The sequence below is a fragment of the Molothrus ater genome, chromosome 11, assembly GCF_012460135.2.
Source record: "Molothrus ater isolate BHLD 08-10-18 breed brown headed cowbird chromosome 11, BPBGC_Mater_1.1, whole genome shotgun sequence".
Taxonomy (NCBI): Eukaryota; Metazoa; Chordata; class Aves; order Passeriformes; family Icteridae; genus Molothrus; species Molothrus ater.
Genome location: NC_050488.2, coordinates 9,768,867 through 10,005,889, shown reverse-complemented (window position 1 = coordinate 10,005,889; position 237,023 = coordinate 9,768,867). Strand labels below are relative to the sequence as shown.

Here is a 237,023-nt window from a genome sequence, read left to right as displayed (position 1 = left end):
TCAGCCCACTTATTTGACCAGTCCTTAAATTCCTTTGTTTCTCCTCCAGTTCCCCAGAAGTTGGGAACAGCTCCAGCATCAAATCAGCATTGAAGGACAAAAGGAAGATCACATCAGCTCCCTGGATTTGTGCACACTCATTTTTTGGGCAGGTTCTAGCCCCAGTCCAAACTCTGCTGTTTATTCTCATACCAGATGAAACCTGCCTGCTCTGAAATGTCACAGATCCTGTGGCCATGACCAGGCTGGGAGGTGACCTGCATTCCAGCCACCCTGCCCTGCCCTCGCTGCATGGTGCCCTGAGTCTGACGTTAAATGCCTCCCATACTGTGCGTGCCATGGCTGTAATGACTGCAGGCAAGCCATTAACATTATCTCTGATTCCTGAGCACTGGATGCTACAAAAACTGCCTGAAGCACAGAGGGAGGCGTCTTCATTATTCTTTATAGCTTATGTCTTAAAGCCACATTTCCTCCTGCATTTTCTGCCAGGCCAGGTTTCACTAAAGAAATGGGTCTCTAATTTATCAGGTTTTAATATTGGTATTTTTTTCTCCACTTTCTCCTTTTCTAGTTCATTCTTTATAATAATACAAGTGATTTCACCAGCTTTTCTGTGGAATGCATTGTCCAAACCAGCCTCCCAAGGCCACTGGCTTTTCATTATCCGGGTCCAAGTATAGCCACTAAAGTGCCAGTCAGCTGCACTACTTTATTTTCCCATTCAGCAACTTCATAGTAGAAGAAATGTATTTCATCCATACATGCAGTAATGTGAGAGGAAACCACTTCCCACATACACAAATTCCTGACTCATTCCTTTCAAATGTGGCTGAAACAACTGCTGAATGCAAACATAAAAAGCTATAATACCCATTCAATAGGCTTTTGCAGGCTTCCCAGTATGAGGAGGAGGATCACAGGGAGATGTCTTGTAACTAGAGCACTGATCAGAAGTTTGAACCTCTCTGGGTGTGTTTTCAGTTCAATTACTCCATTTGCTAGTCTTGGGCATCTGGTCTCTCTGCCCAGGTTCACCCATGTGAAACAATTATAATAACACATCCCTAAGCATTTTGTGGGGCTGCCTCCTGTGTTTAGAGGGAGGGGCTCACATCTCTGTAACTTTATATTGAGATCCACGTAGCAGAAAGTGTTTTACAGAGGTAGAACAATAACACTGTTGCACTGCTCTCACCTCCGTGATTTTTGGTGACAATTTTGTCCCCAGCATTCAGAAACTGAGCTTTTCTGGGAAAGGAGAGATTGGGTGTTTGCAGACAACAAGGGCATTTTGTTTACCCCTTCACAGAAAAGCAACAGCACATATCTAATTGTTGAGGTGTTGAGTAGAAGGAGGAATGTAGGGTTTATTACATGTACCTTCATAGCCAGTCTCACTTGGACACAGGCAGAACTAATCTCAGCAAATTGAGCGGTCACTAACTGAGGCTAAATTTGAGAGGTAGTAATTAGAAGGATGAATGAATGTCTTTTTCTCAAAGCAGATCTGATTTAATAAAACACTCCACTTAGACACAGTCACAGTGAAGCAAAAAAAGAGAAGGTGCTTTGCAGAACTGTAGTAGATTTACTGGGTAACTGAGACCTGAATTCAGATGATCTACCACATGTTTTATAGGAAAGATTCAGCTCTCTGGGGAGCTCTGTAACAAATCTGTGACTGATTTAACTAGCCACTAAAAGGCCTTGCTGCATCCAAGGAATCACCTACAGAATATGCAGTAAATACATTTTTTACAATATTGCTGAAACAATGTGGCATCTACTTGCTTAGCTACTGAACTAAATAAAACTAACTAAAACTTAAGGGGCTCTTAATTTGCTTATTCCTTGAGCATCCTTCAGTAATGACATGTTCTAAGGTTTTGTTGCCCACTTAACTACTTGAATAGTCCACAGGTACACTATAAAGTGTATAGGGAGAGGTAAGAATGTAAAAAAGTAAGAAGAAAAGAGACTTTTAAGGGTGTCTGACTTCGTCTCCCTTCTTCTGTCAGAAAGAGCACACCTCCATTCCGGCAAAGCTATGGCCATCTTGCTGCTGTGAGATGTGATTTTTAGCTGAATAGATGTATCCAAACCAGATGTAATGATTAGCAAAGAAGATTCAATAGTGCAGGTGCCAGCTGTCAGAGCAATTCAGTGTGATCTCTAGCTGGCTTGGACAGCCCATGCTGAAGCCCAAGCTGTTACATGCTCACTGCTCTCATTAATTATCAGGCTCAGCTGAAGCTAACTAAGGTATTCACTCATGCTGCAGTCAGAACTCCTAAATGAATATAAAAAAGACTAAATCTGTAGTTCATCTGCAGGATTTGAAAAAGCATTTTGCAGTCAGATCATTTTGTAGCCCATGTTGCCATGAAGCTACAAATTGCTTACAGCAGCACAGCACAGAGAGAGGCACAGAGAACAAATGCTCACTGAGGGGTGTGTGGCACAGCAGCTGCTTGTGCCAGCACTGCCACTTGAAAATTCACTTATCAAAGGCTGCCTGGATGCACCAGCATTCACCTCAGCTTTGGAGCCAGCCCACTGTAAAGCCAGCTCTTTGGAGTGCTCAGAGGGGACAAACAGTCAGAGGCTACACAAAGACTGAAATTGCTCCAAAGCCTGTCATAGCTGGTGCATTAATAGCTTACTGCTTGATGGCTTCTTGGGCTCTTACACAAAGATGCCAAATAGCAGATGAACAAAACCACAGGAACAGGAAATTTACCCTCTTTCCAGTATTCACAGATGATAAAACCTTCCTGACAGTTATTGTTCTGTGTTTTTCAGAAGGGATGAGGAATCCGCTGCTACCCAGCACTGCTGCATAAAGCAGCCATCTGATGCCCAAAATCACAGCTCTCTTGCCAGGAAATTTGCCATACTAATGCTGCTGCCCTAAGCAGCTCAGTCTTTAATCTGATTTCTTTGTTTCTTATTTCAGGCAGGCTGCTGTAACAGCAATGTTCACTGAAGGCTGCTAAGCTCTTGGCATGTACCTCTGTAAAACTCGGGCATGTTAGCAATTCTCTAGCTGGCCAGAGTCCTGCCCACTTGCATTTAAGGAGGACTTTAATGTGTTTGTACTGCTCTGATATTGCACAGATCAGGGTGTAGTTACTGTTTTATTTCCCTAGCTGAGCTAAGTAAATATTGATAAAGATTTATATGGCCTGCTTTCACAAGGAAAGTAAATCTTTGTAAGTAAAAATTCAAAGTGAAGCTCTAACTTGCTTTTTTTGGAGCCATGTGTTCACTGTGTATTTAATCATATTTCTGTTGTTATTGGATTTACTGGATGCATCTTATAAAGTGCATTAGGAGATCCACAGGGATGTCTATTCAGAGGATGTGACCCAGCAGGATTTTTGGCCAATGATGGAAATAGAGGCTGGATCAAACCAAGCCTGTTAAATGTTAGCATTTAAAAAAGCCCTCTCTGAGACTGAGAGGTAAATAGTGATCAAAAGTAAATAAAAAGAAGTGATATATTGTAATTTATATCTAGTCTGGATTTAAACTGCAATTTTTACAAGGAAAGAGATATCAAGAATACATTTTGTATGCCCAGCCTGAATCCAAACCTGAAATTATCCATCTGCTGAAAGTCACCATTGTTCCACTGAAAAATACGGGTGGATAAATTCTAAAGGGACTAACTACTAGGCTCAACATAAAACTCACTGTTGAACTACCCATAAAGATCATCTGCTCAATTTAAACCATAATGACGTTTTGAGGGATCTCAAATCTACACCAAATTCCATGTCAGTAAATCAGCTGAGACAAAACTGGAGTCAGAGAACACTGGAAATATAGCTGCCTGGGGACAGCCCACAGGCTGACTGCAGAAGTGCTGGTCACTGGGTTAATGACACATTGAAACCCTTTTGTAGTATGGGGGGGAAAAAATCCATTAAAAAAAACCTACAGAGACATCTAGCTCTATGACCTAACAGCTGCAGTTGTCTGCCATACAGTGGATTATTATGGAGATGAGCAAGCATGACAAAAATGTTACAATAATGGAGAGACTTTAAAAATGGGAGACTGGAAATACAATGCTGTTTTACTTGCAAAGTGTTTCTCATGCAAGTGTCCCTGGGAGATTTTTAAAATAAAGTTTGAATGAAATACAATAAAAATCAAATCAAAGCCCATTCACTATGTACCAAACAGAGCAGCTTAGGTTTCAGATTTGGTTTTAAAGCCAGGAAGACAATTTACTTGATGAATTTCTGCTGCTGCTCAGAATTCCAGAAGAAAGAAAAAGACAGTTGCTCAAAAGGTAGTTTACAAAGAGTTTAGATTTAAAAGCTGATGTTGTCAAGAGATCAAAATTGAAAGAATCACAGAATTATTCAGCAAGAGCTTCAAATATCCATAAAATGAACAGAAATCAGTTCTATTCCAGGATCAAAAGGAGAATTTTACATGTACAGCATTTTCTTTTCAAGCATGCACATGATAATTACTGCATGCAGCAATGTCAGTGTATTACAGGTTGAATTTGCATGAAAAAGCCATGCAGCTACAGGCAGAGCTCAGCCTCACTCTGTGTGCACCCCACCAGTACAGCTTTGTGTGCAACTCCACAGCCCTGGGTGCATGAGGTTACTCAAATTCAATATCCAAACACTGATTTGAAGCACAACAGCTGATGCAGAAGTCCAATGTTCACGTTGTTATTTGACCACTGTCAGGACTCCCCAGCTGGACTAGAGGGACCCAGTGTCAGGTAACATTTGCTGACTTGAAAACCAAACACCTCCTCTGTTGGTAGGTTTCCATTCCCAAACACAGGTCCAATGTGGTTGCAGCACAAAAGGTATTTTTGCTAATGCTTCATAAAATTCTAGATGAAATTAAGGCTCTGTGCCAAAAGCTGTCTCTGCAAAGGTGTAAAGGCTCTCAGGTTGATAGTGGTGATTTCCAGCCCTGGCCAATTTCCACATGGGGAATGTTACAATCAAGCTGGCAGTGATTTTTATGTAAATTGGTCCATTATCAGAGCTATATGTATCTGGTTACTAGTCTATGGACCGTTAAGGGAAATTGGCATCAGTATTTGCAAGACAAGCATTTTTTTCCTTAATGTTCCAAACACTGTTGTTTGTTGGGTTTTTGGGTTTTTTTAAACAATGGTTCCAGGTCAATACTTTGACAACTGAAAAACAGATCATATAAGTACAAGCTAGTTCTTAATACCTAGAAATATGAAAACATTTGGTTTTGTTAGGTCTATTATCATTTTTTACAGAGTCTAGTTAGATAAGCCACAGAAAAACAAGTAGGGCATGAAAAATAACCAATCTATGGGGGAAAGGAGAGGTTTAACATAAAAAAACATGCTGAAGGCTTCTGAAACCTTGAAGAAGCTGGAAGAGAACACATGGGAAGCATTTAAATGGTACAAAGCATTTATCCTTGTATTAGCTGTAGGCCTTCCAGTCTTGCTGACATATTCACCTGTTGGTTCACCATGAGCAGGTACAGTTTGCAGGCTGTCAGCTGAGAACCAGCCATTATCAATCTGGTCTGGAGATCTGTGGCCAGCAGTCACCAACACTGCATCCCCCAGGGAAGGGTGTAAAATCACTTCATTCCTCTTGCATATACTTCAACTGCCCATATTGCATGAGCTGGTGGCGGTAAGTATCTGTCTGACCTTGTTGGTTGATCTGCCTAATTTTACCATAATTTGTCATAATTTGTCCCCTCCATGGCGTGGTTTAGCAAACAGAAGGTAGCTTTATTACAGAGCTTTTTCTGAATCAATAGTGCTGCTCTCATTGCAAAACTACACATTACCTTTTGTTTCTACTTGAAATATTGAGGTTTCATGAGAAGATGCAGGATGAAACAGTACTCCTACTGCAGTTTTGTTGTTGTTCTTTGACAAGATCAGGGTTTAGCCACTGACTCTTTGTGCTACACAAAGTGTGTGTTATGTAGAAGGTCTCTTTTATCAGAAGCAGAAATCAGGATCCTCATTATTGAGCAAGCACTGCTGTAATGCTGCCAGCTGGGAGCATGGCTCGTTAAAGGTACAGTGTTGTAGAGTTTTTTAGATACCTTATTAAGAATTGCCATAAATATATGGAATAAAATGATGTTCTAGGAGCACCTGGGCGAACAAATTTGAGAAATAGGGGTGTGACTCATAACAGAGTTCAGGACTCAAAACACTTTGTGCAAAGCAGTAGCAAGATATTCAGTTAACCTCTCATGTCCTGATAATGATATTGAAATGCTCTTGTCCATTGCCATTTTGACCTTATGTCTGGCAGAGAAATTAACCTCACTTCTTTTGATGTATTCTATTTAATCAATGGTTTGGATATCTCATTTTAGATATTGAAATTGGAATTGTTTTTCCGAACAGGCACAGGTATGAAACATCCAAGTGCAGGGCCCAGCACTTCACAATCATTGAACCTCATGCAATTGGCCTTGGCCCATCAGTCCAGACCCCTCTGTGGTGTCTTCTCTGGCAAATCAACATTCCTACCAAGCTTGATGTCATCTCTGCAACTTCCTGAGGCTGGCCTTCACCCCCCGGACCAGATGATATCTTTGATGAAGATATTTAACAGAACTGGCCCAGTGTGGAGCCCTGGGGAGCACCACTTGTAACTAGCAGCTGCTTGGGGCTCCTCAGACTGGGAGATTTTCTCCTGATTACAGACTACCAGGGAGATTCTAGCTCTGTGGAATCAATGCAGTCTGGCTATTGGCTTAAAGGAGCTACCAGCTAAGTCTCTTTTAGGTTAGTAGCAAACAATTTACTTTAGGAATGTTGTCTTCTCAGGGTTTCCTGGAGGCTCATCCTTATGTCTGGGCTCCTATGCTGTCATTCAGACCATGAACTTCCACTTAGTGACTTGTTTCACACATGCTACCACCCCTAGAGCCCATCCACCTGCATAAATAAATCTTTAGGGACATCTAACAAGCACCTGTCAACCAGCCTGAGAGACAGCATGGGGGTGGCAGGCAAAGGGGATGTCAAGCATGTCACACTTGTGGTTGGTCCCTGGAACACTCTGTCAGAGCACTGGAGCTGCAGCTGCTCCATCTGAGCAGGATCTGAGGGAGATCCCCACGTGATGATCTTCAAGGGGACTCACAGTACAGCTGCACTCTCAGAGAGGTCACAGGGATCTCCTGAAGCGCCCTGAGGGCCCAGGGATCTGCCTGCAGGAAGCTCAGTGCAGGACTGTGGACTGGCTCACGTTACACTTAACACAAGGACTTCTGGTCCTGAAAGTGGCCCTTGGGCATTGATCTACTGTAACAATTAAATAATGACACTAATAAAACTTGCCTACACAGTTGTGTGCATTTTATGCAAGCTGAGAAGGCACCATAAATAAAGCAGCTCTTCCACCTTGTGGTTACACATACAACTGCTGGCAGGGAACTGGATACAAACACTGCAGTCAAACAGACGCAGGCCATGCTGGCTATTGCTGTCCTCTTTTAGACTGATGCTACAAATATGAGCTAGCCTTGATTTGTAAGGTGAACCCCCACGTGTGTGTGTGTACAAACAACAGCTTTGCAGTGCCCTCTGGCCATCCCAGCCTGCAGGCGCTCTGGGACCAGGATGCCAACAGCTGGAAGGACTCCTTCATCCTCCCTGCTGGGGAAAGGTCTTCACTCAGCACAACAGGCAATCTTGGGCACACTGATCAAATGTGCTGGTGTGGGAACAGGGTGTGAGCAAGTCACAGATGTGAAAAATGTGATTTCTTCAAGGAGAGGTTGTAGCTGGTTTCTGCAAGCAATGACTAGAACAAAAAGGAACCACTTAAAGGCAGACACAAATTCATCTGTGCTGGTCTCCCCATTTCTACTCTCTGCCCCCATTTTCTGCTCTTTACCTCTGGCTATTGAAGCAATCATGTAGTCTTTGCTGTTTGAATCAGGGTACAATTCAGCACCTGTAGTCAGTCACCACAGAGCAAAGCTTGATTTGCAAAGCAGTAATTAAATGGCAGCTTTGCACTAATGCAATAGTGGTATACTGAGATTATTTTGCAGTAAAGGCTGAAGATTTGCGCTGTGTGACACTGGCTAACAAATGTCAGTGCCATTAAGTGAATACTACTGTGTTTAATGGTCCTAAAGTACATTATTTCTGAAGCAGGATCAGCTTGGTTATATGAGACACTGATTTGGTTTGAAGAAAAAAAGAAAAACCTGAAAAGAACAAGCTGTTTTAAATCTACATCTGCTTCTCAGATGTTGCTGTTCTCTAAAGAGCAGTTTATTAATTACATGCTATCCTCCTCCTCTTCATCATCATCATCATCATCATCATCATTCCAGTTGTACCAGCTGGTACCACTCCACACTGGGTCTTCTTGCAGTAGTAGGTGCTTCCAAAACAGTGTAAAAATCAGCCCTAGAGTATAAAATTCCATTTTTGTCACACTGTCTGCAATTGGCTTCCAAAATAGTTCCCCAGGATAAACTGTCAAGGTCAGGGAGTCATACCAGGCTAAAATTTGACTCAATGTGTCACATGGCTTTACTATAAAAGTGCCCCAGAACTGTATCTTCAGTTTCTTTTGCTTTTCACTTCTGCAGAGTGACACTTGATTATACAAAAGAGCTGAGCTTGTCTCTTCTCTGTGTATTTTTACTGCAGTTGGCAAAGCAGATTCCTTTTTTCATTGTAAGATCCAAGGAAAGCTTGCTTTCAGCAACCATTTTTTCTACCTAGAACTGAACTTCAGTGGCAAATTTCACTTGAAGGACTGTACCCTCTTCACCCAAAATGTGAAGCTGTTTAGGCCCGTGATGGACAAAATACAGAGGCAGGTAAAATCTAATGAGTTTTCATCCTCCCTAAGCAGACAATTCTGTGTCATTATACATTTTTTTACAGTAGAGAACCAACCTATCTTACTGTCTAAAATTATTTAAAAAAAAATAAAAACAGGAACACAAGAAGTCTGATAGGTGATACATGCATGCAAATAACAGCCAATTAAATATTTTTCTCTTTTCTTATGGCACAGACAAAGTTTACTTGCACAAAAAGCATGCGTGACTGCGCAAATTCTGGCACCTCATTGCATGTTTCTACCATCACTCCCCTGATCACTGTGCTGTGCTTCCCTATCCAGACTCCCAAAGAACCACTGCTGGTTCTCCCTTTTCCACTTACCAGCTCTGAAAGACCAGCACAGTGTCCACATAACTAAATCAAAACCATCTTATCAAATCAACTCTGCAAGACAGCATGTCACTTGGAAAGCAGTTGCTTTATCTCTAATTAGAAATGGGTGGATCGAAACAAGTTTCAATAAACTGGATGTTTTGAAATGAGCAACCCTGGACAAGAACTAAAGCATTGGCAATGTCTTCAATAACTCACAGGTGAGATGCATGGATACAGAAGCCTGGAGAAGGGCAAATATACAGTCCAACAACAAAAAAAGTAAAAGAAAAAAAATTACATGGGAATTAGGGTTGGTCTTTTAAATCTCAGAAAAGTAGAGATGAAATAATCAAACAAAGCGTACCCAAGTGCTCAGAAAATATCAGGGAGATGTTGTGGTAGCAATTACGCATTTTATAGAGTGTATACACTGACTTTAACTGCTTTGTATCAGCACCTCTATTTGCTTTAATCTTTGCCTTGACTTGTGTTTACCTTCCCTTTCAGACTGCTGATAACTGCCCCTGCAGAGGCCTGGAAAACACACAGAACATTGAGTGCTTCTGGCAAGAAACACCTCAGCCCTGGTAGCACGTGTCCCTTGCTGGTGCTGCTGGGTGACAGTGACGTGTGGCTGGCCCGTCACTTCCTTGACACACAGCCCAAAATTTCATATTTTCACCAATGTTTCACATTTTATTAAAGCCCAGCTGGACCTGTGTATGTTACACACGGCCTTGGGCAGGCAGGGAGGGACTGTGGGACACTGACACCTGGAGCTGTCTGACATGGTGTGAAAAATGCATAATTTATGATTGGCTTTTTGCAAATATTAAAATATTATTTTATATTTATATTATATGTGTTGTGTTAAAAAGTAATGCTGTATTAATTCTCTTAAGTAATGTGTTAAATATAGTTTTAGGTTATAACAAAATGTTAAAATAGAAACTATGCTATGTAGGATACTTTTTTTCCTAAAGAAAGGACTCGCACTGAGATAGCAGCCACGGGACACCTAAATCTTTCAGAGAAAAAGAATTTATTGCTCCATTATCAGGAGAAATTAACTTCTTCCCTCCTCACTCAGGCAGGACAACGCTGTTAGGATTATGAAGAAGTTGATGATGACCAGACAGAATTCTGTATTTGAATGGAATTTATGCATCATGTATGAGATGTATGAATATGAAACAGGTTATTGTTTTTAAGGGTTAATCCTCTGTTAACATGTGTCCATTTTCAGGCTTATGCTGCCCAGAAAAAGGTACCCAGACGTCCGTAACTCTTTGCTTCTATTGTCTCATATTGTCCTAATTCAAATTATCCAAATTATTATTACTCTAATTGTATTACTATTTTTATAATAATTTTATTACAACTAAACTTTTAAACTTTTAAAAACAAGTGATTGGTGTTTTTCACAATGGGACACCCAAATTACAGGGTGAAGTTGTCACCTGAGTTCCCTCTATGATAAATACATCTGGAGGATGATTCAACTCATCTGAAAACCTGTGTGAGATATGCAGAGTGATTTCTCCAGAGATGAAAGGTAAGCAGAGTATTTCTCCACTTGTATCTCCATTAACCAGAGAGTCCAGAGAACTACCTACAAGGATAACTTCCAAATGGCCAGAGGAGCTGAGGCATTTACACACAGCTGCTCTTTCTACCATATGACGCACTCGTTATGTGGCGGGTACAAGGAGGTTCTTACTGCACAGCAAGGACTACAATGGCCCACTGCAGAAACACATAACCAGGAAACTAACTTAATTGCTTATTTATGTATTGATCTGTTGAAACCTCTTAAACCAGCGCTACGCTTTCTGGTAGCTAAAACACGCGTTCCTCGACACACAGGAGCCAGTCCCACACCACATCAAGATGGCGGTAAGCGCAGGACTACAACTCCCGGCAAGCCGCGCGCCGCCATGGGCGGCACCCGCGCCGTGGGGCAATTGTGTTCCCTGACCGCAGAGCATGATGGGAGTTGTAGGCGAGGGGCGGTGCGGCCGCGGCCCGGCGCATGCGCGGCGGCGGCGGCGGACGCGGCGCGTGGCAGGAAGCGGAAAGGGGAGGCTGCGCTCGGAGCCTGACGTGTCCCTCCCGCCGCGGCCGCCGCTCGCTGCTGCTCGGCCGGCGCCGCCATGGGCAGTGAGTACCGGGGATCTCTCGTCTCGCCGCTCCCCTTGGGCTCCTGCTTCTCCCCTCTGGCCGGGAAAGAGCCGCTGCCGGGGGTGGGAGCTCATGGCGGGGAGGGAACCGGCGCCGTGTGCCCCGTGCAGGGCGCTGCGGCCGGCCCCGCCAGGCTGAGGGTGCCGGGGTGGGGGGGCCGATGTCACCTCGGGTGTGACCCCTCAGGGACAGTGTCACAGGAGTTACAGGGATCGATCCATGTGTGAACCTGCAGGAAAAGCTGCTTGGAAAGCGTCTTAGTCGATTGCTGTGTTACTATAGATGTTGGAGAGACCCTTGATTTGAATTTAATTGAATTTTGCGGTCCAATGTAGCTTTTCAGACATAATCGTTTGAAATTAAGAAAATATCTTTTGTGGGCTGGTCTTAAGTTGCCGCTGAAGTTGCAGCCTTCCATGAAAAGGTGGAAAGACACCAGTAATTTCAGTTCTGCACTGTTGTACTCTTCTTAGTTCAAATCAGTCCAAAATACGGATGCAACCCTAAATTTGTCATAGCAGATTTAGAATTAACTCTTCAAATTCATAACTCTCTGCTTATGGGAGAACTTGTGACTTTGCAAATCCCCTCTTCATTGTATGCTTATTTTAAGACAGACTTGTAACCTAAGTCTTTTAGGCTAGGAGAGGATCATGGCATGAGATGTTCTGTAGACTGACTTGAATTGAGGTTTCTTAATTGCATGGATAGGAACTGTTAATCTGTATGGCCTGAAAGTGTGTAGGACTTCTTAAACTGTATGGCTCAAAAGTAAGCTCTATATATAATACCCGAGGTGCTTTTTTCTCTAATATCTGGCTGAGGAGAAGCTACCGTGAAATAAATGTTCGAGGGTGTTGATAAATTAATGTAAAGCAATTACCAAAGTTGTTTGGTGCTGTCAGCCTACTTGGTGAAATGGGAAAACACTCGACTTTCTTTAATTCTGTTCCTAGTCCATACTGTACTTAAAACATGTTAGCTGAATCTCTGTGTAATTAGAACAGGTAAGAATTTAATAATATAAAACATACACCCTGCCCCAAACTAACCAACCAAAATTTCTCCAGAATTGGGACTTTTATTATATAGAGTACATGTTCAAATTCAATTCAGCTTGAGCTTTTTCCGGTGTGCATTGTGTCTGTGTGTTCACTTTGTCTTTTAACTTATTTCTGTACAGTAAAATTTCTTGAAGTGATCAAGCCCTTCTGTGTTATCTTGCCTGAAATTCAAAAGCCAGAACGGAAGGTAGGTAAATAAAATTTACTTCCTAGGTTTGTATTTGTGCGATATAAAATCAGGGGTTGCATTTGTGGGATTTGGGGTTTCTTCTCTGAGGGGAGAATGGCAGATTTAGGTACAGCTGTTTTTAGTGGAGTGCGTGTGTGGTGCATCTCATGTGGATGTGGTTGTACAAGAACAAATGGGGTTGGGCAGATTTGTTTATGTCACAGCAGTGCATGCTGAGATGTTGAAGGCAGTACAGATTGAAGTGTAAACCAGAGTAAGTTAAAGCCACAACTTGAAAATCTCTGCTTCATAAGCTCTAATCTAAGATTATTTGCTGAGATAAACTGCTCCCTATTACTGTTTTTTTCTCATCATAAGCTCTTACTCATGAAAATGTAAGACTGATTTCTGTGGAAGTACTAGAATTACCTTGCATTGACATAAGCCTTTTATATTTGGATTAAATTTTGAATAAAGCTTTGTAGCTTTCCTTGGTCTTATGTGGAATGAAGGGGATGAACAGTATGTTGTTTTCTTTGGGGTGTTCTGTACTTTGTCCCTCCACAAGAAAATCAAATGTGCTGCTATGAAAGTTTGCTTGATGGACTTGGTCTTATTATCTTGACAGCTTTATCATCTGTTGTTGATTTTTGGTTTTGTGTTTTTTCCTTTAGATTCAGTTTAAGGAAAAGGTACTATGGACAGCTATCACACTCTTCATCTTCTTAGTATGCTGCCAGGTATGTTTCCTTCCCTTTTTAAGGAAGAGCTGAAATGTTTAAAGCGTGCTTTGAAGTCTCTAATTTAATCTCTTGGTTGGAAATGCAGATTCCCTTGTTTGGCATTATGTCATCAGACTCTGCAGATCCTTTCTACTGGATGAGAGTGATTTTGGCATCCAACAGAGGTATGGTCAGGCTTCCAGGAGGGCACCTTTTTTAGCTTGAATCAAAATGGTTTTGGACTTGCATTCCTCTCCATTGTAATGAATATAAAAACTGAAGTGAAGAGTGAAAAGTAATTTTTCTGTATTACTTAAAGTCATAAATCAGTGGGGCATTGGGGAAGGCACAACTTTCTAGACAAAATGAGTATAAGGTTGACTGTGTGCAATCTATTATATGTACAATAATTTAGCTTTGTTTTTTGGAGGGAAATGGTTAGGGAAGAGACAGTTCCTAATTACCTGCATTGCTGCTGTTGCAATCTTCAAGATTTATGTTTCAAAATCATTTGTGTTTCCTGGAGTGCTGTGGTTTCCTGGGTGACTTCTTTGAGTCTGACACACAGAAGATTGAAATGCATAGTAGTTTATATAAATTTCAGTTTCTTGTAGAGGCTTTCTAATGCAGGTGTGAAGGTTAAAATTCATGATAGTTCATATAAATTTCTGTTTCTTGGGGAAGCTTTCTAATGCAGCTATGAATTAAGAATGGTAACAGTTTCCTGAATGGTCTTTATGATTCTATATCATTTGATGTATCAGTTTATATCATACTTTGTTTTATGTAGAGTAAATCTATTCTTGACAGCAAAAGTCTTTTTCACTGAACACAGTATTTTTGAGGTACTGAGGAGTACTACATGTCAAACTGACTTCTAATAAACTTTTGTTAACATTGATAATTTTTACATAGATTTGGAGTTTTAGATCTTCACCATTGTGATGTAAAGGTTGATAAAAACTAACTTTGAACTTCACTGTTCTTCCTGTGTCTGGCAGGAACATTGATGGAGCTGGGCATTTCACCCATTGTCACCTCAGGGCTCATCATGCAACTCTTGGCAGGTGCTAAGATAATTGAGGTTGGTGACACCCCAAAGGACAGAGCTCTCTTCAATGGAGCCCAGAAATGTGAGTAACAGCTCATGCTGAGCACTGGTGGTTCAGAGTATCTCACCCTGACAGTGGAAAGTGAATTTACCATGGAGTGAGTGGTGCAGTTGGGCTTGTGGGTTTGTGTCATGTTCTGCTGCAGATACCTGCATTTCATCAGTCTCTGACTGACAGCTCTCTGCCTTGTTGGCTGTTAAGCTTCAGAAAGGTGTGAAAAGGAAAAGAGTCAGTGCCATTGGCATTGCTGCTGTAATCTCCCCAGATAAGTGAAGCAATGTAGAGACTGTGGAGACTCAGCTTTTGAACTGTGATAGTCAGTGTTAATCTGAGTGTTTCATAGTGATTAAGATGTTGGTTGTAGCTGTTTATACCTTGCAGCTCCAGGCATTGGTTTTTCTCATCAATTAGGGGTCTCTGGTCAGTTGATAATGACTTCCAGAAAAACTTGGGTGTTTTGTAGATATTTGATGCTGTACACTATTTATTGATATGTGTACTGGGAAAAATCATAAATTGCTAAGTAATATCTTGACACCCTCAGAGTTTTCAGTATCTAAAGCAACCTTTGGTAACCAAACCTACTTGCTTCTAAGTGCATTTGAACTATTTGTGTGTATTTCTATTTTCAGTGCCAGATTTCAGACAACAATGTTAACTTGCTCTTGAATTTAAACACCCTGTGACTTATGTATTCCTTCCCAAATGTTGTGGTTTAACCCCATCTGGCAATTAAGTATCACATGGGACATTTGCTCACTCTCCTGTGGAAGGAGAGGAGAATGAGGAAAAAAAACAGTAAACTTCGTGGGTTGAGATAAGAACAGTTCCATAACTGATACAAAGTATAATATAATAACAATAACAACAACTGTAACAAAAAGGAGAGAGAGAAGTAAAACCTCAGAGAAACAGTGATGCACAATGCACTGCTCACCACCTGCTGGATGCCCAGGCAGTTCCTGAGCAGAGATCAGCCCCAGCCAATCCTCCCAGCTGGTTTGCTGAGCCTGACATTCCAGGGTATGGAATATCCCTGTGGCCACTTAGGGTCAGCTGTCCTGGTCATGCTCCCTGCCAGCTTCTTGTGCACCTGCTGGCTGGCAGAGCAGGGGACACTGAGAAGTCCTTGACTTGGGGCAAGCACTGCTGAGCAGCAACTAAAAGAACAGCACATCAGCCTGTTATCAGCATTATTCCCATAGAAAATCCAAACCACAGTATTCTACCAGCTACTACAAAGGAAATTAACTCTATCTCAGCTGAGACCAAGATCCTCTACAAAAAGGTGATTTCTGTTTCTCTAATTGCACACTGACATAAGGATCCAGGACAAATACATACTTTTTCTTTTATTCTGTAGTGTTTGGAATGATCATTACCATTGGACAGTCCATTGTGTATGTAATGACTGGAATGTATGGAGACCCATCTGAGATGGGCGCTGGTATCTGCTTGCTTATCACAATCCAGGTAATTTCTAATCTTCTCTACTTTTTCCCTGAAAGGGTCAAAGAATCAGTTTTATGGACAGGCTGTCCCTCATGCAGAGCAGAAAGGTCCAAGTGTACCTGCTTCTTCACATATAGTCTAATCTTTTAATACACATTATTTTTCCTAACAAAATGAAAAAGACATGAAACTAATGCTGTATTTCTTTTTTTACTGTAGCTTTTTGTTGCTGGTTTGATAGTTCTGCTCTTGGATGAGCTTCTCCAGAAAGGATATGGTCTTGGTTCTGGCATCTCTCTCTTCATTGCCACCAATATCTGTGAGACCATTGTGTGGAAAGCATTCAGCCCCACCACAGTGAACACTGGGCGAGGTAATATGGCGCAGAGTCTGTTCTCTTTACCAATAGTTTGTAATAAAAGTGAACATCTTTTTATTTTTTTTTTAATGTTAACTTAATGCCAAATGCTGTTACTACCATCCTGCCTGTGTAGTGAATCTTGCTAATGCAGCAGGTGCTGCTGTGCAAAGTGCAAGCACAAAGACATTTTTTCTCAATTTGTAGTATTTCACAGGATATTTACTGAACTTGAGTTTCTTACAGTGCCTTCATTAGAAGTCAGCAGTAGTTGACTGCCATTGTATTATGGCTGCTGTCCAACTTACTGACCAAATTTATTCGCTGTTTCTTTCTGCTCCTTGCTTTTTTTACACTTTGCCCTAAAGACCTTTTTCTCCAAACTCCACTGGAGATCCTGTTTGCTGCTGTATTGTAGAAAACAGAAGTGAGGTTGTGCTATTTGCTGTAATCCAAACAATAACTTGTGTCTCACCACAACTGACACTAGAAAGTCTGATGCTTCCTTGTAAGTTTACTTTTTTTTTTTTGATCAGGAGGAGGAAGGAAAGAACTTGATGCTTGTCAGTGTTTCTAGAGACCAATAGAGTTATCCTGTGCTGGGTTATGATTTAGTTTCTAGGCCACTACAAGAGTATTAAAAAAAAATTTGGAAATAACATAGCTGATATGAAGGGAGACAATATAAAAGTCTGAAAATATGCTCAAGATGCAAAAGACTCAGAGCAATCCTATTCTGAATCCTGTAGTTCAGAAATACGCTTAATGGGACAAAACACTGAAACTTGAAGATAATCACAGCTCACCTAAGCTTTTCCTTTCCTTTCCAAGGCATGGAATTTGAGGGAGCCATCATTGCTCTGTTCCATCTTCTGGCTACTCGCACAGACAAAGTCCGAGCTCTCCGTGAGGCCTTTTACCGTCAGAACCTTCCCAACCTCATGAATCTGATCGCCACCATCTTTGTCTTTGCAATTGTCATTTACTTCCAGGTCAGTTGGAATAATGAGGGTTGTAAAACTGTATGGAAGTAGGTCTGAAACTTGCTTCCTTCTGCAATTATATATTCACAAGGCTCATTTTTGTACATGCAGCATCTGGATGTTTATTATACTCTGCCTTCTCTTAATCAATTTCTACACTTACCATAGTCACACAGAAGGCTTGAGGCTTAGTTTGGTCTCTGAAAAAAGAAACAAAAAACCAAATAAAAATACTCCAGGCATGTGATACTGTCTAACCCAAATGCTATTGCTTTTTACTGGGAAACACTTTGAAGTTTTTAGGCCTGTTTGTTGCTGAAGAATATAGGAAGTTGTAATGTTTCTTTTCCTGGATGCTTTGTTCAGTCTTCTTGAAACTTCAGATTTCTTCTGATGTCTGAATCTTTCATACCTTCTTGTGTGTGACTGTGTGTTTAGACAACCACGCAGTTTTGCAGTTTTTGGGTTCACATCCAGATGTAATGGGGGACTTTCTTTTGAAAACTTTGCAGGGCTTCAGAGTGGATCTTCCTATCAAATCTGCTCGCTACCGGGGCCAGTACAACACCTACCCCATCAAGTTGTTCTACACTTCCAACATTCCCATTATTCTCCAGTCTGCCCTGGTGTCCAACCTGTATGTCATCTCCCAGATGCTTTCTGCCCGCTTCAGTGGCAACTTGCTGGTCAGCCTGCTGGGCACCTGGTCTGTGAGTATTCCTTCTCATCTTGCATACATCATACAAGGGCACCATTGGAATGTGGGGTTGAAGAGATGGTCTCTCAATATGAAGACACACTTTGATAGGTGGTCATACACACTGAAACTCCTAAATTAATAATTAGTTTGAACTAATGGTATCATATGAGGCTTGCTGTAATGAATGTAAATTTATGTGCTGCTCTAGTAGTAATGATGCAAAGTGACACAAAGGTGATACAAACTTTTCTAAGACTTGGCTTAATGGCTAAGAAATAGTGAGAAGATTGGTGACTGACTGCTTGCTTTCTTCTTCCAGGACACATCTTCTGGAGGCCCTGCTCGTGCTTATCCAGTTGGTGGACTCTGTTATTACCTGTCACCTCCAGAGTCCTTTTCTTCAGTGTTGGAGGACCCTGTACATGCAGTTGTTTATATTGTATTTATGCTGGGCTCCTGTGCATTCTTCTCTAAGACATGGATTGAAGTCTCTGGCTCCTCTGCCAAAGATGTAAGTTTAAAATGACAAATTATGTGAGCTTACATGATGAAAACAGATGGGCAGTTGTAAGAATGAGACTGACTTTCTTCTGAAAACTGCTGGTAATATTGTTGGTAATATTCATTGTTTGTGTAAACAGGGACTGTGTCCTTTTTTAATTGAGAAACCCATTCTGTCTTAATCTATCACTTTTTTTCCTGATTTCTTTACTGCTTTTTCAAAACAACATCAAAACTTAAATTGCTTTAATTGGAATTAGGAAATTTAGAACATAGAAATATGTGATCAGTGTGAGAGCAGGAAAGGCAACAGGAGAGGTAGAAGCTCTTTCAGTGCCACATGACAGGTGCACTGTATGCAAGGCAGTTGCCACTTAGAAACTTGCAGGTAAAGCTCAGACAGCCATTCCTGACACAGAGAGTTCTGAGCTTCCTTTGTGGGAAAATTAACTAGAGGTTGTTATTTTTAACTAGAGTGCACTGACAATGGAGAATATAATGCAGTGCATTGATGTACCTGAGGCTAGCTTCTCAAAATTTCCATTTGCTACAGGATATTTAACATTCAGGAACTATATCACCCTGAAATTGGAGTTGGAAAACAAAATGGAAAATAGCTGTCATTGTGGTAGATTTGTATTGTATGGTTCGGGGTAGGAGGTGAAGTTTGGCAGCCATGTGGAATGATTCAATCCATTCTTTAACAAATAAGTAATTGCACAGTTACTGTAACAGTGTGAGCACTCTCTTGTTTTGCACTTGCATCTTGCTGCTTCTTAGGCATGCAGGGAGGCACTCACAGCCATGTAGAGTCAGGTTTTTATTTCAGAGTAAACCATTCCAGTATTCAGAGTAGACAGTTTTTAACGCTTTCATACCTTTTCCTGATACTAAGTAAAATAATTTTAGGTTAATGCAAAAAAGTTCAGCAATAAAAGTTGATAAATCACTAATTAAATTTCCACTGTGTAGTGGAATGCTGGCATCTTACTCATCTCAAAACGTGTTTTTGTAGTACATGGAGTCGGTGATGAGCACCTTCATGTTCCCCTGCTAGAGTTTGTTACCCACAGTTGTTAGTAAAGTGTTTGCAGGGCTCTGCTGTAACCCTGTGCAACTGCAGATGTCCAGTTTAAGAATGTTCCAAGAAGGGATTCTAAGTCTAGTTTCTAGTGTGGCTCCACAAATAAATAGTTGACTCAACTGAATGCAGGAAACTGAAATGGAATAAACACTTCAAGGAATGATTTTGCAACATCTATGAAACCCTCATCAGGGGAAAGGTAGATGGAAAAACATGGATTGAATTATTTGTATGAGAGCCTACCAGTATCCAAATTTTCCTTTTCTCAGTAGGACTAGAATTATCCAGAAAGCTTTGTATAATTGACAGGTAGAAAAGTGCCTGTGGCTATAATTTATCTGAAGTTAAAATACTGGATATTTTGAACTCAGATGAATAATGTAAAACACAATCCAAAATACAAAACAATACAAAAAGCACCCAACCCCACCACCATTTACTTCTGTTTTCCCACAGTACTACATTCCATGGCCTTGGCAAATCACATTTAACTTACTTGCTCCATTCCTTGATTCAATGCAGGTTGCCAAGCAATTGAAAGAACAGCAAATGGTAATGCGAGGCCACAGAGAAACTTCAATGGTACATGAACTCAACAGGTGAGCTACACATTCACTGGCTGTTCATGCAAGGAGTTCTGGGCAAACAAAGGGCAAAGTTTGCTTTTACTTCCATTTTCTAGATCCTCGAACTCAGATATTATTTCAGCTTTGATGTCACATGCATATGACATAGAACATTATCTCATTAAGGGAAGACTTATACAGTACAGCTTATTTATGCCTTGCATTTAAAGAATTTGCCTCAAATTCTGGACCTTTTATTTTCCTTTTTTTTTTTTTTATTTATGTACTCTTCTCAGGGTAGCTAATAATGAGCATTTCACTGTACTTTACTACTTCAAGCTGAACCAGAAATATTTTCTTACTGTAATTTTTTGTGTGTTACTAGTCTTGAGGACTGTTTTCATGCAGACCTTGCTTCTAAAACAAGTAGTTACTTAAATCTCCTAGGGGCAGAGGTGGGCAGGGGTTGATGTCTTTAGGTTTTCAGGTTTCAGGGCAGGACCTATGTGCCCTTTGTGTTATGGTAATGTTATTGTAACTTTGGATTTCAATCACCTACAGATGATTTGAAGAGCCAGTAGCCATGAGTTTAATATTTGTGCATAATTGCATGGTGGACTGTAATACCTTCTCCTCTTAGGGTAGCATTTTTTTCTTCTCCAGTCAGGTTGAGCATTTTATATCTTATCCAGATTGCAGACCCACAAGGGAAGTGAGTATTCAGCCATTGACTTTTTTGTTACTATCTAAACAAAGTCTAATGCCCCCTTTCCTATTCTCATTTCATGTTTTCCAGGTACATCCCTACAGCTGCTGCCTTTGGTGGGCTCTGCATTGGTGCCCTCTCTGTGCTGGCAGACTTCCTGGGGGCAATTGGCTCTGGAACTGGAATTCTGCTCGCTGTCACCATCATTTATCAGTACTTTGAAATTTTTGTAAAGGAACAGAGTGAAGTTGGCAGTATGGGAGCTCTTCTTTTCTAAACCTAGTTTCTCATGGACCCAGGAAAGAGAGGAGGGACATTCTCAAAGTGTAGCCAGTCAGGGGAAAAGAAGTATCATAAACTTGATAGTGTCATTCTATAGAAACACATATTTTAATAATGTTTCCAAAGCACATTCCCTTATGTTCAAACTTTTCTAGCATACTGTTTGCATTTTATAAATTGATGAAGAAGATGTGCAAAAAATTTTTTTAAGAAAATTGTTTTTTAATTATGTGTTAGGAGAGTCAGTTTTCTGACTTGGATTTAGTTCAATGACTCCTAAAAATTTTTTGAGCCCCTTTCACATTTAGTAACCTGAAGTCTTTACAGGTTTTAATTAATGTTTGTTAAATGAATTTTTGGAAGGGATTTTTTTCCATTTAACTTGTTTTTGCAGCTCCTTTGCAGTAATGGTGAAAAAAGTCTCTCCATCTGATGCTCAAATTCCATAATTACAGTTTAAGCACAAATGGTGTTTCATGTGTTAGGGGTTTCTTTTTTCAGTATGGCAGATTTGAAAGGCAGTTGTTTCTTTTTACTACAATCTAATACCTATAATTCCAAATGTTTTGTCATGTAATTACTACACTAGACTGTCAGCTGTTGAGTATTGGCTTGAGACTGTTTTCAAGTTTGTGTGTAAGAAAGGAATGTGTCCTTTCCCACCACCTCTCCTCCACAAGCAGAAAACTCAGGTAAATCTAGATTCTGCCAGAACCTGTGCCTAAGAGTTGCTACTTTAAAACTTGGTTAAACCGACTTTGTAAAGCCTTCTAATTAGTCTTTATTGCCATTAGTGGCTGTGCTTCTAGCTCTGATGTCAGCTGAAAGGAATGAGTGTTATGGCTGCTTAGATGCAAATCTGCTTGTGCTCTTTGCTAGGGTGAAGTTTCTCTCCTTGATAATGAATTCTGGTCTCATAGCAATCAGGATGTTATCTGATCACTCATATCTAGTGAATTTTGAGTCTCATTACCACAAAAGAGTGGAAAGAATGGATGCTACTTGTCTTTGTAGATCTAGATACGAAACCCTTGTCAGATAACTCCACTAAGGGGCTTATGTAGAAGGCTTTTCCATCCTATAATCTCATGGATTTGAGTGGTACGTAGGAAAATACTCTTTCAGAAGGTATTGGGATTCCTTTTTTGAAGATCACACCTTCAAAATGGAGAGTTTACAGTTAAGGCTGTAATGGACCAGAATAAAACTTAATTTTCCATTTTAATTTAGGTTGTCAGTACTAATCAGGTGCCTAGGACCAAATGCAAATATTTGTGTATGAGTCTTGTAAATACACTTCTCCTCAATCAGTATTGGACAACATGCAAAGCAGAAGGAGGAGTTGTGGCTGCTGGAACTTTTCTTTACGCTGCATCAACCTGCCTTCTGTGCATTTTTGCATGTTGGGCAGACAGTCTGTGAGTCACTGTTCCTGCTGGAGTGGTGGGACTCTGTTACACACCCAAGGAGCACAGATGACATCCAGAAACCCTTGTTAATACCCTGAACTCAGATACCAAACACGTGGGAAATCTGCAAATGTGGAATGAGATGCACCTATCAATGAAAGTCAAATGCCCGGGATGAGGATCACGATTGGAAAAGGAATAAAAGAATTGGGATGAAGTATCCATGAAATGATCACTGTCAGCCATTCACTATGATGTCACACTACATTGAATATTTTTTCTGGTTTTTATGAAGTACTAATGCACCACAGCACAACTGTGATGTGAAATGGGGACAGTGAAAAAGTGGCATTAAAAGGAGAGGGAAAGGGTTCTGATACAACTCTGCTTTGGGGATTCTGTTGTTGTTTTTCCAGGAAGCCCAATACAAACTATTTTAATATAAAAAGACTCCACGTCTGTGCATGCTGCTCTGGCTGGGCTGGAGCTGTACTTGTATTTTTGGTCATATCTGTTTGAACTGGTTGCAGTTTAGACCATTTGCTCTATGGTATCTAAGCAGCACTTGTTCTGTGCATCTGTATTTTTGTGGTCTAGTGGTGAATCTTTGTTATCAAACACCTGTGTCCTCAAAGCAGAACCTGCTGGCCATACAATGGATGTTCACAAAAGGAAATAATGCCTATAAAATCTGCTTTATAATGAAATAAAGTACATCTTTGGAGCTAGTGCCTGGCTTTTGGTGCTTGGATACTGTTAGAATTCTAACACTTGTGGAGTAAGGTTACCCACCTATGAGACTGAGATACTGGTACCCTCAAAACACCTGATGAGTGTGTCAGTGTGAAATAAAGACAATTTGTATTTGCTCCAAGGTCTCTCAGTAGTGGGTTGCCAAAATAACTGGATCTTGGCCATTCCTTTGGGCAATTCTAAAGGTGCTGCACAAGTAAATAGAGGGTGAGTGGGGTAATGATGCATCACTTCAACAAAAACTTTCCATTAGAGTGCCAGTCGTTTTGTAGTGTGATAATTGAGACAACAAAACTCAAAGCTGATGATATTCCCAATATTGTTTTGCCCTTTGAGTTTCTAAACTTAGAGTAAGATTTTGCCTTCCTCCTGAATAGAAATATCCCACTACTTGAAAGCAAATTTGCCTAAAATACTGTTACTGGTTGCAGGAAGTTCAGCCATGATATTGGTTGTGTTTGAAGTCACTCTAAAAAGCAGCCTGATTTCTCTCTTGCTGTTCTATTTTTCATCAGGAGACTTGCACTGATGACTGTGGTTGCTGTGGGAATATTATGTCATCACACATATGATCACAGAAATAATTGAGGTCACTGTAGATGTGATGAGTTACATGCAAGAGCTGGATGAGAACCAACACCAGGGCAATGTCTGACATCTTTCTCCTGGGGCTGTTTTGTGCAAAATTCTTGATGTGTCCTTTCCTTCTGCCCTGCAGGTTTCAGGTGGAAGTTTCTTTAGCATTTAAGTGCTGGCTATTTAATTTTTGTCCCTTTTGTCATTATTTGTGAAGTTTCAAAAATCATCTGGTTTATTCTAGTTCACTTATTCCTAGAGCGGGGTAATTTTGAGATGGCAAACAAATGGACTTTTTCCTCTAATTTCTCAAACATTTTGTTGTTGGGTTTTTATATTTAAAAATTAATTCCTTTTGGCTGCAACTGTAAAGTTTGTTGCTTTAGTTTAAATGTTTCATGACTGTGCTCCCTTGATTTTTTCTGGGGATAACTCTGTCCCATACTGTAAACAGACTGATTTGTGCAATTTGTGATTTAGGTTTTTTAGCCAGCTTTTGGAAAAGGAAGAAGCCAAGTGGCTCAATAAGTGCTTTTCCTAACTGTCCTCTCTGGAAGGAGGAATAACAAGCTTTAGGGGGCCCTGCATTTCCCCACTGCTGTGGGGAGGCTGCGAGGTTCCTGGCAGCTGTTCGCTCACGGATGTGCTGTGACACTGCCGGGTCCTGGGCCGGCATCCCTGCCTGCATCCCAGACCTGCTGCCGGCTGCTGACCGCGCTCTCCAGCCCTTCCCGGCCCGGCTGCCTCCCTGCGGGTCCTTGCGGGCTGTTTCGCCTCTGGAGATGGGACAGGACAGGGACAGCGAGGGACACGGGTGGCATCTCTGCTGTACCCGATGTGCGCCTCGCCTGTCCTTCACCTCCTTTCCCCGCCGCTCGTCTGCCAGGTTTCTCCTGCCCCTAAAGGAGATGCGGGGGCTGCGGCTCCGGAACGGATCCTCGGCCCCGGAACGGCTGCTCAGCTCCGCCGAGCCTCCCCAAGCTCCGAGCCGGCCGCTCTGCCCGCCGGGTGGCAATGTTACCCTGCGAGTCAAGCACGGCACTCGGCATCCGGGAAAGGCGGATCCAACCTGCCCCAAATGTGTTCTTTCCGTACAAGGTAAAAAGTCCGGAGTAGAGTTTGCTAATATTTATTTGTGCTTCCTGGAGCTGCATCCAGGATTGAGGTTGTTTTAAGATGAAACACTGAAAATAATATGTTAGAGCATTTATAATAATTTCTAATATATTTCAAGCATGCTGGGTGCCAAGGGGCAGTTGTCTTCTTCTGCCACTTAAGCCTAGACTGAAACAGTCTATGGGATTGGAAAGAAGACAAGAAAAGAAGCGTTTAAAACCAAAATCAATATTCTAAGCTGGGGACCTAATTAGTCAGCTAGACTTTAAGCTGCTGGTTTATAAAATGCTCCTGGATGGATCTGCTCAAATTGAAACTCTTCTGTGGGCCAGGTTGTAGCAATCCTCTGGCCATTGCCAGCGTGGTTCCAGCCAAGCTGGCAGCGTTTGGCAGAAAGGAAATACCCTGACAATTGGCACCTCCTTTGGCAGCTGTATCACAGAGGCTGGAGACTGAAGGAGCACAGACATGATACACTTTGTCATCACAGAGGGGGCTGTCAAGGTCAGAGGCAGGATGCTGGCTCTGAGATATTTCTTGCTGTAGAACAAGACTGGGCCAATATCTCAGAAATAGGAATACCTGGGAGCTTAAAACAGAGGGAACAAATAGAACAGTGAGGATACATATTTTTAAGAAACTGTTTCAGATATTTTTATATTGCTTTGAAGAATATCAGCATACATGGCACATATATAAAATCCCAGATTCCCCTTCTTAGATATTAAGGCTAAAGTGGATGGTTCCAAAAATGGTGTGAGCGCTGCTGGGGAATATTAGCTATCTGAAATCTCAGGCGAGTATTATCCACTTTAATCTTCAGCATGTCTGAAGCTCTCTGATGTTCTTACAGCTCTAATGTGTCTCTTCTTTATACCTGTGGTGTGAAGATTTATGAAAGAAGAAGGCAGCTCCAGACATATAGGAACAAGATACAGTGAGCAGAACATTCTGCCTGATTAACTTTGCTATGTAAGTGTGATTTTTATTTTTGTTTAAATAGCTTCATTTTTTGGCGGTGCAAGAACATGAAATTGTTGCTGCTGATTCCCTAGGGCTGCAGAACTATGCCTAATGCAGGTAGAGCAAGGGCTCCCTGACCACAAATGTGGTCACTTACACAAGGATTTGGGATTACAGAGCTCAACTGCAGGAAGTAACTGGAGGGTGTGTGGAGAGAGGCCATGAGTGAGTTGTGGGAAGAAGCAGTGCAGGAGCCAAGGGGCTGTGAGGGGATGTACCCTTGGGAAGCTGGGATGTGGTGGTCTGATGTGCCTATACCTAAAATCAGGACATCTGAAAATGCTCTTGAGCTCCAGGATTCTGAAGAGCACCAACAACAAATTGTGAGTGCCTTGTGTGGCTGTGGATGGTGATTAAAATGCAGAGGGGCAGCTGCCTGCTGGATCTCCCCTGCCAGACAAGCCCAGAATACCTGTGTGCTATAGAAATCAATGATTTATTTAACCTTGGTATCCCACATTGACCTCATGTTTCCTTAGCACTGTCCAAAGTTTTCTTTGTGCTCTGCAGATGTAGAAACTTGTAAGATACAAAAATGTGTTTGTCAAAATAGTTCCTTTTCTAAGCACTTTTATCTTGGATGTTTGAGGATAAAGCTTAAACTGTTGATTTTTAAGTTATTAGGAGAGCATTTTTTAACCTATCCCCCTTGTTTTGAGTGACTCTTGAAAGGAGGAGAGATTTATTGGGGGGGGGAGGAACATGTTAATTTCCTCAAGTAGGTAGAAAAGAGCTGTCTCTTATCTCAATACCTCCCATTCCTTAAGCAGTGCAGGCTGGCAGAAACAAGCCAACATTTGGGATAAGACTTATCTAATTTAGTGATGGAACACAGTAGCACAAGCCAGGGAGTCTGACACTACTTTCTGCAACTGAGGTACATCAAAGTCATTTTTATTTGGGTTTAAACACAGGTATCCACCCTTTTGTAGAGGATAGATGGAATGGTGACAGGATACAGCATGTGAAAAGAGAAGAGTTCTAGTTGCAGAGCATATAGACTAAAAGTGTTTCCATTTTTATGAAGTGGGTTCTCATCTGTTATTTGTGTTGCAGAAGTTGTTTCTTCTGCATGTGAGCTCTCATTTTTGTGAGTGCTGGCTGTAATTACAATATCATGGAGATTTTTTGTTCCAAAAATTGTACACTCTGAAATAAACCCTCCCACTTTTAAAAAGAAAAAAAAAAAAGCTGCAGAGCAGGACAGGACCTGTCCCCAGTCCTGCAGCTGATTATTACAGGAGTCCTGGCTCAAACAATATCTTCCACCTCTTTACTTGCCTCTTCCACTGATGTTGCCTCTTAAAGAACCAGAAGTGTTAACTCTGTAGTGACTGAAACACAGATCCAAACTGCACGCATGTGTGTATATAAAGTAGCTGTCTTTAAAACATAACTATCATCACTTAATTCATGAAATAATACCCTTAATGCTGTACCTAATCCCAAAATCAGTGTGTGACCAGTGAGCTCACACCTGTAGGAGAATGGGGGTCAGAGAATTGAGTGGTCCATGTGGCATCATGGTCATGTTTTCCTTTGTTCATACAGAATTGCTGATGCATCACAGTCTTGATATTATTTCACCCTTGCAGAATATTTCTGCTTCTCTAGAGAGTGTTTCCTTTATGCATAATCCATTAAATGATGATCAGAGCTTTGAGTGTCTGCAATTCATCAAGTTTAACACTTTACTATAAGAGAAGACAAAACCATTTCTCTATGGTTTTGGTTGTTAAACATAATAGCTATAAAATCGACTCAATCTAGATCTTTTACCTAAGCAGAGGTGACAGATTGATGCTGCTGGGGTTCTAGAAGGTGTTATTGGAGACATAATGAAATTTCCTGCAGGCTGTTACATTGCTTCAGCTCAGGGAGCTCGGTGTGAGCATAATGAATCTGCACCCTCTAATCATCAGGAAGAAACATCTTTATTTAGGCCAGGCTCCAACCCACAACTTGAAAGACCTGAGCAAAATCCTCCACTTTATTCCCTTGTGTTCCCTGGGTGGATCTGTGCTGGGAGGCTCTTGCACAAACCAGGTATTTCTCATGTCAGAGCTTCAGTCCTTCTGTGGAAGTGACCCTTAGACGGTCCAAACCTCACATTTCCTATAATAATGTGCTGCTGCAAATGCAAACACATTGGGGAGCACCCTGTTTCCCTGCCTGGAGCCCCCTCAGCAGGTACCTCTGTCATCTGAATAGCTGCTGTTTTGTTCCATTGCCTTGCAGAGCCATTACTGCAGCAATAAAGAGAAGCTTTGCCTTTGTCTTGTAAATCCTCTGGCAGGAGCACGATGTGGCTCTTGCCAAATGCCTCTGTCAGGGGTAGAAAGTGCCAAGGGGTTTGAGGAGCAGGAGAATGCCCAGAGAGGTGAGCAGCAGAGGCCAGAGGTGGCCTTTCTTCCCTGTGCATCAGAGCTTTGTGCACACACATCTGTCTGCTGGAAGGTACAAGAGCCTTGTGCCATTGGCTGCCAAATCAGATGGGGCACAGGAGCTTTGTGACCTTGTCCAACATGACCTTTCAAAGGTGTGAGATGAGCTTCACACAATTTATTTTCACCTTTCAACAGCAAGAGCACTTGACCATGTAAAACTCTTTTGCTATGTTTCTACCTAAAAGGTTTAGCAATTCCTGAATGTATTTTTTTTATTTTCTCACTTGTTCCTATGTGTGTGTTCCACTGGTCTTTAAATGCCATTTGATGAGTGCTTTCCTGCTGCCCTAGCCCTGGTTGGGTGGGGTTGCGCGCTCTGATTCTGTGTGAGGGAAGGTGACTGGTTTTTCTGATGATATGTCTGGATAGCCCTGGCAAGATCCTGCCTTCTGGATTGGACAAAGCAAATTCATCCTCTGAAAAAATCTATCCAAAGGGACAAGACCCTTTAGGAATATATAGTTATCAGTCTCTGTAATCTTAGGTGCCTATCACCTGTATCCAAGTTGTCCAATACAGATGTCCAGAGGGGCTGGAGCCATTCAATAAAGCTGCTGCAATAGTTCTTTACATTAATACTGAGTTTGAGCACATCACTCCTGCAGTCACTGCTCTGGAAAACCACGTGCAGCTCTCAGACCTGGAGAGCTTTGGGGATTATAAAAGAACAGACAGGCTGAAGCAGGGCTGAGGGTCCTGACAGTCCCCACTTGGGACACAGCAAAGGTGGTACTGAGGAATTGGCTTTGGCCCTGTGGCAGCACTTGGCTTGCTAGTTCCCAGTATTTACCTAAATATGTTTTGGATTGCTGCAGCTGCTATTGTTTGTGATAAAGGTTGGACAAAAGGTCTATTGATCAGGCAGTCCTGGCCATCCATCTCTGTCTGCCTCTCCAGACAGCCGGGCTGGGGTGGCAGTGATGCTGCTGAGCCACTGCTCTGCACCAGGCTGGCACAGGGCTGTGCTCCCTGCCAGGGAAAAGGGGTGATCCCACCTCAGACCCCTTTGCCTTGCTCCCCACATGCACACGAGAATCTCTGTGTGATCACAGAGCCATGGCTGATGGGCTCTGAGCCTGGTTCAAAGCTCATGGGGATCTTGCTCCCATGGTCTGGTTTAGTAAGGAACAATCTGCCAGGTTTGGATGCTCATGACATTCAAACCTCACAGAGCAGAGATATTATCAAAGAAAAATGTTCTGAATTTTATACTTTTTTTTTTAATGAAGTCAGCTATTGAGTGGAGAAAATCTTGTGACTGGAGGAAAACTTCTGGGTTTCTTAGGAAAAGTGAAATATTTCCTGTAGTTATTGTTTGAGCTAAACTTTGTCTGCTTGTCTAATGATGAAAAATGGTGTGTGGTGCAATTAGATAGCACATGGAAAATAATCATATTTCTGGAATACTTGTCAAAATACAGGCCATGTTAGAAATGAAATTGTATCTCATGCAACAATTCTTGCATAGACAGAGAAATGAAATACTTTTATTCCTAAAATAGGAGAGAATAAGATATTGAAAATAAAAGGCATGAATATTGCTAATGTGTATACAGAAAACTTGGTTATATCTCATGGCTCTGAAGTGGATCTTAAATCTAGACATAATAATGCAGATACATAAAAGCTTCTGTTTTGAGGAACTAGCTGGGGGAAAACACAATGTGAGATTTCAGTATAGATTCCTTTCAATGGAGTTAAGAGAGTACAAAATTAAGGACTGACAGTAAAGTTGGCCAACAACAAGTGGGAGTTGTAGTTACCTGCTTTAACATGAAACAACTCAAATTGAAGTATTTATTCATTTTATAGGAGGCTTTCTTTTCAAGCAGTGGAGTACAGAAGTAACAGTATCACTTCAAAAATTAATATATTTTATACGTGTTACCATGTGTTCCTAATTTTTTTTTTGTTTTCTCAGTTGAGCCTTCCCTGTTTCTGACACCTCCTGTTCCCAATGCTGCTGTAGGTGGGGTTTGGTGCCGCCTGGCTGGACCCAGGGCTCAGCACAGCGCAGAGGCTCTGGCACTGCTGAGTCTGGGGGGATTTTAAAAGCCCAGCCCAGTGTGGGTGGTGCCTGTGGAGCACAGACAGGAGGGAGCTGGGCCGTGGGGTGAGGGGGCTGTGGGGCCATGGGATGATGGGGCAATGGGGCCATGGGGCCATGGGATGATGGGGCAATGGGGCCATGGGGCACTGGGGCACTGGGACCATGGGGCACTGGGGCACTGGGACCATGGGGTGATGGGCCCATGGGGCCATGTGGCAATGGAGCCGTAGGGCCATGGGGCGATGGAGGCAAGCACCAATCCTCGGGACGAGCTGGGCTGCGGCCGCACGGCTGCTCTCGGGAGCGAGGGGCAGCAGCAGGGACAGGACCCCTGTGTCCCCGGCATCTCGGCAGGCTCCGGACGGGCTGATGGGAGAGCCGAAGTGCGGGAGTCATTCACTTCACCCGGATGGAGGAGTTGTCCTGTGCCTCCCCTCCATGCGCGGTGCCTTCCCCTGCCCTGCCCTGCCTGCCCTGCCCTGCCCTGCCCTGCCCGCCGCCCCCGGGCCGGGCGGGGATGCCCCGCCACCGATCTGCGCCCCGGGGAGATGAAGGAGCGCTCGGACAATGGAACCTTGTACCGGCTCTGTGCCCTGCCTGGGGGAGCCAGCCTGTCCCGCACAGCCACAGCCCCGTGTCCCCACGGCTGGCAGGGCACAGCCAGGTGCAGGGAGTGAATTGTGACTGCTTTTGGCTGGTGAGATAATTGGGGGCAACCGAGTGTTTTGAGCAGTATGATGAAAGGGGTGCAGGATTTGAGGTCCCCTATGCACACAAATTTGGAAATCATGTGTCCGAGAAGGTGTGTCTAATACTAACTGAATGCATTATTTGATTCATAACTTGAAGTAAAACCTCTGCCTGGGGTTTTGGTGGATTTGCTTCTCCACTCAACACTCTTTCCCCCCGCCACCCTTTATTTGTTTACTGGCATTAGCTTCCTGGGAAGAAGGTTCCAGAGAGCCTGCTGCATTCCAGGGGATTCCTCTTTCTCTTGCTTTCTCCATGTCACCTTTCTACTCTTCCTCTCTCTTTCTCTTGTCTTGTGATGCACAGCCTTCTTTCAAACATCCCATCTCACTTGTGCTTCTCCTCCTGCTTTCTCTGGGATTGCATCTGCTATACAGAGGGTTTATTCCTTCCCTCTGGTTGTGCTTTCTCTTGCCTTTCTTGGCATATTTCTGCCTTTCTCTTTTTCTTTCCTCATTCTCTAGATTTTATTTCTTCTTCCTCACACTTTCTCTCCTGTTTAGGGGAATTTTATTTTCCATTCTCTTCTTCCTTGTATCTCTCAGGTTTGCGATCCTCCCTTGCAGTGTCTGCTCCTTGTTTATCAGCCCTTTCCTTCAGTCTGTTCTATCTTCTGCTGGGTGTCTCAACAGGCAATAAACTGAAGTACCATGGCCAGGCCAGAGGTTCTGTCCAGTGTGATGGGCAAATAGAATCCTACAAATGAACAGAGGAGTTTATCTGTGTGAGGTCATTGGAAATTACATCTACCCTGCCAGCTGCCCCAGCTCTCCCTCTCACTGGCAGAGGATAGGTGGTGTCTGCTGATCAACCTTGACTTCCCAGTTTGGAAAAAGTGATGTTGAGCCCTGCCCATGCTTGGTGAAAGCAGGGACATGGGATTATTTTGTCAGGCAAAGTGCACCTTGACCCATGATCCAGTCAAACTTCATCACTCAAGAAATATTGCATTAAATCAGCTCAGATGGGAAACTTACCTCAGATGCAGAGATGTTGCAGTGAATGATTTATCTGAGGATGGTCTTGGTTCCTGTTGGATGTGGGTGATAATCCCACATAGCAGAGAGAGTCCTGGGCTGTGAGAGGTACTGTGGGTCAGCTGAGATCCACCCTCACAGCCCATACCACCACACCTGAGGTGTTGCTTGTCATAGGACTGAGCCTGAAGAATCCCCACAATCCCCACTCCTGACCATTCAAGCCCAGTCTCAGTGGTTCAGGAACATTCCGTACTTTCTGTCCTGGGTTGTATATTTTCCCAGACTTTTCCAGTGTGGCATTACCTTGCTCCATCAGTCATATTTCACCCTGGAGATGGTTGTCTCTTGATGCAGATGAGTGGAGTGATTGAAGCACTACCAGGCTGGGCCACTGTAAAATATTCTTTATCAAAAATGAGCCCTGCAAAGAGGGCTGTAATTCTTTTGACCCCATCCCTTTTTTATTTTTTCCTGTAGGAGTATTTCAGCTATGTAATTAATTTTTTTTTAATATCTCTCTTTCCAGACTTTTTATTCCAGTCCCAGTGCCTGCGGTTCCTGCGGGGTGTGAGGAGGAGGGCTGAGTGACAGGCTAATAACCTGCTCTGGCTCTCGCTCCAAGCCCAGTGGCAGGTGTCCCAGAGCCCCTATTGAATGCCACCATCCAAAAAAAAAAATTATCAACAATCTTCCTTCAACAATGATTTATTATTGCCATAATTTGCCTGGGTACAATGAGCTGCAGAGTGTATTTCTGCACCCGACTGACAGGTATTTGATGGCTCCAGGTTCCTATTTTATTTAGTCTTGAGCCTAATATGATTTGGTTACCCTCGCTCCCTCCTTCCCATCCCTCTTCTCCCTCCCCACCCAACCTTTTCTCATTTTGTTTTGTTTTCTAAGAGTGTGTTTCGCATAACCCTGGCCTGGCTGACAGCGCTTGTAAAAACCAGAAGTCGATCTCGCAGTGGCTTTTCACCATTAATCAAGCTGCCTGGAATTGGAAAGTAACACTGACAGGCTTTTATCTTGGAGAGAAGGAGGATGGCAGATGTATTTTATGGTGGATGAGCCTTCACGGCTTCTATTAGACTGGGACTTCAGTGGTACAAGGTGGTGGTTTGGGGGAGGAGGGAGCGAGGGGGAGGAGAAGCCGGGAGCAGCCTATAGATAAATAGATCCGTCAGTCAGGCGATGTGGAGGTCTCCAGGCGGCCAGCCATTGTAGGTGACAGAAAAGGCAATCAAAGACAAAACAAATCAAAAGGTACATCTTATCAGCAGCAGGCCAGCTGGACTTCCACCGCACTCAGAGGCCCCGCCGAGGGCAGGAGAAATTAATCCTGCTGTCGAGGCCAGAGAAATTGTCGCTGCTGAAGGTCCAAGTTCAGGCGAGCGGAGGTGGCCAACGTTAAAGGAGAGGAGAGCGGGGGGCGGCAGGAGAGGAGCGGGGGAGCCAGAGCCCTGTCCCAGCACCTCTCTCCCTCCCTCCTTCCCTCCCTGCCTCCCTCCCTCTCCCCCGGGCTCCTGACAAGTGCATTCATCGTGCGATGATAGCTCGGCACCTATGATTGGTACCTTTAATAATATAGCCCTCGCTCAGCTGTCACCCTGAAAGAACAATTTTTCCTCCCGCTTCCCTCGATGCAAAGATACATCTGTAATGAGAAGGGTGACAGAAAGTGGGAGCACGGGGAGCCAAGGAAAGTTTGGAAGAACATTAATCTAAAAGTGAAGTTGGAGGTGATGCTGGCTGCTTGAGGTGCCCGCACCTCCCTTGGGGAGCCAGCAGTGGATTTGAAGCTGTTGTCATGTTTCCTGGCCCTCAGTGCTTTGGGGGCCCCCTCTGTGAAGGGAGAGGGATCCTTGGCCCAGCCTTGAACAGGAGCAACTTTGAAAGCCACCATCCTCCTGCATGGCAGAGCTGGTCGTGGTGGGAGGGACTGGCAAGTAGCCCCACATGCTGGGAGTCCTTGGAATAAACTGGAATGACTCCATTGTGTGCGGATTTATGCTGGGCAGGGATCTCTCTTCACCTCTGCAGCCTGGAGGAAAGAATGTGTGGTTATAGGTCCTGTGACTGTCCCTGCAGCAGGGCCCTACTCACGTCCCACTCTGGTCCACCCTTTGGTTTCAGCCAGCCTCAACCCACAGTGCCATCATTGGCAGCACTCTGCAGAAGCTGCCATATTTCCCCAGAGGAGCTTTGCCTCCCAGGGCAGGGTGCCCTCATCTCCAGGCTGCAGTGTGGCTGCCCCTGGCTCAGGTGCTCTTATACTTCCTTGTGCAATGGCCCAAAGCCTCCCTGGAGCCCTGATTTCAGACCAAGTTGCAGTGTTGTGCTCCCTGGAGCCACTGCCCACCTGTTCTGTGCCCAGGGCTGTAGGCACACAGTTTGTGGTAATTGGGGTGGGGCTGGCACAGCCTCAGCCCCAGTGGCTACAGCTGTGAGCAGCAGGTGAGCAGCACTGACAGCAATGAGCCATGCAGTGCCCAGGGGCACTGACCAACCACCAAAGGGAGCAGGGGGCACACAGGTGCAGTGCATCAGCAGGAGGGGATAAAAGGCTGGGCTGAAGAACAAGGAGGGCAGACCTCCTTGCAGCCTCCTGAAGTGATGTTAATCTGCATGGGCAGATGTCTGAAGCCTTCTGATGAGGTGAGGTGTGACTGTGTATGGATAAAGCCTTCTGAAATTGTGTGGTGATACTCTGTGTATTGTGGCTGTCTAAACTGCAGCAGGTGCTGAGGTGTGTGCTGTGACCCAGGGCCATGGCAGGAGGTGCCCAGCCCTGCACACCCAGCAGCTCCTCCAAGCAACTGTGCTGGGGGGAGGCAGCTGGGGTAGTTTGTGGGGGTGTATCCCACCCCAGTGTAAAAGAGACACTGTTCTGGGGGGAGCAGCAGGTGCCCAAATCTGTGAGGCACTGAGGAGCTCATTTTGTTGTATTTAGGGAATGTGCCTATTTTAATTTGAGGGATAAGCAGCAATGCCCTCAAATGCAGTTATCTCTTGTGGTTTTCAGCAGCTTTCCTGGCTGCCCAGCTCTGCTCTGCAGTTGTCAGTCCCTCCCTGGTATGAAGCCCCTGGGCTTGCATTCTTTAGCATTAGCATTTGGCAGTCGTTCTCTCATTCTGTGCTCTCGTGTCCCTACAAATGATTTGCTAATCTGCATCTGGTTTTGTTTTTCTCCCAATGAAAGTGGGGATTATATGAAGATCTCTATCAAACATGTTGCCTGTAAAATCAGGGGTGCTGCTCTCTGTGGTCTGCAGTCTCAAATCCCACAGGATCAGAAGGAAAGCAGGGAGGGTTAGGCAGCATCTCCAAAAGAAGCAGTTTGTTCTATCTGGTCTCCAAAAACTCAGTGGTGGCTACTCCATGGAAGCAGATAACTTCTGCAGGCAGTGGTTGGTGGGTGTGTGAGCCATATGGATGGGACAAATGTTGGTATGGAGGGGTGGTGAGAACAGTCCTTGAGGAATGTTCCCTCATGCAAAGGGAAGTGTTGAACCCAGAATGGACAAGCCCAGCTCACACAGGGAAGCAGAGCTCTGATCTCCATGCAGATCTTAGTGAGGAGGGGAAACAGGTCCTGCACAGTTGGTTTGGTCTGTCCATGCAGGAGCCTCAGAGGATGCTTAAAAGGATGAACCCTTCATATATACCCCACAGAGATGATCAGATGTGTTTTGCTGGTGCTAAAATGAGTAAATAATGCTTTTGTCTGGTAACATGTTCTGCAGGTCCATGAAACTGTAAGAGCAGGGACCTCTAACTCAAGTGCCCAAGATGATTTTGAAAACTGAACAACAGATGTCCTGTTCAGGACACAAACAAGGCTACTAGACAGTTAAAAAAAAACTTTTCTGCTTTGCTTCATCTTTGTTGCAGTGCTCTGGGGCTCAGTTCAGTTACCTGAACACGCCTGGGGGTGAGGTGTGTGTCCTGGGACCCCACAGCAGCTCTGGCAGGTGGAGCAGCCTCTGCAGGGGCACAGTGGTGTCTGTGGGGGCCCTGTGATTGAGTGTTGGGGTTTTGTGGGCAGTTGCTGCTGTCCTTGAGTAAGGTCTCTATTCCACAAATGAATCCAGAGAGTTTTGTGGTCTGTGGGTTGTGGCAGTGCTGGTCTCACTGTTCTGCACTGCACCAGTGGCTTCAGATGGGCTCCCTGGCAGCCACAGCAAAATCTGCTCTGTCCCTTGCACAAGTGCCTGACCCCTGAAGGTTACCACCATTGCTTTTGAGGGGGAATAACACCCCAGGGCAGAAAGCAGCAAGCCAGGCACCAAGGGGATGAATCACAGCCCCAGAACACATCAAGTGTGCTGAGCAGCCTGTGGGACAGAGCCTGTCCTGGCCAGGGGAGCTGAGTGCACTGGGAGGGAGGTGACAATTGCAGGGACAGTGTCCTGGTTCTGGGGGATCAGGCATGTGCTGGGAATGCTGCTTTTGTCCTTGCTGACACTTGTTTGAAAGATGTCCTGAATAGACAAATGGCTTTTTCTGTGGGGAGTGCAGTGCCCAGGGCTGGGGAGGGCAGACCTGAGGCTCTTGGCACCACTGTGCTCCCAAAGCCCAGGAGCCAGGGCTGCCCCTGCTGAGTCTCCCCTGTGCTGCTTCAACTCAGCCTGGGTGTTGTTTTCAGGGCAGCTGCCTCCAGCAATCCCTGTGGATTCCAGCTTCCCACAGGAGATGGGATCTGCATGATCGGTGGAATCAGAGGCCACGTTGAGCTGGCAGTAAAACCCCAAGTTGTGCCATTTTCCCACTTTTCATTGCAGACTCAGGAATTTGAACTTTCCTTGGGAAAGAAAGCAAGCATCAGCTGCAGATGTGAGCATGCTCTTTGCTGTCCCTGCACCCCTTCCTGTGCCTGGTTTCCAATCTGAAACGTGCTCAGATCTCTCCTCTTTACCCTTGCTTGCCTGGTTTTACACCAGAAGACCATCACAAGCTCCCCTGGCTGCTGGCAGAGTCATGGGGCTGTCAGCCAGGGGAGATGGGCAGTGCCAGGGTTGGAGACCAGGGCTGGGAGCCCAGCAGTGCTGCACAGTCACAAGGTAAAGTGTCCTCCTCTGTTTGGAAATCTTTAATTGGCATCCAAAATAAAAACCCAAGTGAAGGTTGTTTAGACTGTTTTGTAATAAAAATAATTTCATTCTTAATTTTGTTTAAAGGGAAAAAAAGTCTGCTCTTTCCCTGGGCTGCTCACTTTATCAAAATGTTGCCACTAAATAGATTTTGTGGCTGTAACTCCCATTATATCAGTGCTGTTGCTTTGCTGGTGTCCATGACTCACTTTGACATGCACAATTAAAAATGTGTGTGGATGCACAGGCTCCAAAGCTATTAATTGGGAGAAGAGATACAAATTGTGACCTGAGAGCCCAAAGTGTGCTTACACCCAGCTCCCAGGGCTGGTGAAGAGCATGGCACTTGTTCATTCCTTTCAAAGAAACCAAAATGTTAGGCAGGAAAAGCTCCTGTTTGCTTCAGGGCATTATGAGGCTGGATGAGAACTGTGGAGTTTAAAATAATCTCCTGTTGGTAATGATTCTTGAATGCCTCTTGAAAGGTATCTTCTGTCAAAAGAAATAAAAAGCATCATCATCTTCACCTCTCTGAAGTGTTTCCAGCCTGAGGAACAATGGTGTATCTGACGCTCAGCAGTGAGTGCAGGCACTGGTACAGAGGAAGGGTTCCCAAATGTTTTGGGAAGGTTTTGCTGGCACTGCAGGGAGTAAAACAGGTCACTGGTGTAACACCAGCACATCCTCTGGCCATCCTGCAGCCTGGGGAAAGGTTTCACCTGTGTCTTGTGCCTGCTGACCCACAGCAAAACTCTTGCCATGCTCTGAGCTGCTGCATTCACCCCGGTGCTGTTTGTGGGTACCCCAATTTCAAATGGTAAAAGCCATTTTATCCCATCCCAACAAGGGAATAAAAGTTATTTCCTCTGAGGGCATTCTGGACCAGTTTTTGAGGTGGGAAATTTTCAGGATGTGTAGTCTTGGCAGTGGTGGTTTCCTGGCTGGGTCAGCTTTCAGACTATCTCCTGTTTTGCCCCTAAAGGTTAATTTTGTTTTAAATGCTTTTGTCCACATGAAAACTAAAGACAGGGCAATTTCTGTCCTTGGTGTGTGTAAACAGGAGGCATCAACTTTCAGGTACCACCAGACCATGGCATCTGCACAGGAGGCACGTACACTGGATTTATGTGTATCCCCTGCCTCAGAGCAGGATCCAGTGTGTCATTGCTCCACATTGAAAGGAAATCACAGCTTATAATATTCAACTGGTTACTAGATCACCCACCCACCCCAGGTTTAATATTAGAACTATTTTTCACGTTGAAAACGAAATAGTACAAAATATGGGCTTGCTGTAATTGTTGTTAGATTATGTGTCACCCTGATAAGATGTAACAAATATTTTCCTACACAGCAGGACCCGTTTCCCTGCAAGTAATGGATGGAGAAACTTCTCATAGTGTGTAGGCAATAGGTCGTAAAAACTTCCCTGAGAAGATTAATGCACCAAGTGCAACCTTTGTGGAAAATAGAAAGAAAAGAATTAAAATAATAGTTTGTTCTTTCACGTTTAATATTAATAACCAAACTTATTTGGTGGGAATGTTCCTTGCTGCCTGTGCCTTCCTCCTTCACGGGGCAGCTTTGTGTCAGGAGTATTTCTACTTTTTCTGAAGATCTTTCAGCAGCTCCTATTGTATATGGTGCAGTGATTCTTTCAACAGAACTGTTTTTATCAGTAATATGAAAGACCTTTTTTCATGGGCAAAGCTTTGACACCACTAAGTCTGCTGGACGTCCCTTAATAGGCTAGATAAACATTGGCTCACCATTCAGAGTGGAAGGATTTTCCCTTTGTAGCACAGCTCTACATCTTCCCTGGGCCTTAATGGCCATCAGAGAGGTGGCACCAGGGGACAGGGTCCCACAGGGCCAGGGCCTGTGTGCTGTACAGACATGAAGGTGCAGAAGGGAAAAGGGGCCCTTCCAGGAGCAAAACCTGTGGGTAACCCCAGGTCAGCCCCTCCTGAGCACACTCTGCACCAAGTTCTGCCCATTAGAAGGGTCCTTGCTCCTTCCTGGGGGTTCTTTGGGACCAGCCCCTGCTCTGCCAAAGACTTGGCAGATGTAAGGATGGTCTCACGTGATGATGTAATGATTTTTTTTTTTTTAATTGCTAAAGGTTTGGGAAAACTGATTTGGTTTGGTTGCTGCTGCTTTTCCCCTCTGTGTGAATTTTGAGATGTTGTTTTCTTCCTGAAGTACCCTTGTAGCTGCAGTCAGTCTCTCAAGTGACAGGTACCATCAGTCATGGAGCCTGCTGTGGAACCAGGGTCGGATGGAGCTGCTTATTTGCAGTGTGTGGCACACAGTTCACTTCTTCCCAGGTCTTTGCTTTTATCTGAGGTCTGGCAGGCTACCCAGCTTGAGTTTTACAGAGAATAACTTGTTTTAACTGTTGTGAGAACAGATATTTCTCCCCACCTTTGCAGAGCTTGAATTTTTATAAAGAACATTTTGTAAGCAAAGAAACAACTGGCTTGCCAAAGTAGAAACAAGAGTTTCTGCCCCTTCCTAATGATGGTAAGTGGGAACAGTGGTATTAGGATTTCAGTATTCCAGGAGGTACCACCCTTCATTGCCCCAGTAGTCTTTTGCTGAGTGAACAGAGACAAATTCATCACTAAAAAGCCAATGCCATTGATTGGGCCTTTGAACTGCTCTGGCGTTCAGAATTATTTAAGGTTTATTCAAACTTCTTTCTAAATTGATCAGTTAGATATTTCAGAAAACTCAAAGAAAAATGGTGCTTATATTCTTAAATAACTACATTCATCATTGCCAAGAAGGACTTTCAAACTGCAACAGAAAAAAAGGTTCAATTTTGATCATGCAGCAGCTTAATTCACCGTGTCTCTTTCTGTGCTGCCATAGCACTAAAACAGAATGTACCATCCAGCCACAGTAAAAAGAGATTTTAGAAGCACTGTGAAAATTATTCTGCTGGTTTAATTGCAATCTTTATTCACTTGGAATTAGTAAGAGAGCAGATTTTTAGGTTTGAAAGCAGGAATGCTCCTTGGCCAAAAATATTCACAGATAAACCAAAAATAATTGATTAAATCTATCTGTCATTATTGTTTATTTGCAGATGTAGAGAAAGGAGTAGGTAGATTTCTAAAGTACAAAAGCTAATTAGGGCTGGCTGACAAGAGTACTGAATTTTACTTTGAAGAATGGGACAGGTTTTTACATGACTGAGATGGTAGAATATGATCAAAACATTATTTAATCCAAACCATCCAGCTTCCTTCCAGCTCTACTTTTTTCTCCCCAGCAGACTCTGCTGTGCAGTCCACAGTTACTGGAGCTGAAAAATCATTAGCAATTTCCACTAACAGCACTTCAGCACAAGGAAGAGACAAGCCTCTAGAGCATGAAGGGGTGAGGACAGAGATTTTTAGCAGTTGGACTCCTTCCCCAAGGAGATGATGACTGAGCTCTTGCATGTTTTAGGAGGCAGAATTCCCTGATTTAACAAGAGAGCTTTGTTACATTTGGTATGTATCAAGCAAATTATTTTATACAAATGTGCATGCTATGGCTTTGTGATAATTTTAGCTTCTTTAACTACCACAAAGTTTCAGAAGAAAACCTCTTAGGAAAGCAAAATGAGTAATAGAGGTAGATTTCACCTTTAAGAACAAAACAACAAAAAATCCACCCCAAAGTGTGATTAATTTCCCATTACTGAGATTCTCCCCACAAGAGGAACCACTGACTTCCTGTGAGGGACTCATGGAAGGCTGAGTATGTTTGGTATTTGTGAGGGGTTGTCTCATTCAGGAACAGAGATCAAAATTTCAATGAGTTAATTGAAAAGTCATCTTCTTCAATGTCCACTTTGCATATGCCAAAAATGACATTTAAACCTTGCCTCCCATGGTTACTGTTTTTCCAACCCTACCCCCAGAAATGCTTATTTCAGTAGTGTACATAGAGTTTTAAATCCCTAAAGGGTCTAAAAAGGAATGTGAAGTTAGTCACTTGATAAGGCTTCTACATTTTTTCTCCAAAACATCCATTTACGTGGTTACAGAGGTTTGTATTTCAGTGTTACAGGGATCTAAATCATGAATCCTTTAACCTCCAGGTCCTGTGAAGCAATCAGGTATCCATGCTTCACACAACTGTGAGTGTGAGACTAAGCTGAAGTTCATCCAGAGTGTGCAGAGAGAGATTTCAGTTTTAGTTTGAAAATTTTTCCTGATTCTGAGTGATCAAGAAAGTGGGGATATTGCAAAAAATAGCAAATCATAATGGAAACAATTTTTTGAAATCTGCTTTCAGAAAACACAAGAAAAATTTAAGTTTCTCTGGGGGAAAGGCTTTAAACAGGGCTAAGACAATGATGATGTATTTCTGCATTCTCTAAGGAAGTTTTCAGAAAATAAAACCCGAACCCTACAAAGAGTAACACTTCCAAAAGGTGCCAATCTATATTTCCCTTTGCTGCAATCTATTTTTGTGTTGGAGATCCATTTCACTCATATTTGGCTTTGTTAATTCCAGTTTATTTTGACTGTTTCTTAGACAGGTCAACGTCCAGAGTGAAGACACGCACACACACATTTCCAATATTCTTGACATGTTTTATTATAAAGCACTTCAGACAAACTTGGATTCAAAACCAAAAAGTTATTATCTGTAAAAGGAAACTATTTTAAAACAGGATTCATAAAGAAAATAGACTGTTCTTATGCATCAACTTCAGTTGGAGCTCTTCTCAACAAAATCTAAGGACAAAACTGATGGGCCAAGAGCTACTAATGTCACATATACTGATAAAAGAGAGACTAAGATGTTACACACAAACCATGGAGCATCTTATTGTTGATAATGAAACAGGAACACCTCAATAGTTAATTCTGGCCTGACAAAGCAGTCCAACATTTAAATATTCTTCAGTCCCAAAAGAGACAAACCATTAACATTTCTCATTCAATAACTAAGCCAGCCCTGGCTAAGGGTTAAAGCTACTTCAAAGCATGGAACATGATAAGCTTTTCATTTCATGTACTTCTCCTGTTGATCAGCCAAGATTTTTGCTGAGGATTTAGCATCATAGAAAAGTTCATTTATTTCTTCAATATGCTCTTTCTCAATGCTGTCTTTCCCATTAATCTTGGCAAGCAGGTTAGCTGGGGTCAGCAACTGCACAGCATACCTGTGATCAAACAGAGGCAGATGAGTAATTACAAATCAGTGCATCCCAGGGAACTGATGATACAGAGAGCTGGGACATTTGCTAGGAAACACAGCTCTAGCAGCAGTATGAAAAAGTCAGCAAGCACTCCAGCATACTCATTCTTTAAAGAAGAAAAGAGGAGCATTACCACTCTCTTTTTAATGATTGTTAACAGACCATGTCATTGTAAAGTAGAGGTTTGTCTACTTCCAACAGTGAGTTACCCTACAGTGGCTTTAGACCCAGTCATGCTGAACAGAAACTGTGCCTAACTTACCTTAGGGTTGTCTTGGTACCAATTTCCCCTAAGTGGTTTAGAGCTTCTTCACTGATATTAATCCCTTCTGTCTGAGCACGAAGTTTTGTGATCTGTTGGGAAGAGTAAGTGAGGTATGTGCCCAAACAATTAACATGCCAAATTACCTAGTATCTGTAAATTATTAGTTTAGAGATGAGACATGCTACAAAACAAGATGGTGTGGAGAGTTACCCTGGTGTAAATTATCACTAAACCAGAATTTGTAGAATTCCAAGTCTTTGAACAGGCCATTATACTGTTAAAAAGTAAGGTAAATAACCTTTAGGTAAAGGTAGGTAAAGTAACACATCTGGACTGCTAATCCTTCCTGGTAACTCATGGCAAAGTCTACCTACTAATAAGGAGCAGAATATGAGAACTTATATAAGAAAATGGAAAATGTATGTTAGAAGTTGGTGGCAGCTGGAGGCTTCTGGATAGCCACAGCAGTTACTGAATTCTGCAGTGTATCACTGGTGCTGTACAGCAGAGCCCTCCAAAAAGCCCTACAGAAAGCTACACCCTTTCCTTAGCAGCTCACAACACACTTTTTCTTCAATTGACAGGAAGATAGTAAAATAAATCAAAAAGTTACTTTCTATGATTCACCTATTCCTTCAAGAAGAAAAAAAAAAAATCACTACGAAAAATCTAATCTTTCAAGAACAGTCTCAGGCTTGCACCAGTTTGAAGATCTTTACAAAGTTGGAGAGGAAGATATCACCAATAAGCCTGAGCATATAAAGCTGTAACAAAAGTGGCACAAGTCTCTCGGTAGTCTGTATTACCAGCTGAGTGATAAGGGGCAGACTGGATAATGATGTTGTGTTGTAGTGCAGAGATAACTCTGGAACTGCAAGCCTCATATAATACAGGTATTTTTCACTTTGGCAGCTTTGTAAACAAGATATCAAGAAGCACTCGTTTAAATTAAAGCCATAAAAATGCGCTCAGGGAGCAGAGGAAGAGAGGGGCTTGAAATGGCAGAAAGTTGGTGCTAAGATATGTGCACTGAATATTGGCAAGGCTGCTGCCAATTGCAATTTCAGGGTGAATTTTTTTTTTTTACCTGTAGATCACCTAGACATCCCCTTCCCTTCATTCAAACATTGCTACTTTGTTCTTCCTCTGCTACAAACAAGGTTTTGAATGTCACATCTCCAACAATGTTTTTAAGAATAACTTTTTATCTATAACCTGGTAGAACATTACCCAAGGACTAGGGCCCAAGCCATTAATCCACCTCTTGTTTACATATGCATTTACTATGCAATAGGAAAACAAGTGTTTATCAGGTGAAATACATTAGGAACAAAACATCTCAGTTATAACCTTTAATATCTAAGGCACATATGCAAAAAAGTTTGATTACAACACCACCTGACTGGAATAAGCATAAAAGTGCATTTTTCCCTATTCTGGCTGCACTAAGGTTACTGTGTGTCTTGTCTCAGAGCAGCACTTCACAATGGGATTTCTACTTTATCAACATGCCCAAAAAATATTTTCAACTGGTTATGAACAAACTTTCAGTAGATACATGACCAGATTCTGTGCTGACAAAGGACTCAATTGTGAAGGCAAAGAGCCTCACACAGAAACATCATCAGCAGAAACTTCTTCCTAACATGAAAGAGAAATACTGAGAGCAAAACTAGAGAACTAACTTATGCCTTGTTTTTACCCCCACCCCAACTGTACTTAGTTAGAAGCCACAGCTAAGTGTAATAGCTCCTCCTCTTCTCCCAGGAGAAGCTCCCATTCAAAAGCCTTAATTTAAGGGAAGATGAGGTTATCTGACTATGGCAACATGATTTATGGGGCCAAATGTCTCAACTCTATTTTTACCTTTAGGAAATGCCACTCTGAACACTTCCTTTCCTTCAGCCCTGGAGAGGGTAGAAATCCCAGCACCTACCCAGCTGTTCTGAACATCAGCATTCAGAAAGTGTCTTACCTGCATGGTAATCCAGCACTAACTACACAGAATTCACTTACACTACAGGAAAATCCAGACAGTCTTTAATATCCCAGGTTGAGCAAAAGTCAAACGTGAAAATTTGTTTTGTAGACTAAACCTAATTGTATTGTTAAATCACTGGGCTGCTTCTACTGCAATCTACACAACAATGCTTCAAAATGTCCTTTAGGTACAAAAAAAATCATCCTGAGAACAGCTCAGGACATCATGAATGAAAAGCTCCTCAAACCAAGTGAAATGAAGCTTTGCCTCTTCCATAAATGCATCCACATCACCTTGGCACTTCTCCAGCAGCAGGAGACCATTATCTGGCATAACACTCTCCCTCCACTGACACTATCTCTTAAATAATACAAAGAATTGACATGGTAAACCCTACTGTCTTCTGCATTATGCCACTTCCCAGCACTGAGAGGCGAATGAGGGGGGATCTTTGACACAATGCATCCTTATGGCACCAAGCATTCTAATCAATATACAATACATTGTGATGGCCCCACAGGACAACTTCCAGGCATTTGGAAAGATATCTCTGCAACACTTTCTGTGCTTACATTTCCAAACTTAAGTAGGAGCATTAAATTCTCCCTGTTTCAGGAGACACCCCCAGTAGGTTAAAGCTACAGTACATAAGGGCATAAAGGCAAAGATACAGCACATGAGGTTGTATTCCTCAACCCCTCTCATGTGAGGGAAAAGCCTGAGGTCTGGGACTAAAGATATCATAATGTGACAACACTTCATCTTACACTCAACTGAAAAAGCACTACCTGCTGAAAACTGCAAACTATGGAAAGTACATCTGTGCAAGAGATTGTTTCAGCTAACAATTCATCCCTTCCTGCAAGTGAGGTGCCACTTTCAGCTCCCCCTGTGCTTAGCAACTCCCCAGTGGCCGGAGTCAGAGAGATTGTGTGCACAGCTTCAACCAGCTCTCTGTATTGAGTCCTAGAGAAGCAGGCTTTTAGCAAGCAGGGAGCTTTCTGGCACAAGCCCTGGTGACCAGAGTCAAACATCTCTACAGTAACAGAACAGGCAGAAGCTGTGCACAACTCTGGGGACTTGTAACAAGCTCTTTAAAATCCTGTGCATACCTGCTTCATTTCTTGGGGTGTATAGAGCATGGTTCTGATAATCATGACTCGATCCAGCAGGTCCAATGGGATTCCATGAGGAGACACAATATCCTCTGTGCCTCTAGAGGAGAAACCAAACAGAAAGAAATCAGACACCTGCTAGGAGTTCAGTACATTGATTTGGTTAAAATCAGTAGAGTGACTACACTAGTTTACAATTGTTGTGTGTCCACAGAGACACACACCCCTGGGTCAGAGACAGGAAACATTCTGGTCTAAGGTTCATTCCAGACAGCCCCAGGGAAACAAACACTATTGCTGGAGCTCTTAAACATGCCTGTCAACTATATAGTGAGAGGTGCTTTCTTGTATTGTATCTCACAATACAGCCTTATCTAATGTTCCAAGGCATCCTCCAGCAAGGAACAAATCATTCTTACTAAGTTGTTTAGCAGTATCAGCAGAAATTATATATACTATCATCCATTTGGAGAACATCCTCTGTTGCTGAGCAAGCCATTCTCTCCAGTCCCTCCAGTGAATACTTTGGTGGTTTACATTCCCTGCTCACATCCCAGCAAATTGAGAAGTTTAGGTCTCTGTATGAAGGACAGGGCAGGATCTAGATCCCCAACCATTTTATTTGTCTGACATACAACTCCCAACAGCACAGCCTGCAGACACATGCACTCTTGGTTTCCCAAGACCACTGTAATTTACTGTGAAGTCAAAAGATACCCAGATTTAATTTAGGAGAATTACACAGACTGCAGTAATAACAGTGAAGTGCTGGTAAAGAACTACACTTTTAAGTTCAATGCTAGTATTTAGGTAGCTGCAGCTCTGGCCATGGCTCTCCAATATTAGCTGTCACTATTATATGGAAAATTTCCTTGCTTAAATCACAGCTTTTTCATAACAAGATCTGCAGTGAATCCATGCTGACAGATCTCTACTTCCTTTACTTTTACAAGACAGCTTTTTTATATCTTTGCAAACAGAGTGAAGTAATGTCCATCTTAAACATTTTTGAAGGGCTTATCATTCTCACTTCTAACCAAAACAGAGAAATATTAATACCAGATGAGCCACTATGAGGGAAAGGAGAAGCTGGTTATACAGCTGAATTAAATCAATCCAAAGAGTAGCAATCATTGCTAACGACAGCTTGTTTAGACATAATTAGGCCTAGACCACAAACCGGTAGTAGAACTTACAGAAGACTGAAATAAAATGAGAGAACTTTTACTGAACATGCAAAGAACGCATTTTGTGGGTGCAAAATATCAAAGTGAAGTGGAAATGAAAAACAAGTTGGTTGGCAAGACTGAAGAATCACAAAATGCCAGACCAACAGAGCAGGAAAAGGGAGAAGCTGAACTGTGACACACTTTACCAGTATGAACTAGAAGCTGAAGTCTGATGGAATTAGGATTGCAAGCAGCAAAATAATCCAGAAGCAGTAAACAATGGTATTAGAGGTTTGTAGCTCTGGTGCTTTTGATGTCCTTAATGTGCAGGTAACAGACGTATTAAGGTATACAATGAGAATGGTAACTCACAGATCACCCAGAAGTGAAACAATTGTTAGAGGAGGAGAGATGAGTTAGGGGAGAGGAGGAATTCCAGTCAGCCTGGTGTTAAATGCTTGTCCCATCATAAAGCTCATGAGCAGTTCTTGAGCACCAACGCAGCTTGCAACTCATGCAGAGGATTATCACAGGTGTCAGTGTCAGAGAGAAAAGCCTTCAAAGATTGTAAATCTACTGACACAGCTAATTCCAACATTTTTCTAACAATGCAAAGTGGCAAATTCAAGTTTAGCCATCATACCTGATAATGCAGTTTCCTCGGTTGGAAGCAAAGATGACAATGGGGGAAATGGAAGATTCCAGTGCTCGGTGCAGGTATGTGAAACACTCGATATCCAGCATGTGAACCTCATCCACAAAGAGCACACCTGGCACCAGCTCTGCAATGCCTTGATCAATGTATTTGTTCACCACTTTATTTATCTCTCCTCGAAGTTTGTCTGAGAACAAAAAGAAACGGTTGGTTGTTCTGCCAGTGAACTACAGCTCAGAGGGTAAGGCTTGAAGCAAAGAAAATTCTCCTTGAACTTTTCTGTGGTTTGGTATCTTACTGCCAACAAGGAAAATACCTGTGACTCTAAAATTTTGTGACATTTCATACTGTGTTGGGGAGATATCTGTCAACAAAGTATTTCTAACTGAAATATTCACATGTGAATTGTGAGAATTCATTTTCTAACTGGAAAGCACATAGATTGTATAATCTCAAAATGCCATACAGGTTTCGTACCAGTAATTTCAGTTTTCTTAGGTTTCATCAACTGTCCCATCATAGAAAGGATGTCTTGTCCTCCCTAGGAAAAGAAAGTGACAGATCAGCTTTGAGGTCATGTAGTAAGCACACACCTTGGAAATTTTACAGATCAGGGATAGGTTAGAGAGTTGTTTCTTAGAGTTAACTTAATACTTTGTAACAGCAGTTTTTGATAATCTGTCAAAGTTTAGGTCACCTCACCACAGCAGTATTCTAAACATAATCACCTAGCTACCCCCTCATCCTTGCTCATTTGGAGAGCATAAAAAATCAAAATGAGATCTTGAAAAAACTGTCACAGAGGAACTCTTAAGGAATGAAATTGTCAGGGCACACAGAGACGTGGATTGCCTGCATGCACAGTAGGTGCTCAGCCTGTCAACACAGGAAGAATTATTCTAAATTTTTTAATACCATGATTTTTACAAAATAATTTTTTAAAAAATTATTTTGAATTTGAGTAAGTTAAAGAGTTGTACTGTTTTACTGTAGGGATTCCAGCCTTTAAACTTGTCAGTGACTTCTGTCTGTGACACAGATAGAATTGCCTCAAGAGTGGATTTATGTGAAGACACAACAAGGAGTAATTCTTCTGTTTTCTGGGGTTTCTTTTGCTGCAATACATGCAGAGCCCTACTGAAATTCACAAAGAAGTTTAACAAGTGGCTATGAAACATTTCTGAAATGAGTAAGAACATCAACAGAATCCACAGCAGTCAAAAATACTTAAGACATCTTTTATCACAGTCCTTGCAGTTTCCATTTCATAATTATAAAACCATAAACACAGCAGAACATATTAATCTGCGCTCAGAACTTCCATGAAATGAAATTATGCAGGTCTGGCTGCTGCTAGCTCACACCTGGTAGGCAGCTTTCCTTCTAGAGAGAAAGCAATAATCTCTTTTTCTGGTCAGAGGCAACAGCCCACAATTCTCTTTTTCTCTAAGTGAGGAGGCACAGCAGTGGAGGGAAAGAGAGCAGGGTCTAGATTTTGCATTAACTGTGAAGGTGGTGGATCCCAAATACCTGTGTGGAAGCTGTTCTACAACTCCCCGACCATTCTCTGTAGTGCCAGGAGTATTATCCTGACCAGTATTCCATGACCAGGTGCATGAATTCTAAGGAAGCAACTGCTTTAACCTCTTTAACCTCCATGGCAGAGCCCTGAGCTAGACTGGCCTTCCAGATATAACACCTACTGCTTTTCCTACAGTGGAATCTTTGAGGGTGAGTTAGCTCAACTTCCTACATCTCCATTACTCTGTAACATCACATCTATCTCAAATAATTTTTCTGTAAAGACTTCATCTGTGAAGTCAGATACCTGAGGTCGAGCATTGGCCACATCCAAGTCATGCAGGGTGACATCCTGAATAATTTCCTTTTTCTTGTGCACATCACCTTTTGGCAAGGGAACATACTCTTCAGCTTCAAGGTCAAATTCTGTAGCATAGATATCACACCTCCCTTGCCTCTGAGGAACAAAAAAGAGAAGCCCAGGTATAGAATTAATTTCAGTACCAAAGCCTTGAGTGACATGAATTTGATAACATGGTTAGTTCACAATTCCAGTTCTGACAAGCTTCAGCTGACAGTTCAGACATCCCACTCCCTGCTTAGCAACAGGCATACCCTATCTGCTGATCAAAGCTCAAAAACTCTGTTGAGAAACACCTGATATTTTCAGTGGCAACAATATTCTACTCCTCTCTCCCCTTCTTTTACCGTATGCTATTCTTGCTAAAGGACAAATCCAGCAGATTAACCAGAGATTGGGAGAACCTCCTTTGTAGGTGGGTGATTTATTATGATAGAAAATATTATGCTCATCCATTAAACAGCAAGTATCACTATACACTTTCTAAATCAGATATGAAAAGAATGCTAACTAATGCAGTATTCCCTTCTACATGTATATATCTTGTGGCGAAAATATCAGAGCGATAAAAGAAAGATTAAATACGCTGCACATGTCAGCCTGAAAATGACTAAAGTTGTTTGGTTCTTCCCCTCTTCCCTTAGAGATGCCTTGATCTCACAGAAAAAAAAAACTCATCCAGACAGCATCAGTGATAGCTTCCTTGCCAGATGACCTTAATTGTGAACCAGATCTCCACAACCTTTGGGTGCAAAAGAGACTTTTCTCTCCTGATAAAGAAAGCACTGGGCCCTTTTTAAAATTTCCATGTAACCATATCATGTCAGTTAAGGTTAATAAATCAGAGAGCCTTCTGACAAAGGCAGAGAAAGGTCTGCAAAAAACATACACTTGCATAAAAGTAGAGAACTTTTCTTTTACCTTGACAGCTCCACTGTTTGCTTCAATATAAATAACGTCACCAGTTTCCACTCGCTCCTTCTGCAAGCTCTCAAAAATGCTCGGGTCCAGCTGGAGACAAGCAAACAGCACAGTTGATCAAAACAGCTCCATATTGTTATGGTAATCAAGGTAAAGAAATTCAGTTTGAAGCTCACTCCCATCAGCTGAAATTAAACTGCAACCCACCCTGACAATAACTCTAGAATTTTATAAAGCTGTAACATTTGGAGTAGGGATAGTGAATAAATCTGGAAGATGCACAGAACTTGCTGTCTTACAAAAAAATCTGCTATTCAAAAGGAAGTGATAGTGCCAGAAACATAATGGTACCAGCTACAAAACATACCTCTGAGTAATGTGACAATGTATTTATACCTAAGAAACAGTAGTTCTCTAGCTTTCTAGGAAAACTTTTATAAAAAAATCTGGCTATAGCATTGAATATATGAATCAATGTTCCTTGATTTCTTGAGTCCTCATCCTCTGTGGAGCTCTGTGAGGGAGAGCGGGTGTGGAATATATTAGATGCCTTTGTTTCTCCTGGTACATGTTTATTCACTTTTGCTCTTCATTTCCTTGTTTTCAGAGTGAACAAATGAAAGATGATACTTAACAACAGAGACAGCTTTTAGTTCTCTCCAAGTCTGACAGGGAAATTGAATGGAGACAAGAAAACAAAAGGAAAGTGGACCTGAGCTGGCAACACACCAGCTCAATTTCCAGTTCTCTATCAAATATTCACTAGAGCATGACACCCCATGTAGAAAGAAAAGATGTGACAGAAAGAATAATTTATATTTAAACATGCAATATTTCCCAAGCCATCCTCAAAAATTTGGTTCTTGACAATCATGAAAAGGAAACCAAACAAGGCCTTTCTCGTATGTTTATTACCATGAACATTAATTTATAGCCAGGGTCAGAGTGTATCACAGACTGAGACAGAATGAAGCTCAGATTGCCAACTCAGCCCATTTTTTGTGGTATTTGTCATTTACGAAACTGCATCAGTATCTCTTCCTATTAAAACTCACTTTTAACTCCTTGAAGACATACAGGTGAGTGCTGCCAAACAGAATAACAGCAGCTGCTAACCAGTGATGATGGGTTTATCTCCTATTTCAATTAGTAGGACACAAGACCAATATCTAAATATTCTACATAAAGAAGATAGTCAGGATAAAGTTGTCTAGCCAAAGAAAGCAGCCTCCTGGCAGCTCCACCTGACAGAGTGGATCAAGAGCTTGAAATGGAAATAAGAAGTGCTAAAAATAGAAGCTGCAAACCCAAAATACTTAAGGAAATTTCTGAGACTCTACCACACCTACCTTCAACTGTTTGGTTCCCTTTGCAGTTTTGAGTCCTATAATTACATGGCTGATGGTTTTGCCATATCCCCCCATAGGATTCTCAGTCTCACAGGGAGTCAGTTCTGTGACTTCTCCTTCATAAACTTCCTTGGTCTCTTTAATCCTCAATCCTGCAAGAATTTTTTTAAATAGCTTCAGTATGCACTTAGGAGTCTGCTGCTTTACTGTCAACAAAATGTAATTTATTGTTAGGGTGCATTACATTTCATGGTAATGTTTTACTTTTAAAGACAGAAAGATGAATTATTGCTCTCTTCTTCAATATTAAGTTAGAATATTCATCCTGTGCATCAGAATGAAAGCTCAGCCCAAGTTCTGACCTGCTGAGAAGTTTATTAAACTTTTAGAAATTACTTTCTTCTATTCATTATTATTAGTTCTTGAAGCAAATGTTAGGCTCCTCTGTCTCTTTTCCCTCCTATAAAGAGGGAATCTGCTTGATTTGCTCCCTATGCTAATGCCAGAAACAGGCCATCTTCTGAAACTAGTAACATTAATATAACATGAGATTTACAGTTTTTGGACCATCAAAAAAGCCCTGCAGTTTTGGACCATCTAAAAAGATAGAAGATAAAAATAACTTCATAAAAAATTTTATACTTTAGCAACTAAGTTAAAAATATAACATACATTGATTAACAGGTATTGTGCTATAACATCATAAAATTACTAAAGGGTTTATGTATAATTTCAAATATTTTTCAATAGCAAAAAAGTGAGCTAGATAAAATTTAGCAGAAACTGCTACAATGCAAATTTACAACTATTTCAAAAGAGCTAAAAATTACATCCTTACTTAGTTAATTTTCAGACAGCCAAGCAATCATCAGAATATCTGGCTATTTTCTGTTCTAGTCACAATTACTGTAATTAACTAGGTTATCTTAAATTGATAAATAATAGAGAGCTGAAGACATTTACAGGCAGACTGTTTCAAAGCAAACCCACTATCATCACCACCACTACTACAATTATGTATGTTCTATCTACACAGAAGTTCAAAGAATCCACATCTGAAGAAACTCCATGAAGTATTTTATGAGACACACATGCCATACCAAAAATAATGAATGGGCTGTAACAAGATACAAGGAAGTCATCCTGCCCAGTCTGAGGGTATTGTGACTTTATAAACCTTTGCTTGTTCCGTAACTTTTCATTTTGCTTTGAAATAGATCAGACGCTTCACCAGTAATTTTGAGCTGCTGATAGAGGCTATAAAGAACTGACAAATACGAGTCTGTCTCCCTCTACTGGGCCCAAATTCAGACCAGGATCTGAAATGTGAGAAACAGCCTAACTGTGACAAGCTCTTGGTAGGAAATGTTTGCTTTATCTTATTTACGATGACACAAAAAGTTGTGTACAAAGGTAATTTCAGTAATTTTTAAAATGTTCTTCAGGTATGCCAAAGCACCAGACAGAAATGAATGAACCTCTGAGTTAAAAAACTGACCTAGACAAGGCTGCACCATACTGGCTCATGAGCAATGAGTGTGAAGCAATATGGGAATCTGCACACTGAAACTGCTATTGCCACAAACCAGACCAGGTTTGCTTGTCCTCTTTGTTTTGCTTTAAATGTCCAGCACAAGCTCTACTCTGCTCTGAAAGTGTGGCAGCCTGTTTGTATTTGGAGCATGATTTGTATGCTGCTGAAGCATGCAATGAATCTTCCAGTTCCATTTCATCTGGGAAGAACCCAGTTCATGTGCTCATTCTGCTCCACAATACAAGTCAAAGCCAAGTCAGCGAGGGCAAACCCAGGGATTTGCTTCAGAAGCCTTCCTCTAATCCAGACTAATGTGCTCTTAGAGAGGTGTCTGTAGAAAATATTGACAGATGAACATGCTCTGAACAAAGGTAATTGATGCTTTGAACTTGCTGCTGATTATCCTTTAATTTCAAATGACTATGTATGTGTCAACTACAAATTTCATTCTCAGAAGAGTTCTTCGAGAGATCTCCTACTTCAAATCAGACCCAAATCCAAGGCAGCAACTGTGGGCTGTTTGATGCTTTGGTTCAACAGCACTCCATGGAGCTGAGCAGGGCTTGCTCCACCCATTGGCAGGTACAGCTTGGCAACACAAGGAACAGCTACACCACTGAAGTGGCTCCTGCAGCAGTTATTTCTTACTGCAGCTGAGCTCCTAACATTAGCTGCTACCATCATCCTCACCAGCTGCTAATGAGCTCTGTACTGGATTAATCTCTCTCAGGTTAAATTGCTTTAACCCATATAACAATTTGATCTCCACATTTCCACTCTGTCCTTTTCAGTTTCTTACATATTATAATCTCTCTACTGCATCCCAAACACTACTTGGGCATGAGACTATGTTGAGTCTGTCATTAAAAGACTCTCAACAATAAAAATTCTGTAAACTCAAGAGTAACTCCTTCTTTCTTATAAAGTGATCCAAACCAGTCAGACTGTAGTCTCCAAGAAAAAAACCCCCAACCATTAAGTAAAAAATTTGATGTTAACATCTCTGATAATTTTTAAAAATTCAGGTGGTTAAACCCCGTAAAAGCAAAATGCATGATATGAGCAATGATGATGTACACAGAACCTGCTACCAAGGAGACATACAAACAAAACTTAATAGAACCTAAATTAACACTTTCAAGTACTGATGGATATGTGAGCTGAAGCTTGCCTTGCATCCAGACCCAACCACACTGCATGGAATAATTTCTTTTTAAAAATGTACCCCTGTAAAATATTTCTTTACCTAGCAGGGAAGCTAAAACCTGAGATTAAAACTCAACTGGAAAGTGTTTCATTATAAGAAATGGTGGTTAGTAGTCCTTTAAAATAATTTAGAGAATTTTTTTGAAACACATAAAAATATTCAATAAAGGCTGTGTTACAAAAATGTGACATGGAATTCAACAGGAAGGAATAAAAGAAGCTCCATCTTTCATTAACACTAATATTTGTTTAGAAGTGTCTCTCTACTGACATTCAGGGAATGCAGGGAACTAACAATGTAGCTGGCTGTTAAATCTCTGCTATCTCTAGAACTGACAACATGGATGGCATAAGTTCCACCTGCTGGTTCAGGTTTCCAAACCTCTGACAGGGAACTTCATCACATCAAGGAAATTTTGCAGACTACTGAGGTTTCCCTCCCCCAGGCCCTGCCAGTTTCATGGTAACCAGAAGACCAGAGACTACTGAAAGCTGCTTTCTTATAAAAAGTCAATGGAATACTTTTGTTACACTGAAGAGCTGAGAGACTTCACCCTGCTGCTGCCAGATGAAGCCCACGGTACTGAAACAGGAAAATTACTGTTAATATGTTCAGGACTAAAATCAACTGGGCTCTCTTTAGCAAATCCTCACACAAACAAGGGCCACTTCTATCTGCATCTATCAGCAGTCAGCAGCAGCTGTGTAAGAGATTTTAGATAGTCACTGAGGCTGTGTTGCAAATTAAACCAATTTACATCAAACTTGTAAATGCACTGTAGAACTGAGGATGACAATAAGTTACAGTATTTATTTAGTTGGCATGGAACTTCATGCTCACTGGAACAGTAAGTCAGGCTAATGCTGCTGTTTGGGAGCCCCTGATTAAGCCTGTTTATTTAGTAGGGTGAAATCACTAAATCAAAAAACAGGAGGAGCGTTTTTCTGTCTACAAGTATTTCTGCTAACATAAGAAATTAAAAATTGTTTTTTCTTTCAGCTTTATTCAGTCACAGGCAAATCAGAGAGGTGAATGTGGAGGATGAGAGAATCTGGTGAAGTATAAACCAAAATACAATAATTAAATTACAGTTTGTGAACAGAAAACCTGACTCCACTAAGTGTAAAGAAATTCACTACATTAGGATCAGCACTGAAGAAAATAAGCATACAAAAATCTGAAATCATCTTGACCACTGAAAAGTTTTTCCTTTTTAGATGACTGGGAAAAAGCAAAGTTAGTATCATGCAAATACTTAATTCTTCTTTTCCTGAAACTTACCAATTGCACGTCGGAAGTTTTCCATTAGAACTTCTGTTTTCTTGATCTCAGTGGAATAGACCTCACTTCCAACCATAGGACAAAAAGGAACTTTGCTTCCCAGTTCCTGAGCAATAGCTAAAGCCAAAGCAGTCTTTAAATGGGAAAAAAACCAAAAAACCCAGACATTAATTTTGGAGAGAATTAAGAAACTATTCTTTTTGCACTAAGTTAACTTCCTTCATTATATCACCTTCTATACATCATCTACCAATTTAATGGTAAGACCATTCTGTCTGACATGTATTTCTCACATATAACAACCCTCCTCCAACACAGCCGACCTTGGCCAAAGACTTTAAAAAAAACCCTGAAAATACAACACTGGGATTTGAATTTGACAGTTGATACAGATGTGAAAAATAAATAAATAGCACAGGGGGGAAAAAAGTAAACCAAGCAAAAATTACTCTGGCTTTTAATATAAAAGTAACTTCTAAAACTTTTTGCTACCTATGTGTTTAGTAACCTACAAGAGGTGGTTTCACATTAAAGATGCTGAACACACCACTGAGTACTGCCAGTGTCAATGACACCACAAAATTAAAAACATCAAGTAGAAAACTACATCAATACAATAACTGAAAAAAAAATTCTGGAATATGAAAACCTTTTGTAACCACTATCCTAAAACGGTTTTCACAAATTAAAACAGATTTGGAAATACTTCATTTTGTAACAAAATAGAAGAATAATACCTTGCCAGTTCCAGGAGGTCCTGCCAACAGCACTGCTCTGCCAGCCATTTTTTTGCTTTTGATTAGCTCCACTATAACTCCACATGCCTGTAAGTTAAATATTTATACTGTTAACACAAGTATTGCTATAGTATCCTTTGTTTCAATGTTACTTAAAGTGTTTAGAAATAACAGATTTAACAAAAAGTAAGAATTTCAATTTCATGCACACAAAAGAAAGAAAGATCATGAAAACGAACTTTCTACAATCATTTTAGCTGACACAGACATTAAAAATCACAGAAAACGAAACTCAATCTGTGAGCCCCGACTCCTTTTCCACTCTCGCAGTCCCAAGCACAGAGAGAGGTTTGAGGGTAAAGCGAGAAATTAATCTTCGCTGCCTGAGCCGCAGATCCTCTATAGATCTCCTTTCACGGCCAGGTTGGATGGGGCTCTGAACAACCGGGTCCAGTGGAGGTGTCCTGCCCACGGCAGGGGCGTTCGAACGAGAGATCATCTTTAAGATCCCTTCCAAACCAAGCCAATCTGGGACTCTATGATGGTCTTCCTTAAGATCCTTTCAAACTCAAACCAATCTGGCACCGTGTGATGGTTTTCCTTAAGATCCCTTCCAACCCAAACCAATCTGGACTCTATGATGGTTTTATCCGGCCCCCGCACTGAAGCGGATGCTCCGATCCCCATCTGCACCAAACCTGTTAACTTTTGGTCGGTTCCGTTGCCTCTAACACGGTATTTTCTACGCCGATACCCGGGAGACCGCCACGGTCCCTGCGCGGAGCAGGAGCAGAGCCAGCACAGCCCCGCCCGCCCCCATCGCGTCTCACACGGCAGCAGCCACACGCAGGACCCCGGGCACGACTCTCACTCTATGCCGGGGACTTGTCACCCGCCCCGGCCCGGCCCCGCGCTCACCTCCCGCGCGTTCTCCTGCCCCACCAGCCCGGCCCCCGCCGGCTTGGCGGCGCCGCTCTCGTCCAGCCCCAGCCCCTTGACATGGCTGTGGGCGGCGATGCGCTGGGTCTTCGAGGTGCTCTTCACCTCCTCGATCTTCATGGCGGGGCACGGCGGGACAGCGGCAGCTCCGGCCCGGCCGCCCCGCGCTCCTCGCACGCGGCCCGCGCGTTACCGGGGCTCCCAGCGCGCGCCGGCGCGCCCCGCCCCCGCCCCGCCATTGGCCTCCGCCACGGCGCTCTCGGCGCTCATTGGGTGCAAGGCCTGTCCGTCAGCCGCGGGGGCTCAGGGTTTTAGGGTCCGCCCGCCCGTTTCCGCGTGCGGCGTGCGCGGCCGGTCCGGGCGGGCGCGGGCGCTGCGGAGGAGTAGGGCCGGGAAGGAGGGGGGCGGCCGAGTGGCTGTGCTTGGAGTCGCTCAGGGAAACGCTGGACACGGCACTCGGTGCCACAGTCCGGTTCAAGAGCGTGGTGACCCCTCATGGGCTTGGACCCTTTGAGCTCGGAGGTTTTTTCCAATCTAAGCGGTTCTGCGATTCTCTGAATCGGCGAGGGGGCTTTGGGGAGAGGCGAGCGGAGCCCTCATGGAGGTGGAGCCAGCTCGTTCTTGCTCGCAGGTTTCTTGGCCCTGCAGCGCCAGGAGCACTTTCCTTCCTTCTTTCTTTCTCTCTACAATCCGATGTGGCTCTGGAGCCAGCGTTTGTGCTGCTTCTGGGGTGGGGCAGTGCCGGGTGGCCCTGGCTCGATGTCCTGTCCCTGGCTCGGTGTCCTGTCGCTTGCCCGCCCACAGCTGCTGACAGTGCGCCAGGAGCCCTGAGCCTTATCCAAACCTCGGCTGGCTTTAGCTCACAAAAATAAGCTGAGGCTTTCCCAGTGTGTTTTCTGAAGCTTTGTCAAAGATTCACAGAATCGTTAAGGTTGGAAGGGACCACTGGAGACCACTTAGTCCAACTCCCCTGGCGAGGAAAGTGGGGGTGGTCTCTTACCTGTTCGGTGTTGCTCGCTGTTTCTAGTGTTCAGTGAAACTGCAGAATAATTCTGTTCTACACCTTGAAAGCCTTCCTGTTAGCATCTGAGGGTGTGACATGTGCTGCATCTATAGCATGTATTCCTTATGAGCTCTGAGCAATTGAAATGGGTAAAACCACTCCAGCTTCCCAGCAGGTCGTCTCATGGCCTGGCAGAAACCTCGGTGTTTCCGAGATCTGTGATGCTACAGCTCCTGACTGGGGCTTGCTGGTGACTGCTGCACCTTCTGTCAGGGGTTTAGAAGCTTCATTTGGAGATCACTGACAGTAAAATTTTAGATGGCATCTGGGAGCCTGCAGTTCCAGTGAGTTCTCTTTGTTGTAGGTATTGTGATCTCTCCCACAAAAAAAAAAAAAAAAAAAAAAAAAAAAAAAAAAAAAAAAAGACAGGGGACTCTTCCCATAGATACAGAGAGTTTTCTGTGATTATAGAACCATGTCTGTGTCTGCAGTGTTTAAAGCCAGTGGATTAATGTGGTATGAGGCAGGACTGATGTCTGGTGCCATCTTGAGTTTCCTGTGCACTGCCAGGGGATAGCACAAGCAGTCCTGTGACAGCACAAACTCAGAGAGCCATTTTAGGGAGGATGGGAGTTATAGTCAATTTGCAAAAGCCCAGTGAACCATATACATGCTATTCATTCCCTCTTTGTTCGAGAGCTTCCATTAATTTTGTTATAAATGTAATTTGGCAAAGAAAAGACTTTGCTTATTGTTGCTTGCTTTTTCTGTTAATTGTTCTGTCAGTTTATATTTACATACTCTAGTTTAAATTTGTAATTACAATATAATTGCACACATGTGTGGTTCAGCACCTTTGTAAGGGTATCCTGCTATAGAATTGTTCAGCTAAGAATTTTTGACTAACAAATATGAGCTATTCTTTAAATAATTAGAAAAGTGTGTATGTCATTAGACTCTCTACATCCTCTCAGGGTCATATTAGTCGCAGAATACAAACACCTAATGGTAGTGAGCTGCAGACTTTTTCCTTTGTAAAAGAGCAAATATACAACTCTGATTTCTCCAGTGCATTAAACTGCCCCAAGTGCTGTGGGTAAGTCTGGTCAGAGTTCAAGTTTCTGCCAGTTCTGGAAGAATAATTAGCAAGTCTGGTAAGAGCTCTGAAGGCAGTGGTGTTGCTATCAAGGGGTTCAGGCTAGGTATGACCCTCCTTCTCAAAAGGGTGAAATACATAATAATTTGTTAACTTAGAGTGAAACTTGTCCATATGGTCCACGTTATCTTGTTTGATGTTGCAACAAGACCTGTTTTTGAGATTATGGCATTTCAAAGTCTATTTAATAATATTTGCTTATTTATTTTTGGTGAAATTCAATATACAGGAATGTAGATGGTAGGAATAGAGAATTGCTGTTAATCTTCACTGTAACTTGGAGGAAGGATAGAAATATTCTGTCTATAAAATCAGATATGCTGCATAAGATTCTTTAACTTTGGAAATACTAATTAGGGATTTTTCCTGCTTAAAGTGGATAAGAAACAGACTGTTAATTATTTGTCTACAGCAATAAGATGTCTCAGACTCAGAATTTAGAGCCTAAAACTTCTGTCTGCTAGTGACCATTGCTGTTCAGTAAATAAAATCTGCTGCCATGATGAAGATACAATTTTAATATTGGCCTGCAGAAAACATGATTAAAATTATTTGGATTTGTGTTTATAGTAGAAGAAGATACCTCAATAGAAATAAAAGTAAAAAATAGTTTGCTGGATAAATGTAAGGCTGGATTCTCCTTATTTGCTCACAGGAATTACTTAACTGTGCCAGCTTTGGCATCACTCATTGTATTGACTGTTTTACTCATTCCATATGCTCTTTGAGCATTGTCCTGAAGCTGCAGTTAAAGAGGGGCAAAAGAGGATATTCAGATGAGGGAAAATAAACAGTAATCCTTTAGACCACACAGGATTAATTGTTTATTCCCCAGGAAGAGCAGGGTACAAGTGGAACTACTGGGAAGTTTAGAACTAAACTTCCACATTGTATATCATCTTTTATAACTGGTGTTTTGTGTTGTGATGCATCAGTACGAGGAAATATAAAGCCTCAATTTTTACATGATTTTCTGTGATTTTTTAAAAACTCATTAATGTATTAGAGAGGGAGGATAAAATAATTCAATTGCAAACATGAATCTTCTTCCTCCTTTGTCCAGGCCACCAGATGGAACATAGGTCGGTTGCACAACCATTCTGCCCAGCTCTTTCTATGGATGCTTTGAGTACAATTTATTATTTCACTAGCCAGCTAACCAGAAAAAAATATCACTTACAGTCTGAACTGTTATTCCCCAGCTTTAACCAACTCATTTTACCAAGGTTTCTTTTGCCCCCTGGTTTGAGCTCCTCTGTTTGGCACAGATGTCATGCGATACCCGAGGTGGGAGCTGGAGACCTGAGAGCTGTTTTCCTAGACTAAATGTTTGAGGTTACAGGACGTAGCCTAGTTTCACATAAGCTTTCAAATTTCAGTGGGACATGCTGAATCCTGAAACTGTCAAATAGTGTATTATTTTTGGAGTGAGAGAGAGTATGTGTGTGTGTGTGTGAATGACCTTTACATTTTTACCCTATCCCAAAAGTCTGACTTCCTGCCCTTTCTCCCACGAGTCCATAAACTTGAGCATTAAAGTGAACATGTTTTAAGGAAGAAATTCCATACAGGAGAGAACAACTGGGATGGAGAATGGTTTATTTAAGGGAAAACAAGGAAAACAGCTAAATGCTACAAATTTTGGGAGGGGTATAGAAAAATGTGGAGAAGTTGGGATTCTCTCATTTTGCCAGGTTCCCCTCTCCCTCTCAGTAGTACCAAGACCTTCATGTAGGGGTGGGGAGTGATGGGGATAGTGGTCATATCTTCTTTTGTTCCCTGCAAAAGAAACTGATTACTTTTCTACCCTTCAAAGGAATAGGAGTGATGTGAACTACCAAATGCCATACCTTAATTTCCAAATTTGTAATTAATTCTAAAACTTTGTAAGCTAACAGAATGGACATAAATGCAGAATAAAAGTGCTCATGTCTGTCTTTATCATATTTCTTCTTTGATATTGGTGATTGATGTTATTCATTTCACAGGTACAATGTGCACTCTAATATTTCCTCAAGTGATATGTGACAAAATCAGATCCACAGGCTTTAAAACCCTGGAGACAGAGGTATGATCTCAGTGGTAACACCAAGCTGTAGGCTCTGAGTTTTTTTCCTTCCTTTACAGAAGAACAACTGCTTTCCTATCTAAAAAGTTGCAAATCTTTTCTGTGTCTAAAGGGATAAAATTAAACCTCCATTTCTACTCCTTCTTGCAGATCATTCAGGAGTAAAAGAAAGGCCAATATTGTTATGTGAGGAATGGAATGAAAACCATTTTCCTGTGGATTTTTGTCTTCCTTCCTTAGCTATCTTTAACAGAAAAAATTATATTTTTTTCGTCCCATAAGTTCTGTCCAGTATCCATCTAAATTCTGGCTGAGCAAAATGCATCTCTTTGTTAAGCTGGCAGACCAAAATGGATCTCAGGTGAGCCCTGCTGTGGCCTCTTAGACTGTGAGTATTGAAATGGGACCTCCTTGACCTCATTGCCAGTTTTCTCAAGGGTTGTAGAAAGTTTTAGACCTTTCTACATTGTCAAAGCTTGTTGAAAAATAGCTGTTATTTTAGATGTTTTCAGAGGACTTCTGGATACTACCTTTTCTAGTTGAAAATCAGACCTCTTCCCACCTCTTCCTTCTGAACTCATCTTTATAATGCTAAATGAAAAGAATTAAAGGGTAGGTTATATGATACAGGGATATCTGTGTGGATTCTAACTTTTTAGGGCCTTATGGGAATTGAGGTAAACTTTCCCTTCCCTTTGCAAATGCATATTGATGTAACAGACTCAGCACAAGGAAGTGTACATGAGCCTTATGATTTAACAGGAAACTATTCAAAGCCTGGGAACTTGGTCTGAAAAGTGACATTATGCTTAATTTGGCTCCCATGACAGAGATCCCATCAGGCTGAACTATTCTGCTCAAGAAGCTGATTAGCTAGGCTAGCTCAGTATTCCTTGTGAGTTCATGTCTTTCCTTCAGGGAGACAGTTTGTCTCTCAAATAGCACTGAGTGCTGGGAAGAAATGCATTTTTTTTCCCCCTTTTTCATTTGAGTCATTGATTCTGTCATCTTGACTTCCACGTGTTTGGTAAGGAGGAGTAATTTGCATGCAGCTTTAAGCCAAACTTTTTTATATTGAAAGTGTTGGTATATAAAACAATTTTCTTTGTAGGAAATAGCCTGGAGTTTGGAGTCAAAGCCTAAAAACCAAATCCGTGATGTTGACAATAGCCTTAGGCAAGTCATTTTGCACTTCTGGCTCATTCATTAGTTATTCAGATGTGAATGTTATTGCTATGAGCAATATGTACTACTGCACAGAGTGAGCAGAAAAGCAACTGCACTGCCCTCAAAGGAAAAAAAAAGTAGAATATAGAACAAGTCTAGTCTACTTTGACACCTGTGGGAAGTCCAAGTTCATGACACAGTCTTGATTTCTTGGCTTGTAAAGAGCTGTAATCATTTGAAGAGGTACTTTGGGCTCCTTAGTCACTGTTGAAATGCCGAGCACAGGTGTTAAGCTTTATCCTGTAAAGCATTTATCTCCCTTGGTAATCTGTAAAGCGAAGTGACTTAAATCAGTCAAGGAATCACGCCCTTAGCCTCTGAAATGCCCTCAGGCTTCTCCAATGTTCACCTGCTTGTTGTTGTCTGTTTTGGTGGTGGTAGCGGTGCTTACCAGGAGATCTGTTCACCACTGTTAATAATCTTGGATTCTTCATTCATTAAGGATATGATTTTTAAAGCAGATTTTCCCTAACTGAAATATCTCTTTACAGGAAAATTAATTATGCAAGCCTCGAATTTATTAAGTGTAAGGTGAGTAAATGATCCAAACGTGACCTGTTTTTTAACGTGGGTTTGCAATGTCCATGTGACTTCGAAATCAAACCCGGTCACCACAGTTCCAGCAGCACCGGGGTTTGCTTGGGGGCAGAACGGAGGGGGTGCTGTGACAGTGAGCGTGTTTAAGCAGCTGCAGTGTTTAATTAGCGTGGGCGACGTGCGAGCGAAGGTGTGGATGGATGCTCAGGGTGAATCCCCTGCCCCTTCCCAGGGCCGCTGGCTGCCAGCCCTCCCTCAGGCCGGGCACGATGGGGAGGGGACCCAGCTGATGGGCATGTGGCCATTGAGGTCACCTGCTGAAATTGGTACCCCGTGAAACTGGGCAAAGAAGTTTAGGTTCATGGTCAGGTTCAGGGAGTGGTGCTTGGGCCGACAGGTGGTTTGCTGGGTGGAGGGTTTTTATCGATAGGAATGATAGGAGTTTAGGTTGGATGATTAAGGAGGTGAGTCACGAAGTGAGCATGATAAAAAATCAGGGGCTGGGGTTTAGTTGAGGCATATCATTAAGGAGGGGGAGAGCCCTTTTTCTTTAGCTTAAAAGGCTAATGCTGGTTCATAGTTTCGTAATGATTAGGATGATATTAGAGAGGTTCAGCTTTCGAAGTTAGCGAGTGGGATAGATTCTACCACAACTGGCATGAAGCTGTGGTTACCTCCGCAAGATTTCTGAGCATTGTCCGGAGACGACTCTGGCTCGGGAGGCGAGGAAAGAAGTTTGGTTGAGGCGTCCTGGGATTGCGTCGGTTTTCATACCTATGCTAGGGACAGCTCGTGAGTGAAGTACATCTTTAGCAGTGAAACTCTGCCGGGTAGGGGCAGCGAGGTGAGCTGGGGTGTGCGTCGGGCCGGTGCTTCACATCCAGGGGCGCGGAGCGGACGAACCGCGCCGGCTCCGAGCAGCCCTGCCCGGCGGAACGGTGGCGGCGGGGCCCGCGTTGCCGCAGGGGCGCTGTGGGGACGGACCGTGCGGGTGCAGCGCCGCCATGGCCGCCCGAGTCCTGAACGTGAACGTGGGAGTGCTGGGCCACATCGACAGCGGGAAGACGGCGCTGGCGCGGGCGCTCAGCACCACCGGCTCCACCGCCGCCTTCGACCGGGCGCCGCAGAGCCGCGCGCGGGGCATCACGCTGGACCTGGGCTTCTCCTGCCTGCGCACCGAGCTGCCGCCGCAGCTGGGCCCGGGGCCCGGCGAGCTGCAGCTCACGCTGGTGGACTGCCCGGGGCACGCCTCCCTCATCCGCACCATCATCGGCGGTAAGGGGGGCGCAGGGGGGCCGCCCCGGCCCGCCCCGGTGGCTGCCGTGCCTCCCGGGGTGCTCCGGGCCCCGCGGGGCTGCGCCCGCCCGTGTCCGCGGTGGGAGCGGGGCCGCCGGGGGCCGGGGTGTCCGCTGTGCCCAAACCGAGGGGACGGGGCGAGACAGGTTTTTCACGGATCTACGACTTTGCTATGCTTGCTCGTAGTTGCTCTTCAAATAAAACAAACTGTGCTCATAGGAAAGCACTCTGTACACGTGAGTTCTTGGAGTGCTGTTTGGATGGTCAGGTGTGCTTTGGTTTCTTACACTTACTAGATAAAAAGTCGCATTTATTGTGTATGGAGCCTTATTAATGGCATCGAACAGCCCTGTAAATTGCTGTTTTCTTGCCTGTTAAAGCTGTCAGAGTTTGATGTTGTCTGTAGTTGAGAGCTATGATATATTTGCTGGACATGCCCTGTTGTTTTGAAAGACGAGGGAGTTGTAACATGATAATTTTAGGCTTAGAAATAATTGTGTGGATTTTGGTAACTCTTCATTTTAGTCTTCATAATAGATTATGTCAGAAGGTTAATTTGGTTTGCGTTAGGACTCATTTTAAATTAGTTCACCGTGTTCTGTCTCCTTTTCCCTCTCTTCTAGAGAGTGTTGAGGGGTGGTCGGTGCTTCACTAAGGAGCTCATGCAGTCACAGCTACGGGAGTTTAAAGTAGTCACAGGTTGTTGTAACTGTGGGGATCCGCCTGCAAGTTCAGTTCCTCTGCCAGTGTCTCTTTAATGACAGCTTGATGGTTGTTTTGTAGGACAATGTTTTTTTGGCTAGACTGAAGTTCGGGCTGAGTTTACTTGTCGCGATGTGGGAATTTAACCCCCTTTTGAACAATTGCGCTGTTTGTAAGTTTCGTTAGTGTTAACGGTGTTGTATTATTTGCACTTCTTGTGGGTAGGATAATAAATGTTTACTTATTTGTCAGTTTCAGCAGCAGTAAAATGGTCTGTTTCAGCAAGGTGTGCTCCGCAGCTGCAGGGGAGGAGTGGCCGTGTGCTTAATTCCAGAAACCTGCGGTCTTGTGCTCATTTCTTGTACTTGGCAAGCCCTTATTATTCTTTAGTAATTGTAAGCACCTGATTATCTTCTAAAGAGCAAAGTTGACTTTGGCAGATGTTTCTTGGATGTACTGAAGAGTCACTTGTAGTCAGACATTCCTTTCTGCCAGAAGCAACTACTCTGAATGGTGTGAACTTTCTCATAAAGGGGACGTGGGAAAACTTAGAGATCAGCTTCAACCAGTTCTGTTTTTCAGTAACTTTAACACTTATTTGAGGTGGTTGTTTGATACACACACTTCTCATTGCTTTCTGTTATTTTTATGAAGATCTTCAAAGTATTTAGTCACAGCTGAATAAGTTATTCAGATTTGCTTATTGATAGGGTGTGCAGGGAGAAGGAAGGCATGGATGAGATGATGACAGTTTTCTTCCAGCAAAAATAATTCTTTATGGATGGTAATTCAGACACATAAACACATCAAACTTGCTTAGTTCCACTTATACCAGTTTATGTATTTTACTGAAGTAAAAGAGTTGATTAGTGTGACTTACTGCAATTCTGTGTGTTAAGAAAGGATTGTAGAGAAAATGCAGTATTGTATTAATAGTTTAAAGAATTAGAAACTTCAGTTTTCTGCTTGATAATAGATGTATCTTGACAGTGGATGCTTTTTTTGCTTTTTTTTACTACCAGGTTTGAAAGGTGAAAGCTTGATGATAAAACCTGATCTGTGCTTGTAGGACTGTTTAGGTGCTTACAGGTTTGGTGTGGTTAGGTGAAACTCAGACTGAAGTGTAGCATGTCCTGTGTAACAGGATACATTCTTTGGTGTTCATGTGTATTTCAGTAATGCCAACTTTTTCATCACTTCAGGAATGGAAAGTGAGTCCTCCCATATAATGGTACTTGAAAAATTCAGGTTATTTTCATCTACTTCCTCGTTACTAAGCATTAAGGGTTCACCATTCCAAACATTTTCTCTGCAGCCAGGAATGCCACTACCCTTTTCTTTTTGATGGAATCTATGTTCTCCCTGTTACTACACATTTTCTCTATGTATGGTTTTTCATTTAGACATAAGTGCAAAGTGCTTTATCTTTCTGTTTTTACTCTGCACCTCAGATTTCCCATACTTTAAAATGTCACTGTTCTGAATTGAAATCCTGGGGTAGCTACAGGTGGAAGTTGACCTGGAGAAAAACTAGAATGCCTGTGAGCAGGGGAGCTGGATGTGAGGATTTGGAAGATGGAGTGACAGCAGAGATGAGAGGGCTGCTTCAGAACTCTGTTAGTCTGTGCATGCAGGGTTTGCAGGAGAAACTACTGCTGTGAAAATGTTACTGCATCTTCTTGTTTGCAGTTCTCTTTTTTCACTGAAGGTGGGATAAATTAGTTGGCTTCCCCTTGAGTGATTCCAGCTTGTGGAAACAGCTTCTGCTGTGGCAGGGTAGCACCAGCATTGTTCACTCAGGTCTCCCATGAGGTGAGGAGCTCAAGGGTTTCCTTCTGAGGAGCCACTTTCTGCCTCTTCTCTTCCAAAGTGCCATCTTCACCAGTGGTGTCCCAGGTTATCTCTCCTTTGTAACTGTCATCTTTTCTGTGCTCCCAGAGTGCTCTAAGAGTTAATTCCTTTGCTGTACAAAGCTGATAAATCTGCTCACAGGTTAAATGTTACTATTTACCACTCTTTAACATATTTCTGTACCTAGCTAATTCCTGAAGTGGATTTTTTCATGTCAGAATCTAGTATTGCATTTTTGTCATGCTGTGCCAGTGCTTGACCTTGTGAGTACTTCTCACAGTCACTCACAAGATGCTTGTTCAGACACAATACCTTAGGATTAAATGAATGCAGAATATTTGAGCAGTAACCAATTGGAATGAAAAATAGAAGTCGTATTTCACTCTGTGTGGCTACATTTTTCTTGCAAAGCTTGTCCTTGAAAACAAAACATATCAAATGTTAAATCAAAAGTGTTTTGTTTTGGATGGGTTTTTTTTGGTTTTTTTTTTTTTACCTGCATGCTGGGAATGGGAAATGATGCAGACAGTTTCACCCAAGATGTTTTGTTTAAGTTTTAGATGGAAGGTGATAGTCAAGGTTGGAATGGAATAAGTAATAGTCACTTGGTGTACTTCATCATGCCTTTCACTTGTATTGAAACCATCCTGGTTTATATTCTTCTAAGGCTCTTGTGAGTCTGTGGCAGGAAGGCATTAAGTTATTGTGGGTAGCTATGTGGCTTGGACTGTGCTGTGTATTTCTGTCTTACACTTTCAAACAATAAGAACAGAACTTTTTATTTTAAAACACAATTTCAGACTTTTGCTATGCTTTAGCAGGATCTTGTCTCAAGCAAGGCAACAAAAACAGTATTTACAGCCATTAGTGTCCGACTTGTGCCAAGCAGTAAGAAGCACCCAGATCTGCCTCACACTTTGGTTTGTGCACTGAAGGAATGACTGCAAGATGCAGGACTGATATTTTTGTCACTACTGCATTCTTCTGTTGCTGTAGAGATTTAGGGTGGTATTTTTGGTAAAATTTCACACTGAGTTAGGGTAGTTTCTGTCACAGCACTATGGGGTTTTTAAACTTCTGTTCTTTTGTTAATGTTTGGCTCCTCATCTTCCACAAAGCTGATGTTAATGTCATTGAAATAGAATAAGAGTTGCTTTTACATTTGTTTGTCACAGACCTGTGCACCAGTAGGGTCTGGAATAGTTTCTCAAATGAGTTCAGCAGGAAGGGATGCCTGCAGAGAGGTTAGACAAGTTAATCTGCCAGACGAAATTCAATCCCCATATTTCATTTTAAGACCACTTTGCGTAGCAAAGTAGTTTAAGCAGTAGCAGATTTTTTCCTTGCTGATGGTTAATTTCATGCCCTACAAAGGGTCAGCACACTAATATAGGAGAACATGATTACCTCATCCCAACTTCCCCCACACAGGCAGCCAAGGGTTACTGAGTGTTTGCTTTAGGTGAGCTGTTGTTGGATGCCCTGTTTGATTTTGAGATGGGTCCTCAAAACAACTTCTAAATCAGAAAATTGTTTGGTTTTTTTTTTTCCCCTATGAAGTTCAAAGGACAAAGTATCCTTATAGGGTTTTAATTGGAAAGCTACTGCTTGACCCTGGTTGTTTAAACCTGGGCTGGGGGGAGCTCTGACAAACTTGTAGTTTTGTAATCCTTATGCCTGTCTGAACCTTTGACCTTTTTACTTTATAACTAGAACTTCATTGTCACCATTTGTCCCTGCAGTTCCTTTCAAAGCACACTGCCTTGCGAGTGTCTGTTTCCACTTTGCTTCTGTGTTCAGCTAAGGAAGGGTATTAATTCATACCTGATACATTGGAGGGGCCAAGACTTTTGAACTTGCACTAGAGCTTGGAGAGGGGGAAATGAGCATGGCAAAAGCATGTCTTGCTGATGCAAATGAGTACAATGAAAACAGGCTTGGGAGATCAAGGGAAATGTCGTCTTGCTACCAGCATTCAAATTCAGTCAGATGCAGGTTATTTGTAAGAGTAACATATCACAAAAAACCCCCACCTTTTATCACAGATTAGTTGTTTTGCTGAGTTTATTATAAGCTTTTAAGAGGATTTGTAAACTTGGGGTTACCTTTGCATTACTGCCATGAAAACACCCTTCTGTCAATGTGAGCTTTTGTTTGTTGAGATCTTTGAGAAGATGTGACAGTTCTTGGTTTTGTTTTTTTATTTCTTTTCTAGGTGAGTGAGCAAGTAGAGTTTTATAGTTGTGGATATCTATGTAGATGACTTGCTGTTGAGTGCAGATGTCAAATGAAGGGAAACCTCTGGAGGGAAAGAGTGCCTTGTATTTAATGGATATCATTCTATTCAGAGAGGAGTCACCAGAGAGCCTTGAGATCTTTGGCTGCCAGTTGGAAGTGAGAGTAACATAATGAACGCTGTTCTGGTGGAAAAAAAATAAAATTAATATACATCTTGTGTAATGTAATTCCTATCCACAAATCTTGATGTTGTGGTTGATGTTGTGGAAGTACTTGTTAAGGGACTTCAGCTAGCACTAGTGGGAATGTTTCCAAAACCTATTAGACTCTTTGGGTTCGTGGTGCTTGTGAATTGCTGACACTGCTTTGTATTAAAATTTCAAATAAACTTTATTTCCTTAAATGAAATTGAAAGAGTGTCTTTTTTTTTTTTAGTCACTATAATTTGGCTGGTGCCAGATACTTGTCTGACAACATGAAGGAGTATTTTTATTGACATTTTAAAATGAAAGCTACATTTTTTTTTAATTAAGGAGCTATGCATGAAGAAGGGCAACCAGTATAACAACTTTGCATAGTCTCCACAACCCTCGGGATGGAACTTTGTCTCCTGGATGTTGCAGTGCACAAGAGGGCAGTGTTTGCTTACATTGCAGGATCTTAGGGATAAGTACTCGGGTAACAGGTCAGCCTGGGGGGAGTGACCTCACTGTGAATCGAAACAGAATTAAGTACACGATTTGGAACACAACTCTGGGGTAATTTTCTTGTTCTTAAAGAAAACATCCTCTGTGTTTTAAGGAAGGTTAGTCTTACTTCATCTATAATTTGGGTTGTGCTTTTTATACCTTAGGCAATAAAAACGTGTGGGGTGTTCTCTTACACATGATATGAAACACAGGTAACAGGTGAGAAAAACCAACTGGTTTGATGTGGGAACCATGGAATTTATTGTGTACAAGTCTTTTATTTCCTTCTTCATTTCCCCATGTCTTTTAATAACTGGGTAAAAGGAATCTAGTTGTACTAAATCTGCTCTGAACCACTGCTGTGTAAATAGGATTTGTTGTGTGATATTGGGTAGAATGAAACTTGGAGGGGGTGTATCAGGGTTCCTTAAAATTGGGGTCTTGTGGAGTTTTTATCTGTCTATATCATAACTGTAATAGCTCTAACTTTGTGTATTGCATTACTTCTTGTTTTTGTGGGTTTTGTGAGTGATGTGACAGTGGGATTACTATTATTTCTGTTCTTGTGTTATTATGCTCTTTTCTGCAATTTTGACTTGAAGCTGTAAATTTTGCTGTAAAAGTTACAGCAAAATGTACAGCTGATTGTGCTGTAAAAGTTACACATTCAACAGCTTCCTAAACTTACACAACAACTCTTAGCCAGTATTAGAGACTGAAGCAGGACGAGTCTTCTGTTCGTTTTCTGGGTCAAGTAGTTTACAAGGAGCAAGAGACCCATTTTCTCCTGATATCAAAAGTTATAGTGAATAATCACATTCTCTTCTTAGAATCCTGTCAGAAATGTACTGGTTTCTGTATGGGGTTTAAAAAATAAAAATAATTGTGCATGTCCTGTTTGGAAGATGTGATTTATAATGGAATTCTCAATCTAAAGTGTAGATTTTTAACCAGGAGTGGTTTTATTGAAACTTGTTTGAATGTGAAATTGTCCCTTGCTACTATATGACAATTTTTCTGCAAAGCTTCTGAGTGGTTGTGTTCGTTTGCTTGTATACAACAAAACTGTGCTATTTGACACTTTGTTATTTGACACAAAACTATGACAGCTTTTCAGGAAAACTTAATAACCAAGCGCTGTAATTATGCTGTTCAAGTCTGCTTGATCATTTTTCCTATTCGTTTTAAAACAGAATTTCTTTGTTCCAGCGTACTCTGTGCAAGCATTCATCAAATAACCACTTTTCACTTTTGCTTCGCAGGGAAGCTTTGTTAATCAATTTTTAGATGCTTTAAAATATTAGCTAATGTAGTGAAGTATTATAAATAACTGCATAAAATCTAGAACAACTTACTGTAAAATATGGAGCATATTTATAGTTAAAATTACCCTTGTCAAAGTAAATTTAAAGCACATTTTTCAAAGTAGCATTTTTACTGCTAATGGATATGCTTGCTTGCTAAACAGTATAATTGAGCAACTCAGTGATCTGCTAATCAACAAACCAGCCTTATAAGATTCTTCTGTATTGGTTCTGCATATTGATTTAAAAGTTGTCTTCAATTAGTAGATGCTAGATATAAGCAGAAGGATGTGTTGCTTATGTATAAACCTATTTTTAATAGCTAGTTAGCTTGATGGAGCCATGAACTGAATTTTCTTAATATATTTATTTTGGGGTTTTTGTACTTAAAATAATACATGTTTTTGCTTGGCTGTTGTAAAGTACTGTTTATAAAAACCCCTATAAAAATAAAATGTGGATGGAAGAATTGAGGCTGTAATTGTAAAGCAGACATGCAACAGATCTCACTAAGGGTGCAAACCAAACCTGTACACTGTCATTGCTGGAGTCCTTTAAGTGTAATCAAAGTTGTTTTTCCTTGTGGCAATGAGTTTTCTGTCTGGGAGCCCTAAGGTTGGCCTGGCAAGCAGAAGGGCAAGGACAGCTGTTTTGCAGTGGTCATTTCCAGCTGGATTCTTGAACCTGTTGTGTTCTGTGGGTCTCAGCTCATCATGGGGAAAAACTGAGTTAAAATTACCCTTGTGAGCTTCAGCAGAGAGACTCGAATAACTTGCACGATAGCTGGGATTGCAGAGATACTCTGCATTCTGTGAGAAAATATTCCTTGTGCTATCTGTGAAATTCAGATTAGGGAGCTGTTCTGAATTGCTTCCTTTAAACTGTTTGCTTCCAGAAAGTGTTGCAGGCTAAGTAAATACCAATAATTCTTATTTCCTATCTCCTTATCAATTCTTTTACCAAAATGTTCTCATGCAGTTTATCTAATCTCTTCAAGTGAACATGAAATGGTTTGTGTTGGCTTCCAATTTGAATGACAATCTCAGTTTCAAATTTAGGCTGATTAATCCTATGTTAGATTGTAATTATCAGCATTAGCAACACTAGGGTTAGTTGGGACCAGACAAACAATAATAAATATGTATTTATATTTAATGCAACAGCAGAAGGAATTGGTGGATAGTAGAAGGAGAGGAAATGGAATAGACAGGATAGCTTAAATAAAAATGAAGAAATTGTATTCAGGAGCATCATGGAGGTAAAGAATGATAAGGGGGAATAAAAATTGAGGTTTGAATTTTAAGATTTATATTGATCTGGGTAAGAATCCAGGCTTCCTCACTTCAGAGAAGAGATGATTCATTTGTGCTTATGGTTTTGTTGAGAAACTCCTTCCTTACTTCATGTTATAGAAGGGGTGATGATGATGACTCTTTTGTCCACTGCAGATCTGGCTTGTTCTGCAGTACTGGAAAAATGAATTTAATATTGTTGCCTGTAGCACTTTCTTGTCTTTTGTGCTTATGTTTTCCTTTGTTTTCTGTCTTATTTGGGATGAAACATATGAATGGCATATGAGAGTAAGCTGGTATTCTTGGATCTCAGGAGCTCTTTTTAGTTGTTAGACTTTGCCTTAATTTTTTTTTTGGCCAAGTTTTACCTTCTTTCCATTAAATGCCTTGTAAAGCAGGTGAACGTACTTTAGATATGATTATCCTGTATATGTAAAATTTGAAATGGTCTTGAAGGACCTGTTGGGCAAAAAAAAAGTTATAGAAGTGTTTGAGAGTTGTTGATAGAACTATCCTATCATATTAATAAGGATAGGCATAAGAAATGTGGGGGTTTTGTCATAGATGTTTATTTATGCTTAAATTTACTTCTCTTAAAAACTGGCCTTTCAGTATTGCTTTGGGGAAGAAAGCTTTCCAAAGTATGCAAAAACTGCATTTCAGAGAGAAAAACAAAATTGTAGCTTTCTTTTTTAGGATCCAGAAGAGGGGGAGGGAAAATGGTTTCCTTGTATTTGGCTGTGCTGTTGGATGGAAGACAAAGCTCAGTCTCTCTTGCTGACTAATGTCATCATCAAGGCATTTTTTTCTCCCACAGAGCAGTTTTGTCTCCATTGAGACCCCCACAGCCATTGGCAAGACCATGGCCTGAGATTAAATCTCACGCTTGGGTGAAATTCTAATGACTGTAATTGTTTCCTCTTTTTAAGTCTGTGGTCCCTTCATCAAAGAGTGGTGTGGAAATGATGCATTTATGTTGTAAAAAGAGAGGTCATGATTACCTGAACCTGTGGTTGACTTGGGGGGATCGTGTGTGGTGTTCTGGCAGTGGTTGTGCACGCTGCCATTGCAGTGTGAGATGATTTAGGGAGGCTCAGAGTGCTGCTGTGGCACAGCTCCATCCTTGCTGGCTCTGGGCTGTCACTGCAGGTGAGAGTGGCAGCAGCAGCAGCTCTGGTGTGTTGGTCACCTGCTGGGACAGGAGGGGAGAGGCAGTAAATGTGGGCTGAGGGAGTTTCTGTGAATGATCCTGTTGAGTTTGTGAGGGTCCCCAGGATGAGGTGAGAGATGAGAGTCTGGCTCCATGTTCTCAGAAGGCTGATTCATTATTTTATGATATTATATTATATTAAAAGAATACTGTACTAAAACTATACTAAAGAAGGATACAGACAGAAGGCTTAGCAAGAATGATGATGAGAAACTCGTGACTGACTCCTCAGTCTGACACAGCTGATGGTGATTGGTCATTAAGTAAAAACAATTCAGGAAATCAATCAAACATGCACCTGTTGGTAAACAATCTCCAAACCACTTTCCAAAGCAGCAAACACAGGAGAAGCGAATCAGATAATTATTATTTACTTTTTTCTCTGAGACTTCTCAACTTCCCAGGAGAAGGGATTTTGCAGAAAACATAACAGTGACATGATCCCATGCAAAGGGCTTGGGACTCATCAGCAAGTGTTACTGTTAACCCTCACAGTGCTTCTTGGAGGTGTCCAGCAGCTTGAAGGACAGCACCAGTGTGGTGGAGCTGGTTGTGGAGGAACCCAATGTAAGTGTGAATGTAGATATGCAAAGAATTGCAGATAACTTTATAGAGAGATTGCCCCATCCTGTAAAAATTGGAATGTATGTGTGCAGCAGTGTTGTGATTGAAAGATTCACATAAGTATTTTGTGTTCTTTGGCTTTAATGTGCAGTTCTGTATGTATACAATTTTGGGGACTGTACTGTCCCCTAACTCTAAAGATTTATGAGAAAAATTAACTGTGCATTGATTAGAAAACATTTTGAGCTTGTATTCTAATTTAGCAAGTATCCTTTAAAGACATCAAAAGATCTGACCAAGGCACGTTTCATCAGAGAATAAGGAAAATGGTTCAAATAGTACCTAATTTTAGGTGCCTAGATTGCATTTAAAGACTAAAGAAATCCCCAAACATCATCATTCTTAAAAGCATTCAGCATTAGAATCTTTATCTGATCTCTGAAATGATGAGTATTCAGTTTAAAGTATTAAAAAGTTTATCAACAAAAAGCCACCAAGTGTCAGCAGTACTGTTCACCTAAGGGACTAGTTTTGGGCATTTGGCACTGAAACTGGCCCCTGTCTGGCTGTATTATAGCTTCAAATCATATGATAATATGCCTAATTTAAAGAAATCCTTAAAGCCTGAAAAGCAAGTTTTTACCCTGAAATTACATCTCTTTGTTTGTATATATATAAATAAAAGAAATGATAAAACCATTGAAATAACAGTTAATATTTATTCTTGTGTATGGCTAAAATTTCAAAAGTCACAGGTCAGGCAGCCCATAATTTTTTTTTTAAGGAAGTAATTTTGTTCTTTGGATTTGCTTGCTGTTTGATAGGATTTCAGACTGTGGGAGGGACCATCATGAGTATTGTTTCTCTCAGTGGATATTTCACCTGACTAACAGCTGAGATGCTCCCATTATTTCAAGTGCTGTGATGAAGTTGTGGTGCCCATATGCTTGTAGTTGAGCTCCCCATTCACTCTCTCTGGTGTGTATTTCCATATCCAGCAATGGTGGCTTTTTCTGTCTAAAACTGGTGTTGAACTGAAGTCTCTTGTGGGAACAGATTCACCTGTGTGTGGTGCTGCATAGTGCTTTTAGGGAAAGTACAAAAAAAAAGTGTATTTGGTTAAATTGCACTGTACCAAACTTGTGCAGAGAAAATAACTTTTCTGGTTAAGGGAACAAAAGAGTTTGAATTGAAGCTAAATTCTATTAAAAAAAAAAAAAACCCAAACAAACACAGAAAACCAAAACAAGTGACTGAAAATTCAGTCTTTACAGAAAGTTTGTTTGAGGTGTTTTCATTACTGAACTGTGTTCACTAACAAATTATGTGGAGGCAGGTATTTGGGAGTTCTTTCATTGTATGTCCCTAAATGTGCCTTTTTATTTCTTTTTAACTTTATATACAGTATAATATATACTGTCTAATATAGTTGGTTATTCTACTAATGCCCAGCCCCGCTTAATGTGCCTGAATGTTTTCTTTGTTGTAATTTAAAGCCAAACAAATCAAAGTGAAGATAAATTTAGCTGTTTCTTTACTTACCCTGCACCAAGAAACCAGGGAGTCCTAAACTTACTGTGTAAAAGAATGCTGGGTTTTTTAAGACTTGCTGTCAAACTGATGCACTGGATGAAAGTTATTTTGGTCACTGTACTTGTTTCTTTTTCCTTTGCATTGTAAAGATATTTATTTTTGACTCATTAGGAAAATGGTGGAGTGGAGCTAGGAAGAGAATACATCACATAGAAAGTGATGTCAGGTTTATGGAATTTCTTGTTATGTTCTTGCATACGATTGAGTCAATCCTAGGTAAAACTAGAAATTACTAATGTGAAATATAAATTAGTTGACAGTATCCTTTCAAGGCTTGTGTACTGTATTAAATTTTTTTGCAATAACTTACGAGCTCTTGTAAAAACAGTTGGGAGAAAATAAGTACAAGGATGTTTGAGGTGAAGCTGTCTAATACTTATTTTAGTAGCCTATAATAGTTTCCCTTTCTGTTGGAGAGCTAACCATTTTGTAGCATCTCAAGTGCACCTGTATTAACTGTTGTTATTGGATGCTGAAGATTTTCAGGATGACACAATGAAATCATTAAAATGCCCCCATTTTGGGGATGTTGTTTTTCTATTTAGAAGCTTTATGTAAAAGATTTGTGATTTTGTTCCACTTCCTCTTTATGCACTGTTTGTTCAGAAATAGAATAAATAAGTTCTGTGAATGAAAAATCTGTTTCTGCTAAGAGGAAGCTAAAGTGGAGTCTGATGTTCTCTAACAATAACAAATTAATTTTTGGGTCAGAAGCATTGTATAGATATAGTAAAAGCAGCCAAGGTGAACTCAGCTGCCAGAAACTGTTTATTAGAACTTAGCATAAGAGTAGAGTTGTGTGGTTGTGATGGAAATACGGAATGCTTTTGCATAGTTTATGGGTGGCAATTGTGATTTTGTAATAGGTCAGCAAAATATCAAGCCAGTTTTTCAAAATTAAATACATTTTGGAATGTATGTTTTTCTGCTAAGTGGTAACGATCATTGTAAAATACTTTAAATGCATGAGTTGTATTCTGTCTTTCAGTTTCTGTTAGCTCTGAGCACCCAAAAAAATTGAGCTTTAATCACCAATGCTGTGTTCTTTCTTGGTAATTTCAGCATTTCATTAAGGAGTGGTTAGTACTCTTCAATTATGCATTCATTTACCTTAGTGATGCATTTACAGTTAGTGTTGGTTTATTGAATTTGGCTGATGCTGAGCAGTTTCAGCAGATTTTTTTTTTCTTGCCATGTAAGACCTGAAAGAAAGCAGTAGAGAGGCATTTACAACCTTGGCAAAATTTTAAATTATAATCTTACTGGATTTTTAGGGGGAAAAAAAGGAAAAAATGAGGCGTGGTTGTTTTTTTGTTTTGGTTTTTGTTGCTGTGGTTTTCTTTTTCCCACCACTTTGGACTTTTAGAATTCCTTTCTGAAGTCCATCTCCATAGGCTTTGTCTGCAGAACATCAGTGGTTCATAGTGTGCCTCTTTTAGCTGCAGGGGAATAAGTAAGCTCTGTAGCATTTAGTAGTATTTATATATCTCTGTAGTATTTACCTAAAGGGGTGTCAAGGAAGAAGGAAAAGAGGAGGGACCATGTGAAATGGGATTAAAAAACAATTTCTTGATGTTTACATGGTGATCTTGCCTGTATGAATAAGAGGCAGAAGAAGAGGATCCTGATACTTTTAAAAACTGCTCTTGTTTGTTGTGTATCACAACTGGGCTTAAATTTAAGCAAGCACTGCCTTAAATTTCAGTGAGTCCAACTCTCACTTAAATTTGAGTTGGACTGAGAGTTACAGTGGTTTGTGGCAGGAGGCGTTGGGTTGCTGATAACCCAGGTTGCTTCACCTCTGGTTGTTTCATGTTTTCTGGTTCCATGTTTTAAAGTCTGATGGCTTTGCTTTCAGATTTAGCAGTATCCAAGCCAGAGTTCAGTTTATTCACACAGCTGCAGGGAAATAGGCTTCTCTGCCTGCCCAGTGCTGCTGCACAGGGAGGAGATTGATGCTGCTCTCTTGGGACTGAAAACTTCACAGCTTTCATTTTGCTGGTAAAGCCCTTCCTAAAACTTGTGTACTTTGAGATTCAATTTTCCATGGACCAACAGAATCTAGGTCCTGGAGAGAGGCAAATCTTCTCATTGTACATTGAATTCTTGTTTTTCTGAGTAACAGAAAACATTAGGTAGGTTTAAAACGTGGTGACTACAGATGAGAAAAGTGTTTTAAAAACTCTTTTCCTAAACTCTTGTGGTGTCTCAAGTCTCTCTCCAGGCCCAAGGAGTACCCTGCTTTTAACAGGACACTGGAAGTAAAAAGCATATAAACAGATGCTTTTATTACTTCATTGAGGGAGGAAAAAAATTAAATATCCATTTCTATGGTTATTTGATTTTTTTCTTCTATGTACACCAGTCATTAGACAATTTCATTTTATGTACCTACATACCTTTTTTCCTCTTTATATGCTTTATTTCAATGTTATATTTTTACAGAATGGCAAGATAATCTTTTCCTCAAAAGCAAATTAACTATGACATTTTAAATATAATTAATGAAAATAATTTATTGGAAGTACTTTAAGGAAATCCTCTAACAAAATTTAATTTAAGTCTACAGTAAATTGTCAGTAAGAATATACTTAATAAAGTTCCATTGTATTTTGCTTCCGTTATTATTATTATAGGCTTCTCCAACAGCAGTTGTCTCCATCGTCTGATGCAAAGGCCAAAGTGGTTAGATAACAAGTATATTTACTTAAGTTCATTTGAAATGAAATTCTCATTCTGATTTTTCCATCCCTTGTTCTGTAATTCTAGTTCTTGCTGTCAGGAAGTTCAATTTAGAAACCATTGTGCTCTCTGAGTCTACAAGATATGAATGGCAAAGGAGACCTAACAAAATGTGAAAAGCAATAATTAAAAATATAAAAAAGGCTCGTACAAGGCAAGAGCATCTAGGAAGGGGTTTTGTGAAGGACTGAAGTATGTCATCTTTAAATATTCTTTGTATACTTGATATACTTTTGATCCTGTTTTGTATTCATGCTTTGGAATTTCTTCTCTTAGTCACAGAGATTAGATTAGCAAGGGCAGATGACTTCATTGCACTTCTGGGTGCTTCTTTTCCAGAGCCCCAGCCAAGCTAGAGAGTGATGGCTCAGTGCCTGCACTTGCTGCTCTTTGAATTTTTGCTGGGACTGTGTTCTCTTGCAATGTGCAGTTAAATGAAAATCTACTATTACAGCTTTGGAGTAGCAGCATTAGCGCCCTGCACTCCATGTTGTTTTCTTGTTTATCCAGGATTCTTGTTTGTTGCTTATTTTGAGTGAATAACTTGAGCAGTGCCAGCATTCCTGGGAGCTGGTCACATGAGCCTGGCAGAGCAATGTGTATTCTGAGCAGACTTTGTTTTCTGTAGGCTTTCTTCCCACTACCCTGGGGATGCTGTCAGCCTTTGTTTTAACTTGAAAATTTAAATTTTGATTTGCGAGAAAAAAACGTGGTTTTCAATGATTAAATGAAACAGGAGGGTGAGTGTGGGATGACTTGCTGTACTTAGCTCATGAAGATCCTCCTTTGTCACAGTTCTGTTCTTGTTGAAGGTTTTGAGCTTGAGTGATGTTTTGCTTATCCCACAGGTGTTACTGCTCACAAACTCAGCTTACAGAAACTGCTACTACTGCTTGTAAAATGCTTGTTCCTTTGTGCCAACATTTGTATTTTATTCAGTTGTTCGCTCATCCTGGAGAAAATGCTGGAAGGGACTTGCTCTGAATTATACTGAAATATCTATGATTAGATAATCATGTTCTGGTTTATATAGTGTTTGAGCTGTTGAGCTGTCTTCAGAAATTTCTGTGTAGGGTTGTGTTGAACAACTTCACTTTTGGATATTCTTCAAAATACATAATTGAAAACTCTTTTCCTATATTTATGAGGAGTTTTAGAGATAAAGGGCCTGATTTTTTATGTTGATGGTTTCTGTATGTTCACCTCACAAAGATCTGTGCTATTCTAAGTGTAAAACTTGAAACAATAAAACAACGTGGTTGTGTCAGAGATTAAAATACTTCTGTTATTTTAGGGAGCAAGGGTCTAAATTTAGTCTATGAGCTTTGTAAACCTAGGGCTTTGCTTTTTTTTTTATCTGTGAGGTGCCATGCATATTTGCAGCTCTGTAGAAGTATCAGTTCAGTGCCCAGCTGGGTGTTCTGAATGCATCAAGTCCTTGTAGGAATGAACTCAGTAAGGGAGACTGCAGGATTCATGTCCAAACCAGAATGAAGTCAGACCAGGTCTGTATTTTGCTCTTTGGCTGGAAAAGTTCATTCACATGAATATCTAATGTTAAATAATAAACGATATAATTCAAAACATTTAACGTATTTATTTTTAAACTAATATTCCACCAGTGAAATTTGGAATATCCTTATGGAACTTGCTCTGATGTAATTTTTTTTTAAGAAGTCATCTGGCTATAAATCATGATAACTTAGATTTTTCACCTTGCCTCTACTTAGTCCTATGGGCAACATTTACTCAGGCATTGCTACTGTCTCTTATCTTGCTGCAGTTATAGATCATTAAATTCCAGCCCCTCTTAACACAGTATAAATTCTAGTCTTGACAAGTATTGTGCCTGGTTTTATTTAGTAATTAAACTTTGCATGGCTTTCTTCCCTTACGGTGAGCTTCACCTTTTATATTTTAGTGGACTTTTATTAATTATATAGAGAATGTAATAATGTGAAACACAAATGCCATACACCCTGCAATTTCTGGAGTGCTTTGTGGTGTTGCCAGTTTAGATAGCATATCCACATGATATAGTTTTTGTCCTGAAGTACTGGGATGTGAAATTTACATGGCTGTTGACCCCTTGAGACTGCTTCAAAATGAGGTGTGTATCTTCTGCAATCCTAGTCAGCAAAAATTTAAATAAAAATAAATACACTGTCAGAAGCCCTTGTGCTGGCCTGGCAGGAGGTATGAAATAGTACCCTGTGCTTGATAATGGCCTGTTGAAGAAGAGTCTCTAGCACAATGTGATGTGACTTAGTGGAATAACAAATTATGCAAAATGATTGCTATTGTCAGGATTAGGTAGTGAATTGTCGGGCAGGGCCTGATGGTCTGCCATGGGCTGAAGGCCAGACAACTAAATACAAAATAAATCTTGAATGAAGTTTGAGTGGTGAATCCAATTTATCTTTTAAGACAAACAAAAGTATAGCCTTTTTATACAAACATGGAAAATTCTGTTAAAGTAAACTGAGAATAAACTAATAGATCACTGCTTTGACTGTGGTTTTCAAGTGATAAGTTTGTGGTGATTTTTGCATATAAAAACTTCCCTTGGTAGTTCAGTATAGAGTCTTAAAACCTTAGCCAGAACAATGTAATGGCATCATTAACTCTTCAGCTACCCTTCCGCTGAAATTTGCAAGTTAGCAAAGCACCTAATATTTACCATGGTAGCAAGTCAGGGTAACTGACTGCTGCCTATAATTTGTCCAGAAAAATTGTTTTCCAAAGTACTGCTTGTTTACTTTGGCTCTAATTATCTGTGTACAATGCAGAGAATGAAAGTATTTTGTTTCTCTGAACTGGCATCCGCAATGTGATTAGGACTGATTTGTTTGAGATTTCTTTCTGCATGCTGCACTGCTATGGCTGTGTAGTAATGTGGGTGCTTGAAATAAAGCTTGACATAAAAACTGAGATTGTTTGCAGGGTGTCTTTCTTGAGAACAACCTACTTTTTTGACATGGAGCTTATTTGACAACTTTTTTGACATGGATCTTATTTCTTGAGAACAACCTACTTATTGACATGGATCATCCTTGATCCAGCTACTGTTCTGTTAAAGATTATAATTCTTGTTGGTGTTTAGAGATGGTGAAGGTTTGGAGAGTAGTAGTGCTATAGAAGTCTCACAGAATTTTTTATTGTGACATTGAATTAATTTCCCAGTTTGCATGTGTGTGGAGTTGAATGTTGAAATATAAGAAGAAATAACCGAATTGTTCTCTCTTATTTCCATTTGGTTATGTTCTGCAGCTGAAGTACCAACATGACAGTTTTCTGCATTACTGTCACAGAAGTCCAGAAACTTGCATCAAAATTGGGGTTCACCGTGCTCCAGTGTACAGAAGACTCTAAGGCAAAATGTAACATAGTCCTGGTAACTTGAGGTAGTTGTCTTCCAACTTCTCACTAGGTATTAGTAACTCTTCTACCCATTCTACATTGACCTGCTTAAGAGAAGCAAAGCTGTAGTTGGAAGAAAACAAAAATCACTTGGAGGGCGCACTGTAGTTGAGTGTATGAAAGTGTTACATGTAAGAGATTTTCTCTGATACAGGCATGTTTGTTGCTGCTGGTTTTAGAGGTGTTCTTCGTTGGTCCTTGTTATCCCCCCTCCATTTGGTTCTCAGCTGTGGTGAGATTTGCCCTTGCTTGATTGACGCATTTTCAAACTCTCTCCATAGCATTCTGTTGATGCAGGCAATGACTTGGCTGTGCAGCCTTGCTGTCACTTTGCAGCTGTGCACCACGTTTGGTTGTTTTGGACAGGCTCTCCTGACTCCTGCTCAAAGCTGGGGCTCTCTTTGAGAGGAGCTTCTTGACCCTTTGTACTTTGTTTGGTACCCGCCTCGCAGGCGGGCTCTGGAGCCGCTGTGTGGAATGCGTGTCTAACGTGTTCCACTCGGACCTCAGCTCCATTCCATAATGTTAGCTTTAATTGGCTGCTTTGAAACTTTCATGTCCAATTTGGTTGTACACGGTAAATTACCACCCTCCTCGCCTTTTCCTAGGAGCACGAAAGTAGAACCCAGACTCTGCTTTCCCGTGCTGCCTTTTGGTATTGCCCTTGAGCTCTTTTAGGGACAGCACTGGTGGGTAGTGTTTCTGTCAGAGGACAGACGTTTTTTCTAGTGGTTTTTTTTTTTACCTCCAATCTTCTAAAGACTGTACCTTTTAAACATTGTGTTGTATTTTTGAACTGAATTCTGCATTTGAAAGTTTAAAAAAAATTAATGCTGCTTGCCCAAAGAAGAATCTCCAGTTTAATAAGTGTTGTCTAATTCTTAGTGTGGTTAGATAGCCAGTGTGTCTTCCAAAGGATTTTTATTTTCTTTTAAATATTCCTATATTTTAATTTTAGTTACTTTGTTTGAGTGCACAAGGACATCAGGGCAACATCAATGATATAACCAAGGCTGGTCTTTACTATGTAAGAATGCCTTTGTAGGTGCTTCTGAAGTGTCAAAATGGAAGTGTGGGCAGAATGAGAGTTTGTTACTAGACAGGTTTCATCTAGACTTAAATACATGATTGGAGCATCACCAGAGCTACTTTTGAGAAAGATGGATAGTTGAGTTACGTGAGGAAAAAAATGGGCAGTGCTGCCTACAAAACAAATTTTGCAGTTCAAACTCAAAACAGTGATGAGTCTCTTGTTTGTACTTGGTATGAATGAGGTAAAACAAAGCCTGTCTTTATTCTCCACATCGGGCTTATGAGCTCATGTTTCGGCTTTTCCTTTCCCCTCCCTTTCTGACATGGGCTCTTGTCTTTTTTTTTCCTTGCTGAACAGACAGTAACTCTCCACAATATTTTTAATCTCAACAAGATGTCCAGTGGCTGATGATGCAAAAGTGTTGCATCAACAAAGAGGGGATGATAGCTGGAGCATTCCAGGTCTGACATTTTTGGCTGAGGAGCTGTGTATTGTGGCCACTGATTCCTCCCGGCACAGCATGCTTGCTTGGGGCAGGAGACTACTTTTCATTGACTCCTGTTGTGTGGCTCCCTGCTCCTTATTTTAGGTTTCCCCAAGAAGTTATGTCTGGGAGTTTCATGGTTTTAGATGAAAGAGCCTGTTGTCTTACTGAATTATCTCCTTTCTGTCTATATTTAAACCAAGTTGGCAGGTAAAAAAAAAAATACAGTAAAACAAAAGCTCTCTTATGGTAATACCTGAGGCTAGATTAGAATAAAAGTGAAAGAATTCTTTAATATTTTTTTATTTACATATGTTTGTTGAGGCTACTTGCTTACCTGTAGTCCATTGGTACCCAGCAGTGGAACTGACCTCATTGCATTGACCTTAAGATGGGTTCCTGGGCCCTGGTGGGATCTAACTCACAAAAATATTTCCACTGAAATGGACCATGAGAAGTATTAGATTATTTGGAATAGAAAAATTAATATTATGGAATTTAAAAATAATACACATTTGTAATTATGAATACTGAGTAGCCGTGTAGTGTGCAAGTGCTTTTACTCCTAAATTTTTGAGAGTAAAATTACTTTAAAGAATAAAAGAAACACTTTCAATTTTTTCATGCTCTAGTGCAATATTTTAAGGCAATAGCATTTTTTACTGACTGAAGTGAACCCAACAAGTGAAACTTTCCATTCACTAAAAGTATAGCTGATGCTTTTAAAAACTAAGGGCTTAAGAACTTCTTCATGACAGATAAACTTGAAACCATGTAAAAATCTGCTTATACCATAATTCAGCCTTGCAGCACTGCTTTTATTGTGTGAAGAACCTATCAGAAATTGATTTATAAGCTTGTTGTTCCCTAGCTGTGCCTGTTTGTTATGTACAACTGTTCTTGTTCATAGTCTGTGTTCCTTCACAGCATCAAACCTTCAGCCATCTCTGCAGCCCTGTCTTACACTGTTTCCATCAGGTAATACTTCCAGCCATGAAGTTATCCCCAATTTAAGTAAAGGTAAGGTGGGATAATTTGTTGACTGCTACCTAAAAGCATCATTAACCATTGCAAGAGGGGAAATGAGGGCGTGGGTTGGTTTGGTGACATTTTTCTTTTTTTTTCTTTTTTTTTTTTTTTTTTGCAAATCTTATTTTTGATGCAAAGGCAGTTCTGTCGCCAGCCAGTCCAGCATGCATAGACTCTCCCCCCTGCCATAAAACAATGAGCACATTCAGGCACAACTAGTGTTTTCAGTTATTAAAAAACGGAGCCGTCTGTCTCTGCCTGTGACTTTAATCTTTAAGCCTTTATTCCCTATACCCCACCCCCTCTTTCTTTCCCCAACCTTTTGTTTGTGAAGTGCAGAGCTACAGGATATGTGGGCCTGGAGTTTCTGAATGTATTGTACATTCCCCTGGCAATTACAGATGTTTATAACCCTGACTGATGTTATTTCAGTATTGTGGAGGGTGAACAGAAAATTAAAGAATGCATTTTTCATCGCCCCTAGCAAACTTTAATTTTTTTTGTTTGGTTGGTTTTTTGTTGTTTTTTTGAGGACAGAGGAGAAGAAAAAAAAGGAAAATGTAAACTGTTAATTAAAAAAAAAATCTTATTTCACATTCTCAGATGAAGCACATCTGAGAGCTGTGCAGGAATATCTTCCCATAGTCTACCATAACTCTTTTGTTAGGACAGTGTGTTATATGCAGTGTTGCAAAAACGTAATAGGACTGGATTTTAATACAAAAGAAGCTCCTTAATACAGGGTGCAAGACTTTTGCTTACTTTATTTCAAAGACAAGGTAGCTTAGGGCTTGTAATGACTTAAGAGCAGAATCACAGACTTTGTTTTTCAGCCTTGTATGGAATACTGGGGTTTTTTTGTAGAACAATGATTTAGAATCTGGTGAGTTTGAGTTTTGCTTTTGGACTTGGTGACAGAATTGTTTAAGAAAATTTATTTTTGGTAGTCTTGTAGAAATATACTCTTGTTCTGTACAAGGTTTTAAATCAATTTCTTACTAGTGGTGGTTGAGCTATCTAAAGCTGCAGGTGCACTGTAAGATTAGTGTCCTTGAATTGACAGAGGGGTGGAGAGAAGAGAATCCTGTAGCAAATCTCTGTGATCAAGGTGATAATTGATGTGTTTCTTGGGGACTCCAGTGCATTCCATGATTTTTCAGAGTAGTTGGCCTAAAACATTGAATTTAAGTAGAGAAAAGTTAATTGGAGTCAAGAATTTCAAGGTGGTTCAGCAGTATCTCTCAGGTACAACTTTCATATCTGTACCTGTTTTCAACTGCATGCAAACTGCTGTTTATAGGTTTTGGAAGTTTGGAGTTGGATATCTAAATGTATATTCAGGTCTGTCTACCTGTGTGATGGTCCTTATCTCCAGTGACTGCTGCATGGAACTTTTCTTTAGACTGATCTTTCAAAGATAAGGCAGAAGAGTGAGCAAGAATTTACAGTGAGATATCCTTTGGCTAGGCAGGGCTTGAAGAAGTTAACACAAAAGATAGCAAAAACCTCTCCTTGTCATCTAATATTAAACTGATAAAAATATGCTTAAAGAAATTCTATGATGTTTATAATGCAGTAATTCTCCAAAGCACCCCGAGGGAGGCAATAGATGCACTGTAGTAACAGTTCCCCTGTCCTCTGGGAAGCAAAAAACCAACTAGTTGGGTCATTAAGCATAGCACATTCTTTTCATCCTGAGATAATCAAGTACTAAAGTTGTGAGTCGCTTCTGTAAGGATTTCTGAGATGTGCTGGTTCTCTTTGTGTTAAAACATGTGGGCATGGGTGGGATTGAATCCTAGATATGCTAATGGAAAGATACCATCTTGTACAAATGAGGTTAACTTGAAAAGTTGAAGAGCTGAGTGTGAAGTAGTACTGATAGAGACCAGAATTTATAGAAACTTCATAATTACTGTTCATGAGTCTGGTTTTGCTCCCACTCTGACTCCAGTACTGGGCTTGTATGCAATAGTAGATTCAAATATGGGCAGAAATATGAACACATTGGTTGGGAAACATTTCAGTTGATCTGTTCTTGGAAATCAAAGTGTTAAATTGTCTGAAAAACTAACACAGGCGTTCACTTACTGAAAGAGCTTGCACCTTTGAGGGAAAATGTGTGCACTTGTGGCTGTTTATGGGCTTCTCTCCCTGAAGCAGTCTTGGAAAATAGATCAAGTTATTCCACTAATTTTTGTACTGCTTTTCTCTTTCCAGTATAAAACTGGTTTTGCATGACTTTTCTTTCATAGTGGAAGGCATACTGGTATAGGCTGCTGTCAGCTCTGGCCTGAGCATCCTGTAGTATCAAGGAGGCAGCAGGAATTTCCATGGTTCTAGGTACCACAGAGGCTTTCACTCAATATTTGTCTCCACACTCCAGTTAGTGGAGAAACCTCAGGTGCAAAATTCTTGAAGCTGGGAATAGTGTGTTTCTGTGTGGTGTGAACTGAGTCATTAGAGATGGAGCAGAGGACTCCAGACGTGTGGAAGTCAGTCAGAACTGGAGATGGGCTCATGTCCTTATTGGTGCAAGTTCAGTGCCTTTGCAGTTCTTCCAGATGTTTGACTCTTTTTATACTGCTAAGCTACTGTTTTCTCTTTCAGGTCTTGGAAATAACTTCAAAGGCTTCAAAGATGGTCTCTGCTGTAATCTTTGAAAGATGCAAAGGACAGAATGGTCATACTTGTAGTTCTATTTTTTGCAACATATTTAACATTATCACATGCAAATGTAGTTTTTTTTTTTCTTGAAACTTGGCAGGAGATCTTGTAGAGAGCAAATGTAAAGCCGATATGGGTCAAGACTATAAAAAGGGTAATTTTTTTTCTTCTTGGTCCTCTGACCTGTTTGCTTTTCAGTGTTTACAGTAAAGACTTTATGGACCATCAGGGACTATTTATGGTCACTATATAAGGCCCAAGTGTAATGTTACCTCACATTTAACTCTTCAGAGCTGTGCAAAGGTACACATGGCCTTGATACCAAAACAAAATGCCTCTGAGTAACAAGTCTGAAACTTGAACTAATCACTCATTAGGCACTAGGAAAGCTTACTAGAACCCTGAGCACACAATATCATCTGAGGAGGTCAAAGCAGGGTTTTGCAACTAGCCATTTTCCATTTTTCTTACTTTGCATCTTTTGTCCTGAAGCATGAACATAAAGTGTTGATTTCTTACACAACTTAGTGTCACATTGTTTGAGAAACCTTATTTTATGAGCTAAACAACTCCAGGAAAAAGGACCAGGCCACTTCATTGCCAATCTCCAAGTTTGGGTTTGATATGAATTGGTGGAATTACAGGTGCCATTTTTGTATGACATTTGGGAATTTAGAAATATTGAAATACCCTGAAATGTTTTCTAGCCTGAATTCCAAAATACGAAACTGAACTTTTTTCTGCTAGGTGTAATATAGGCAGGTGGTGCAAAAACCAGACAAACAAAATCCCACCAAACACCCCTGGACAAACCAAGTTTGTTACTTGGATAGTAATAACCTAGTTGGTTTCTTCTGTGCTTTCTTTTGCTTTCAAGTCTATGAAATAATAGTTTTCCTTACTATATGCCACAGATTGTACTCCATGGCTGATGAGCTGTATAATGACATTCAGTCTAAAATGCTAAAACTGTAGTTTTGTGCAGTATCCTAAATATTTAAATTCTCAGCTTTTACTGGTGTCTGTATTTGCATATACATATATATGAATGACACTTTAAAAAGTCAATGTTTGCTAACTAATTCACAATTTATGCACTTTTGACTTCAAGCCAAGAAAGAAATTAATGCAGCTGAAATACCATGGTGTTGAGTAATTCAGCAAATGCTACCTTTTTTTGTAGCAGTCATCTGTGTCTACTCAGAATGATTGTTGCTCTTCCAAGATATGTAAGATTTTTTTCAACTGTACCATAGTTTATGTTTTCAGCATTAAAATAAGTGGAGGTCTATTTTGGACTCTGTCCAGTTTGTGCCCTGTCAATATAGAAATTCAGATCTAGGAATAGGTATTTTTACAGAACAGGATTTTTGTACATATGGAAGCAGGATGACGTCTTCTCTCCTATGGTGCTTTACCTCCATTTTTACACATGCTATGTATTACATGGCATTTCGTGTTACAAGGCAAGGATTGTTTGCTTTCCTCTCCCCTCATTGTCTATAGGATTTCCATTTGGGGTGATTTTCTGGTTTTTGACAAATATTTATTTAAAGAACAGGAATTTAAATGCCAGACCATAGCAGTCACTCATCTGGTTTGCTACATTTTCTTTGGAAATAGTAGAAATGATTGGTTTTGAGGGACAAACAAGTCAATGATGGATTAAAGTATACCTTTCTTTAAGTTTCATCTTAATACCTCTTACAGAGGATAAAATCATAAGTGTTTTATTAAAAAATGAAGCTTCATCTAGCTGGATGTAGCTTTAAAATCTTAATGGTGTAAATATCAAAGCTGTATTTTTATTTGTTTAAAGACAAATTGTATTTAGCAGCACTGAATTTGAATTGTTGTGCTGCTTAAAATTATATAATTGATTGTGCTCTTTTATTAGAGGTGTTTTATTTCCGTTTTTTCACTCAACTTCATTTGCTTTTGTCACTGTGTGCTGTTAACATGGATTTTTCTTTGTGAAGCACCTAACTGCATTTGTCTTGTTTCCTTCTTGAAGATACTTTAAGATTCCTTTTCCAGAAAGTGACCAGATCAAAATGCAGTATTTTATTTCAATATTATATTGTATATAGGCAAAGTCTAATTCTTTACCTTTCTTTGCTGCTTCTAAACTTAAAGCAATTTTGCATTGAACAGCATATAATGACTGTATCTTTTCACCATTTTCTGAAGTAATTGCACTAGTTTTGTGTATATACACATGTACTTAAGTTTCTTTCAATTCTTTCTAACAATCTGTGGACTTTTTATTCAGCTTTAAGTTTCTCTGTAGTTCCTCAGGCTGCTGTTCAGTGAGCCCCTTGGCCTGCAGCAGCATCTTGTCCCCAGAATCAGGAGATTTGCTTTGCTCCTTCCCTTGTTACCTTTGCAGCTCTTGGCTGGTCCTGCTTGTGCCAGCTCTGGCTCTCCCTGGAGTGCTGCAGGAGCTGGGTCACCCTGCCAGGCTCAGGGAGAGCTCTCTGCTGTGCCTGGGTTGAGCTGACTGGTCTGAGCATCAACTTTGCCTCTCATCAGACCCTCCATAAGCTGTGGGAGTGCTGGGAAAGGTAACTGGGAGCAGGAACTTCCCAGCTCATGGAGCTGCAGCCTCCATGACCAGGTGCCAGAGCCTTTTCACTGACAGCTGCTTCTAGATCACTTCTAGATCACTGCAGGTAGTGCTGTAGATCAGCACAATAACGAAGTGAAGTGTGTGACTGCCCTGGCTTGAAACCACGTGGGTAAAATTGCCTTTTGCCCTTGCATGTTTTGTCTTCTCAGTGGAAGCGAAGGATATTAGTTGTGGCCTTTCCTTGGCTGTGGAAGGATGTGTCCTTAGCAGTGGCCATTATTGTGCTGCTCTAGCTTATGCTCAGGCTGGGAGGAGGCCAGGTGTACTGAGGTTCTGTTTGTGCTGGGGAGAGGGGAGGACAAGAATAGCAAATTAATGTGTTACCTAAATTAAAAAGGTTCATAGCAATCTCTCTTTAGTAGTGAATTTCTATTTGGCAGTCTTTGGAGAAAGGTTTCTCTGTAATTTTGCATATTTTTTACAATACTACATGGAATTTTAATGTGTGTTTAACCAGTGAATTTAGATTGCAATAATGGCATCCTGTATTTGTCTTGTTTAAGAATAGTCTCTTTTCCATAAATGGTGGAAACTACCAAAGTATTCAGACATTTCTCAGGCTTGGTTTTCCTCTGAAGAGGCTGAAGACAACAGGGGACTCCTTACATTCTGTAAATCCTTGCAAAGGATCCCTTGATAACCTTTCTTCCTGTGTTGTTCTTTGTTTTTTGAGAGTGTTTTCACTTTAAGGTTTATTTGTGATTTTTTTTTTCTCAATAACTCATCTATTTCATAGAAGCTTAGTCCTGTGTACAATATTGCAATGGCTAGACCAGCATGTAAAAATTATTGGAATATCCTCCTCAGTCTTTCTTAGCATGACCTTCATAGAGGCTTTATCAGCTTTGTTTGTGCTACTTCAGCATGGCTGATCAAGCTTATTGACATACTCTAATCATTACAGGCATTTCCTCCCTTTGAAGAGCACAGACTTGTTTCTGACATGTAGTTAGAACTTAGTCAAACAAGACAGATCCTTGGATGACTTGACAAAGAAGGTGGTAGAGGCATTATCCTTTATGCTCTTCAGAACAATATGGCACACAGTTTCTTCTCCAGATGAAGTATAAGTATTCAAGGGGATTTTTGTGTGACATTCTTTCAAAAGAACCCTTTTATTTCTTATAAAAGGTTATCACCTACTACTTGTAGTTGAGTTGGACTCATGCTTACAAATAAATAACTGTAATAGATCTGTTATTTGGCATACAAGAAATGGACTTCTTCCAATTATGTATGCCCTTATGGCCACACTGCTTTCCCTTTCTAGCTCTCAGTTACAGACCAACCAGAGTGGCTGGTTTTCATCTGAAGAGAATTCATGCAATGACCTAATGCTTCTAATTTTAAGCTTTACTGTACATTCAGAAATGTTGTGGGTGATGCTTTCTATCTGATGTTACAAATGCTCTGGAGTTTGAAGCTGCACAGCTCCCTGTTTGTGCTCTGAGCTGCTTTGGAAGTGATGGTGGGATGCTTGAGCTCCATGAGTTCCTTCTCTTTTCAAAGTGTTTCCTAACAGGAGTTCTGTCAGTTTTGATCCACGATTTGCATTGCTTTACAGAAGGTTTCTTCATGTGTAATTCATGTTCCCCAGTTGAGTGCATGCCTCTCCCTACATCACACCTCCTATTTCTGTTTGAATTTTGGAGGATTCCATATCCTGTAAAACATCTTCCTTATTCATCACAGTGCCTCCCCTAAGGTAACTAGCAAAATCCTGTGTGACTTGTAACATCTCCCAGGGTGCAACTGTATATGAAAACAGGGAATAATTTAGTTGTTTCTGAATAAAGTTTCTTAACACAAAAAAAAGTGGGGGGAGGGGGCTGTGAAAGGGGAAGTTGGATACTCTGCATGATATAGACAATATTTCCTGAGACAGGAGATACTAACCTCAAAGAATTTAAAATAAAACATTGATTTAATTTTTTTCTTTTTTTTTTTGGAAGTGGAATAGCGGAGGTAAAAATGGTAGAATAGTTGGTCTTTTTATCCTGTGTGCAGATGAAATTGATTAAACCTTAAAAACTCGCCTCAGTCCACCCGGTTTATTAATTGAAGAATTTCCTCTTCCCCAGAATGGGAAGTGCACATTAAAACAGAGCTTTGCCCTTGAGTAGCAATGATACTTGAGAACGGTACATTTTCTACAATCCTATTTTCTCTTCTACACTAGAGGAAATCCTAACATGGTAAAAAGCATATTTAAAAAAAAAAAAGTATGTTTAAGGAAGTCCTCTTTCATTTCCTTGTAAAGCATGAAATCTAATTATAGCCCATGGCCCACAATTATTTTATTTTTACATTTCAAATTCCATTTTCTGCTTCCTTTTGCTGCCTGTGAACAAGAGTTGTACTGTTTGTGCAAAGTCAGCTAAAAAGATTACCACAAACAGGACAGGACACAGTAGCTTAAAGAAGGCACCACTCAGAATCTGGGCCTATGTTCCATATGTGACATGCAAAACGTCCCCTTTGTTCACACAGGGACCCCTCTTCTTCCCTCCACTCACCAGGTTTCACCTTTTGAAGCCAAGTCAGCTTTATATTGATGTATTATTGGGAATATAATGGAATACTTTAGTTATGCTTGCCAGAATAATACAGCTTAAATGCTCTCATATTCTTGATCTGCATTTGGTAAAGACAAGCCAATTGAGATTCTGCTTATTTATTGAAAATGCCTTTTGGGTGAGCTTTTCAGTAAGAAATTGGTAGCTAATTTAGTGCTTGGAGATTGTAACTAGATGGTTCTGAAAGTGGGCTCAGTGCATGTATAATAAAATAGTAATGCATTCTTGGAACTGATAAATTAATACATGAGGCTGAGGTGTTTGTTTGTTTGTCTTCCTAGATCTAATAATGTCATTTTTTTTTTCTAAATTAGTGTTAATATTATGTTTTGCTGTAGGGACACAGCTCAGTCTGGGAGTTCAGGTATAAAATTTATAAGCATGCAGCAGGCTGCACAAATGAAGGTGGTTTGAGTTCATGTACATGCAGAACTGCAACAGCCTCTGTGGTTGAGCTTGAAGGAGGTTTTTTATTTAATATGGAATGTTCTGCTCCAGAATAAAACATGGCAATTACAGTTCTTTACTGTTTTCCAAAATGCATCTGATATCTTGGCTACTCCCATGGTGTTTCCCTGTGAAACTGATATAAGAGCTGATTTTACTAATTGTGTGTGACACTAAACACATTTATGAGGAGTGAATTTGATGGAGGGGATGAAGGTCTGCAGCCTTGTTGCCTGGAACTCTGGGCAGGCTTTGTTTCCTATTTCGGCAATGGTTTGAAGATACATTAAACTAAATAATGCAAATACAGAGAATGCAGTGAATTTTCTCCAAAAGACTAAAAGTTGATCAATACATACTTTTAAAATGCATTCTATTCTTTTTCAGTGTACTCAGGCAGCAGCTGGTGAGTTCTTTCAGGATCCAAGAGTGAGAGCTAGCTAGGAATGATGTTGCAAGTGCACTTCAGGGAAGCTTGAGTTGCTTCCTTCTGCTCTTTGGAAATATGTCATAATCTCTGACATCTGTGATTCAACTCATCTCCTGAGTAAAGAGTAATAAATTACTTCCTTGATGACTTTATATAATCAGATACTCTTCAAATTCAGGAGCTAGCATGGGTTGTGTGTTCAAAGCAGTAGCTGGACCTTTTCTTTATCTTGCCTCTGAAGGTATTTTTCTTATTTTCTGAGTTTTGTGTTCCCTGTCACTTTTGTGATACAAATGAGTGCTGCTGCCTTCAGGTTTAGCTGGCACTTGCAGTCTTTGTGATGCTGTGCTGCTGGTCTTGTGTTTTTCCTGTATCTGGCTGTCATCCAGAATCTCTCACTTCATGTTTTATCTTCCTTGTTTGTTTTTCTTCACTCAGACTATCTACTTTATTTTTTCTGTGGTTTAGCTGCTTATCTTGGAAGTATAATGCCCATCTTTCTCCACCCCCTTGTGTTTTCTGATGACAACTTGTTTATTTCATTTGCTTTTTGCAAGGCTTCATCTGAGCTGTGTGTCATCACACAAAGGGTACTCCAATAATTGATCTTTCATTTCCAAGCAAAGTGAGAAATCACATGTCAGGATTTATCTTTTCAATGTTCTTGAACGTGTCTTTCATAGATGAAGTGGTAAATAAAAGGTTACACCCCTGTTTTCTCCGTAGAAGAAATAATTTGAGTATCTTAGTTTAACTTTTTCATTGATTCTATGTGACCTGCTTCAGTGCAGATAAAATGGTTTTGATTGCTGTGCTTCCTTGTATGCAGACCTGTCCTTTGCACGGGTCTCTGCTTTGTTCAAAGTAATTTCAAGCCATTTTCTTATTCTGAAGGTTTGAGGAATATTCAAATAATTCATAATCTCTTCCCTATTACTATTTTTAACTGTGTAGGCTCATATTCTGTCTCTTTTTTTGAGGAGTGCTTTTTTTTTTTGTCCTATGACTTCTTTCAGTTCTTCTGTTCCATTTTGTGCAAGACCTCATGGCTGACATTTTGTTATCAGATAGTGCAGGTGTGAGTAATATTTTCACTTTCTTTAACTCTTGTTATTGTTTTTGAGTCTCCACATAGTATACCTGCATTATTTTTATGTCCCAATTGAAAAATCTTTCCAAGTGAGGTTGTATTCATAAGAGTACTGATGTAGTACATCCTTGCTTCACTGTTACTTGTGAAATCTTACTCTGCTGCAGAAAATGATTCAGAAATACTGCTCCTTTTGTTGACTGAACTCTGATATGATAGTAAACTGATTCTTTACTAGGGATCATTTAAGTAGTAAATTTGAAATTAAACATTTTCTAAGTCTGCTATTACCATTTATATGTTATGAGAAGAAAATGGCATTGCATGAGGTGTTCCATGGGAGAAGGTTACAGTTTTGTCGTCTTGCCAACTTTCCTGATTTGAAATGTGACATTGGTGAATCCTAGTACACTTCTCTTGATGATTTTGTTTAGGTATTTAATGAACTTTATGCATGGCTGATGGGCAATTAAAGAAATGGGTTCTAGTATAAAACAAAATGTAAAACTATGTAGGAGAAGATGGGGGATTGAGAAGAAGGTGAATTGTCAAAGATGGTTTATTAAACAGCTCAGAAAGGAAAGTTGAGGAACCAAGTTTTAGCATTATTTTTTCACCTTGTAACTCAAGGGTCCTGTAAACCTGAGCACTCCTGCCTTGATGTGCATGAGTAAACACATACAAAACCTTATAAAACATCCTCATGCCTCAGTGAGAGGGCAGTTTGGGTGTTTCTGTCAGTGCTGTCCTGGTCTTTGCCTTGGCTCCATGATCCTGTGAAGGGCAGCAGCTTCCCACCCTGCTGTGTGCCTGTTGTGCCTTCTGTCCCATCTTGTGCCATCTCTTAGGAGCTGTGGCCGGTCAGTCCCCTGGGGCTTTAGAGGAGGCATAATAATTATGCTGACAGTGTTTGTGAACTTGTGTGTGCTGCTGCTCTCCTTGACTTGATTTTTTTGTCTGGAGTGTCATGGTACATCTTCTGGTGTTTCTGGAATTTTTCTGTGGAATGTAGTTATTTCTCTTTGTGCATCTTCTGTGAAGATGAGGCAATGCCACAAGGCAGACATTCTCAACCTTCTAGCAACTGGGTTGGTGATTTTTATGGCTCTTTTAAAGTGTTGCTAATAGATTCATAAATACAGCAATTGCAACCATTTGCTGTATAGCAAATGAATTTGAAGCAGTTGATTTGGAGTTTGAAGGTAAAGTGACTCCTTTTACTGAAACTACATATTACAGTTCAGTGCAGATTTTGTGTTCTTTTGGAGGGAAAGATACCACACTGTACATAATGCATCTTCTCAGCTGCCCTTTTCAAGGCCAGGTTTGGATCTGGTGGCTTTGGTTAGTTCTGGAGCGTGAGGATCACTGTGCTTTAGTAGTCACAGTCATGTTTGGTAAGGCTCAAGCTGCAGCATTGTTGTGTCACCAGAATGTCCATTTTATAGTATTAATAAAGAATTGGACTTGATGATTTGGTTTCTATTATTTATTCCCATTCCTTTTGAGGATATCAGCTGTGTAGAACAGTGTAATAAAAAATCTGTGTATCAGGTTTAAAACAGCCCTGCTGTATGCATTCACAAAACTGGGTCCATTCTGATTGTTAAGTGCTTTCTCCCACTCAAACTATTTTTATGCTGTTTGTTTCCCTTGGTTTCTGACCTTTAAGTCTGCACTTGGATGGTGTATAAAGTCTGAGCCTTTTGTACATTCTTGATGATGTTTGTGTTGAAATTTAAGCAAGCTCTAAATCACTACAATTCCCAAAACAATAAAAATGCAAACTACTTTTGAGGATATGAAGCCCATCTTTGGTTTGTCAGGGAGAGATATTTGAAATGATGGGTGAAAATTCTACAGGAGCACTGGAAATACCATAATTATCCAACTAGTGCTCTGAAGGTCTTAACATTCATTTTTACAAGATGAAAGGTCTGGTAGGTTGAAATGGTCATTTGTAGCCATAATTTTTTTTTTTTCTTGTAGCTCCCACCCACTCATTCACCCATGCACTTCAACCTCGAAATGATTTCCTATCCTGAGTTCATGGGAACTGGGAACAAGGGGAGCTGTTGTCATAGCCATTGTAAAAGCCTTAAAAGCAAAGAAAGGCAAGGAAAGGCTGGACAGCGTGGAGGAACAAGGAACAGTTGTATTGATTTCTTGTTCTTCTGATCTTAAGGCCAATATTAAAAGTACTTAAGAACTGGAATTTTACATGATTTCTAGCTTTTATCATCTTTCAAAATGTACTTTTTTTGGAATATGACTTTCTGGTACTTCAGCTTTATTATTTTTAACTTTATGTTTAAACTTTCTCAACACTTGAGTCTGTTGCACTTTTCTGTTTTAGTATTCAGAACATTTCAGTTACCTCATATGAAACAAGAAAATTCTGAATGTAATTAGTGGAAGGCCCAATGTTCATCAAATGCTTCCTTTGAAACTAATTTAAATCCATGAAATTCAGGTTGCTTCAATCAAAAGATTAAGGGTTCATGACAACAATACTTGGAAAAATAAAAATAATCATAGAGTGTTATAGGTGATGTCAGCCTAAAATTTAGGATCCTTTCCACGAAGAGATCTAGGAATCGGATCTGTTTCTGTGTTTTAAATTACTTGTTCAAGTTATGTGGATCTGAATTGGGAGTGAATGGCAATACACTTTTAAATTGCCTCTTCCTAACATTGAGAGATTCAAGAATTTCTTTAGACTTGGGATAAACCTGTCTGTGGTGGTGATCATGGTTTTCACTTTTATGAAATTTTGGGCTTGGAAAGAAAAATGGTGGGAAGCAGGTAGGGACTGAGGCTTGTGGATATTTTTATGGGGTACCTGGCTGGCTCTTGTTGGGGTTGCTCTGAGTGTGCATCTCCCTGCAGTGTTGCTGTGTGTTTCTTTGGCTGTGTTAGATTCTTGCTTGGCTGCTTATATTATAATTTTTAATTGAGGCAAATGTCATGCCTATGTTGCTACAAGCTTAATTTTCTTAGTATTTTTTTTAATGCAGTGATAACAGCCTTAGACTTGAACTATCACATTCTTCCCTCATTCTTATACTCAATGATAGCCTATAATAGCTTAAATTCCCAAGGTCTTAATTTCAAAAGAGCTGTGGAATTCAGTGCTTACTTTGACTTGTGTTTTGTTTGTCTTTCTGGGCATTTGTACATATGTTGACAATTTTAAATGGAAACTATTTGAGAAAATGATCCTTAATCTTTTTATGCTGTGGCAATACTGACTGTGAGTTCTCCTCCAGGTGCCCAGATTATCGATTTAATGATGCTTGTGATAGATGTGACAAAGGGGATGCAGACACAGTCAGCAGAGTGCTTGGTAATTGGGCAAATTGCCTGCCAGAAGATGGTGGTAGTCCTGAACAAAATAGATCTCCTTCCAGAGGGGAAGAGACAGAGTGCCATTGAGAAGATGACTAAGAAAATGCAGAAGACCTTGGAAAATACCAAGTAAGTGAACAGTAATACCAGCAGATAAGTTGTCACAAAATTTGTTTTGGCAGAAATACCAACATTTCTCTTCCAATGTGCTTCTAAACATGCTGGCACATCCAGCAAGAATGATGAGAAGAGAGTGAAAATATTTACAGAAACTCAGATGCAATTCCAAATTCACCTCTGCAAGTATCATGTGTAGAGAAATGTTTTCTTGTAATTAAGCTTTTAGATTTAAAGAGCTGCTTGGAGTTTGGATGAGATAATACAAAGCCAGAATATCCAGGTGAAGAACTGTTGGATGTGATTGCAGCACATCTTTGCTTTGCTCAGGGATATAAGGGGACATAACTGTCGGGTCACATTTTGAGTTGAAGAATCTAAGGAATAGGATTCAGAGTACAGAGGAGAGAGAACCAAAATTCAGTTTTGGCATCTGCAGTCTGCTTGATGGTGCTTTGAAAGCACTGCTGATCTGGGTGTGATTGCAAAGTGCCTGTCCTGTTGTATCTTGGGCATGTGGAGTTTCTTCACAGCTTTTTTCCCCACTTGACTTTGAATCTCCAAATGTGCGGTTTTAAAATGCTTTTCTATTCCTAAGCTATTCTTATTCTAATGGCAATTGTGGCTTTTTGGTTTTGTTTCTCTTTCAAATAGTTACTGTTGAAATACTTCCAAAATACACATAGGTGTGCATGTGGAATTCCATAGCAGTCAGCAAAGCTGAAGGCTGTTGCAGTTGTAGAGTAGATGTTGCCACCAATGCTGGGGAAATTATTGTAGTGTTGTCAGGAAATTGTATGGAAGGCAAAAAAAAAAAAAAAAGGCAGAGAGGTAACTGTTGTATATTTGCATAGTTTGATACTTGTGAATTTACGTAATCAAAACTCGGTTTTCTGTGAATTGATACCAAAACTAAAAGCAAACTGTCTCTATGAATGGAATTTCTATTTTTAAAGTATTTTTTTGCATATCAGCTTCTCTCTTTGTCCAACAGGATCTAAATTCTGCAGAGAGAAATTTGGTTTGATGGAGTAAGAGTTTCAGTAGGGCTGGATCATGTTTAGAAGTGCCTCCAAATGCACTACACAATTACTACACTTTGTTCTGGTGTATGGGAAGAGGAATAAAGCATTTAGTTATGTGTAAATTTCTGTTTATTGCAATACAGTGCTCTGAAATACTTTTGGAAATGTATTTTCATACAAGTTTTATGGTTAATCATGGGAATTTTCAGTGCATGTTTTTATTACCCTTTGTCCTTAGATGCCTCAGGCTTATGGTGTGTAAACAAAGAAAATACCTCATGTGCCTGGTTACAGCTGGGTCACTGAGTGAGCTCCCTTTCTAGAACTTAACATTTCTTTAGCAAACCACCATCTCTTCCCTCCTGTTTGGTCCCTTTTGTGAGAAGATCAGTGGGGGATGGATGTCAAGAGGATGGCCAAAATAATTAATTTTGGTCGGAATCTGTTGCATAAGGATTAGGTACCTAAGAGAGTCAGTCACTTTTTGGTGTAATTACTGATTACACTAGTTTGCATTTTAAGGAGCAAAGTTAAGTCTGCTGACTGAATATGTAAAAAAAAAAAAAGAAAATCTGCTGTAAGTTAAGGACTTGAAGAACAAAACTGATTGTAGGATAAAAGGTGAACTGAGGTCAGCAGGCTGTACTGCTCCTCTCTGAACCTTTGCGTGTTTGAGTTTTGTGAGTTTTGCAGACTTTGATTTCAGTAGCTTTAGATCTTTCTGTTTTCTGCAGATGTTGCAGACTCAGGTAGGCATCATGAGGCATCTTGCATTTGGCTCTGGTTTTGAAGGTTATGACTTTAGAATTTTAATTGTTTATTGAAAGTTTAAAAAATGCTGATCTCCAATTAAAGTGACTTTGGATGCAAACCACTGCATTAAGACCGGGTAACAGCAGATGTTTGCTTCTGAAATAAACTGAATCTTGCATTTGATGTCACAGCATTGAATCAGTAGCTAATGTGCAACAGGACTGAAGCTTTCATAGTGAGGTCCAGTAGTGCTGATCTGCTGGCAATTTAGGAAGAAATTGTCTGTCACAATGGGAGAAGAGCAGATGAATTGGAATTTTAGAGAGTTTCCTAGCCTTCAGATGAGCCTGGAAGTTCTCTATATTGACATGTGTAGGAGATCTGTGATCTGATGGTGAAAGTCTTTGTCTCTTTCAGATTCTCTGGTTGTCCTATTGTTGCTGTTGCAGCAAAGCCTGGTGGACCCGAAGCCCCAGAGTCTGAGAATCCACAGGGTATTTCTGAATTAATTGAGGTACTCACTGAAGAACATAATAATAACATGAAAATATCCATTCTCAGATGTTCCAAACCCTTAGTTACATGGCATGATGTTTATACTGTGAAAGGCAGGACACCTAAAGTAACTGAGAACAGTTTGTAGCTTGCAATAGACTTGCCACCCTTTCTGTCATTAGTTTAGGGAGAGGAACATCTTTGCCCTGGAGGATGCCACTGCTATTTAAGATAGCAGAAAAAAGTCTCAAAACAAAGGCATCATTCTTTGAAGACTAGTCAAATTCTGATTTGGATGCTGCCAGGTTAAAAGTACTTAAAAATTGCTGAAGTTAAGGTGCAGCATCATCATCAAAAATCTAGGGATGCCTGGCCCTGGGCAGCCAGGCTTGTATAAAGGCAGGATATTCCACAAGGCTGCTGAGCACTGAATGCTGCATCACCTGCCAGGCTGTGTGAGGCAGGATGGGCACAGGGATGGAAGGTAGTGTGTCTTAGACCAGACTTAGCCAGGACCAATCTACCCCCAGCAGTTTCTAAAGATGAGGAGATATGCAAGTACTTAATTCTGCCTTTATCTGGCTCCTGTTAGATTTACTGGGATGTTCTCCAGGGTTAAAACATTTGAAGGAAACTCTCATTGGAGCTGTTTCATCAACTGAAACCTAATATTAGATGAGCTGGCAAATGCTGTGTGAGCCCTGCCATTAAACTTGGAGCTATTATCCCTTCTGTCCTTCCTAAGAGACTCTCCATTGTTCTGCCATTACAACCTGGGCTTGGGCTGCAGCTTTTGACCTTAAAAACAGATGTTAAAGGCAGTACCAATTGTATATGCAGGTGATGTAACAGAGAGAGGTATCAAAAGTGATTTGAGACAGGAGTGAACCAGTTCCTTTGAAGCATTATTGAGTACTTTAGTTCCTTTCTATAATAAAAATCTTTTGTCTGATAACATATTTTAAGTAATATAGTATTTGTCAACAAAAGAAATGTTAAACTCAGAATTTCTCTAGAAAATGGTACTTACATAGTTTTTCTGAATGGATTGATCCTTCAAGAAGCACTAACAAAAATATGAAGGGGAAGTTGAATTTGAAAACTTAACCCAGTATTACAGTTTTTCTGGGAGGGAGACAGAAATGGGCTTTATGGGGCACTAATATCTGTACATAAGTTCATTTTCACAAAATCCAAAAAAGCTGAAGTAGCAAAATGCTCTGTAAAATTGTGCTTTTGGGAGAGGAAGGAAAAAGGGGGAGATGACACATGTACAGTTTTTTTTCCTCTTTGCTTTGCTGCAGTGTTTATATTGAGTTTGGCAGCAACTTTATAGCCAGTGAGGTTTTGCTAACCAAGCTAAATGTGCAGCACCAAATCTTTCTAAGGCAGAAAATCAAACTGTTCCTGCTGCTAAGTGTGCACCTCCCCTATGGCACACACAGTTAATTTGACATTGGTGAGTTCTAAGCTCATTGGGAGATGCCTGAAATCAGTAAAATTGCAAGCTTGTTCAATCAATCATCCGCTTGCCTGCCTTCTGCTGTGTTGCTGTCATGACTTTTCACCCAGGCATGGTGCTGCTTTTATCTTTTTTTTCAGGTCTTGAAGTCTCAGGCTTACCTGCCATCAAGAGACCCCTCAGGACACTTCCTTATGGCAGTCGACCACTGTTTCTCTATCAAGGGTCAAGGCACAGTGATGACAGGGACTATTCTCTCTGGCTCTGTTAGCCTTGGTGACAATGTGGAGATTCCTGCCCTGAAGGTGAGTCTCTCATTTTCATTCCCCTGGTTTTCCTGATAGAAAGAAACACTCAACAAAGAAGAGAGTGTTCTCATCTAATCTGAAATTACTGAATTATTTTCAATTTTTATTTTTGTACTCTATTATAACCCAGATTATAACAGTAAGAGGCATAGTGATTTTTAAATAAGGCAGTCAGTAAAGTTAGCTGCTCAATAATTTAGTTGGATGAAGAGAAGACTGATCTAGATAGCATGTTAGACTTTCAAATTCAGAGGAGCAAAGTGGGCATGTTTCCAAGCTGGGATGCACCCAAGGACTGAACAAGGTTTGAGGGAGGTTACTCTCATTTGAGATATGCTGCAGTGAGAAGGTCTACAAAAGATTCCATGTGGGTAGGCTTCCAGAAATGTCTGAAAGCAAAGGTAATGACAAGAAGAGGGCATTGAAATGCTTGATGCACATTCTCTTTGTTTGCTGAGGCTTTAATTTGTGTCAGCATGTTCTGAGAGAACTGCTGGGATGCAGGAGGTGGCTTGCTGCTATTGGGCTCTTCAGAGAGCCAGTAGAAAGTCAAAGAGACCTTCCAATGGCCTTTGAGCTGCTCAACTGTTGTTACTATTTCATTTCCTTAAAATATATTAATCTTTTAAAAGAAAACAAAGTGACTTTCTGCTTGGAACATGTGAAATCTATTTCACAGGTGCTGATTATCACTGCTTTGATTTTCCCCTTAATATTAATTGCCCAAAATGAATTAAGACTTGAGGAGTATTTTGCAGCTGCCACTTAAAAGTGGACTGAGCGGATTACATTCTGTGAGCAGGCAAGTTCTGGCCTAACAAGCCTGGATGGGACTCTTTTGGTGCTGTCAGTATTATCTTCAAGTCATTTTACTATAAGACCCTTACTATTTCATTGAGTGAGCATGCTGTTTTATAATTTTTCACTGTACTGTTTGGACAAGTGAAGGACTACATCAAGCATTTTGATTCCACCTGAGGTATTTGGCTGGTAGTGGACAATTCATTTCTGGCTAGCCTCTTCAGTGATACCTGTGGCTATCTAGTTCATATCCTATTGTCCTTTGCATAGAAGGGATTTGTACCGTACATACTCTGACATTTCTGCTTCCCCAGCTGAGTTATTCACTGCCCATATTCTTATTTACAGTGTGCAGCCTATTTTGGGAGCCATGCTTTCAATTCCTGCATGGAGTATGCTTGCTGGGATTGTAGCTCTAGCTTCAGCCTCTCCTGGTTTCCACTTGGCAGCGTTCTTTCCTTTGCTGTTGTGTCCTGTTCTCAGTCCTGGGCCTGCCTGGGCTTGGGGTCCAAAGAGGGACAAGTAGTCAGGAGTGCAAGGAGATGGAGATGGCTCCTGCCCAAACAGGGCCTTGTGTAGCGAGTTCACTGCTTTCTTTTTGGCATAGCATTTGCCAAACTTCCTGTCATTTTGTGCTCCAGGAGATGGGGGAGACAGGGCAGAATAATTATTTCTTGCAAAGAAAGAATGCATCGCTAGATTATATCTGGAAATGACTATTCTGCTTTTCATCTGTAGTCCAAGAATGTTTTGAAGAAATGTGTTTAGAACTAAATCGCTTTTTAAGAATCCATATGAAGGAAGAAATGACAAAAATGTAGTAAATAACTTGTGAATTGGTGTTTAAAAGTGGAAATAGACTTTGTATGTTTTCCAACAGTGGAAAAGACTTTGTGTGACTTTTTTTAGTGGGCTTTCTTCCCAGGTGACTGGGAGAGTAGTCACTGAGGTGACAGACAACTTAGCAGATGAATATGTCATTTGCAAAGACAAGCCAGGTCATTTGGCTCTTATGGCATTAACTACTTCCCTCAAAGTTTTAGTTATTTTTCCAGTTGCTGTTAATGAATGTAACCTTCCCCTGCTGCGTGTGAAATGGGAGATGTGTCCATGCCTCGGGATGATAATAGTGTTGGGCAGAGTTCAGTATTTTGGCACTAGCAACTTGTGGGCATTCACCTTGATGTTGCACAGGTATGGAAAGCAAGGCACAGTAAAAGGAAGCAATGTTTGTAAGTTTGAGCTGTGTGTTGTACTTACCCCTGCCAGCATCATGCAGAGCTGGGTTAGGATACCTATAAAAGGTCAAACCTTTCTCAGGCGTACAAGGTAACGCAGGAAGCACATTTCACAACACATTGTGGTTTATGACTCTCTCTGACCTTTTTTTGCCCTGACCCAATGGTAACTGAGATTGACAGCTGGTACATTTAGGGACGTTACAAACTAGCTGCTTTTTTTAAATTTGAAGAACCCTCTCACCAAATGAAGTGGCATCACCTTCCAGTTCTACTAATGGACTTCGACATCTTTGACCGCTTGAACCTGCACAAAGGAGGGACACAGCAATTAAAAATAAACAGTGACATTCTCAAATGCCAATGCTGGCTCTGATTGAGGCTGAGAGCACCAGCAGTGCATGGATTCCTTTATGCTTTGCCTATGTAAATTGCCATCTGGGGTTGATTATCCATATAGCAAAAAGAAAAATTATATATATGTGTTTGGCAAAAAGCTTTGACACAGCAAACAGTTCACTATCCAATTGAGTTAGTACTATTTGCTCCTTAGCACTTGAAATCCACCTTGAAGAGCATGAACCTAGGATTTCTGCAGCAAAAACATAGTGTTGGCAGAATTCTGAATGTCATTTAAGATTATTTCAGTGGTCTTTCAATCTCTATAGTCTTTGAGTTTATAAACTGCAACAACTTGTGGCACTTCTATTTCTGCTTTATAAAAGTTACAGGAATTTGAATAATAATGATTTTTTGCAATTTAGTTTTGTTTTCATTTTACTGATATCTAAAGTGTATGTTGTTTAGAGATTTCAGTTTAAATGAGGATGAATGTCAAACTCCAGTGCTGCTGGGTCTTTTTATAGCACACTTAACTGAAAAAGAAAAGTGTTTTCATTTCACTGGGGGAAAGGTACCTTTTGCCTTCCTTATCCAGGTGAGAAAGATTGTAGAAAAGGTCAAGTCTGAATTGGGTGAGGAGGCAGAGAGAGATGTACACAGCTCATGGATCTGGTTATCCTGGAAGTGTGCACTAAGCATTGCCTTACTGAGATCAGGGCTGTGGGTATACAAGACCCAGAGCACACATGTGGCAGCCCAATATGAAGTGGCTCTATTTCAGGAATTGTAAGAAGTAGAAACTTTTCTCTTTGTCTTATAGTCAGGTTCCTGTTTATCCTGTTTAATGAATTGCTAACAAATGCTGGAGCAGATTGATGCAAGCTGAGTGGCTGGTGGAGGTAAATAACTGACTTGGACCCTCGGTAAAATCCAGTGCTGCCAATTTTTACTGTGTATGTGTCAGAAGTTGTGAGTGTCTTGAATGCTGAGTAGCTGTGTTCCTGCTGAGTGGTTACATTCATGTTTGTCTCTAGGTGATCATGTGGGGATTCTCACTCTGCTGAATATGAATGGCATATCTGGTGTTGTGTTGTAAAAAGTTGTCTCTTGTGTAATAAAGCTCATTAAAAGGAAAGAGAAATATTCTTACCAGTTCCAACCTTGACCATCCTGGAGGTTGGTAGTAGCCAATTGCCATTTTTAGTGTGGAGCATCTCAGTCTCAAAAGTTGCAAGCACACTTATGAAATGCTCCCCTCCTGTTGGAGAGCAGTTATACAGATTGTTTCTGTACTCAGGTGAACTTTCACAAGCTCATGTGAGACTTAGATATGAAAAATGTGAGGAACTTGCTTCTGTTTATCTCATCAAGCTTCCTAGTAAATGAGAGTGTTTAATCCAGTAGTGATTCTGTCTTGGCAAGAGCCTATTTACTGTCAAATTATACTGACTTTATGAACTTTAGAGAAGCATAGTTTTGCATGATACTGAGAAGCTTCATGGCTTCATATACTTTCGCCATATGAAGAGAGATGTTTCCTCCTAAGCTTTTTTTGTTGGCTAGATAACCTTGGTCTGCATTTTGGCAAACGTTCTGTAGCTTTTATGACTTATACAACAAAAAAATTCCCCACTGTCTGATAGAATAACTCAAATAGTATTTGCAAGGCTATTTCCTTCAAACCATTGTAGCTGGTAAAATGTAACAGAGATCTACTTTTGTCCACATAAGTACCTCCATCTGTTTGATGTCCCAGGACCTCTGATTAGTGAGCTTTAGTATGTGTATACATGTAGTAAGAACTAATTTTAGTTTATTTAAGGACTTTTGCACAATCAGAGTTGCACAGTTAAGCCTTGTCAGAGGACAGTTAAGTCTCAGAAAATAAACTTGGATCAAACTCCACTGAATTGGATCACAAAGATATTTGTATGTGGACTTTCATAGTGCAGTCTTAAAGAAGTTTTTGCTTTTACCATTTTGAGCACTTTGGACCTCCAAATATTCCCTTTCCGAATTGCAGTCAATGTTGATTGCTTTTAGCACTCCAGATGGAGAGAAACCTTGCTGTATATTCTGAGACTGTGTCTGAATACTGTTTCTACATCTCTTTCTTCTTGTGCTGCTTGGGTTTTTCTTGCTCAATACTGATATAAACACCCTTTCAAATGCAACAAGTCCTCTACTGGTGGGGAATTTTGCTTGCCTTGAACATTTTCTTTTCATTTGAGTGCTGTGAAGAAGGGCAGTTCAGAGAATTGAGTTGAGAAAGAATCACCTAAATGTAGCTGGTAAATTGTGAAAAGGTATTTTTGGTGCATATTAAAAGATGTGGATGCAAAAATGCAAGAACCTTAAATCCTAAAGCAATAAATTAAAGGTAGAAGCATAATGTTTTACATGGGGTTTAATTCAGGACAAGAGTGAATCTTTATTTTTATTTGCCTGCTGCTTCTAAAACATGGATTATGGTTTTTTGGAGATTTTCTTCTTTTCTAGAAAACATCAGTGTGAATCCTACTGGTTTTGCATCTGCTGTGGCATTACTTAAAAGCAAAATATGCAGGATTTGGCTTATACTGGAAAGTACTCTGCTTTGAGCGTTTAGGATATTATCAGTTGTTTTGGAAGAACAAAATTGCTCTGCACAGTTCTTTGTGGTTAAGTAGAGGATGAAAGATCTGATCCTGTGCCTGTGGAATGAAATTTAGATCTGGCAATAAAAACTTCTCAAATCTTTTTGGCTCAATCTCTTAAGAGAATAAGAGTAGCAGATGCTGAGTTCTTTCTGAAGATCAGTTCCCTCATTTTCAAGCATGGTTTTGTAACTTTTTACTGTGTGGTTTGTTTGGTTTTCTTTTCTTATTTCTGTTTTAGTTCACATTTTTAAAAAAACCCAAACCAACACCAAGCCCTCAAAAAAAAAAAAAAGCCAACAAAACCTAAAGACTGTGAAGCACAAAATCCATTTTAAGTTTGTATTAAAAAGCCATACAAAATTGTGGTTAACTTTAGACCTTTAAACTTACAAAAAAAGCCCTCAGGAATAAAAACGTTCAGCAAGAGATTTGTATGTTGCTATTCATTCTCTACCTGTTACTGAAGTACAATGTTTAGTTCAAAACACTTGCAATTTTTTATTGAGTATCATGTAGGCACAGTAAAATGAGGGAGCAAGATAAAGGACTTTGTGCATTAAGGTTTGTTTTATTCAGGACCAGGGATAATGCATAATAGATATATGTTGTGGGGCTTTTAATTTTTTTCTCCTTGGTCTGAGCAGAAGGGAAGGAAGCCAGGGGAGAGCAGCCAACCTGAGCAGTGCTAATCCAAACCATACACTGTATTTCTGGAGCTTGTGTGTCTAATGTGATCTCTGTAGGCAGAAAAGTGGCCTAGTCAGTGCTGGCCAATTAACTCTTCAAATACTGAAATTCTTCTGCAGCTTTTCTTGGAGGTCTGGGTGTACCCTGTGCTCCCTGCCAGATAGAGACAGTTGGGTACAAGATTGGGTAATTTTTCTCATCCATTAGAAGGCAAAGCATATGAGTTTCTTCCTGCAGTGAATCTGAAAAGGAAGAGATTTGTAACTTCTGTGTTGCTTCTGTCTATTTAAATAATCTTAAAATGTCTGTTGAGATCAAGGCTCCACGTGCACATGCAGCATTGCTGGAAACAGTATTGCTCTCCAAGGTAGAATTAGCTTCTGCAGCATTTCCATGGCATTGCTTACTTGTGCAGGGTAACTGCAGTGATTATTGGTATTGGTTAATGCATAAGATTAATTTGGAGTGTGTTATTTTGTGCCATTTCCATGCAGATAATTTTGCCTTAATAGTTAGCTAGTGCAGAGAGCTGTTACTGTCTAAGAACTGGTACACTCTTTAGTGGGGCTAAAAGTGAAAAAATAATGCAAGATGATCTTGACTCTAAGTAGAAGAAAATACTGCGTGATATGAATGTCATAATTTTATTTGATATGATGACTGATTTTCTTAGGTAAGTCAAGGTTTCAGTAAACATTTTGTCCCATGAGAACTGCTAGAAAAGCTGAAGAAAGTTGTGACAGAAATAAAAGGTGGGAAAGAAACTGAGCTGAAGAAGAAGGAGCCATTGTACTGACAGGAAAATGATCCAGGCAGAGTTGTTCTGAGGTTGGTCTTGGCACTGAAGTGTGGTAGTTCCACTGGTGACTGCAGGTGCTGCCCCATGTAGGAGTTCTCCCCACTCATTTGCCTCTTTAGTGTCTCTTTGATCTCCTGGAGACTGCTGGCAGATGTGATGTCCATGTGTAGTCTCTCATGCTCAGTATTCAGTAGGTCTTTTGGAATTACTAACATACTGGGTTGCAGGATCTGATGGTAAATCCCAGTGCACAAATGTGCCACAAATGGAGAAATGGGTTTTGTTCATGCTACATGAGTGAGCAGTTTGGCTTTTATGTAGCAACACACAAAGATGAACAAATATGCAGGTTTGTTACTCCAAAATGAGGTTGAAAGGAAAACAAACCATTTAATGAGCTACTCCTGACATCTAGATTTTTTTGTATTGTCTCAACTTCCTGTGTCTGCTTACTCTACTTTTTCTCCTGCCTGTGCTTTTTTGTCCATTTCTAGCTTCCTTTCCAGTCTCAGAGTTTGCTCTTCAAAGTGATTGGTCTTTTCTACTTACACCATAGATTGAAGAAACTTTTTTCTTCTTGCATTTTCCCATCTACTGTTGCAATTTTGAGCTGTGACTGGGATGCAGCTGAACAAAAAGGCACATGTTGTCCTGGGACTTAGTAGGTAACATCTTTCCTGTTGAAGCACTGCAGCTCTAGGGCTCAAGTGTTGTGTTCTTGGCTTTGTGTACCCTGGGGTTCAAGATCAGTTTGGAACTATGTTAATGGGCATTGCTGTAGTAGTCACAAGTTTCATCCAAATGCCTTTTTGTTTAACTTTAGGGTAACTCCTTAAAGCAAAGGATGGCTGGATTGTGTTTGCATAACTTGTTTGCTTAAGCATTGCTGCTGCCAGGTCATTAACTTTATTTTTATTTCTTTTAATTTATCAGGTAGAATTGTTCTAATTTATCAGAATTGTTTTAATTTATCTAGAATTGTTTTAATTTATCAGGTAGAATAGTGCAGTTTAATGGAAAGCAGACCCACATGCACGTCCACAAACAGTTGGAGCAGGAATCTTAGTGGGATGCTTGAATAGTAATTGGGAAGGTAACCTCCTGTATGGTGCACTCAGCCTTCACATGGCATTGCTGCTGGGAATTTAACTTTATTAGAAGGCTTAGTTAGGGCAGAGAGGAGCTCTCATGTTTTAAATATTCAAATTCAAGTGCTGGAGGCTCTGGCAAAATTTCAGTAATCAGAATGAAGGGAGGGAATGTCTCTCTTCTTCCTTGGTCATCCATACACAGTACAATTCCTCATTTGATGAGGCTTTTTAGAAGCAGAACAGCTCAGCAAGTGCCACATTAACTGAGCTGTGGTCTGTAAGTTATAAAGTTCTGCTCAGTTCTAGCCACTGGCAAAGAAAGGATCTGAATATTGAAAACATTGCTTAACTAATGCTGCTGAAAATAAATATGACCCAGAGACAGAAGAAAATGGATTGGTGCATAACTGCTCAGAAATCTGTATTTACTCTATTACCAGAGTACTTTCTTGAAGTATTGCTGTAACACCATAGGAAGTCCTCTGGATTTCATGCCTTGTACTGTGTGTTTCTGAGAGGGCTTCACTTAGAGAACTCTCTAGATTTTATTCTCTGATACTGCCATGAAAATTATGTGAGAATTTACTTTGCTCTTTAAGTGTTTATTCAGCTCATCACCTGAATCTGTCATCATATGCCTGTGACAATAACATGTATTGCTGAAACTAAATGTGAGATGCATCTTTTTACTAAAATATTCCCATCACTTCATGTTATAATAGGTGGTGCAGCTTGAATAGGAAAAGTTAATGCCAGAGAGAGCCAATATTTACAGTATCAGCTGGAATGCTATAATTAGTTTAGCCGCCCAGATAGTGCTGTGATGAACATGATATGAATGCCTAGATACAGATTTCCATTTGCAACTGTCTGAAATGAAAGCTGCAAACTCCCAGGCTCTTCATGGGAGTAAAGATTGGCTTCAAAGCATATGACATAAAATTGGCTTCTCTTTCTTTCTCCTCTAATGAATAAATAATCAAAAATAAACATTTCACACTTTAGAAATAGCAAGGAAAGCTCAAATAGCCTTTTAAAGAGTCTCTTTAGCTAATAGATTTTTAAGTACTAAAATTGTAGACTTAAAAACTGTCAGGTCTTTGTGAAAGATTTACTAGTCGAGCTGTTCCTCTCTAGGCAACCTGTATTTGAGATATATTCCCTCAATATATGTCTGTAGGGTATGTCATAGGTTCTGCAGAAGAATAGCAGAGGTGGCCTTAATCCTTGTGCAGTTTAGGTGGCAGAAATCAGCCATGAGAACAGATTAACTCATGGAAATAAATAACCCCAGTGTATATATACAGCTGTCAAGGTTTTTTCTTCAGCAGAAAGGGGATAGAGGTATGGAAAACAAGTTAGAAATTGTTTGTCATGTAAGTTTTGTGTGGGGCTTCAGAATGTCTAGAAGTTTTTCTGCTCTTTCTTGGTATTCATTTAACTTATTTGCTTTTGTTTTCTTCATTTCAATAACTGTCTTGTAATTGCTTTTTCTTAATATTAATTATGTGATGAATTTCAATAGACTATTATGCTAAGTGTCCCTAGAGGAGGTTTTTGTCTGATGTGCAATATCTAGTACATAGGACTGCAAAAATTTAAATGGTAGCTTAAGAAGAAAATATGTACTGTTATGAATAAGTTCATTTTTGAAATATGGGTATTATTCATGAGGTATTTTCTTGCCTAATTGAAGATGTCAGTCCTGCTGGTGGAGATTAGCTGACAACAATTTAAAGTCTTGAGGGAGTGAGGAATATGCAGGTATACCACAAACACTCAAAACAAAACCACAGTAAAAAAGGGAAGCTTGAAAGTATGTATTTTTACTAAAGGATTAGAATAAGTGTTCAATACATAAAATAAATGTCCAGTTTGGCCTTGAGTCAGCGCAGAGCAACACCAGTTGGTTTTGTCTAAATGCAGATCTTTGTAAAATAAAATCAAATACAACAGCGAATCCCACTGTGAACTATTTTGCATTTGGTTTTGGGAGAGAGTTGGAGTCAAGTGGTGATTGAACAAGAGTAATGTTTTGTATAACATGTGTTTCTGTTTCAAATGTTCCTCTTCTGTTGCTGGCATGATGTTCTTGTTTGGGGAAAAGCAGTCGTGTGTACAAAGTGCATTAAAGTGGCAAGGACCCTGATATTAATGCTTCTTTCCAGCCTTGTCAAGGGCTGCTCTGTTGTTGGGGTCTAGAGGAGGTTATTAGATATCTTCACCCCAAGGTAGGTCTTTAATCTCTTAAAGGGTGGAGGTGGAGAAAGTTCTCAAAAATAGGGATACAGAGTGAGGCCCCAGCTTGTTCTGAGCCCTCTGGTGAGTCTGAGCTGTTACCTAAGATTGAGGTTCAGCATCATTTATTCTGGTGTGTTAATATTTTTTGGGCATGTATTTCCCTAAGTAGTAGCAAAATGGTGGAAAATTCCTGGGTTAGAAATCTCAGTGTCTGCTTTTCTTTCTTGCAGAAAGCACTAACAGATCAGTCAAAAGTTCTAAAATACAATTGTGGTCAAACACTTTTTCATTCTACAAATGTTTTTGGTTTTTTTTCCAGGTCTTTCCTTTACTTGTCTTTGCTTTGTTTTCATCTTCACTTTTCCTGCCTACTCACCCTTTCTGTGGAAGTTGTTGAACTTCCATTTTTAAATCAGCTTTCCAGATGTGTGATCTGTGCAGGTAGCACATCCCTGCTTGTCAGAACTGAGATCACAGGCTCTGCCTGCACTTCTGGAGAGGTCCTTGGAGATTTTAAAGTCTTTGTGGCAGGGGGGAATTTTTTCACAACTTGAGATTTACTGTTGGGAATAGAGAGAATGGGGTTAATAAGAGTAAGGAGAACATTTTTAGGGAAGGCAATTGTGGCTTCATCTGCCTCCACCTCTGTAAAACGTGTATGCTGAACTAATTTGTGGGATTACTAGAAACATTGAGGTGCTTTTTCTTAAAGGGATGTTTTTGGTAGGAAATGAAGCAATATTTTTGGAAAAATGACAGTAATTCTCTAGTAAAAACAGACAAATAAGAATGTGAAGGTAAGGGTTCTATTCAGTTGGTTTGTGGGTTTTTGTGGTTTTTGGTTTTCTTTTTTGTTTGTGAATTTTTGTTTTTTTAATTTTCAGGAACATGGAGGTTTTGGTTTTTTTGTTTTGTTTATTTAAATAAGGGTGGTTCTAATTCTTGTCTGAGGGTTTCATGTGTTCAGTATTGGCAAGATGCTTTGAAGGTGCATATATGGGGAAAGAGGCAAAGAAGTTTTTACGTCAGATTTAAATGGAGTAGGGGAGAAAGAAAAGTTAATGCTCAGGCATAGTTTTGTGGTTATAGTGTGACTCACAAGAAAGACTTAGTCCATGTGACACATACATTACAAACAGTTGTAAAAACATGCCTTTAGATATCCAGAATGAGGAGTGGGCTGAGTTAATGTTATTCTGAATCCATAACATTCACGTTTTCTGGCACAGTGAGAGTAATGCTGCAAATCAAATGTTGTATTACTGCTTTTGCTTTTACATCACTTTGTTGTCCCTGATGGACAATGTCCTTTCTGATCAGCTAGAAATGAAGTTTTAAGCCTGCCTTTCATTTTTTCCATGCCATCTAGTGATGCTGACACTAGGGCTTTTTATCTGAGTCAGGATTTAGATACACTTCAACAGGGAACTCACTGATGTGATTTAAATTTTTGTAGTTACGTGAACTGCTTTAAAGTACATGCTGATTTTCTTGCTGTTTTCCTACATACGAAGAATCAAATTTTCAAGTTAGAGTTATGTTTAAATGTGATTATATGTTAAGTTTTCTTTAATGTCTCCCTCAGTCTCAGTTGTGTGGTGGTAATTTTCCGCAGTGTATTTACATAAATATCATTTTAAACCTATTGGAGCCATACCTATATCTGGGCATGTAGAAATGGGTCTTGTATCTTCCTAATGTTTTGTAGGTCATTAACATTCATTGGTAATCTTTGTTCAGAATTTGGATTCCTGTGTTTTAAGTTTTTGAAAATAGTAGATTTCTTAGGTTCAGTCTTGGATCTAAAGGTGACATTATAAACATTTAACAGTTTTAAAAGAAACTTTTTGGAAACTACAGTATCTGTGACATGTGCTATATGTAAGAGGGATTTTTATATTTTTATTTCAGAAGAGTTGTTTGGTTTTTTTCCTAGAAAGCTATGAAAATGAGCCGTTTTTGTGATAAAGATTGAGCTTTAGGATCTGTTTCAGATTCTGTTTAATCTTAGCTTTAACAAAGTTAAGATTTCATTCTGTGTTTAAATCCCCTTGCTAACATAATTTATTCCATCTATTTTTTTTACCTGTGTTTGTAAGTCAGCTACTAAGACTCCAATAGGTTGATAAAGAAACTAAGAACAGCATGTGAAAAGAAAAAATCTTCTCCATATGCAGCAATTGCAACAAGTGGGATTTGGTTTGAGAGGCTGAATGTATCTCTTACACCGATAGTAGCAGGAAAGTTTTAGAGTGCACAGAGATGTCACGGCAGGTCTTGGAAGTTGAGTGTGTAGGGGGTTTTTGTTTTTTGTGGGGGTGGTCGTGAGAGTGGTTGTTAGATTTTTCTAATGCTGATACTGAAAGTTCAAGTCACAAAGGAAAACAAATTCCCAGAGATGCCGATTATCCCAGTTACCACTCAAATAATTCGCAGCCATGAGAGCTCAGTGTTAATATAAAGCAGACTGCTGTGATTTAATAATGGATTTAGTTGTTTAATTGTAAAAAAGGCCAATGAAGCATCATAAATGTGTTTTTTTGGGGGATTAAGATTTTCCCCCTGTTACATTTAAAGAGCATATTAGATGCAATTTCTCATATGCAGTTTTTCATGTGGCAGTTCTACCTAGATTGAGTTTGTAGTGCTCTGATAATGATCAGAATTCTGCAATAATGAAAAATAAATCAGAGTTGGAACAGGCAAATATGTGTGCTTTTGAACCTGCAGAGTTATTTTTTATCTTTTTTATTTGTTCATAAATAAAACAAGCTTTAGTTGCTTTGAAGCAGACATCTCTCTGCAAATGGGAGAAGCTGAAACCAGCACAGGCAGGTGTTGAGCAAATGTCTCTAGTGAGCTTTCACAAGCGTTGTGTTATAGATTTTTCATTCTTTTTATTAGTCTGCTCAGAATCTCACTTCTCAGGTTTGTACTTAATTGCTAGGTGATTCTGTGATCTAAACTTCCAGATGTTTACCTGTTGTTTAAACCTGATTCCAGCCAGTCTCCCAAACAAGACTTGTTTACCTCTTGTACATCCAAGGCTCACTCAGGTACCTTCTCCTCAGAGCTGGAATGTTGTTGCTTCAAGGTAATTTTAACAGACAAATTTACAGGACCACACACTTGGGGTATTTAGTTGTACCTTTTGAACCACACTTAGAAAAATGTAGATGATTTACGTGTTCCAAAAACATGAACGTTTTCAATCTCATCAATTATTTTTAATATTAAAAGTCAGCAGATGGAGCCAAAGGCTTGTAGAAAAATGACTTGTGCTGAATGTATATTAAACCACAAAGCCCACTAAGTTTAACTAATAATGTTTCTACTAAAATTTATAACAACAAAGCTATTTATTTGCTGCTAAACCTCACATTAGCATCCTTCTTTCATTCCCTGGAGTCTGTGCAGAGTGAGAGCTCATCCCTTCATGTACCAGGGGTCTACAAGACTAAGAAGAGTGAAGTTTGAGTGGGAACCTGATTTTCTTTGTAGATTTATATCTGTGCAGTGTTTTCTGCAGCAGCATTCACTATTTTATCTGATAAAATAGTGTTATATTTTGCCAGTATTTTTCCTTCTCCTGTGAGCATGGTAACTGGAATCCACTATTGAGGGTTAGACTGGAATTCATTCCAACCTCGTTTCTATTGTTGCATGGTTGGTAAGGTACTGGGATTTCATGTTTTTCTTCTGACAGGACTGAAATAAGACTTTGCCTTAGATAACTTGTCAGATTTGGTATCCTAATAGGCTAACCCCATGCTTTTTATTAAATATTAGCATCCTTCTGGGATTTTAAATAATATTTTCATAAAAATAAGGGGATGGGATATTTTCTAAACAGTGTGTGCAATTTATCCCATTTTTATAGAATTAAAAAACCCCAAAGGCAATTTGGTACATACCTTTTGTAGGAAAAGGGAGAAAAAACGATCATAGTTTTAAAATATGACATCCAGAAGGGATGCAAAAAATTATGATGGCTGACCAGAGAGTATTTCAGTAGTACAGTGATATTTTGCCTTTTAAGAAAGACAGAAAAATGAAATTCTTAAGTGACTAATGGCAGCTGTTTTGTCCAACTTTATGTAAAAACTTTTCTCCTCTAAATCTAATTTTGTGAAGGAATACGAAATGGACATATGTTACACATATAATCTAGTGCCAGTGGGATGTAAATGTATGCTTAAATATTGCATGTACATTTTTTCTCATTTTCATTTTACTGTTTCTGGAAGCTCGGTCTCTTCAGTTTGGAGCAGGAATCTCCTTAGAGAGGCTTGAGAAACTTGGCATACTGGCCAAGTTAAAAGCTTCTCTTATTTTTCTGTTTATCTTTGGCCTCATCTCTGTTTAAATTACCTTTCCTGCACTCCTGCTGTTGAAAGACAGTGATAAAACTTCCACCAGTTGTACCAACTTGCTGACTTAATTTCCTCTAATGAACATTGGCTGCAGTGGGAAGAGTTTCTAACAGTGACGTTTTTCTTTCAATTGATACGGTCGGGTTTTAGTTTCAGATTCACTCTGGACTTAGTCAGGGGCTTTTCTAGTTGGCATTTTACTTCCAAAATGTGCTCAGTCACTTCCAATGAAATTATATTTTCTTTTCAAGCCCCTTGCATTGTGTTAGAAAAGTCATACAGGACTGGGACGGTGCATCCCAAATTATATCTTTATGCAGTCTCCAGGTAACTGAATGGTGCATTCTCACTGTGTGTGAGTATCCTCTATGTTTCTATTTGCTGTAGATGAACATTAATACAGCTTTTAATACAGAGAAAATAAACTGATAACATAGGAAGGCACAGTGCTTTTTTGCTATATTGGAGCTATGAGAGCTAGTGACTATGATAAAAAAAATCTGCAGATAAGGAAGCTTGATCATGAAGAAGTTCGTCTAGAAAATCTGATGAAAGTTTTTAAAATATGTTGCCCCCCCCCGCAAAGAAAAAAATCCAAACAGAAAATCTGATGAAACTTTTTAAAATATACTTCCCCCCTCCCCCTCCACCAAATTAAAAATCCAAACACCTGATCCTAACTATCTAGTTTCTAATAATGGAAGATTTTGCATTGCTGGATAGGCTAGATAACCTTCTTTGGACTGGATTCAGTCATCTCATAGAACTTTTTTTGGCCTGCACTCCTTGGATTGCATGTAATTTCAACTTTCATTTTAAAAAAGAAGGTTCTAGCTTTCTGGCCTTGGGAGAGAGTGACACTTGCAGTTTTACAGTCTTGAGTGCAGGCAGAGCAGTCATATGGAAATCTTCTCCCACTCCTGGGATATTAATTTTGAAGACCAGTTTGAATTATTTTGAATTGGCCATTTTAGTGAAGGTTGTCTCAGCAGGTGTGATTCAGCAGCTACAGCCCTAAGACCCAAAGGACAGGAAGTGACAGATCCTGTGAAAAAAGAAATGGATCAGAAGAGAAATACATAGAAAAAAGAAAAAGGAAATGAAAAGCTGGTTTTTGGTGTGCTGCAATACCACATAAAGAATTGTTCTTTACTCTGTGAAATACGTATATATGCTGTTCTTTCATAGGTTTCAAGTTGCTCCCATTACTTTTACCAAGCTTCTTTCCTTGGTGATTTTCTGCCAGGTGTCCTTGCTGATGGTTCTGAAGCTGTGTCCTCTGTTAAACATGCACATTGCAACCCCAGTGAGCCTATTTTTAAGGTTGCCTCATAGACCATATCTAGCTTCCTTTTAAAAGACCCATAAAGGATTAAAACTATTTATTAATTGACAACTGTATACCATCTTTGTCCTGACTGATGGCTGTTTCCTTATCATTGATATATAAATGCCCAGAACTGATATTTCTCAGAAAATATTCTGATAGAGCATGTTCTAAAACAAATCAATAAATAAAAACACCAACAAAAGCAAACTAGCATTTTGTTCATAGTTTATAATGAATAATTTTGGTAAAGGTTGTATTAGCTAAGGGAATCCCATTGAGCATTCCCTGTACCTTAGTGCTACTTGCACATCTCTGCTTGATGGGCTTCTTCCCTTCCCTGAGGTGCCCTGGATTTCTGTGGTGTCTGTGACACTTGATACTGGAAAATGATGCTTGTTTTAAATAAGAAATGGATTTGCATAGTATGAGAAATAATGCTCACTTTTAAGGTTTAAAGCTTTATTAAACCTTAACAAAATATAACACAGGACTGAATAAGGAAAAATGACAGTGCTGGGACCATGGGGCTTCCCTTAACATACACATAATATTCATCCCTTAATTGTGAGACCAACCATCACATTACTCATCTATAACACATAGGTACTCAGAAATACTAAAATATGCTGATGATAATTGTAATTTCTTTGGATCTTGATGAAGGTTTTAAAAATCATGTCAATAGGACTGCCAGTAAGAAGTGCCTGTGTGCAAAATGTAGAAATATTTATTCACCTGATGACAGTTGAAAGGTTTAGGCAAATAGATAATAGAAGAGTAGAAGTGTTTAGAAGATAACAGTTTGTACTTGTATCATTTGAATACAGCTCCTGTCTGGCACTGTCAGAATATACTGGGTGTGCTTGCAGCGTGTATGGGGAATTACTTCTTTTATAGTCACACCTAGGGTTTTTCAAATTGGACAGCTCTTCCATAGCAAGTTAACAAATCCTTGAGAGGCAGAGAAGTCCCAACTCTTTGTCTATTGTAAGTGCTTGTTGTATCAGAGGTGAGGGCCCTTTTCATGAGTTAATCAAAAAGACCTATGCAAACAAGCAAGAGGATTTTTTCTTTGGTCAGTCACTACAGTTACAGAGCCTGACATTAATAGTGAACCTCCGTGATCTCATAGGCTGCTGCAAACTCTTGTGCACCAGAACCCTCTTAATAAAAACGTGAGGCACTGGATACACAAATTCATAGCAGCTGTCACAGCTGGGCTGTGGTGAAGTTTGGTCAAGACCCTTTGAACTTTTTATTTCACACTAATCCCATTTAGTGTGATCAATATACGGACCTCCAGCTCCTAGGTCTGTTAATTGGGTGTCAAGTGTTGGGTTGGCCTGTGTCAGGCTGTAAAATACAAACACAGAAGAGTCTATCAGTAGGGAAGTAAAGTGTTTATTGTCTGAATGTATAGGAGTGAAAAGTTGCCTTCCAAGCCTGAGATGTCCTTAGGGATCCTAAGGGTGTTTTGTTTCTCTCAGTAAGGTAACAGTATAGTTAAATATGCATTCATTTTACCAAAAATAGTAGAGCAGTTGGGGGCTGCAGAATAACGTAAAAGATCTAGTTCTGCTAATAATTTGATGCTGGAATACCTCTTTGTCTACCTACCCTCCTGCAGTTTTTTTCCTGGTAATAAATATACTTAATTGCTCTTGTAACTATTTGTGTTGGGCTGCTTTAAGATGGGAGTCTTTTCTTGTTTTGCACATGTATGTCCAAAATGAAGTTTCTTCTAAGACTTACCAATATTTATTTTAAGTTGTGCTTTGTAGCAGTCAGGGAATAAGACAGGATAACTTAGATCTTCATTTCCCCATCTCAGAGAATCTCGGGAGGTTTTTTAACTCCCCCATCTTTAGTTCTCTATCATTCAGGGAAGCGTAAATATGTGGAATGATATTTCAACTTTCATACATTTTTGGGTTCTTTTATTTCAGCCTTTCAGTGACAGAAAGGACTGGGGAGTTGTGAGTAGTTTGTTTCATCTCCTTTGAAGAAAACCTAAAATTTATAATCCCAGATCAGACCTTTCCTATAACTCACGCAACTCATCCTGTTAACTGTTTTAATATATGGCACTGCTCTTTCATTAAACAACATCCAGGAATAATTAGTTCAGCAATGATGCCTCGGAACAAAAGCCCTTGATTTCGTTTAACTTTATAAGTTGGTCTCTTTTGATCTGCAAGAACACATCTGGGGCCTTTAAGAAAGTAGAAAGAAAAATATTAAATGTTTAGTAAGGCTGTTGGTGAAGGTTTCAAAGCACAGTAACCCTTTGGTACCATGACGTAGCTCAGAAGCAAAAAAGTGTGAATTTCTTATTTCTTAAGCTATCACATGGCACCTCTATATAGTAAATGCAGTTTTTGTTACCTGATGATGACTACATTTTGCCTTTATTTCCAGTTTCAGAAGAGAGAGTATCTTCATTCTTCCCCCAATTTTTTTCATTCCTTTTTCTGACCTTTTACCTCCATTTTCCCTTGGATGCATTTGAATGAACTAATCAGAATCATTACTGTAAACGAGACATTTTTTTAGCAGGTATCTTTGCATTAGAATTTATTTTTGCTGCATGAAACCTTTCACTGTACTGCTTTGTTCCTTTAATAGCTTACTATAATTTGCCAAGGTGGTAGGGATAAATCCATTTGTTCTTTAGTCTAGACTTAGCTGCTTAGATTTTGCAAATATCCTAAGGACTTGCAAAAGTGCAGAGGATATAAATTTACTCGTCTAATCTTAATCACTGTTACTGACTTGTAATAGAAAATTGCTTACCAGTTGAACTCTTTAAAATTTGCCACAAAAAAAATCCTGCCTCGAGGGAAAGCTATAAAGATTTTGTACACCAATTGTTTTTTATTTCGTGAACTAAAAAGTATTGTGAAAAATACTTGTCTGATCATAATTAATTTCATTTTCTTTTCTTCTCCTAGTAGAGGTAGCCTTTGTTTTGATTGTAATTAGTAGAAGGAATTCACCAGGAGTAGCACTGTATCATTTGATTTGTACTGTTGTGTTTGCTTGTTTGCTGTATTGAACCCGGGTGCCGCTGTATTTATATTCCAAGCATTGCCTAGAAAATGTACAAATCATCACGATTAATGTTAACGTTTGCCAGAGCTAATGAAGCCTACCAGATCTCTCAGTAATTATTCATCACCTTTGTTTCATTTTGTATAAATCATGGCTTCTATTAACAAACTTATTTTAGAGAAAGGACAGGAGAACTTTGTTCGTGAGAAAGAAATGAGCAAAACAACTTTTTTCTTATTTCTCCTGTTGGCCTTTCAAAATAGAAGTGAAAAGGGTTGAAAATATTATTTTTCATTATTTTTAAATGCAGCTTTATGTTCACTCTGTTTGTTTTTCTTAGTGAGCCTGTAACTCTAAGGTTGTGACCCAAAAATGACCTCCTTTTCCACTCTCAATTGCTTTTGAACTACTACAATAAGTAAAAAGAAATAACCCAACAGAAGGGTAACCAGATCACTGCTACCACACCAAGCAAACAGGCAGGCTTTGGGATGCTCTTCTTTAATCTCTCTATCCACAGAGCCTTCATTTTAATTTGCAAAATTGAACCCAGATCGAGAGCAGTAAAGCCTGAATACGGTAAATATTCATGCCTCAGTGATCTAGAGTGGCTCCATTACATTTCAGAGATTGGGAGAATTACCTTTTGGATTATGTATATTCATGGGCTGATTTTTATTTGAGATCTAATATTACTCACATTGGGCTACATGTCGCATATTCTGTCAAAACCAGCCTTTTCACAAAGCTTAAAATGTTCTTTACACGTAAAAGTTTTACTTCTTTTCCCTATAGTTTCCTCCCTTTTATGCTTTTCAAAGACTGGTAGTAAACAAATTTCTTTTAAAGAAGAAGGGGGGGAAAAAAGCCAGTAGAAATTCTATAAAACCTTCAACCCTGTGTTTACTGTGATATATTTTTTTGCATGTGACTTTGAAGTCTTCAGATAAAAGTATTATTATTGTTCTAAACCTAAATCTATTTGGAAAAAAAAATTCAGTTTGTTCTGTTGGAAGAAAAAAATTCCAGACAGCCTTTCTTTAACCTATAATTTTGCATTGGTTTTGACTTCTTTTTTTTCTTTGAAAAATGTTTTATTGAAATATTTTTGATAAGTTAAAGAAATTTTAATTGGAATGTAAATGTTAAGCTGCTTCTGTGTCATAGTTTTACTATGGCTCTGACATTCTCTGCATTGATACTTGCTACCTCAACTCAGTGGCAGTATACTGTGCTTTTAAAATGCTTACCTTGTCATCTGTGGTGATAGGTGGCACAAGCAGTACCACTTGATTTAGGGTACTTGGCATCTTAGTATTCCTTTCTTGTTGCAAAAAAAACAAAACCAAAACCCTGAGATATGTTAGTCATTTTGAGATGAAAGGATTATGGTAGGTGTCTGCCTTCTGCATCCTTCTACACATCCAGGAGTGCAGGGATCTATTCCCTACGTTCCAGACATTTGATGTGTGTGGCTGTTGGGCTCTTTTGGCCAGAGGACCAAAATGGGAGGTAGTCCTCTCCTGTGTGAAAAGATTCACCCATATCTGGTAGAGGCAAAGGAGAGAGAAAGTGAAAATGCAGTGAGGCTTGGCAGAGGTGAGGGGTGGGAGCCAAAGAGTGCTTTAAAAACTTGTGTTACTGGGAAATGCTGCAAGGTGCTTGAGCAGCCTGGTTGTCTTCTGGGGCAGAACACAGACAGGAGGAGTCATGACCTGAGTGAGGTTTGGACAGCGTCTCTCACAAGGTTCTCATGTGGCAGCTGGGGTGGGATGGGATGGGCTGGGGGGGTTGGTGTGAGTTACAAGTTGTCTGAAATGGTTATGTTTATTGGAAGCTTTGCTGTGGATGAGGAAGATTGCTGTGAAGTTATAATAATTCTGAAAAATTAGCCTTTTCCTCTTAAAAAGTGGACATTGTTGGTTTGCTTTTTTTTCCTTGAGAATTTGGGTGGTGACAAATGATGCAGTTGAATTTATCTGCAGTGAGGTGTAATGCCATGTTATATCACAAGGGTGACAAGATTACTGGAGTTTACCAAATAAATACTCCAGTAAGATAGCCTACATGTAATACAGTGGGAATTTGGTGGTTTACAGTAAATAATGAATTCTGGGCAGTTCAGTCATGAGAAGAAAATAAATAGAGGACAGGATTTTTTATTCTGTGAGATTTGTCCAGCCTGTACACGGGATGGATTAGGTTCTGTTGAAAAAAATTTGGGTTTATATGTTTAAAGGCTAGAGGAGACTGCTTAAGCACAGAAAGTCACTTAAGTTTACCTGAACAATCTAAATCTTTTGATTTTTGACTGTCTGCATGAATATAGCATACATGTAATATAAATGAAAATGATGGTATTGGAGTTGCATGAGAGTAAGGTTATTGACCTGCTTCTTTATATATTGGGTGCATAGTCATATTTCAGATGCTGGGAAAGGGAATAACACAAATGGATTTTAGTATCCCCTTTTATATTCCTTTATTCCAGCGTTGCAGTGCAGGCTCTTCAGGCTCTGGTGTTAGTTTATCCAGAAGGAGGAATATATTAAATAAAATCTGAGAGCTTGTGTGGGGTGTTATATAAGCACCACAGTGGTCATATGGTGAATGCCCTTATAAAACTCACTTAAAAAAAATTACAGTTAAAAGAATCATTCAATATGAAATAATTTTTTCTCCAGATGCTATATTCCTTTCCCACATGGAGGTGAGGCCATGCAGAAATAATATAATCTAGAAATATTCCAGGTCTTTCAGGTAATTGCTACTAAGCCACGTGATCTTGCTGGAACCCACATATTTGGAATTATTTCTGACTCTTGGTGGTTTCTACTCTTTGTAGCTGGTCCTAGCTGCTCCTGTGATGTTGACTCAGAAGGAGAAAGCTCTCTATAACCTGAGCAGTGGGCAGAGGCTGCATTGTGTGATTTGCTGTTCAATGATGTGTTATTGACAGCTCTTGTATTATTGATACCTCCTGTTTTATCTCCATTTTATGCTGTTTTGAAATCCTGGTTAAAATTTTGGAGCTAACTAGTTACTGCATGAACCACAAAGTCATCTCAGAATCTAGAAAATATTTCCTACATTATTTCTTAAAACAAAAGATTTTTTTAACTTCAGTGGAGGATGTGACTTTTTATTTCTGATGGCTCATTGTTGCTCTCCTGTGCCTTCACATCCCGTATGTCCTTTTAATGCTTTTGAGCAGGAGTGGTTTGCCAGCTTCACTAAATACATGGCTGCTTGCTCATCTATAGGATTTGGCTTTGCCATCCCTCATAAAGCAAAGAAATCAACATTCTTCATGTTTAGAAGAGAATTTATAAAGATATCTGCTTATGTTGTAATTGGAGCTTTGCTTCATTTCAGTTATGTGCTTAAACACAGGCTGACTGAAAAAAAAATTCAGTCTTTGTGGCCTTTCAGACAAGAGGCCAGTGTAGTTTGATACCTTCTGACCACCAAGAGAGGATACTGGAAGAGAGAAGATGAGATACCTTATTCTTTATTTGAATTTGTAGTAGATCAACAGGGAGGAAGGAAGTTCTTGCTTTGAAAGCAGCAGGTATGGGATTGGTGCTTGATGCACTGATATTGCATATTGGTGATGCACTTGGGAGTTTGCTGCTCCCCTTCTGCTTATAAAGATGCGTTTCTGGATGATACTGAGGTGGTGTTTCATGCATTTGGCACTTTGCTACAATGTGTGGCCAGCTTGGACTTCTGGAGAGGGTTTTTTCTTGCTAGGGTACTGATTCAGGCAGGCTTGTGCTTGGTGTATTTTTAAACCTTTAAAGGGTTGAAATGATGCTGTCTTAATTTTAGTTCCTTTTTCAATGTAAGTTTAAAGATGCAGCTCTGAGTGACTGGGCTGTGAAGTGTGATTTTTATCTTTAAACTTGTTGGAGTCCTCACTATTAAAGTGGGGTCATTTTTTTTACTGCGTATGCAATCCTCCTTTTATAAATACTGCACTCATAATCAGTATTTTCTCTAACATATTATTGAGACTAATTATTTTAACTTTGCAGTTTCTCATCAGCATTACAGGGAAGCAGGTTGCTGTATCTCGTATCAGAAAGATGCACTCACAGCATTGAGAGGCAGCAGGATGGCTAGGTTTTTATCTAAAGAAGCTATGAGCAATGGCATATGGCTGATAACTTAATGGAAGCTGGATAAATAAAGGAAAAAAAGGTCTGACATATCAGTGCAAAAAGTCATTAGTGGACTTTTTCTGTATCCTGTTTTCTATTAGTCTGTAGTAAACTGCTTTGAAAATCTTAGTGGGCTTTTCCTTTGGTCTTAAAATAACAAGTTTTCATATATTGGATACATTTGTTTATCTCAAGGGCTGAACTGTTTGGGTGCTTTTGATTTCTTTTTTGTGTTTTTCAATCTGCATTTGAATACAAACTTCTTTCTCACCCTTTTTATGACTTTTTTCATAATGCTTTAGGAACATTAATGTGATTATGCAAACTAAAATTTAAAACAGGAAGCAAATCTCTGCAAATGATGTAAGATTTCAACATATGGCTCTTGATTTATATGTTGACATATAATCAAGTCCCCTGTGCCACAAGAAAACAGAATGTGAGTGAATTTCTTACCAAAGTTTGTGGCAGGTTTTGTAATGGTATCCATGTTCTTCATGTTTACCTACATAGTTCACAAGCAGTAAAGGCTGTCACTTCAAAGTTGCACTCAATAATGTTCACTTTCTGTGTCTGAAGGCCTAATTTTCCCACTTTGAGTGGATTGCTAAAATAGGCCTTGGGTAATTTTAATGGAGAATAGAAGATAGAAGTTGTTTTTCGGACAGAATTTTGAGAACAAAAATGGGGTGCTTGAAATAAATGCAAAGAAATGCCAAAGATATTTGTCATAGCTGGTCTCAGTTACAAATTCCTGTTGCTCAGGACAGTGCTCTGAAGTATTTTACCTCATTCTGGTGGTGGAGGGGTGGACTGGGTGATCCAGCCCTAACTCCCTACTTGAAAAATCCATTGCTGTAAAGCTAAAGAAAATATGTGAAAGCTTAGAACTCTGTTATAGCTTGTAGGGATCCCTTACATAGGGAAACTAGATATGCATAAGAGAAACAAATCTAATACTGGGGGTCAGTTGCACCCTTTTCAATGCTTCTGGGTTTGTATTTTAAAGGCCAGACAAAATAAAGATGAATTTTACCTATGTATTTGAGCCTCTTGAAGAAAAACCCGACGTTTGGAGTATTTTAAACCATGGGCAAATGTCTCTGTCAGTCAGGATCAGAGTGAGATGGAATGAAATACTGTACTGATGTTCATGGTCTGCTCAGAAAACAGGAAATCAGTGATTTAAAGCTACTCTGGCTCTTGTTATTTGATACAGTGGGTGCAGACCAACTCCCTGATTCACTTCTCTGCTGCTTCCATGTCTGACCTTTTGAAGGAGATGCAACTCCAACTCACTTTGGGTGATCTAATCCACCCCCCAGTCACACTCTGTGTTCTGGTCAGATTCTAGTTCCTACAAACATTATGCTCTTGGAACAGAGGTTATGGTCAGTTAAGATGCTCTGCTGTGTGCTCCTTTGACAGTTCTGCCACTGAGAACAGGAGGGAAAAAAGAAATGGCCTTGGATGTGTTCTTTCTCTGATAGGTTTATGGAAACTTCAGATACAATAATAGATATCAATTAGAGCCAATATAGATGGGCTGATTAAATAATCTGCAGGGTACTGGATAGATCAGCATGAAGTGGTGATTCTCAGTGGGCTGAGTGATGCAATGGCATTTCCTACTCTGTCTGAGGACAAGCAGACCTGTGTGAAAGCCAGACCCAGCTAAAAGGAAACCAGATGATTCTGAGAGCTCTGGGTGGGCACAGTCACAATTCCCTTCTGGGAGAGAGTTTGGGGCAGCACAGATAACCTGCTTTGGTTGTTGGGGGCAGGGGTGCGTGGATCTTTACATGATTCTGCAAATTTTCAATGTGTTTTCAATTAGTAGGATAATGTTTTCTGAAAGAGAATTAGTCAGGATCCAAACTGTTCTTGAACTGGCATTTGAAACTGTGAAGACCATGAGCAAATGTATCAACAGGAGCTTCATTCAACACTGGGAAATACTTTTGTGTCCATACTCCACTACAGTGTTTATCTTACATGTAGGAATTACTGCAGATTTTTTGTCACAGGAAGTGATGCTTTACAATTGTGTATTGTTGAATGTAGATGAACTGAGGATTTTGGCAGAACACAGTTATATTCTGATACAACCCAGCTTTGTATGTTATGGTTGAGAACTGTAAATCACAATGAAAAAAGGTTAATCATGTGAAGTGAATATTTCAAAAGTACTTGTTCATTCTCCTTCTGATCACTGTTTATGAGCTGCATGTCAGATGTGCCTAATCATTTGAGCTAATTTAAGAGGAGAGAGTAGGCACAACACTGAGGAAAGTTTCATGGATGCCTAATTAAAAGCCAGTATGTGTTCTGAGTACATGCACACAATTGTGTTTTCTAATCACATTTTTTAGTCTTAAATGTTATCTAAATTCCGTAAAAGATATTTCAGATTAATATCCATAGACTGTAATGCTTTCCTTCATCTGTTTAGGTGGGTAATTTCTAAAAAATAATATTATCAACTGGAATACTAATAATAAAGTCTTTGTGACTTCATTTAAAATAGAAAACTAGACAGATCTGTTCTGCATCTTCTAGTTCCAGTTCTGTTTTGAGGAGTGACAGTGCTGGAAGATTTCTTAGTTCTTGCCAATTTATTGATCCCATCCATGGTTGTAGAAGAGGAAAGATTCACTGCTGGTATTATCACCTGTGAAAACACAGAAGTCTTTCAAAATTGTTTGTGCTGGTACTTTTCATGCTGCAGATTCATTCTCGTAGTGCTTGTAATGTCTTTGAAACATGTTTAGCAAATCTTGGGTTTTTAATGTTTCATTTTTCTTCTTGGAGTCCTTAAATATTACTTGTATCACCATTGATGCAACTCTAAGAATGATTGAAACTGGAGAGGGAGGAGTAGGGGATGAAAGAAGGAAGGGTTTGGTAAAGGTTTGATTCAAGCCCCTCTACTTCCAGCCTTTAAAAATACAATCTTGGAAATCAATAGAAAGCTGGAGGTAAATGCCAAATTGTTTCTCTCCAATGTATCTCTATGGTTAGTATTATTGAGGAGGTTTAACTAAAGGGGTAATGAATGTTTATTTGAGCACAAAAATGCTTGAAACTGAAACTACCAAGTATTTACAGTGGCCTTTTAAGTCTGTTTTGACATTAGTTAATATCTTGACAAACTACTTTGGTTCAGGCATTTTTAGTGAGAGTTTTTTCACTTACATGAACATACCTCTTGATCTCCTTTCTCATAATATTTTGTGGATTCTTCAAGAATTCCCAGGCATTGATGTGGCATTTGATTTGAAAAATGTTGTAATAATAACATTATAATCTGTAACAGGGTGTTTCTTTCGGTTTTGATTAGCAGCCAGAGGCTCAGGGAACCCAAGCAATATTCATAGTGGTGAAGCTTGTGGGTATTGTTATTTGTATAATTATGATTTCCAAAAGGAATACAAGATTTTTGTTGTTTTCCAGAAGGCATGTAGCTGCTATATTTTCTATTTTTTTTAAGAGCTTTCTGTATATTGCCTGTGACCATTTTTTGCTGACTTATTTGGAGACTTCTTTATATTTCAGTTACTGAAGATTTTAGTTCAGCCAATAGACTTTTCATCTGCTCTTCTATTTTGATCTAATTTTCTGCAATTTGTTCCCCTCTGGGTCAGGTGATGTTGGGAATAGGCATAGACAGATTACCTTGAGCCAAGTGAGATGTCCTCCATACAGGGCAGCAGGTTTTGTGGAAAAGGAGAATGTGAAAAACATCATTTTGTTTCCACTTACATGTTGCAGCTAACATGCAGAAAAAAGCTGATATATTCAGTATTATGAATTACTGAGTAAATAGCTTTGTGATGAAAATAATTAAGTTGCTTAGACTGTTCTGAATTGTCCAGCCTAAATGCTGTGCTCTGAAGCTGTGTGACATCTGATGATGCAGCCCAGCTTTGCTGAGTCCAGTCCTTTGGTTTAGAATTCTCTTCATCAGTGCTTGCATATTTTGTGATTTTATTTTCAGGAGTTAGAAGATAAATGAGTGGGCTGGGATTAGAAGATGGGCTACTAAGGGACATGGAGTGGTTGAAGATTGATTTGAGAATAGTTCCAGCTGAGTAAGAAAGTAAAAGTTTGAATGCTGAGAGTTGCACAGTAGCATTTGGCATGAACCTTTTTGATAGCTGTAGAATTCATGATAAGTAAAGGGAGATGGAAGAAGAAATTATGCTGAGAGTTGAGATCTGTCCTAGCAATGTTGTTGTTCTGTACACATTCACAGTATAATCTATTGCATGTAGATAAAAGCATACTAAAAAAATGATCTCTGGAATTGAGCATTCTCATGAAGACTTCAGTTCTTGGATCTGAGTGTTGAGGTTTCAGCCCTTCAAAAATGCTGTGTATAACTTTTTTGTACTAAGGACTCTTGTCCAAGTACATAATATTTATTTAGGAGAATTTTTTTTTTTTTGTTGCCAAAGATATCATTTCAGTATTAAAAGCTATCTGATGTAGAGACTTGAAGCAAAGGGGTTACCTATAGAAGCATCCAGCATTAGCAGGAATGCAACAGGTGGCACCATAAACATATTACCAGAAAAAACTTCTGGTTACATTCAACTTGAGGGGCTGGGGTACTTACTAAGTGTGAAGGTTTGCTGAACTGAAAAAGAAAAAAGCCAAAGATGAATCCTTGTTAAACTAAACCAGTTTAGTCTGATCAAGCTGAGCCTAGGCTGATCTTTAAAAGCCTATTTCATTCTTCTCTCCTTGAAATAAGTAATACAATAGCAAGCTCATTAAGGCCAAAATTTGATAGCATCTGGGAAATTTTAGTATAAGTAGTGATTGGTGTTTCACTTTTCCTATGTTATTCCTGAGATATGGAGCCCCACCCTTTAGTGACAGCAATGCTCGCTGTATGTTCATGAACATTCAAGTCTTCCTAAGAAAGCTTTGAGGATTTTATTTTTAGTCTATGGAATACTATAGACTAGGAAAGGGTGGGCTTTTGTATTACTGATTATTTTGTAGTGATGGTTCATGAGTTCATTGTGCTTGGTGCTGTGCAAAGATAATTTTTTTTTTGCTCTGCACATTTTACAGTTTATTCAACCATTTCAAAGAAGTGTGTGAAAGGATTTTCATGGAAGGGGTGGGAAAGCAGACACATAGGTGCATGAATGGGTATTGTAGTGCTAAACTTTTGATGCTGCAGATGCTCAAGGGGGTATATTTAAGCTATTCCACAGTGTGGGTATATCTGATTATTTGCAGATAGTATTGTTGGTGCTGCAGCACAGATGATGGTAAATATCAACATAATTGTGGTAATGATAATCTTCAGTCTCATGAAGAGAAGAGGAATAAACTAGGGGGCTCAAATATGTGAAATTTTAAGTGATGGAGTTCTCAGACTATTGGCCTTCTACTTTTTGAGTTGTGGACTCTTCTAGAACGTCACTTGTCTTGCAAGACAGCAGGGTGTCATGTCTGGCTGATACATCACAATATAAGCAGCAATCATGTGGCATAAGCATATGAGTGCTTATATGCACTCATGTGCAATTAATTGTTTCATTCTTTTTGTTCCTCTTTCATCCATAGGTGACAAAGAAGGTCAAGTCCATGCAGATGTTCCATACTCCTGTGACTTATGCAATGCAGGGTGACAGAGTGGGTGTCTGTGTGACCCAGTTTGATCCCAAGCTGCTGGAACGAGGCCTGATTTGCACCCCAGATTCACTTCACACCATCCACGCTGCCGTCATTTCCTTGAAGAAAATTCAGTATTTCCGAGGAGCTCTTCAGACTAAGGCCAAGTTCCACATCACGGTCGGTCATGAGACAGTGATGGGAAGAGTGATGTTTTTCAGTCCAGCCCCTGCTAACTTCAGTGAAGAAATTCAAGAGAATGTGTTTGATTTTGAAAAAGATTATCTTTATCAAGAGCAATATTTGTCCAAGGACTCAGTTTCTTCAGAGGAGAACAAAGAAAATGACCAGGCAGGAGAAGTCCAGCTCCCAAAACAACAGTGGGCTTTGCTGGAGTTTGAAAAACCAGTCACTTGTCCTAAACTGTGCCTTGTGATTGGCTCTAAGCTGGATACAGATATCCATGCCAATACCTGCAGGCTGGCATTCCATGGGGTACTGCTGCAAGGCATGGAAGACAAGAACTACACAGAGACTTTCCTTCCAAAGCTGAAAGTGTACAAACAGAAGCACAAAGAAGGACAGGTGGAAAGGGTAAGGTGTCTCTCTTTCCTGTATATGGGAATTGGAAATATTTGTCCTGTACATGTTGGTGGACTACAGAATTGTCACTGCTATGTTCCAGAGCCCTTACCCAGGTTTTTCTAATGTTTGTATTACATCTGGTCTTCTTGCAAGCAGAAATCACTGTTTAAAGTGACTGGTTTATTCAGTGTAATCCAGTGGTGAGTAATTTGATGCTGTTTTTGCACTGATCCTTTCAGAGTCTGATCAGTGTGTTCCTCCCAGAGAGTGGCTTTGTGCACCTTCCTAAGTGACAAAACTTCTAGGTTTCCATTGATGTATTTTACACAGTCTACAGAACATTGAAAATGTAAAGACAGTGGAAAACAAAGTAGCATTTGGTTAAATAACACAAATACACAAGTAATTATTTTTTGTATCTTTACATTTTAACAAATAAGAGCATTTATTTTAGTAGGCAAAAAGAAATTTCCTAGAGGATGCCTTACAAGTGATAACATGTTGAAGTTGGAATCAGGTTCATGACATGGAGAACTTCAGCCATGCCTAATGCATGTTATTTCTATGTCACACAGGTAATAATCATCATCATCATCTGCTATAGGGTTTGTATTGACCCATCTCAGTGCAGGAGAAAACAGAGATGCTTTCTGGAGGAGTTAGCAGCTACAGTGAGAATTAAATGGGATTTGTTTGTACTCTGCCATCAGAATTGGAGAGATGCCCTGTCTGTAGTGGTTGGTGTTGCATTGCTGGCATAGGTTTGCCCTTGGTGGTGGTTACCCTTCAGTCAGCAGTGCAGAATCATTTGTTGATACATTGCACAGTGGAATTTTTCATGATGAATGGTTTAGGTGGAGATGTACAATGTCTAAGTGACTTCATTGTTTGCATCAACTGTGTTCATTAAGGGGTAAACTTCAGCATTTGTTTACACTATGTATTGGTATGATAGATGATCTATTAAATATTGGGTAAAAAACTCTTAATTTTGATTTTCCCACTCTTTGAATTTTGATTTTCCCAACTCAAAACTTCATTGTTTGAACAAAATGTTTAGCATTCTTCTTTTCAAAATTCCATGGAGCTGAGTTGAGGATTGCATAGTACCTCCCCTTAATTTGCTATAGGAGACTAAACACTTGGCATATGATACTGTGTTTGCTATGTATAATGCAGACTCCTTGAATATTGTTTGTTTGCTTTACTAATTTAATAGTAGGAAGATCCCTGCTAGGGCATGATTAGTAAGGTTCTTCAAAATGCCTCACTAAATTAATTGATCAAATAGCTAATTTGTATTTCTTCCCTTTTTTCCTGAGGTTTCTATTTAATTTTTAGCTCTTAAAAAAAAAGAAAATATGAATTTCTCCTTTGAATTTTCACTTCTGATTTTGGAGGCCTTTTATTTCAAAGGAATTTCAGACCTATTGCATTGTGTTGGTTTTTTGAATGCCAGTTTTGTCACTAGAAAGGGAGGTAGTTAGGAGGATGTCTGTAGCTTTCTGAATTTTTATCTTTGTTTATATGAGTTATCTGAAACACCCAAAACCCATAGTCACTCTTCCCAATTTTGGTAGCAGGTGTATTGTCTCCTTGGTTTGACATGTCCAGCCGCCTTTCTCCCTGGCTGATGGAGACACTGAATTAGAACCAGGAGTCCAAAGTGTTCTGGGCTCTAAGCTGCAGAGAAGCTCTAGACCAAATATGTGTGTCTGTCATTCCTCTGGCACTCAGGAGCTTTCTGAACTCATGAAACTTTGCCTTTATCTTGGCTCAAGATTGATGCACTTGTGCATGGCCCATGCTGCCAGGATCCAGTGAGAGCTGGCTTACAATAACAATGGGAATGGAAGTTTGTGTGAGCCATGGAGACAGATGCCTTTCTCTGACTGAGGTGAACTGGTCTCACATTCTTTATTTTTGTTCTCAGTACCTGGCACTGATCTATAGCACTTAAAAACTCACAGGGTACCAACTGTATGAGTTGTCTGTTGGGGTTGAGAGTTTGCTATTAGCCCTGGTCATACAATTTTAATTGTTTTTATTTAGTGTCATTTTCAAACTGTTTGCTGGTTTATGTATTCTGTTCTAGATTTTACTGTGTAAATAATGGAATAACATTAATCAATTACACATACTTTATTTTCTGGCCCAAACAAAAAACAATGAACATGCTTTATTTAATATTTGACCAACAGAATAATTTATTAGCTATGTTAGTGAACTATTTTATCTTTCTGTGCCTTTTAAAATGTAGATCAGGGAGGTTTATTGTTTTATCCTGCCTTTGTACCACAGTGTGCCCTACATATGTGCCTTGGTCACTGTGTGTGTGATGCTAACTGGTCCTGTAAAGGGACAATTGCCTTCACAGCTCTGTTTGTACCCACATTTTGCCTCCTGTGGTACTGCTCCATGCTTGGAGCTGGCATTTTCCCTGATGCATGCTGAAGGCATGATGGAGCAAACACTGTAGGAAAGGCTCATGGTGTAAAGTCCCAGGAGTGCTCAGGGACTTGGAAGGGTTGGTGGGAAGAGGATTGTGCCAGGTATAAAGGGGCTGCTGGGGAAGTGCTTACAGCCGAGGTAGCTGCTGGCTGCCTCTGTGCTTTGCAGAGCACAGCAGCAGGAACAATTGGGTGGTACAGAGACTTATTTTAGTACACAAAGTCACCAGCTAATAGAAAACTTGAATCAGCTGGTCCCACCCTGCTGCTGATGGATGGCTGGAGATTAGGATCGCTGAATTTAGGGTGTCTGTTCTTGGCACTGATACAGGAAAATTTCTTTCTCTGTTGAGCAAGGAAGCTCCCCCCCTCCTCACCTTCCCTGGGGAGACATAAAATAATAATAATAATTAAAAAATACATGTTACCTTCACAAGAAGTGAACTTTTTCCTTCAGAGAATACTGCTGGGGAAAATTAGCTTCATAGCTTCCTGAAAGGCTGGGAGAGAGGGAGGCAGGGCCATGTAGGGTCCCTCCTTGGGTTCACCATAGAAACGTGCTTCCAAACTGGGATGCAGGGGAATTCAATAGTGCCCATTTGTAAAACATTGCTGCTAATCTGATGAGGGGTCTCCCAAGCCCCCCTGCTTGCTGCTGGAATTAAAATAAATTCCCTGCAGTTTAACTACCAGTTTACCCAGGAGAAATCAGGCATTTATGGTTTGGCTTTTTGTTCCTATTCTGATTACTTTCAGAGCACTGATGGAATAGCAAGAACTGTAAATTCATTAAGTTTCACTATCACAGTGTTTTTCTTGTGTGCCCCTTGTGTGTGGCACCCTTCTGCACTGTAAGGTGTTTTTTTTTAAATAAAACAAGAATATTAATTCTCCAACATTTTTTGTCTCTCTAAAAGAAAGTGTGACATTTTTCCTGTTTCACATAGAAATGAAATCCATGGAAATTATGGCATTTACTACACAGTATTTTTTTAAAAATCATACTTAAGCTAGCAAACAGTCTTTGAGGAGTACAGTTTACTGAAATTTCATGCCTGAGCTTCCTGTTTTTTCTCATCTGCTGAAGTGATGGAAAATGTTCTACAAAAATTCAAGTACCTTGTCATTGCATTTTTTACCGCTCACTTTTCCCTTTTGGTATCTTACTTCTGTAATTCCAAGACTGAGTGGAGCACTGGGAGGGAAAGAATCACCCTTGACTACTGTTGCTCATCAAAATCTTTGTATTTACCTGTCTGCAGTGCATCCTTTTTTATTCATCTACTGATTTTTTGGCAGGGGAAGCAGAATAAAGGGGAATATATATTACTATTAATATATATTGATACTGATACTTTTTTCACTCTATGACAAATTACTATATGAGAAATTAGTGTTGTCTGAGGTGCAGCTTTGTCCATGAAATTGAGGTGCTGGGATTTCATCTTGGTTATGAAAATGTTGCATGATTCTACTGCAGTAATAATTTTTATCTGCTATTATACCATTTGATATTTCTGAGCTGTTATGAAAATGTGTGAATACTCTATTTCACTTTAGACCACGAGGGGTTTTTTATGTTTAACTATGGTGAGTTTTAAGGAAAATCTAAATATGCTACTTTGTTAGGACTAAGAGTTCTGAGTGGTAGAGGTTCATATTTGCTTAACCTCATGGTTTCAAAAATAGTGTGAAATGCTAGTCCAGCTTTCTCTTGCAGAGAGGACTTGAGAGAGGGGAGAACTTCAGTGGGAGGAAGTTTCTGTCTGGAGCATCTTTTGGGTGTGGTTATGTGGAGGCAGAGACTGTCGCCCTCTGGATGTTTTATTTTTGCAAACCCTTGGCTGCCTGACAAATGTGCTTTCAATAGGAAAAAGCTAGGCTGGCAACAAGTGGCTTGCACTGATAAAAAGGTAAAAGAGAGTGCTATTGTGAACACCAGTGCAGCTCTAAGGAGTGTGATGTGGGAATCTTGGTGGGAAAAGGGCAAATGAGTGAGAGGGAGGTTTTGTCCCTCTGATTTGGCATTCAGTGCTGGCAGTGGATGCAATGGAGCAGGTCAGCTGTTCCTGGAGTTAGAGACAAATGACAAAGCTAAGCAGCAGCTGTTGTCCTTGGTCTTGTGCTTCTAGAGACAGTGTTCAGCTCTTCACAGTTCTCTGGGCAAAGAGACTTGTATTAATCCTAACATCATCTCTGAAATACCTTCTTTGAATTTAACCTCTATGCAGCCTTGCAGGTTCATTCCAGACTGACTCATGAAGCACTTACTCAGTTCCTGGAATTAATCCTTTATATTTGTCACATTATTTGCTCTTTGGCTTCCATGAACGTACAGGTTGAGTGCAGAGAGTTTGAACTGAAAGGTGAACTGTAGGAGTGCATCATGCTTTCCTGCATGACTCAGATATTCTGCCTGTTTTGAAAATGTTTGCATGAGCAGGATTTATCTTAGGATGGTTGCCACAGGGTCCTATTGTCATGGGTACTCGTAAATCCAAAGCTCTGTGACAGAAACAAAAGGAGGAGGAGGAGTCTGTCTTGCAGTGTGAGCTGCACCTTCTGCACTTTCAGGCTTGTGTAGTGAAAAATATACATGTGCTGGCTGGAATGGTTTCCCATTTTAAGTGTAGAAGAATGCTTTCCTATCATGATGGGCTTGTCCTTTTTAAAGATACTTCATCAGTTAGAAGAATTAATTCCCTCTATTTCAGAGTTTTTAATGTATCTTTCTCATGATTTGCCTTGCTCTTTGGGCTTTACTTGGTGGTAACCATGGTGCGTGATGTCCTGGTTTTGTTCATCCCACTTTGTTCACAGGTTTTGTGGGTTGCTGGATAGTGAATTTTCTTGTTGTACTCATTCTCCTGGGGGCTGAGACCATCATGTAGCCAGCATGTTTCATTTCTAGGGATGCCTGTTGCTTAATAACAACATGTTGCTAATTGTTTGCATGTTGGTGTGTTCTAAGTGTCCCCAAGGAGAAACACATTGTTGCAAGAGCAAGAAGTGAAAGCAGGGTAAGTTATCAAGATCTTAATCAGCACATCTCTTCTGAAGCCTGAATGGAAGAGAGAAAGCTTACCTTTCAGCATCTTTTAAAAGTGTTGGGTTCTTTCCTCTTCTTCCAGCAGGATAGGAAGAGCTTTGTCGGAGCAAGTAGATTACCTGAGTGGTTGAAGGGAGGGTCTTTGTCACCATCACTTCACAGATCCTTCTGGCCTTTCAGAAGGAGGATAGGATATTATGGAGATGAGTGCCAGTAAGCAACTACAGGAACTGTGAGGAAATGGTATTAAATTTGTTGATGACCAGGAATGACCCAGACTGTCCCTTGGGGAACAAGACATTTTCAAAAGCAGCAGCTTTGAAAATGGTGGGTTTTTAAAAACTATGAGCAATATTTGAGTGGAAACAGCACCTTTAGTTACTGAGCACACACCAGGTTTGTAGTAGCTCAGCCACACACTTAACCACACTGCTGAAGGAGTGTGCAAAGGAGGAGAAATGGACTTGCCCATGAGTGAATAGGAACATCTGATGTGATTCATTTAAGGGATGAGACCAGTTCTGTGGTGGGTACCTTTGCTTGGGGAGGCAGTAGGTTACTGTAGGAGTACCAGAGTATTCCTGTCTGGAAAGATTCCTGGGTAGTGGATCATTTATAAACAACACTGGTACTTTTTTCACTTAATCCTTTGCAGATATGCATAATAGTAGAATTTGCTTCAGAGTTGTGCCTTTAGACTGTTTTCAAAGTATGTGTGACAGAAATACTGTCCCTTAAATTTTCTGTTCAGTGATTGCATGATGCTGCTATGAATGAGGATAATTAAAATTTACCACCTTGGATAGTTAGACTCTTCCATCTAACTTATTTCTAGGTACAGGATGTTTCATTGTCTTACTAGGGCTAATATTGCATCTACAGTGACAGTGCAATGCCAGGGCCATGGCAAGTAAAACCCTGCATCAGCCAGGTGCTTTCTGGGTGACTGAGGTGGGGTTTGCAGACTGACAGAGGCACTCTGTGAGTAACAAGGCCACTCTGAAATCTGATGGAGTGCTGCCTGCACGTACAAGCAGTGACCTGGGCTGTCTGCAGAGCCCTCTCTGACTCCAGCTGGGAGAAGTGGTGGATGTCACTCCATCATCTACTGTAAACATGCAGACGCCACAATTACTATTTTTCCTGCTTTGAAGTCTGAACGTGAGTTTGTTTGGTTCTGCTTGGCTGCTGATGGTATGCTAAATACAGTAATAATACAGAGATGAAGGCAATCAGGTGAATAAAAGTGCACAGCACATTCACTAGTTAAAATGCACTGTTAAATAGGAATAGAAAAGATGCATTTATTTATTGGCTCTTGTTTGGTTTTTCAGTAAAAGAGTTTGAGAAGCATGGTGGGGGAAGGGAGAAGAGAGGGCTTACTGCCCATTAAACAGAAATACCATTTCTGCTAAACAATGCTGAGAAAAGGATGGTGATATTTCCCAACTCAGCATATGGATTAACACAGTACAATAAATTTGTCATAAAAGTGTACCAGGTAAATTGCAGAATCTGCCTTCTTACCCATAGGAAAAAAAAAGAAAGTTTTGTTCACTCACCAGAAAAAGAAGGGCTTATTCCACGTGACTGGGTAGTAGAATTTTGCAAGGTTTGAGTAACACCTATGGTTATTATTTACATTATTAAATTTAAAATGCAGACATGCTTTTGAGTCTTGCAAGTGTGTGGACAGCTGGTCTTGATTTTTCTGAGGTTGTGTAACAGTCACCTGTGGGGGAATCAGTTTGTCAGCAAGGCAACCAATACACCGTTTTATTTATTGGATACAAAAATAAATTAAGAATGTTGCTTAGGTTGCAAAACCAAGAACTTGAAAGTTAGGAAATACCAGATTTACAGTTGCTTATGCAACATTAATTCTGCTCCCTTGTGCCTCTACCCTGTGCACTTAATAAGGCAAGGTTCCTCTGAAATTTTTTTGGACGTGGTCATGTTAAGACTATATCATGGAGCATATCAAAGAGGAACAGGGATAAGATTGTATGGACATCTGGCATTTCTTAACTTCTTAAGTGCCCAATTCTGCAACTTACTTTCATATAAAACCTAAGTTATTTAATTTCCTAGGTATTTTTAAAGGCGAAAGATGAAGTAAAATTAAACCTCCATATTGCTGAAGCATGGCCATCCCTTTACTGTGCACCTTCACTGGGGCTGCAGTTGTAAACATCCAGTGTAGCACAGGCTTGTGTGGCTTGGTAGCACAAACCTTGTCAGCCAAATGGCAGAAGGAAGCTGTTACCTGCTGGAGGAGGTGGCTCTGGGCAGCAGATCCACACTCTGGAGTTGGAGATGCTCAGGGGAGGGGACAGACTCTGGGAATTTCAATGTCTTGAGAGGGAAATGCAAGTCTGTCAGAGACAGTTCTCTCTTCTTCCTCAGCAGCAGTTGCTTCAGGCAGCTCTTTCCAGGCCTGTCCTGTCCTTGTTGCCTCCATGCACTGTGGATTCTGTAATCCTCTGCTCTTCATTCCCCCCTGCCCTCCTCAAGCTATTTGTGGGCAGTTTCCTTTATAAATTTAACTTACCGTGGCTATGGATGACCTCCTGCTATGTGCCAGGTCTGTGCAATGTTCCAAATGAAACTTGCCATATCCCACTGATGTCTCTTTTTGGATGTTTAGGATTTAAAGACCTGAGATCACCACGGTTAAAAATACTTTAAAATAGTTAAGAAATTGCCTGTGTGTTTTTAAGTCATGGAGGTACCACCAGCAATCCTCCTGGCTGCTCAGAACCTTCTCCAGGAAGAGGAGACATCTTCAGCTTGGCAGTCCTCTCTGTGTCATGCTTACAGAGCCAGGTCAGGACCTGTACATACCATATTGTCTACAGAACAGCTTGTGGTTTGGTTTTTATCCTTGGATAGTAAGGATCACAGGGTTTTTAATCTGTGTAGCAAGCCAGGGCTGGCTGCTCTGGAGATGGATGGTGTAGGATGTAGCAACAGTCTTGAGCCTCCACTTTCCCATATCTGTTAATGTTGCTTTTTCCACATAATGGGAATGCAGCATAGATTAATAAAAAATGAAATCATGACATGAACCAGTTTCTTCTCACTTGGTAAAACTAATGTTTTCATTCAGACCATGTCAGGAATTCAGTGCCTGTGTTTGTTTTGGGCTTCAACCCTGCTAAGCTTTAAACAGAGATGAAGGAAAATTGCACTATAAAGGTGCATAATGAATGAACAGTGCCCTGTTGAAACCCTGTATGTGCCTGGAGGATGCTGTTAGGGAGGTGTAGAGCTTTTAGAACCTAGAGCAGTCTGGTTGTGCACCTCTCACTCATTGTCCTGGTTCAGTACTTAGCACTCCTGGTTTTTTGCTGCCATGCATGGTTTTACCAGGCTCTACTGGTGGCACAGTGCTCAGCAAAGAGAAGGGCATTTTATGGCTGCTTGTTAAATGTTCCCAAACTCAATTGTCCCTTTACTCAGAAAGGGAGAGAAAAGAAAATGTTTTTTGGATATAAGAAGCATAGGCTGGTGAGAGATGAGACAAACATCTGAAAATCAAGTTAATGGATATGTGGAGACGTTAATGTGATGGCTTCCATTAAAAGAGCAGTAATGAGACGTGAAGCTGAAGGCTTCTAGTGCTGGAGGGAGTTGCAGAAATAAAAGTCTTTATGCTGCTGTAATTAAGCTCTTGAGGAAAAGCTGTGACTGACCAAATAATTCTTTCTTTGTACCAAGTTGTTCAGCTAGTTCTCAGTAACCAGCTATAAGCTAGAAGTTTTTGTAGAGTCAGAAAAGCTGGAAACTTGGTCATTGGTGCAATCCTCTCAGTTCCTTTCTCCTTCACCCTTTTCTTGGCCTCATGTGCCATCATTTTCCCGCTGCATGAAACCTTGTCTTAAAAGAGAACAGGAATTTGCAGGCTCAAAAATATTCCCATTTCTGATGCAGAAATGGAAAGTGCTTGAAACTGTTTTCTAGAAATAAATGAGCTGTCACTGATCATGATGAAGATGTCTCAAGTGTACTTTTTCTGACGTACAAAAAAGTAATAAAAATGCTTTGTATTTTCAGTATTAGTCACAGGTTCTTTTTGTTCTTGTTTTCTCTCCTGTTGTTTTTCTGCTTTAGTTCCAATGAACCTTTTATGAGTTTGCTCAGAATAATCCTTAGGCCTTTAAAAGAATTTCTTTTTAAATTCATGTAACTTTTTATTAAATCAGAAAAGATTATTCCTTCTCTTTCTCAGTATCTTTTCTGGTATTTAATATTCAGTGCTTTTACTTTGTCTTAAGCCTTTCCTTATTTCCCTCTCCTAGTGGCACCACTTAGTTTCCTTGTGTGTTTCGGTTCTGATCCACTTTTTTTTTTTCCTACAGATAGATTAAGAGATGAGAGTTATTTGATCTCAAAATATGTGTGATGGATTGTTTGAGAGGGCATTCAGATGACAGTCATTTCTGAATTATCCTAAAACAGAGGGTTGTTTAACAGGCTGGACAGTAGAACTTGCTATCCTGCTCAAAGGGGCATCCTGGAGTTGTTTTTCCTTGGAATTAATACTATGGTTTGCACTCAATTCCACCACATAACATGAACTGTGGTTCTGCAAACAGTCTAAGGCAGGATAAGTACTGAAGAGATGAGGAGTGCAAGTTGGTTATTTTTTTTGCTAACTTCTTGGTTTCAGCACAAGGGTTATGTGCCAGAGATGCACATACTTCACCTACAGTTATAAAGCACTGTTTACTTTTTTTTTGTGCAAACACAAAAGCCAAGTGGGAAGGGATATTTCATAAACTCAGTGCTATTGTGTCCTCTGGTCTAAGCCATAAAACAAGAGTAACAGAGACATTCCCTTTGAACTTGAAATCCTTTTCTAAGCTGCTGATCTAACCTAAGTGAGAGGGGGAGGCTATACCAGCCAGAAAATTTCTCTTCTGGGTATTTTTCCCATCCTGCCCCTTTTCTTTTTTAAACGTCCTTAAGTGAGTTTGATACTGCACCTCTGCCCATAAATTTAAAAAAATATTATCGTAATGTAGGTCAGTGAACTGAAACGCCACTGTACACCATGGGGGATTAAAGTCAGAGAGGCAGCCCTCTCCCACTCCTACTAGGTCATATGACAATATAAACAAGAAATGCAAGGAGCCTTCAGCTTTTTCTTGCCCTAATCCTTTGTTTATGCAGCACTTAAACTGACTTTTGGGGTCGTCTCTGTCTGGCATTAAAGCCCTAAAGCTTTTTGAAGTTTCCCTGAAGTTAATAAAATTAGTCTGCCCTCATTGCTAGGCCCCTTGCTGCTGCTTCAGAGCAGACTGCGGATCCCTTACTGTCTTTGTGGCATTTGGCTTTGTAAGTTCATAATATTTTATACCAAAAGGAGTGTTTGAGAGAAAAGCAGAAAGCTCTCCCGAAAGGCTGTTCAGCTAATATGCAAAGTGATTGCCATTGTAGATGTTCTGAGAACTCAAAGGGGATTAACTTAAAATCCCACGATTGGAGGTAAATTGCTGGTAAAGTAATTGGAAGTGTTGAGTTTCAGTTAGAGAGAGCAACATGCATTTCTTTCCCTTTTTACAAAGCAAAGCTAAACCAAGAAATATAATTTTTCTTTTATTATTTTCTAATGCAATCCTTAAGTTGAGAAAATGAGCTTTCCTTCATAGCAGTTCTCTGCTACACTCATTTATTTTAATGCAAAGACTGATCCAGTTATCTTAGATCCTGTTAGGACAGGCACTCTCTAGTTATTTTGTCTTTGTCAGGGATAAATTGGTGATAGGCTCACCGAAGGGCATGGATGGCACAGGATGGGGTGTGTAGTATTTAGTGTGTGAGACAGATACTTCAGGTCATAGAGGTTTTATTCCAAACAGCCAGTCAGGCAAGTCACTGATCACTTACTATCTCAGCACCACTAAAGTGATTTTGTTTCTAATGGCCTGTAGAGATCCCCAAGGAATCATGGTGATACCTACAGAATGTATTCACTGGTTAAAGGAGGGATTTTTTTTTTAAACAAGTTAAGAACTGGCTGGATGGCCGAGCCCAGAGAGTGGTGGTGAACGGTGCTGCTTCCAGCTGGCAGCCAGTCACCAGTGGTGCCCATCAGGGCTCTGTGCTGGGGCCAGTTCTGCTCAATGTTTTCACTGATGACATAGATGAGGGGATCGAGCCTATCATTGGTAAATTTGCAGATGACACTAAGCTGGGAGCACAAGTCCATCTGTTGGAGGGTAGGAGGGCTCTGCAGAGAGACCTGGAATGGTTGGATGGATGGGCAGAGTCCAATAAGATGAAGTTTATTAAGTCCAAGTGCTGAGTCCTGCATTTTGGCCACAATAACCCCCTGCAATGCTCTAGGCTGGGGATGGTGTGGCTGGACAGTGCCCAGGCAGAAAAGAACCTGGGAGTACTGACTGGCATCTGACTGAGCATGAGCCAGCAGTGTGCCCTGCTGGCCAAGAAGGCCACCCTGGCCTGTGTCAGGAACAGTGTGGCCAGCAGGAGCAGGGAGGTCATTCTGCCCTGTACTTGGCACTGGTGAGGCTGCACCTTGTTCTGGGTCCCTCAGTGTGGGAAGGACCTTGAGACACTTGAGCAATCCAGAGGAGGGCGACAAGGCTGGTGAATGACTGAGGGAGCTGGGGTTGTTCAGCCTGGAGAAAAGGAGACTCAGGTGTGACCTTATCACTCTGTACAATTCCTTGAAAGGTGGCTGTAGTCAGGTGGGGTTGGTCTCTTTCTCCAGGCAGCACTGACAGAACCAGAGGACACCGTCTTAAGCTGTGCCACAGGAAATACGGGCTGGATATTAGGAAAACGTTTTTTACGGAAAGGATGGTAAAGTACTTGAATGATCTGCCCAGGGAGGTGGTGGAGTCACCATCCCTGGGATGTGTTTAAAAAAGGACTGGATGTGGCACTTGGTGCCATGGTTTAGTTGAGGTGTTAGGGCATGACTTGGACTCAATCTTTGAGGTCTGTTCCAACCTTGTGATTCTGTGGCCATTAGAGTGAAAAGAACAGTGCAGCTGGAGTCCTTGGTTACTCTCCTAAACTGAATGTACAAGAGCAAGACCCTAAAAAGCACCTTTCTTTATAAAAGATAAGGGTTTTTAATTCAAAGGTTTTGAGTGAATGTGGCATAACTTAATGCTGATAGAGTTTGTTTCTGTTCTAATACTCCAATAAAGGTTATCATTGCTGGTTTACTCTAAGGTGCTTGATGCCTGTAACACTTGTTCACAAAAGTCACTGGAGTTTTTTCTGACAGCCTTGCTAGGGAGGCTCTAAACTGAGCCATGCTAGCCTAGTATGATTGCTCATCCTGTAATTCCATTTTTAATTAAGTTAAAGATAACTTTGAAGTGCTCTTGGAAAAATAAAAGATGTTTAGAAAGATGTTGGCCTTTAAAGTTGGCTTCCTGTGCCATTTGAGGGATAACTGCAAAAATAATAGATATATTAGAGATCCTCCCTGGAGCACTTTGTACCATCTGTATTTCAAACACAGGGGAAAGAAACACTACCCAGCAGTGGACAAGAGGGATGAACAGTTTTGAAATACTTGTTTTAGGAATAAAAGATTTATAGGATGAAGTAACATTTTAATTTCTCCAGCCACTATAACAGAAAAAAAATTCAGATTTTGAGAATGTAAGTGCTTCTTCAGGTTGGAATTAACAGCTTCTTTTTCTTCTAGGCTAGGCAAAGAAAGGTGAGTGTGCCTGAAAGCTTATCTCCCCTCTCAACCTCCACCTATTATCAGGGGCTCTAGGAAAAGACATTTTTCAGTTTTGCATTTAAGCCAGAACGTTGCTGAGCAGTGATACTGCCATCAATGGTTCACAAGCTATTTTGAAGCAGTGGGAGAGGACAGACACAACAAAAAAACCGTAAATGTGTCCTTTTGGGGAAAGATGAGGAGTTTGGGCAGTGAGTGTTGTTGAGGCATCTGAGTGTTCCTGCCTGCAGCCTTGGCTGCACCCAGCCCAGAGCGGAGCTGCCTGTCCTGTTGTCATCTCCACGTGACAGAAGCAAGAAGGGCTGTGGATATTTCTCATCCTGCACCTGGTCTGGGACAGGGACAGGTCCTGCCAGTGCTCTCTAATACTGCACAGCCCTTTCAGTTTATAGCTGAGCAAGCAAGTTCTGTTTAAAATAAAACAAAAATCAAATTTCTGCTGCTAGATTTACTACCATCCTGAGATTGGCATTAAAATGGAGGTATATATATGTAACAAAATAATAACAGTCCAAGGGATTTGAGTCTGTATATGCATTATAGTTTATGGAGGATGCTTCAGGGAAGGACAGCTGCTTAATAAACCAGGATTATTTTGAGTTCATTTAAACTGAGTAAAGGGGAGTGTTCAGAACTGATTGCAATTCTTTACTGTTTTAAGTCACTTTGGTCTTTGCAACCCTTAGGTGTAGCTAAAAATGGTTCCTGAGATGTGCAACTTTTACCACATAAAATAATCTTGGAAAGATTGAAGTAATATCCCCATATTTATTCTGATAAATAAATGTTCTTTCTGCATCTACAAGGTAGAGTAACTGCAGGCAGTGGGTGTACAAGGATATTCACACCTACAGGATTAGGCTCACTTGACTGCACCTTATACTTTGTAATGCCTAAGGGAGGGTTGTTTATCTTGCCTTACCCACCAACCTCACTGCCTCTTGTTCCTGATAGCTTAATTAACAATTCAACTTGGAATGGTTCTTCCCACTGGGTTACAAACCTTGAAATTAAAATTGGATACAGTGGTCATAAGGCTCTTGCTTTAACAAATCAATATGTATGTAAAGGTGAGTATTTAAAAGGCTCTATTTAGAAGCTATGTCATTTCTTTGGAAGTGTAGCTGTTGGAATGCAGGTCTGCAGCTAAGAGAAAGAATGTTTATGTAGGTGATAATGTGCTTAGCTATAGAATAAATAAGGGAATAAACTTTTTGTCAGCATAGGTACTTCAGTGACTTTCATGGAAAGGTTTCAAAGCAGAAAAATATTTTAATTAACTAATCTTTACAGCATGTTCTGATGTAGGTTTTATTCTTCTTATATTTCCATAAGGGAGGTAGAAACAGAAATGTACTAGCTTATAAAATCTTCTATGGTTTTAGGCACAAATTGCCTTAAACTCAGCAATTTAGACGACTTAGAGTTTTGCTCATTTGGGGCTAGATGGTTTGTCAAAGGTGGAGTGGTAGAATTTGCCAAACTTAGCACATAATGTGGATAATTTCATGTCACTTTAGCTTCTGGAGTTATGACTCCCTATTTTTGTTTGCAGGTGATGGACGATTACAGTGTGATTGGTCGTTCATTGTTTAAAAAGGAAACAAACATCCAGATTTTTGTGGGTCTGAAAGTGAAACTGTCTACAGGAGAAGATGGAATAATAGATGGTGGTTTTGGACAAAGTGGTAAATTCAAAATCCGAATTCCAGGTAGGTGTTAGCAGTTAACTAATAACAATCTATGTCCAGTGTAGAGGAACTTTCCATATTGCAAGGTGAAGTGCTAGCAGTGATCTCCTGAAGTTTTGAAATCAGCTCACACCCATTTGGAGCAGTGATCTGGTGGGGCCTGTACCTCTTCTAATTACATGATGGTGGCTGTGACTTACAGTGTGAGACTGAATGGCCTGAAGCCACATCCCCTGTGTCAACAAACTCGGGTCTCAAAATGCCTTCTTGCTAAGTGGCACTAACACAGAAATCATGCTGTGCCCAGAGAGGCTTGTGGTAATCTCTCCTCTCTTAATGTATGTATGATTTGCACCAGAGCCCTTCTGAACAAATAAAAGAAAGCAAACCTGCAATCACTTTTACCTGTGGCTGCTTATTAAATATAGTATATTGGATGCAAGTTCCTTAAATTGGCTCTGTTCTGCATGTTATTACCTAACTTGCCTTCAAGCAAAAACTGCTTGATAAATGGGGTTTTGGACATCTTGAGAGTTTTTTTATTGCTCGTGTCTCCTGGTTTTATAATATTATATGTGACTGTATTTTTCATCCTTGGTGAATTACAGGAAGGATTTATGCCTCCTTAGGTTAGAGCATGGGAAATTATGGGTGCTAGAGTTTATAAGTGTCATTTATTGGGGTTTTTTTTCCTCCTTCTTTTAAGGCAGGAGAGTAGTTCTGAGCCTTTTCAAAAGGCAGTAATGGGTGTTGCATTTAACTCAGATTGCAGGATAAGATTTTTAAGGATACCAGGCAGTACTTTTGTATTTCTGTTTTGTCTTCAGCCCATTTGTCACTAGTTAATCCCCCACCCTCTTAGGGAGATGAGCAAGATTGCTTCTGTTGAACAAGTGGAGAAAAGAAATTACAGTATTCTATGGCAGCAAACAGTCAACATAGCCACTGATGTTCAGAGAAAGGTGAAGTTTCCTGATTCCTTGCAGAAGATGGACTATCTTTGCATTTCATTTAGTGTGATGCAACTGATCTAATTTTGACCCTCTGAAAGTTTCCTTTCTTCTTCCTATTACAGGATAAGGATTTCTGACTATATAAAATATCTCATGTGTTCTATCCTAGCTGTACTTCTAGTTTTGTAATCAAATGCTAGATTTTACAAATAGGTCTGAGAGCCTAATTAGCAAGCACACTTCACATTTAAAGAAAAAGGTTGCAGCAGGCGTGTGTTTACTTTCAGTTTTCTGGCATAGAAAACATTGTAGGGATTCACTGAGGTACCTTTAGGTAGGTGATGAAAAGATGCATAGATGATCTTAGAGCTGAAAAGCTGAAAATCAAGATGATGTCTTGCTTTAAAAGGTAGTTATGTAGTGTTCTTAGTAACTTTTCTCTCCCAGAGGCAAAAATCTGATGAACAAAAAGAACAGGAGGAGGGCATTTACATTGCCATTTCTACTTTTTTGGATGGAGGAAATGGTTCTTCCTGGGACAGAGAGAAGCCTTATAAGGAGTCTCTGGCACCTTTTTGGATTTAAGCAGGAACTGTAATTGTGAACCAGCAGTTACATTAAGAAAATTGTATATAGATTTAGATAATGGCATTTTGCTCTGTCCATTAGGCTAGTGGGAAGAAATGATACCTTTCACCAAGGTGTTCATTATCTAATCTTGGTTACACTCATCAGATGTTCAACAGCAGACCTTGGAACAGAGGAGCCTTTATGGTTTATTCTTTCAATGAGAAGAATATGTGGCAGAATGCTAGAACTTAATACCCCTCTAAGGTAGGCAGAATAATACAACTTAGTTTGCTTTGCTTTAGTCTGGGTCAAACTTGGGTGCTCTTGTTGTCTGGAAAGAAAAGGCACTAAGTAAAATTAAGTCAGGTTGAGGGTATCAAGGAGTGGAAAAGAAGCACAAAATTTGAAAGAGCGTAAAAACATGTCTCTTTAAGAGTTCCAGAGATTTGTGTGTAGGGGGAGGGCCATTGCTGTAATACTGCTTGAGTCAACTGCAGTTCACATTCCTTTGTTAGATCAGTGTTGCTTTTTTAATGTGTCTGCACCCTGTTTCTGAGTTGTTTTTTTGGGTTTTTTTAATTTAACTGGTCAGACTTCTCTCTCCCTTTCCCCTGCCTCATCCTTCATCCTTGTCTCCTCTCATACAGTCTCTTCCATATTTTTTTGGGTAGACCTTTTTTTAAATTTTTCTAAAGTTATTTTTCTTTTTCAGAAACGTATCAGGGAGTGGGAGGGAAGGAAAGGAAATGTCCAGGTTGAAAACTGCCTCGTACTGCGTTAGCCTGGCAGTCATCAGTCCTCTCATATTTAAAACCAGTCAAGCCCTAGAACTGAGTTAGCTTGTTGACCTGATGATAGCTGGTTCTAGAAACAAACCTCTCCATGGCAGTAAAATTCCAGGAGATGTGCCAGAGATCTGTGTCCTGACTACTAAAGGTGATAATAGACCATGGTACATCTTAGGGTGCTGCATGGTCCCACTGGTACCAACAACACCTCTCACATGAGCAAGTGTTGGGCTCCCCAAGTGTTCTTCCAATCTCTCTTGGAAATGGCTTGTGTTTGCTGTGGGTCAGACTGGGAACTTTGTCTTATGTCATCTGTGGGCTGAAAGTTGGCAGACCTCAGCTGGGAATGGCAGAACGTGGATCTGTTTCTTACTCTGGCACTGCTTGTGTGCAGCAATAAGTCAGATACTTCTCTCTGCTCTTCTGCTTTGTGAAACAGGGATAACTACTATCCATTCTGGAAAAAAACCCAAACTAATGAAGTTCCTGATTTAGATTTATTCCAGGCTTAGAGCATTAATATTTCTTGAAAAGACATCATTATCTCTCTTTAGAGTACAAAAAGCACATCTAGAGTACAGCATGCAATTGGAAGTTCCTTAGTTGCTGAAAGATGTCAGTACTTTGGAAAAAGTTCAGGGAAGAGCAGCAAGAATGCTGGAGAGGCTGAAGGGATTGATTTATGAGGGAAAGAAGATGAAAAGAAATGCATGAAACTTGGCTAAATGATGGCTAAGTGGGAGATATTATTATCCACAAGTATTTGAAGAACATAATGGAGAAGAATCCCTTAGGGTGGTCCAAGGAGGTGGAAGCAAAGCTTAATAACATGAAATAAAGCAAAGTGTAACTTGACTATTGAGAGATGTTATTTAGCAGATGTCTTGCACTGCCAGATCATCTTTGCAGATGAAGATGTATTCCAGTTTGACAATATTTATGTGTAGTTTGCCTGGATGTTTGCTAGTGCAGGGTAAAACAGGCAGGTAGTAGGATGGTGGGTACAATTTATTTTTCAGCTCACTTCTCTTTTTGTGTCCAGGCATGCTTTTACTGCTTGAATGACAAGGTATAACCTTTCTAGAATGTTTGCAGCAGCATCTAAAAGAAAAAAAAAATGTTTCCTAGCAGATCTGTTCTGTAGGGCTCAGTTGTGGAGCTGTTTGTGCCTTAACTGAAGGCAAAGTTTCAAGACCTGTTAATTGACAGGATGACGCTTCCTTTCCAGACTGGTTGCATGATCAAATGCATAAAAAGGGGGACATAATCTCTAAACTCACAAGAGAGTTTTGTGTCATTTAACAAGCTGCTTAAAAAGCAAACAGGGTTTGAAAGGCAATTTAAACTACACTGCTTTTAAAGATATGCTTTGTGTGGATGAGGGAGTGAGCTACTGATGGGGCACTGCTTGCTGAGGTGGGTGATATGTGGCAGCTGTTTTAGTTGTGTGCAGGGCAAATGAGTGAGAAGTATTGTTCAAGAACAAGTTTGGGGAGGCAAGGACTGTATGTTTAAGTGTCTTATTCTAAAGAAGATAAAAGCTAACAATGACAGTCTTTGGAAAATGCTTATTTCAACATAGCTTGTACCAAGGAATGTTGTGCCAGTTGATAAGACATTTAGAGGAAAGTTCAGCAAATCATTTGAGTAACCTAGTGCTAATTGTGGATTTTATTTAACTGTCTCTTACCCAAGAGCTGTAAAACTGTGCTTGGTTTACAAAATCATGATCTGTTGCTGTGTGTCTTGACATCCTCTAAAAGATTGACTTTAGACATGCCCATTTCTTTGGTTTTGGCTCATTGCATTTGTCATGTGCTTGATTATTGTAAAATGTAGCAACTTTTAAAATCTAATTGGAGCATGTGTGATATCTCAGGCATGGTTCCTTTCTGTTTTTCTGTCTAATTTCTAGATGAACACTTCATCTAGAAAGGATGAAGTGTTCATCCTTTCTGAGGCACTGCAAGGTGTCTCACTGCCATTCTCCTCTTTTTGACTAAAAATTGCTGTACGTGACTTAAAGAGTTACCTTATTTCTTAATGTGAAAGAAGCAGTGCATATCTAACACTCCTAAGAGCTGAACACATTTCTGAATTGAGCAAATTTAAATGTAATAAAAGACACTTTTCATAAGAAGAGATAAAAATGAGAATATTGGAGTACAAGCTTTGTGGCTTCTCTGTTCTTTTTAGCCATACAGGATAACGGGAGTTTTCAGTTTCTTAAAACAGGTGAAAACAAACTGGTTTAAGACTTTGCCTTTTGTGGCCAGTAACTTTTTGCCTTGCACTTGAGAGAACAAGTCCATTTCACTGTTTCCACTGCTCTTCAGGGTAAGAGGGATTGAATGTGCCCTAAAAGTCTGTTCTGAAGTGACAGCACAGATCTCCTCCCTCACCTCTGGGATCCTGCAGTGCATGTATAACATTACATACAGTGGTCAGAATTCAGCAAAGTGTCCTATTCTTGAGAATTCCTTGTGTTCTTACATGTGAAATTAAGGGTAGAAATACAGAATATGTTTCCCCCTCAGCATTTTGTGGATTTGGTGCATCTTTGGTGTTTGGATATTTTGCTGCTTTTCTGGATGAGATCCCTCACTGGCTTGCAAAGTACTTAATGACATAGTGGGAGAGCTATGATGTAACAGCTATACATGAACAGCACTACTCTGCATGATTTCAATTCCAGTTAAAAACTGAGGGTTTAAAAGTGGAATTCAATTTTTTTTCAGTATTTGTAAGGATTCCACTTAAATGAGGAAGTTGACTGGAGGTTAAATAGCACGAGGGAAATTAAAGTTACGTGAAGATTTAAAAATACAGCAGTAAAATAATTTGTGTATCACATTGTCTTCTGTAGCCTCCTCCTAAGAGCTATCTTAATTGTATTATTTTTTGAAATTTGTTCTCTTTTTTTTTTTTTCATTACTATTCAAGGCATATGTCACTTTGTTCAAGTAGGTTTCAACACTCCAAAGTGGCTGGCATTTGTGGAATATTACTTTCAGGGTTTTGGGTTTTTCTTAACAATTGTAGGAGACAAGCTTTAAATGGTTGACTGTAGTTAATGTCATATTCCCAACTCTGTGATTTGGAGGACACTCCTTACTGACATCTGTAGGAATGGGGCAGCCTAAACCTTTTCATTGCACTGAGAATAATTAAACATCCTGTCACTGAGCAGCATACCTTTTTTGTGGGAGATCTTGACATTTGGAATTCTTTGCTTGTGTTGCATTAGAATAGGATAATCTTCTCTTAGGCCAAATGGAATTTAGGCACATTTAATGTCCTTGTTTTCCCAGCCTGGCTTCTGTTTTAATAAAGGAAAATAAAAAATTGTTGGCTGCAAGGGTCTGGTGGGTTGCCATCCCTGTCAGTATCAGGTGAGGCTGAGCAGGATTTGAGTCAAGAGGAAAAACAAAAGCCCAAGGGCAAAGAAATCTGTGTAGCTGTGTTTTATTTAAAAGCTGGAGATTAGCTCTGCTTGTTCTTTCACAGTCTCTTTTCCCCTACCCTCTAAACCAAACAAAACCTAAAATCCTTAAGGGGTACTTCAGGCATAAATCTCCTTCTCTCTTTTTTGTGAAAGTTGGCTGGTGTAGCATGGACAGAGGCTGGGAGAGGATTGTTGCCAGAGAGGCATCACTCCCTTGTATGATCCCCTCTTGAGCAGATTAAACTGTAGTGATGTGGAAGTCCTGGTGACCACATAGGAACAAGGAATTTGTACTGCATTTGCACAAAAAGGTTGGCCTGAAGGAAGCAAGCCTACTTTTGAGTGGTGACATCATGTGAGTCCATATTGACCTTTGAAGCTGAATAACCAGATTTATCAACCTTAGAGAGTTCTTGTGGAATCAAAGTCAAAATTTGTGTACATTCCTTCTGAATGAAAACAGAAGTCAAGGAAATAACAACTTACTAACTGCCTGTCTGCCTCATTCATGATAGGATTGGGAGATCCTGGTCTTGTCTGCAATGGCAGAGCTGCAGGATGGAATCTCTGAACGGAGAGCTCTGAAGGGGGAATGTGTTGATCGTGAGATTGGTTTCACAGGCAGCAGGTCATTGCACACTGGAGCAGATGCTGCTCCCAGGGCACGTTAGGACTCTTTGATTTTGAAGTTTCCATTGGAGTATCTGTCCAGCAGGTTGTTTTTCTGGCATCAAGCAGACCTGAACTATGGAATTATCAGGCATCAGGTGATGTAGCAGCATTTGAGTGTGTCTGTGAGAAAAGAGTCCAGCTCCTGTGTAAGCCCTTGTATTGAGTACAGTAAGGGCTGCACATTGAGTCTCTGTGTCATTGAAAAGAGTGAGAGGGAGCCTTTTATTTTACTGCCACCCACCCTTTCTATTCTTGTGCAAGAGGAGCTTAATGGAAGTGTCCCTAGTGCAACAGAAGGAACATTGGTGGTTCTGCATCACATGATGTGACTGCAGTGTTTATTTCCTGCAGCCCACATCACACCAGTGCCCACCACACTCCCCTCGAGGGCAGGGCTATTGGTGGCCTTCAGGAAGCATTCTATTGCTCTCTGACCAACCCTGCTGTGGCAGTAGAGCAGTGTTTTCTGAGCCCTTTCTGCTTCCCTGAGTAGCAAAACACCTCACACTTGCACAAGTGTGAGCTCAGCCCCAAAGCAAACTGAGCTTTCACTCTGGGCTTTGCTGCCTCCTGGGTTTGTGTTCAGTTTGTTTTGTTCTGTACGACTCAGCAGAGCATGTTTTTTCTGAGCTTACTGTTTGTATGTGGAAAGCAGTAAGGATGTAGGTGCTGCCTCAATCTATAAAGACGGTTACCTTGAAAAGACAAGGTGGTGAAGTTAAGCATTTAGATATTAAAAAAAAATCTTAATTAGCTCTCCATTGTGAGATGCATTATGATACCAGGTATAATTCAGTGATTGCATTCCCCACACTCACACACACAAGAAACTTTGCTGGTTTTGGTAATGCTTTGTAACTGACCTGTTGTCCTGTACTGAGGGATTTTTTTTCTCCACAGTGAGTTAATCAACTCCTTTATTTTTTGCATTTTAAAATGGAGTCCTGCTGTAAATATGAAATCAATTATTTGTGCTATTTATGGAAAAAAATATCCTATTAAGAAAATAAAGAATTCCAACAGATGGGATTTGTTTGACCATAGGGTATCTTAACTTCCACAGATTCTACCACTTGAGGAAGAAAAAAAATACACAACCCACGACCAAAAGAAACCCCACTTAGTAATCAGTTGCATACATTTTCTTTTCTTAATACTTGCTTCCAATCTCCATTGAGCCTCCCTTCACTTGGACTAAATGTTTGCTAATGCTCTCACCTCTGCATTTTTAGGCTTCTGTAGGGATGTGCAAGGTAGAGGTGATCTTTTCTGACCTGTGGATGTTCTAGTGCTGCAATATTGTGAGCTCTTGAAAGGAAGGGCTGAAGGAAAATCCAGTCTAGCTCTGTGCCTGAGATTGCCCTCTGCAGATGGAAGCCACTGGGAATTGAGCTGCCAAAATAGTCTGCTCCAAGTGCTTTCTAATTAAGTTTCCTTTTTTGCCTCCAAGAACAGCAACTGCACCACTAGTTATTCTGAAGTTAAGTTTCAAATCCCTGTTGCAAAATAGAAAGATGCTATAATAGAATTTATTTATCTTAATTTGAGGATAAAATCAGGATCTGATAGTATGGGAAGAGCTTGGGAGATGACTGTGGGTTTTTACAAGTATTTTTGAAACTGAGCAGTTGTTGTTTCAATTGGCAGTGGCATTGGTAGTCAGCTGTCCAAAGTACTCATGAAAGTAAGCCCCCAAAGAATGATTTTCCTTCTATTAAAAGAAAAAAAAAATCTGTAAAGATTGTTTCTTTTCTTAGATAAACTCAGGTCATATATAAGATTCTCCTAAGCCACAAGAGCTAGATACATAAATTAAACAAACTGAGATTTGCACTCAGTTGCATGTTTTTAGGATCTGGGATTTCAAAAGAGGTGCACTTATCTTGAGATTTGTGGTAAAACTGTGAGCTGGAAATGCTGCTCTGTATAATAACCTTACTTCTGTGTAGAGTCTCTTGTGGTCGTAAGTCTTTCCAGTTAATCCAGGCTTTGTTATTTTGGGGGAATGTAGTTATTGTGGAAAGTTGCATTCCCTCGGAGAAAATAAGCATCTTGCACATTTAGGGCTGTTACTTTGCTGAATTTTGAATAATTATAACAACAGCTGTAAGCTCTTGGAGCCCATTGCCCAGTGCAGCTCCCTGGCAGGGCATGTCTGCAGGGGATGTGGCCAAACAGGCTGCTCCATCTGCCTGTGTTTGTTCTGTGCTTGTATTTGCCATCACATCACCCTTAACTTCCTTGGGCACCATTTCCAAATTATCTAACACCTCTTGGCTCCATGCTGCTGGTATGTAAACTGCCTGGTGGGCTGTGGTGAGTCTTGCTCCACCTGCTTAGGAAATCCTTTGTTCAACGGGCTCCTTTACTGCAGGTTACCTTTTCGAAGAGAAAAGGAGGAAGAAATCCAACATGTGGGTGGGAGGCAAAATTAAGTATTCAAAAGAGAAACTGAGAAAGTTTATTTCCCTTATAAAAGCAATCCTACCCTATTTTGCATATGTGATGGTTCCATAAACACACAATTTCAGAACAGCACCATATTTCGGTTTTAAAATTTCTGCTGCATTTTTATTTTGAATATTTTTCATTTTAAAGTGGAGATGCTTTGCACAGTTACTACAACCCAGTTGTCCTTCCTTTCATGAAATAGTACAGAAGTTTAATGTACCACACATCCTGCAAACAAGAGCACGATGTGTGTGCTACCTTCTGTCTGTTTTTTGTTGTTGTCCTTTTTACGTGTTTCATTTTGCAAATTCAGTAATTTCAAATGTGAAAACTTTTTTTTTTTCTTGAAAAAGAATATAACTAACAGTGAGTTTTATTATGTGTTTATACAGTTTGGCTGAGCAACCTTGCAGCATCAAAAAATAATAATTTGGTAATATCTTGTATCTCCTAGAACTTAGTTCTTAGTTCTCATATACTTGCCCTTTTGCAAGTTTGGATGCTTCAGCAAGTGCCTTGGAAAAATGTACAGAAGGAACAAAATACAGTTTCTTCTGAAGAGTTACAAAATGCCATAAAAATGTCTGTTGGTTTACTGCTGCTCAGTTAAGCATTGTCCTTCTGGGAAGGAAGGGCCCTTTTTCATGCTGAGGGCTCAGCTGATGTCAGTGCAGCTAACTATGTGGAATTCAGGTCCATGACCAAACTGCCCAAATATGGTACTTTTCATAGTGATCCTTAAATTCTCCAAAAAACAGGCAGGGGATATACACAATTTATAGTTGCTTCTTTTGATGTTTTAGGTGGAGTTTTACTTTGAAGGGTTATGGGTTTTGGTGAGAGATGACTGAAGTACTCTCTAGACAGGTGGACCAAGGGTTTCAGGATGAGCTGGTCGGGAGGAACTTGCTCTGTCCTATTTGTAGGGGGCAGCTTTCTGCAAGAGCCCACTTCTTTATGTAGAGAAAGGAAGTAGAAGCCATGAATCCAAATTTTGTGTTCCCAGGTCTGTAGTTTATTTATACAATACCAAACAAGGAATTATTTCCTTCATCTTTATTTCTGCTTTCTTGTGTGCAAAACTGGATGCTAGTTTTTGGATGTTACAATTCTCACTCATGGCTTTGCAGTATTTGGGTGGAAAATACTTGGGTTACAAGCCTTTACATAACTTTGATCTTCTTAAATCTCCGCAAGGGTCACTCATGCATTCAGGTTGCCCCCTTGCCATGAAATTTCTCTCCCTTTCTGTAAACTGTTTGTGCTCGTTTACTCGATTTTGATCGTTCATCCCCTGGGCCTTTCACCTTCCCTTTCCACCAGTGTTTGTTCTGATAGCTTTTTGAAGTCTGAGTAAAAACATACACCGCAAGCAGGGGCTTCCTGGAGGCATAGAGCTTTGTGGTTTGCAAATTGTAGAGTATTTGAAGTATTGACTCACAACAGTGGCCAGTGCACAGGGTATGAGAACTGTTGTGTGACAAGGACGTTAACCTTGAGAGCCTGATCCATGTTTTGAGTTTGGGGACAAAAAAAATAGTTGCTCTTAATAGTGTGCATTGATTTCAAGGAAGTCTGTGTAAAGGAGTCTTTGGTTTGTGTTTTCACAAAGGAATTTGAGTGTTTAATAAAGAATAGGAAATAACTGGAGCTTCAATAGACCTGTTTTCATAGGGGGGGCTCTGCTGTAACATGATTTTGTATAATGTTATACATAAGCAACAAAAGCATTTCCTGCCTGTAGCTACAGTATTACTGCATTTAAAAGAAAATTGCAAAAAATACTTTACAAAGTACTTAACATGTGGAATAAAAGTTATAGGAAAAGTAGAGAAGACCATCATCGTGCTTAGAAAAGTCTTTCTTGTAATATCTGAAGTTGTTACTGCAATCCCAAGAACTCCATATTGTATGCTTTTGTGCTATGTGATTTATGACAATGTTTTTTGAAACCTCTGAGCCCTCAGTTCCCCTCACCACTTTCCCCTCATCCCCCTCAACTATTCCAGATTAGCAAATCAAGACAATTAGGTGATTCAGAGATCCTCTTCTTTCCTGTTACAACTGATGAGTTACCCAGTTTGATTTTTTTGATGTGTTACCCTAATCCATTAATCCATTTCTACTCTCCCTTCCCCACTCAATTCTCTCTCTGTTTGGCCGTTTGCCTTTTCTCACTTCTTCAGTCCCTTCCCCTGATCTTTCCCACACAACCCAGAGCAGCCTCTGCTGCTTTTTAGGATATTTTTTAATGAGATATGTGTGTATGTATGTGTGTGTATGTGTATATATATATATATATGTATATATATGTGTGTATATGTGTATATCTATCTATATGGATATCTATATATATATACATGCAGAACCCTGAACCTAGACCTGTGCCATTTCTTTGATTACTTTGTTGTTCCATCCTAAACTATGTCACTGTTGTAAATGAAGAACATTGTTTCTGTGGTGCAGGCTTTTTGCTGTCCACCTGAGGATTTTTAATTCAGTACAAGTTTGCTGCCAGGTATGTATTTACTCCTCAGTGCACTTGTTTACCTTAGTTTTCTGTCTGTGAAAGAACAGTTCTCTATCCCTAATATAGCCAGTTGATGTATGGATGTGCTAGGCAAGGGGCTGTTTGCCTGCTGAAGTATCAGCTCATCAGGATTGGTATTACAACATGAATGCAGCCTGAAGAATATGCATTTGTTTTCTTTATGATTGCAATGAATTATCTTCTCAAGCTCCCACAATGGTAACATGGGCCGTGCCAAGCAGCATAAGAGAAAGAAGATGTTTATTGAGGACTGAAAATGTGCTAAATAATGCAAGTTCCTGCTGACAGGAGAGCAGGCTGTATATCATGAACTGGGGATTTTCTTTTCATGGCTCATTACAGTGGATTGTTCTCACAAGTACCTCCTCAGAAGATGTTCAAAGATTATAGTCCCTTTGGAGTTCATGTTGAAACTGATGCCTGCTTCCCCAATCCCAGACTTTTTTCCCCTAGTTTTTCTTCATATTTTCCTTGTTATGCTCTGAAGTGAGTAATTTGAGGACGTAATGTAATTGGATTTAGTTGTGGGTTTTATTTTTCCGTCTTGAAATTGTGCACATTCAGAGAAAGATTGATTTATTCAGTGAATTATCAGTGTTTTTATTTTTTACTTGAAGTGAAATTTAAGCTTGGGTTTATTGACCCAGGCTCTCTGTTGAGCTACTCTCCCTTTTAAGAGAAGTTGAATATTTTTAAGAATATTTTTCCATTAACAAAGGCCAAATAGAAAGGTTTTGGGGGGAAATACTAAAATACATATATAATTTAATATTTGACAATTTATTCCTGTGAAAAATCAAATTAATGTCTCACATCTGTAAAAATACTACAACTTGACTATTTCTGTTCAGTAGATCATTGTGCAATTCACTAGTGTTAAGTCTTAAATATGTGATTAGATTTCAGAGTAAATGTATGCTAGAGCAAAAGCAGGAGTGAGTCTCTTTTAGAACTTATTTCTTATAAGCACAGGAAAAAAGTTTTATTTGGCATTTGGAAAACATTATAGGTAGATTAACAGCAGATTTTAAATGTTGTTTCTCTGTAAGATTTTGAGCTTTAATAAATACTGATTCTTGTAAGAAGACTATACTGTAGAGTTTTGCAAATGAGTTTGGTTGAATAACCTTATTTTCTCTAATCATTATAAAGAAAGGATGGATTTGTAGTGTACACAAATTATTGCTTTTTGGGTAGCTAAGAAATGAGAGAAATCTTGTAAAGATGGGGAAGGGTCTGTGTTATTCAGACTCTGAAGTTTCCTGGGTTTGCTTGCTGATGATTGGGAATCTTCTGGTAAAGACCTGTTGATTGCCTCTGTATTTAAAGCTTTTGTTCTTATATTAGATACTAGGTTTTGATTTCAGGACACACATCCATGGATTGCACACAGAATAAGTGGAAGCACATTATGGATTCCCTGCTACTTTCACTGAACCAGGTAGAATTGGCTTGGGGAGGAAAAGGAGGAAGAGACCATCTGTAAGCAAATTGATGGAGGGTATTTCAGTCCACCCCTGCCAATTATTTCTCATCGAAGCTGTCTGAGCCAGTCTTGATGCAATTTAGCTCTTGCCAGCCAGAAGGATTTTATTTATGGAACAGGGCCTGTTGAAACTTCCTCCGACCCTGGAGAAGCTGTGAATGGGAGAGAGCTGATCAAGCAGGCATGTCTGGCTAGCGTATGCATTTCTTTAATAAGGCAGGGATTGATGTCTTTTGCAGTTCAGGGGTTAGATAAACAGCAGTCCCTGGGTTCAAGGCTCTCCATGTTCAGTTGTTTGTTTATACGGATCTCAGAAGGTTAGCTTAGCCTTCTTGACATCCCCAGGGAGCTTTCCTGACCATGCTGTAACCTCGTCTGCTCCAAAGCTGCTCAGGAGGTGTCGCATCGCCTTCGAGGAAAAGTACTGCCTGAGTGGAGTGTGCAGCTCAGACCTGCTCTCAAACTGAGTGGAGTGTGCAGCTCAGACCTGCTCTCAAAGAAAGGTAGATGCAATCAGAGTGGTTGGAACACTGGCTCTGTCTTCAGGAACTCATAAATAATTTGCACATGTAGCCCGTGTAACTACGGTGCTTTCATTCTGAGGCTTGATGTTTGCACACAAAGATGCCTACAACTTTCAACTCAGGCTCTTACTGATTGCAGTTCTGAGAAATCAGTGACATACATGACTAATTTGACCAGAACTTTGAGGTCGTCTTACTAATTTCTGCTTCTATTGACTTGCAGTGGTAGCCCATTAAACTGAATGGGATAAACCCCAAATAAGTAAGTAGTTATGTTAATAATTTTTTATTAAAAAAAATTAGTGATGGTTACATGTTGAACAATACAGAGAGTTAAAGCATGCATCTAATTAGGCTCATTTCCATAGCATTCTGTCCCAGTTTTCCTCCTCCACAGAGGAGGATGATGATGGTCACATGAGAAATGAGAAAGGAATGGTACAAATTCATCTGGGTCTTTTTGAATGGTACAAATTCATCTGGTGTAGTTCTGATGAGTAGAGTTGTTCTGGAACTTGAGGATGGTTTTGCTCAGGGTTAGAAGTGTGCTTTATCACATGTGGGACTGGCTGATTTTAAAATGTGACATGTTACAAAGTTGGCTTAAATCCCAGAATTTGTTGAATTAGTTTTTGCTGATTTGATGTCTGGTTATTCGTACTTCATTTTTCTGCAGCAGCTTCAGTCTGTAGCTGTGCAGACCCAAACGGACAATAATAAACTGGCTGCACACCTACAGCACAGCTTGTGAAATATTCTCTCATACAGATGGGGAAACTGAGGCACAAACATGGGCTCTTAATGGCCACTGGGCATTTTTGAGAGCAGAAATCTGTACATACCCTTCCTGTCCTGTAACTCCCAGTGTTGTGCTGCTTGACCTGCAATGTATTCATTTCCTTGAGATCAGTTTGTGCACTCCTAGAGCTTCTCAGGAAACCTGAACTTTGTCTGGTGTTCTCAAGTAGGATGATGCTCCTAAAGTATCCTGTCCTGTACAAATCCATATGGATGGCATCCCAGCTGTAAGGTGTTCAGAGTGGGGGAGAGGTCACTTCCATGCTGGCTGAGGTTTCAAAGTGCCAAAATATGAACATCTTGTCGCTTTTAAATGATGTGTGGGGTCTGACTTCAATGCTGGGTTTCGTATTTAATCAGTATTAATATGATAACAGGAATGTGGCAACTGAAGCGAACACAAAGAGATTATCTTCTTAGCCAAATGCATCCATTAGCTAGGAAATGTAGGTTTCTATTAAATGAAGCGGACAGATGGAGTATTGGAGGTGACCGAGAACAGGAGGGGGAGGGGGCTAAGAGGTGAAAGTTGAGGTTTAGAAAATCTCTATAAAAATAAAAACAAACCATCCATCTTGATGGCTGGCGTTTTACCCTCCCGTTGCACTTTCAGGATGGTGCTCCGATTCCTATCAAGAACATTATGCTGAAATTTAATCTAACAGAGCACTTACTCCTGCCAAACTCTGCCTCAGCAACTGCTCCACACCCCCAGAAAGAAGTGGCCAACAAAGCTTCAAATACAGGACAGTGTTGTGCCATCTTCAGGAAAGCTGCTACTTTGAGATCCCAGGGGAAGACAGATTGGATCTTGTCCCTCTAGTTTGTTGGGGTTTTTTTGATTTTTGTTGGGGAAACAAAATCATGTCCCAGCATTTCAGAGCAGTTGGAAAGTAAATTATTCATCTCTTTGTGTGTATGTATAGGAACCCTGATCTCATAACTGTTGTAACAATGTTTATAACCAGTGTTTGAAACCAAGGTTATAATAGTATAAATAATTTTAGATAATGCAGATAACGAGAAGAAAATAATATAATTAGAATTTTACAAGGTGGACAATTCACTAAGATAGATGGAGTAACACAATACATTAAAAAAAATAAATCTGTAACAGCACAAACATGACACTGGTGACAGGAAACATCTGCATTGCCAACCATCCCTGGGCTGGCCGCCACAGCCTCACATCTGCACCCCCAGCCTGGGAGCTGTGTGTGCTCCATTGTATCAGTGCACATCAGACCCTCTGTTCTGCCACAGAGCTTTGGGTTATTTTCTTTGGGCATTTTGTATTGGTTTTAAGTCTATAAGCATTTTACTTGAAAATGAAATTGAAGAAACCGTGTAGGATGTTGCTGTTTAGAGTGGACTGCATTACTTCTGCTTGATTTTTCTCTAAAGCCTTCAGGTGTTAACAAAAATGGGACTCGTGGAAAGTCCAGAGTGGACTTCACTTTGCCCACTGTCCATCTCTAAGCCAGTGCCAAATTAACAGTGACTGATTCATTTGGGCAGCACAAACCAAATGTTATTACCATCTCTGGATCCAAGAAGAGTTCAGAAATTAAACTTTAAAACCAGATTGGGTTTGTATTTTCCCATCATCCATGGTGTTCCTTGTTCACATACACTGATTTCCTTGCTCAGCATGCAGTGAGTCCCAGGAAGGAGAGGAGATCCCAGGGAAGGTGTGTAGGGCTGGCTGATGGTGCAGAGCTGCTGGTGTTGGCTGGGGCAGGACCTGCTCCCAGCAGGGAGGTGTGTGCTCTGCTGCCTTCATGGGAGGGTGCAGGAGGTGCAGAGCCATTTTTCAGGCTCTCCTGTCATTCCTGCTTGGGAACCTGACACATGGGCCTAACTTTCTTGCTTGTGTTGTTTTTCTAGGAGGGAGGGAGGTGACTGAGCAGCTAGCCCCTTGACAGGGCAGTTTTAAAACATTCATAAAACTTTTATTGGGCTGCCACCCTTAGAGATAAATATTTTCTAAGTTTATGGGTTTATTTTTAAGGATTGAAGTTTAATAGCAGCTTTGTAGCCCTCTCTGTCCCCAAAATAGCCTTTTGGCAAGCCCCATCTCTGGAGGCTGCCATGCTTTTCTAGGTCTTTGGAGTTTCTTCATTACTAAATTATTACCCTTTTGCCTCCTTCCAGCTTTGTCTGACTAAATGTGACCAACTGTTAAGTCTTTCCCCTTCCCCCAGCCTTGCTGAAAGCTGATGCTGTGTATCCATATTTGGTCATCATAAAAGGAGAAAGATTGCAGTAGTTATAAATTAATTTCTTTTATTAAATTTGGTTAGTTAAACCTGTTTTATATGAGTCTTCCTTATCAGTCTTTTCTTAATGCTGCATGTGATTTTAAGATGGTATGGGCTGGTGGCATTTCAGACATCTACTGGCACTTTTCAGGCACTTTCTCAATGTGCTTCCACAAATAGAAAAGCTTTGCAGCTCATCACAGCATTAAGTGGGGAAACCAGTGGGCTTGCAGCCAAGGCTGTACAAAGGAATGCTGTATGTAGTGCTTGGAGGAAGATGGAGCTGCAGTTTGAGCATCCCTGCCATTTGATTTCACTGTGCTGTGTCCAAAGAGGTTTCATGGATTTCAGGATGGGCTTTTGCTCAGCACTGACTCAAGGCAGTGTGTGCATTTTGGCTGCCCTGGGAGAGCCATGTATGATCCCCAGGTGTTCCAGCTCCTGGAAAGTGAATGCTTTCAGCACCTGGAGCCCTACTACGTATTATGGTTTCTTTCTATCCCAGTACAGTTGCTGATCTCCCTTCTTTTCTTACCAGAGGCAGTTGTAATACCTAGAAGGAAAGTGTGTGACTTCTTTTCTCATTTGCTCAGCTATCTTTTATGATGCTACTTTCAATGACTGATTTCCTGAACAGAAAACTGCTGGCACATGATATTTATCGTGGCATCTTTTGGTCTAATCCCAAATTTTTGGTGGTGTGAATGTTTTTCTGCACAGGAAGCTCTTTTCTAGCATATGTGATTTTTGTCCCTCAGACATACTCAGGAAAGTGCCACAAGTAGGAAACAACTTAAAGGTTGGGTTCAGGGATACTTGTGAAGGACCAGTCTGTGGAACTGACAAAGATAATATGAGCTTCAGGACAACTGAAGAGATTAAAATAGACTTTACCTCCCTTAAGGGGGTCACTTGGTCCTAACAGACGTAAAAAGAAAAAACCAAATGAAAACAACCCACTCGCTTTATTTTGGGTGAGGCTGACAATTTATATAGTCAGGGAACTCCCTTTTCCACACCAGTCACAGTTCAGCAATACATTTGCTGTTGTTTTTTTTTTTGTTTTCTTTCTCCTAAAAATAGGAATATCTATTTTTGTACAAAATAGTGCCCTGAGACTTTTGTTTCTGTATTTCCATGACTTCTGTTTTTTATGTCAGCACATCTTGGGGCTTGTCCTAAGAATGGAGCTGATGTAATAATAATGGTTTTCATCATAGCCATCTGATTTGTTGCTTAGAATATAAAACTGTTTACTTTTGCAGGACTGTTTTTCTGCAAGTTTTACACTGATGAAGAAAAAAACCCATAGGAGTCAAGAAAGTTATATTCAATGTAAAAATGAATTCTAACAGCTTATATGCTCAAATAGCCCAGCAATATGTGCCTACCTCAGTATAAGCAAACAGGTTAAGGCTTTTTTTTTTTTTTTTTTTTTTTTTTCAGGAGACTGTTGAGTTCTGGCAATGTGCACATTATGTGCAGAGTTCTTGTCCAGCAAAATTCTGGGCAAAGCTGGACAGTTTGAATTTTTGTATATTCACATGAGAATTTTATTGCTCTATCCATAATGTAAATATGAGTATAATGGATTGTAACTGTTTCAAGTCCTTTCCCTGACATTTGGTAGTGGTAGCCCCCAGCTAGTGCCTGTCTCATATCAGATGGATTTTATTCTTTTTTTCCTCTAGAAAGCTGTGGAGCAGAGATGTAGAGATATTTGATAAGTTGCCAGCAAATTTATGGCAGTACAGTGAAGAAGACTCTGGAGTTTTGGTTTAGCCCCAGTATAAGTCCATCTCCTGGAGCTTTTGCAGTGTTTTGTCTTTCAGGTTAGTTATTGGGTCAGCCAGAAGCCTGTTGGCATTGACTCTTGGTAAATTTCTTTCTTAATTGCTTGTCATAATAGTGTCTCTTGATCCACTGCATTCATTCTCTATTGGGGATTATTCTTCAGAAGAAAACTGGATGTTGCCTAATCCATAAGAGTTGTAAATGCATCTGGAAAGGTAACCAAACGTGTACTTTCAGGAAATATCCTCTCTTAAATTGAGATGTTCTCTGAATGATCTAATAATTTTCCATAATTATGTATGCATCTTATAGTTGTGAGGATGCAAATAGATCAAATGTTTAGCAAATAAAACTTATTAGTTTTGGGGTTTTTTCACTCTTTCTTTCTGGTACATTTTGATTGTGTTTTGAGACGACAGTAGGTTTTTGGTTTGTTGGTTTGGGGTTTTTTTGCCAGCAGCATTGAAAGACCCACAGCTAGGCAGGCTGAGAGGTACTTCTGATTCTTTGACTTTTGAACTCTGTGTCTGTGTTTTCTTTTGTTGTGGTTTAAATTTCACATCACTCAGAAGTTAATGCTTCTTAAGGATGTAATTTACCTTCAACATGATTCTTCTTGCTGGTGTATGAATGGTTCAAGCACTGTGGTTCTGATGGGAAAGTATGAACTGCAGGCAAGAGTCCCTGCTGTGGAAACAGAAATAGTGAAAAAAGGAACAAATATGGCTTCAGGGTAAAAAATGCACTTCTCAAGTTTTGTTGTAAAATAATTAGCCTTCTGTGGAGGCGCAGAGACCATAGAAAAAGCACAGGAGCTGCTCAGTTGCCTGTGATTTGACTTAAAGTTTATGACCTTGAGTAATGTGCCTGCTCAACCACACTTAACAAAAGCATATTTGATGAAATGTTAAAGTCATGAATTACACTCCATGGAAAGCCTTTTTTAAAATTTGTAAAATCAGAAATAAATCAACATCTTCAGACCTCAGCAGAGTTGTTTAAATATGGAATTAAAAGGAACAGGCTGTTTCATCAACAATGACACTTTGTAAACTTACACAGAATGTGTAGCTTTTCTTCAGGTTGAAAAAGGACTCTGTATTCCAAGGTATTGTATAAAGAACTGTAGCATTAGGAACCCTGTTTTCTAAGTGGGGAAGCTGAAACAGAGGTGAAATAATGTGGTGAACTGATGGAAGCCAAAGAAGTAAAACTGCCTAAGCCTGGGTTTCTTAATTTCCAATCTAAATGTCTGCCCATTAGGGCTGCAAAAATTTCAGAGCAAGTTGTGTGACAATTTGGAGGCTTCTATGAGGCAGTGTCTGTCCCTCTCTTTTCCTTGTTTTGAGCAACAGTTACGGGTTCAATCATCCTCTCATTTCAACCATCAAATGTGTAGTTACTCCCAGTTTATACTTATAAAACAGATTTTACTTATGAGAGAATAAATGTGCTGTCCCTGCTCACACACAGCTCTGACTGAGCTGTCAGCCCAAAGCCTTGCATGGCATTGGGAGCCTGTTCTTCTCTCTTTTATTGCTTCATGAGTTTTATTTATCTGCTTTAATGTATTATATTGGAATTGTTATTATTTATTTCATTTGTTTGGTTTTTTTTTTTTAAAGTAGTTGGGTGCTACTGTGTTGAAACAAAAATAGGAAGTGTTTTCTTTGACTAGATGTTAGGATTACTGTATAACAATGAAAATACAGTTTTTGTTTTCTTGGAGAGCTTTTAGCTTTTTTTCCCCCATGTATTAGGCATCACATCTGATGCTAAACCACTGTATAAAATATCTTTGTTGGAAGCTGGAGATTTCCCTGTAAAGTTAGATAGTTTGATTATTTTTTTTTTTTTTAGGTCACAAGAAAGTTTGAAATGCACAATAGCTCTGAACATTAACTTTTCATTTTGTCCCTGGAACTTTTGAAGAGAGGCTTGCATTTTTTGGCATTGGTCAAGTAGTCTGGTCTTGATAGACTTGCAGTCTGTAGTGTCTTTGTATTAAGTGTTCCCCCTGGGGCTCCATCTTGTGTTTTAATTCCCAGTTTGTGCTGATGTATGGGCTCTTCTGTTTAATAACTATTATTTTCTATGCCATTATGCCTACATACTTTACTTGATTTGTGTTGCATACAGAGTGTTTTCCCCTTGTTGTGTTTGGAACTGGTTTGTAATAGGGTTATTGTTATGTAATTCTGACTGAAAGTTAAAACTTCATCAACAAACACAAAGTGCTTGTTCTGGTTGAAAATTTGTATCTTACACTCATCATAAACTATTTATCCATTATGTGCTGGTTTTTATAGTTTAAATAAAAGAAACCACTATTTCATCCACGCTGCAACTTAGGAAGTATTAAAGATTCACTGGTATGTAGAGCACTTACTGCTGTGAACACAAGTGAAGAGTTTTTGTAAACAATTGATTCAAGATTTCAAAATAACACAAGTGCTGAGAAAACTGCTGCACTCAACTATACTGTCACATTTCCATGGATTAATGAGTTACTGTTTGTTATCTCAGTGATAGTGACTGTCTGAGTGCTCAAACCCCATCACAAATGTGCAATAAATTCATAACCTCAAATGTCTCTTTAAATCCCAGTGAAGATGTTTTGTGGGGAATACAATGTGCTGAGGAGCATTTTGCAGTTACTGAAGCTCAGCTGATAGGCACTGACTTGCTTCTGTGTCTGAGCTGTAAAATGACAAATGGTTGAAAAATATATCCTTCGTGCCAAGATCAGAGATTTCTGCCTGCAGTTGTAGAGTGCTTTAGAGCAATTCAAGAAGATATTCAGATGTTGGCTGGAGAATGCATTCATTCTTCCAAGCTGTGAATATTCCACTAGTCTGTGACTCTACTTTTGTCACTGTTACTCATGAACTTACTGTGCTCAGTGATCCCCAGCCTCCTCATGCTTTCTAGTCTTCCTGCCTGTCTTACTTAACCCCCAGCTTCATTTACACTTTTACTCTGCAGTGTCTGTGCTGGAAAGCACTATAAATATGAATAGAAGCCCTGGGTGTACCTGTGGTGGGCATATTAGTGTGTAGATCTAGTCAGGCTTGCAGAACTGTCAGTGTCCTTTATCTGGAGCATGTTCAATCTATTTATCTAAGTAGGTAGTATTGCAATTAATTTTTTTTCAGTAGTTTGTCCTTTTGAAATTATGCTTAAAAATTCCAGAAGCTTTTTGAAGTGCAGACTGGCTATGCTTGTCTTGGGATGGCTGAATGCTGCAGTGCACATCACTCCAGTGTACACTGGACAATGTTTTGGTATTTAGGAAGATGCAGCATGTTCTGTGTGCAAGCCCTGACACACAAACGCTCACACACCGTGTATATTGTGGCTGCACATCTTCAGCTTGTGTGGTATGATGTGCACACTCGTGCACGCCCACACACTAAACCTTTGCAGGTCAAAAAGGGAGGATAAACTTCTGAACCCAGCTGCTTCCAAATTAACTACATGTGCAGGGACCACCAAAGCTGGGGTTACCGTATTCCAGAAGAGTGCTGGACACTGACACCCACATCTTGTACTGCAGGAGACTTCTTGTTCTTCCCTTGGAACCTGAAGGATGATGCCTTGGAAACACGCCGTCCTCTTTGCCCTTTCCTTGTCACCAGAAAGGACAGGCAGCAGTTTGGTGGCTTCTCCCTTCGTTATGGAAATGGGACTGATACAGTAATCAGGATGCTACATATGGAGCTTTTTAAATTACTGCTCTTCAGTCTTTTGTTAGCCTTCATTATTCCTGAAGATTTTTTCCAAGTCATAAAAATGACATTTTTAATATGCAGAATTAAAAAAAAGGCAATATGAAGAATACATTTTTGTCAATAAGCTTTTACCTTTTAAACCAGTTATCTTAGTTTCTGCTCTAGGTATTTTAATTGAAGATTAACTACTCTTAAAGAGTATACAAATTTAGGTAGTATATATTTGAAGTAGTAAAATAGGACTGAATAAAAGCTGGGAATAGAGTGGCCTGTCCATTATAATTTTAGATTGCAGAGCACAAACTAACCTTCATTTGAAGTCAGCACTGCTGACTGAGAGACTCTTCTAATGTTAAGGCTATTTTATTTAATTTTTTTGTTGTTGTTCTGATGAAGTTCACTAGAAGTATACTTTGGAGTTGCAAGTTGAGCTGGTCTTACCTGGAATGTTTGTTTTATTCCTGCTGCTTTTTCTAATAACAAGTTGTTGAGTCAAAGCTGATGCATGCAAGCATGAAAGAAAATGCTAAACAATAATTGTTTTATGCTTCTTTTGACTTCTGCTAAAATGACCTTGGTGAGCTCCTTTTTACCTACTACAGGAAATAAGATTGGTTCGTTTTCTGCAGACTGATAATTTCTCTTGCATCTTGAGCAGCCTTGGGTACCACACAGATTGTCTAAACTATGGGCATTGAAGGCATGGAGGCTGCTTTTGTTTCAGAGGGAGGCAGTTGAAGAGGCTGCTGCATTCTGAGCACCTTCCTTGTCTCTGGGGCAAAGTACCTGGTTGCCTTCCAAAGAGAGGCTCATGTCTTCCTCAAGTATCCCATATTTTTTCCAAGGATTCGAGGATAGCTGTCCTCAGGAAAATATTGTTAAGATTTATTGTTTAAATCTATTTGGAAGGGAGTGCATCTGATAGGTTTTGTAAACACTCTGATTTTTCTTTCTCCTTAGAGTTTTTACTGGAGCTTGAATTTTAGCAGCATAAGTTTTAATGTAAACCTCCTGTAGATCCATAGCCTTGATGAACTGCATGTAAAACACACACTTTTATGAACACTTTGATGAATTCCCTCATCAGTGTGCAAGATGGGGGAATGCTGCTGCTTCCATTTTGATCCCTGAAAGCTGCAGTAGCCTAATAAAGCTGGAGCTGGTGCTTGTGCTGGCTCATTAACCTGCATGGAGATGTGATTCCTGACTGGACCATTCCCTTGGGCAGTCCCTGAGGCAGCCCTGCCCTGTGCCTCAGCCTGCAGGGCATGCAGAGCTTTAGAAGGAGAATAAGGCTCAATATTGTGGTGTGCTGCAGACTTCCCCCTCTGCTGCCTGCCTGTAAGGAAGGAACCTGGATAAGATAGGACATGGGCTTGACTTAACATGGTGTAATAGTCTCTGTGTTCCTAGCTTTGCACAGGGAAAGAAAGCTGTTTTTGGCCAGAGCTATGCCCTTTCTCCATGGCACTTGCCCAGTCCTTCACTTTTCTTGGGGTTTTGTTGATTTTTTTTCTTGTTCTTGTTGTTTTCCCCCTCCTCATAAGGAGGAAGGGTTTGAACTACAGATTTGCCATAATTCTGCTGCAAAATCAGTAACAGCTGTTGGAATTGTAAATGGCTTCTTGGTTGCCATCATAGAACCTGCAGTTGATCATCTCTGCCCTGAGCAATAACTGGAGACATCAGAGCTCTAACACAGATGGGTTTGGGAAGGGATGGGGGTTTCCTTTCACTGGATGACTTTTCAGATGCTGTGAAGTGCAGAGTTGACTGGAGCAGTATCATAATGGGAGCTACAAGGAAGATGTAGAAGGAGCTACCAGAGAAAATCTAATTTGAATGTGAATAGTTCTTAAATTAGCCCCTTTCAAAAATCCAGTATTCTAGGAAAACTCAGTGGGCAAAAGATACTCCATGCTTTCATTGGGTCTCTCTACAAATGATTTATAATGATAGGCTAAATATGTTCCTGTGTTGTCTTTGAGTAATTTAGGTATAATAAACATTGATATCTCAATACATGGCGAACATTTAAGAATTATTTGTCAAGAAAAATAAGTCTTCAGATCTGACAGCCCCCACTCCTGAAATGGACTGTATAGAACATGAACTTAATGAAATCCATAGTCATCACAAAGGTGCTGCCTTTGTGGTTTTGGTAATGGGGCTGATTTATTCTTGTTTGTGTGTTTTGGCTGATCATATTACATCTCCTGTAATTTTATTTTCCTCTCCTTCAATGCTGCCTTTTACTGCACTCCCTAGAAACACCGCATTTATTTATGGGGGTTGGATGTTTTTGGCAGTGAAGTCAGAGGAGTTGGTGTGTTGGAAATGTGCAGTGGCTCTCCAATCCAGGTTGTTGCTCCACGGAGCTGGGTTGGCTGTTGTAACACCTTGCAATTTAAGTTGCAAACGTTTTCCCTTTCATAGCTGCATTTGGACCCAGACAAACAGCTTTGCACTGGCAGCGGGAATGTGTCCATTAGGTTGCTGTAATTTGTTCTGTTCCAGCCAGCCACCTGTATCAGGACACTTGTTAATAATTTCTGCATCAGAGCCCTGTGAATTGCCTGCATCTTATTTCTAAACAGTGTGATCAGCACCTGGAAATTTCAGAAAGATGAGGAGAGTCTTTTGGGGTGATGGTTCAGGAAAGCAAATCTCCTTCAGCCTAAATATGATCTGCTCCCCTGGACTTGGACAGAGGCTGTACCTGTTTTCTGATATTTTACTTGAATGGGCTTTAGAACAGTCTGTGCCCCAGGAAGAGTGCAGCGAGGAAGGAAACCCAGCCCTTGGGTGTTTGCCTAGAAAAATGGAAGTATTGGTGTGGCATGGATAGAGGTATTAAGTTATTAATATGTGCTGGGTCTGTGTCACTGTATCTCTGCAGCTTGTGCTATCTCATTTAAAGTCTGACCTACTGTGCCTGGCCCTTTGTAAACATATCACTACTCAGGCTCAACTTGGTTGGCATTGCTGTTTATTTGGAGCCTGAGTACTATAAAGTAATTACTAGAAAGCATTAACTTTTATATTCAAAGTTTTATTTTTGTCTTCTATTTAGTGAGAAAAAGCATGAAAATATTAAACTAAGTCTTGATATTTAGGAGGGAAATATAAATAAATTGGTACTTTTAGAATAATGCTTATATCAATTTTAAGCATTTTTATTTGTAGAGTGACTGATGACATTGCATTTTTGAAATTTACAATATTGAAGCAGCTTACAGAGTCCCATTCTGCAAACCTTCCCCCCTGCTTTCTGATAATCATTGGCTAATTTATTTCTGTAAGAACATTTAAAAATATTGTAGTTAAATAATACAAAGAGAATAGAGTTAAGGCTCAGTAGTGTTCAGCCAGCATGTGAAAAGCATAGTGTCTTAATTAAAAGAAATGCAGAAAACTTAGTTATTGGAAAGCATTTTTTACTGCTAGAGGATTTGTGGGTGACTAAGAAATTTATAGACTTGAGTTTTTTATTTTTTAAATAAAAGCCAGATACATGTCTTCATAGTTTGGCTTGTTGACTCAATTTACTTGGATGGAATTTTTCAACATTTAAAACAAATTAAAATTCATGAATCGTTTGTGCTTAAAGGCACAAGCTTTTTTAGACACAGCAGTTAAGACTTAACTGGTTACATACATAAAATACTGGTTTGGATATGTAAATTTGGTACTTGCTCCCTTAAAAAATGCAGATGAAAGTTGAAATAGTTGGGCTAAAGCCTTGATTACCTGTTATACAATAATTATTGCCCTTGAATAACTGTTTATATTAGCATTGTATTGTCTTTCTCTCTTGTTTCCTGCAAAAGCAGTGACTGCTTTGCAGGACAGCTGTGAAGAAAACATTCCACCACAGCAGAAAGCAGCAAGGCGGTTTGTAAAGCTGGTTTGTGCTGCCTCAGTCACAGTCTGCAATTTCTTGGTACTCAGATTGTTTGCAGTTTTGATCTGTTGATCCAAAGTCACTCTTGAATTGGGTTTTGCTGCTCTGTGCTGGTGTGGTGTGACTCGTTCAGGAGGGGAAGGTGTTGTTCCAACCAGGGTGCCACTGGTGTTAGATTAGGATCAGCATTGTTTTATTCTGTGGTAAATGCAGCATGTGAATTTTTTAATTGTTTTAATTATTGTGGCCACTTGATTGCTGGTACAGCTAAGTGAGCTATTCCACAACCATTTGTAGATGTGGCAGCTTTTATTGGCAGGTTTTAAACTCTGCTTTCCTGGAATTTGCTTAAAAACATGACTCTGAGAATGTAGGTGAGCAGTCAGTGGATGTTGACAAAAAATGACAATTGTTCCAGATCGAAATGTCTGTTCTCTTTGAAATCTATTACTTCAAGAATATTTTGAGGATTTTGTGTTCACTTAGAAAGCTCATTTCTCTGCTGCTGTAGTATCCAGACACTCAATCACTGTAGCACAGCTCTGGGCACTGTGTTGGTGTCAGAGAGGTACCAGCCATGGCTTGTTTTTTTCCGCTGGACTTCTATTGCAGAGGACAAGGGGGAGCAAAGTGAGGGCTTTGTGGCTGTACATGTGCAGATGCATATGTACACCTGAAAACTTAAAGCAGTTAAATTAGAATGTACAATTTTTAAGCAAAAAGAAAGGTAAAACAGTAGATAAATTGGGAAGCAAAGACAGACTACACCCATTTGGATGTTCCTTACTAAGGCTGTTTTATATGTAAAGTCCATCATTTGTACATAGAAGTCCATAACGGGCTTTCCCTGGAAGCTGTGTTAATTTTCTGTAGAAAGGACTTTTTAAAGAACATTGGAATAGTTGAGATTGAGTTTTGATACATGAGCCAGGTAATTAGTGTTTGAGCATCCACTATAGCTGGAAAACACGGAGCCAGTGAGAGCAAACCTGTCCAGTCTTGTCCCTCAAGTGGTCTCTACTTATTGAGTGACCCTTGCATTTCTCATGCAGCCTTCCCTGGTGTTGGTTTGACTGAGGTCCTCCTGTGGATGGGGTTTGAGTCTGGGAACCTCACCCAGGAATATGTGTCCCATGGAGCTGCTGCATCTGAGGGTGTTTGAGTGCCCCTTCATGATCAGCAGCAGCAGTTTCACTGTTGGTCTTGGCAGACTGTGAAAGACACTGGGAGGGGAACACACTGTGGAACTGTGAAGAGTCATTTTAGGGAAGAAGTATATGAATAATAAAGGAGGAAGAACTGGCAAACATTTGATTTTGTCTTGGTAAAACAAAATTATACTAATTTTTAGTGGGTGGGTTTTTTTGTTTGTTTGGGTTTTTTGCCTTTTTTTTTTGTTTGGTTGGTTTTCTGGTAGAAAGCCATAGAGGAGAAATTTATAGTTTATTAAAAGACTGAAAACTTCATAGTAATCCAAAACTCTCATGCTGTTTATTCTCCTCCACCTCCTACAACATTTTATTTCCCTTGTAATAATTAGTTTGAACTTTCCTCTATTTCTCTGGATCAAGTAATTTTCATACAACTTTGGGATTTTTTTTATATGCTTTAAATCTTTCTTCTAAATAATGTTTTTTATAACAAAAAAAAAAAGCCATGAATACATTATAATTTCAATTTTCATGGCGTGTGGAAGATTTCTGCACTAGGTCTTTATTGTTTTTGAAGAATTCATCACCCTAGTTAAGAAGCTTAATATAAATTAAAGAAGGTATTAAGGAACATTAAGACATCAAAATGTGGAGCGTTCTTTTCCTTTCGATTGCTCCAAATGCAAACAAGTTGAATAAAATGTAATCAAAGGGCCTGTTTGGAGAACATTGAGTGGCTTTACAGCTGTGCTGTAGAGAACCTCTGGTAAGAGCATAATTCAAATAAAAAGGCCTTTCTTTCCTCCTCCTAATTCTCTTTGTTGTGGTGACAACAGAGTACAAGCCCGATAAAAATTTAATCACCTTATCTTTTTAAAGCAAATTGCATATTTGTTTACACACAATATACATAACATGAAAAAGCAAAAGCTGCTATCCAATCCCCCTCCCCTTCTAATCGCCTTAAAGGCCCTTGCCTAGAAGTTAAAAAAAAAATATTTAAATGTTTTAGTCTTTATTCTGAAGTCCCATTGTTCAGGATTGCTTTAAAAAGGCAGCCTGGGGAAAGATGAATATCGCCAAACTTAAACTCTGGACCAGGGCTGAGCAGCAGATGCCTGGGATGTGTCAGTGGAGTTGGTCCAGCTTAACTGGCTGCTGCGGTGCCTCCTCCACATGGAGAGTGGCAGGGGAGGTGGGAGGATTACAGAGGGGCCTGTGGATTGAGCACTTTGATTTGGAGCTGCTTTGTAATGAATTGCCTTTGATTCTGTGTCAGGTCTGCCAACCTGGACCTCTTCTGCTTTGTATGCATTTCTGAGAGGCTGCTGCAGGAGATCCTGGGCGCTGCTGCAGGTCGTGTTGTTGTTGTTCCCTTTTCACTGGGATGATGAAGTTTTAGTCTCTTATGTTGAATGCAAAACATGTTTTCAGTTGTTTCTGCTCACCTTGGTGCACACAGCTTGAGCATTGTTGGTTTTGTTTATTTACTGTTTAATAGGTCCTGGAATGCTGACAAAAACACAATCAAAAGTGCCTTCTGGCCCACTGCTGAGTGGCTCTGGGCTGAGAAACTCCCTCACTGGATGGGAATTTAGTGCCAAAGGGATATTCTATGGTTTTCAGAATTATGAAAGCTCCTGTGTTTAATGGTTCCATAGTGGTTCCTATTTTTACATACCTAACTGTACTCTCTGGGGACATGTTTGTGATACTGCTCCTCTTGATCTGAGAATTTAATCAGCAAGGACTACCTCAATAATAAAACTTGTGAAATTCTGTCCTGTACAACAGTTGTCATACACTCTCCCAGATTGCACTCTGTGTTTATGTCTGCATGTTTCTTAGTACTCTGCCAGAAGAGAGAGAGCTTAGAAGATCCAGTGACAGTAATTGTGATTTCAAGACACTGTTCTGAGTGTTTTGAATGGTCTTGGGTATTTCACGCTGACCTGCCTGTAATTTTTCTACTGCTGAATTGTAAGAAGAGCCTGCCTATAATCCCAGGCTTCCAACATTATATTTACATGCATAAATAATTTGATTCCTTATTAGTTCCATCATTTTTTCATAGTTGTTCCTGTTTATGCACTGGGCATTTTCCATGCATTCAGTTTTTGCTTCAGGGAGTTTGAAGAATGTGTGGACTGAAATCACAGCACCTGGTGTGAGTTGTGCCTCTCCCTGCAGGTGTGCTACAGCACTTAGGCATGATCTCAGTGGCTCTGTGGACCTTTAGTGGCCATCAAATGAAAAGAGAGTTGTAATAATTGTTGATATGATACATCAGCTGGCATAATTGCAACCTTGTTACTGTACTGAAAGTCCATGCAGAAATTAATTTGAAAATTTCCTCTAGGCTAGTGGAACAGTCTTGGATTTGAGGCCAGAAATATGGTCATAGTGGTTGTCTTTTAGCTCTGACAGTTGATCCATTGTATTGTGTGTACACTTAATTTATGTAGGCTAGACCTAGAGCATGGTGCACTGGAGTCTCCCTGTAACCTGTATTAAGGTTAGTCCCTGCTGCACAGAAACACAAAGTTTTGTAGAGCATACAACTCATAGTTGTGTTCCAAGAGTCAAGGTGGAAAGTTCTCAGCTGTTAGGGAAGTTGTTCCAGAAAGACTTTGCCAGCAAATGGTTGTGGTGCACTGTGCAACAGCAGCTGTGTTGGGCCTATAAAATGAGGTCAGGTTTGGTACTCTCAACTGCTTTCTGCTGAAGGATGGCCAACTAGCCAAGAAATGAAGACCTAGAGTATGTCACTTCATCTCCATGCTGTCATTTAGGACTGAAGGGTATGTTGGTGTATTTTGGCAAACCCACAGTGGGAACTGCAAATATCCTTCTAAAGTGTGTGTGGGCTTGTGTAGATTTACTTAAGTAATGAGATGGATGCAGAGCAGTGGTGTGATACATGATGGGGATTTGTCAAGTTCAGAAATCTCTCCTGCTGTGTGGCTTCAGATGAGAGTGGTCCATTTGTACTTGCTGTTTAATAGTTGCATTTTATTTTTGAAATACAAAGGTTAGAAAATGTGGTCGTATTATGTAAATTTGGGAAAACAGATAATATATCCTGGTCATCTTGCTGGAAATTGAGCAATATAAAGCTGAATGAATTGCATGCTCAATGCACTGTGTTATGCTGGGTCTCCTCAGTGTGGATGACAGGTTTAGGATGAAGAGAGGAGAGGGAGACACAGGGAAGTGTACCACTGATACCCACTCAGCAGCTACGGTGCGGTGCTGGAGTCTGTGCTCCATTTAGCAATATGAAAAATATCAGACTGAAAATCAAGACGCTGACTTCATGTAGAAGGTATGGCAGACTAATTAAAGAAAAAAATGTGTACCAATTGAGCCTATAAAACTCTTCCTGACCTTGAGAAAACTCCCAGGGAGCTGTGGGAAACTCCAATCTGTCCCCTCTGAACTTTTTTGTGTTGTTGTTTAAATATAGTAACTGCTTTTTTAATTAAAAAGAAAAATTAGATGGCATTTCAAATTGTGTCCATGGTGCCTTGGGGACCTATTACAGTACAAATTACCCTCTACTATTTAGTGAGGTCTTGTTTACTATTGTGTGAAAGGGGGGTTACCAGTGTAAGGATGTAGGACAAGAAGGGCCCTTCTTTGAAAGTCTGGCTCTGCACATGAAAGTGACGCCAGCAATTGGAAGCAATTTGTGGAATTGTTTGATTATATTAATTATGGCACCAGCAAACAGTGCTTGGGAAACAGTTTTGTTTTCTTGCATTCTTTCTTGATTGCTTGCAGCAAAAGCCAAGATACAAAATGTGCCTTTAAGGACTGCCAGAGAGCGCAGTTCAAGCCATTGTGTGGAATTGGCACTGAGCTTGAAAGGGTTGTGTCCAGCTTGATGGGAGAGTTTTCCAAATACAGCTTCGGCCTGAACTTCACCCAGGTCAGCTGCTTAAATTAAAACAGCTTCTGTCTTCCTCATCAGGGAAGATTGGCTCTTTCCCTGCGAAGTAGGAGCCCATAATGAAATCCATGTTATTTCCAGTAGTACCACTTCTTATAATAATATCTTTCAGTCCAAAAGCCTGTATAAACTTAAATTGATACACAAGACTCAGTCCTGCTCACCACTGAGCTGCAGCCTTCTCTGATGTGGTACAGGGCAGCTGTTCCCCAATTTATGGGAAGATGTTTTATTTGTGAAGGATTTCCAAGCAGTCTGCCATGCTGAGACTGCAGGAATAGTGTTGCTGATGCAGGCTGGCTGTCACAACAGTGTTTGCTTGGGACATAGGGCAATCTGCTTCTGCTCAAAGTGGCTGTAAGATTTTTTTTTTCCTTGTCTCTGTCACCAAACAAAGAATTATGGATGTTTTGTGTAGATCCCAAATACCATGCTGAGGATTTAGCACATTTGGGAGGAAGGAATCTCCTTTCTTGTCTTCTTGGAGGCTGGTTGCTCCCTGGCCAACCTCTTGCTATAGCCCTATTAATATTCACAAGCCAGGCAAGGTGATAATAACTGATCTTGTACTGGCCAGAAAAGAAAAATTACTCTTCTCTGGAGTTTGAAACTCTAGCAGAATATTTGAGAGAGCTGACAAGAGATGTGGAAAAAGGTGGTGTGAATCCAAAATAGAATTACTGGAGAATTATGAAGGGATTTACATAAGTAAAATTCATTGCCTGATCTGTGGAAGTAATTGAGGCTGAAAACCTGAGCTCTGAGGGTAGCAAGGAAAGGAGTATGTATCCCTTGATTCTTGAGTGAATCTCGGGTCAACTATTACACTGAAATCGTCTTGGTAATCATATTATATTTGCTGTTGTAGTGATGAATACCTAGGAGAGTAGATTGGCTCCTGTAAGAGAACTTAAATCTTCTGCCTAGAAAATGTTTATAGGTGTTGACCCTGATGTCAGGTAGAGAATGCCTGCTTGATCCTGGGCTCCAGTTAGCTCAGGACACAGTTCCACCCCTGCTCTTTCTCAAGCACAATACATTCCTGAGAGGCAGATGGGATGCCAAGCTAGACAGGATCAGCAGTCTCTAGATGACCCATCATCCAGTCCACTGGATGGAGTGGGGTGCATTTGAGTGTTTATGGGTACAGTAACACAGTACTTTTGTCCTTAGAAGGCTCACAGAGATCTTGTTTTTCCTGATCAGTTTGGGGTTTTTTTGTTTGGGTTTTTGTTTTGTTAGTGTTTTGGGTTTGGGTTTTGTTTGGGTTTTTTTTAATTTTGTTTTGTTGGTTTCTGTTTTTAGATTGGTTTGGTTTTTTTGCTGAGATATTGAAGGTGCAAAATTGCATTAATAAAGTCAAAAGGTAGAATTTGGGGTATCTTTAGGAGAGGAGAAGAGAAGCAGAGTTGCTAACTGGTGTAAGGAGTTGAAGCAGCAGGATGTTATATTTTGTTGTTCTTGTCCTTCCTGCCTGACTGCAGAGATTACTGTAACAGGAGAGGCTGGGCAAACAGACCCTCTCATTTTGGAATGCTTCTAGCTTTTGTTTAAATCAAAATTCCAGAGTGTTACTTTAGAGATATTACATGAGCTTTTCAAGTTCTTAGGGTGCATAGAAACAGTTTTGTAGAACTGCTGACATGTTTTGGGACTAGTTGGAAAACAAGTGTGTGCTTTCTAGTGTATTGTGGATTCTCTGAGAATCAGTTCTTATAACGCTGGTATTTCTATTAATTTTGCTGGAAACCAATGATAAATTTATTATTCTCATTTTAAAGTTAATCAGAATGTGAAACAAATGGGAGTACTACTCTATTTGAACTTTGTACCCTTCTTTGGACACATGTATCTTTGTTTTTTTAAGAGTGGATATTTCTAAAGATGGATAAATATATATAGCTGTTGCAAGAAAAGAAAAATAAATTTGTTTTTAATTGTGTTGTGCTGAAATACAGGATTCTTGAGTCCTGCAGTACTGGCAGAAAGTTTCTATTTCCTTTCAGTGGTCCATCGTTGCAGTAAGCTGAGGGAGAGGCTGGGCTTTGTGCACTCTCTGGTGAAGCCCCTCTGCATCAGACTGTGGCATGGACGTCTCCATCTGAGCCTCTAATTATTTCTGATTTTCAGGTCAACCAGCTTTTGTACTCTCTGTTAGCAAGAGTTGATTCAGGCACACACTCTCTAACTGTGTAATTAGGGTTCAGGTTCTGAGAGTTCAATTTGAGGAAATCCTGAAATTGTGCAAACCAGCTGTTACGAATAATCCATTGTGAGTGAGGATTATCCCCAACACTTTGCCTCTTTCAAGTTTTACTCTTTTTTTCTTCCCTCGGGAGGAAAGAAAAATGTCTGCCTGTCATATTAAAAGGTTACGTTTGCCTCGGATAAAAATTATTTTCTACATCAAATATGCTGCGTTAACTTGTTCTCTGATGTTCAGTCCATTTTTAACATTTGAATGTTGACAGGAAACAAGAAGCTGTGTGTAGCTGAGTCTTCTACCTGCAGCATTCAAAGAAAGGGAATAGGAGATTTTGTTTACAGAAGGGAGAAGCAAGTTCAGTTTCCCCATGAAACTCTGCTCACAAATTCCTGAATGGAATGGGAGGTTTGGCAATAGCATCAGCAAGTCAAGAATAGTCTAGCAATTTCTTAATGTGTAATGAAGAAAGGAATATTTTCTATTCCCAGGGTAGCTGCTGGTGTAGCCTCAATGTGTTTTTCCCTAACAGCATGGTGAGGATCCTGAGCCAGCACTTTTCCAGCAAACCATGGCAAGAACCAGTGCAGGGTAGGATGAACTTTTCATTTTGGCCTGAAAGCAAAGTTCTCATTAATTGGGAGCATTGAAAGCTTTTAACATGATTTTTTTCCCCCATTACAATTCCTATGCTGTTAGAAAACTGTGTAATCATCCATGCAGATACTTCCATGTTCACCAGCAGAGTTTGTAATAGGTTTTTTTTACAAGTGTGCACAAGAGAAGGGAGTTGTTGAAGTTCAGTGAAATAAATTATTGTCCCTGGCTGTGCTGGAAAGCCTGCCCTGCACCTATATTATTACACCTGTTTTCAATGATGGGTTATCAGTTGCTTAAAAATTGCTCCTGTCTCTGGCTGGGCTACAAGGAGATACTGTATTATCCTGCTTCTCATCTAAAGTGTGTCTGGCATTCAATCTTTAAAATCTTGCATTCAAACACAATGTTTCATTAGCTTTGAAGGAGACAGGACTATTCTTAAATATTGAAGAGAACTGTGAAAATAGGAAATGGAAGTGCAGAGTTGGGAAATCTGAAAAGTTAAGTTGGAAAAGGGGGAGAGAGAGATAAAACTCCTGAAGGGCTGAATAGCAAGTGCAGTTGTGAGTCAAGGAAGAAGGAGCTGGACTTTAGAAAGAAAGAACAAGAACTGTTCTTGGAGACCTATAGAAGGAGCAGGGAAGCAGAAGGCTTATAAGGAAAAAGTCAACAAAAATGACAAGGGATGTATGTTGATAAGTAATGGCAGTATTAAGTGAAGGAGAATGTAGTGGAGAAGTTAAAAGTGTAAAAGGCAAAGTATAGTCCAAGTCTACAGGTAATAGATGAAATAAATATTTACATGTGGCAAAAGCACAGAGGCGCTCCTTCACCCTGTGTTGGGTGAGCAAAAGGAATTGGAGGAGCAGATACTGCGTCAGCTTTCATCCTCCTTCCAGCTGAAGCAGGAGTAAAGACAAAGCAGGAGTAAGCCTGATTAGGGTGCTGTGTGTGGGTGCTGTGATTTGTGTCGGGGCTGGCATTCCAGGCTGGCTGCTGTGGAGCCTGTCCCGGGCGCAGCAGCTCACGGAGGGTTCGGGGGCAGAACTTGTGTCCATGGCAGTCACTTCCCTGCAGGCAGGGAGGGAGGGGAGCTGCATTCATTGTGTACAGATAAAACTGGATTTTAATCTGCACACAAGGTGCTCAGAGTTCTACAATGTGGAATTAATGTATGGAGTGGTTAAAATCTGTGTGTTTCCATGCAAATTTCTTGTGTGAGCAATTGTAAAATCGACACTGTCATTCATTTAACTGTGTAAAGTACTGCAAATCATGAAGCTGTTAGCTTTTTATTTGTGAAAACTGTATAAAATACTGTGTTTTTCCTTTATTTTGTGCATGTGAAATTGTTTTTAGACTTGGAAATTGTTTTTCCTGATTTGGTATTGCTTTTCATTTGAATTTGAAAATGCATTTTTTTATTAATATCACTTACAAATGGATCAGTTTGGACTAAATCCTTCAGGCCATTCTGAGACAAAGCATATTAGAGTCTATATTTTTATCTGTTAATTATTAACAGTAGTTGAAAAGAATGAAGTAAATTACACTATTTTGCAACTAGATTCTCATATCTAACCTGAGTTATTGGATGCTAAAAGTACATTTTGCATAAGACCTTGTCTGGGCACTTCTTACAGACATGGTTTTGATGGGAAGAATGAATTTGCTAAGCTTTCACATGTCTTATGTGCCTTTGAGGATGGCCCATTAATAATATTAATACATAGGTATTTTCCATTGTTGTATGCAAGGCATTTTTTAGAACTTTAAAGCTCAAGCCTTTTTTTTAACACATGGACCTTTTCAATTTAATCCATTAGCAACTTGGCAAAATAAAGTAATTGTCCAACAGAGGAAGAAAAAAAATCTATTAACATTTGCTACAAATCCGAGTAGTACAGGCAGCACTTAATTAATGGAACAGATTTCTCACTATGTGTTCAAGCTAACATAGCTATTGTTCAGCAGAGATTAGACCCTTAATGTAAGTAAGTTAAACTAGACCTCCATCTAAAAATATCCGTCATTTCAGCTATTAAAGCTCTGATGTCTTCTTCGGTGACAGATATATTTCCCTTCATTTCCTTGGTTTTGTAAAATGTAAAGTATGCATTGTGTGTAATGTGAGAAATCCGCGGAGGTAGATGAAACCCCGATTGTGCCTGTCTCTCTCTGCCTGCCCCTTTGTGCTGCTCCCTGTCTCAGAGCCTCCTCAGCCCTGAGACCTGCTGGCACCAGAGCAGAAAAACAGAAAATGCCATTTGTCAGGGTATGATGCCAGCCACCTAATCTGTTTGCAGAATGAGGGCCATGGGATCTGATTAGGTAATTTAGATACCATGTGAGTTTAATAATACCTGAGCTGCCTCTGGCTGTCAGCCTGTCACTTCACCAGTAGAAACTGCCACGTTCTGCCATTTTTTCTGTAAATTCTTACCTGGAATACCTTATTTAGTCCAAATAGGTGTTAAGTGCTGCAGGTGAGTTATACCTTTACTTCTTCTATGTGGAAGTTAGTGATAGGATGGAGGAGGCGAGATGGCTCAGTTTTAAACGCATTTTCCCCAACAGAATTCCACATGCAGCATGTCTTTTTTTCTCAAAAACAGATTTTTTCAGACAAGAGATGTTTGTTTGAATGCCACAGATGCTGTGCCAGGTTTCAGTTGTGTTGGGCCATCCAAGCTGATGTCACTGGTGGGTTTGAAGCTCAGTTTATCCACGTTGGTTATTCACCCTCGTGGCTGAGTCTTCCCCAACTTGCTGCAGCATCCCAGGGTCCCTGTGGGGTGAGAGGCCAACCACTGCCATGTCCCTGTGGGCAGAGGCAGCCTGGGTTCTTCAGATACGCATAAGGGAAAATTTTGGCTGCAATTTTAATGCCACATCTCCTCCCTTCCTCTCTCCTTTCCGCCAATTACCATTTTTTGGAAATTAGCGTCTCGCAAAGCCTGCTAACATAAATAAAAGTGTTTTAGGATTTGTTTGCTTTAATTAAAATGTGTCTTTCTGAAAGGATTTAGTTAAACATCTTTCTTAAACAGTGCTGTGCCAGTAACAGCAACATTTGTAATAGTGATAAGACCCAGAAAGGGAAACCAACTAGAAAGCAAAATGAAATGTTTCTTTGTCCAAAAAATAAATGGTCGTCTCAGGAAAGCAGAGGAAACCCTGTGCAGGGACAGTTACAATTAAATTGATCAAAACAGTAGAAAACATAAAATATTAAATAAATTCTGCAAAGGTAGCAAGTGGGGCTGTGTGAGGTCACTCACTCTGCTGTTTTTATTTTGTTTTCCCCTTTTTTGACTGTTGCTATTTTTTTCTAGCAGCACTCACAATGGTCTCAGAGCTTTCCAAATAGGAAATAAGTTGCTTTTCATGTAGTGATAAATTATTTTTCGTAGTGAAGATGGAGTGATTGTAAGGGTAATGATATTAATGGGATTTATATGAAAGCATCCAATTAAAAAATCGAAACAGCTGCATCAAACATGACTCTACAATGTAATAAAATCATATAATAAATATGTGGTCCCGCCACACCATATTACCTAGTTTGATTAATTGAACCTTACGTGTGCAAAGATACTCATTATCAGACTTCTCAGCCATCAAGGAAGAACAGTCTCAATTATTTTCACAATGAAATAATCATTGCTTTTTTTGTGTCCTGCCATCTGGAAAAAGAAAACAGCAGCTGCCATGACTGAAATGCATGATCTTGCAGAACTGTACAAAGTTGATTGTGCTTGATGCTGGACTCCTGCAGCCTTAGTGAGGGCTGTAATTTATTTAGTTATATACATAACATGTTGATTTTCTCCTCTTTTGCACCCTTGCACTTTTCACTTTTCCCCCTTTCTTTTTCTTTTTTATTGGTTTTTTTTTTTTTTTGGGGGGGGGTGGTTGTTTGGGTTTTTTGTTTCATTTGGTTTTTGGTTGGTTGGTTTTTTTTGGTTGGTTGGGTTTTTTGTGTGTTGTTTTGTTGTTTTTGTTGTGTTTTTCTTTGTTTTTTGGTTTTTTCCAAATAAAAGACCCCTCTCTCTGTAAAAGTCTCCCCAGGGCAGGGCCTTAGGGATGGTTTACAGCCTCTGGTTGTGAAATGGCAATTGGGAGCATCCTGGTTTTGCTTCAACACTTCCTCATCCTCATTTCCTCCCTTCCCTTGGCCGTGCAGTGGGAATGCTGCTGGGACAATTTGCTCCCTGACACAGCAAGATGAGAAGCTGGGCTCTGGGGCTGTGTCCCCTTGCCATCAGCTGAGAGTGGCCCTGGATGTGTGTGAGCTGGAGCAGTTCACCTGTGCCTGCAGACCTCCTGTCTCCAGTAAATCATAAGCATCTCAATCTTTTTGTCAGGCTGTGATACGAGAATCCGCATCTGAATTTCAGTATGGAGAGAGAGAGGCTGATTAAGTGTTTGAGATAAGGTTATATGACACCACAGGTTAAAAATACCTGAACTGATTTTGGCCCAATGCCTGAAAACCACATTGTAGCATATTCAGGTGGCACTGAAAAAGCTTTAAGGAGTTTGTTGCTTTCTGCTTTATGCAAGTGCTTCTTCAGGAGTGGTCTTTTATGAGCTGCATCTCTCTTGTTTTACAGCACTTCTTTGGACTTTGCTATCTTGCTTTTCTTATCTAAAATGTTACCAATGTGTTAAGTTATAAGAAAAAATAAAGGTGTAACAAACCCTGACTGTTTAGGAGGAAAAGGAGAAATATTTTTGTTTGGCACAAATGCCTGGAGAAACAGATCCCCAAAATACTATGCAGCTTAATTCTCATGCCCTTAAGCAATAAGCAGTGCAAGTTGAAATCCCTAATAAATACTTTTTCTTAACAAAATAAAAACAAAACAAAACCACAACAAACAAAAACAACACCTGTATAATTTACAATGTGCAAGTTATAAAAAAGCAGTGTGCTTCAGGTAAATCCAGAAAATAGATTTAAAGAAATTCAAGAATCTTCTGAGCCTTGTTACTCTCTATCATTTTAGTATATATAAATATATTTTAATTTATTATTATCTCTATAATTTTATTCATGACTTATTTTTTTGTGAATATTCCTAGTGATGACAAGAAACTTTGGGTATGTGTCTAAATAATAGGAAAGGCCTGCCAAGTCTAAAAGACTTAGACCAGGCAAGCTGGTCTGGCTTGTTTAAATTCTTGCCTGTGTTTAATACTTTAAAAGCTGTAGATGGACACTGAAGGATTCTGCATTGGATTTGTGGTATCACTGTTATGAACTTTATGTTTAAAGACTTCTCTTATTTTCTATGTAAACTACCATACTGCAGGAGTCTTATGCAGAAATTTGACTTCCCTAATGCATTTGATTTACTTTATTTTCTTTAGTCGATTTCAGATGAAAACATGCCTGCTCATTTTTTCTAATTCTCTGAAATGTGATGTTGAGTGTGTTAGTCATGTGGGTTCTTATTTTTTTACAGATGGGCTGAAGCCAGATACCAAGATGCTGCTAACTGCTGCCTCCAAGAAGAAATCCAAGGGAGGGAAGGGGGATATGACCAAAGAGGATGAAAGCAGCAAGAATGATTCAGCCCAACCTGTTACTATCTCTCTTATCTTTAAAAGATATGTTTTTGACACACAGAAGAAAATGATTCAATCCTGAGGAAACAAGAGAGGCCTTTCATTACACCTTAAAGTCCAGACCCTGAAATGCATTGAGGTGGAATGTGTTTCTTGTCCAAACACATTAAACCTGTTCCTTCGTCACAAACAGAGCCTGGAAGCTTGTGCTGACTGTGCCCCCTTCCAAAATCTCTGCAATCTCATATTTTTCTGTTCAAATTTGCTTATTTTGTCATCTCTGTGATGTGCATCCTTGTGGCATCTCATCTGGCCCACCTGCCAGAGGAGCACCCCTGGGTGCACATTCTAATTGCACTGTTTGCCTGGATAATTGTGTTGAAGTTTCTCTTGATTTAGAAGTTTGCCACCAAGTCAGGATGTGAATTTCATGCGATCCACAAAGTGAAGCTGATTATTTTAGGCTTACTTCCTTGAGCAAAGTGGGAGACCAAAGGCATACTATTTAATAGGTGAAAACTAAAATGGATGTTTCACATTCCTTCAGTTGCAAATGTGTAAGATGGTATCTGAGAGATGGTATGGATGTTTTTTGAAAATACAGTTTATATCTAGAAATATTTTTCATATTAAACATAATGATCTGTGTAGCTGAGAGTCTTAATTGTTCTGTTTGCTGTTCCAAAGGTTCAGAATTTATCTTCAGTGACATTTTATGTAACTTTTTTGATTTTTCTGCCTGTTCTGCAATGAATCCTATTCCAAAACTGTTTTCTTTTTCCTTTTTTTATTTTTTTGTAACCAAAATGCCTTTGTGTGTGAAAGAAAAAGTTGCCTCTGGAAACAGTCAAGGGCTTTGTTTCATTAAAATAATGATAGAAGATTGCTGCATAAGCCTTGTAAAATGAGTGTCTCCAAGATGCTTTAGAAACCATTAGTTTTTAATAGGGATTTCATGGCTGCTTTAGCTCTTTCTCTCAATTTCATGTCCTAGGCTCATGAAAAGGAGAGCACTGGTAATATCCCTTCCTTGTTGCATACAAAGTATAGGACACCTTCATATGAAAACTAACAGCAATTCCACAGGTATGAAAGCTGCAGTCTGGAACAGAAATTGGACTTAGGCTTGGCAGCGTGGCAAATGTTGGTTCCTGCCTTTTGAACAAAAAGAGTACCTGCTTGTTGATGCTGAATGGCAGCCTGTGACCCCTTTGATGGTGACCATGTGTACAATGTAAGTGCATGCTGCACAAGAGGTAAATAATTGCTGCATTCATTCTTATTAATCATATTATTATATCCCTTGATGGGCATGAGTCATCATGTTAACATGATCCTGATTTTTTTCCAGTCTTTCTCTTTTAATTTCTAGGTAGCCAAAGTGGCTACGAATGGCAAAGTTATCAGCAATTGAGAGGATATTTACAGCTGGGCACTTGTGAGACAGAGCAAGCCTGGTATCTAAACTAGGCTGATGGTCCCCCTTTAAATCAGAACAGAATTAGTGCTTTGTGTAATAATCCCAAACAGTTTCTGCTGAGTGAGTCCCAGCAAAGCTTTAGCACATCCCTTAAGATGATGGGGAAGGCTTTCAGTGTGATCCCAGAGGAATTAGGCAGGCAACTTTAGCTATTGGCTTAACAGAACTTGTGCTGCCAGCCTTGCTGGAAAATGTTTCCTTCTGTAATGGAAAAAATGCATTTCACACCCCTGTCACCCCTCCCTCCCCATTTCTCTCTTCTTCCCAAACACCCCCAAATGCAGTCTTTGGAAAGAATATTTATAATGTTATCTTTCTTTTAAGCCTTTATCAAATCCTGTTTTGTACTCTGCACTGTTACCTCTGCCTAAGATACTGCAGTGATGAACAGAGGAACAGATGACATTGAAGGAACAGTGTTACTATCATCCCAGGTTAGTCTAAGAATTATGGGTATAAAAAACCTAATTAAATGCTCCTAGTTATTAAGGAACTTATACTTGTATCTGTATAGTTCTAGTGTCCTTGCCAAATTTTAAATGGGTTGCTAATTTGGAGTATTGGAAAGAAAAGGGGAGTGATCAGGAAAAGTGCTTCCAGAGTTGTTATCCTTGCACTTAAGGATTTTGTCTTTTCTCATTTCTAAGAGTAGTTCTGGAGAGGAGGTTGTCAGTGTAAATGGGGATATGTATTTTCACAAAAGCCTATCTGATGAATGTTCCCCCCCCCACACACCATGGATTGCCCTTAACAGGATCAGAGAGTCTGTTGTTATGGAACTTGATCCCTTTGAAAACTCATTAACCCTGAACACTTAGATTTGCAGTCCTCTGCTTGGCTGAAAGGACTCCTAGTGCAGGGAGTCCCATGGTTTATTTGCTTGGGTACTCCAAGGCACTGAGCAGCAATAATTCCAGAGTTGGACCTATATCCCTTTCTCATCCAGTCTCTTGTAAACATATTTTTAAAATCTTCCTCCTGTCTTCCATTTCATTTCCAGACTAGCATACTAGCTTGGCATTTTTCTTCCATCTTCTCAGTCTAAGACCTGATCTCTGCCTCAGTGCTCCAGTTTCCTTCTTTGCTCATTGCTGCTCCCTGCTTTGGCTCTGCTCTTGCCTGGAGATCCGTGGCAGGGCTCCCAGGATGGTTGCTGGGAGCCCAGTGAGAGGGGAAGGCTCTTGGTCTGCAGCTCATCCCAGCTCCTGAGTGCACTGAGGAGCTGCCTCTGTTCAGGCTTTCACCCTGGGCAGTTCTGATGGACCCACAGGAGCAGGCAGTGCCTTCACCTGCCCCCTGCCATGCCCTTGTGCCTTGGAATCCTCTGCAGAAAGCCCCTGTCACAAAGCCTCGTCCTCTCCCTTTGCTCCTGCTGCAGAGGTCTGTGTAGGATACACAGCTGGGGAGGGATCTGTTGAAGACTGGGGCTTGGTTTTGTGTTTCTCCCAGTGTAGAATTCTAAAGGGAGAACCTAAGTGTGCCCAAGAACTTTGATTATAATGTGCTATTACTGCAGATCTCTGGCTACTGTCCTGAGGCTGTTGGATACACATTTGAAAAAGGGTGAAATGGTGGAACAAAATGATTATGGGAAAATCAAAGCTTTAAAAGACATTTGTAGGATGAACAGATGTTCAAACATTCTTTTATTTGGTTTCCAGACAGACGTAGAGACTTTCCTTTCATCCTCATAATCAGTGCATTATGCTGTAATTTGTAAAAATGGCATTAAAAAAATATTAACAGGGTCATATTGTGATCTACTGACTCTGTGTCATTAAGCCGTGAAGTTAAGAACGGCAGCTGGGAGCAGGGGTTAAATGTTGCAGAATGTACTGTACTAGCATTTATTGTCAGACTGTATTATAATGAATCCAAAATGGAATAAAGATGTAAGGAGGTTTTTTTTAATACTCCTAAGGTTGTCAGTGTTACAAAACTAGAAATTATTACGGCTGTGCAGATGTTTGGTGAGTAATACATCTTCGGGCTGTGGAGAGAGTAGCAGGGAGAAAAGCTTCGTTTTTACAAGCCTGTTTTCTACTTTTCCTTGGAATTTATTTTGGGACTGCAGTCTGGCTTGTGATCATGCCAGAGGTCTGGAGCCAGGAGGGTCAAAGCTGTGCTCATGGTAGCAAGGATTCAGTAGGTGGCATCCTTTGCTTGGAATCAAAGCTGAGTCTCCCCACCTAAAAAAGGGGGTTTGCACTGGAACTGAGACTGAGGGGTTTGCATCAGGCTTGCAACACAGCTTCTGTTGAAAACTACAATGCATTTAATGTCTGGGACAGAGCCATCAACTCCAATCTGCTGACCAAAGCCTGAGGCACTGGTGTCCTTTCTGTGTATGTTTCTGGCTCAGCTGAAAATAGCTGTCTCTTAAATCCTGTATTAGCTGGTTGCAAGTAACTGACTATGGAAAAGTGAACCATCTGCACCAGGGCAGTTCTTGGTGTGTACAAGGCATTTCTGGGCAATAGCCCTCTCCTTGCCTGTTGGACTCTGCAGCTGAACAGCCACGGGGTGGTAAAGCAAAATGAGAGCTTGTCACAGCTCGTGGGGTGGTGCAGTGGTGAAGCCACAGTCCACCCCAGCACTGTTTGCCTCTCAGTGCTGGGAGAGCAGCTCTGTGTTTACATCTGCAAAGTGCTCTGGGATCTTGTGAAATGAGGGATGAAAGGCAGCAGAGGAATGCTACCTTATTAGCAGTTTCAAAACCCCTTCATGTTTCCCTTTTAGTTTAATATCCACAGTGAGCTGGAAAGCTCTTCATTTACAAACACATGAGTTTTAAACTTGTTAAGGATATAAATAGAATTATTTTTAGATAGAGCCTAGTACTGGGAGCTAACCTGCCAAGCCTGGCAGAAAGGGAAGGATTTTAGGACTGCAATCTGTAGGAAGGCCAGTTTTGCTAGATGAGCACCCAGAAGGAATCCAGGGGCTTGGGGAGGCTGAGTTTAAACAAGATACTGGAAGTCCTGTGGGATTCCTCACAAATTCTCCTGCTGTTGTGTCCAAAAACAGGTTAAAAACATCAGTTTACACTATAGACAACATATGAGGAAAAAGAGTACAGTGGATCTGCTTATTTCCCATTGTCAACGCCAGAACATGGAGTCTTGCTCACATCTCCTGCTGTGCATGCTGTGCTAGCTGAAGTTCCAGTTGTTGGGTTTCCACTCCTCATAAGTGTTGCAGTTCTTTATTTCCATTTGTGTGTCTGGTACAAGTGCTCTTCCGAGATGGTGTAATCAGTCTGCAAGACTTGGATCATCCACTTCCCCCTCCAGGAAAGTGTTGCTTGTCAATGGTGAGTCCTCTAAGGGGCATCTAAGCCATACATTTCTGATATGCATTTGTATACTTTTTCTGGTAAAGGACAGGAGAGAGAATGTATCAAATTCTTACCTTTTTGTATTTCATAGTCAGCTATGTGAAAGGATCTCATTGCACAGAATCAGAAAATACTGCAAGATCTTTGGTAAATCTCAACCCTGCGCTGCTTTACAAGGCACATTTTAAAAAATGAGACTGTCTTCTTGACTATTGAGTCCTCGCCAGTCCTGCCTGTTCTAGCTCATATTTCTTAACCAAAAGGTAATTTGAGGTCTGGATCAAGTGCTGCTAAACTGACAACCCCAGCAGTGAATGAGGAGCCTGCTAACACCCTTGTACTGCATTTTGGCTAAACTGATCTGATTACTTTTGATCCTTTCAGAAAGCTGGGCTGTTCATTAGCTCTAGTGTGTTCTGTTTAGATCAATTTCTTCTCCTTTGAGTGGGAGTCATGCAGTTTTCTTGTGTTTTGGTTGATCATTCTGAGATTTCTCAAGGGCCTTGTTCATGTCAATCAGAGAGACTCCATCCTTTTTGGACCACAAAATTGCTTTTATTAGGCTGTACATGGCCCCCATTCAGATGTGTAGGAGCCAGTTCTCTTATACTATTTTCTGTGAAAACTGATATTTTAGTGCCTATAGCTTGAGTCTGACAGTTAGGAGTGATCCATGCCCTCATGGTGAATTCATTCCCAAAACAGCATTCCATAAGGACAAGCTGAAACTTAGACCCCACACAGAAGTTTTGCCTAAATTTCTTAGTTTTTGCTTAAGTAAGCAATCCATCATCTAGTTTTCTTTCTTAAGCCTCACTTCAACCAAAGCTGACTTGAACTCTGCGCTCTCTGAGAACATAGTTTTGTTACCTGGAAAGATCAAGGTCTTTCAGAAGCTCTTCTAGACCCTGTTAAGTTACTGAAATATTATCTACATTGATGCCCACCTCTGTAAAATGGATATGGGAACTTATTTTCTGCAGAGTGCTGGTCATGCTGTTTGTGAGGACAGTAGAAATGCAGATGGGGTACTTAGTTACTTATTGTGCAAGAATAACTAAAATTATTCCCTCCAAAAAATCAGGCATCTGAGAAGTGTATTTTCTCTTGTTCATCTTATTTGTTTCGTCTTTAGATGAACTAAGGTAGGTTTCAATTGCTGATGAATGTAGAAGGGAAAAGGAAAGGATGGTTTTGTGTCATCTTGTCTTTTAAAAAGATTGTTGGAAAGCTCTGGCAAGAGAAACGTTTTGTTCTGAAAGAAATGCAAATCACTTTATACCTCAGTGTTGGGGGAGGTTGTGTTGTTTTTAACTGTGAAGATTGATCTGTGCTTAGAACCCCACTGGGTGAGTGGACAGTTTGGTCTCCATCCAGTTCTAAATTGAGCTCTAAATCTCATTTTCCATCTGGCAAAGCATGGCATGACTGGGCAGTTTCAGGCAGAGGTGTGGATTTAGAGCAGTGGAAGAACACAGAGGTTTACCAGTTTGGAATGAAAATAAAACTGTCAGGAACACAAAACTCAATGAGAGGCATGGGTTTAGACTGAAATGTATTTGTAGGGACCTTAAACTACTGTAGTAATGGTATCTGAGCACATTTATTTAGTAATTCTGTTGTTACAACAAGTACATAAATCTTTAGGCATCACAGTTTAACACAAATTCTTTTAAAGCTGAAGTTGCTGTGAGATCAGTATTGAGACAAGATCTTACAAAGTATTTTGAGTTCTCAGTACCAAGTGCTGAGAGTATTTGACAACTTTTGCTTTTGATATATGGTGTATTTCAAAACTACATCATTATGTACAACTTGCACTCACTTATGTGTTTGTGCAGTGAATGGATGCCCAACTGCTGGGTACAAAAGTGGGAGAATGAATTTGGTCAGTTGTCCACTGCCACGTGTGGGATGTCACAGGGGTGCACCTGAGTCCTCAGACTGTGGCTCCTGCTGCTTCTCTTCCCACATTTCCCTTGCTGCCATGTGAAGGGCACTGAGGAGCCTGCTGTTGCCAGCCTTGAGGGTAGTCTGGACTCCTCAGAACATTTCTTTCCTGCAACAAAAGTAAGAGGAAATCTGTCATAACTTTATCTTTCACTGAGGCAATGCAGACAGAGTTTGTCTAGATGGTCTATATTTGGTTTTGTCCATCTTCCAAAGGAAGGTTCTTAAAAGGATTGTCTGTGGATTGCCCTCCACCCTAACATAGAAGGCTCATGTAGGAATTGGTACTTGTGTCCCACTACTAAAACAGGCAGAAGTGAACTTGTGGTAACTTTGTCCACAATTTGCTTAAAATACAAACATTAAAGTCATCTGTGAAAGAGCAGCAAACACCACCTTCAATTTGTACACAAGGCTTGCTAATTTGCAACATTAGTTTTGCTGGTTAGTCTGGGGTGTTTTTTTCCCCCTTAATTAGAAATTTTAATTAGAGCATGCTGTGTATTAAGATGTTAAAGCTTTGACTGGCAGTTTGGAATTGCAGAAGGATCAGCTCTCTCTGCAGGGTTGCAGCACAGCAGGGATTAGCTCGCACCCTCCTGCCTGCAGGTGTGTTTTGCTTCTTGAGGAAATGTTCCTCAAGGTAGGAAGCATTCATCTTCCTGATCAGACCTCGTGTGTTCCAAGGAGCCTGAGCTTAGGGAAGAGCTGCAGATTCACAGATCATACACAAGGTGTAAGCACAAAGTCTCAAACCTGAATGACAAATAGGTCAATTGTTGGAGTGTTTCACCTCAGCACCTTTGTCCGCTTAACTGCAGTTGTGCCAGTGCAGGGAGGTTCCTTGTCTCTGCAGATCAGCTGCTGCTATGCTGGCCCTTCTGCAGTTCCAATTTTCAGTCCTGTAATGTAGAAGAGCTGCCTGAAGAGATTTCCCCATGCCTGATGTGATGATCTGGGCTGTCTGTAACACACCATGCATAGCGAGTTGCTGGGTGTGAGGGAGCCTTGTGGGCTGAGGTATTTGGAGTTGCTCAAGATCCCTTACCTCATTTTACTTCTTTCTTGTTTTAAAGCAGATTCAATGGGAGATAGGATAGATTTTTAAACATTAGCATTTAATGTTTCCAGCATCACACTCCTGGAAAGTACAAAAACTTCTGCCATGGATAATTATGGAATAACCTATATAAGGGAATTGTTTCCCCAGTCTCCTCACAACTGGTGGATATCTTGTGTCCTTTGAGCCTGAAAATTTGTATTTTTGTTCTGTCTAGAGTAAGTGTGGGTTTTTCTGTTAGCCAGACAAATACACAATCATTTAAAAACTGCTGAAATGCATTTTCCAAGGTATCTTGTGGCACTCTAACCCACAAGCTAATTATGGTACTGCAATTATAATTTGCTATTTTGAGTTGATTTCATGTTCTGCAGGAACAGAAGTCGTGATTTTCCTTATTTCTTGCTGTTAGTTTGTTTATCAGATGTCATCTCTCTTCAAGAAGTGCAAATCTTTGCCACCTCTGTTGGTATAGAAAACTGTCCATGCTTCTGATGGTTTTAGTTAATCAATATGCTCTTCCAAATGAAGATTGGTAAGTAACACTTTAATAATTTCAATATTGAGCATCATCCCACAGAGTTCTGCTGTGCAGAGTCCCTGTTCTAGTGAGTGTTCATTTCTGTTGGGAGTTCACATTGATGCCTAAATCCTTCATCATGGATTCTTCTGTGAATATATTCACATAGTTCAATTTATGTGTTATTGATGGTTAAATTTCACTTGTCAATACTCAATTTCAGCCTTGCTTTGGTGGTACTTAAGTTCTACCTCCCCTTCCTGCCACCTATATTGACCTTCTGCTATTTGCAAATCTTGTCCAGTTACAGTTCTTCCCTTTCTGAGGGTCACTGGTTAAGCAACACTGAGTTAGTGTGGAGTTTTTTAGCACTTTTTTGATCTTTCATTTGATTAAAGACAGATTCTTACTCCTGTCCTTTTCTTTCTTTGCTTTTCTTGCAGAAAGTCTTTGGTAGCCAAATGGTTTATGAATGTGTGTGTATAATTCCAGTATAGTAGAGGTATCCAGTTTTCCTTGGCTTTTTTTGGTGCTTAGTGAATGACATTGGTCAGGATGATTGGCCAGCCTGGTTTTGATGGATGCCTCATGGTTTTGTCTGGCACTGGAGTAAGCTAACACTGGTCTGTAATTCCTTGTAAGTTCTGCTTTAAAGAAAGTGGTAACTCTTTAATTGACTGTAGTTAAGACATATATGTCTGTTAGGGTGTAAATAATTTTAAAATGCTGTCAATAATCAGTGAAGTGTTTTATCAGGTATTTTCTGCTGATCATGCACTTAGTGAACTTGACATTTTTATACCAATCAATAGAAGTGACTAAGTTGATATTTAATGAATGTTATTGAGCATCTCCACTTTTTGCTGAGCAATTCTAGATCAAAGTTGATCACAAACACAAATTCTAGAGTTTGTCACCTGATAGTGAAAGCAGATTCATTTTTAAGTTTGTAAAGATGAAATTTTTATTTTCACCTGGACTTTAAGCTAGCACTGTCAACACCATGTAATGATTTTTTTTTTTTTGCTGGAAGGACTTTTGCAGGTATTGTGGATGTTGAGGTGGGCAGTGCTTGAGGAGTGACTGAACAAATCCAGTGTCACAGTTCTGCACTTGGCTGCTCCTGGCTCATGCCTTGTGCAGTAATTTTGAGACCAGCATTTCAGTGTCTCAAAAAGGGAACATCAGGAGAGGCTTTGCAACAAGCTGAAAATGAGCAATGATGTAGAAAATATGCCATGATTGAAAGAAGGCTGATTTAATTAAATGTTTATGGCTGAGACACTCTGGTGTAAATAGCCTGTGGCTCCTGCCTTGCAAATTAGGTGTCTTTCTGTTTGTGGCCAATCTCACTGTTTTGTGCTTGTGGTACTGGAGTTTCAGTCACTCTGAGCTCAAAATCTCAAGTCCAGGTGACTGACTTGCACATTATGGAATAGAAGAATCCCTTCACTTCACCAGGTGTGCAGCCTTTCCTGGAGGGGGGGTCAGAAGAGCACAGTGATTACAGAGCAGCAGTGCCACATCCGTCCCAGCTTGTAGCATTTGTGTGTGAGGAGGAGGAGGAGCTCTGCTACATGCATTAGTTGGATGTCAATACAATGGTGTCTGTCTCGGACAGCACCAAATCCTGTTAAAAGTACTGTGTACTAAGCTCCCACTCTGTTTCTGACATCTCCATTTTTGTCTTGGAATCCTGTGGCTTGCTTTGTTATCAATATAAAAATATTAAGAGAGGGAACATTTTTCCCTTCCATTAGCAAGATCTCTTCACAATCTGTGACTGACAAGCATCTCTCGCACCTTCTCAGTAAGGAGCTGTATCTGTTAGATGTATGTAGAATGGCAAGAACTATTCCATTTTGAAGGAAATCCTAAAGTCACCTTGTCCCTGTCTCCACCCAGAGGAAGGATCAGTTGTATTCAGTATCATTAGGGTTCTTTGGGAGAGCAAGGGGACAGATTTTTTTCTCCCAGTACCTTCCTTGTTGCAGTGTAAGCCTATTTATATATATATAATTTTTTTTATCCCTATCCACTGTGATGCAGAGAACAGTCTATTCTTTTTCACTTTGCAGCATTCTTTATGTACTTGAAGACTGAGCATGGATGTGATCAATCTTCTTTCCTCTGCACTAAATGTTCTTTGTTGGTACAGTCTCTCCCTTTGGGGGCTGTGTTTCCTGGACCTGGGCTTGTTTCTGTCTTCCTGAGTTTCTCCAAATGGTCAGTGTCTTTTCTTAAGTACATTTCTCTCAGCCAGGCAGTGCTCTAGCTGAGACCTCATGAGAGCTGACTAATTCAAGTAGGATTTTAACTTTGGAGGTGCCTCAGCATGTCTTCCTGTTTAGGCTTCCCTGTCTGCAGGTTTTGCACAATTAGGAGTTTATTGCCTTGAGTTTCATGTGTGAGCTCACATCACGATGCCTCTCTGTAGGTTTCTTAATACGGGCTTCCATTTCTCATTCTGTACTTAATCATTTCAATATCCCATCTTAATAGCTTCTTACTTTTTCAGACTACTATCCCAGTTTGCTGGGTTCAAATTCTAGTCCTTTCCTCCAGCATATTCATTCTCAACTGATGTATCCAATCATTGAGATCATGAATGAAAATATTGAATAGAATTAGCTCAAGGACAGGCTTGTGTGAACCATGTTTAACACACCCTCCCAAACAGCAGACCATTGATAACTGTTCTCTTCATGTTCTCCAAACAGTCTCATGCTCAGCCTATGAGTTTCTCTAGGAGACTTTTCCCTGGCTTGCTTATGCAAATGTTTTGTGGAAAACTCTCAAATTTTTTTCTAAATCAAGCTACCTATGCCTATATTCTAGGTGATATTTTCAGAGTTACTCACTCTGCTTTTATTTGGCTTCAGCTGCAAAACTGGACCTGTGTGGAGCCTGCTGCCCCAAGGCATGTGTTTATTTTTGGGTTTTACTGGAATCCATTTTTCTTACAAAAATTTAAATTCAAATATGTAAGAGGATGTTTAGGAATGTGAACTACTTTGGTGCAAAATACACTGTACACTGTTGATACGCAAGTTATCTTTGTTCTGTAGGTGCATTTAAATCTTGACCTGCAAGACTGTGTTCACAGCCTGGTTTAAGTGTTCTGCACTCACAGCCCTAAATCAGAGCTGTCATCAAACACTCGGGTGCCAAGGATCCAAACACAGCCTGGACCCAGTTTCAGCCCTGCAGCTTTTCTCTCTCATGACTCCTGTCTAAATCACAGCTTGTAAGGCTTTCAGGGCTAAGAAGCAGCAAATTTTGCAGTTGAATTAAACAGTGTTTTGGTGATAAGGGTGAATCCTAACAGGAGTCCATGGAGACATTCAGGGCCATTTTCACACATGGAATAAGTGGGGATTTGAATTGCAGGTTAGTATTGGGGTTCATTTCAGTATCATGATGTTTTCAGGTGTGATTAAAATGTTTTCATTAAAATTTAAAAATCAAGTAAGATGTTTTCTCATAATTCCTTCTCCTTTCATGACCTTGTAATAAGCGTATAATAAATCCAACAGCTGATGTCATGAGGAGCTATTGGATTTCAGCCCATCTGAACATGGAGATATTAGGATGTCTCCTGCACCTTTGTGTGTAGTGAATGGGTCTTAGTTATTATAAAGTGCTGCACAACTTCACCTCTGCATAGGGCGTTCAGCAAACAATTCCCAGCAGAAAATACCTGCAGTTTCCTAAGCCATGGGAAATGCTGTCTTGCTCCATTAGCCCCTCTGCACTTGCTTGGTTTTTCCCCCTGCTTGCTCCAAAGAGGAGGGAAGCATATCTTTACAACCACACTAGCAAGAATTAGCCCAACTGTATTTTACAGGTAAACTAACAAATAAGAGGAGAATCTGAGCAGCCCCCAGGGACTGAGCTTGTTTGCTGCTGGGCTGTTCTATCTGCAGCTGGCATCAATGGAAACCTGAGTGCTCCATTAAAAGTCGACAATCTCTGTTGTCTGGGGCATGGGGCAAACAGAGCCAGCCTGTTCTGCAGACAGACTGATGGCCTTTGTCTCCCCCCACCCAGCTCGGGATGGGAAATGATGAGACTCTGAACCAAAAAGCTTGGAACTGGGACCTGGAGTCCTCACCCTGCAGGGGTGGTTGCCTTCAGGGCCCATGTGGGAAATTCACTGAGTTCGAGGCATTAAGTGAGGATTGGGGCTCATCTGTAGGAATGGGAAATAATGCATGGTGCTGCTGTGGGCCCCAGGTAGTGACATGGGGGTGTGAATCTGGAAATCTTCATTCCAAAACCTTGGGGATGGTGTGGGTAAGTTACCACTCTGAGCTGATGAGAGCAATAATCTGTTATAGGGTCTACCCTTTTAACCATGCCCATGGATTAGTGCCTTAGGCAGCAGCACACTGCCCTCTCACCCATCCCAAGGAGGCTCAGGCCTGGCTCTCCTGTAGCATTTTCTTCCAGTCAATGTGACTGCTCAAATGGTGCTTTGATGTTCTAATTGCTCACAAAACAAAAAGTAGGGGTTGCATGTACTTTAGTCCCCATAGTGCAGCAGAATTAGATTGCATCTCAGATACCTGGGCTTAGGGCTGATTCATGGGAAATACCCAGTATTTGATGTTTTCATCTTTTCAGAAGACAGCCCTTCAGCCAGGGGACAGTGTGCCACAGGAAGTACACTGGGCTTTGATGGTATCATGGCCTGAAGGGAAATGCATGATAGTACTTCGAATGCAAGGGAAGTGGTCTTTCCACTCTGAGTTTGCAGATATTTGAGTGGTGAATTCATTGGTTCTCCCATGCAGAAGAAGTTATCTTTACCCCATCCTTGCTGCTTCTCTGTCCCTTTGTTCCACCAACAATTTTTATCAGTAAACTCTTTGGTACAGCCAGCATGCTGTTGGTCACAGGCTTAAGGCCTTGCTTTGTCACTAAATGCTGCTATTTTGTCACTTGCTCTTTTCTTTTGCAGTCTGGGTCTATGAGCTACCCAACAGTAACACTGGACTTTTGGGGCTGTTGGGGCATTGCACATAGTCTTGCTATGCTTTTACTTGCTACTTCTTTCAGGCAATGCTAGAAAATGTGTAAAGGGAGAGTTCCCCATATCATCTGCCCTTTGTTCATCTTAATCTCTAGTCAGCGAAAGTGACCTTTAGATAACAGCCAAGATAGTATTTTGTGCTCTAAAAGCTTGAATGTAGAAATGAGTGCTGCAAATATTCCTTTTTTCTCTTAGCTGTCCACCCTGTGTTGGGTACATATGTTCAATCATTATTCTTATTACCTTTTGAAGGTAAAGGTGGTGTCCCAGGAATGGGATTTTCAGAAGCACTAACCCTAAACCTACTCTTACAACAGGCAGAGTTTCATGGCTAACTTCAGGGGTAGGAGTGTGCCCACAGCATGCAGCTGACAGCCCAAACCAGGCTGCTATACCTGGTTTGGAATGGCTGCAGGAGTGACTTTGGTTGATCTCCAACAGAGTTAGGGCATTTTCCCCTGAAATACAGGGATTTAACCTCTTATTTGTAGGGCATACTCTGATGTCTGTCTCTAAACCTCTCCTTACATACACAGTAAACTCTGTTATTCCTGCAGAGGAGGGGAAAAATGAAGGGAAACCATCTGGGGAAGACAGAACATGAGCACAGATCACTGAATACATTTGGATATTGTCTTTTGGTTATAACAGTGTGTGAAACCTCAGGGTGATCCACTGCAGAAAGAGGGCAAGGATGGTTCTACCAAAAATTACTTCTGGCTTAGAGCTTGTGCCCATGTTTTTTGTCAATTTGACCACGGTGTTGCACTGTATCAAAGAATAATACAGTTTGTGATTAGCCTTTAGCCCTTCTCCCTGCACCATGCATAGGTCCAAGTCTACTGCTTGACTTTGTGGGTTCTGAGACTTCTCAAGTGTTGGAGTGAGGAAGAAGCCCAGTGATCCAAATATCAGCAAGGATTTGGCCATCCTGCAGTCCCTTTAGCAAATCTCTCTGGTGTGCATGTGGAATATTTTCTGCCAGGTAAATGGATCATGTGTCTTTTTGGTCTTAGTTTCAGTTGCTTTTTGTCTGTCATCTTCAGACTCCCGAAAAATTGCCCTGGGTGTCTCATGGTCTCAAGAATACCCATCTCTAAACATTTTGGTGTAGATGTCTTTGGTTTGATTCGCACTGTTCTCTGCCTCCTGGTTTGTGACCAATGCTTTTTCTCCTTTCCCTGTTTTTTTCTGAGATGCTTCTTGTCAAGAGGTTTTGTTTCTTGGAGCACCAGGAGCAGAGTTAGAGGCGGAAGCAATGCAAAACTCTGATATGTCCACATCTCTCTTCAATCTGTTTATCTTCCGTGGAGGCCTGATAGTGACTGACATTCATATAAACAGTGGGTGAAAGACCTGATGTGCACAGTTCAAACATCCTGTCATGGTCTGGGCACATGTACCTGATTGAAAAATAAACCCCTAACATGCATAAATATCTGATGTGTTTTCCTGGTTAAAATCTTGTATCCCTATGCGTGTTTTTGGAAGACCTACTGTTCATTCTTCGTTTTTCTCAGAATCCATAACATATAACCTGATTTTAATTCTGCCTTGAGCTGCTGGCCATGACTTGATTGATGCTGTAGACAAGTTTATCTGAATGCAAGTTTATGTGATATAACAAACAGTACTTCAGAGAAACCCTTAAATGCTTTTCTGTTTCCAGCAGTGACCTGTTAAACTATTTCACACAATTTAACCTTGTCTCCTCCCACTTAGTACACTTGATGGAAAGGACAGTGCTTCAGTCTGGAAAGCCATGTAGGTTGGACCAGGCTGACATTTCAAATTCTGGAATCTCTATTCTTGCAAATTTTTCAGGACCAACCAGGATCAAGTCACCAGGTCTGAAATAACTTTGCTTTCAGCAGAGGTTGGTGCTAGATGGTTTCCCAATATCTGAGTGATTCTATGAATCTGTCTTAGACCATGTGCAGCTATAGTTAAAATCAGGTTTGTTCACCCTGAAATTCCTGCAGCTTGAAAGAACATCATCCTTAGATAATGCTTTCATTGCTGCTTCTTTGTGTCAGCCTCCTATAGTGGGATTTCTGACCTGAAGATCAGATGTTTCCTGGAACTGAAGGCATACAACAGATAAATTGCTGAAAAAGGTGTGAACATAAGGTGCAGTAAAACTCTTCTAGAGGCATCATTTGTAGCAATTGTAGTCTGGTTCCAGCTCCCAGCTGTGCACAGGGTGGGACAGTCCTGAACATCTGTGGTGCTGCTCTGGCTGTGAAGGTAAAACTGATCTGGCAGAAATGCCTGGGAAGCTGCTGACCATGCTCAGTGGTTTCACTGCCCTCATCTGCCTGGAGGGACATTACAGAGAGTCCCAGAGCTGTGTTTCCAGAAGAGAATTCCTTTTCAAGGCAGGAGGATATTGCTCTCCCATAGTGCTCAGGGGACAGACCTCAGGCAAAGACCTTCAAAGTTTGAGTTTTCTGCTACATCTGAGGAAGAGGATGGCAAACCCAGTCCTGGGGTTGCTGATATTAGAGGGGGTCAGGCTTTGAGTCTGAAAGTCCTCAATGATGACTATTTTGGCCTGTAACAAGGCTTGGTAAGGTCTCTGGTAGAAATCTACTTGGGCAGTTGAGTTTTGCCTATGAGAAGAAGTTTGTTTTTACTTTGAACTGCATTGTGCATGCTGTTCATCCCTAGCTGTCTCTTTGCCCTCCTGCTATCCTCAGCTCTTTTCAGAAACCTTAGATTTATCACTCTTGGATTGTCTGTCTGGTTCTGGCTTTTAAAAATAAAAGCTTTTCAAAGGGCCTTTGGAACAGTCTATGTTATTTTTGGCTCAATCTCTTAGTGACACTCATTGCAGAATTAAAACTTCTAATTAGAAAGCAAAAAAAAATTGCAAGGGAAGGAAAACACATTGCTGCAAAATTAAGGTGGATATTTTAATTGCCCCAGAGGCATGGAATTGCAGTCCACTGCAGAGTTTGCTCTGCCCCAGAAGATCACCCTAGAAAATGATTACTGATTTCCATAAGTAATCTACAACCTTTTAATTTTAAAAGCTCAAACAAACATCTCTGCCAAGATACTTGGATGCTGCCTAAGTTTGATGCAAATATCCTAATAAGAATAATTTAAAATTTTCACACATGATCCTGGGAAGACAATGTAGAGGGGAAAAGTAGTGAATTAAGGATAGCAAGGGAAAGAGATTGTTGTAATAAAACAAGAGATGCAATGGAGTTAGAAGTGCAGATGACCTCTCTGACCTTGGACTTTTCGAGTGATTCATTTCTCCTGTGCAAACTTCTTGAAAATTGCTTTGAGATATGCCCTGAGGCTCTGCATGAAGGGACATAGCTGTAGAAAATCGTGTGGGCTCCTTCTGGTTTGGGTGGGTGCTGCCTGATGCTGCTCTCTTTCCTTTTCCATGTGTGCATGCTTGGCCCTGATCAAACCATCAGTTTTTTCCATGGTATTTTCACTGGAGCCAGAGGTGGGTTGTACTTGTTGGTGTCTGTGTGTGTTTGTGTCTGCCAGAAACCCCCCTGAGGTCCCAACTGTGCTCTGCAAAGCTGTTTTGAGGGGAGAGGAAAAAGAAACAGAAAAAAGGAGATGATTGACAGTAGCCCTTTAGATTTCTGTTGTTAATGCACCAGTAATAAGATAAGGCTTATCTTTAAATGTTCATGGAATCGAGACTTTGATGGAAACAGGCTTTTGGGTTAATATATTTTTGATAGATAAAGCAGAATGAAATGAATAGACCAGGGGAGCATACAGTATTTAGAGAAAGAGATATTTTTTGTTTAAATCTCTCTCCTGGCATGCTGTCTGGGAGCATGTGACACTCACATATAAATGGTGTGTTTGTAAACACACACTTAGTGTGTGTGTTTTAGAGGGACACAGGGGCCTAAAAGGGGTGTTACTGGGCTAAGAGGCTGCTGAGTGAGATGAAATCTGCTAGCTGAGATGAAAAATCTCACCTTCTGTCCCTTCACTTCCGTTCAAGTCCAGCTCTTGCTGGGTGGGTAAATGTGAACAGATAAGAGTTTGCAGCGTAGAGATTTTTCCTCCCCCATGCTCTGACATGAAAAGGAGTTGTGTGCCAGCCCCTTTGAGGAGTTTGGGCAGCAGTGTTCTGCTGTTTGAGCTGCTCAGGGGGAGTTTGGGATGTTGCAGTCATTAATGGATTTCAGCTCAAGCCCTTTGGATGGTCTGTTTTGCATATTTGCACATTTGGATGAAATTATCCCACAACTGTGTGTACAGTGTCTGGGAAGGCCATGCTGAGAGGACAGAGCCTCCCTGCAGCAAAGAGCTGCAGCATCTGGGACTTGGATCCCAGACTGCTTGGTTGCTGCTCTTCCATTGTGTGTTTACATCACAATGGTTGAATTTCATCTGCTCAGCTTCATCCCTGTATTTTATACCTCTTCAGTGAGGAGTCATCTGTCCTTCCTTGTCTCTCCCTATGAACCTCTGCACTGCAGCCCCAGACATCTGAGCCACTCAAGTTCATTTTCTCCATAACCTGCCTGGACTCAAAATTATCTCTCCCTCTTAGGATATGCTGACATAACCCCAGCATCTTACCAAATCTTACAAAGTATCCCTAAAAAAGGCTTCTAGGGCATCACTTGGAATTGCTGGTAAATTCTGCCTGGCAAGTGAGTGGCACAGCTGGGAGAAGAAGGTCCCAGAGTCTTCGAAGACAGAAAAAGGTGTCTATAAAACCTGTAATTCAGATCAACCTGTGGGAGCAAGAGACACAAATTTTCATTTGATTATACAGAATCTTTGGTGTGGTAATGCCAAATTGGGGCTTTGATTTCTCCTGTTTTAATACAACCTCTTTAGCTTGGTCCAGGGTTTTGCTTGTTTAAAGGGGTTATAAAGTGAGGTCTGGAAACACAGAGTGAAAGCTTTGGTTCTTCTCAATACTGGTGACAGAAGTCTGACTTAATGCCATTAGGATTGGCATCAAATCCAGGCAAACAATTTTTCCAGGAGTAATTTTGCATAGAACAGACTACAAGTGTAGTACTGTCCAAATTCCCCATTCATTTATCATTTCTTGCTTTTTCAGCCTTTCACTGAGTGCTGAGCTGTGGGCTCTGAGTTCCTGAGCTTGCTTATCCCTGTTTGTGGTGTCCCTGTTTTCAGCTGTGCTTTGAACACCTGTCACAGGTGCCAGTCTTTGCACCACCCTGAAATTTGCTTCCTTTTTACAATTTTAATGGGGTTTAGTTCATTAGGAAGCAAATGCATTTTAGAAACCTGCATGTATGTTGGTTAGGATGTATTTGTGTAGCACACAGACCTCTATATTTAATTAACGTAAAACAACCGTCTTGAATCTAAGCAGCTATCTAGTTGCAATTAGTTCTTGTTTGCTAATTAATTACCAATGGATGATTAAAGACTTGTTTACTGAGGTTTAGCAGCTATCAAGACACACATCTAGTACTCAGGGGATTTACTATGCGGTAACTGGATTGTTGAATTAAATTCTTATTGGAGACCTTTAAACTGTGACTGAAGAAAGCTGCTCTGCTGACAGAGTTTCCTTTCACAGCTCACTCAGCTCCTCCAGGTCCTGCTGCCCTGGGTAGCTTTGCTCTTGGTGGCAGGGGTGGTTAGGCTGCACACCTGACTCACTGGGGTCAGCAGCTTGTTTCCTTCTGTAAATTAAAGGCACAGAAAACCAGGATCTCAGCTCTTGGCTCTGTTGGTTAAGCAGTGCTGCTTGCACACACTCTGTCTGTCATGTGGGGCAGTCATGTTTACCTCTGTCTCTTGGTGGGTGATCATCACATCTTACTCCAAACAGACAGCCATGAATTGAGTCTTGTCCTGTTGGGATTTAATTGCAAACTGGCTTTGCTCCTGCATGTAGGCTTTTGGTTTTGCTTCTTTTGACAATTTGCTGGGTAGTTTTGTTGAATATTTTAAAGTCTGTGGGTTTGTTTCAGATTCAGTCCCTGTGTTTATGGACTATTTGGTCACCAAAACCCCAAGTTTCTGCTCACCACTTGATGAATAGGATCAAGATTTATGGTGGCAATTAGTGGTTTTTCGGGTGACCAGCTGGAAAAGGCTTGAGAAGGTGGTGTGTTCACAGCCTTCTCAAAGCCAAGCTCTTGAGGTGCCTGGAGATGTGCAGCCAACATTGCTCACTGCTTTTTAGAGCCCTGCCCTGCGTGGATAAACCAATGGAAGGGGAAGTTGAACACTGGTACCCACGTGCAGAAGCTCTTGGGTTCGCCACGGAGGGCTGCTTCCTGCACATTGGCATGAACAAAAGCTGTGATTGCAGGTGTTGGTGAATAATAAGGGACAGCAATGTGCTTTAGGAGAGCAGCAGTTCAGAGTTTGGGAGGTTGGCTTTAAAGCTGTCTGCAGGATCTTTAGCCTCTGTCAAGGACTGCTCTTGCATTTTGGTTTTTAGCCAGTAGGTCATGAAAGGAGGTAGGAGACCAGCAAGGGTGCTGGGAGTTTCTACATGGAGACAAGCATGGTAGGATTTCATGGAACAATTTTATCCATTATTTAATTTTCTCTTGTGCTTTCCTTATTTATAAGCCAGAGGTTTGGATTGCTTTTCTCCAGACTCTCTCACTAAGCGGAGCTAGCAGTGAAAAAAAAAAAAAAATCAGAGAGAATGAGAAACTGTGGCAGAAAACTGATTAAAAAGAATAATTAGCATTTGCCCCTGATAAATGAGCAAAGCCATTAATTAGACTGATTTACTCCTGGCTTTTTTTTCCCTTCTCCCTTTCCTCTCTCTTTCTTTTTTTTTTTTTTCCCTCTTTATCAAATGGCAGTGCCGTGACTGCCCCTTTGGTACGTTTTCATCAGCTTTTCACCAGTTGTCAGAGCTAACACCCTCCTTTCCTGGAGCCCAAGCAGCCTCTTGTAGCTAATGGATATGGAATGCAGCCAGAGCTGATAGCTGCTAGATCTCCACTGGCTTACAGGTGTTTCCATCATTACTGGCATATTATCTGCCATGGGGTCTCCTTCTTCCTCCTCCTCCTCCTCTTCTTTTTTCTCTCTGTTTTCGGCCTTCTTTGCAGTGTTCTAGAAGTAATTACAGTTTAAAAAAAAAAGCTGGCAAATTTTTAAGGATTTTATTTTATGCAACACGATGTCCCGGTGATCAAATCAATTTCTTTTTTTGGCACGGTGACAAACAGCGATGCTGCTGCTGTCGCCTGTTTGAATGTAATTACCAGGATGAAAGGGAGAATTTTAATTAAGACAATTTCCCCCCACACCTTCTTCCCTCCTCCTTGTTCAAATAATGAGCTGGGGGCTGTGGTGGTTTTTTTTTTTTTAGTGCTGGGGTTTTTTAATATGCGCTTTTTTATTAAGAAATACTACTAATCGTCAGACTATTGCATATTATATCATGACTATGCCCCCCCACCTTGATGAGAGCTGGCTGAAGGCTTGAGTCCATGCAGAATGGGAAAATGATGCATTCACAGTCTCAAATGGGAGCTTGGCACTATACAAGCCAATATGAGCATAAAAGTCCTTGTTTCAGATCTTAAATGGTGCAAATGGGATCGCTGGCATGTATATGGTGCTTGGAGACTTTTGTGATTAATTATTATATGCATTCCTGTAATGCCCAGAGGTCAAATTTTTCATGCAGTTTAGGGCCCTGGAAGCAGAAACAGGCCCAAGTGGCTGCCTGGGAGCCAAATGCCACAGAAACATCACAACATCTGGATTTGACCTTCATTCTTTAGACCCAGCTCTAATTTAGGGAAGCATTTGAATTGTGTGCTGGGCAAGGGGTAAGAGTAAGATACTTCTGGGGTAGAAGGAGGAAGAAAGTTTCTGGCAAAGAGCAGATGTGAAGGGAAATGGGAATATTCTGGGATTTGTTGGAAGGAGCTGGTAGAAAGCTGAGGAAAATTAAATGGCAACTGGAGCTGGGAAATAAGGGAACAAGAGTTTATCTGGAATGGGATTCGCTTTTAAAGTTCAAGCAAGTACAAATGGATAATTCTGATGAGTCCCTGGCATGGGAGGTGCATCGGCAATGCAAGGCAGGACAATCAGAGTTAGGGCTTTGTGAGGAGCAGGTGAGGTGCTGGACTAGGATTTTGGGGGGTAGTCAACCAAATTCCCTAATCATTCTGTGAGTCTTATCTCGGGGGTGTGCATGCTGGGGATGATTTTAACTGGCTGTTGCCTTGGAGGGACACGTTACCCTGCAGTTCTGTCACCCCTGTGCCCCTGGGTGCCAGCACCATTTGCAGAAGTCAGGCAGAGGTCAAGTTCTCTAGGACTTGTACCCTGATACACAGACGGGAGCATGGAGAGGAATTTTTCTTCTTTCTGTTGTTGCTGTTCTTGTTGTTGTTGGGGTTTTGTTGTTTTGGTTTGAGGGGATTGTTTCTTTGGTTGGGTTTTGTGGTTGGGTTTGTTTGTTTGTTTGTTTTTGTTTTGGTTTGGGTTTTTGTGTTTTGTTTTGGGTTTTTTTTTTTGTGGGGAGGGCAAGGACACCTTCCTGGTCCTCTGAGATTTGCCCCTCTCTGGGTTCATCCCATAGCATGCATCACAAACCTGTTGTGCTCCTTCAGACACAGGCAGGGCATCCTCTGCAGCCTGGCCACCCAGGTCTGTTAGCAATCCAGAGAGGCTGGTTCAGGGTAATTCAAATTGCCTCCTTCCCCCAGGGCAGGACACACACTGCCTCCAAAATATGCTTTTTAACTTGCAGCCCTGGGACCAGGGCAGTGCCATTACTTGGGACTGAAATTAGGTCTTCAAAGGGTTGGTGTTGGAAGGGGCCACAAAGAGGAAATTGATTTCCCAGATGTGTTTTTGAAGCATGGCTTGTGTCAGTGGAAGGTAATTTAGACCGACCTGGGTGCTTGGTTTCCCAGCACAACTGGAAGTTCATGTGCAAATTCCTTGGCTGTGCAGTCTGTGGCAGGTACCCTGAGCTGAGCTGGTCCCCAGGCTCCACCCTGCCTTCCTGGGAATCACTTCAGGCATGACGTGAACATGGCTGGACAAATAGGAAAACCTGCAGAGCAAGGTAGGTGCTGACAAAAAATGAAGGCAGCAAGTTCTGTCTGGGTCTCTTCACTTGTTCAGTGATATTCAGAGGGGTCACAGCCCTCCCTCCCACCTCTCCTGTCTTGCCAGCTGCCATGGAGCAGTGGAGCTCAGGCATTTGGGCAGAGCTGGTTGAAAAAGCTGAAAAAAAGGAACTGGTAGAACTTGAACCTTGGCTGAATGGCTGTCCTTGTCCTCTGCAAAGAAAACATTCCTGCTTACAAAATCCATGTGCTTGCACCTGGGTTCTCAAGTCCAAAGGGGGAAGTTTTCTCCTTCATTCATTGCCAAGTGAGTTGGGGGATAGGTGAGCTGTGGTGTAGGGTGTGAGGACCATAGTTATGGAATGAAGGGGTCAGGGGTTTAGGTGAGGAACAACACCAGAACCAGGATGGTAAGAGAGTAGAGTGGATATATCACTGTGCTTTCAAAGGCCTTGGGCCCTGCTGGATTTGTCCTAAAGCTGGCAGTGGCCAGTTGTCCTGGCAGAGAAGCCTCCTTTGGGGTGGCAGCACTCAAGGGTTTGGCAGAGCTTGGGTGCCCTGGGTTAATGAGCCAGGATCGCTATGCATGCTCCTACCACACACAAACAGATGCAGTAATCTGAATTATTTGTGTGCAGCCCAGGTCCCTGGCTTGCTCAATCCCAGAGTGGAAATTGTGCCTGAGGTTAATGCACTGCAAAGAATGTAGGGGAAATGTTTTGCGTTTTAAACAAATAAAAATCAGTGCGTATTTTTTTAACGCTTGCTGACCAGCTCTTCACATCCTGTTAAGCTAAATATTTGCATGGTGGTGGTGCAGGGAGGGCTGAGCAAGGAGCCCCTGTGTTTCGTTTGGGTGGCTCTATATTGCCATCAGCTGCTCTTTCCTCTTCTGTCTGTTTTTCTTAGCAGGGTCAGGACGAGTTTCACAGTCCAAATGGTTCACTGCAATTCTCTACAGGATATCCTCATTTTACTTTAATGGGGAGGAAATTAATGAAACATACAGGCCCTGGGGCTTCAAATACTATACATTAATATTATCCTAACGTATTGTGGTATGTGCACTCTCTCAGACTAAACTTTACACTGGACAGAGGAAGTTGTGATCAGATTCAGGTGCCTGTGAAATTTAAGTGGTGGGGGGGAGAAGGAGAAAAAAAATAAAGGAAAAGAGAAGCTTGAAGCTGTTTCCTTCCATTTCAGCCCCTGATCAGTGTGAGAACGGGGATGTTCAAATGGGATCAGGTCAATACAAACCAAATAAACTCTCCCAACTCTTAGGACAGGAGTATTTAGCTGTATTTGTGTATCTCATTCTTTTGATTTGTTGGTTACCTACTTTAGAGACCAAATTCTTCCCATCTGTCACTAGGCCAATAGTGATTTAAGACAGTGGTGGTCTTTGCAGAAGATGTGCTGCTAAAGGATTCCAAATCTTCCCACCTCCTTTTCCTCCAAGTGAAAAACACCACAAAATAGGAGAGTGTCATAGGAATTAAAAGGAAATCAAGTTCAGCTTCAGTTTTCTGTGATGGTTACAGGGAAAAATGAGAAGGCAGGTCTGAGCACTCAGCTGTTACCCCTTGTGCCAGCCACCTCATAAGCCAACAATTTCCATGCAGTGATGCACTCTGGCTTCAGCTGGGGGTGCCTGGCCCAGACAGTGGATCTGGATGTTACTAAGACTCTCAAGACAACCAAGAAGCTTTGGCCATGTATTGAAAACAGCTCAGATTGAGGGTGCTCAGCTGCCATCCCTCTCTGAGCTGCTTCCATACAGCCCCTCTTGTGTAGCTGCTCCTGCAGCTGGAAGGGGTCACTAACACTGGGCTGTATTGGGCCTGTTCCTCAAAGCTGCTGACTTCTGTGAATTCTGGTTTTCCTTCTGGGATTTTTGTTTTGTTTTCTTTCTCCTCATGCTGCAAGTTCCTCATGTTACAGCAACTGGCACTGCCTTTGCATCAAAAGGAATAGTTCCTCACAATTCTGGTGGAAGAATGTGGAGGAGGGGATCTTGTTTGGAGAAACTGGATGCATCAAGGAAAAATAAGAATTTAAATGGTCATCATGGGCTTGGGGAATAACAAGACTTATTTTTTTTCTCATTTTCTCAGAAGTGCACTAAAATACCTTAAATTTTATATGGGCTGAAGCAGAAAGCAAACCCCTCCCATTCCCAAACTCCACATCCCCAACTCTGTCCATTTGATTTTAAATGTAGCTGAACCACTTGCCTGGTGGAGAAAACCACAACTTGAATATTACCACATTTTGCAAACTGAAGGCTCTGCCTTGGGATATGGGGACAATTTATTAGTGGAAATATCTTTAATTAATTTGTGCACAAGTTCGTGTTTTTCTTTAATTCTTCTCCCCAGGCACTTGACCCATAGTAATGAAATCCGGGAGTCCTTTTCAGAAAATTACTTTCTCAGCATTTTTGTTCCTTTTAAAGTTAAGTGTATCGCATAATGACCATGAAATGTTATCCTCTATTAGGAACACACTTTTCACTGAGAGTCTTCAAATAGAGTTTATTACCAGGAACTCTGGGGTAAGCTGCCATCCGCTGCCTCACAGCCACACAGGCCTGGCTTTGAGCTCTGCACGGGAGTGTCTTTGGGGACAAATGGAACTGGTTGGCACTGGAGCAAGGTAAGTCCAAGGTTTGGTTCCAGCCTCCAAGGCCAGGCCCAGGAGAGAACAGAGCTCTGACTGCAGTGGCCATAAACTGGACGATGGGCTGGTCCAACCCAGGAGAGCCCAGGAGTTTGGGATGTGTGACCTGGCCCCTGGGCAGTTCCAGGTGCCTCCAGTGTTGCAGTTGGAAACACAGACCTTGGGGCAATGGCCAGAATGGCTCCTGCTGGCCCTGTCCCCACCAGTGTCATATTGTGGTGGCAATATCTCAATGGTTTCTTCTTGTCCAGGCTGCCCCTAGGGAATGGTTGAGGCTCAGGAAAGCAGGACATGCCTTGAGAGGTTCTTTGGTGTCATAGATGCACTTTGCCTCTCACTGTAAACAGTCCATAAGGACAGAACGGTTTCCTTTTGCACAGGGATGGGCCAACAGTTCCCTGTGGTTTGGCATGTGGGGATGTTGGCACTGACACAACAGACACTGGTGATTGAGGGGTTGTTTGGGAGTAATGCTGCCAAGGCACAATGGGATTTTTCGGTTTTTTTGCAATGGAGAAAGATGGGAGGGGGGGATGCTAAACAGCAACAGGCGATGAACAGTTCTGATTTATAACCCATGTGAAATATGTTATCTCCCCACCCCACCTTCTGCCCCTCAACTGCCACTGTCTGAGCCTGGCACCTTCTGATGCAACATTTAGGTGCTGATTCAGACCAGCCTTGGAGGACATGGTGTCATTGTGGAGCAGCTCAGATGGGTGTTTCTTAAAAAGTCTCATTCAAGTACTGACTGGGCTTTTAACCCCCCTGGACACATGCCAGGGAATTCACCATGCTGTGACAGTACTGTGCTGTCCTGGAATGGACAGTCTTGGCCAGAGCTGCAGAGCTCCTTGCACCCCTTGACTCCATGTCTGAATCCTTTTCTGGGGCAGTAACACAGGGCACTCACTGCTCTCTTTGCTCTCTGATGCTCAGTCCAAGTAGAATCAAACCCCAGGGGTCAGAGTTGGTTCATTCATCTTATCATAAAGATATTATTAGTGTTTAGAAACCCCCTACCAGCAGCAGAAAGGGCTGTTGCACAAAGGGCCTGTCCCCATTGTTTTGAGGTCATCCATCTCCCTGTCCTGGTCCCGTTTTCACTCTAATTTGTTTAGACCACAGAATGGGCGCGTGAACAACTTGTTTTGTTTTTGATGGGCGACCACAAGAACATTGGCTGCATGTGCTTTTTGTTTGGTTGCAGTTTAACAGCTGTTCCCTTTGAAATAACCCCATTTCTGCTGGCTTTATTTCCTAGTTGCTCTTACCCAACTTTTCTGTCCAGTGAGGTTTCTCTCTCCTCCCCACACACCTGGCCCCGTTCCCTGCCCTCCCCACCACTACCCCAGAAACCCTTTTGGTTATTTCAACCTCCGTGATTAAACTGGCCCCCAATTGTTATCAAGAACATTCAGGAAGGAGGATGAAAAAAGGAAACATAATCTTATCTGAGAATAGAAAATATGATAAGGGCCCCCTATCTGGAGGCTGCAGTGTCCCTCGTGGTGGGGCTGCAACAGTTCCTTTGAAAATAATCACCGACACCATCTCTGCTAAATCACCTTTCACACAGCTCAGGCCTTTGATACAAAGGCCCCTGGCAAAATTAGAGCAGGATTGTGTAGACCCCAGAGCAACACATTAAATGCTCAAGAGATCAGAATTAGGGGGCACACAGATATAATTGCTTAGGAGGAACTTGTGTTCCTGGGGGTGACAGTGTGTGGGTGGATAGGCATGCACATTTGTGGCTCTGTCTGGTAGCTACCAGACGATGACTGCAAGTTACAAGGCATGATGAGGTGCTAATTAAATGAATTAAATGGCCTTTGCATGTTTTAATCATCCACCTAGGATGTTAAAATCATCCACCTTAGGAGTTAATGCTGGACTATATGCAATGGACGATGATTGAGTGCTCAGCTCTTTCAGAAAGTCTCAGATAAAGAGTGAGCACTCTTGTGCTGGTTATATGTGAACAGTAAGACCAAGAAAGTAATTTTTGCTTTTAGATTTGTTGTTTGGGTTTTTTTTTTTTGTGTGTGTTTTCATTCCCTCCCCTCCCCACCTATTTTGGTGTTGAAGCCTCAGAGTTAAGCTTTTTTCATTTTATTTCAGCTGAATTGAATTTCATTGGTTTTTATGTAATAGATCCTAATTAGGCACATTGCAAAACCCCTCCATGTGCTGCTCCCAGGAACTTGACAGACCTTTTCATGGACATACCTGGCCTGAAACAGCCCTGGTGCAGTGTGGGGAAGCTACTGGAGCTGAGAAAGCAAAATACCCTGCAGGGACAGGATGGAGGTGCATTGAGGAGAATCATAGGAAATACAAATATATGGGCCTTAAGTACAACTTACTTCAAAAAAGAAAATAAAATCTGTTCCGTATTTGTTCTAAGATTCTAAAAAAAATGCTTAGGGATTTTGGGTGCTCACTCATTTTTTGAGTTTTTAGCATTGGGTGCCTTTCAGAGAGTGGCATAAAATAGCTCTTTTTAAGCAACCAAGTTATTCTAAAATGTCTGAAATTAGTAACCTAAAAAGTTGAGGTTTCCCAAATCCAAGTTCACTTGAGAAAATTGTATGCTGCTAATTGACTCCATACATTTCTGATCATCATGGTTTATATCTTTTAGAAAATGATTTGGCTTGAACTGGGAAACACTGAGCCACCTCCCTGATTCACAGGTGTTAGCCATCAGCCAGTCAACCCATTTCCAAGGTACTTCAAGGCAAAGCTCAAAAATATGCTTTAAAAAACCAAACCAAAACAAAAACCTGTGAAAACCTTCAACAGCCAAGCAAACTCCACTCCTCTGTGAATATCAGGTTAGGAGGTCTTGCTTGGGGCATAGGAAGTGCTGAAATTGTCAGATCTTGTGAAATTATTTAACTAAAGAGTCCAAGCTAAATCTGGCAAAACTCAAACTGTAACAAAGTTCCTCTGCAACATAATAACGTGGAATTAAACCTCTTTTTCTCATTAGAGGGAAAAATACTTCTTTTCTCATACATTTTTGGTGGGACCCTACAGCACAGGGAAAGGGCATTATAGTGTTGCCACCTGGTATCTCAAAGTGTTAACTTCAGCACTGCATCGATAGTCTAAGGTAGAAAGTTTGTAAAGGAACCCAATTTTAAGTACTGGCCAGGAAGCAAATTGCAGTGGTGGGAACCTGGCACAAGAGGTAAGAGATAAGCTCAGAAATCCTTGCCTTTCTGCTGATCTGGCTTTCAGGGACTGGCATTTGTGAATGCAGCCCATTGAATATGAGTGCTGTAGTTTGCTGGTCTGTAACAGAGACGTGGTCCATGTGGAATAAGGTTGTGAATGACTGGCAGAACCTTCTGTCCATTTTTTCCAGATACACAAAATATGCCCTTTAGGTCTTTTCCTCCTATTCTTCCCCTTGACAGCCCAAATTATGGATGAAGGTGCCAGCCTGAACACTAAATTTCCTGTTGCATGCTGATTTGTGGGTTATTTGTGCTACTGAGAAGCATGCTGATTTGTGGAGCAGTCACAGAGGGCTAAACAGTGAATTTGGACATAAATCCATTTTATCTTTCATAGGTGGGTGGAATCCTTTGTCATTTCTGTAGCTGGCTATGAAATGCAGCTAAACCAAATCCTCAAATTTCCTTGATCCTTGTGGGAAGCTTCAATCTGAGACATCCCAGAAGAGATATCTAAAAGAAAAACCTGGATTCACCAAAATGGCTGTGTTTTATTATTAGATATAATAGCTGATCTGGAGAGACAGCACTGAAGCACTTGCAGGAGGATGAAGGGAGGCATGAGCCAGCCAAGGCAAGCCCAGCTTTCATCTGCAGAACTCCCTGGCATCATGGCCTGGGGCATTCCCAGCCTGCAGCAGCCACCCCTGTGAGGGTGACCATGTGGTTTTATAAGGCAGTGCAGTGAAGTATCTCAGGGAATTGATCCAACTGCAGAAGAAAAGAAAAATCCTGCTTTTGTGTGTCCTGTGTGTTTGTTGTTACAGTGGATCAGCTCCCCAGCCAGGCTGATGTCATGGAGCACTGCAGCAGCACACGGAGGGGATCACACACTGCAAGGCAGAGGCACTCAGAAAGGATCCTCAAAACTGGAACTGCCACCAAATTTCTGGCATGGAACTGCAGCCCCAGCAAAGCAGGAGAGAAAAATTCTGTGAGCAGTTTAAAGAAAAAGAAAGACCCAACCAAGAGGGAAAATGGTTTTGCTGAAGAATGTACTTGGGGAGAAAAAAACCAAAGAACCCTCCAAACCAACCCCAACCCAACCCAAGTCCTATTTCATAAGAAAGAATTGAAGATCAGTCTTCTTCAGCCTGACTCAGCAGTGTGGAGTGGGCTGTTTAGGGAAGCTTTGCAATGCAGCAGGGGGACAGAGTGAGGAAAACAAGCAGTGAGTGCCCAGAGAGTGAGACTCCAAAGGCTCATTTGGGTTCCAGCAGCAGAAGCTGCTGCTGGTGCCTGGGAAGGGAAGAGAATTCTCCCAGAGGGTCTGACCCTGGCATCCCTGTGTGCACCCCCATTCCCAGGCCCTTTTTCTGTTTGCACCTTTTAAAGAGGGGTTCCCAGGCATTGCTCAATCTGTAACCTTCGTGTGCTTCCTGTGGAGCGCACTCTTAAATTATTTTTTATCAAAAAGGCCCAGAAATTTGATAGGGGAGATGAGAAGATGGGTACGATCAGGGAGGATAATAATGAAGAACTGTCAGTTCCCTGGCTGTAGCTTTGTTGGCCCTGCTGCTTTCTGAGATAAAGACACAGTGGCTGGTCTGGGTTCTATATTAAAAGGCCGATTTGGCTGCTTGATTATATATGAAATATAGATTTAAAGCTTAACTTATGTTACCAAAAGCTAATCAATTGCAGGGTAAAGCTTGACACATTTGTTATGATCACTAAAAAGCTTTTCTTGGCTTGTTGGTGCTCACAGTGGCTGGAGGGGTTTTAAAAAGCTGCTTGGATCCAGTTTAGTGAAATTGTACCTGTTCAGAATCTATTTATATATTTAGTAATAACAGCTCAGGATGGAAATATTTTCCTCTCTGCTATCTTTCTCTACCTGAGTTCCAGAAACCTCCACAAAGAAGGCATTAAAACCTCCTTTTAGTAGGTAGAAAGGGAAAGAGATGTAGGAAAAATTCCTGAGCCAGTGTCCAGAAGGACTGTGATCCTGCCAAAGTATTCTATTTATATTCTATTGATATTTATTTATTATATTCTTCTGGAGATGACCTTGCTCAGCTCCTTGGTTAAATGCTTTGCTGGATCTGTCGCTTTAGGCTTTGTTCCTGGAAAGCTGAGTGTACCAGAGCTAGAGAAATGCTGCCCTAGCATCACTAAATGGTTCTGGTACCCATGCAAGCCCTCAGAGAACAACCTGGAGCATCTCTGTGGGTGCTGGAGGCAGAAAACACCTTTCAGAGGCTGTGGCTCTTTGCCATGGTCACCTCCCTGGCAGCCTGACAAGTGCACAGCCAGAAGGTCAGAGCAGCACCAGAGTGTGCCAGGGAGCAGGGGCTGAGCCATCCTGCCTTGGCTGACAGGCCTCTGGGGCTTGTCTGCTCACAAATGACACACACATGCAGGCACAAATAAAGCCCTGGCAATCGCTGCCTGCAACAGCCTCGCTGCTTCCAGGGGGAAGGAGTGCACAGTAATTTGATGCCTTCATTATCTTCATAACATGAACCAATTTGTCAGCAAACTACTGTGCAGCCTGATTCCTGATTGCAGGGAAAACCAGGCTGAGAGAGAGGACTATTATTTGCAACCAGTTTAAGCATTGTTCTTTTTCAGAGGAATATAAATACACTGTGTAGAGCTGGCTCATTAGACACTTATCCGTTTGTATTTACGGTTTAATTAAATAACTGCACGGGAGGACTTTGCTTTCTAATCACAGTCACAATACAGTTTTGCCCTCTTTATGGCACTCTCTTTCCAACAAAGGTATTGTGGCATGAGCACATTCCATCTGCCAGCTCCCATTCCTTGATGGAAAGAAGAAAGTAAAATACTTTAAGCTCCAATGTAGGGATGGGGGAACTGATGGATAAAGAGTTTCAGTGACCAGCCTCAGGTTATGCTGTTTACTGACTTCTTGTGAGAAACCATTGAGTTTTCTTCTGAAAAGCAGGGCTAGGAAGTGAGTTGCTGATTGCTCTTTGCTTCTAAAGAGGTGACCCCCCACAGAATTTTGCAAGCACCACTTTTACCTGCCTTCTTCTTTTGTTATAAAGTCCAACCTTAACCCATCTTTCCAATCACCCCTGAATCGGGTTTTGTCTTGCAGATTTGCTTATCGTGGCTCTGATTTTAACCTGAAGCAGCAAGAATGCAGCATAGTGGGCATGATTGCTCTGAATGAGCCCCTGCAGAGTCCTGTGCTACTTCACCATCCCAGGAGCTGGATTCCATGCAGGATGTGGCAGGAACTGCCTGCTAAGCTGGGTGTACAGAGATGTGAGGTGAGTTACAAACCAGCAGAAAAGCTGCAGACAAGTGAGGTGACCCTCTGCCTGTCTCTGACATGGCCCCTGCTCTGGGGTTGTTTCTGTTCTGGAATTGTTTCTGTTCTGGTATTGTCTTCCGGTACCAAATCCAGTGGGTTTCTTGCCACACCATATTTCCTGTAAAAACCATTCCACAAAAGATTGGCTTGAGATTTTGCTGAGGGAAAGTCTGTGTCATGGCTCTGGAGTGGAGGCCAGGTAAATATAAAGGTAAGATTTCTGTGTCTGCCCCTCCCCTCACTTCTTGCATCAGTTCACATCTCTGGTCTCAGTCTGGGACAGAGGACAGCAGGGTTATGAGATCTCCTGATCAGGCAGGCAACTTTCAGCAGTGCTTTGACTTTGAGTGTAAATTTTCTCTCTGAAATGTCAGGGGAAATCTAAAGGAGCTGCCTGTTGCTTAGAGAATAGAGAGGAAGACTGCAGTGCTTTGACATTATATTTTCTTATTCCTAATCCCTGAGGTAGCTATGTTTTTATTTAATATTTTTTTACTCCCTTCCATGTTTAATGTGCTCCTTTAGATTGCTTAAGCTTCTTTTTCTTCTCTTTAACTTAGTTAAATCAGATTTCCCTGTACCCTGAAATATAAAATACATGGAAGTTTTCTCTAAAGCATAGTTTATGCTAATAATTCCCTCTCTGCATTCCTGTGCTGGAGTCAAGCACTGCATATCTGATTGGGCTCTTAATGACTTTTGGGAATCATTTAAATATCTAGCTGACTAGCCCAGTTAATAATCAAAGCTGCAGCTCCTTGAAGCAGGAGTGACTCATGGAAGAAGAAGAAAGCTTCTGGTTATTTCTAAGCCTCTCTGCTGCCCCTTCACTGCTGTGCAGGCTCTGAAGGGCACGGCCTTATCAGATGTTCCCAGGCAATGTGCATCCTGTCTGTCTGGCTCCCAGGCACAGGTTCAGGTGTGCAAGGTGCCAGCTTGGTGTCTGAACATCTGTTGCCTGTGCACCCATTACAGGGAGATCACTGGAGCTTGCAGATTAAGCAGTTCAGGGGCAAATTTAGTTTTTGAATTGCAGATTTTTTTGGGGGGGTGGAGGGGGGGGGGAACACTTGAATATTGCAGTGGGGATAGTTCTTGGGAGGCAACTGGCTTTACTCCTGTGTGCTTAGGTGTGCCCTGATGCTGCTGGTTCTATCTGTGGATGAATCAGAAAGCAGCAGATGTTGGGGTTTGCCTTTGGGATTGCTTGTCTCATTCAGTATCCTTTCCCAAATGAATGCTACCCTATCCCAACGTTTGTTTTCATTCTTAAGGTATTTTCTGACCATGTCACCTGATAGCTCCTGAAGTTTCATTTAATTTTTTTTTTTTTCATTTTTTGTCCTAGAGTGCCGTGGATCATTGCCATGTGCCGTTACTGCTGTTGGTGCTGCAGACAGACAAAAAATCTGCTCTGGTAATGGAAAAAAAAATAATTGCTGTGTTTCCCCTCCTCCTGCACCCCAGATTACTCTCCTGAGCACTGGCATGATGTTAGGACTACCTTTGGCATCTCTGTATTTCCTTTTGTGTCCTGAATGGCAGTGCTCACTGAGATCCCTGCTTCTGTGATTTATGAATCAAGATATGTTCCACCAGAGAGAATGAGTGCCTGGGGGAGAGAGAAGGGCTTTGATCTCACTGTGCTTTTGAAATATGACTGTAAAATCAGAATTAGATGGCAATCTCTTTGGGGCAGGGACATCTCTGCTTGCCCTGCACAGTGCCTGGCATGCTTTGGGTGCTGTGTTATCAACAACAGAGGTTGAGTAATGGGTGATGCTCTCAAATCTTGTCTATTGACCCTGAAGAGTTGAGGAGTTGTTCTCTCCTCATGTCATTATTAATAGTGCTTTTGTTTTCTGCCCCCTGCTCCATAGGAACTGGACCTTGCCTGGCCCTCTGACCATAGATGTGGTGGGAAGGAGCTGCTGCTGAGCCCTTGCCTGGTGTTTGTGCTGTGACAGGAGCTGTGCCCTCTCCTGGGCACAGCCTCGTGCCCTGCTGTACAAACCATGGGTTTTCTGTGCTATTCACTCTCCACACTTGGCCTTAAGAACCAACTGTGGCTTCAGGAAGCCTTGAAATAGTGAAAGTAGCAAGGAAAAGCATTGGGATATTTGCAGCTGCTAGGACCAGTCGTGGATTTTTCCCTTGGCAATGTGAGTGCAGAAATGCCATCTCATTCTTTCTCTTCATTTGAAGTTTTGGAGAAGATGTACAAAGACTGTGAGGGATTTAATCACTGGGCTGAGTTGTTTTAAATCCACAAAATGATTCTTTGAAATTTCTTTTCCTTAACTTTTTTTTCCCCTTCGAACCTACTTTTCTCTCACCTCCAGATGTGAAATGTCAATTTCTGATTAACCTAAATCAAAGTTTTTCAGTGGGGGAGGTGCAGCTGAAAATGTTCTCTCTGCTTCCAGAACTGCTGCTTCCTCAGCTCTAAAAGCAACACCACACTTGAAGCTTCACCAAGTTCTGGCTGTCATTGCCATTAAAGAGCCTGACTTAATTCACAGTCATTGCATTTGAGTGGAAAACTTGTTTAATCATTATAGGGCAAGAGGAAGTAAAGGATACTCAAGGTGTTATTGCCATGATTCCTGAATGAGTCATGGATTTTGATGTGAAAAGAGCTGACCTTGTCCTCCTTGACTGCATATGTGGCTTTGCTTTTTAAGGTGAAGGATGGGATTGCTGTCTGTTCTGCACCTGGTGGTCCAGATTTGAGGGTAGATGTTTCCATGACCTTTCCAGTTAGAGCTGGAGTTTTGGGGTAGAGGTGTGCCCCTCTCCAGGGTGCCCTGCTGCAGTGGGGAGTCTGTTCACCCAAGAGCAACCATTTCTGAAGAGGGGGAGCAGGATGGGTGCTCAGATTATTTGAACTGATTGGCTCTGAAACACGGCCCATGTGGAAACTCTTTCAAAGAGGAATGTTCTTATGCTTTGTCATGATGAACATGCTTTCCTAAGAGTAAGGAAAATAGATTGGACTCTGGAGAGAGGCAGGAAAAAAAAAAAAGCCGTTTTTAAGACCCACCAAGCTATGGGCTAAAGCTGAGGTGCACTCAGGTGATGTCTTCAGCTGCCTATGGTGCTCTGCTCTAAAATCTGACAGGTGCATCTCATGTGGGCTACTGACCCACGTCCTAAAACTCTCACCTAATTGTCTTGGTTCTCCAGCTGCAAAGATTCATTAGAGGAGATGGAAATTTCTTGCCTCCCCAGCCAGGAATATGAAGGCAAAGGGATGGATGAAAGGGAGTGGGGAGAGCTCAGAAGGAGAGGTTGCTGCAGTGGATGTCACAGCCCCATTCAGCACATCTGTCTCTCCAGAGAAGCTGATGGCACATGTGAAATGCAGTGAGTCCTTGGGCTATTGTGTAACTTGGGGGATGCTCATAATTAATCATTTAAGCAACAAAATCAAGTGACTTTACTGACAGTATCCAAACTGCTGACCTCAATGCATTTTAAAAGTTCGTTGGATACTGAACCTCGAATGACCCATGGATGGATCTGGAATAATAATTTTCATAATCCTCAAGTCATTATCTTAAGAGGGAACGTATTGTTCTCCTAATTAAGTCTGTCCACACGCTGTGCAGCTTCCCATGCAAATGCACTGTGCATAAACTAATTAAAAGAAATATACAGCCACAAGGACTTAAATGGTCTTTTATGCAATCTCTTTAAATTATAGTCTCCCTCCTCCCCCCTCACACACACAAACTAACAAGGGATTCGGCATCACATTCAGCAGGGAAAACCACTGAGCAGTTTTGGATCCCAATCTGGAATCCCCCAGAATTTATTAGAAAGCTTTTGTTTTATGACATTTTTGTGAGGGCCCTGGATGTGTAGAAGACCCTAATTGAGAATTACGATTGTTTAATAGGAGACAGTCCCTGCCCTGAAGAGCTTACAGTCTAAACAGACAAGACAGCCAAAAGCTGAAAAAGCCTTGTTTTGCACTTGAACAGCTCAGCCATTGAAAAGTTGAATGACTTTTTCAAGGTCATATATACAGAGCTGGGAACTGGAGGCAGATCTACTACAGCACTGTAAGTACCTGAGTCTTCCACCTTTAATAATAGACCCAAAAGACATTATAATATATAGAAGCCTATTCTGTGCAACAGCACCAAAGGGCAATTTCACACTGATTCTCACTGGTATTTTGTTAGCTGGGAAATGGCTGTGAGACTGTTTGGCTGTTTTCAGTGGCTCTTTCATGTTCTCTGGTGTAGTGGAGGTTGTGCCCCTGGAAAGCAGTATGTTGGAGGCATTTCACCATTGCAAAATATTTTCTGCCAGGTGTCCCCACTTACACCTCAGCAGCACTGTGCAGACACAGCAGAAGCCCCCTGGCCAGCAGTGTTCAGGCTGTCTGTGTGCCTTGCATTGGATTGTGAGTTTGATGAACCCTGGACTGGCCTCTGTTTGTGTTTGGTTGTGAACATGAGTAAAGCAAGATGAAGGAGATCATCAAGGTTATTTTTGCTGTCATTTCCCTTGGGACTGTTGCTGACATTGCCTTTGGCTTCTATTTTGCAGAAGAGCAGTGGAAGCTCTGGGTGTAGGATGTCCCACTTGCTGTTTTCACTCTTCTTCCATGGATCTGGTGTCTGTGTGTTTGCCAGACAGCCAGCAGAGGAATACTTTCTGAGCAGAGTACCCAAACAAAGAAGCTGTATTTGAGGTGAACTGGGACAATGCAGCCATTCCCATCCATGGGAGAGGATGTAAGAAATTGTGCAACTCAGCTGCTCTGAACCAGGTGGAATGATATCAGCTGCTAGATGAAGAGGGACCGTGTGGCTTACAGTGTTGCAGAAGCCTTAAGTTCTGCCAAATAGACATTAGTTGGTGTCTGCAGCTTCTGAACAATTATTGAGGCAGTGGAGATGCAAGCTTCAGAAACAGCCCATCAGTGTGAGAGTGCCATCCACAGTGGGACTGGTTCAGGGGGAAGTGGCAGCCAAGCCCTCAACAGCCCAGGCATGGCTGGATAGGAATTTGCACGTAAATTTTGAGAGAGAACAGGGATTTTCTTGCTCTCTTTTGTAGATGGGTGTTTATGAGTGTGAAGTGGAAGATGAAATTTCCTTAGTCTGTTCTCAATTACTGTCTCATTCTTTGCATGTGGCAGGTTTCCTGACAGCATCCCTCCCGATGCAGCAGCCATTGAAAGCAGCAGCTGGAAAAGGAGGGTGAGGAGGAGCCTGGGAGGCCCCTGAGCACAGGATCAGAACCACAGCGAACAAGCAGTTCTCCTCTTATCTGATGTAGCCTGGAGAGCAGACAGATAGGACTGCAGCAATCAGTATGATGGGAATGTGGTGGGTGGACTCTATCAAGAGAAAAGAAACCCTCCCCTCCATGGATGAACCTTCATGTCTCTGTTTCCCCCCTCTCCAGTCCTCATTCTGGTAAGAGGGAGGATCTTTTCTCCATCCAGCGATGAGATGAAAGAGTGCCCCACATTTGACACTTCATGAGTTGGCTGAACCCTACAAAGTGATCTTCATAAAATCTTGATTCCAAAGCATCAAAGCCTTTTCCTGACTGGTAAAAACCCTAAAAATTCCTGGAAGAACTGCCAAAGGGCAATGGGGCTGATTCTGTCAACTGCCTTTGGTTAGAGCCGGGTTTGGTTATTTATGGGGGCCAGGGGAGGCAAGAACTCTCCAGATGGGTGGCTAAACCAAATAAAACAATGATAAAAATCAATGGAGTTATGTGCAGGGAAAAGAATGCCTGTGCATGAGGCACACGCTTCTCTATGCTGAAACATCCCTCAGCACGGCACTGCTCTGGGCACTCCACCCCAGGCTGTCTCATCCCCCTGGCTCTGCCCAAATGTGCCCTTTGCTGGGGGAATTCTGGCTTGATTTATTGACAAATTGACTGACAAATTGATTTATTGGTACCTTCCTAATGAGACTTCACACTGATTGAGGCACAAATCCTACTAGAAACATGTCCAGGTGAGTAATCACCCAAATGCAAGAAGTCATGCCACTGCAGTGGGATTCTTGCAGGGCTGGTCTGTCAGCCCTTGCAAGAAGCCAGCAATGGATTTGAGAGTGACTTTCATCTCTCTGGAAAGGTGGCAGTGCTCTGATGGTCAGGTCATGCTGGGACTCCAAAGAAGCAGGTGTGTATGTGTGTGTCACCAAACTGTGCCTCAGAGTTGATGGCTGAGGGATGGAGGTTGGGACACAGGGCTGCATAGAAGCCCTTGAATGAGAAACCAGGTGTAAAGATGAAGATTTCCTGTCAGAAAAGGCTGAAGAAATTTGTTGGGACAGTGTGATGGTGTAAAGGAACTGAGTGAGCAGGAGGACAATCTTCAAAATCATCTGAGTACTTGAGGCATCTTGAAGCATTAAATCTGAGTCCTGTTGGGGTGTGTGTCACTGAAAACTGTGAGCCAGAGTGAAAAACTGTCCCTTCTCCAAAGAATTGAAGCCTAAGCATACAAGGGGAGAGAAAGCATAAGAAAGCAGGATATTTGGGATTGGGATTGGGACTGGCTGTTAGATCTTTCATGCATGCAAGATTAGAGGAGGATGATTCAGTAATGCCTTCAAGAAGGAAGATTGCTTGCCATCTACTTTGCAAGGAAGCATGCTGAGCAAGTGGGAAGATGACCAGGAGTCAGGACTGAGTGGAGTGTTGAAATACCTGATGAGAGAGGAAATTTGGTGAAGAGGGGTGGACTTGGTAACTGCAAACTTCTTTTGCATGAGTGCACCCCTGGCTTTCCTATGTTAGGGAAATTTTGGGTGTTTGCATGGGTTGTTACACAGCCATACCATAAGCTGGTCCAGTTTCAGTTTAGAGAAACCAGCACTCCTTAGTGCTGGTTTTTATTTTTGGAGGTATGCTTTGGTGGAAAACCTCCAGTACTGTCATGGAAAAATTGTCCCTTGAGAAATTCCTTTTTTCCCAGTGAGTCCTTTTGGACTTCATGGAATCACAGAATTTGGGTTGAAAAGGACCTTAAAGGTCGTCTAGTCCCAAGCCCCTGCCATGTGACACCTTGCACTAGACTGGGTTGCTCAGAGCCCCACCCAGCCTGGCCTTGAACACTTTGAGCCTGGCAATTGGCCTCACCTGTTCACCACTATTTGTTTATGCTGTTAAAATGGGGGTGAGGATCAGCCCACTGAGGTTGCTGTTCATCACTGTGCTGTGAACTCCAGCTCTGTAGGTAAGTGTAATTAATTTTTTTCTCCCTTATCCATCAGACAGAGCCTTACTGAGTTCTTTGTTCAGGTCAGGTTCTCACCTGTGTGAGTGGTCCCACCCCTGGGTTGCCTTTGCCCAGTCTGTTGTCTCAGGGATCCCAGTCCTTGCCACAGTCACCTCCCAGCTGAGACCCTTGTCCCTCTCTGCTCCCTTCCCCACAGATGGAGCCTGCTGGCAGCACTTCAGCAGGAGAGGGACAGGATGAGGTGAATGATTTGTTTGCTAGTCAGATGGCAGGACCCTTGTTTCTTGTTAAAGGCCTGTGAGATAAGAGATGCCATTGATGTTTCAAGGTGTTCTTATCATAGGCCTTAGTCTGAAACAACACTACTCATCCACACTTTCTCCCCAGCTTGTTGATGAAAATGGAGAATTTTCTTCTGCTGTTTCCAGTCTCTGGAATGCCCCTAGACAAAAGAATTTTTCAGACACATCTTTTCCTTTTGTGACTCAAACTCCAGCTCCTTAATGTTCAGCAAATAATGTGTTCCAAAGAGACTGTGTTGTATGTGATCGTAATTACATTTGGGTTTTAATAATCATAAACACTCCTGTTTTCTAAGAACCAGCTAAACTGATTTCCAAATAATTTAGTTTGAATGGCATGTTTTGTGTTTGTGTAGCATCTTCTCCCCACTTCTAAAGAAAAACAAACAATGTATTAAAAAAAAAAAAGCAAGTGTGGGGTAAAAAAAATCCTTGGAGAACTTTAAAAGACTCTAAACCTGAAAAGGGAGGGTGGGATCAGCTAATTTGTCCCTCTTTTGTATGGTTTATTAAGCCTTTTGTTCTGGAACGCATGGGTTCAGTGGGAAAGCGGTTTTTGATATATAATGTATTTACTTTTGCTAATTAATTAAAGCAGTATTCATATGAAAATGCCGACTGATAATGGCTTTCACAGCAACAACTGTGTTTTTTAAAGTAGCAACTTTTAATTACAAATTGACTGGCAGAAATATATAAACCCAAATATTGTTCCACTGATTTCCTTTTAACTGTGTTACTCTTGCTTGATTTATCGGATTAGGGCTTTTCACACATAGTGGGTACAAGATATTGTTTTTAATGAGAAATTAAAAGATTACCAACAATACCCATAAACCATTAAAAACACAAACTCTAGATGAATGGTAATTAGACTGAATGATTTGAGGCTGATAAATTGAAAGCAATTAATGTATTTGTTAGGGATTCTGAAGATAGCTTTGGGTGTTCCAGAAAGCACTGAAGGGTTCAGATTTGGTGTGGAATTGCATGTGGAGATACCTTTCACTGCCTCAAGTGTCCAGGGTACCAGTGGAGAAGATGCTGGCGGGGCTCCACTGGGTTCTGGGAAGGGGGAGAGGTGAGGAGTTACACCCAGGGGTTTTGTGGGGAGGGCTGAAGGGATCAGGGCCGGTTTATCCCTGGATCCAGCCTTTTCTGTGTTTCACTCTTATCTGTGACATAATATGAGGGAAAACTTGAGGAGGTAAGGCAGGGGAAGTGCTGGGGAGAAGTAAAGTTTTCTCATCTCTGCTGTGGTTTATCAGGAATGCATCTTCTGTTCAACTCAAGCAACCCTGAGTCAGGAAAGCTGAACAAGATGCTCTCTTTTGGCATTTGAGGAGGTTGCATTTGTTAATGGTGGCTTGTAACCCCAGCAAGAGCATCCTGTTTCTATTCTTTCTCTTATTCTTGGCAAAGCAAATGTTTTGGGATTCTGTTTCAGCAGAAGGAAGTGCTCTCGGGTGCTGATGCCTTTTGATATTGTTCCTTGTACTTGGGTCTAGAGCAGAGCTCACCATGATTTCCCATCTTAGGAGAATTTTTCAGCACAAGAAAAATAGCCAGAACCAAGTAATCTCCTAAATCAAGACAGAGATGTCTCTACCCAAAAATCTTAAAACAAAAACAAGCCCTCCCCACCATAAAACATAAAGGCTCAGGTAACATATGACCTGAACAACTGAAACATCTAATTTTAATTTTTGCTATTTTTATTTCAAGTCTTCTCCAAGTGTAAATTAAGACATTCAATTTAAGAGTCATGGCAAACAAAAACCAGAAACCTTTCCCCAATTTTCCCCCAAGTCAGGAGTGTAATCAGTCCTTTCTTACACACATTTTCTTTGTGATAATTTGAGATTTCTATTGAGGAGTGAGCTGTTTTTCAAGAAAAAAATATCTTGACATGGAATTCTGCAAGTAGAACTCCTTCTCCACCATTGGCTTATCTCTGGTCTAATCCCTCCTTCAGATGTATTCCTTCCACAAGGCTTTTCAGTTCTTATCCACTGTAGAAAGAAATGCATTATTTAACAAGGCAAGAGGACAGTGAACCCTGATGGTAGAACCCCTCATGTTCTGCCATCAGCTGCTGGTATCTTGTTCAGGAAACCAGGTTTTCAAAGTTCTTGAATTCACTTAGAACTTGTGGTGGTGGGTGCTGAGTTCCTTTGTAAACCTGGTAATTGCATTCTGAATGAAAGTTGTTGGACTGAACCAAGATTTTTTTTCTGAATCTTTGCCCCAGAAATGGTGTTCTCTATGGAAACGCTGTGTCTTTTTACATTTTCTTACTTGCTGTCTGTCTCAAAGGTGCACTGAAGTCTTGCAGGTGTTCTAAAGCCTTTATTTGCCCTGCTGTCTCTCCACGTGGCTCCATCCCTGTGCAGCACATTGTGGCTCTTGTAGGGTGATTTGTTACGGCTCTTTTCCATCCTACTGGAGTCACAGTCGCTTGCAGAAAAAAGTAGGTGTATTATCAAGGAGTGTCTTGCTTCCAAGGATGGCCTGGACAAGGAGCTGCTCACCCAGCAGCCTTACTCTGGGGAACATTTCCTGAGTTGTTGCCACTGCTGTGAAGTAGCATCTTGGGCATTGCATTTCAATATTTTTCATTCCTCATGCACTGGTTCAGCCATCAAATTAACAAATAAGGCTCTTGGAGGAGCCACCTGGGGCCTATTGCACAAGCTGGACGCCAGTAAAATCCAATTGTGTGTAGCAAAAGGGAAAAGACCAATAAGGAAACAATAACAGAAAAGCTCTGTTAAAAAGGCATATGGGTACAATGCTGCTGGCCCAGTTAAGGAACCTGTTATATTCAGTAGTGCAATAAAATCCCAAGTAATTGCAAATGAAACTTAATGCCTTGTAAAAGAGCTCAGCTCCTTTCTCCCGTAGCTGCAGCTTTTTGAGTGGGTCCAGCAGGAGGTGTATTTGTGCTGCACAGCCTGGGAGGCTTTGGGGAAACAGCTGATCAGCATGGGCAGTATGAGGGCTGTTTGAAATGCTCCAGCTTTTTGGCCAGCCTGGCCTTCTGCAGGAGGACATGGAACAGGGCAGCACACGGAATTCGGTTCCAACCTGGAGCGTGTGGGATCCAGAGTGTTCTGGTCTTCCCAGCAGGTGCAGGAATCACTTCAGCCTGGTCCAGCTGCTGAGGTGATGGTTGCTTTTCCCTCTGTATTCCAATCCCTTCGTTCCATCATCATCATCCTGACCAGAGCAGTGGGCTCAAAAGCCATTCAAAAGCAAGGCAGAGAAGCCCTCCTAACATTCCTTGTGCGTGTATTCCTTCTGGGCTTTTATCCACACTTTTTCCTGAATTTTTACAGCACAGGATTCTTGCTTGCTTCAAGCAAACCCTGTTTATTTGGGGAAAAGAGACTTGTGGTTCTGCTCTCTATTAAAAATTTTGGATCATAACAGTTTCTTCAAGTCATAGGACATGTATTCCTCCAAGATAATCCTGATTGTCTTTCCTCAGGTCTCACATCAAACTCCCTTTATGTGAATAAGAAATATGTAGGAGGAAGGGATTTGCAGCACCAGACTTTCCAGTGAGGATAGGGATATTTTTTATTGTTTAGTGTCTGGTCTTTGGGAATTAAATAACTCCTTGATAATTTTAACTTCACTTCAAAGGCATGTTTCTAGTCCTTATGTTTGTGTGAACTCCACCCCCCCACACACCTCCCCATGTAATTTGAAAGTGTGATTTGGTTATGCTTGAAAGAGTCAGGAGCCAGAAGACAGAGAAAAACAACCCAAAGCTGATTGTTATTAAAAACAAACACCACCATCCCCTCCCCAAACTGATGGTATTTGAATTCCTGGGTTTGCATTGCTGGTTTTGGGCCAAAGGAACTGAAGGCAGGTAGAAGTCTGATTTGCATTAGAACAGAGAAGCAAGAACCTGGTGGTTTTGCTTGCAAATGGCCTGAGCCTTCTAAGCCTGGTGTGCAAGTGCCACAAAATGGTGTGAGCAAGGACAGAGGGCCATGGAAGGAAATACCAGCCCTTAGAGAAAATCCTTCCTGCTTCCAAACACTTCCCTCACTTTTCAGTCCTGCAAAGTATGAAATCCCCTCCTTCTCCTTTATTAATCAGATTTTAATTTAAACTGCAATGCTTTGTTTCCCCACATGATTAACAGTAATGTAAATACAGTATTGAATGGCCCTTTTAAGTTCAAGTGATGGTTCTAGCTGCCTACACTGCAGTTGAAAATGTACAGTGTCCTTCTTTCCTGGCCTGAGCTAGCAGAAGTCATGGGGTGCACTCTGAGAAATAGCCCCTGCTTCCCTTATTGTTGTTTTTTCCTTCCTCTGATGGCATGAGTCAGGGGCACTGTCAGTCTCTGAACCAACAGTGCCTCCTTTTCAGCAATCTGCCTGTTTCATTGTTTGACTAAGCTGTAGCATGCTGTAAAATTTGTCTGAATTCTCTGTAGCTGACAATAAAGAGGCAAATTTCTGAAATTCTAGGAGGATTTCCAGAGAAACTTCCTTCCCACTTCCCCCTGCCTTGAAATAAAGCAACCTCCTGCAAACTCATCAGCCCATTTCTGGCCTTATAGGGTTAGGGCTGGCATCCCTTGTTAACTTCCTGCATAACTATGGGTTTGACTTGGCTTCTCTAAACTGAAACTGGTCCAACACTTTATCCTCACATCCACCCACACATCTAAATTTCTCAGTGTCATAAGTTGGTTAGGATCCATGGAAGTCATGGCATCTCTTTGGCTCTGCCCCTTCATCCACCCCTGTGAAAAATGTGTGGTGTTTGAAATGGAGGCAAATGCAGAAAGACACGAGGTGGGGAAATGGAACTAAGGAGGGCAGTGAGAAGAGAGTCTGTGGAGTTTATTAGGCTGTTTCAATACTGAAGTGCAAGACTGTCCCTTAAAGCTGGATGTGAAAAGTGCTGAGCCAATAGAGAGGTTTGTACTGATTTCAGTGAGCTCTGGATCAGTCCCTCCAAAAGCACAAGGAGTATGGACCTGACCAGACAATGCCCCCATGGCAAAAGATAAGGCTTAGCACCCATGCAGGACCCTAAATAAGACCTCAGGTCTTTCAGAAGTGCTCCTTAGGAAAGGGCAGATCCTATGCTCAGGGAGCATTGTAATAGTCTGAGGCCAGTGCTTTGGAAACTCTCTTCTCTTGGCTAAATGAGAATGCCTTGGATTTTCAAATGTGGTTCCAGTTGTAGGTGTTGAATGAATGAAAGTCAATTTCTGAGCAAATTTTTGAAGGCTGCCTCCCCTTCAACATCTAAACTGAATTTTGCAAGGTGTTCCTTCAGCTTTTAGGACTACACATACCCACGGTCAAGGACTTAGGAGGATCACTGATGGGAAATTAAAAAGAAAAATTCAGATAAAAATAGTGTGGATATTTACATCAAGGATTTGAACACTTGAGATCATTTTAGAAATGGCAGGCTAGGCAGCAGTTTCAGCACCAAATCTTGGTTTGAACTCTGAAACCCCAGCAAAGTTGGGGTATGTGATCCCAAGACTGGGGTTGTCTAAACACAGAAATCACTCAGAACTCCAGTCAGCAGAAATATATGTAAAGGCACTGAATAAATGCAGCAGTCCTGGGGAGCTAATCTCCCCACCCAGAGCTCTGGAGTTCTCAGTATGCAACCATTGTCAGCTAAAATATTACCTGTCCTGCTGCAGCCTGGATTTGGTCTCCTTGCCTGTGGATTAGACATAAGGAATATAAAACAAAATACATGCACAAAACCCTTGTGTTTCCTTTGCAAAATCAGGCTGTGCACATAGCTAATTCTTTTCATGTTAATCTACACTTACAACCCGATAACAAGCTAGAGCTTTCTTCTAACCAGGCTTGATTAAATTTGGAAGATTTCTTCCCAACAGGAGAACCCTTTCTGCTTTCATGCAGTAAACATGATTTTGTGCTTTCTGTATTTCCCTTTTTATTTTTATTTCAGGAATTCTTTTTTTCCCCCTTATTATTATTATTATGAATAAGCTAGTTTTAAATCAATTTCAACAGCTGGAATTAATTTTCCTGTTACTGACTCTTCACTTGGGCCTGTCACAGAGAGGGAGGCTTTCTATTAGCATAAACATAACTGAAAGCTCTGGAATTTGCATTAATGTACTTTTAACAAGTTGACAGTCTTTTGGCACACGCTCCTGAGATCTGAGAAGCAAGGGAAAAAAAGACTGTATTATACCTTACACTGGCTGGATTGTAAGAAGCTGTCAGGTAAAACCTCTGGTTTCTTTTTCTACTACAAAAATATGGGACAAAATATCCACTCATAAGCAGGTGCACATATCTGACAATTTTGCAAAGCCCTTAGTACTTCCCTCCTAGTGCCTGGAAGAGGCTGCTCCCAGCTTGGGAACAAGCTGTTCCATTGTTATTTAAGGGATGTGGAACTCGCACAAGGGGTGGAGGTGCTGAGCAAGATATTTTACAAAGCTTTTAAAGGGTCTCAGGAAATGTATATTTTGGTGACAGGAGCATGGACCCTTTGAAAAGTGATCCAAACTCTGCTAAATAAATATTGGTAGATGTGCCAAATAAAAAGCTAGTCCTGCAAGCTCCTTATTACCATGGGGCAGGAATTTAAGAGGATTCAGCGTGGCAGTTTGGCCAGAAGATGACAAAATCCAAAGGGATTACCTGAAGGCTGAGATAGTGGTTTTCTACATCTCTGTTTAAACCACATAATTAAAGTGAGGGTCTTTCCATTTGATCCCACCTCCTGCATGGCAAGTGAATTGTGGCTGAACTTGGCCTTCATTGACCAGAGGAACCAGAAACTGCTGTTCCTGCCAAATCACTGAATCATTAAAGTTGGAAACAACCTCTAATATTTGAGTCCACCTTTGGCTGATCACCACCTTGTCAATGAGACCATGGCACTAAGGGCAAAATGACATGGCAGTAGCAGCAGGACCTGAAAGGGGGATGATTTTCAGGAAACCTGGGGTTGATGACATTTGGCTGAACTTTGCTGGCTCTGCAGTCAGTGTGCAGAAGTAACAGGACTACTGCTGGCTTGGTGTGGGCAACCAAGGGCTGGTCTGTGCAGCCCTGACTGCCTGAAGGCCTCTGTCATGGCCTGAAGGTAAGAGTTAACTGGGTCCCTGCACTGCAGCCTTCAGATGGATGGATAGGAAGCCTTTGAGTAGCTTTGGGTCTCTCAGTTACGTAGATGTTCTGCTCGTGCAACAGTGCAGTTGATGTGTTTTTTTAAAAAATGCAATGTGCTTCCACCAATTACTTAGAATAAATGTGTTACAGTATTTGCAAGGACTGTACAAGCCAACATTAAATTTGTGTATGTTTCTAGTTACACTAGAAAAGGAGGCAGGAGAAAATATTTGGGCTGCAGATCAGACTCACATCAGTTGCCATGGGAATAAAAGAAATACTGAGAATTAAGGGAATCCTTTAAACTACAGGATTTTTTAAACTGAGGTCTTATTTGATTGTTTATTTAGGCCCTCCATTAAGACAAAAATGTGCGTTTAGCCAGCTCCTCCTGCTGGACCCAGAGCAACTCTTAGGGCTTATTTCCATAGAAATATTGCTGATCCTGGCCCCAGAACAGAGCAGAAGGAGGCCTGGGAGAACTGCTGTGTTTAGTGGCACTGGGCTCACTCGCTGCCAGGGGCTCGAGCAGCCCCCTTGCAGTCTGGCAAATAGAGGCCAGCTTCATGTTCACATAGTAAAGCTGCTGGCAGAGGTTTGGCAAAGCTGCAGTATTTTCCTGCTCCAGGCTTTGATCCTGGGTTTGTGTCTTGAGTTTGGAGAGACCAAAATGGTACCCCTTTGGTCTGGAAACTGTGACTTGATCTGGCCAGCACAGGAGTGATGTGACGCAGCTTACAGGATGGGAACTGTCTCACTGCTGGGAAAAGTCACTGAAAGGTCTGCTAGTTAATTAGCAGGGGGATTGTAAATAGCTAAAACCTGACTGAATTCCTCTTGTCAGCTCAGGACAGGATCCTCCTGCCACTCCTCTTCCTGCTTCTTCGCTCTTTGAACTACAATTGGTTATTCTGGAGATCATTTTTCCTCTCACGACTTCTGCTCCAGTCACTGCTATGGCTCACTGTGTTATTTGTTCCCTCTAGGAAAAGAAGAAACTCAGTGCTGTGGAAGAGCAGTATTTCTGAGTCTCCTTCACACCCTTTCTTGTTTTTTCCTTTCCCAGGGAAAGGCTGAGAGCAGCCTGTCCAGTGCTGCTTGACTTGGATTCTGCTGTCCTCTCTTGCTTCAGTTGATGGAAAGCACTTGAGGCAGATCTGCCTTGGCTGTGGCTGAATCACACAACTTTTCTGAGCTATTCTCCTGTGTACTAATGGCTTCACAGAGCCTGGTGCAGGTTCCTCATCCAGCCAACAACCACAGCCCATGGCAGACTGGATGGCTTCAAGATACCTTGGTGAGTCTTCATTTGCCATCATTGACCAGAGCACAGGGCCAGACATTAATTCACACAAGCGTCCACACCCTAAGGTCATGAAGTCAACGAACCTTCTAGAAGGTTTATTTTCTTCTTCTTCTTGAGACACTTCCAGGAGCCCCTGGAGGAGACATGTGTTGGTATAGGCAGTGCATCCTGAAAATGCATCAGAACATCACCTGTCTAACAACTGTGTGTCTTCCTTTTATAAAAAGAAGACATTTCTCATCTTTCACGTGAAGATATTTTCCCTACATGCCAACCCAATCCCTTCCAATTGCATGAGCTCAGAAATTGTCTCAAATGCAGTCTAAAAGTAAGTTGGAAGCAGGTGTCAGCAACTGTGTGGAGAGGGAAGCTGTCCCAAGCCAAGGGCCCAGAGCCTGCACCAGCCTCCATTGGCCTCAGCAGAGGGACTTGTGTGAGCCAGCAGTGACAGCACCAGACACCTGGCAGGGTGTGGGCTGTGGGCTGGGAGGACTTAGCAATGATGGGAAGAAGAGTGTGGGAGGGCAAAAGGGAAGGGCAGTTTGTTTCAGAGATACTGTCCCCAGTGCTGATTCACTGGGCTAATCGGATCTTGGTGGCATTTTCCCTCTGGTATCTGCTCCATGCGTCTGTCACTGTTTTTGAGAATTTATCTTTCTCATCAGAGCTTGGGGGTTTTGTTGGGTTTTTTCCTCTCTTCATCCAATGCCTGTTAGAGGAAAATCTTTGAAAACAAGATGTATTTTTCTTCAGAGCTCTGTTTGGTAGGTCTGAGCTGTGATAGTGTTTTCTCTTGTTGATTTCCAAGGAACATGGGTGCCCCATGAGCAGTGGCCAGCCAGTCCTCCCTACAGCCTCTGCTGAATTCTCTTTTTTTTCTTTTTTGATAGAAGTTCTCAGTTATCCAAACTCTAAAGCTTAATTCAGCACTCTGCAGCAAAGGCTGTCAGAGGGACATTTTATGTTGAACCATGCCCTGTGGCATAGACCCTGTGGGCAAGGGTCTGGACTAATTCCTTAAGTGACCCTGTTTTTGGCAAATGTGAGAAGTGGCAGACTGTGATGGAAATGGGCAGCCCTAAGGCGTTTGGAGATGGAGAGGAGCATTTTCTTGCCTGGTCCATATCCTCCTAGAGAAAAAGCCTAATGACAAATTGCTGAGGAGTTTTTATTATAGTTCAGGTTCTGGTACAGCTGCTGGAGAGGTTTGAGCAGCTCTTGTGGAGCTCCACTGTGTCCTGTATGGATTGATGTGAATCTAGGAGTTAAGTTGAGCTCCTGGTGGCCAGTGTGCCAAACCTCTGAAATCCACAGATTTGGAAAAAAGGGTTCAAGTGTTGGTTATTATCTGACAGCTGAAAATCCCCCTCCAACCCCTGTTGAAATCTGCAGATTTGGAAAAAAGAGTTCAAGTGTTGGTTATTATCTGCCAGCTGAAAATTCCCCTCCAACCCCTGTTGTATCTGTTCAGCTGAGCACAGCATGAGAGAGGGGCTGCTTGGGGAGTGCCTGATAAAAGAACTTCAGCTGTGCAGAGCTCCTTCAGTGAGACTTCTCCATAAACATCATCTGTTATGAATTCAGCCTTGCATGATTACAGGCAGGCATCTGTGTTGATTATGTGGGTTTTCTGGAGGAAAGATTTTAAAATATGGAAATGAATGGAGGTATTTGCACAACCGGTTAGCATCCGTTTCATGTTATTATTGAATATATGTCTCAGAGAAGTGTTTAGAGACCTTAGGTCAGAGTAGAGCTCCACTGAACAAGGTACAGAATATGCCTGAGGAGATACACCTTGCTGCAAATAGCCTGAGACAGTCCCAGCCATGGCACACAGCTGGGCAGAGGGAGGGCCAGCGTGAGGGGTAAGGTGACCTGCTCAGGGCTGCGTGCAAGAATGTAGGAACAAAACTGGGCCAGGCTGCAGCTCTTGTCGCTCTGCCCAGTCCTCAAACACTGCTGTGCCTCCAGGCCTATGTGGGCAAATAAGAATAGCCCTCTAAGTTAGGGGTAATATTGCTGTCTCTCAATGTGGTGTTGTCACCATCCTTCTCATGATGTCTGCCTTACACACTGGGTTTTTGAGGAGAGAGATGCTGGTGGTCTTAAAGATAAAGCATGATGATAGTTTTATACCTTTACTGCATTCACAAGGGAGGAACAATAAGAAAAATGTTCATGTTTAAGAAATATCAAAACTCAGAGTGGTTTCAAGAGTGTACATTAGGTCTAATTGAATCCACACATTTGCTTGTAGAAATTTGAGAACTTGGGATGAGGCAGTGAAAGGAGATCAAATAAAATTTTGAGTGTGGATGTAGGCTGTTCTGATCTGGTTTAGCAGAATTTGTTCAAGATTTGGGTGTGAGTGAAAATCAGAATCCTCCTTCTCTACAGCTGATATTTTCTGCATTTCAATGTCTATGACCTTGACCATTGTGAATGTAGGAGATCAGTTGAGGGTTATGACCATCATAACAGAGTTACCCATGGGGCTGGTGTGGGACCAACCCCAACCTGTTTCTTGCAGGCAGGTTCTGACATAAGGAGTTGAGCCAGGCACCAAAAATATAGAAATGCCATTTGGCAGACGTGTCCCACTATCCTGGAGTGACCTTTGTGATGGCCCTGTTTTTGCTGAGTAGCCCAAAAGGCTCATACGGAGCTGGGAGTAAGCCACAGCCAGGAGCCCTCTCCCATCTCAGGGGGAGCACTTGTCCTTCAGATAGCTGGCATGCTGGCAGCAGGACCCCAGACTGAGCTCTGAGGGCATGGGTAGGCTGTCAGAAGGACCCCAGGCTATTGTGGCCTCAAGAAAACCCGTCCTCAGCTTCTGTTTCTTTGTCATCACAAACCTTCAGACCCTTTCTGTGCTCCCAGGATGGCCGTTTGTCACGGTTATCGCAATGGTGACGTTGTCTACCATCCCATGTCCAGAAATACAAGAAAACACCATGGGCAAAGGGGCCCATCCTCCACACCACACTTCCCCTCTCGACTCCTCCACACTCAGGAAGTGGCAAAGCTGTCCTGTGTGACCAAAAACAAGGCAAAGAACCCTAGTGAAAAAGGGAGTTAGGGCTGATTGGTAAGCCAGGCATGGGCACTGAACATCTCTCAAGAGATAAGCCTCTGATGCTTGATTCTTTTCAGTCTTTTGGAGACCGTGATAAGGAGAGGCAGTTGCTTTGTCAGGGTTACTCACACTCTTTGTGCAGCATGTTCAGTCACTGAATTTGTTCAGATAAGACAAACATCTAAACTCCATTTCCGGAGACACACACCAGCGTTTGCACGCAGGCAATGGTTATACCAGGGTGGGCTGCTAGAGACAGGGCTGATGATGAGTGCTCATGAGCAAGATGCTCCATTGTAGCTGGTGGTTCTGTGCCTCCTTTGCTTCCCCAGAGCTCCAAAACTGTAGTCCCAAATGGTCCAGTATCTGTGGTATTTGGCAAAGGTGGCCATAAGCATCCCTGCAGCGGAGAGGGAAGTACTTCTGAAAAACTCACCAAAATTCTATGTGCTTTGGGCTGAGCAAAGGTGGACACTCCCAAAGTCTGGTCACATCCAGACTGGTGTGTGTCCCCTTTGCAGGATTTGTGAGTCACCAGCCATCAGAAGAAAACTTGCTGTAGTTAGTGACTGCTTCAGTTGCTGCTGAAAGGCAGCCACGGGGGAATAGAAACATGATTGAGTCAAGAGAACAATGTCTAGACACAATTGTTAGGACAGACAATACAAGAAAATAATGTAGGCAACTGGAAATCTGCAGGGAATTCTGTAAAGTGTCAGGATGTGATAAA

General features: G+C 40.9%; 3 protein-coding genes across 3 annotated transcripts; 2 read left to right on the top strand and 1 right to left on the bottom strand.

Annotated features, from left to right (window-relative positions):
• The first annotated feature begins 11,265 nt into the window (after nucleotides 1-11,265).
• Nucleotides 11,266-23,205, top strand: SEC61A1 (SEC61 translocon subunit alpha 1). The gene is made up of 12 exons (XM_036391107.2): nucleotides 11,266-11,347; nucleotides 12,552-12,619; nucleotides 13,276-13,341; nucleotides 13,430-13,508; nucleotides 14,325-14,456; nucleotides 15,799-15,908; nucleotides 16,107-16,260; nucleotides 17,077-17,237; nucleotides 17,741-17,938; nucleotides 18,248-18,439; nucleotides 20,036-20,112; nucleotides 20,876-23,205. The coding sequence occupies exons 1-12, from the start codon at nucleotides 11,341-11,343 to the stop codon at nucleotides 21,060-21,062; spliced, it is 1,431 nt and encodes a 476-aa protein (XP_036247000.2). The 5' UTR covers nucleotides 11,266-11,340; the 3' UTR covers nucleotides 21,063-23,205.
• An 18,630-nt stretch (nucleotides 23,206-41,835) lies between these two features.
• On the bottom strand, nucleotides 41,836-57,705 carry RUVBL1 (RuvB like AAA ATPase 1). Its single transcript, XM_036391137.2, has 11 exons — nucleotides 57,482-57,705; nucleotides 56,564-56,650; nucleotides 55,827-55,959; nucleotides 51,805-51,956; nucleotides 50,456-50,545; nucleotides 49,481-49,630; nucleotides 48,130-48,193; nucleotides 47,641-47,839; nucleotides 45,826-45,928; nucleotides 42,730-42,821; nucleotides 41,836-42,431 (listed from the first exon to the last, which is right to left on the bottom strand). The coding sequence occupies exons 1-11, from the start codon at nucleotides 57,620-57,622 to the stop codon at nucleotides 42,272-42,274; spliced, it is 1,371 nt and encodes a 456-aa protein (XP_036247030.1). The 5' UTR covers nucleotides 57,623-57,705; the 3' UTR covers nucleotides 41,836-42,271.
• Nucleotides 57,706-64,490: 6,785 nt separating this feature from the next.
• EEFSEC (eukaryotic elongation factor, selenocysteine-tRNA specific) lies at nucleotides 64,491-188,982 on the top strand. The gene is made up of 7 exons (XM_036391172.1): nucleotides 64,491-64,768; nucleotides 98,049-98,256; nucleotides 100,440-100,536; nucleotides 102,120-102,284; nucleotides 130,626-131,267; nucleotides 146,048-146,204; nucleotides 185,489-188,982. The coding sequence occupies exons 1-7, from the start codon at nucleotides 64,498-64,500 to the stop codon at nucleotides 185,671-185,673; spliced, it is 1,725 nt and encodes a 574-aa protein (XP_036247065.1). The 5' UTR covers nucleotides 64,491-64,497; the 3' UTR covers nucleotides 185,674-188,982.
• The last annotated feature ends 48,041 nt before the right edge of the window (nucleotides 188,983-237,023 follow it).

What these genes read in the sequence shown, in the direction of transcription:
- RUVBL1 (XM_036391137.2), bottom strand. Translation starts at nt 57,622, where the DNA reads ATGAAGATCGAGGAGGTGAAGAGCACCTCGAAGACCCAGCGCATCGCC. An exon ending in GACCTCCTGGAACTGGCAAG is followed by an intron (nt 55,960 to 56,563) that starts GTATTATTCTTC and finishes TCCCATTTAAAG; the next exon opens with ACTGCTTTGGCTTTAGCTAT. An exon ending in CGAGGAAACTGCATTATCAG is followed by an intron (nt 45,929 to 47,640) that starts GTATGATGGCTA and finishes TTTCTCCTCTAG; the next exon opens with AGGCACAGAGGATATTGTGT.
- SEC61A1 (XM_036391107.2), top strand. An exon ending in CACAGTGAACACTGGGCGAG is followed by an intron (nt 16,261 to 17,076) that starts GTAATATGGCGC and finishes TTCCTTTCCAAG; the next exon opens with GCATGGAATTTGAGGGAGCC. An exon ending in CTGGCTCCTCTGCCAAAGAT is followed by an intron (nt 18,440 to 20,035) that starts GTAAGTTTAAAA and finishes GATTCAATGCAG; the next exon opens with GTTGCCAAGCAATTGAAAGA.
- EEFSEC (XM_036391172.1), top strand. Translation starts at nt 64,498, where the DNA reads ATGGCCGCCCGAGTCCTGAACGTGAACGTGGGAGTGCTGGGCCACATC. An exon ending in CATCCGCACCATCATCGGCG is followed by an intron (nt 64,769 to 98,048) that starts GTAAGGGGGGCG and finishes GTTCTCCTCCAG; the next exon opens with GTGCCCAGATTATCGATTTA. An exon ending in TGGAGATTCCTGCCCTGAAG is followed by an intron (nt 102,285 to 130,625) that starts GTGAGTCTCTCA and finishes TTTCATCCATAG; the next exon opens with GTGACAAAGAAGGTCAAGTC.